Here is a 288,358-nt window from a genome sequence, read left to right on the forward strand (position 1 = left end):
GGGTCGACATCGGCTTAGGTGGACGCGCTGGCGGGCCGTCGACTGGGTGTCTTGAGGAGACGTCCCTTGCCCCCGCCTGGAGGATGGGGTCCTTGTCTGTAAGGAGGGCCGGCTGCCAGCCCTTCGGATTACTTTCTGTTTTGTCTCTGCACTGGAACGTTTGTCTGTGTTACTATGTTCTTGTTAACTGTTTGTGCATTTGTCTGTGTTACTGTGCCTTTGTTAACTGTCATAACTGCTTACATAAGGAGAGGGAGATTTCAAACTTACTGCATGTCAGAATGGCCAACCTTTGGTGTGGGATGGCCCCGAGAAGGAACTTTCCACCTACCTATTATCTTACAGGTTAAGGCCGTGATCTTCAGGGACAAACCAGACGGCCACCCTGACCGGGTGCCCTACATCTTGGTCTGGCAGGACATGATCGAGAATTCCCCTCCTTGGCTAAAACTATTTTTACCCCCCAAAGTGCACAACTCAGCTGAAGGTAAGGAGAGACTCTGGGTCCACCGCCAGACTCTAGGGGCAGGTCTCCAGGCTGCCGCATGCAAGCCTACAAATCTGGCCGAAGTATGGTTATGTAAGACAGGGTAAGGACGAGAGTCCAGCAGCCTTCTTAGGAGAGAAGAGCTTGCAGGACTTATAGTAGCAGAAAGAGTCTATAATAATAATAAAGAAAGTCCAGAAGAGCAACAAACCAAACTAAGTGACCGGCAGACCTGAAACCTAGCCAAGATCCTGCTGGCCACAACCATGGATGACCCACAGGAAAGACAGAGACACCTCAAGAAGCTGGTTTCAGGGACAGGTAAGGAGGATGGCCCTGGTCCCCGTCGGGAGTGCCCCAAACTGAACAAAAACCAATGTGCTTATTGCAAAGAAGAGGGCCACTGGGTGAAAGATTGCCCTAACCAAAGATCTAAGGCCCCTGCCAAAATCTTGGAAATGGAGGATCTGGACGATTAGGGGAGTCAGGGTTCAGCACCCCTCCCCGAGCCCAGAGTAACTCTTAGACTGGAGGGGCAACCTATTGAATTGCTAGTGGACCCTGGGACACAACATTCGGTTTTATTACAGCCCCAAGGGAAATTGGCAAACAAGACTTCTTGGGTGCAAGGGGCCACTGGCACCAACAGTACTCATGGACTACCCGAAGACCTGTGGATCTCGGCATGGGCCGGGTATCCCACTCCTTCATGGTCATTCCTGAGTGTCCCTACCTGTTGTTCGATCAGGATTTACTCACCAAGATGGGGGCACAAATTTGCTTCCACCCCGAAGGGGCAAAAATCCTAAACTAGGGCGGGCACCCTATTCAGGTGCTTGTCCTGAGTTTAGAAGACAAATATCTCTCCACCCTCAGCCCCAATGACTGACAGGAATGTTGGCTGCAGGAATTTCCCCAAGCATGGGCAGAAGCTGGGGGAACTGGGCTGACCCAGCACCGACTGGCCATATACATAGAACTAAAGACGGAGGCAGACCCTGTCAAGGGCTGCCAATACCCCATGCCTCTCATCTCCCTAACCCAGACTGGGACCACCTCTGCATGACTGTCAAGAAATTTTGGCACAGGGGCATGGAATCAGAGCTGATCTCCAGGACCAGCCACTGCCAAACGCGGACACCACCTGGTACATGGACGGCAGCAGTTTCGTCCAAGAAGGAATCAGATATGTGGGGGCAGCTGTAACCATGGAAATGGAGGCCTGATCAGGGGCACCAACCCTGTGACCCTGCCTGACACCCCCAACTATACTGATGCGGACTTACAGTGGATCAAACGCTTGCCTATGACCCAGTGCTTGCGTGGCTGGTGGAGGGCCGCAGACTCCAGCATCATCCTGCCAGAGGAACTAGGACGGCAAGTCCTATCCAAAATGCATCGGAGTACTCACATGGGGACACGGAAGATGGAAGACCTCATACGACATGCAAAGATCACTATTAAAGACTCTCAAGCAAAGATTGAGCAGATTGTGGTGAGCTGCCATGCATGCCAGTTAACTAATGCCACTGCCCATGGATCTAACCCAGGCACCCGGCTCTGGGGGGACCACCCAGGAGCCTACTGGGAAGTGGACTTCACTGAGGTAAAACCTGAAAAATACGGATACAGGTATTTACTAGTGTTTGTAGATACTTTATCAGGATGGACAGAGGCATTTCCCACCAAACATGAAACAGCACAGACCATAACCAAGAAACTGCTGGAAGACATTTTACCGAGGTATGGTTTTCCTGTTAGGATTGGATCACACAACCGCCCAGGATTCGTCTCTAAGGTAACACGAGGAGTGGCACTAGTACTTGGGGCATGTAATTGGAAATTACATTGTGCGTATAGGCCCCAAAGCTCAGGACAGGTAGAGAGGATGAACAGAACATTAAAGGAGATCTTAACTAAATTAGCCCTGGAGATTGGTGGGGACTGGGTGACTCTCCTACCCTTCGCCCTATATGGGTGAGGAACTCCCCATATAAGATGGGACTGACTCCCTATAAGATCATGTTCGGTCTTCCTCCACCTATTATCCCCAATTTAAAACCTGAGGTGCTTGCTGAATTTGATGATCACCAACTTCTTTTCTCCCTCCAAATGTTACAACGAACCCATGAGCAGGTATGGCCTAAGCTGAGGGCCCTCTACGAGACTGGGCCACCCCCGGGCCCCCATCGATATCGGCCAGGTGACTGGGTGTACATGCGGAGATACCAACACCAGACACTTCAACCTCACCGGAAGGGACCTTACATCGTGATCCTGACCACTCCCACTGCTCTCAAGGTCAACAGGATTACTCCCAGGGTCCACTACACCTACATCCGGCCAGCTGATTCACACGCCGGCCGTTCTCAAGGACTTTGTTCCAGAATGGAAAAGCCAACCAGACAAGGACAATCCTCTAAAGCTAAGACTGCGCCATTGTCACTTATTTCCCACCTCCAAGACTCCCTAGTCTGAGGTTGTCCTTCAAAATAGAACAGGATTAGACTTAGTCTTCTTTTTATTTTTTATTTATTCATGAGAGACACAGAGAGAGAGGCAGAGACACAGGCAGAGGGGGAAGCAGGCTCCATGCAGGGAGCCCGATGTGGGACTCAATCCCGGGTCTCCAGGATCAGGCTCTGGGCTGAAGGCAGTGCTAAACCACCTGAGCCACCCAGGCTGCCCTAGACTTAGTCTTCTTACAACAAAGGGGGAGGGTGGTTATGTACTGCCTTAAACACAGGATGTTGTTTCTTCCCTGGCATGTAAACAGGAGCAAGAACAGCAACAAGGTTGGTTCGAATCCTGGTTTAGTCATTCCCCCTGGCTCACTCTAAGAGCAACCTGGACCCATTATTGGGTCCATCCTTAGGTTCCTCTGAGAGGGGGAAATGTGGAGGCGAGAAAATTGAGGCCGAGAAAATTAAGGCCATTCCACTTTAAGTTCAGCGTTAGCACAAGTACAGCCATCCCAGGCTCCTGTGAATAAGAGCTGAAATTTACATTACTTCAGTTACAGGGAAAAAAAAAAAAAAAAACAGTTTACAGCTTAAAGCCCTAGAAAGCCCTATTAGAATGAGAACAGAGCCCAAGTCAGCAGCAGAAAGTCCCATATTAGAATGAGAACAGAGCTTAACGCCCCTGAAAGGCCCATATCAGAATGTAAATAGAACTTGAGAAATCCCACCCCCCCCTCTTCTGGAGGTCCCCTAGACCAGCCCATAAAACTAAGCTGAAACCCAGCATGGTGTCCAAGTCCCTGCTCCCCTGTGTCAGGTACACTTGGACCCAAGCTCAAGCTTGTAAATAAACCCTCCTTGGTGGTTTCTCAGATACGTAATCTTGGACACAACAATCCATTCTGCTGATTGGGCCAGCGAGTTCCTCTATACTGACAGCCAAAAGCCTTCATGGAAACACTTGAACAGCAGAGTGTGACAGCAGATGTGGGGTCACCCCATGGACTATAAGAGTAGGAGGCATCTCACCTGAGGTCTGACTCTTGTTGGATCTTTCTGTTACTGGTGATGGTTGTGTGAGGATAGCATTAGTGGGTTGTTTGTGGTGATTGCCCAGGTTTGTAACTCTTTCTAGAAATAATTGTGGAGGGATAGCTTTATAGTAATCCTTAGAAGATAAAGGTCATAAAACAGGACTCTTCCAAGGAATATTTGCAGATCTCTATGCCAACATTTATGGAGTGACTTACACACTTGTTAATCAAATGTCTCTGAGTAAAACAACTTTATTTATAGTCTTGGGTCAATGTGAAAAGACAAGTTTAAACTGTGGTCTGTAGCCCACCTGCATCACAATCACCTGGGGTATTGATGCAAGAAATGCAGATTCTGGAACCCCACACCAACTAAAACCCTTGGGTTTGGAGCTCAGGAAGTGGCTCCTGTGATCTCCACTGCTGACTCTAAGACTCTCCAGATCTAAGAAGTACCCTCTTATATTTTCAGATTAAGGACTCTTAGAAAAAGACAAAGAAGGCAAGATGTCTCCTTTTAAATTTAGACTTCAAGCATTAGACTATGACCTTCATAGAGGCAGAGCATCTTTCATACTCTTACCAGCCTAGAGATTGGCGCTGACATTAGAAACAGAGCAGGTGCAGAAAAACGTTTTATTCTTTATACAGATTTTACTTTCATAGCCACCAGAAAGATTCTTTCATTTCCTCTGACAGACCCTGTCCACCTGTTATGTTGCCCTCCACATAGTGCTATAGTAACATACATAAATATCTATGGTACATTTATACACGCGTACATGCCTTCTAAAGCACTGCTAAGACACGACTAGGCTTGCACACAATGGGGGCTTCTGAGGTGCCACTTAAAGTGATCCCTGGTTTGTCTTACACAGGACTTTCAGTGAGCTTGGTCTGGCCATGAGTCCTAGTTGCCAGAGAGGAGTTAGGATGATGAAAAGAGACGGCATATTTAGAGTGAGGTCGCCACACTTTGGAGATCATAAGAGAATGGAAATAGGAGGTACCAGGCTAAGCAGGAGATGGCACGTGGGAAGCCACTGCTTTTACCAGGTGGATCAAAGCCCTCAGGTGCTGCAGTGTAGACTGATGCCCAGCCTGACAGTGTGGCCAGCTGACGTGGCCCCAGGTAAGGGTAGATCTGGGAGCAGTGCTGGCTGAGCCCCACTGGCCCCCAGGCACCTTTGTCACTTGTATGCTGTGCTCTAGAACTGGTGAGGAGCTCCCATGTGGGGACCACATGTAGGAAGCAGGGTCCTGGCCCCCTGAGTTGACCATCTGAAGAAAGGTGCTGCAGTGAGAAATGGCTGCTGCTAGTTCCCAGGCCACAGTGTCCCTAGAGGCAGTGTCAGGAGCTCCTCTACAAACCCTGCGTGTTTTGCTCAGTGCTGGGCTGAGCAGCCCCTGAAGGATGGTGTTCCTTAGCCCCAGGAAAGGCTGCCTTCCTTTCCCCCTCGTCCACTGGGCCATGCCTCTGACTCCTCCTGGACCCTCCAGCCAGTGCAGAAGAGTGGGGTCCAAGCCTCCTCAGCAGATTGGGACCTGCACAAAAGTGGGGCAGGCCCATCCTTCCTGCTGTTTGACGGACCTCTGGGGGCTCCTCTTCTTGCGTGGCTCCTGGAAGGCAAGGGTCACAAGACTGGGGTGCTTGCCAGAGCCCTTAGGGACTTCACCTGGGAACAAAAATATAAGCTGAGAGCCCAGTATCAGGCCCTGCTGGTGGCTCCCTGAGCTGCAGTGAGCACTGGGCAGTGGCAGACCCAGGAGCTCTGTGAGAGCCTGTAGGGGGATGCACCCAGGGGCAGAGTGTGCTCCTGAGGATCCCCTGCTGCCACCAGGTCAGAGAGAAAGCTCCCCACCACCAGGGACAGGTGATGGCCCTGCTCAGAGCCATGATACACATAGTGCCCAGATCCCACACTCCCTCTTCAGGGGCCAGTTCCATCCCCGGTCACTTGGAGCAAAATGTTGCCTTCTGTGACCTCCCAGGAAGAGAAGGGCTTGGTATGACACATCCACATGTAGTAACAGCCTACTGTAGGAAGGAGAGGACATTGTGCAGGGAGGTCCCCTGTTCAGTTCACACCCCATTTATTCATGAGGAGAGGGAGGGCCTGAGTCAGCAGGGAGCTCAGAACTCCCTGAGTCTAGTGCCCCCTCTTACAGATGAGGGGCCACCCAAAGCCTCAGGGACAGGGATTAGACACTGGGCCTTAGGTCCTTTCCATTGGTCTCTGGGAAGTGCAGAGGAAATGTCCAATCAAGGGGAAGCCAGTCTGTGTTTGGGGCTGTGGGGTTACCTTTGCTGGGGCAGGAATAAGGCTTTACAGAGGCCATCTTGTAAGTGTTCTTCTATAGAGGCTCAGGAAAGAAAGGAGTCAGCAGAGAAGAACAAAAGGGAGTTAACACCAAAAAAAAAAAAAAAAAAAAAAAGGAGAGTGAACTCTATGTCCTGACCCATTTCACACTGTGGGATCAACATTCTCTCAGGTTACAGTCAAGGAACCATCCTAGGAATAGGCCCCATTGCTCATGGCAGAGCTTTAAAGTCCATGTGAAAGGTTTAGTTTCTGATTTGCAGGCCACCTGCTATTCATCATCAAACTTGCTAGGGAATGTATTAGTATTTTAAGGTAATGTACAGAATGCCTGCCATATAGGTAACATGTTTCCTCAAGTTTCATTTTTATTTGTTACCAAATTTGCTTTTAGGTCAATAAGAACCAATGGTTTTCTTTGGAAAAAGTTGTATGAAAATTGAATTGCTGTTCTCAGCCTGATAGAGTATGCAGTGGAGCAACCGATTAGATTGCATCTTGTTTTCATGTGTTCATGAAGTGAATGAGAAGTGCTACGGGAAACCCTAGAGCTGGCCCCAGCACCCCTTTCCTGGATGCTGATTCAGAGGCTATCTCCCCATGTCCCCTGACCTTGAGAATCAACTCACTTGCTTTCCTCGGATTCCTGACTTGGCCTAAAGGAGAGAAGAAATGTAGAGAGGAGAGAAGAGGGTGACAAAGTGACAAGGAGCCGAGATGTCAGGGGAGGAGCTGGGGCGGGAGAGGTGACGGGGAGCGAAGCTGGAAGGAGGCTTATTGAGGACCCCAGTCCTACAAGTGGGCTGGAAATCTCCTGTAAGGTCAGAGCCGGTCGGCAGACTCTGCAGAAGTCCACAGACTCTGAAGACGTGGGGAGAGATTTGGGCTGGGCTCTGTGGCTTGGACTGGTGCAAGGGGATCCTTACCTCCAAATTAGTCCTTGCCTTCTTCAAAACATCATGTGTCCTGGTCACTGAAACAACAAAACAGCCAGGCAGGCAGAAGTGACCAGCTTGGCCCATATTTGCCTGGTATGGGTTCTAAAGTGTGACTTTCTGGCAGGTCATCCCAGGGCCTCCTGCTGCTCCACCTGCCCCTCCCTCTGCACCCACAAGGACTCCTGTCACAGGAGGTTTGGGGACATTACATCAGTCTGCCCCCTCCCCCCAATCTGTCTTGTCACCGTCCATCCACAGCCTAAGCAGGGAGTGTGGACCCCACCCCCACCCACTGCACCCCCAATCTCCTCTCCCATCCCCTGGCTCAGGACACCCACAATGGCTGAAGATGAACTGCTCCATGCTCTCTTTCTGCTGGTGGGTGGTCTTTAGACGCTCAGCTGTGCACTGAAGGAGAGTCTCCTGTTTGGTCAGTTTGGTTCTCAGTTCCAGAAGTTCCTTTTTCATGGCCTGTCCCTGGGCAAGTATTAGAGGCTGTCAATGGTCAGAAAGCCTAAAGCTCCTCATGCTTTGTGGCTCTTGAAAATCAAAAGTGGGATTCTATAATCTTCTCAGTGATTTCTGGACTGGATTCCCTCCAGGAAAGCCTCTAAAACCCTCCAGCTGAGGCCAGCTTAGGATGAGCCCATCAGGTCAGGACACTGCAAACCTGGGAGCCCCATGGAGATGAACTCAGGCCTCCAGGGAAATACCAGAACTCCCAGTGGGGAGCAGAGATCACAGTTAGTGGCTGACATCTGTTCTCCTGCCCTGGCCTCATGGATAAGACTTGCTCCTTGGGAATGTTATGCCTGCGGATACAGTCTGCCATGTTGTAAATATTTGTACCAACTTCAAGATGGCAAAACACTCTCTCCCTTGGAACTGGCATAGTTGGAGCCTGTAAGGTGTCATTGATATTAACTTGGCTCCCATGGTCATGGGGGATGGGGCAGGGGAGGGGCAGGGGAGATTGAGAAACCTTCCTGTCCAGGATCCTCCCAACCAGAATCTAATCCTCATATCTGAGAGCCCTTCATAAGTCGGGGGGTGGCTGACTCTCCTGGGCCTGTCCCAGAGATGTGGAAGTAATCTGTAGGTTGGGATGCAGTGGGCGGCTAAAGGCTGGTCATCTTTTTTTTTTTTAATTAATTAATTAATTTATTTATTTATGATAGTCACAGAGAGAGAGAGGCAGAGACACAGGCAGAGGGAGAAGCAGGCTCCATGCACCAGGAGCCCAACGTGGGATTCGATCCCGGGTCTCCAGGATCGCGCCCTGGGCCAAAGGCAGGCGCCAAACTGCTGCGCCACCCAGGGATCCCCAAGGCTGGTCATCTTATGGTGACATTCTGTGGGGGTAGCACAGGGAAAGGAGGTGTTGACCCTTTCACATGTCCCTAAACTTTTCAGTTCAGATAAGTTGAGAAAGTAAAAGAACCTGAACACTCATGGGTCACCAGCGTTCTTGTGTATCTACCTTCTCCATATTGTTTTTTAAAGATTTTTACTTAAAGATTGTATTTATTTACTTGAGAGAGAGAGAAAGAGGGAGAGAGAGAGAGAGAGAGAGAGAAAGGGAGCAGGGGGGATGGGCAGAGGCAGAAGTATGCTCCCCACTGAGCAGGGAGCCTGATGTGGGGCTTGATCCCAGGACCCTGAGAGAAGTGAGACAGTTAAGTAAATGAACCACCCATGCACCCTTTACTTTTTCTTTCTTTTTAAGATCTTTACTTCTTTATTTGAGAGAAAGAGAAAGTGCTGTCTCCATATTGTGCCCTTCCCTCTCTGCAGGGGGTGGGAGGAGAAGGGGTGACCTAAGAGCTGCACTGCAAGCAGCCACCAGAGGTGACCCATCTCCCTCCAGGGACACTCCTCTACAGCCTCTCTGTCCCACCTCAACTGTTCAGCTCCTGACCTTTAGGACATGTGGAACCAAGGAGGCAGAATGCCATCTGGGGAAGAAGCAGGGAAGGATGCTGCCACTCACCATGTTGCCAGACAGGGCAGGGCTGGAGCTTGGCAGGGCCGCTCGCCAGAACATATTGAGGAGGGAGGCCGACTCCTCCAGCACGTGCTGCAGGGCTTGGGCGCTGCTCCCAAGTTCATGGATGCCTTTGCCACCTGGCACCTGGGAGAAGGTGGAGATGGGGGAGATAGGCTTGGACATCATTGAGGCTGAGAGATCACACTGTCTTGCCCCTCTCTCCCCCACCCAGCACAGGGCTCAAGTTTCCTTCATGAGTGCAACACCCACACATGGGCCTGATTGACCCTGTGAAACCCCTTTATACCCTGGAAGCCCAGGATCTCCACCTCAGCAGTGACCTCCAACCTGTAAGAATCACTTCTAGTCCTGCTCCTTGCTCTCAAGTCTTAGGTCCCTGATTTTACATTGGCACCCCCTGTACAAACCCCTAAATCACACCTTCTGCTTCAACCAGGCTGAACCATTTGTAGCTCCAAGGACTGAGATGCCATTCCCTTGACCTGGAATGCCATCCTCCATCACCCAGAGAAACTGTGCATCCCCGCAATGGTTCCTCCAGGACCCTGTGACTTTCCTTGCCCCACAGAATGAACCCTCTGTTTCCCGCCCTCACAACTCAAGAGGATGGCTTCTGACAGGGAGCGCATACCCTCTGTTGTCCTTATTTACTTGGATGTGTGGCTTTCTCTCTGTGGTAGGGGCTCTTGGGGAAAGGGTTGTCCCTGCACATCCATGTATCTCCAGTGGCTTAGCACAGCAGCTGGTACTACTTTTTTTTTTTTTTAAGATTTTATTTATTTATTCATGTCAGACACACACACACACACACACACACAGAGAGAGAGAGAGAGAGAGAGAGGCAGAGACACAGGCAGAGGGAGAAGCAGGCTCCATGCAGGGAGCCTGATGTGGAACTCGATCTAGGGTCTCCAGGATCACACCCCTGGCTGAAAGCAGTGCTAAACCACTGGGCCATTGGAGTTGCCACAGCAGCTGGTACTTCTCTGAACAAGGAAGTACTTTGAGAAAGCTTGCTGGCTGCTTCCTTCCCCTGCTCAGATTGCACAGAGCAGTCCCCTGGCTGCCTGGCTTCTCACCCCTTCTAACAGCATGAGGCCCATTGGGATGCAAATCTTGAATTTCCAGCCATCTGATAAGTGATTTTACTCTACCCATGGATGACCATGCTCCAGGGTGACTGGATCAGACAGGAAGCTACCAAAAGGTGCTCAGCAGAGCACCATATGTCATCCAATGCTCAGCTAATGCTCTACAGATGAGGATGACAATGCTGCACAGGCTTTTCTGTGGTTCTGAGAGGAAATGTCAATCAGAACAGAGTTTATAATGAAGATAGGAGATGGAAAAGAGAGGCCTGGCTGAGTGTTAAGCAGAAGATGTATCCTCAACTGTGGGAGATGTACAGCAGGAGAAGGAGCTAAAATCAGAAAGAAAAAGGGCACAAGGAAGAGGAGGACCTCAGACCTATGATGTGATTACCTCTGTCGCCTGAGTTTCAAGGCCAGGGAGGGTGTAGACTGATCTCACAAGTGCTGTTATCTTTTTGACCAGCACTTTGCCCTCACCAATCTGCTGTCTTAGGGCACTATAGTCATCAATGTGGCCAATCACATGGCGGCCGTGCTTATTGGCAAAGGAGCCATCGATAGCTTCGCCCTCCAGCTTGGGAGAGTTCTTCATTACTGGAAAAGCATCCAAATTCAGCTCTAAAAAACAAAACCAGAACAACATGGAATCCACAGTGAAGAGCATAATCTCAGTCCACTTCACTCTAAAAGAGACATCAAATAGTCAAAGAGGCCAGGAACAGGAGAGATACTATGTGATGAGGTAACAGAGGACTAGCTGGGAACAAAGCACAAGCCTGGGGCAGCACATTGACAAGCCCTTGAAACAGGCAGAGGGACATTCCTCTATGGACAACTGCCTCAATGTTCATTCTTTGCTAAAGGCAAAGGGCAATCTTAGCCTGACCGCTAGGATCCTGTAAGCCTACTTTAGCATATAAAAATTCCTTTAGAAATTTCCTTTATCTCAAAACCCCCAAGATACATGTTGGCAAGCATCCCCCAAGCACATGGCCCACTCATATACATCTGAAGGGTCTCATGACTCAGGGTTTATTAGACGGTAATAAGTGACCTTTTCCCAACAATAGCTAGCCCCCTCAAGGTCCTGGAGAGCTTGCTTCCAAAATTCCTTAGATAGAAAACTATCCTCAAATCCCTCCCAACTCCCAGGGATATAATCAGCCATCCCTCACAGGCCTGGGGCAGCAGCTCTTCCTGCCCAAGGGTTCTGTGCTGTGCTTTAATAAAACCACCATTTTGCACCAAAGACATCTCAAGAATTATTTCTTGGTCATCAGCTCCGGACCTCACCTATATTCCAAAACTTCATCATACAGGAAGATACAAGCAAGGTGCCAAGCCCATAGATTTCTGGGTTCTATGTTTTTCCAGTCTTTCTTACATCATCTCATAATGATAAAATTGAGGGGAGCCAAATTTTTTCCTTATTGACAAATGAAATATCCAGGACAAATAGTATTTGAATAAAAAATTTTAAATCTCAGGTTAGGAAGACACAAAGAAATTAAGCTGACTGCAGAGAGCACTTCCAAGGAGAAAGATTAAAGTGCAATGAAGCACAACAGAGCCAAAGGAAAACCACAGGAGGGATAGTGGCAAGAAACGTGGCCACAGAAGGTGCAATGAGTAGGGCTAAAGACCTTGGAACCCAGGGAGAAAAATCTCTCCAATCAGATAATGTGTCCATTAGTAACCAAGGTTACTTGGATTAATAACTTCCCATCATCAGTCCCTGAATTCTTCAGTTGCCATACTTACCATTTATCCTATTGAAAATAGCTGTCTCTGAACCTGGAGCAGCAGGAGAAGAGCTAGGGAACATGAGAGCTGGAGAATTCATGCCAACATCTCGGACTGGAGGGGAAGCAATTGAGTCTAGGGTGGAAAGAGAAGAAGAACAATTTTCAGGATCCCCAGAACACACTACTCATCAAGGACCATACACAGCCTAGTCTTCACCAGCAGATATCTAAGGCAGCGTGATTCATCTCACATGATCCTCACTCACAGACCAGGATTGTAAGTGACAGCAAAAAAAATCCCTTAGTTTGGAACAAAAACATGTTCCTTTAGTGGAAGTGTGTTCCATGAGAAGCAACTTCTGGTTTGAAAAATTTCTAGGTACATTTTTCTAACCTGTATTTTGAATATATTTCTGCGTGCAATTTCTAATACAACGCCTTGCAGGTTTTGTTTTTTTTTTTTAAGATTTTATTTATTTATTCATGAGAGACAGAGAGAGGCAGAGACACAGGCAGAGGGAGAAGCAGATTCTCTGTGGGGAGCCTAATGAGGGACTCCATCCCTGGATGCAGGATCATGACCTGAGCCCAAGGCAGACACTCAACCACTGAGCCACCCAGGCATCCCTAATACAATGATTTGTAACTAAATATAAATATGCGTACATATGATGTGGAAAACAAAGGCAAAAGGAAATGTAGATAAAACTAAAAAGATTTCCTTATAACCTGCAGCTCACTGACAAATACTTGAGGCAGGCAGAGCAGGACAGTAGTTCAGGAACTCCCAACTGTCTTAATGTTAATGACTTGCTAGGGGGAAAAACAGTCTAAGCTTGACAATAGCCAGGCCTCTGGTATCCTCTGAGTCTTCTTTAGCATATGAAAATCCTTTTGGAAACATCCCTTTGCCTTTACCTCTGCCAACTCCAAAGTATATAATCAATGGCTCCTCACAGCTTCAGTCCAGCTCTTTCTGCCCACAAGTTCTGTCCCCATGCTATAATACAGACACCTTTTTGCACCAAAAATGTGTCAAGAGTTCTTTCTTGGCTGTCAGCTCCGAACCCCAATTTTCCCACTCACATTTTTGTAATATATGTATCAAAATTACTGGATCAAAGAATGAATTGATTTGTCGCCAATTAAACTAGCATTCCAAAAATAAAAATTAAAATTAAAAAAATTAAAAATAATTAATAAAAATAAAAATAAAAATAAACTAGCATTCCAATCACCATCCTGAGTTAGTGCTGGAAAAAATATAGTAGGATGAGAAGAGTAGAGATAGAAGCCATGGTGCACTAGAGATCCCCTCCTGGACACCAGGCAGCAACCCTCCAGTGGAGGAAGTGGAAAATATCACAGAGAAGACAGGAACAATCCTGCTCAGGCAAAGGTGGTTTAGAACCAGCTTTCCAGGCCAGGTGTCTGTGCTGGGTGAGGAGCAGGAGAAGCTGTGGCATCACCGGTACTAAATCCTATCTGGTGTCGTGGGGGGTACTAAATCCTGGCTGGTGTCGTGGGGACACAGTGAGAGGGGAAAGCTGGGAATCACAACTGAACACTACAACCATTGTGGCAGCCTGAGGGGAGCCAGGGATCCACCTAAAGCAGCCGAGCAGTTTCTACAGGCCAGGCAAGATGCTCGGCAGCCCACGCAACTCGTTCTTATTGAATGGCCACAATGCATGATCTCAGAAGCAGTCACCTTCATTTGACAAATAAGATAATTGTCCGGTCAAGGCTTTCCCACAGCCAGGACTGCCCCGGGGGACTCCTCCCAGGACTCCTCCCAGCTGAGTTCCCCTCAAAATTAGGGAATGGGAGGCCAGCCATACTGACAGAGCACAGTGAGGACGAAGGACTGGCTGGAAATCCAAACCTCTGGCTGCAAACCTTAGGATTCCAGTTAAGGTCTCAATGCCAGAATTTTCCCATGTGAAATACTGAGAGTAAAACCTCCCTTTCCTTGGATGAAACAGTTTGAAAAATTGTTTGAAAATTCATGGTGATGAAGTTTTGGAATATAGATGAGGTCCGGAGCTGATGACCAAGAAAGAATTCTTGAGACATCTTTGGTGCAAAATAGTGGTTTTATTAAAGCACAGGACAGAACCCTTGGGCAGGAAGAGCTGCTGCCCCAGGCCTGTGAGGGATGGCTGATTATATCCCTGGGAGTTGGGAGGGATTTGAGGATAGTTTTCTATCTAAGGAATTTTGGAAGCAAGCTCTCCAGGACCTTGAGGGGGCTAGCTATTGTTGGGAAAAGGTCACTTATTACCGTCTAATAAACCCTGAGTCATGAGACCCTTCAGATGTATATGGGTGGGCCATGTGCTTGGGGGATGATTGCTAACACATATCTTGGGGGTTTAGAGATAAAGAAAATTTCTAGGGATCCCTGGGTGGTGCAGCAGTTTAGCGCCTGCCTTTGGTCCAGGGCGCGATCCTGAAGACCTGGGATCGAATCCCACGTGGGTCTCCTGGTGCACGGAGCCTGCCTCTCCCTCTGCCTATGTCTCTGCCTCTCTCTCTCTGTGTGTGTGACTATCATAAATAAATAAAAATTTTAAAAAAATAAAATAAAGGAAATTTCTAAAGGAATTTTTCTTTCTTTCTTTTTTTTTTTTTTTTAAAGGAATTTTTCTATGTTAAGGTAGTCTTACAGGCTCCTGGGGGTTTGGCTAAGATTGCCCTTTGCCCTTAGCAAAGTTTTTTTTTTTTTTTTTAAAGATTTTATTTATTTGTGAGAGACACAGAGAGAGGCACAGACACAGGCAGAGGGAGAAGCAGGCTCCATGCAGGGAGCCTGACGAGGGACTCTATCCCCAGTTTCCAGGATCACGCCCTGGGCTGAAGGCCGCGCTAAACCGCTGAAGGTATGAACATTGAGGCAGTTGAGTCCGCAGAGGAAAGTCCCTTTGCCTGTTTCAAGGACTTGTCAATGTGCTGCCCCAGGCTCGTGCCTTGTCCTCAGCTAGCCCTATGTTCCCCCATCCATGTACATTTTAAAGCACTCCGCAAATACAAGGAATATATGTTAACATACACAGCTAGTTACTGTTGAGCAATTCTTGTGTCAGGCACTTGTAAGTGATTTCATGTCATGCTCCAAATGACATACAACGTCTATATGATTATCATCCTCATCTTGAAGAGGAGAAAACTAAGGCTTAAGTACCTGAGGGCTTCAAACACCTTGCCCAAGGCAAGCAACCTGTAGTGGCAAACTCAGAATCTGGAGCCAGCTGTGATCCTAAATCCCATGGTTTCTCCCAAAGCTCCCATTTCACCCTGACCCCAAGGATTGTGGAAGAGGTAAGTCGGTCCCTTTGACCAGTGACATCCTCGCGACTGCCCTGCTCACTATAGACTTCCTGGTCCCCTTGTCCTTCCTACCTTGCTTGTCTCCAGGGTCCTCCTGGCTGGTGGAAGAGGGACTGAGACTGGTTTTGCTCCTTCCGCCATCCAGCTGCTGCTCCAGCTGCAGTCGCAGACAGTTATTCACCTGTATGCTTCGCTCCAGCTGCCCTCGCAAAGCTCGGATCTCTGCCACCAGGTGGCTCAAGTCACTGCTCAAAGGGACCTGGTGATAGGCATCCCAAGTGGAAGCTGAAAGGAGAGGAGGTGTATGGTGACATGGATCCAAGCATTTCCAAACGATGAGGGAGCAGAAGGCTAGCTGAGTGAGGAAAAAGCACAAACTGACACCCGGTAAACTACCCCCTTCTCCAATCCACACAATCCTGGATGGGATTTGTGTGACATTCCTCCATGATGCTCCCAAAAATCTTAATGGTAATGCCTTGCTAGAAGGAAAAACAACCTCAACTTGACAACTGCATGGCCTTCAAGTATGTCTTCTTTAACATATGAAAATCCTCTAGAAACTTCCCTTTTCCTGACCTCCCTCAACTCCCAAGTATTTAATCAGCAACCCCTCACAACCCTGGGGCAGCTCCTCCTGCAGAGGGGTCCTGTCCCCAGCTTTAATAAAACCAAAGACACTTTGCACCAAAGACATCTCAAGAATTCTTTCTTGGCTGTCAGCTCCGGACCTCACCTCACCCAACCTCACCTGTATTCCAGAACTACATCACAAGCATCTGTCAGAACACTCCTCTGTGATATCCCTCTCTGCTCAGGACACCACGGTCCTCTCAGGGACCCAGGCCACACAACTGGGATGCAGCTGCCACTTTTCCTGTGTGGGGCCTGGCTCACACTGAGTTGAGATACCACACATTGGAATTTTCTTGAGGCTCATGTGACCCACATGCAGCTAGAGAGCCTTGGATCAGAGGTCAAGCCTAGTACTGTTCTGCTTCCACAGGAACCCTAGACCTACAGGCCAGAGAGCAGGGTCTTCTAAGATCGGGGGTCACCACCACTGGACTAGAGAAGGGCAGGGGATGAGGGAGAAGGAGAGTTGATGCCACCATGCTCAGGAGTCATGGAAGAGAAGAAGAGGAGAGTGCCAGGCCTTTGGCAGTACATAGAAATGGGAGTCTTCACTGGAGGCCAGAAGTGCCAGCTCACTGGATGGTTCCACTTCTCCATGGTTTTGCTTTTTTTGGAGGGGGCGGGGAGGGTGCCTTCATTAGCCATACACAGTCTGTTTCTTCATACTGGGGATGAAGAGAGCTGAGAAATATTCTACAGGACCACCTCTTACCTGAAAGCTTGAAGCCAAATATATTTCAATGAGTAGAATTTGTTTTGTTGCTTAGAAAGGTAATAGGACCTATCTGTCATAAATAGCACATGCATCTGGTTGAATCTGGGCTACAGGCCTTTGGTCAAACACATTCACATTTCTGTGATGAGCCAGATGAACAGTATCACTGAGTGGGATAAGTAATGGCTGTGAATACCCCTTTGGTCAGTTCAGATAGGTTTTGTGACCAAATGAATATATGAAAGAGATTTCACAGAATTCACAGTTCTCATGGGATTATAAAATTAAGGATTATGGAGGCTTGGTGGTAGTAGCTTTGAAATGACTCCTTAAATACCTGTAAGAATGGAGCAAGGCATGAAAGGGGATGTAGTCAGGATGAAGTATTTTCTAGATATCAACCCCGAAGTTCCATGAAGCTCCTTCCTGTCTTTCTTTCCTACATCCAAATTTTCACAATTTTGCTTGTTTTTCTTTAAAAAATTGCCATTCTATCCATTCCTTTGTATCTTCCCAACAGCACCTTAGATCAGCCTCTCCTCACATACATAAATGCCCAATCATTGCACCCATACAGTGAGCTTCCCTGATTGGAATGTCTCCCAACTTCAGCATGTCCCACCAGTCCTATCGTTGGAGAGTTCTGTTCCTGTCAAGTACCTGTTTTGCTTGGAAAAACATATGCACTTTCCATCGCCTGCTACGTAGAATGTAAACTATCACTGTACCTTGTAGGTCCTCTATATATTGGCATCTGTTCCATCAACTGACCTGACTCCTCACACTCCCTGATCCAACGCTCCCATGAATGCACACTAGCTATTGCTCAGCCTGCAGTGTCCCTGACACTTCTTCAAGTTCTGGTTCACCTTCTCATCAGCCCATTAGGAAATCCAATCAGGTTTTATGAAAATTCAAATTTGGCTGGATATTGAAAATTCTATATTGCTTAAAGAATTTTTAAACATAGAATGAAAAAAAATTAAAACGGAAAGGCTTCGAGAGCCAACATCCCATCCAAAGCAAGAGATGCTTTTATGGGATTCCTGACAAGTCATCCCTTTCTATTCAAAGGGAGCTTGGATTAGAAGCTTATTCCTTCACAAACTAGCAATTCCATCACTTGAAGGCTCTAGTGATAAGGAAGGCATAATTAGGTAAGTCAAAATTCCACTGTCCTTCACCCAGCCTTTGACTGGTGTTCAGCCATCTGAAGGGACACCAAACACATCATCTCTTTTTCACCTGATAGTTCTTCAAATATTTAAAGCCAGTTCTCATCTCCTTGTGATCGTTTCCAGGCCAAAAATTAGTTTCTTCAATCAGTTTGAGATTTCAGGTCCCTCAGCATGGTGACCCCTGTCATCACTCTGTTCCCCGGTTTGTCAGTGTCCCTTTTACAAGATGGCGCCCCCAAATCTAACAATATTTCCATATTTCCGACATAGTCTTTCCATATGGACACCACTCTTACCCTACTGTGGTCTCAGTTTGAGTTGGCTTTTGTAGCAAACCTTGACCTACAAGTTCCTTGTTGCAGCGAGTTTCTAACTCCTCAACCTCAAGCCCACAGATGGCTAAAGAGTCAGGCCTCATCATCCTGTACTTCTACCACTGATATTTTTAATCAAGCTCAGGTGTTTTGTTTTTTTTTTTAATCTTTTCTAAATTTCATCATATTGATGTCAGTCCTCTGTTCCAGCCTGGTTGGAGTCATTAACTTGATGTTTAGAATACCCTCCCCCATTTGAAGAACAATGGGGAAAAAGGTGATTCTCAAATGTTAGATCAGTATTTTAGCATGTGGCAAAAGTCCTCAATAAAACAGTTTAAAATTTAAATCCAGGCTCGCAATTTAGATTCTATTAGAGGTATTTCTGTAAATATTGTTTTGGATCCTTTCATTTTCTCCGTGGGGAATGGGTCAAGGTGGGAGCAGGTTGTCTGTTATCCTGGTTGCATGGGTGGTCAATATGTATTACTCACAATATTAAAGACTTTCTCACATGATGGTGCCATCAGGACAGTTTTTTGAATTAAAAAAATCACTGTATAATCTGGGCTTTGATCATTTCTCTGGCCACTAGGTAGATAGAGTTGGACTCTTCTGGCCTACTTATAAAGATTTCTCAGTTGGACCTTGCTCATGTCAGCAACCTCTGGGCTTTGGGCATAAGAGACTCCTTCTCTTCTTATTGGGAAGCCCGGACCTGACTGGGATTTTCTAGGCAGTACTCTGTAGCTTTCCAGAGCTCTACAACTCCCAGGGTAAGGACCTCATGGGGATCCCAAGCAAGGGGCAGTGAGCTCATAGGGCAGGGGAAACACTTACCTTTCAGCCCCTTCTTGGAACTGCCATAAAGTGCCTCATAGATCTGTAGCTCTGACTGGAGGGACTGGAAAAGCTGCTGTTTCTCTTCACACTGTTGCTGCAGTAGGGCCAGCTTATGCTGCAGCCTGCAGGGAAGAGGCAAGGGTCTGCTGAACTGCCAGGGCCCGCTGAACTGCCAGGGCCGCTGGCCACTCCAAGGGCAACCAGCCATCCAGCCAGCCTCTGCACCACAGTGTTTTTGCCCTAGACATCAGCCCAGGGGTCATGAAGACCATTACTTTTATTTTACAGATGTGGAAGCAGAGGCTCTGAGAGGTTGCAGTAACTTTGCTTGAAGTCATGCCATTAGCTACATTCACTGGGAGCAGACACACAAGCTCCATATTCTTGCTGTGACTGTGGTGCTCTTCTCACCGTGACAAGAAGTTACAGGGTTTATGCCCAGGAGGCGTATGACGGCTAGTGTGGATGCTTCCTACATTATGGTGAGACTAATATCCTTAAACCAACTGGAAGGATGAGTACATTTTTTCTCTAGAATTCATATGCTGAAATTTTTTTTTTTTTTAAGATTTATTTATTTATTTGAGAGAGTGAGAGCATGAAGTGCTGCAAGCAGTAGGAGGGGCAGAGGAGGAGGGAAAGGAAGAGGGAATTCCAAGCAAACTCTGAGATGAGCACTGAGCCCAACACAGGGTTCATTCTCAGGACTCCGAGATCATGACCGGAGCCAAAATCGAGAGCCAGGTGCTTAATCGACTGAGCCACCCAGGTGCCCGGGATATGCTGAAACCTTCTAAAATAGGGTCTTACTCTCCCAACTTTGGAGTGAAAAAGGCATCCCCAGAGAAGTCCTTCTCTCTCCTAAAGTCATCCATAATTCAGGAATAGCAGGTGGGAAACTGAGGGTCCTGAAAGGCACCAATACCAGTCTTGCCATTCTCCGCTCTTCTAAATCTGAAAACAGGGCTACCTTCCTTCTCGCTGGGCTCCATCTTACCTAGAGTCTTTCTCCTGGAGGGACAGGCGCTCCTCCTGGAAGTGCAAGATCTCCTGCTGCTTCTCCTTCAAGTCTTCCAAAAGCTGCTGCCGTTCCTCCTTTTGGTGCTCTAGCTCCATTTCCAGCTCTTGAAGGCGGGATTGAGAGGACAGTAGAGCCTCCCTCAGGCATTCTGTCTCCTGGGAGCACTCTGGTGAGCAGAACAAAGGTGTATTTACAGTGTGGGGCCAGAGATGATCAAGAAGACGAGCCCAAGCTCCTCCATCCTGACACAGGCAACAGGGAAACCAGCTCTTGCCGCAGCTGCTGCGGGAGGCAGAAGGCATCAGCTGACTACATCCACACACCTGGGGGAAGGTGCAGCCTCATCTTTGCACTGCCCTTGATCCTCTGATTTAATAAGGTCTACCCTGCTTTGAGAGAAAACACTCTGGTTTCTAATGCTTGCTATTTTCTAAGCTCATGCACCCTCTGTGATATTACCTATTCTTGAATTTTGCCAAAGATCAACATCAAGATGTCTCATCTACGGGTTTTTAGAATATTTTACATTTGTCAATTTGACAACAGGGAAGTCTGTTCTTTTCTGGGCCTGTGGCATCTAAATGATCTTCATGGTTTCTCAGAAACATTGACAGGGACTCTGAGAATCAAACTGCAGGTGCTGTCAGTCCTGGGTGGGGGGGTGGGGGTGGCGGGTAGGGGCAGAGGGAGTCCCGGGACCTGGCTGACTATGCTTGTTTACATCTGGGTATCTTCTCCCCAGGGAGGTCTGTGCTAGCCTGTCCTGGCATGCAATGGTGGTTTCACAGCTGTGCCTTCTCTCTTATCTTTGAAGTCATGTTACTTCCCCATCAGTGACTTTTCCCCTCACACCTTCCTGCTCTGAAGAGGCAAATTTCAAAATAGACACTTGATGTCTCTTCCCATTCCACAAGCATTCTTTCATTCTGAGCTTAATGCTTTAGGAGACTATTAGTCTTTCATGGCTTTTCAATAAACATTTGAAGATAAATATAATTTGCTGTTGAGAATATATTGATTTGACCAAGTCAATTGACACTAAGCTCAGCTACCCCACAGGTCACAGAGAAATGATGTCCTCTCCCCTTTGGATTCCCATTGGAGAGTATTGGGAAAGTTCTGGAGGACATTCTGCTGACACCTCCAAATTCAGAGTCCTGAGAGTTCTGAGCAGAGAGGAGCCTGGAGGAGCATGTGAGAAGAGGTAGTGAGGAGACAGGGATGAAAGATCTGTGCTGGGAGAGACACAGGAAGCTGTAGTAAATTCTGGACAGGTAGAGCAGACACTTAACCAGTATCCAGTTTCATAACTAATGACTGAATATCTGAATATCTAGGGTTGCATGAAGGTGGTGGATTTCCTAGAGCTATTTGTTCCTGGAGCCTCAGAATGTGAGGGCCCTAACCTCTCAGAAGCCCCTTCTAGACTGAGAATAGCCCGGAGATTTTGGGTTAGCAGATTAGCTGTTGATTCTATCATCCTCTCGGGGCTTCTCAAAGTGGTGAGTGGTGTGGTCAGGAGGAAGGGGAACAGGAATGAGCACAGTTTCTTCTGGCTTTTACCACCCACCTCTAGAAACATGACTCAGCTGAGCCTGAAGGCTCCGGTTTTCTTCCTTAAGGACTCTGTTCTCATTGTAGAGCTGAGGTGTGGGTTCCAGGCCAGGACTATAGAAATTAGAGGTGGATCCTGTCCCAGAAAGTACAAACAGACAAGTTACACATTTGGGTAGCAGATGCTTTCAGAAGTTACCCATCTTGTACCTCCAGAAATACTATTTTAACCTAGCAGAAATGCTTGGGTACTTGAGGCCTGGACCCAAACCCCAGTGGGCTGAATGCCTGGTTTCTGTGTGCCTCCTCCAGTGGGTTCTGTGCGGGCACTACAACATGCCCTAGCTGCACCCGGGGCTCTTGCCCAGCAATAGTTGCTGCTGTGCTGTGGGCAGGACCAGGGTGTATAGAAGGAATGACCTCCAAGTGACAGCAGCTTGAGAGGAGACTGTGAGGAGAAAGGCCACCTCAGTGAGTGGCTGGGGGAGGGCCCTGGCTGGCCTGGCTCTACCATTTGCCAATCCCATGACAAGGCACAGAGAGGTCAGCAGGCAGTTGCATGAGCAGATTAAGGACGGGATGAGAAGTCAGACACTCTGTGGACATACCTTGTTAGTTCTGCCATGAGGAAAGTTCCCTCTTAGCTCCAGTCTATCTACAAAGCGAGGATAAGAATATCTGCCCCACCTGACTTGCTGGACAGTTTGGAAGGAGCAAGTAGAGTAAAGCCTAGCATGACGCTTTGAAAAGCGTGAAGCTCAGCCCTCCCTTCAGAAGTCCCCCAATCACACCCAGACATGGGTGGCTCTGGGCCTCTCCTACCATTGCCACGGGCTGTGCAGCTGAGCCGGTGTTCCAGCTGTTCCCGCAGGCGATCATTGATGCAGATGGACTCCTCTAGGCGCTGGCGCAGGTTCCGGATTTCACCAAGATGTTCTTCTAGCAGGTCAGCCCCTGCAGCCACCCCACCAGGAGAGGAAAGAGGTGGGAGATGGAGAATCCTGGTCACTGGCAGGGCCTGGCCAGTGGCCCCTCAGCAGGATCCCTAAGCATTTCTGCATCTTTCCACCAACCACCTTTTCTCACATGGGCACTCAGGAACTCAGTGACTTTGCTTAAAGAGTAAACTGGTTTTCTAACCCAGGACAGCCTGGCACTAAGCATGCCTCCCACAGGGCTTCTCCTACACACAGAAAATCTGAGGGAGTTTTAAAGATTTGTTTATTTTTTAATTTGAGAGAGCGAGCAAGCATGAGCAGTGGAGGAAAGGCAGAGGGAGAAGTAGACTCCCTGCTGAGCAGGGAGCCCAATGTGGGGCTTAATCTCAGGATTCCTGAGATTATGACCTGAGCCAAAGGCAGACACTTCATCCACTGAGACAGCTGGGTGCCCCAAAGCATGAGGGAGTTTTAAGTGTAAGTGTAGAGTTACCAGTATAAGTGGGGAATATAAGGAAGTTCCATGTGGTTTAGAAAAATAACTGAAGTATCTGAAAAGGTGTGGTGACCTCCTGAGTGTGACTTTCTCACCTGAGTGCAGTGGGAAAGACCTCACTCTATCCTGATACCATTCCTCTCACTGATACTTGATTGAACACTTTTTTTTTAAAGATATTTTTTATTTATTCATTCATGAGAGACAGAGAGAGAGACATAGGCAGAGGGAGAAGCAGGCTCCCTGCATTGAGGACCCAGGACCCCAGGACCACCACCTGAGCCAAAGGCACACACTCAACCACTGAGACAACCAGGTGCCTCTGAGCACTTCTTAACAAGGCATTAAGCCCTTCCTCCAGCCTTAGAGAGAAGGCCTAAGGTAAACAGACATGTATATAAACTTCTTCTGTGTAGTGAATGACATGAATTTGAAAGCACAAGGTACGTCCCTGACTTTCCCAGGCCTCTAAATAGTACTGACACCCTGGGCAGGGAGGCTGCAGGGAGGCATGTAGAAAGGTCCAGCACTGATCAGGCCCTTTCATTTTACCCCTACTTGGTGAGTCAGGGACTAGAGAAATGAAAAATGCCCCTGCCCATGTAGCAGAGGGGTAGACTTTAAGTGAGATTTCATCTCACAGGCCGATCCCCTCAGCTTCATGTTTTACCTGTGGGTTTGGAGTTAAGCTGACACACAGAGGATCCTGAGGATAAGTCGCCTGATACACTCCCCTTCTGAGGCCTCATCACATCCCACTGGCTGCCGCTACCCAGGTAGCCAGGCTCCAGGATTCTGCCCAATTCTGTGCTGCCACTTGGAGGAGAGTGGGGCTGGGCAGGGTTGAGATATTGGGAAGAGTTGGCTTCTAAATGGTTGCTTGGCAATGCAGCTGGGGAAGCAGGATGGATGGTGCTGACACCTGGGTAGAAAGAAATGTGAGTGAGGAAGGGAATATTGGAAGGGAAGGACCAGCAAGGAAGTGTGGGATTGTTGAGAATGGACAGCAATGAGGACACGTGCAATGGTGGAGATCCCAGTCCATTCCAGAATACCAGTTAGATGAAGAGCATAACCTAGAGGCCATAACTTTCACCCTATGTATTTTCTTGCATGAGACATCAAGAGGTAGAGGATGGATAAAGTATCTGAAAGTCACCAGTGTACACAAAGGAAAAGTCCAGTAGCTCTGTTCCTGGCTTCTACTATAATTCCTCCTGATAGAGTCCAGGAAAGTTTCAGTAGAAAAACTCATTCCCAAAGTCAGGGGATACAGCACATTCCTATTCACAGATGTGCTCAATGCTAGCATCCATGGAGGGATGTAGGACCTTTCATTTAACATAGACTGATGCTTCTGTAGATCTTAGGAAATCATGGGCCTTCATCTGAGCCAAATCATCTTTGCTTCTATGTAAAAAGAAGTCCAGCCTGTAGAAGAGACAGGTGGATAGGGCTGTAGTTTAGGATATTCATATTCAGAAGATGCTTTCTTTCAGGGATTATCAGTATGGGCAGCAGAGTAAACAGGTAGCTCAACCTAAGCAAAGAGGAAGAGGTCATCAGCCCCACCAACCAAGCCAAACTCCTCTGAAGGGATAATGCAACTGGCACTTGTCAATTTTTATCTCCATTTATAACTGGTTCTCAAATTTGGCTGCATATTAGAGTCACCTTGGAAAATGTAAACAAATAAATACTGATGCCTGGACCTCCCAGAGATTTTTGCCTTAACTGGTATGAGGGTACAGCTTGGGTACTGAATGTTTTAAAATCATCCCAGGTGATTTTAATAGACAGCAAAGTTTGAGAAGTACTGCCAGGGGTCTCTCTTTCCCCAATTTGGAAAATACTAGGTGTTTATTAGCATCCCTGGGAATTAAAAAGGGGGATGAAAAATGTCAACATCTAATTTTTTTTTTTAAGTAGGCTCTATGCCCAATGCAGGGCTTTAACTCACAACCCTAAAATAAAGACCTGAGCTGAGATCAAGGATAAAATGCTTAACTGACTGAGCCACCCAGGTGCCCTTCAGCATCTAAATTTAGGATTCAGTAAAGATACGACGATTTCCTACCTCTTTCATACTCCCTTCCACCCTAGCTCAACATAAGGCAAATGGGGAAAATCAGGGATTGTCAACAGCTTACTTTTTAACCAAGGTCTTAGAAAGTTCCAAGTCTATCAGTAACAGTGATCAGTATTTTCATGTTCCAGTTTGCCCTGGCTATACAATACAGAGCACATGCCCTAAACCATGCAAAGACACCAGACAAACTCTAGCACAAGGAGATTTCTGCCCCAAGGTGACCTGAGAAACCGCCATGCACCACTTTCCACGTGGAAGCCTGTTCAAAGCAAACAAGGAACACTGGTAGTCCCTCAGAGAGGGCTTTGCTTCAGAGTGGACAAGACAGGGTTATAATCTTGCTCACCAAAGCTGGGACCATCCAAACTCTGGTCAATGGCTTAGATTAGACAGGACTTTAACAAATATCCACAGACCATTTTGCACAAATGTTAGCTTCTATCTTTCCTTTTGGACAAACTGACAGATATGGAAAGGTAAAGGAAAAGAAAAATAAGCTAGAGGACACTCTTGCCATTTTGATACAGGAGAAATTTTTTATCCATCAATTGATTCCAGAACCACTAAAGGAACAAGTTTTAGGTCATAGACATCAAAATCTTCTACTGATCTCTAAAGAGAAAGAGAAAAGATTGTTCAAAGGGGCTTCTAGAATTTGTTGAGCTTAGCTCAGCCATATGCTCTGAGCAGGATGGTAACAAAACCATCCTAGACAGAAAAGGTAAAATGGAAACAGGAAACTGGAAGCAGAAGACCTGATTCAAGCCCATCTCTCCCATTTACTAGTAACCTTAAACAAGTAGCTCTACTCTCCCAAGCCTTAGTTCCCTGCTCTGGCTCCACCTATCACTCAAGTGGTGTGAGGCTCAGGTAAGACCAGGCTCCTGTTGCTGGGTAAGCCTAGATTGCCTCATCTGTGTAAAGCTGTGATAAGCAGGAGGCAGTCTTTTATTTTATTTTATTTTTGTTTTTAGGAGGCAGTCTTTTAGACTTCACTGCCTGCAAAAAGGAAGATGTAAAACTCTTCTAAAAATGGTCTTATTTAATTGGTTTTGGGAATCAAACTGGGACAGAGTAGGCTAGACAGCGTATTCATTTTCAGAGATGACAAAAGAAATAAACCGGGGTAAATGACAACTGGGGCTTCAGGTATATAAATTCTTGGCTGTGGTTCTAGGTCATTGGACACTGTGCATGGTGACCCTTAGCATCAATCTCTGGATCACGTGACTCTTTTTTAAAGTCACAGAATGTGATTTTAAGGTAACATCAAACTTATTTCTAGATTTTTAAAAGCATTATTAGGAGTAAATTCTTCACGTGACGGTTTTTCTTATGTTTTTTAAGCTATAGTTGATCACCCACAAAATTTTTATGATGAGGCATCCAGCCCATACATATATCAAAGCCTTTCCAAAAAGATGACTGCACATAGTCTATAACTGATAAGCTCAATTATCTCTGGGAGTCAGAGGGCAGAATTTATAGTCAGATATCACAGCCTGTGCTTCTGGTTCTAGCCACCCAGATGTCACCTGTCCAGGGGTAGAAATGAACCTTGTACAACAGCAAGAGGGGCTTTGCCACTTCTTCTGAATCCTTCACTACTACCCTTTTTGCCCTCAACCTAATGATGTCAGGATCTGAACTTGATTAAAAAGCATTTTTCATAGCAGGAGAATATAATAGGCATGGAAAGGATTCCCCTGAAAGTGGGCATCTTTGCCTCTCAGGCAAGGTACAAAAGCCTTTTCCATGCCCTGCCAATAAACATGTCACCAAGGTGTCAGGGCTTCACTATACTTGGTGGTACCCCACACTGTCAGCAGTGGGAGAGGACCAGGTCTAGGGCCTGATGAATTGATGTGACACACACATCAGAAAGATAACAGTAAATATATTTCCCAAAAAAGCAAGCAGAGCCATCTGTCAATCATCCACTAGTATTGTGTACACCCTATGTTGTTTTTAAAAACTCTGCCATCAAGCCAAAGCCATGCAGAGCCACACAGGGTAGGGCTGCCATGCCCAAGCACACAAACACAGCAGGAAGTGCTCACTTTCTCCCAATTGTTTCTGCAGCATCTGCAGCTCCTGCTGAGCCTCTGCCAAGGAGACCATAGGTGTCTCACAGCAGCCAAGGAGGGGAGGGCCAGTGGAGCTGAAAGGCAGGAAGCTGGGTGGAGCTGAGGGCAGTGGTGCCTGGGGAAGGCTAACCAGTGTGGATATGGAGGGAAAATGAAGGCCTAGAAACACAAAGTTGGGAAGAAAGGAGACATGTCATTAGAAAGGAAGTGGGAGAAAGGAACGGGGAAAAGATGGAGAAGATGAAACTATTTCTTGTCCAGATGCCTCCTTTGGTGGTGGCTATCAGTCAGCATGGTGCTGGCTGACATGGCAAAGGGCAAGCATTGCTACCCAAGAGGCTGGCTTAGCTGGCCTCTCTGCCTTCTCCCTTGCCAGGGATATCTGGCATACATATTCTAGGCTCATCTTGGAAACAATTGGTTATAGAAGGCAAAGTTGCATAACTGTCACCTGGGCAGAGTGAGATCTATGAGATCTCATCCCAGCCATCCCAGGAACAGATTGGTCAGGATGGTTATGCCTCAGTGCTCTCAAACATCCCTGGGTGTGTATCAGCCCTTGCTCCTGTGACAGGACTCCCTGTACCTAGAACTCCTCTGAGAGCATGAGGGCTCACCCTGAGGAAGGCAGGAGCAGGCCAGGACTGTGGGAAAATGTACATTCCTCATGCATGTAATTCAAATCTCATGGAAACAAACCTCAGAATCTCAAATCAGTGTATTCATTCACCAAATGAAAAATAAAGGTCTTGGTGAAATGACTCAAACACAATAGCTTGCATGCTTGTCTGGATGTTCAAATCACTTAGGAAAAATTCTTAATATGTGCAGATTCTTCAGGCCATGATCTATGTAATCATAAACTTTGGGAGGAGGGCTTGGAAATGTGCATTTAAAAAAATCTTCACAGATGACCATGATGTAGCCCATCTAAAGACAGGTCTTTAGGGACCCTGGGATGTTCTGATGTTTGAATCTGTCTCCTTTTTCCTAAAAACAGTTTTGTAGCAGGTAGCCCAATGGAGGGAGCCGAAACCAAGACTGACCTGTGGAGAATGCCTCCTGTGGAAGACAGTGCTTACATTTTAAATCACATCCCTTGCCCCAGGATGCTGACACACTATCAGAGTAGCACTGCAAAGACACCCATGTTGCCAAGAGACACAGGCCAGGCATCCCTGGGCATCCCCTGAAGGGAAGCATTCTGATTTTAAAACCCGTGGCCTTCTGCTCTGTTTGATCCCACAACATTTACACATATGTCTAAGTGCTAGGCATATAGCTTTTTCCCATGACTTCCCTGGGCCAGCTGCTGCCTACTCTGGCCCAGAAACTTTGAGCTCAGGCTCTGAAAGAGTCAGACACATCCCCTCTTTAAGATTTCAGTGACTTGTTCTCAGGAGAGCTGGGGGCAGCAGAAGGAAAGCACTGTGCTCTCTGGGGGCACCTTACCACAATGAAGGCAGACAGCCGATTGTGGCAGGAGGTAGGAGGTGAGGACAAGGTTTGCCTTTTTCCTGCCATTATTGGTATGGGGCTGTGATTGAACCGCACACCCCCCAGCAACTAGACTGGGGCAGGTAAATAAAAACTACCCCAGCTGGCTCCAGGATACGTACTACATACATATCGAGGGCTGCCAACCTGTTTGTAAATCCATGAATGATCATATAATAGGAACAGGATCTTTTCTGAGGTCACTGAAACATCCTGAGCTGCTACAGAGGCTTACAGTACAGATAAAATGGGTAATGCTTACAGGTGAGCAGAGTGGCTTTTGTTGTGTCGTTCTTTGGCTACTGTAATCCTAGGAGAAACATTTTGCCTCTTTGCTCCCCAGGGTAAAATGAGAGAAAAGAAATGAAAATATTTTCTTTAAAATGATTCTCCAATTACCGGTCAAAATTATTATGCAGATCAAAGTCTATTGTAGATTTCTGATTTTTCTAAAATATTTAAAACAAAGAAAACTCAGACACAAGTGGTGAACTATGATGATCTCTTGATTTCATCTAGGATTTAATGCATATAATTTATTGCACTCTCTCCTGACAGTGGAGACATTCATCCCTGAAGAAAAGTCAAACAGGTTGCTGAGGGAGAAGAGAAAAACCTCCCGCTATGTCAGCTGTCGCATACCTGGATGGGCCTGGCTGGCCTCTTGGGGGGGGTTCTGGGGAGCTGGCAAGCTGATGGGGTTGCTGCTGGGTTCGGCCTTAACCCCCCGAGGTACACTGGTTGCTGATGGTTTAGAAGACAGTACAGCAGAATGACTCAAATGATGGATGGAATCTACAAAACCCATGAATGAAAGAAAATGTTTGGTGGTTGACAAAGAACTAGAATCTGGCCTTATATTTAACCAGGGGTACCAAGGCAGAGCCTTGCTTTCTGGAAAAGCATCAAGCACAAGCACTGTGAACAGTGTTCATTTCCTTGCTTTCAGAAAGCTTCTTGAGTGGGGCAAGCCACCTTAGAGGTGATAGGCCCAGATCTGGAAACCATGAAAATGGTGCTTCTAAAAATACCAGGTGGGACAGACAGCATCTGTGACCCCTGACAGATAACTTGGGATACTGTTCAGGAAATGCAGCAAGCAAGATCATTGCAGGAGAGATAAGATGTCCCATTTTAAGAAGGAAGTCAGTCAGGTAGTCTGTGGTCATGAGGCAGTGGGGAAGAAAAGTTGGCCAGGATCTTCTCACTATTCTCACTGTGGTTCACCTTGGGTCTACCAGCGTGCACATCCATTGGAGACCCAGTGACACCCTGCAGAGTCAGGAGCAGAGCAAAGATCCTGAACCACAGGGGCTTGTGCTTGGTGCTTGGTCCCAGAGCCATGTTCAGCCTGATACACACCAAGATGGATCTATAAGGCCTGGTTATGGAAGTTTCCCCTCAGCCTAGAGAAAAGTGGTACCACTCAGAAAGTGGAGGCTACCTGAGTGACCAGGCGGAGCCTTCTTCTCTTCATAATGTGTGTACTCGCTGGCTACATCCATGTCAGAGCAGGCTTCCAGCTCATCAGACAGGAAGGAGGAGCTGCTGGGAGAGCGGTGGGAGTCTGACAATGCATGGCTGCTGGAGGGAGTGAGAGACCGGGCATCTAGCTTGGCCTGCAGGACTTCAATCACTTTCTCCTTCTCCTGCAGCTCCCTGCTGAGCCTGGTGGGGTGAAGTGGAACAACAGGTGAAGCCAAGGTCACCGGGTCAACTAGTCCTGACTAAGGCACATGGGAAAAGCCACAGAAGTCAAGGAAACCATTCCTGCAAAGAACGATCAAAATAACCTATCACTGATTAGGGGCGGAGAGTAGGCGGGGTACAGAGGGAGGGGGAGCAGTAGCTAGTCAGTGCACTGGCCACATGATGTGCTGGGGACTGGCGGAGATTGGGCTAACTCTCTAAGGCACTACTGTTCTAAGTGCGGCCCCAGCAGAGCTGGAGTCCGAGAATTCTTGGTTACCAGTCTCCAAGAAGATAAGTACAGTAATTGAAGGTGAGTGGTGAGAAACATATAGCAGTTTGAAATTATCATGGACAACCAAAAGCAGGGTGTGTGGAATCATCTGGTTGATTGTCTATGTCTGTGATGGATCAGAAATAATAACCAAAAAAACCCCACTTTATTCTTCACCACTGGAATTTTAAGAAGCACCACATAGTCTAAAGCACACTTCTGGCACAAAGGGGCTTGAATTAGTGGCTACAGTGGATTTTGGCCCCATATTTTACTGCACATTATACAATTATACACAGTGACTCATTGAAAACTGGCTCCTGAGACACTGTAGCCTCCCAGGCATCTGCAACACCTAGGCCTTTCCCCTTAGGAATTGTACTGTGGTTCTTTGATTCTTTATTCCCCCAAGGAAATTGGGCACTTATTAAACTAGCAGCCAATTCAGCTTGGGGTAAGCTGACTTAGCAGCACAGCCTCAACTTTAAACACACAGGAGGAAAGCAGAGGATAACCTGAGGGTGCCTAGAAGCTCTGGAACCTGGTTAGTTTACTTTTGGATCAGACTGACTCTAGGTTACCAAGCCTGGAGAATAAATATGCAAATAGAAATCAAAAGAATTATAGCAAAAGAGAGTAAAGAATTAGGCTAAAAACAATAGTAAGGTGTTTCATGAATTCATTATAAGCAGCATTCTGCCCCCACCCCCCCACCACCCCGATTTATGAAGGGGTCACCCTGGACCCCTTGAGCCTTGTTCCTGATTCCTTTACCAGACCCTATTTCAAATTACCTGAGGGCCAGTGGTTCAAGTCCAGCTTGATCTTTCTCACTTTTATGATCCTCTGTAAGCCAAATTCAGAAAGAAATGGTAAGAAATTAAACAGGTCCCACTTCCCACATTATAAATGCAGGAGCTTATGTGGGTACAGAACGGTGACTCCTCTATGTCCAGGACATGTAGGAGAATTACTCTGGGAGGCTGCAGATTGTATCCTCAGAGGGGAGACCTGTAGGCTCTCCTGAGCTCACAAGGCACCTCTCCTGACCTGGTGATCAGCATCATGACATCATCTACCCTAAATTGATGCAAAGAAGTTTATTTTTTAAAATTTTTTTGATGCAAAGAAGTTTAAAAGGCACTTGCCCAGCCTCTCTCTGGAACATTCCAGCTTCTAGACCTGCCACAGACTGACTCCTAGATGTATGCTCTGTGTCGCATCACAGCATTCATGCAGAACCCACTCTTGCTCTGAGGAGATGACAAACAGCCCTGTCCCAACCTGTGCACCAGCATGTGGGATGGCTGGCCCCCAAGACCGATTGTGCTGTACTCCCCTTCAGGTACTCTCAAGAATTTTTTTCTAGGCAAAGAGCTCCATTAATAATAACCAATAATAGCCAATATTCCTAGTCCTTGCACCATGACATTCAGTGCCCAAACCATGGCCAAAGGGGAAGGTGCTTTATCCATATTGGAATTATATTCACATATGACACCATGCAATAAACAAAGAAACAGATGCTGAAAGGCTAAGCCATTGCCCCAGGCAAGTTAATGGAAGCATCCAGGCCACCATCTGGGTCTTGCAATTCTGTCAGGCTCTTTTGCACTATGATGAGGTCCTCTAATCTTTTTTCACTTTCTCTCCCTTAGCACTGGATGGTAACAGCCTACTTCCCTAAAGGTCACTTGCCACGAGTGCTCAGGTTTCTGCTGTCGTAATCATGACTTCTCCAACCCTGTGTCCTAGTCAGTCCTAATCCTGTAATGGTCTCAGGAAATGAAGTGGAAGCAGGACCTGGGTTAACCAGCTGTGGTGGAGGTGTGGTGGCCGCCTGGGCCTGAGGCTGTGGGAGTGGCTGAGAGTGTGCCAAAGCACTGTGGCCAACTTACTGGTGCTGAGTTTACTGGTGAGCCTCTCGGTCAGCTGGCTTCCCTGGGCAAGTTGCTCACGGAAGCTCTGGCCCAGGTAGTAGTCAATGTCATTGCTCCTAAGAAGGTCCTCAAAAGATTTTACTGTATCTTTTGCATGCTGGGTGAGAAGATAACAGATACCTCTCCCTTCTCGTATCTTCTGGCGTAGGTACGACAGCTCTCGGGCCTGATCCTGAATTAGGGAATCATATTTCCTAATATAGGAGACAAGAGGAAAAAGTAAGAATGAAAATGAGTGAATGTTAAATTATCGGCCTTTGGTAGAGATTTCTTTTCTTTTCTTTTTTTTTTTTTTAAGATTTTATTTATTTATTCATGAGAGACAGAGAGAGATAGGGGCAGAGACATAGGCAGAGGGAGAAGCAGGCTCCATGCAGGGAGGCTGATGTGGTACTCAATCCTGGGACCCTGGGATCAAACCCTGAGCTAAAGTCAGATGTTCAACCACTGAGCCACCCAGGTGTCCCTGAGAGATTTCTGTGAGACCATCTCTAAGGAGCTCCCCAGGCTATATTCTGGCACAGAAACCAAAGAAGGTATTTAAGAATAAATCTTGCTCTGACACATGACTACATCAATCTAGTGTGCCACTGTTCTTACACTGTTTTATATATGTTAGTCATATGTCCAGGTGAATCCTATCCTGTGGAGGTAAATATGGAGCCAAATTTTACATTCCTTGCAGAACTAGTAGAGAGTAGATTCACAGTTGATACTCCATAAACACTAAATGTATTTATTGAGTAGATACTCAATAAACACAATAAATAAAAATAAATTTAGTGATTAGAATCACTTAATCCTGGGATGCCTGGCTCACTCAGAAGAGCACGCATCTCTTGATCTTAGGGTCATGACTTCAAGCCCCATGCTGGGTAGAGAGATTACTTAAAGTAAATAAATACATAAACTTGAAAGAAAAATCACTAAGCCTAGATAGGATCTTTCCTGCCTTCTATTTCAAAGACCATCTATATTAGGGCAGACTGTATTTTGCAAAGATGGCCATTACACAAGTTCCTATTCCACACAGAGTTTTGTGATTTGTCTTTGCCCCTTCTTTCATCATCAGGTAGAGGCTATTCTCCACTCCTTAAATCTGGGCAAGCTCTGTGACCACTTTGACCAAGATAAGGATGGAAGTGACACTGTGCCAAGTCCAGGAGTAGCTCTTAACTGTCCTGGCAACTTCTACTTCCTATCTGTTGGAAGCCAGCTGCCATGTAGACGTGGAACTACCCTGAGACCACTATGCTATGAGCGGCCTACACTGGGAAGAAAAACCCTAGAAGACAAGAAGCTATGGGGAGAAAGAGAGAGGCCAAGGAGCACCATCTCACCAGACATGTGAATGAAGAAGCTATGTCCAGCCTGAGCCACCATCTGATGGCAACCTTATGAGACCCCCAAGCATAAGCCACACTGCTGAGCCCAGTCAATCCACATAAATTATTGTTTGAGGCCTCTAAGCTTTTGGATGGTTTGATACTCAGTGCAGATAACAAGGACCCAGATAACAAGATACCCAGATGGAAGTTTACCCAGTGTTTTTCAACACAAAGTTTCAATAACAATAATAGATATGGCAAGTAGTAGAGAGAACTTAATATATGTTAGGTAATTATTAAGTACTTGTACTAATTCATTTAAATCTAATAATCACCTTTTGAGATAGGTTCTCTTACTATCCTCATGTAATAGGTAAGCTGTACAGCTAGAAAGTGCCAGGGCTAGGATTCAAACCCAGCAGTCTGGCTCCAGTCTTACTACTACATATATATCCTATCACTTTACTAGTAGATCCCTGAGAGGAAACCCAGAGACCTACTGATCCTGCTTCGGATCTAGGCCTAGCATTTATAAAGGTGCTCTTCTGATTACCATGATGGATTCTCTCTTCTACCTGCCTGGACTAGCCTACCTCAAACACAAACTTAGATGTCATCAATCAAATAGAGGTCCAAAGAGTACCCTACTTACCCAGGCCATGAGGCTGATCTCAGCTCCTCTGCTAGCTTCCCTTCCACTCCAGTTTTCGGGAGCTGGGCCTCCAGCTGAGACACTCTCTGGATCAGACTCTCCAGATCCTTTTTAGCCTGAAGCCCTGGGGTGCAGAAAGCCCCAGTGCCATCAGACAGCCACCCCTCATCCTCGTCAGTGACACTGTGAGGTGAGGATCCCTTGAGGGTGCCAATGGCCTTCAGCTTTCTCGGTCTCTCCAGACTAGATGAATAATCACTTGTAACTGAGAGGGACCGGACCCGGCTCTTAAGATTCTGAATGATCTTGTTGGCATTCTGCAGCTGGGCCTTCAGATCTCTGATGTCCTTATGTAGGACAGAGATGTCTTCTGACTTTCCATATGCCTGGAACTCCTCCTGCTTCCCTCGATGGCTTTCCAAGGGCTTCTTCCCTGGAGGGCTGGCTAGCAGTGAGCCCAGGTGCCCCACCATCAGGACTGTTTCCCTGAGGCTGTCATGCTCCTCACACTCTGAGAAAAGACAAAGACAGCTTCCTGAATAAAGCTATACATGCTGCTGTAGTTGGAGGCAGCTCTGGTGCTGGGAATAAGAACTATTAGAGCAAATGTTAAAGTGGTACTTTATTCAGCCCTGCACTTTACTGCTTTACTAGTGTTCAAATATGGTATTTCTTATCCACCCAACAGCCCTGAAGGTCAGGCACAGTCATCTTCTATTGCACTGTTTTCTTCTCTTCTCGATTTTGGTTTGGTGGATGCCCCTACAGTCAGTCTTTCTATAATGAAAAAAAAGTTTAACATACAGTTGGCATACCCCCCAAAACTGGTCTTTTCATTAAAAAGTAAGTCTCAGATGATAATCTATTTCTTCTTTTAATTAACAGCAGCATGCTGAAAACTAATTAGTGACATTCCAACTCACACTCAGCCTTATGTTGGGCAAGAGTTCTGTGCCAACCTTCTTGTCACTCTCTGGTCCTGGGTCCCCTATTAGTCTACAATATCCCCTCAGCCCTACTCCTCATCAGCTGTGGGACTGGCCAACAGCTCCCAGATGTGAAGCTGACTCCAGGGAGGCCAAGTGAGCCCTGCCCTTGTGTTCTTACCGGGACTGGTGCTCTCCTCCCGTTCAGCCTCATTCTCACTTCGGCCACAGGTTTCATAGCCCAGATCCTGGAGGTCCACCTGCACCTGCTTGCTGTCCTGCTTCACCAAGGATTCACCTGCTCGGGAAGATACAGAGGGCGTTACAGAGGATCTGAATTTCCCACTACTCCCAAGATCTCAGTAGCACATGCCCTAGTCCTCAGGGGGCAGGGAGGTCAGAGCCAGAGTGGGATAGATGCTTCTTCAGACTCAAGTGGGAGAGGAGACCACCCACTCCAGGCAGGGCTTCCTTCCACCAGGATGAGCCTATGTTTGCCACTGATGATCTGACCTACATCAACTGAGGCCTTCTGGGGACCAGACATCTTTAAGTTGGGTATTATATATTACCAAACCCAGAAGCCCCAGTGAAACTAGTAGTGCTTTATCCACAGAGGCTCAGTAAATATGTGAATGGAGCTGAACTAATTCCAAGTCCTAAAACATCTAGATCCTTACTTTTCATTAAGATAACTAGTCACATGTGACTACTTCATATTAAATTAAAAGTAAATAAAATTCCTGATTTGAACTAGCCACATTTCATGTCTTCTGTAAGTATTTCCATCACCACAGGAAGTTCTATTAGAAAGCCTGGATTCTAAACCAACAATGATGATATATTTTTGAGGAATATTATTTGGTGCCAAGAGGAGGAGAGAAACTATGTTGAGAGAAATAAGGCATTTTGCTGCCTATACCAGAAATCAGCAAACCTAGATGTTAGCCCATTTCTTCACTATATGCTCACTGCAAACTTGTTTTGTTCTTTATTCTTCTCTGCAGGTGCAATTAAATATCCATTTCCACAGTTCTAGGACCCTGGTCAGGATTATAGTTGTTTTGAGGCTGGGGAAGAAAAATCAAGTCTGCAAAGCATGTAGTTTCTCAAGGAGAAGACTGACATGTTCGTGATGGTGAACTCTAAGACTTACTAAGCATGACTCGGTATTTCTCCAGTTGGTTGGCCTGTGCAAAGACTGTGGCTTCCGATATCAGCAGCTTCTCCTGGAGATCCTGATAGCGTTGTCTGCATTGGGCCAGCTGGGAGCGCAGGTGCTTGGTGGATCCAGGAAGGCTAAATTCTGACTGAGGCCCAGGGTCTTGGGCCTGGGGCCGGTTATCCAGCTGCAAAAAGAGCCAGCATAGGGGCCAGGGCAGTAACAGCCCCGTGTAGTCATGGCCACTTCCCCTTCTGAACCGTGTGGACTCGATTCAAGGGTTTGTTACAGCACTACTCATGACATTTGGCAGTCACTTGCTTTCCAGACCAAGCTCCTGCCGAGCTAGTATGATATTTTATTCATCTCTATCTACAGCACATAGCACCAGTAGAGTCCACTGAGGAGCTCTCAGTAAATGTTGGTTCAGTGGTTGAAAAGAGAAGGGGTAGAAACCTCTAATCATCTCTCCTTGCACTCCTGTCCCCCCAACTTGTCCCCTCAGAATCCTCTGTATTCTCCATTTATTCAATACTCAGCAAAGCCCCTCTCCTTATGAGGATCCAATAGCCCCTCCTGTGGCTCAGGAACAGAGAGCTGGGAGGAGCTGTGATGAAAATGGCAGTGATAAGGAGAGATGTCATGACACACCACCTGTCTGGGCTACCTTAACCCCAAGGCATCCCTAGACTGCATCCTATTGAAATGGTCTGTTTGTGTCATCTTTTCCCACTGTACTGAGTACTTCCAGGACAGAGACCAGGTCTTACTGCCTGCTGCCTATGCCTAGTGTGGTTATCTGGAAAATTAATGCTGAAGAAAGACTTATGAAAGATTAATTACCCAAGTAAATGAGAAACTGTTGTAAAAGCCTTTTCAAAGGCTGAACGTACAGACTATTATTACTACTGCTTGTGGTGAATAGGTGGCCTTCCCTGAGTCCTTCTTGACCCACAGGGTAGTACTGTTGAAAGTAAAAACTGTTACCTCCAGCACAGACCTTCTGCACAGGTCTTTCATTCCATCTAATCCCATACTTACTTGGTGGCCATCCACTGAGAGGGTAGCCCCAAGGTCAAGGCTCTGGGGTCTGGGGCAGGGCCTTGTGGTCATATGCTCTTCTTCCTGGCACTGGGGCTTCTCCGGAGAACAGACCAGCTCTGTGTTCATTCTGTCGATCTCCTGGTCCAGGCGCACTAGGAGCTCTGGACTAAGTTTACTATTCCCATCCTTGCTGCTCAGCACCAGCTGCTCTTTGAGGAGGTTGATAATGTTGTGGGCATGCTTCAGTTTTCCCTGGAGCTTTCTGAACTCAGCCTGAAGGCTATTTTCATTCAGACCTCCTTTGGCTGCCACAGTTTCCACTGTCACCTCGCCCTTCTCCTTGTCTTCCTCGATCTCCCATCCATCAGACATTGCTTCTCCCATCTGCTCTTTCAGCTCTGCATTCTCAAGGCAAAGGCTCAGCATGGTGTTCCTATAGGAAACACACACCGTGAGCGGCTGGCTCTGGTCTGGGTCCAGCAAAGACTTCAGAGACACCCCAAAGCATGAAGTAACGTCAGAGAGCTACAAAGGTGCCCTTATTTTGTAGACAAGGAAACCAAAACTCAGGAAAAGAGAGACTTGCCAGCACTACCACACGTACTTGGTGGCGACGCAATTGCTAAAAATCTTGGACTCAACACACCTGGTGTAGTTGTCTTTACCCATGTCATTTAGCCTTTCTCTCTCTCTCTCTCTCTCCCTCTCTCTCTCTCTCTCTTTTAAGATTCCATTTATTTGAGATAGAGAGAACATGAGTAGGGGGCAGAGGGAGAGGGAGAAGCAGACTCCTTACTGAGCAGGGAGCCTGATGCTGATCTCGAGCCCAGGACCCTAGGATCACCACCTGAGCCAAAGGCAGATGCTTTAACTGACTGAGCCACCCAGGTGCCTCTCAACCTAAGGTTCTAATTTTCAGTGGCCTCTGGAATTAACTTACGCTGTTAAGAAAAAAAAATAAAGACCCTGTTGCTTGCAACAAATTTATTATTATGGATTCTAGGATTCTATTAATTATCATCAGTCAGTTTTCAACCACTGAATGAGAAATTAGGACCTGGGGAAACAAGAAATAAATAATACTAATCAGAACTACAATCAAATGTACTTCTGTAATTATTTTGTTTAATGCCTGGCTCTTGTGATAGATCATCTTCATGAGGTCAGGACACTTTCTGTTCTGTTCACTCTGTATCCCCAGAGCCTTCACAGCACCTGCCACATAAAACATTCCTATTTGTAGAAGAAATAAAATGGATAAACAACTCATTTTCATCAAGACATTCTAGACCTTATCCTTTCTTCCCACCAAATCCTTCACCAGGGTTGGATGGAAGCCATAAAAAACATGGCCTTAACAAGGCAATTCATTTAAATAGGCAGTTTGCTTAAACTCTTTGAGCTTCAGTCTTCTTTTATGAAAAATAAAGATAACTTGGACCCAGTGAAGTTACTGGACTCTTAAATGAAATTGCATATGTGGTCGGGTTAGCTCAGGGTCTGCCACAGGGGAGTCATTTTATTCTGCTGTACCAGCTGCAGACCTGAAAAGTACTAATATCAGAATCCTATGAGGTCCTTGTTTAAAAAAAAACAAACTTTAGAGCTAAGGCTCATGGATCTAGATGTTACTTAAGTTCTGCAGGTGATTCTTAAGCATGCTAAATTGAGAAGTGCTGCCTAAAGGAGCCAAAGACACAAGTCATTCACACCTGGAAGGATTAGCAGTCGCCTATCCCCCTGGATTGGGTTTCTTAGAATCCTGAAGTCTTCATTTTTTTTTAAATTTTTTTTTTATTTATTTATGATAGTCACAGAGAGAGAGAGAGAGAGAGGCAGAGACACAGGCAGAGGGAGAAGCAGGCTCCATGCACCGGGAGCCCGATGTGGGATTCGATCCCGGGTCTCCAGGATCGTGCCCTGGGCCAAAGGCAGGCGCCAAACCGCTGTGCCACCCAGGGATCCCAGAATCCTGAAGTCTTCAAAACATGAGCAATACTTGTCTAGTGGGAATTAAGAAGAAAAAAAGAAAATACTTTAGGACATGGGAATCAGATAGACTGACTATCCAGGAGAGTTTCCTCGATGAAGAAGGGGGACAGGTATTTTGCCAAAACTGAGATGTGAGATGGAGAGAAGGCAACACATGTGTAGTATGGAAAAAATATCTGGTATTATATTATAGCTTCATTTTTTGGGGTAAAACTGTTTTCATGATATAAACCGAAGAGAACAAAGCTCAACAAAGTCTTCTCAAAAGATGGGCTTTCCTTAGATAGATCTTAGCTTTTCGCAGTGGCAGTATCATAGGCAATGAAGTTTACCTGAGGCATGATTATTGCTAATGGAAACATTAGACAGATTCTGTCTTCTACAGTATCTGTGATTCTTAAGGTTGGGTGGAAAGGTGAATCAGAGTTTCAGGTTAGTAATTCTGGGGAAAAAAGAAAATAAACTATGAAGGTATCTACATTTGGTTTGATTTTATATTCAGCTGTAGGATTAAAAGAGATGTACTGTTCTTATCCAAGAGCTTAACCAAGTTTACACATAAAAAAGGTTAAGTAAAATTTATGCTTGGGGTACCTGGTTGACTAGGTCAGTAGAGAATGTGACTTGATCTTGAGGTTGTGGGTTCAAGCCCCACATTGGGCCTATATAGAGCTTACTAAAAAATAAAAACTTATTTTTATTTATTTATTTTATTTTTATTTATTTATGATAGTCACACACACACACACACACACACACACACACACACAGAGGAAGAGACATAGGCAGAGGGAGAAGCAGGCTCCATGCACTGGGAGCCCGACGTGGGATTCGATCCCGGGTCTCCAGGATCGCGCCCTGGGCCAAAGGCAGGCGCCAAACCGCTGCGCCATCCAGGGATCCCTAAAAACTTATTCTTTCACTTAAGTAGAATTTCACTTCAGTAGAAGGAAATACCATGGGGTGCCTGGCTGGCTCTGTCAGTTAGGCATCTGACTCTTGATTTTAGCTCAAGTTATGACCTCAAGATTGTGAGACTGAGCCCGTCAGACTCCTTGGCAGGCATGGAACTACTTAGGATTCTCTATCTTCCTCTCCCTCTGCCCCTCCCTGCCTTGTGCTCTCTTTCTCTTAAAAAAAAAAGAAAAAAAAAAAGATCATGAGTATTCAGAGTAAAAGAACAAGCATGAAGGATGATCACAAGAATATTTCCAAATTTGTTTGGCAAAGTATATAGCATAGAAGAAAAGGCTTACATATTAAAAATTGGGAGGCAGGGGTCTAGCCATGGACTAATATGCAACTTTGAGCAAGTTGCTAGAACTTTTTACACTGGAGTTTTCTTGGCCATGAAATAAGGGATAGGCTAGATGCCAAGGTCCTCTTTAGTGTTAATATTATTCTATGACTCAAGGTTGCTTAGGTGGCATGTAATAGGCAAGGATGAATGAATGAATAGATTAGCCCTACATTATTAGCATGTTCCCCAAACATCTTTTGAAAAAATGCCATTAAAAACAGAGTGGCCAATCTAGCCAATGAATCAGCTGTATGCCACTTTCGTAAAGTTAACAAAACAGCAGAGATTATTAAAGTTGCTACTCCATGATTTAGGCATTCATGCTGCTGAGAGAGCTGAGTGGAGATGAAGGGGACCCTATAAAAATCCTCCTCCTTCAACAACTATTCTGGTTCTGCATGCAGCAGCAAAGCATCATTTCTCATATCTTCCAGTCAATTCAAAGGGCAACACCTGTCATACAACTGGGATGTTTGCACTTGTGACTGCATAGCTAATAATGGGCATTATTATACTGAATTAAGACCAGATTTAAATAATTTAAATGGTAATTATTAACAATCACCATTATCCAATATTACTGAGTTTTCTCTAAAGAATTCGAACCATTAAGGCATGGAGCTTGGGATATGAACCAAGAAGCCCTATAGTAGCACAAATGCCTTGGTTGCAGCAAGGTGAACTCCTTGGCTATGGTGGCCTCTCAATGGGCAGGCTCCCCTTCTCTGGGCAGTGTCCTACCTGATGTGGGCCACAGAGGAGAATCCTGCTTCCTCAATTTGAGCCTTTAGCTCCTTCAGTTCCCCCTCAGCTCTCCTCTTCTCCTCTAAGTGCTGGTGGATCTCAGCCCTCAGGTGGAGCATCTCCTCCTGAAGACCCCTGTTATTGTCCCCTCCTGCTGAGGAAGGAGGGGGGAGACATACGTTCTGAGTCTCCACAGTTGCCAGACTTTTCTCCAAAGCCACCTTGATGAGCTGAAAGAAAACCATAGTTCAAAGAAGTTAGGGAAGAGGATTCAAGAGGAACATCAGATCGCAAAGGCAGGCTTTAATGCGAACCAAAGAGGCAGCACTAAAATGTGCTCACCCTAAGGACTTCCTCAGTCATAAGGGCCCTGGAGATTGGTTTAGGTGATGAGGACAGCAAGAAAGCAGGAAGAATTGCTTCCATGGGCAGGAAGAGTGGCATCCAGATGTGGGTGAAAAAAACAACAGCACATCATAAATAAGAACCAAATGCAAACACATGAGGTTTACATAGGACTGGAGAGTGTGGAGGCTGTGATTCTTCTCCAGAGGGGCAGAGTCCCCTGAGAATCTTCCTACAAGACAGGACACTTCTTTGACTCCACACAACATCCAAGTCCTTGACTGCAAAGATCACACCTTGAGACACCAGCACTCAAAGCCTCAGGCCATGCCTGAACCTCAGGCCCTAAAAAGGATGACTAAGACAGAAGGCACTCAGCTACAGAGAACAGAAGCTTAAGACTCTCATCCTGGAACTACGGAGAAGTTAAAAGTGAGACCACCTGCCCAGCAGCCAGTATCACCTGTTGGTTATCACCCTTGTGCTGATGCTACCAGGCACAGAGCTCTACAAATCTAAACACCTGGGAAGAAAACAAGGTGGAAATAACTTCCCAAAACCTTTCTATGTTTTGAGGATACCCCTGTAGTTACTCTTCAGTGTGTCAACTCAAGTGGTTTGTGTAGCTTTTCCTCAAAGGATAATTTTTTTTAAAAGACTTTCTTATTATTCATCTTGGGTTCCTCTCCAGTTCTCCACACACTTTTAAAAGTATGGAAACCAAATCCTGGGTATGATAACCTATTCAGTGTATGACTACATATTTTAGTGCAAGGATTTCTCATCCATCCATCCAACAATCTTTTTTTTTTTTTAAAGATTTTATTTATTTATGGGAGAGACATACAGAGAGAAGCAGAGACATAGAGAAGCAGACTCCCTGTGTGGAGCCTATTGCAGGACTCAATCCCAGAACCCCAGGATCACTTCCCGAGCCAAAGGCAGATACTCAACCACTGAGCCACCCAGGTGCCCCCAACATTAATCTTAATATATCCCAATGCCATGTTGCTTCTTTCTCCTCTCTGCGACTGCACTTTGGGGTTCTACTTAGCTTCGAGTCTATTTTTTTTTTTTGAGTTTATTTTGATCTCCCAGTTTCCCACCTCTCTCCCACAGCTATTTCAAGGTCATGCTGTTTCTTCTGTGTTAACAGTGTGACTTGTACTTGTTGCCAGTAGATTCATTGTTGCTATACAAATCATTTCTTACTTTTTTTTTAAAATTTTTATTTATTTATGACAGTCACACAGATAGAGAGAGAGAGGCAGAGACACAAGCAGAGGGAGAAGCAGGCTCCATGCACCGGGAGCCCGATGTGGGATTCGATCCCGGGTCTCCAGGATCGCGCCCTGGGCCAAAGGCGGGCGCCAAACCGCTGCGCCACCCAGGGATCCCCCAAATCATTTCTTAATGATCAAAGTCCTTGAAATATTTTATGTGCATCTCCATAACTCAAGTAGTAGCCACTCAATTAGGAATGATTTGTAGAATTAATTACATGCTTTATAGCTTTATTCAGGTCACAAATATATTGAGCAAAACAGGGCCCAGAGCAGCTTAAATGGATCAATGATTGATAAATAGCTGCTTGCACAAAGCTATAGGGCTTTTGCTTGTAACTGAGCATGGTAAGATCTAGGCTGTATGGGTGGGGTTGATTGATAGCACATATATGCACGGTGTTTAGTAGCACAGCACTTGAGGTTGCAAAGAAAAAGAAGAAAGATGCATAGACAAAGTTGCTCATTTCCTAGGCATCCCTACAGTTCTGAGCCTGACATTTGTCTCTCTGGTTCTGCTGCTGGGCTCAGTCATTCTGGCCTGTCTCTGTACATACCGCCAAGGACTTGGGACAAAATAAAAGGGACTGGATAAAACCACTTTTGAAAATTTAGGACCTCAAACTCTCATTTAAACTATGTGATGTTACCTTTTAAAATAAACCCTTTCCAACTAACTTAACTAAAATAAACTGCATGGGCACCTGGGTGATTCAGTCGGTTAAGCGTCTGCCTTCAACCCAGATCATGATCTTAGAGTCCTAGAATTGAGCTCTGGGATCGGGCTCCCTGTGCTCAGTGGAGAGCTTGTGTCTCCCACTGTTCCTCCCCACTGCTTGTGTGCACTCTATCTCTATCAAATGAACAAAATCTTTTAAAAAAATAAACTGGCATCAGTTTCAAATATGGGTGCTTTTATTCTTCTCTAAAACCTAAAGGCTCCTTTTGTTTAAAAATAATGTCTCACTTTAATGATAACTGTCTTTTTTTTTAAGTAGGCTCCACACTCATGACCCTGAGATCAATACCTGAACTGACATCAAGACCTGGATGCCTAATTGACTGAGTCACTCAGGTGCCCCAGCAATACCTATCTATCTATTTTTAAAGTGCCTTCTGGATGTATGTTATCTTCTATTGATTTAAATTTACCTTTTCTTTAAAAAGAAAAAATTAAGAACCATGGAATGTCAATACCAGAAGGGGCCTTAAGGTATACTTGGTCTAATTTCCCACTTTAAAATTAAGAAACAGTTATGTGGGCATCTGGGTGGCTCAGTCGGTTGGGTTTCTGCCTTCGGATCAGGTCATGATCCTGGAGCCCCGGGATCAAGCTCCTCGTTGGGCTCTCTGCTCAGTGAAGAGTCTGCTTCTCCCTCTCCCTTTGCCTCTCCTCTTGCTCCTTTTCTCTTTCACTCACACTCTCTCTTTCAAATAAACAAATAAAATCTTAAAAAAAAAAAAAAGAAAGAAAGAAAACAGAGCTATGATTTGTTTCCAGGCTAATTTGGGTTCTCATTTCTGCATCAAAGGGAGCTTACTTTGGCTAACTTATTTTTTAAATTGAAATGTAAATGCATGAAAACTGACTCAGAATCTTTTTAATCAGTTTTTCTTTCTCACCTACGCAAAGTTAGTATTTCTATATTTTCCCCAAATAAAACCCCAGGGCTTTCAGTATGCGTGGTGGTCGTAAGAACCCTCTAGGTCTAGTGTTAATTATATCTCTTACAGGTTCCTCTCCATCTGCCATTTCCTAATTCATCTGTTCTATTGCTTCCATTGTATAATTAAACTTTGCGTACTCTGGGTTTTCTTTTACCCTACAGAAATCTATGTGCACAACTGATCTCGTTTGAATTGAGTTGCTTTGTTTTTACCCATTACAATATGTCTCATAATGTAAATCAGTCCTCACGCAGCATGAGGGCATTAAAAATGATTTTTTTCTCAAGTTCTTCACACTACTTTTTTCTCCTTCTTTGTATTTGAATCTTGATTCTTTTTTTTTTTGAATTTTGATTCTTGATGAACTTTTTTTCCACTACAAAGGTTCAAATGAAGAAAGGCAATGCTTGATTCATTTCACAGGCATTTCCTACTTATTTATTATAGACCTTACATTTGCTTGAGAATGGGATTCTGTGGGAGATACCTCGGGGAAATTACCAACATAGCCAGACCTGAGACTTCCTGATGTGGTCTAAAAATAAGGATGAAGCAACTTGCTTTGGCCAAAAGATAGCTCTTGCCTTGGAAGGAACACAGAGTAGGATGTGTTTGTTGGGGGAATTCTGTGTATGTCTAACGCGGGAGGTAGCTTGGTGTCGAATAAAGTGTATCTTCCAAGGACTTAGCAAGCAGGAACTCAGAGCAGAATTGTAAAGGACGATTTCCCCGGGAACCAGCAAACACAGTTTTGAGAATCGGTACACAAAACAGTTATGGCAAAACAAGCTTTATTTATTTGGCAGCAGGAGAGTCATACCCTCAAACTCCAGAAAAGTTGAAGTGAATTTACAATGATTTCATACACCAACATTCGTCCTACCCAAAACTGGAGATCGATTTTCAAGGAAAGATTATGAAAAAAAAATGATGCTTACCCAAGATATTCTTCATCCATCAAGTATGTAAATTTGTCTATCATGAGTCAAAACCTAATCCAAAGGTTAACTAATAATTTATTAAGTATCTCTGCCAAGTAATAGGGTAGACATTGCAAGGGAAATACATATGCCCCAATAAAAAGGCTTATTCCGGGGTTGAACTGACCTTCTCAAAATGTTATCTGGTCATTTGCTCCATGCTAAGCTATAGGAAGGAAGGTTAAGGAAGGGACAATTTTACAAGCAGTTTGCCTACAATTGAGAATTAGAGCAGAGGGCTCTTATGACTACACATAGTTTAGACTGTGTCAATCAGAATCAGAATCTGGCTGTCTTCACATCTGTCTGTTGTTCACTTTTTCTGAAGCTAATCCTGTCCACAGCAGCAATAACCACTAGTGACTGGCTGACATCTCAATCTAACTCTTAGAATGGATATTTGCTTATCTTACAGATCCCTCTCTTCTCCCCAAAGCTCCTCAGTGACATTAGGAAATGAGAGGCAAAGGGATCTGTCTGGAGGGGCAGTAGTATAGATAATTAATGTCACAAGCACTGGTTAGGAGGACTTAGAAGAAGATATTCAAACAAAAGGAGAAGTGGAACTCATGCAAGAACTTAAGGGAGTGAGGGTCAGATATGGCTAGAGCAACAAAAAGGGGATCTTGATAGAATGTAAAGAAACTGTGTTGAGGACGTGAGGTATCCTAGACAATTAACTACTCATGTCCTCAAGAGCTAAAGATTGTGCCAAGTCCTATGATATTTGAGGAATGATCATGTGGGTTCTTTTTGTTGGGTCTCCCTTTTTCCTTATATGAGAGGTATAGAGGCAGACCCAGAAAGCCTCATTTTCTTAGTAGTTTTCCTAATAACTACAAGGAAGCTATCAATGGAAAAGCCTAGCTATGTCTGCAGAAGGACAGATATCAATGATCCACTTTCTCCTTAATAACTCAGAGACTCACAGGCATGGTCCATCTAGGAGATGTGATTGCTAAATGTCACTGGGCAACATGGAGACACATAGGAGTGCCAGTGAGTGCAATGGGATCACTGTCGGTGACTTAATCTCTGAGGTCCAGGACATTCAACTCTTGAGCTTGAGAACATGCTGGTTACACCTTCACTGATGGCTGGTGGGAACAATGTTTCAGCCTTGGGTACCAAGTTCTGAGGTTTGATGGGGGCTTGCTCTTGAAGTGTCACCTGCTGGTCACTGATGTGTCACAACCTGGGTGGTCTGTCAGGTTGCCCAACAGACTTCTCTTGTGTAACGAGATTTCACCAAGACAGATCCCCACTTTGGAAGCATTCTGATCCTCTTGGGAGGTTCTCAGAGAGCACTCTCCTGAGCAGGTCTTAGGCCTGCCACCTCCCAAGCAGCCCTCCGATGTCTCCCTGTCTTCTGTGGTGTGTTTCAGATACAAAAACCCAAAAGGGGAACTGTCCATGGTCTTGTTGTAAGTAAAATTCTTCTGAAGCTATAGCTATAGATGGTACATAGAGGCAAAGGTGGGAAGGAGGAGCAGGGGATAGAAGGAGAAAAAAAAAAGGTAGATTGGAGAGAAAAGTGGAGAGTGAAGATGGGTTGGCTGGCAAGGTGGCTGGAAGCTCAGGGAGGGCAGAAAGAAGACTGGGAAGTGGTTTTTATAAAAAGATAGCTTCTCACTGTAGGCTCACAAGGGCTGCAGGAGACACCAGACCCCAAAGGGCTATGAGCCTTCCACCCTGGGAACCCAGAACCTGACATGGACTTACTTGCTGGTGGTTATGGTGTGCAGCCTCCTCCTCAATGCTGTCCGTGAACTCAGTGCTAGCATCTTCTGTATCATCCCCTGCAGCTGCACCTGTAAATGAGTCCAGAAGAGAAAGGTGATTCCCTTCACAGGTGGCTTTCAGAGAGCAGCTAAAATTACACTTTTTGCCATCTGCCTCTGATTTCTTCCTTTCCACTTATGCATGATTCCCTAGTCAGGAGGACTGAAGGTGGAACCGGTGTGCCAAATCTGCAGAAAAGCATTATATCACTGATACTTTCTTACTAATATTGAAGCTTAAGCCTTAAAACATTTGCTGGCTTTGACTGCACAGACCTGTACCTAAGGAGTTGGCTGTTAGAGTGGTTACCCCTCTCACCTATTTCTAGATAGCCTGAATTAATCCCTGTCCTGCCAGTTACATAGCCAAGCTATGTAACAACTTTCTTTTTTGAAACATGGGCCCAACATGACTAACCATTTCCCTACCATTGAGTACTGAGAGGATCCCTGACTTGCTGGGGATTAAGGTAACCTGCTTTCTCATACTTTTCCATCTCTGGGATCATGGGGTGACAATATTCTGAAGAACACCCCTCTAGGAGCTATGTGTTCTACAGAAGCTCAGGACTAGTCAAGACTCAAGGCACAAAATGGTTTGGGTGTTTCCTAATTCCTTCCTTTAACCTTCCCATCACTCTAAACTCTTGTTCCTTGCATTTTTTGCCTGAGAGGTTTCTTACGCTTCTTTATCCAAGTGTTTTTTTTTTTTTTTTTTTTTAGATTTATTTGTGAGAGACGCACAGAGAGGCAGACACAGGCAGAGGGAGAAGCAGGCTCCATGCAGGGAGCCTGATGTGGGACTCAATCCCCGAACTCCAGGATCACACCCTGAGCCACCCAGGCACCCCAATGTTCAAGTGGGTTTTAAAACATTCTTTCATTCCTTAAAGATGGACACCCTCACCCTAGGACACAAACATCTATGTCTTGCATTAAGGGAGAACTAGTAACTGCCATTTGTGGTCTGGGCAAAGGACTGAGACAGTGTTGACCAACAGAACTTTCTGCAATTCTATGCATGTGCTACCCAATAAAGTAGACACATATGGCTACTGAGTACTCGAAATAGGCTAGAATGACTGAGGAACTAAATTTTTAAAATTTAAATTAATTTAAATGTAAATTCAACTAGCCACACATGGCTCATGGCTACCGTATAGGACAGAACAAAACTAGGGCATTTCTTCCTCTTCACATCTGTTACAATAAGACTGTTCATCTAATTTTAGATTAAGATCTGTGGCCCACATTATTGATTTCTTCTGAAAATGGAGGAATTCATGATGGTTAATTCACTTTAATACCAAAGAAAATCTACCATGACACTCCCTGAGTCTACAGAACAGGTCTTATAGAACCTACCCAAGTTAGAGAAGCTTGAGATCTAGTTCTGACCCTGGCCTCAGCAACTAGCCTATTAAAACTCCTCTTCTGACCACTGAGTAACCTGTGCCTGAAAGGGATTAGATGGTTTGTCCAAGTTTACGCAGCTGGTCCTGACAAGAGCTGTGCCAAGAAGTCAAATCTCTGGACTTTCAGACAGAGGCAACTCACTGTTCCTTCTGGTGACAAATCATATCTTTGTTTCTTCCTCCATGACCAAAGAACCTGCTCTTGAGCTCAGACATCCATGGATGAGTAATGAACATTCACTACCCTCTCTGCAGAGAAGTTGAACAGGGGCAGTTCACACCTTCATTCCATCTCTTGTCATCTGCAAGTTCATGCCAGAGTATTTGCAGTGACTGAGGTCAATCTTATTAAAATACTAGAAGGTAGTAAGCATATTGCCCTAACAACTTAATCTTATGACTCATTCCACAAATGTTGCATTAACTTTGTTTTTGTTTTTTTTAAAGATTTTATTTATTTATTCATGAGAGACACAGAGAGAGGCAGAGACATAGGCAGAGGGAGAAGCAGTTTCCCTGCGGGGAGCCCGATGCGGGACTTGATCCCCAGACTGGTATCATGACCTGAGCAGAAGGCAGATGCTCAACTGCTGAGCCACCCAGGTGCCTCTTGTTGTATTAACTTTGGACCAAATTCCTGTGTCCTATTCGATAAGGTTCTACCTACGAGGTACCTCAACCACTCAGCATTTTTAGACATTCCCTGGCAGCGTACAAAAGGGATTTCCAATATCTACTCTTTCAAACTGGCCCCAGAATGATCTCATTTTCAATACTGGTTGTGGAGAGATGGATGAGCACATTCTCTAAGCTTTGGCAATTCACTGAATCCAGGAAGCTAATTCACTTGTGGACTTACATATCTTATTATGCTTATTTTGGGAAATCTTTCCCTGTACAACAGTAGAGATCAGAATCTTTTATTTTTTTTTCTTGCAAAGAAAATGAATGCCCCACTCAATGTCAGATTAAGAAAACACAGTTTTCACACCACTTCTCCCCTGAGCTTTGGGCTAGACAATCCTGTGGTTGAAGTAAGCTCAGCTGTATGAGTTGAACTCATCTCCATTATCATTCTTGATGACTTGTACAGCCATGCTGCCTCACATCTGAAGATGACTCCTGGGCTAGGTCCTAGGAGTAAAGTAAGGGAGAATTAGAGAAAGTGACTGCCACTGGTCTTGAAGGCTTTTATCTCACACGTCTGCCCCCTACTTACCTTTGTTGCCTTCCTGATACCACATTTGCATTTTTAGATAATGTTCTAATTCACTCAGTGACACAATGCCAATGGTTTTGACTTCATCAGGAGTTAAATGGAGACCAAGTAAGAATGCCTATTTCATCCCAACATTCTACTACATAGGTGGTTTTGCTTTCCTTGTTTATGTTTAGCTAGCTTAGTCTGCTGTAGTTCCTTCAGGGAGAGCTTCAATAGTTGCTCACCCTTTTATCAATTTTGAATTAGAATGCTGATGGCCGGGGAGCCTGAATGGCTCAGTCTGGGTTTAAGCTTCTGCCTTCAGCTCAGGTCCTGATCTCAGGGTCCTGGGATACAGCCATGCATTAGGTTCCCTGCTTCTCCCTCTCCCTCTGCCTGCGGCTTCCCTCTGCTTGTGCTCTATCAAATAAATAAATAAAAACTTAAAAAAAAAAATGCTCAAGGCTGGTGGTGACTGGCAGGGCACACTAGAAGTTGAAAAATTTCGTAGAAAATATTGGAATGAGTAAGTTACCCCACATAAAGCCCTGTAAGTTTACAATTGATACCTTTCTTTCACTATTTTTTTTTAATCCATGACAAAGTAATTTCTCTTTTGTGAGAGAATACCCTTTTCTAGGTTTTTACAAGGCAACAAAGCACCATTTTCCAAACTAACTTGTAATGTTCTAAATTTCTAAAGGTACTATACTTTATAATGGTGTATCTACTGTTTATTATTTTAGATACTCTGAAAAGAGTCTGTTACTTCGAGTTTATTTTTCTCCTTCAGGTTTTATCTCCAGGTTAAGTTTTACATGTTAAACTAGAAATTTTATTAAAGTTTTTTTTTCATTTGAGGCTTTGATGGTGGTTCCCAAATTGTGGTTCTTGCAAATTTCTAGGCTCTGAGCCATATATATAATGGAGGTGGTACCTCAAACTCCCTTTTACATTTAGAAAATTATTTTCTACCAGCTATCTGACTTGATAAAGTACACAGAAATAAAAGCCTCTTTCATCCTTCAGTGAAAATTTAAGTGTTAAGCACATGTATTCTTTTAATTACTTGAAACAAAAATTGATAGTTTTGTGAAGATATTTAAATTGAGGATGACAGGATGCCTGGATGACTCAGCAGTTGAGCATCTGCCTTTGGTTCAGGGTATGATCCCTGGCCGGAGACCGAGCCCAACATTGGGCTTCCTGTGAGGAGCCTGCTTCTCCCTCTATGTCTCTGCTTCTCTGTGTCTCTCAGGAATAAACAAAATCTTTAAAGAAAAAAAATCAAGGATAGCATAGGAACATGAACTCTGGAGCCCAATTGTCTAGGTTCGATTTCTGCTTCTGTCATTAGTTATGTGACATTAGGCAAGCCATAACCTTCCTGTAACTCAGTTTCCTTACTTACTAATTAAGGTTATCAGTGACATCCACTCCATGCAGTTGTAGTGAACTTTGAAGGATTCGCTATATTTGAGGTGCTTAGAACAGTGCTTTGCCAACAGCGTGTACTCAATAAAGAGCGCCTTTAAACAATAGTATTATTGTTGGTAAACTGACATGGTCTATGGGCTGAAAAAAAGTAGCCACATAACTTAAATGTAACCGGCAGAAATTTTATACCTAATGTTATAACTGGATGATCTTGATTGATTGAGTCTATCTGTACTTCCTTACTTCTCAGTATGTTTCCCTCAATAGGAGGCTTGAAATAATACTTTCTGGTCTCTGTGCTTCACAGGACAGTTGCCAGTAAAGTAGGATGAATTCTTTTGAACCGGTGTTTTACAAATAGGATTCATCATTATTACATTGTAATTGCCTTAAAACTCCCATCATGTATGAATAAACCTTAGAGGAAAAGTCATATAGTGTTCATTCTTCAGTAACGAGGCCATGGGGTTACAAGATCATTTTCCCTGAATTCTACTCTACAGTCATTATTGTTTCCCCTTTAAACTATTTATTGGGAATACCTGGGTGGCTCAGTGGCTGAGTATCTGCCTTTGGCTCAGGTCATGATCCCAAGGTCCTGGGATCAAATCCCACATCAGGCTCCCCATACGGAATCTGCTTCTCCCTCTGCCTACGTCTCTGCCTCTCTCGCTGTGTCTCTCATGAATAAATAAATAAAATCTTAAAAAAAAATAAACTATTTACATTCAACCAACAGAAAAGGAGTAATATTTCCCATATAGTTACTCAGAACACAGCGGAAGTCATATTTGACTGATTTTGGAAGGAGATTCAAAGAGTGAAAACTGTATAGCAAGAGCCAGCGTGTGATGCCAAGCCTGCAGCTCGTCTTCCCCTCTCGTACCAGAGCCTCACACCAGATCCAAGAGGGCCAGCTCACTCTCACTCTGTAGCATTCTGCCGTGTGCTCAATACCAGAACTCTCACATGTTCACATCATGAACCAACTAAAGTACCCCTGACTTAAATATTATGCTATATGACAGAATCAAACAAAAAAGTTCTTGTCAAACTCCGCATCTACTCCTTTTCTTAAAAAAGACCTTAAGATCATGTATATATATATGTATTTATATATATATATATCCTAATATATAGAGAAGTGGTCCTATATATGATATATATGATATATATATATATATATATAGTCCTCCCTAGGCTTCTGCTGAAAAATAAAATTCTTCCACTAGACAGATTCTGATCTTGAAACAAGTAGCTAGGAAAGAAAACTGCTGTCTGTGGTCAAGCCCTTTTATGGTGTATCTTTGTCTTTAGATTGCAACATCTCTTAAGTGGCTTTCCAGCTTGCACTTTATTCAGAAAGCAATTTTCCAGGGATTTGAAATGATGTAATGTCAAGGAATTTTTCCTGCTTATGGCCTCTTTGTTCCCCACAAAGAGCATAAGCAGCAGGCCTTTCCAGGAATATTTACAGGAATAACACCACCCAGCATAACAGCTTGCTCCTCAAATCTCCATCCTGTTTGCTACTGTTCTCAAGGAGAACAGTAAGAGGAGAACAGCAAGGAGAACAAGAAAGAGTTTTTAAGATAAAGTAGTTCATTTCACATTTCTGAGGGAAGTGTAATGCTGTTTCTTTAGTCTCACTTCCTTGAGAGAATAATCCAGGTTTCTTCCTCTTCCTTCCTCTAGTTAAATAAATTACAAAAGCATTCACTCATTCCAGAGCGTTAACTTTGCCTTGGATTTTTAGTAGAATGATCAATAGACTGATTCTCCTATAAGGAAACAAACAAAAAAAGAGGTGAGCTTTCCCTACTTCTCATAAATCTTTTCAAGAATGAAACCAAATGGTTACTGTTTGGCCTTTGATACTTTTATTGGATCAGTAACAATTTTCTGTGTCTCAACTAAAGTAGCTGAAATTCTAACACTTATGTATTAAAAAGTACACTCTCCATTTCAGCACAAATGTTAACACAGTATAACACAGCACAGTGCCATGAAGAAATGAATTTCCAGAGGAAAATATACAGCTTATTTTGGTGGGAAAATAGTCCTATAAATAATCTAACGCCAAGTGATTGGATCATTTAACATGTCACTTCCTTCTTCATTTGGATTGCTATGGAATCACTTTACTTTTTCTTGACAGCCCTAGGATCAAAATTTTAAGAAGTGATAAAAGTAAAGCTACTTTTATTACCAAACAATACTTCATGGAAACAGAAATTCATGACTTATATAACATAGCTGTACACACACATAACTCTAAAGTTTACAGATTGAGAGGCTGGTAATTTAGAGCAATGATTTGGTAACTGTAAAAGTAAGCACTACATACTCAAGTTATATACTAAAAGCAAAGCTACATGCATGTGCTAGAAAATTATGACTTTTTAAAGGGAACACAGAAGCTGATTTAGTTCATCTTCTTAACACCCCTATTCTTCATATTATTTTCCATCGAACATTTTCTTGAACTTTCTATTTTATCCTTCATTTTAGCAAAAGGAAAACAGTATGATAAATAAAAAATTTTATTTCTGGAATTTGACTTTAAGCAGTGTAAAGGGAAAGTAATGCAAAAAGAATTAGCACATCACTTTGTAAGTTTGATCATTCTTTTCGACATCTGGTAAAATTAGTATTGTCAGCTTTACATGTTGTGTTTCCCTTCCACTTCTCATCCTCTACTCGAAGAAAATTACAATGCAACTTTTTTATTTGGGAAGTTCATCCTGGCTCATGTGATTATACTGAGAGAAGATGAGGACTTACCTTTTGTCAATACTCAGATTACTTAAAAGCAACATGCCTGTCTTCTAATTATAATGAAGTTGTTTAACAAAGTTATTACTCTAAATGTCTAGTGAGAGGATGTCTTAAATCCATATTCCAAGAAGTTTTAAAACTCAGAAACTGGGATCCCTGGGTGGCGCAGCGGTTTGGCGCCTGCCTTTGGCCCAGGGCGCGATCCTGGAGACCCGGGATCGAGTCCCACGTCGGGCTCCCGGTGCATGGAGCCTGCTTCTCCCTCTGCCTGTGTCTCTGCCTCTCTCTCTCTGTGTGTGACTATCATAAATAAATAAAAAAAATAAAAAAATTAAAAAAAAATAAAACTCAGAAACTATTAACCTATGGAAATCATTCTGATGTATTGTTTCATTGACTCATTCCTTCTATTTTTTATTACCAGGTTCCCTCCTATATGCTCCATACTCCTAGCTACTCTTTGTAGTACTGATGGTTCTTCATGACCAAAGTGAGAAGAAAAGGTAAGTTTTAATCTTAAAAGAGAAAATATCCTATATGCTCATGTTCATATCTCACAGGATGTCAGTATCTGAAAAAGGAAGCTAATTTCATTTATTCTACCTCTAGTATCATTTCTACAAGGCAAGACAGAAAGTGGACTTTAAGGGTGTGGGTTACTATTATTTCTTCCTAGCTTCACAGGGTGATTATCACATTTCCCTGCAGGACACTGGCTATAAACCTACAGAATTATTAGTGAGGCCCTAGTTGAAGAGGCAACTTGAGTTTTTCAGGGACTTCAAATGTGAAGATTCTATGACTTTTTCATATAAAAAGATCATAAAAGCAGAAAACAATACCTTTATCCTAACAATCAGGAACTAGAGTTTACTAATACTAGCTCAAGGAAAGCAAAAGAACTGAAGTATCATCCCTCTGAGGTTTATAGTCTAAAGGGATGGGACTGTAGGTAAGTCAACTTTTATTCCTCAATGAAAGGAGCAACTGTTAGTATAGTCTGATCTGCTTCTCCTTTCCCTAATCAGAGAATCCTAGATTAAACTTGAAAAGAGATAGAACATGAATTTTCTTGAATTTTGAATCTGTGAACCAAACTTTCCAGAACCAGATAGCAAATTACTATAAATAGGCATAAAAGTGAAAGGTTTATATATATCTGTCCCAGAGGTCACTTAGGTATATAAACTGTGCAAGTAGAATATAATAAAGAACTTTCTAGAAAGCTTTTTGTGGCTAGGATCTAATATCCTGTACAGGTCATGATTTTTAAAATCTTTATAGATCTCTTACTCTATATAGCAACATTGACAAATCTTTTAAAAATCTGATTAAGTAAAGGTAACATTCCTCTATCTGTGGGTTACAGAACAAAATTCATCAGAGTGAGTTCTCTAATAAGATGCCAAATAATTACACAAAACTGTTAAGACTAGCAAGCTCTCACCAGGTAGCTGTTTGCAAGCCTCATTCCAGGACATTAGTAGCAGATTTTAGTCATATCTATGGTATCAGGAGCAACTTCTGTTTTTTGCCACAAAATAACTTAATTTTCTAAAACATTTCCCAAGGACCACCTGTAGCATAAGTTAGTCTGTCTCTTCAGGATCCAAATCAGGACCAGGATTCACTTATTTTTTTCCCACTAATCTATTTTGATCATTTTTCAACTGGAAGTTGGGTTTCTCATTATTCAACTAGCTATCTTAATATTTCTAACACTTAGTAACACTTAATATTTTCAAGATACCAATGGAAATTCCTACTTTTAGAAGATGATTGAAGTAGGAGTAGTAATCAGACATTACTGTAATTGCTATAAACCATTAGAATCCAAGAATCATCCATGGTTGAATCTTAACAGAACACTTAGAAAACTTCCTTGGTCTGTTAGCAAAATTAAGGGAAAATACTTCCTAAATGCCTTGTAATCATATGAGAGTAGTCTTTGCTGGGGTGACATTTCTGTAAGTTCAATTACCCGCTTTCCTTTTAGCCTTGTACAGGAAAAGGTCTCTAAAGATTAGAAGACTAAGGGGATCCCTGGGTGGCGCAGCGGTTTGGCGCCTGCCTTTGGCCCGGGGTGCGATCCTGGAGACCCTGGATCGAGTCCCACATCGGGCTCCCGGTGCACGGAGCCTGCTTCTCCCTCTGCCTGTGTCTCTGCCTCTCTCTCTGTGACTATCATAAATAAATAAAAAATTAAAAAAAAAAAAAGATTAGAAGACTAAGAAAGTGATGGTTCTGCTCATACTTCCCATCCCCTTCCTTAAATGACCCCCCACCCCAAAGGCCATGAAAACTGGAAAGCGTTTCATTAAGGGAAGGTTTATGGCGATCAATCTTCTGCAAAATACTTCATCAGAAAATCCCAGGGAGTTTCTCTAGTAGAACATTTTCTTCCCTGTCCACTTTGGTTTGACTGATGCTCTATCTGTTGTTACATACGTGGCTAAGGTTACAGAAAGTTGCACAGAATTTAGAATGTAAGGCAGCCCATGTCAACACATGAATGTGAAAGAAATTAAATTGTCATGTGAAAAATGAAGGGAAAACAAAAAAAAAATCATAGTGCACCCACTGAGAAAGAGTACTCAGTCACCTTCATGATGCTGGAAATCAAGCCCTCTTCACCAAATTCCATGTTTTAAAACCTGAAATCTCAGCTTCTAGTCTAGGAAATTTATAACCAGCAGAACTATGAAACCTCATGGTGTTGAACCCACAAAGCTCCTAAATAATCCTGGCTACTTTTTATACTCTTCACATTTAAGCTAGAAATACAATCTCCAGGGCCCCTTCCTTATGCCTGTCACGCTCCTATAAGAAAGCACTGAGACAATATGAACCCAGATTTGTGACATTTCTTGCTGAACTATTCAAACACTTCAAGGCCTGCTAATTACTTATTTTAATGTAGTAATGGTTAAGCACTAAAAACATGAAAAGCCTAGGGCTCCATCTTGTGCCACTACCAAATGAAAAACTAGACGCACTACTTTCCTCTGGCTGCAATAAGCAGTTTGGTGAAATGCTGAATTTAAAGGGGAACATTGCATTTGAAATTATCTTTTTATATAAAGAATCGTGCTCTGAAAGACAGGCTGGAAAGCCTCAGTCCCTGTTCACCCAATTCCATGTTTAAAAACTGAAATAAGAGGGTAGCTCCGGTGGCCCAGCGGTTTAGCGCCACCTGCAGCCCAGGGTGTGATCCTGGAGACCCGGGATCGAGTTCCACATCGGGATCCTTGCATAGAGCCTGCTTCTCCCTCTGCCTGTGTCTCTGCCTCTCTCTCTCTGTTTCTCATGAATAAATAAATTTAAAAAAAATAAAATGAAAATAAAAACTGAAATGAGGGACGCTTGGATGGCTCAGCAGTTGAGTGTCTGCCTTCAGCTCAGGGCATGATCCTGGGATCTGGGATCAAGTCCTGATTGGGCTCCTTGCATGGAGCCTGCTTCTCCTTCTGCCTGTATCTCTGCCACTCTCTCTCTCTCTTTCTCTCTCATGAATAAATAAAATATTTAGAAAAAAAAATTGAAATGAGTTTTTATTGAAGTTGTGTTCTGACTACATAGTATACCCTTGGCTTAAAGGGAAAATATTAATGGAATTTAATCTGCATTTTACTAATCTAATTTCACTATCAACATTATTCAATATCAACTATGAAACCATATCAGAGGGGAAGGTTTACTGTCAACACTCTGTCTTTGCCTCCTCTCTTCGACTTGACCCTTCCAATACTTGTAGTCTACTATGGCAAGACTTGGTTTGATTACCTTCTGATAAGGATTATACCTCTTTTGCAAAGTCATTCTTACAGACATTTAATGTCTCTCTCTTTCATCTTGAATTTATTTGATTAAAAAAATTTTCTCACTCATAGAGCAGGAGTTGACTGATGGCAAAAATACACACGCATGCATTTATGACATGATCTGGAACATATGAAATGGACAGTGAGAGCAGGAGAGGAATAAACTTTATTGGCCCATGGAAAGAGATGAGGGAACAAGGAGGGGCCAGGGAAAAGAGTGAGTATGGGTGAGAAAGCTGAAATGGAATGATTTAAAAGGTGCACACCATTTAAACTCAGAGATACTTTGTAACCTCCACCATTTAACTCAGAGATAGGTACAGTGCCATACAGGTAGACTAAGGTGAGTTTCACTTTGTAGTTGATGCTACTTGTAATCGTTCTACCATTAGCAAGTCACCACTGAATTCTGCCAGAGTCAGACAGGGCTCTCGGGTTAGTGCAAACAAGGTTTTCCATCCTGGGCTGCAGTGCTCAGAAGGCATGCTTGTGACGAACTCGCACACTTTCCAGTTCCCCACCTCCAATGGCGGCCAGGGTCTCCAGCCTGCTTAAGCGCTCCAGGCTTCTTCCAAGAACTTCTTCTAGCCGACCACGTATCACCTGGGCCCCTTCTAGTTCCACCTGCAGAGTTCGGTCTCTCTCAGAGCTGAGTAAACATGCCACAAGGAAGGAAGATGGATTAGCTACTGATTGCTATGAGTCTACATATACTTCAAAGAGCCATGAGACTTTCTCAAAGATACTCTCTAGGACACAATAATTGAATGCAGTCTTTGTTTTGGTGTTGTTATCCTTCACTGCTGACATATTAGCAAAGCCTGATCCTTTCTTTAAAGCTTTCCTTTTTATGCTAGATTGTGGCCCAATGTCACTTAAATTATAGTTCCTCAGACTTATCTCATACCCCTATAGCCAACATAAGGGAAATTTCACTTTGTGACTATAAGTATTAGTTTCTGAAAAACCAAAGCCCAGGAAAAACTAAATGCAAAAAAAAAAAAAAAAAAAAAAAAAAAAACTAAATGCAAGCTGAAGCAACTCTGAACAAAGGAGGACCACTCTTGAAGATCTGTGTTCTCTCGTTTGATCACCAAAATGGACAGTTCTAAAAAGGAATCCAGTTCAGAGAGACTAAAGATCCAGAGAGTCTTTAAAAAGTAATAAAATCAAGTTGTCCTATCATACCTTTGCTCTGCTTTCATTTTCCTGAAGTAAAAAGATAAACCATGCTTAAACTGAACAAACCAACAACCAGAAGAAACTGAATAGTAAAAGAATAAAAATTAGGAAAGAGAAAAAGGGACAAGAGTGAAGGCAGAAAGAAAAAAAAAATAAAGGGAATATGAAATGAACCAGAACAATATAATATATGTGACTGAAAAGCAGGAGGTGCAAGCATATACACTGATCATGATTACTATCAGTGATCCTGGGTTGATATCAGCCATCATGGTAAATATATTTTCTTCAGTGATACTCAGTGAGTATCAATATCCTTTATATTCTTACTCTTAGAATGGAACAGCCTTTACCAGGACATGGGACAGAGGAAGGAAAGGGGAATACATGGAGTGCTTACTATACATACACACAAGGCAGTATTTTAGTCACCTGACAAGTCTTCTTGTTTGATCTCTGTGTAGCTATGTGAGATAGGCCCTATTCAAGACTCAAGACTTAGGTTCAGAGTGCCCCCCATACAACAAACGACAAATGGAGTAGCACTAGTAATTGTCTCTGCCTTTCTTACTCACTGCTTTGAGGTCATAAGCACCTGCACCTAAAGAGGAATAGAAGGATAAACATTGCCATCAGTCTCCTACCTCTCTGGATGGGCGTGGAACTTCACCAGGCTGCTGTACAGCTGTCTCTCTGCTTGTAAAGCTTCATTGAGCCGACTCCGTTCATCCACCAGCCCTTCGAGCATTAGCAGCAACTAAGGAAAGAACAGAAGCAATATGCAAACAGAGACATGAGACCTGAAGCCACAGTGGATCCCGAGAAATTAGTCAAAGGAATCTGTTCACATGCACCATGACCAAAAAAGCTATCTTACTACTTGCTTAACGTTCTATTATATTTTACAGTTTTCAAATCATTGTCACATTATCTTTTTTTAATCTTTAAAACTCTACAGGGCAGAAATTAAACACAGAAGCAAGAAGAAGAAAGAGGACAGAGAATTCAGAAGCACAGGAAAGAGGCTAAGAAAAGGCAGTGGAAGGGAAAGAGAGGAAGGGCCAGAAGGAGACATACAGCTAGACTTACTCATATTCTTCATTCATTCATTCATTCATTCATTCATTCATTCATTCAATATTTATCGAACACATTCCAACTGCCAGGCTCTGTTCTAGGGATAAACTTATTACCTAGTGGGTAGAGGAGACCCCATCAGTCACAGACGTGTATCAGTGAGCTATAGGAAGTGCTGTAAAGAAAATGAGCTATGACAGTACACAATCAGCAGCACTTTAAGTGAACTGCTTGAGTTAAAGCCAGGATTAGAGAGAAATGAGTAGTTAGTGAGAGAGATAATAACAGAGACAAGGAGTAGAGGCAAGTAGGTCTTTTTCAGACATCTGGCACTGAAGGAAGTTCAGCTAAAGGGTAGTAGCTACAAAGGAATTACAAATAGTTAAGGCACCAATTGCTGCTCCAGACCAAGGCAGGAAACTTTAGAGCACAAATTCTCTATGGAATCCCATCAACAGACCCCTTCAGAAATAACTGAAGATTGACAGCTTTTCCACTGTTTGTGTCACAGTAAAAATAAAGTTTATATTCTAACAGCTTACTTGTTGTCTTCGATTTCCTAACGTTTCCTGACCCTGTGATTCTACTGAAGCAACTTTTTCCCGAAGAAGTAAGACTTCTTGGGTCAGGCGTTCCATAGCTGGTATGTCTTCAGGATCAACCAGTTGCATCTGCAGGTCCTAAAAGTCAAGAAAAAAAAGCTAGTAATAAATCCATGGGGTGCCTGACTGGCTCAGTCAGTGGAGCATGTGACTCCTGATCTTGGAATTGTAACCTGCTATTTGGCAGAGCAGCAAAGGAACAAATAGTCTACCATATTTCCAAGTGGAATATTGATAAGCCATATGAAATAATATATTCTTTATGAAATCTCAGCAACTCTAATACTAGTCAAAAATATGATGATATTAAAAGGCTCAAAGCACATCAAGGAAATAAGGACTGGCCAAGGGACTCAAAATATACAAATGTTTGAAGATGACCCACAGGTATTCTGAGCTATAGTCATTTTCAACGATCTTTAAAAAGCTTTGAAAGACCTTTATGAGGTCTTCTTTAATCTGTATGTTCCTGGTCAGGGATTCCATGTCAGCAGCCTGCACCTGCAGCTCTTCCTCTTGCACGGCCACCATGGACTGTAGTGCAGAAAGTTCCATCTGTGGAGAAAAGAAATCCTGAAGTCAGTAGACAGAAGACACAGTATCTGTCACAATTACTTCTGAATACCAAGGTCAAAGTTTTTCCATACTAGATCACCATCAGCCAGTAATGCAAGTGCCAACTAGAAGACAAGTAGTGTTCTACTGGATCAGATCAATAAACCACATAGTGTGGTACCAAAGGGTGTTTAATGGGAAGCTGTAATGGTAGCACTTTTTTAATTAGCACTATCAAACATATCAAATGTTTAATTAATGAGTTTATTCTGCTACTTTAAAAAATTGGTCACCATTAGTAGATGAGTCAATCCTCCCAACAACTGAATCACTACTCTTCTATTCCCCAGTAAACAGATGAAGTGACTAAGGCAGAGAAATCAAGAAAACCTGTTCAAAGTCCCAGAGCTACGAAGTGGGAGATTCAGAATGTAAACTCAAGGAAGCAGACTCAGAACACGAGGTTATAATGCCCTGTAGATTCTACACATCCATGTATTCTTTATGGTAATAGCAAGTTATTTGTAAGTATACACCATAAGGAACTATATTTTGAGATAATTAAAGAAATTGGTGTGACAAGGAAGACAGATGACATACAGTTGGTTTAAGGTATAGCCAAGCTTCCTAAACAAAGCAGCACCTCTTTCTTTAAGATATAACATGTAAGCCATAAGCAGTAAGAATTTTACTTTGAATTCCATCAATGCTGACAGTTTACTCTGTGAGCTGATGATGATTTATAACTACACAAAGTTATTTGATGTTCTGGGCTCCTGTGGTGCATTAGGAAGAAATGCTTCTCCTCATTTACTCTTCCCTGTTGAAAGACCTCAGTTAGTATAACTCCTCACCTTTCTCCATCCCTTACTCAGCCCCAGGCAGGTAAAGGGGCTTATCTTAATGGTATACTGGGGAAGAAGAAACCAGGCAGGCTTGACACCGCTCCATCTTTCTTCTTCTTTTGGAGGCACCTGCCTGCAGGAAGCCTGTTTTTTGCCACTGCTTCTCCAAGGGCAGGCTCTTTCTCACCATGCAGAATGGTATGCAGAGGCCCAATGTTGTCTGCGATTAGGGTAGATAAGTCTACCTAATTCTGGGGCTTGGCTAAAGGGCCCCTTGGTTCTTGCATTAAGTTCTCTACTTAAGCCTTTATCAGTAATGCAGTTGATAAAATACCAAACTATCTGCCACTACGTTGTTTTATTTCTCAGTTTGTTTGGATCTTGGGTATGGAAAAAGGAGTGTTACCTATTAGGCTCCCTTCAGAGACCTCTACCATTATATAGCCAGGTATTTGCCCCATATAAGAAAAATTCAAACATGAAGAAGAAAACATTGCAGCATGATAAAGGTCTGCAGTCAAGCAGACATGGGTTTGGGCTTTAAATCTTGGCATAATCTTCCTACACAACATTTAAACTGAGCTTCAGTTTTCTCAACTGTAAAACAGAAATAATACCTACATTTCAGGGCTATGTGAGAATAGAAAAAATGTATTTAAAAGTGGCTGGCAGGCAAAGAGTGAATGATAACTGTTACTACCACTATTACTATTATTTCAAGGTGGTAGAAGGAATGTTTAAAAATTCAGGAAAACCCACACGGCTTTTGGCATATATCTAATATCAGAATGTGATAATGAATATATATGGCATCGAACTGAGAGGTTGGTAATTGATTAAGAACATAAAAGTTAAGCAGCATAACTAAATACAACTCACTCAAAACAACTATACATAGTCTTAATTTTATGATTCCCCCAAACAGGACAGAGCCAAAAAGTTAACATTACTCTGAAACAAGCATATATGAGAAAGACAGGAATGCCATATGGAAACTGAAATATCTGACATTGAGTAATCAGATAATGCTAGGGTGGAACCCAAAAGTAGGAGAGGAACTAGGGGATTTTTAAAACAACACACAATTTCATAACCTCAAAACTTGAGTCATATAACAGGAGTCTGGTTGTAAGAAGAAATACAGTAATAAGAGAAATTAAGAGGTACAATAAGACAATTTTACCACAGATATGAATACAGGTTTTATATTATAGATCTCATTCTGGCAATGAGGTGGAACAAATCTGAGAAGGCAAGTAAACTTAATGCAGGAGCCCATGAAAATTCTATTGCTAGAAATACAGCATAATGGGAAAATGATCTGCTCCAAGTAAGGGCTTCTTACCAATGATTTTAAATCACAAAAGACCTGAATTTAAATCAGCTTTGGTATGTCTTAGTTCTATGACAATTCCCCACCTCTAGGGTTTTGTTTTGTTTTGAGAGAGCTTGCATAAGCAAGTGGGGGAGGGGGGGGCGCAGCGGGAGAGAAAGAAATCTGCAATCTCATGCCCCTAAGATTCTGACTGAGCTGGAATCAAGAGTCAGATGCTTATTTGACTGAGCCACCCAGGCGCTCCTTCCCATCTCAATGTTAAAAAATAAATAAATAAAAAATCAGTGTTTCACCTTCTTCATCTGTAAGTAGGGCCAATACCACTTATTTTGCAGTGCTTAAGCCTTAGTGCTAATCTAACTACCCAGTACAGTGCAGTGCATATAGCAAGAACTCAATGAACATCAATGATCATCCCCCAAATTCTTCTATTCCATGTTTCTAATACTAATTTCATGGATTCTAACATCATACTTCCAAGCAGCAATTATATAGTATCTCATTTTTTCACAAGTCCATTACAATTATTCCAACCAGCAATGGGCCAATCAGCATTTGTCTTTTCAGACTTAAAAACTTAATGGTCTCCATTTATAAACATTAAGAGCATCTTTTGAGAAAATGTATACATAAAGCAATTCTATTTTTCTCCAGAAAGAAAAAAAAAAGCCTTACTTTGCATTTGGGCCTAGGTGTTATACTTGGACAGTTGTACTCTTTTCTATATAAACTATTTTGAAAGAAAATAACAGGAATTTAGAAATTAGCCTTACTAGAACACTCACCCGACTTTCTCGTTCTTTCTTAGCCATGAGCTCAAGCTCCTCTTTGGCATTACTCAGTTCTTTTTCCAGCCCTGCAACTGTATCCTGGTCTCCTAAAAATGAACACACAGCACTAGTTTTAATCACTATAACATCATATGACTTCTGCTACCTTGTTTCTGATGAACTGAGTCCAAATACACAATCTCATAAAGACAACAAAAATATACACACAGGTTGTTCTTTGTAGCATTACCTGTAATAGCAAAACACAGCAATTGAACCACATGTCTATAAAAAGAAGACTGAATATACCACAGTATATACATGCAATGAAGTATTACATACAACTGTAAAAAAGAATGATGAAACTCTTTATGATATGGAATAATTTCTAAAATATATTAAGTGAAACAAGTTGGGTACAGAAAAAGACATCTAGAGTAGTATGTTTTATTTTTTTATTTTTTTTATTTTTATTTTTTTTTATTTATGATAGTCATCACAGAGAGAGAGAGAGAGAGAGAGAGAGAGAGAGAGAGAGAGAGAGGCAGAGACACAGGCAGAGGGAGAAGCAGGCTCCATGCACCGCGAGCCCGACGTGGGATTCGATCCCGGGTCTCCAGGATCGTGCCCTGGGCCAAAGGCAGGCGCCAAACCGCTGCGCCACCCAGGGATCCCCTGTAGAATGTTTTATATTAGGAAAGAACACACATACATATTACATACAGACATAGGACTGCTTTCTCACTTTGCAAAAAGAAACGAAGGATAACCCAGAAATTGGATGTCTTCAAGGGAGGGGTGAAAACTGGAGCAATGCTTTTTTTTTTTTTTTTAGAGATTTTATTTATTTATTCATGAGAGACACAGAGAGAGAGGCAGAGACATAGGGAGAGGGAGAAGCATGCTCCCCACGGGGTTTCCAATGCAGGACTCGATCCCAGGACCCCAGGATCACGACCTGAGCTGAAGGCAGACACTCAACTACTTGAGCCACCCAGGCACCCAAAACTGGAGGAATGTTATGGAAGTTTATGGATCTTCTGAGCATACTTTTTTTATATATTTGAGTTGTGAACCATGTTAATGTTTTATTTCTAATGTGCAAAGTTAGTTCAGCAATAATGGGGAAGAAAAAGCCTAAAACTGAATGTTAACATAAATAAATGAACCTATAATATGCAAATAAACAATATAAGCATCCAGAAAATAAAAAAATTAATCCAAGTAATTTTTTGAACTTACTATTCTAACTGTATACCCGCAGTGGGAAATAGTCTAAGGATTAAAAAATAATAAAAAGAAATCTTAAAACATTATTTAATAGATTTACTGTTGACAGTGGTATTCATGTAGCAATTCCAACCTACTTTTGTGTATTGTGCAAATGGGTAAATATATTGATGTTAGACATAACCGGTTTCTTGATGTCAAAAAAAATAAAGGCAAATACAAATACAAAATAAGGCAAAAAAAAACCTGTTTGTTAAATTAGAATTAGAGAAATCAGGATCAAATACACACATATGCACACACATCCCTTAGCTCTGTTCACTTAAAAGGGTCTAGAAGCAAATGACATACTTGTGGCTACGAACCTATCTTATGCCCAGATATTAGTACCTAACTATCATTAACCACTTAAAGGAACCAGGGCTCCCTGAAGTAACGGACAGTTCCAGGGCTGAGACAAGGAAAGTGAAAGGTGATCACAGAACATTTCACTGTGCCAGCAAGTATGGAAGTGCTGAAAAACGGATGGAGAAACAGCAAAAGGACAGAGGAGCAGCTTGACAGGGCTCCAACTGGCCAAATCGAGGGTACTTGGGGTATCAGATGGAATAATGACAGAAACAAATAATGATTTTTTTTAAAAAAAGGAATATTAGAACACATTGATATAAAAAAAATGAAAGTGGGGAGAATAATAGGGAAAGGGCAGCTCTTTATGAAAGAACAGATGCTTATAAACAAGGAAGAAATTTTAGAAAGAGAAGTCCCTTTTTTAAACTACCAACATAACAGCTGGTTTGGGCAAGGCTGAAAGGATACCTAGAACTCCTGGGTGAGTGGCTGTGAGGAAAATGTCAGCCTCTCAGGATGTTAGCTGGAGGGTCTAAACACAGAAGGAGAAATGAGCCTTCACAATGGAGAGGTGTGGCAGATGTAATCGTAGCCAAGGATAATACAAACCGCCATCATGTACTCCTCTGCCGTAGTGCACTCAGAAAGACCTCACCCTTTAGTATCCTTTTAAAGATTTTATTTATTTATTCATGAGAGACACAGAGAGAGAAGCAGAGACATAGAGGGAGAAGCAGGCTCCATGTAGGAAGCCCGATGTGGGACTCGGTCCTGGGACTCCAGGATCATGCCCTGAGCCAAAGGCAGACACTCAACCGCTGAGCCACTCAGACGTCCCACCCTTTAGTGTCCTTGCCAAAAATGTTTAACTTGAATCGAACCATGAGGAACAATCAGAACCAGACTGAGGGCCATTAGCTGGCCCAGAGTTTCCAAAAATGCCAATGTCGTGATACCTGGGTGGCTCAGGGGTTGAGTGTTTGCCTTCAGCCCAGGGCGTGATCCTGGAGACCCCGGATCAAGTCCCACATCAGGCTCCCTGCATGAAGCCTGCTTCTCTCTCTGCCTATGTATCTGCCTGTCTCTCTCTGTGTCTCTCATGAATAAATAAATAAAATCTTTAAAAAAAAATGCCAATGTCAAAAAACACAAAAAAGGCTAGAAAACTGTTCTAGGCTAAAGGAGACTAATGAGACATGACAACTAAATGCATTTATGATCTTGGAGGGGGAGACACAGCCATCGGGAACATTTCTGAGACAACAGGATCTCTGGATATGACTGTACATTAGGTGTCAGGACTATACCAAGGATAAATTTCCTGAATATGAGAATTAGTTATGTATGAGAATGGCCTTGCTTTTAGGAAATACATAATGAAGTATTTAGAAATGAAGTGACATGATATCTAAGTAATTTTTAAATGGCTTAGAAAAAAACATCTGTGTGTGTACATGTAAAGACATAATGCAAATGTGGCAAAATAATAGGTGGCGAATCTTAATAAAAGTGTATATGAGTATTCACCATTATTTTTACTTTTCTAGAAGATTGAAATTTGCAAAATAAAAAATTGCAGAACGATACTTTCTGAAAAGAGGTGCATAAGAAGTAAATTAAACAAATCCAGCATTCTTTACTCTTTGACTGAGACAGTTTTCCTACTAAAAAATAACTACTTGCATGACTTATCTATGGAATTCCAGAATACCTTACACTATAACACTGACACAAAGTTTTTATATTCTTTTTTTTTTTTTTTTAAGTAGGTACTATGGAGCCCAACACAGGGCTTAAACTCATGTCCGCCCAAGATCAAGACCTGAGCTGAAATCTAGTCAGCTGTTTAATCAACTGAGCCGCCCAGGTACCCCTTTACATTCTTAATATCATTAACAAATTATAAATTAATTCTCCAAGTCCACTACCTTTCTTATATAGCACTATAATCACTTCATTAATGATGGTGAGCTTCATTTCTAGAACTCACTGGGTATATCTCTTCCTTAATGCTACCCTAGATCCCAAACTTTTGCTCTGTGAAATTCAGAGACTTTAATAATCCCCAGGACTCATTTAAGTTTTGCTCCTACTATGTATAGTAGAGAGTTTGTTTTTAGGGAGTTCAAAGCATACAACCATCTCTTAGATGGCTATGATCCTGCCCAGTACACTGCCTCCCCCTCTCAACACTGTAATGCAGATTACATCAAGTTACCGTGAGTAGCCCTGGCCTGCTTGAAAGATACCCAGGAGAAGGTGTCAGCCCCATGGTCCTGTCGTGTAGGTTTGGAAACACTACCTCCTGCATTTCTGAGCCTCTGCATTTCCAGCTACCTGGAAAGAATAATTGGGAGGCAATTTTTTGGGGCCAAACTGTATACCCAGAACAACAGTCTCAATTCAACATAAGATAAGGGCAGTTCTTTCTAGAATAGACATGTCTTCAGCCTTTCAGGGAAATATAAACTTATTTTTTTCCATTAAAGTAGGAAAAGGGAGATTCTTGGCCAAACCTGTTAACAGAGTTACAGAAAGAAAAGACAAAAGGTTCCTTAGTGAAATTAAATTTGATACTTACCTAATGAGGACCTGGGTATACTGGTATCCCCTTTGGCAGTCAGGGAAATGCTATCATCTTTGGAGGGTATATGCACTGAACCCTAAAAATTGGAAGAGTCAGGGGATTTAGAAAGGTGCAGGAACCATGATCACAATGACAAGGACCTGGCATGTTCTCATATAATTTGGTATTAAAATCATCAGACACATGCCTCACACATAAAGAGAAAAGGCAGTTGGCATGAACATCTACACAAGCATATAATTCTTACTTTATCAGTCTGCTCTCCAAGATGAGGGCTGTTGGAGGTAACTTCTGTGGGTTGGTTAGAGATGAGTGCTTGGGAAACCATGAAGTCTTTCCCTCCTAAATACTGGCGCAGGGCCTGTAGTTCTGAATTTCTTTCCATAAGGGCTTGCACCATCTTCCCTGCAGCGGCCTAGTAAGGAAATCAAACATACCTTTAGGAAGACACTCTAATAAAACAAAATTTGTGTTCTGAAGTTATTCGTTAAAAGTCAACGGTTTATGAAAAGCCAGTGGGCTCCACCAAAATAGTTTCCTTGCTTTCAGTTTACAGGGAAAAATAGCTGAGGAGTGGAAAGAAAGTTTCTCCAAGGAAGAACACTGGGAAAACGGTGTGTAACATACCTACTACAGATAAAACAATATGAAGTTGGCCCTGCCAGAACTCTTCCAGACCAAGATGCAGAGATTCCACCTTGTGGGAGAGCAGATGTCCTTTATGCAGACACCTGCGCCTCTGGCCTGGATGTTCTTCACCCAAACATTTGTTTGGTTTATTCCTTCATATCTTTTCCTAATGATACCTCATCGGAATGGCCTCCTCTGCAGATCTTATCTAAAACAGCAACCTTTTCTCTACTCCCAACTCTCCTTGTCCTGCTAAGTTTTTTTTTTACAACACACTTACTGTCATTTGATTTATGCTCATTGTCTATCAACTAGATATAAGTTTCCTAAGGGCAGGTTCTATGATGTTTTCTTTGGTGCTGAATCACAAGCACAGTGTCTGGCACATAGTAGGCCTTCAATATATATTTATTAAATATATCAGTTACATGGAAACATTTTTTTTTCATGGAGACATTTTTTTATCAGACCAGACAATCCAGAAAATCTGAACCTCAAAACCACCAAACTCCATTTATTTAATTTCAAATCCCAGTTTTCTAAGGCAAGTGATGGCATAATAAGGAAAAGATCTAGAACATTATTTGTGACCACTACCACACAGAAAGCCTGCATTTAATCAGAAAATCTGGAAATAATAAACTAGGACTAAAATTACTGGGAGTAAAAGATGATGAATCAGAACTGTATTAGCTGTTATCAGTACCAATTGTTTCTGAGGACAATGACTACTGTTTTAATAAGAAGCTACGCTCTTGTCATAATTTCTAAGGGAAATAAGAGAGTAACCTTACATTTTTTGTAAGTAAAATTTGGGATCTTTAGGGATCTGGACACAGCCATTTTAGAGGTAACAGTACATTGTTAATTTGCCTGAATAAAAATCTGTAGAAGAAAGCTTGTAAGAAATGCAAATTCTTGAATCTACCTATACCTCCTAATTTCTGTCCCAGGAGCGAGCCTGGGAATCTGTTTTTAAAAAGCTATCCAGAGGAATTTCTTCTGATGTAAAATTTTAAAAGCAGATCTAGAAGAATGCAGCCATTACTCTCTTTCTTGAGTTAAAACAATCTTTTTGTAATTTCAGTCATCTGCTGGCTTCCACTATCAGCAGTGTGTAATATTTCTTTCTAGGTGAAATAAACTAGTTACTTCAAGTTACAAAGGGGTTAAGGAGAACACTCATCGAAAAGACTTGTTAGCCTCCTTCCAAAGACAAATAATTCAGTGCTTTTGTGAGGTCTATTCTAGAAGCAATTTCTACAGCTCACGGCAACATGTTTCTAAGGAAATGTATATTCACTTCAGTGGGCCTGAGGATTAGAAAAGAGGGCTGTAACCATACCATGATATAAGGAAGCATTAGAGAATATTATGGTCAAATAACAAAGGCAAATGCTGAGAATCTAGTCCTCCCCAAAACTGGCTGGGGGGATTCTGAGTAACTGGACCTTGAAATGCAGCACACATCTCTAGCCTTGAGGAGTAAGATACCTGGGAATAAGGATAAATTAAAAATTGATTTTTGATGGGAGCTTGGGTAGCTCAGTCCGTTAAACATATGCCTGCAGCTTGGGTCACAATCCTGGGATCAAGCCCTGCATTGGAAGGGGGAAGAGGGTGGTTCCTACTCAGTGGGAAGTCTGCTTCTCCCTCCAAGTCATGCTCACACTCTCTCTCTTTCAAATAAATAGATAAAATCTTAAAAAAAAAAAAAAAAAGAGCTGACTGTTGAAATACCTGTGTACCAGTATTGTAAGATTAATATATCCCATGTTACTATAAGATAATTTGTCATCACAGCCTTTGAAAAGAACACAATCTTTTTTCCTATTAAGATAATTCAGATTTTAGGGGCACCTGGGCAGCTCAGTTGGTTAAGTGTCTGCCTTCAGCTCAAGTCATAATCCCAAGGTCCTGGGATTGAGCACCGTAACAGGCTCCCTGCTCAGCCAGGAGTGTGCTTCTCCCTCTGCCCCTCCCCCCTGCTCCTTCTCTCTCTCAAATATTTTTTTTTAAAAAAAAGATAATTCAGATTTTATAGGAATTAAGAAAAAATATGTCAAGTGTACATTTTCCCATACCTTGCCTAGAAATAGAAACTATCACTCAAGTCTTGATAATTAAGAATCAAAAATCCAAATACTCATGAACCCTATATTCCCTTCTTTCAAAATTATCAGAATACTAAGGAAAAAAATGTACATAATGCAGTTAATGGGCACGTGTATTGTTTAGGCACCCTTCTCAATGCAAAGCGCTCTAAAAATATTGCATGCTCTGCTGATGGATGTAAAACTGTCGTCTAGGTAACGACTGAAGGAAGAAACCTTAACATGACATACTGTGAAATCACACAGACACACACATGCTACAAAGTTCAGAGACTCCCTATTCAGAGACTGACTATAAATGCACTTGACACCCTTCTGGTCTGTGTGTTAGTCCTTACTTGGCTCTCCTGCTCCCTGGTGCTCATAGACTGAAGCAGGCCTTGAATCTCTATTTCATGTTCCACTGCTTGTTTGTTTCGATCGGTTAGCAGTTCCTGTAGCATCCTTTCCTTTCGCTGTAGGCGCTGGCACAGCTCTTCTGCTACCTCATTCTGCCCAGGTCCGAGCTTACAGAACAAGGTGGCACTCAGATCCTGAAACGGAAGGGACAGTGTAAGTTTCGGAGGAAAGAAGTCCCTCTGCTACTTATCAAGAGGTTTATTAAGAATCTGTTATAGAAGAAAGAACTTTGGGATTTTGGAGAACAAGTACCATGTTTTATTTACTTTTGTTTCCCCAGATCTAGCACAGATCTGGTACACAGAAGACTGTAAAAACACGCTCAATGAACGAACACTAACAATAAAGAAAAATACTTATAATGATCACTTACATGTTGTTTTCTCAAGTATGCCCTTGCCCTTTCTAGGTGAAATATTACATATGCTTGCTCAGGGTATGTAATAATTAATACTAGATGAAAAGAAATGGACACTCAGTCCATTTATTTATTTTCTCCCCAATATAACTTTTATAGGGGAAACATAAAATGATAAGCTGAAAAAGAATGAACACTATACTGATTACCATGGTGACAAAGTTCCTACTTCTATACTTAGAGGTAGTACTGGTGGTTAAAACTGTGGAACCACATTGCCTGGACTGCTTCCTCGTTCTGCCACTTAAGAACTATGCTACTTTGGACAAGTTCCTTCATTTTAGAAGTCTGTTTCCTTGTCTGTAAAAGAAGGACAATAATATATACCTCATAGACTTGTCACATTCAATTAGTTAGGATTCATTAAGCAATTACAGCAGTGCCTAAAAGCATGAGCACCATCACTAATAAAAGTTAGCTATCATATTATAGGTGCGTGTTTTAGTTATAATTCTCACATGACTTATTTGAGAAAGATAATTATCACCTTGAGTTGAAGGTGGAGGAAAAAAGTCTCAGTGAAAGCCAATGACTTGCCCAGGCACAGGATGGAATTTGAGACTTGGGGCACTGGCCTCCCAGACATAAAGAGTCCCAATCCAAGACTGAGATTATGTAATCACCAAACCAATTGGCTTTAATTAACTAAAGTCTTGCCTCCACTTCTTTGTTCCTGTCATGCAGAGATGTCTGTAACTGCTGAATGATACTTTCTTGTTCCTTCTGCCAATGGCTAAATTTGGTTTCCTTTTCTTCTTTCAGCCATTGGAGGTTTTGACAGGTAGCAGACAACTGCTCTACTTCCAGGCCTTTGGCCCTCAGGAGACTCTCCATACTCTATAGTAAAAGAAAGCAAAAATAAGTCAAAGGACCACCCCACACTCCACAGGATAAACAAGACTTGATCCAACTTTATCTCCTAAATTACCAATTTTTTGCAAAAGAAGAAAACTTATTATCTAATCTGACAGTACCGTACTAATCTTTTCTTTGGTTTTAGAAACTCTCAGCTAATTTGTTTAGAGAATAAATATAATGTATATGATAAATGAAGTATTTCTGAGGAGGCAGGCTATGCTCTAGAGGAAGCGAAGGACTTCTTTCAGAAGTGGCAGATGGTTAAATATATAAGCTCTACAATATATATGCGAAAATAGCCAGAGTAAATACTAATAATCAAGTGTTCTGACTGTGGCTATACAAGGATATGTATATAGTATTAATGAGAAAACAACATTGTAACAGTTGTATGCTGGCAATGCTCATGTAAAAGTATATAGATGTTGACAAGGATTAGAAACAAATCAGAAGGATGTCTGAAAATCCATATTCACTGCTTCCCCCTACAAAGTCCACAGCAGAAGTACTAACACTTCTTACTTCCTAATCTATAATGATGGCTATTTTTGTTGTTTTTGTATTTTTTTTTTCTCATAAAGCAAATATCTTGGTTTTCAGATAATGAGGGAAAGGGGTTGATACTTCAGGTATAGAATCTAAGTGGGGGGATCCCTGGGTGGCGCAGCGGTTTGGCGCCTGCCTTTGGCCTAGGGCGCGATCCTGGAGACCCGGGATCGAATCCCACGTCAGGCTCCCGGTGCATGGAGCCTGCTTCTCCCTCTGCCTGCGTCTCTGCCTCTCTCTCTCTCCCTCTGTGACTATCATAAGTAAAAAAAAATTAAAAAAAAAAAAAAAAAAGAATCTAAGTGGGAAAAGGATCTCAAGACAGGTTGTGGTCTTACCTGCATGGTAGCTTCATTAGAGGAGAGAATAGCACGCAGTCTCTCTAAGTCATGATCACGTTCTCGCACAGCAAGATGAAATTGACGCAGTTCTTTTTCTTTCTCTTCCAGGGTGGAGAACTTTTCATCTATAGCCCGCTGTAAGGAAAGTAAGGATCCTAAAGCTCCTGAGGATTCACTATTGTGATCACACGTATACAATGAAAATATAAAGGAAGGGAAGACCAACTCTAAAAGCAGTAAATTAAGTGTACACATATTTTTAAGTACCTATGTGAACAGAATAATCAATCCATAGTGCCATAAACAAAATCAAGGTACATACCTCCAAAGCAACATCTCGGTCTTGTATTCGCTGCCGAAGTTTCTCAAGCAACATTTCATTTGCTTCAAGGGTTTTGTCTGACTTATCTCGATACTGCAGGAGCTCCCGAAATTCCTAACAAGACCAAAAAATATTTCCTTTTATTCATTTATCTAATATGCATTGAATTCCTACACTTTGCCAAGCGATTTGTTATTCAGGATAAAAAACAAAATGTGATCACTCTCCAGGAAAACACAGGTTAGCAGACATAACAGACATACAAATTGTTAATTACTGTACACATGTGTATATGTGTGTGTGCATATATGAATTTATATATACACCATGCATATACGGCTATGTCTGTGTCGCCAGCCACTAGGGGACCACAAGATGCATGGTCTAAACCTGCCTGAAGGTGTCACTAAAGATCTCCCAAAGGGGTTACATTTATTTACTCTAAATCTTAAAGGACTGGGAGTTTCTATCCAATGAAGAGGTGGTATGGGTATTTCTATCAGAGAAAAAATGTATACACAATACATGCACATGACGAAAAAACTGTACGTTCAGCAGAACATAAGGGATTCAATGGGACTAAAGCTTAGAGCAGGTGGTAGAAGTAAATACAGTCATCTTCAGTGTTTCTTATTTTCCCTGATGTTCATTTTATCACATAAGTAACTGGAAATTCCTATACAGATGTCTTCACCTACTAGATTGAGAGTAGCGGCTGTATCTCCTGTCTTCCGAGCATCTAGCATAGTATCTGGTTCACAGACATGTTTAATTTGCTGAATATTATTGCTTAAATCTTTCGGATCTATATTTATTATTTTGTACATGTGCTGATTAGTATCGTGGTTCGTGAATTGTACTTTCTACTTATTTTGTACCCTCCTGGTTCCCACCTCTCAGTTCTCTACATGTAACAGGCACTCAACACAAGTGGACTAATATCCTGAGATTACATGAATGGAACTTTCAGAGCTCTGCGAGCCCAGTTTTAGTTAAAACCATTATGTAGACTCACCTGAAGCAGCTGCTCTTTGTGGCTCAGACTATGGTTTAGGTGTTGAATGTGTTGCTCATGGGCTCTGATCTCATTACATTTTTCAGTCTCCAAGGTACGAAGCTGTTGGCTCTTACTCTGTAATTCTCCTTGGAGCTGCTGCAAGGCTTTCCGTAATTCCTGAATTAAACAGATGCCCTTTTTCAAACAATCTAAAATTTTCACCTGGTTAGTAGACAGGGAGTCCTTAAAACTTTCAAGACATATAGAATAAAACAAAAGTAGCAGAAAAGTGCCATTCTTAAAATTACTGTAGAAATACTATACATGAATCAGGGGCACCCGGGGGGCTCAGTGGTTGAGTAGCTGCCTTTGGCTCAGGGTTCTGGGATCCAGTCCAACATCAGGTTCCCCAGAGGGAGCCTGTTTCTCCCTCTGCCTATGTCTCTCCCTCTCATGAATAAATAAATAAAATCTGGGCAGCCCCGGTGGCCCAGCAGTTTAGTGCCACCTTCGGCCTGGGGTGTGATCCTGGAGACCCAGGATCAAGTCCCACGTCGGGCTCCCTGCATGGAGCCTGCTTCTCTCTCTGCCTCTCTCTTTCTCTCTGTCTGTCATGAGTAAATAAATAAAAGCTTTAAAAAAAAATCTTAAAAAATATATATTATACATGACAAATAGGATATGGGAAGCTGTGGCAACTGTGAGTGGCGGTAAGATGTAAATTTCATATTATATAGTAGTCTAATACTTTCTAGTTTTAAAATGATAGCTCTAACTACTCAGCAGAACTCTGTCCCACTGGAAACCTGGATAAGCTCAAGGACAGAATATTTCTATCATCCTTTTAAATCTTTTTTTTTTTTATTAAAGATTCTATCCATTTATTCATGAGAGACACACAGAGAGAGAGAGAGAGGCAGAGACACAGGAAGTGGGAGAAGCAGGCTCCATGCAGGGAGCCTGACGCAGTACTCGATCCCGGGTCTCCAGGATCACACCCTGGGCCGAAAGCAGCGCTAAACCGCTGAGCCACCCAGGCTGCCCCCTTTTAAATCCTTAAAAAGAAAATCGACAGCATATACTCTAGCAAGATAAAGGAACCACTTAATAATAATAATAATTTTTTAAAGATGTGGCTAACTGTACATGCCATTCCTCTGAGCTTGGTTGTTGTTTACCATTATTCTGTCTTGGTAACCTTTACTCACACTTCAAGAATAACCCCAGATGGCTCCTCCCTCATGAAGCTCTCCCTACCTCCCTTCCTCAGCCCCTCCTATATATTCCTATAGGACCCACACAGAACTCCTTTAACTCATCTTGGTATTTGCCACATGAAAATTCTGTTTATGTGACTCTCTCATACTAAACTACAAGTAGCTTAACAGGAAAGAGCTTATGATATTCACTCTTGTATTTCCAGAACACAGCCCAATATCTGGCACCTGGTATGAGGGCAATAAATGTTGAACTGAATTACTTAGATTAAGCAAAGTGACTCAAGGATTCAACACAAACTGTCCTGATACAAAGTTATTATCAGGGCAAAGTTAGCATTTTTGGTCACAAAATGATTGCTGATTTACCTGATTATGTTTCCAAGATGCCTCTTTCTGCTGTTCTCTTTCATGGGCTGCAGCCTCTACAAATTGGACACATCGTTTGGCATCAGCCAGTTGGCGTTCTTTTTGACGTACCAACCTCTGGAGTTTTTGAATCTCAAGCTGGCTGTAGAACAAACCACTCTGAAGATCAAGCAGAGCCATCTGTTGCTGAGCTGGGGAAGTACCCTGTGAGTTCTGGGGAAAAAAAAAAAAAAAAAGTAAAATTCAATCAAGAGGACAGCAAGCACTGAGCAGCTGAGAAGACCAACAAAATCAAGACTATGTCTGAAAAGCATGGCACTTCCTCAACCAGAATCTCACCTCCTGTCCTATGTGACCCTCAAATACATGAAGTTGTCCAAGCTGGCTTTGGTGTAGCATTTCTCGAAGCTTTGCCATTGTGTCATTTTGACTTTCAATCACCTGGTACAACTCCTCGGTCTGAAAATGAGACGGGGAGTACTGAACATGTTAGTAAACTAAAAATAAATTCCACTATCTCACCTGTACAGATTTTAGAAACACTGATTTAGGGGGGATCCCTGGATGGCGCAGCGGTTTGGCGCCTGCCTTTGGCCCAGGACACGATCCTGGAGACCCGGGATCGAATCCCACATCGGGATCCCGGTGCATGGAGCCTGCTTCTCCCTCTGCCTATCTCTGCCTCTCTCTCTCTCTCTCTGTGACTATCATAAATAAATAAAAATTTAAAAAAAAAAAAAAAGAAACACTGATTTAGATTACACTACAGTTTCTCTACACTAACATCTGTTAGTCTGATGATCTGTTTCTACAAAATACAGAATATGTGTCTACTTTGATAGAGCAAATAATTTCCTCACGGGTTCCTGACTGCCAAATATTTACCTCATTTTCCCTACTTTTCAGAGTTTCCTTGAGGCTTTGAATTGTACCATCTTGCTTCTGAGATGACTCCTGAGCAGACTTTAGCTCACAGCTCATTTCATTCAGTTTCTCTTGAAGAATCTGAATTCAGCAAAGAAAAACAGGTCAATTTCTTTTACCTTCAAATGCAACCAGTAAGTCCTTCCTCAAATCTAGGTTTAAAGAGTTTCCTAGAGAACATTGCCTTAATTTTTTTCCCAGGTGTAGTAACCTTTAAAGCCCTAAGTCGTTCATTAAGACAAAGTAGCAGGAAATATGAAATATTTCCTTCAATATTCAATTGCTTCAATTCTCATGTACTGCGCTTTCTTTGTGATGGGCAGTTGTACTGGGTACTTGTCCACATGAGTCACTGGGGGATTCTCTCTTTTTTTTTTTTTTTTTTTTTTTTTGAGAGACAGAATGAGAGTGAGCAAGCACACACACAGAATGCAGGGCATAGCAGCAGGGAGAGTCTTAAGCAGTCTACTGCCCAGCTCAGAGCCCAATGAGGGGCTCAATCGAACAACCTTGAGATCATGACCTGAGCTGAAATCAAGAGTCAGATGCTTAATGACTAAGCCACCCAGGTACCACTCACTGTAGATGCTTTACACAAAGACCAAGAGCTCTGCTATCTAGGACAGGACGGAACACTACAAAGCTACACCAAGCCAGAAGGAGGAAAAAAAACACATTATTTATATAATATAGCAATAAATCAGGTTAAGATTAACTTACTGAACTGTACTTAATATTCATTATGAGGTAAGGGTACCAAGCCAGAAGCTCAGCATTCAAATTGTGGGCACTGCTAAAATTTTCTTCTAAACAAACATTAGATTCCTTGGACTCTAAAGAGGTAAGAAGTTAAGCTAAAATCAAAAGCACAAACCTCCTATCTTGGTGCCTTATACAGTTAGACTACATTCAAGTTTTAAATACAGATCTAAAAGGCCAAAATTCTGATCTGTGTAGAGAAGGCTAAAATCCTGATGAGAGATAAAGGAAAGAAGTACACTTTTAATCAAATATTCCTTAGAGGAAGAGAAATACACAGTATCCATCTCCTGAATCTTACTCAGAGAGGTTAAGAACCTCAGCTAGAGCCTGACACAACCTCAGGAAACCCTGTGATCTCCAAGGGCCTGGACTGATTGATCATACTTTGTTGGTGGCCTCCATTTGCTGGATTTTTTCCTGGAGTTCAGCCAAGTGGGAATCAGATACAGACTGCTGAGTTATAATGGTCTCATCTGAATCCAGCTTTTGTTGCTTGAGTAACTCTTCAGTCACGGGCTGGGAAGAAGCAGCAAGACAAGTAAGTTGAGTTCAATGCAACCAACAATAAATTTCATCTTCAAATATGTCCGGCATCTTTCAGCAAAGACTTAGAAAACCAAAATTGTGCAGATGATCAGTACAAATTCCTAAAGACAATCCTGTTCCTTATTAAGAGTACTGATTTACTTCCACCCTTATGATACTCCCCAGCTCCTCTCCCTATCTTTCCCTATGAACTCACACAAATAGTACATATTCAGTTAAAGCAAATAATTTAGAGGTTAAAGAGAAAGAATTGAAAAAAGAAAATGCTTGAGATGACCAAATATTCACTTTATCCTATTTCTAATCAGGGAATTCAATAATCAACTATCTACCAGGGCACCTGGGGGGCTCAGTGATTGAATGTCTGCCTTTGGCTCAGGGCATGATCCTGAGGTCCTGGGATCGAGTTGCTTCTTCCTCTGCCTAGGTCTCTGCCTCTCTGTGTCTCTCATGAATAAATAAAGTCTTTTAAAAAAAGAAAAAAAAAATCAAACCTCTACCATCCCTAAGAGAGGAAGGTACATTTCAACTATGCCTGATGATATTATTGGAAAAATGGACAGATTTTGAATACGGACTATGCATTATAATACTTTATCAATACTAAATTTCCTAAATTTGGTAATTACATTGTAATTATGTAAGAGATGTTCTTGTCTTTAGGAAATATGCTTATTTAGTATAAAGACTCATACTATCTGCAACTAAGTCTCAGATGGCTCAGGAATTTTAAAAAAAAATGATGTGTCTATATAGACAGTGGGAGTGAAACACCAAATGTAGCAAAATATTAGTAACCAGTGAATCTTGATAAATGTTAGCAATTTGTGAATCTGGGAGTTCTTTGTATTTCTCTCGTGACTTCTCTATAAATTTGAAGTGGTTTCAAAATAAAAAGTACAAAAAATTAAAAACAAATTTCAAAATCCATAATGGTCTGGGAAGGAGGTATGTTTTATAGGAAAATCAATTCATCAAAAAGACTCAGGAGGAAAAAACACATTGTTTATATAATATAGCAATAAATCAGGTTAAGGTTAACTTAGTGAACTGTACTTAATATTCATTATGAGGTAAGGGTACTAAAAGAAAACTGTAGGAATTCACTGTAGCATTAAAATCCATTTCCTTGCTCTTTGACCCTTCCTACTGGACACCCCCCCTCCACACCCACTCCAATTAGGAAAAATATAAATCCATTAGGAAGAGAAAAAGGCAATTGCTTTTCATTTACCTTTTCTCTCACATTTTCAAATTCTGACTACCACCTTCTAGGCAGTGGAGTTAGAGCTTACCTCAAATCCCTTCCTGCCAGCAACTGACTGGAAGTATAAAAATTTCAGAAAAAAAAGTTTATTCTTCCAATATTATCAATTAAAAAAATATTTAATTTATTTATCCATGAGAGACACAGAGAGAGGGACAGAGACATAGGAAGTGGGAGAAGCAGGCTCCCTGTGGGGAGCCCAGTGTGGGACTCCTTCCCAGGACCCCCGGATCACAGCTAAACCAAAGGCAGATGCTCAATCACTGAGCCACTCAGGTGCCCCTATTCATCAGTTTTTTTAAAAACATCTGTTAAGTACCATAATATATAAAGCACTGCGGGAACTGGGAATGAGGAGTTATATAATGAAGGAACAAGGAAACACATAAAATATCAGATAGTGACATGCCCTTTGTTGTAAAACAGAAAAGCATTATAGAGTGGTAAAGTTACTCTAAGTTGGTTGACCAGTTACTTTGAACTGGTTAGATGGAGACCCACAGGACAGAAAGCCAGTCCCACAGAACAACCTAGGCAGAAGCTAGAGTAGCACTTTCCAAAAGTATAATGGGAGCCATGTAGGTAATTTAAAATTTTGTAATGACTTCACTGACTAAAGGTAAAAATAGATGAACTCAATTTCAATAAAATATTTTATCTCAGCCACTATATTATATCCAAAGAATTATCATAGACATGTATTCAATATAAAAATTATCAGCAAGGTATTTGACTTTCTTTCATACTAAGTCTCTGAAATTTGGGGTGTACTTTACACACACAGGATATCTCAATTCAGAGTAGCCACATTTCAAGTGCTCAACAGCCGCATAAAGTTAGTGGCTGCCTTGCTGGCTAGCACAGTGCTAAAGTGTACTGAGCACAGAGGAAGGTAATACATGATGAAGTGGAGAGAAAGTCAGGGATGAGGTCATACAGAGCTTCTACCGCAGGGTTAATGAAGCTGGAGTTCATTCTCATTGAAATGAGGATGGTTTACTTTGTTTTTCTGTTTTTTTATTTTTTATTTTTTTAAGATTTTATTTATTTGACAGAGAGCACAAGCAGGGGGAAGAGCCCAGAGAGGGAGAAGGAGAGGGAGAAGAAGCAGACTCCCTGCTGAGCAAGGAGCCCAAAGAGGGGGCTCTGAGATCACGACCTGAGCCAAAGGCACTTAACCCACTGAGCTGTCCAGGCCCTCCTGGATTGCAGAGTTTTTAACAGAAAAGTAACGCAATTGTATTTATATTTCAAAAAGGTCACTACAGCTGCTCTGTGGTGACTGGTCTGGGGGGCAGCAGAACAGGGAGACACACAGGGGACTGCTTCAGTAGTGCAGGTAAAAGAGAATAGTGGCTAGGATTATAGCGGTAAGAATGGATGGGGAGAGAAATGATATATTTGGATAGGTTTTGAAAGGAGAGTCAACAGACCTGGAGGGCCGTGAAAGGAGAGAAAGGCAGCAAGAAAAATTGAGGTATTTGTTGTGGGTGTAACAGGGAGCCGTGCTTGCCCTGAAGCACTGTGAAATTTTTTTTTTTTTAAGATTTATTTATTTATTCATGAGAGGCACAACATAGGCAGAGGGAGAAGCAGGCTCCTCGCAAGGAGCCCGATGTGGGACTTGATCCTGGATCCCTGGATCACCCTCTGAGCCAAAAGCAGATGCTAAACCCCTTAGCCACCCAGGCATCCCTGAAGCACTGTGAATTATGTCACACCATGGAAGAGGTAACTATACGAACAGATAAAACAATTCTAACTGATAAGTAAATAAGTAAATAATTACATCATTTATTTAATGATAAAACATTTTCTACAAAACCTGGCTTCTCAGTTTTTTAGGGTAAAACACCTTTCCAATTATATTTATTATAGATTTTTTTTCAAATTTAAACAAGCAGAATTCAAGAAAATAGCTGCAAGTTTAAAATGGTAGGGAAGGTGGTTCTATTTATTCACTTTATTTTTTTTAATTTATTTATTTATGATAGTCAGAGAGAGAGAGAGAGAGAGAGAGAGGCAGAGACACAGGCAGAGGGAGAAGCAGGCTCCATGCACCGGGAGCCTGACGTGGGATTCGATCCCGGGTCTCCAGGATCGCGCCCTGGGCCAAAGGCAGGCGCCAAACCGCTGCGCCACCCAGGGATCCCTATTTATTCACTTTAAATGAAACAATCTCAAGGGCACCTGGGTGGCTCAGTCAGTTAAGCATCTGCCGTCAGCTCAGGTCATGATCTGGGGTCCTGGAATCCTGTTCCACATCTGACTCCAGGTTCAATGGGAAGTCTGCTTTTTCCTCTGCCCCTATCCTTTGCTTGTGTTCTCTCTCAAAATCAATAAATCTTAAAAAAAAAAAAAAAAAAAAAAATCAAAGAATTTCAGAGCTGTGAAGGAAACTATAAATTAACCATCTGGTCTCATCCCAGACAGAGAACACTGGAGGAAATGGAGACTTAAGATAAGTAATGTCCAAAGTTACATCTGTTAAAACATGTTAAGTACCATAATATGTAAAGCACTGTGGGAGGAAATCAGAAAAAGGATCTAGTTAAGCCAGATGCACCGAATTTGGGAATGTATTTTTCATCTCTATAAACCCATTGCCTACCATAATGCCTGGAATATTGTAGGGACCAAAAGTTTGTTTAAAAAGAGAGGAAGAACAGAAACAAATGCAAATAAAATCAGGTCTGTCTCCTAATTTCCAATCCAATGCTCTAATCCTTCAGTAGCTCTTTAGAAATAAGACCAGATAAGATAGATGGATAGATATTTAATATAGACATTTCAACGGCAACTTTAAAGTCAAAAAATGCCACTGAATGGTACATAATGAATCTGGATCTAATCTGAACCCATCTTTGGCATTAATGATCATAGGAAATCTCTAATTCTGTAAATGTAATGTACTGACCTAAAGGCTGGAAGATGTTTTAAACACTTTATTATTGAACATCTCAGAAAAATGTCCTTTCACATAGCGTCTGCCAAAAGAACATTCAGTAAAGTCCTGAGTTAGGAGCTCATAATGAATTCTTGAGAAATACCAAGACATAAACCAATCATTCCTAAGACGATTTTATAAAGCCTGAAATCAGTAATACTCAATTTGGCTGAATCAGTGCTAATTTCTAGACTACAAGTCACTAAAATCATGTTATAATACTAATGCAATTTTAAGGTAAGCTCCTTTTGACTCATTTAAGACAAATGTTTTCCAGTAGCCGAAAAGAGAATTGCTTCCAGGCCTGATGTTGCATAATACAAGACCTTTAGGCTAAAAAAGTAGTTATTTAGATCCTTCTGGGTTGACAGTGTTTTTCTTGGCACTTTCCAGTCCTCACAATAACAAGTCTTAGATCTGGAACTGCTGTGGTTTTCTATTCCATTTTTAATAACGGGAGATACAAAAGAGCTATCAACTAGCATAAAATTAAAGGCCTAATCTTTGAGTAGCATCTAATGCCTATACCTTCCAAAAGGCCTGATCTAGGTTATGTAGCTAAATTGTGAGAGGGATAAATTTTCCATAGTCACACAGGAGCAGACCTTGGCATTGCAAGGCTTAGAGCAAAGATCTCCTGCTCTTTGAATTTAGATAGAAAAGGAAACTGCACAAGTCAGGGCTGAACTAATGTTTACTAAGTGACCACACCCCTCCTATCATCACTTTTCTAGTTCAGGGCCACACAATAAAGGAGAAAATTATCAGCTTATAGAATAAGGCATCAATATCTTTCTTTAGGTACTTAAACTACCTTGGGTTTTCAGGCATAAATTCTGTGAAAGGCAAATAAGTCAATTTGCATATTGCCAGAAAATTAGAAAGCAGAAGTACTACACTGTTGCTATTTTTCTTTAATATGAGAAAGAAGAGAAAGGATAAAAGCAATCAGAAGGAACTCGGATGATATGTAGCGCATAGAATGGGTACGTGGAGGATTAAACAAAGGAATCAAAATGATCTTACAGAACAATCTTGCTCTTTAAGGAGCTTTTCAGATTTTTAGTAGAATTTAACTAAAGAAAACATTTTTTCTTTCATAGTTTATTCTTTCTACAAACTAAAAACGGAACTATCAAAACTAATTTACATTTATTTCTATTCTTTCCACGTTTGTTCAGAGAAATAGATGAACACCAGTCTGCCTTTGTCCCAATGAGTTCTGGTTCTGACATAAAGCACACCAGGCCTAAAGGAGCTTAAAAGTCAACCAGACTTAAACAGACCAGATATCCCAAATACACATTTTATTTACACTCTGAGCCCACTTTAATCTGCTTCCTTCCACATCCTTAATTATTGAAGAAAATGGCATAGCAATTAAATGCCATTATTCTTCAAGCTGAATGTTTTCCCTCTCCTCTCAATGTTTTATTATTCTACAAGCAGTAAAGAATGTAAGCCAAGTGACAGCAGAAAGAGTACACATTACAACTTTAGAGGTCTATTTTTTTCCAATGTCCAAATTTAATGAAGTGATTTTAATGAAGACCTGACCTGAAGGTAGTTAGCATAGTTTAAATGTACTCCTTTCGATGACAATTTTCTTCACTGAATCCCTAAAGAATCTCTTTGGAATCCTTAGATTACAGAAAGAAGCCCCTTTATTTAAAATAGGTATTATTTAATTCAATGTACATCAGGAAATGTGATTTCATATACAGAATAAAAAGGTTTTGGCTGAGAATGGTACCTTTCCTTACCTCTAAATCGAAAGCCTGCATGAGATGGTCCTTAAAATTCTTCCCAACCCCAAAATTTGTTGAATCCAGGTACCAAATGATAGCATCTTTCATTAAATGTAGAGAAAAAACTCGTTTTGCCTGTAATCTAGTTTTCTTTACCTTTCTACCATATTGGCCATATTTGAGGGGGAAAAGGGTTTATTTGCCATCTACCCTGTCCAGACTATTTGTAGATCCTAATACGAGAACATCACGTTTAATTTGTGACATCTATGTCTGGTTGCAGAAATACTGTAATACCCAAGTTCAGCTGTGAAGCTCCACTGAAAGAAAAGGAAGCAAAAGTAGTACAGAGCATTAGGCATTCTAACCATTTTATACAAATGAAAACACATTTAAAACTCTTTGATATTTTTCTTTTTCCATAACACTTCATATGTTTCTGACAGTTTTATGTAAATTTAAAAACATTTCTCCCATTTTTCTGCTAAGTTCTATTGTGATGCAAATTTTATATATATTAGAACTACTTTTCAAAAACTTCAAATGACAACAATTTCATTTGTTTATCAAGCCCTGAATTTCTGAGATGACGCTGAATAGTTGCATGCTTTCCAAAAATGTCTTTTAGATTGTCCTCCTTTGTAATGGTATCACTAAACAATCTATATAGCAAGTAGAACATGCCAGATGTTTTACAAAGTTACTTGAACTTAGCATTCATTGTTGCTGCAGGAACAAAATAGCATCTGTCAGGTTCCCTATGTATAGATGAATTTAAAAGGCTGGTATGAAATCAACTGGACAGAAAAAAATAGCTCAAATTAGGATTAACTGCCATCTTCTAGTCACGAAGAAATTCAAGAGTATAATGGATGGAATTCCTAACATCCAATAATGGAGGAAATCTTTCTTAATGTCTAACATCCTCTTAATACAGCTCAGAAGGCAAACTGAACAGTTTTTGCCTTAGCATCTTAAATGACAACACCTGAATTCCCAGTTTCTCTTATGAACAAGTCATCATTAGTTCTCAAATGACTTATTATAAATATTGCCCAGATAGTACAATACTTTGGTGGATTAATAGGTTTTCCCCACACCTTTAACCTATGCCTTAATCAATTGGAGACGCAATTTTGGGATGAAACCCTTGATGCTCTAGGAAGAACTAACCCTAGAACTCTCTCACGGAATGGAGAAAACATCTATAAATCTAAAAATGAAAACAAAGCAAAAAAAAAAAAAAAAAGAAGAAGAAGAGGAGGAGGCAGGGGGACAGAAACTGAGGTAAGAGGAAAGAGTTCCAGTGCCAGATATAAGATTAAATGTCTTTTTATAGGGTGAAAGTCAATTAAAAATATTTTGTCTTAAAAGCTCCATGATTTTGACAACTGACAGGGAGGCCAATAGATAACGTTGCAAGAAAGACATAAAAAGTCTATTTGAGTGTGATTCACATTTACTAAACTGAGACACAAAGGTGCAAAAATGGGCTCACGTCTTCTCAAGTGTAGAATATTAACCTTCACCTAGACAGACAGAAATCATGTGAAGCCTGAGGCCAGCTAACTAATCAGAAAGGCACTGTGTAGCCATTTTGTATACCTGGACCCGAAGTGGCAAATAATCTTCACAAAGATCATCCCACAGCTCCTGCAGGTCTGAAAGCTCCAAGGGATAATTCACAGGTGTCTTGTAAAGGGGTTTCAAAGACCTGTTGAGGAGACCAGAACTAACTCCATCTGTCATGATATGGCCAGGCCTGGCTCCAGGTGGGCTGGATTTCACTGGAATAGGAAGCTTGCTCCCTCGGGGACTCTGGATGGGCTTATAATCAAGACCTTTAATCATGTTAAGAGCTAGCTCTAGCTTGTGGTTACACACATGCTGTGGAGCCTGTTCATCTGAACAACAGTCACACTTTGCAAGTTCCTTTGCACTTCTCTCCGTTTCCTCATCCTTTTGTTGTGGAGGACTGGCCTGGACACTCGCATCCAAAGATTCCACAGAGGATCCGGGTGTCCCTTCCTCCATGCTCTCTCCATCTGGGGGTACCTTTGTACTTGGTAAATCCGGTGGCCCAACCTCAGACAATGCTGGTTCTTCAGTGCAAATGCTGGTGGACCACCTAGAAGGAGCACACGAGATACTTCTGGCCACCTTTCGGGGCACCTTACAAATGGCTTCATAGTCAGAATCAGCAACCCGCAAGGCTGCACAACCACGGCATCTCCTGGGTCGGTTTCCAGGACCTTCCGAAGCATGGCAGCTGTGTAGCTCCTGAATCTGATCCTCGTTTTCTACCCAACACTCAAACCCTGAATAGGCAAAGTCCTCCTGGAGCAGTGCAGAGTATCTTACGTCGGGTAAGCCGGAAATGTCAACCGTCCCATTCCCCGCCTTGGTTTCCGTGCCAGAGTCCTCGTTATTCTTCCGATACATGCTAGCAATGCAGAACTTGAGGCGGTCCTTCTCCAGCAGCAGCTTTTGCAAACGCTCAATAGAAAGGGCTTCGATCCGTGCAATAACGGTGTCGAATCTATAGATCCGATCAAGCATGAAAGCACATTTGCTGCAAGCAAACTCGGCTTTGCCATCGCGGGGGACATCCTTGCCCAGGACGTGCGAGAGCAGAACCTGGAGGTTGAGTTTAGAAGCCGTGTGGAAGATCCAGCGCCGCTGGTTCCCACACAGCTCCCGGGCACAGATCCTGCAGCTCTCCTTCATCTTCCCTCCTCGAGCTGGCCGAGCCCTGAGGCGGCGGCTGCCTGGTGTTGGATCACTGGCGCTCGGCCGCGCTCCGTCTCCCGCCCCGGTGGCCTCCGGCCGGCATGGCACAATCTGGTGCGGTTCCCACTGCGCAGGGGCGCACCTCCGCCACCCGCGCTCGGGCTCTGGGTACCAGAGTGGGCAGCCCCGCCCCGCGGGAAGGGGGCGGGCGTAGGAACTCCTCAGGGGGATGCTAAGTGACAGCCGCGCAGGCCGCGCTCGCAACCTGCCATGTCGCGTCCAGCTGTCTCTCCCGCCAGCCGCCGCGTCCCCAACGTCCTCCCTTTCAGCAGCCTGGGTTCGCAGGACGCGGGCAGCAGCCCTCTGCTGACGCAAAGACTCGCAGAACAAGGATCAGATTTCAAGATGGCGCCAGCGGCTCGGCGCCTGCGGGCAGCGGCGGGTTCCTCTGGGAGCTGTAGTCCGGCGGGCCGCTCCCGGCGCTGCGCATGTGCGATGGCGGGTGCGCGCGCACACAACCCCCACCCTGCCCCTCCCTTGCGCGCGCGCGCGCGCACACGCACACCCACACACCCACACACCCACTCTGCCCCTGCCTTGCACTAAATAGGCTCGCAGCTCCTCGCGTAGGAACCGAGACCAGCTCCCTGTGGGTATCGGCGGGCAGCGGGACGGGCGCTGGCCACTGCCAGGTTGCTTTCATCTGCTAAGACTTCACCGAACCAGCGCACCAATTCCCTCATGGGTCCTCCCTCCCGCCCTAGTAGGATGACCCGAGGAACTGCAGGGGAGGAGAAAGCTGCGTCCCCTCCCCCGCTCTCCACGGGTAGTGCCACGTCCTCTGGAAGGAGCCGCGGGGCAGCGCCACTAGGTACCGCTGCGCGGCGCCTCCCTCCCGCCTGCAGCCCCACCTCTTTCCCCTACCCGGGCAGTGCCGGGATTCAATGGCTCTTGGGGCTGCAGCGGCGGTCGGGGAGACAGGGCTGGTAAACCAGAGGTGGCAGTTAGGGCGTCCGTTCGACCTTTCCTATGACTAATGGAGTATCTACAAAAGAGGACAAGTGTTTCTCTTCTTGCAACGTTGGGGGTGGGCGGTTGGGTTTAGCACTGCTGGCCGATTTGCCCTTTTTTAGAAAAGAAATTGAGAGAGGACACAAAGCAGTGACCTGAGAGAGTCCAGCAAATGCCACGTGAATGCAGCTGGTTAACCAAGATTTTTAAAATAAGAGGAAATGGGCTTTTTCAAGAATGTAGACGCCTGAGAGCAGATTACCATCACCCAATTCTTTCAGGTTCAGATGGGAGAGTATACAAACTTTAGAACAAAAGACCTAGCTGCTTTGAGCAAGAATACAGAGTGCCAGGGAGAACTGGTGTCTGCACAATTAGGGCTGGACGTTCCACTGACTTCAGTTAGGACCCTGTGTTATTCAACAATATAGAGCTGTCATCCCACTCTTGGGTATAGAACTTAGAACGCACACTGCCGTGGCGGGCTTGGGGGTGGGGGGTGGGGGGCGGGGGGGAGGGGAAGCTGGAGCTCTGAGGAGGAGGAGTCTTCCGTTTACAACAAAGAATTCCCTTCTTGGCTTGAGACGCTTGAAGATACCAGGCAGAAAGGAAAACAGCCCTAGCAACCACCTGGAGTCCCCCAGAGCAGAACATTTCCCAATTACAAAAATGCTAAATTTCACTGGCTTAACCTTGGGAGAGGTTAAGGCCAGCAACAGTCTTAAGTATTTCTGAACCTCATCTCTAAGACAGAGCCCATACTCTTAAGCAGGGAGACATTAAAATGCCTTCAATAAGAACTCAGAATAAACCACCAAACTTCCAACAGAGAATTAAAAGAGATGATTTAGAAGTGTTTTAACAGTGACTCACTAAATAATAGCTAATACTGTTATTTCAAAATTATAATGGAATATTTTAAGATGATTTTAAAAATTTGAGTCTCTGCACACATAAGGTTGTATTGATTATTTAATCACCATAACAAAATCTTAGTAGCTCCATCCTGAGAGAAGAAACATCGTTTGATCTTTGGGTTTGGGAGGCTACAGAACTTTGCTTATGTTATTTCACCTAAGTATGCATGTTCTGGCCCTAAAACCAAGAATGTTAAATAGACTTCCAAGTAAAACCCACTACAGCTGTATTTTTGCCTGTCTCTAAGTTTATGAACTTCAAAGTCAAAAGAAAGTAAACATTAATCTTTGAAATCTGTAGTAATCTATAGAGAGGCAAGGATTTCTGGACTCAGCTACTCTCAGACTGCCTGTCAGGACTGTACCCTGCTGTACCTGTCTGAAGTAAAGAGTTCTAAAGAACTGAAAAAACTCAAAGGTCCATAAAAGTGCAAATTAAGACATTAATCCAGTCCTCATCTTCAGTTATCAATGCAAATCACATTTTCTTAATGAGGAGAAAGCTAATGAAATAAAGTAATTAATGAAACAGTGCTTTTCAGGAGCCAATTAAATACTTCGTATTATTCTCTATTAATAAGATTTTGAAACTGACTTATGGTCTCTAAACTTTAATGACAATATATAAGTAGCTGGGTGTAGAAATGTAAACCAGTATAAGTGGAGAAAAGGCAGTTTATCATTGAGGAATAGGTTTGCTATATATAAGTAAAGATCACCATAAGAAAGAGCTATACATATCTAGGCTTCCAACAACACATAGGAATAAATCACTCAAAAATCAAAAAAAGCTTGAAGATAGCACTCTTCCCTCCTAGAAAATATATTTAAAAACCATTATTTAGAAGTGGATAGTAAACTATATAGTACTAAACTAGTCCTAAAATGATTATTTGGTATTATAGAACAATTTCATCCCACTTAAAAGATCACTGGTGTATAGATAACAAAACTTGAACATAAAAATTAAAAAATAAAACACAGGGCACCTGGGTGGCACAGTCAGTTAAACATCTGACTTGAGGTCCTGAGATGGAGCCCACATTAGGCTCCCTGCTCAGCTGGAAGTTAGCCCCCCCCCCCCGCCCCACCCCTGCACTCTCTCCTCTCTCTGCCTCTAATAAATAAATAAATCTTAAAAAAAAAAAATCTTAGAAGAATCATGTGATAATATCACCTTGGTCAAGATTTTGTATTTAGTTAACAATGGCTACCTGTGGAGAAGGAAGTAAAATTGGGTGCCTGGATGGCTCAGTCGATTAAGCATCTGCCTTCAGCTCAGGTCATGATACTGGGGGTCCAGGGATGGAGCTCCATGTTGGGCTCCCTGCTCAGCAGGGAGTCTGCTTCTCCCTCTGCTCTTTACACTGCTCCCTCTCTCTCTTTCAAATAAATAAATAAAATTTATTTTTTCTTTTAAATTGGGAAGATAAAATAAGGCCTAGAAAAGATTCTATAAAAAGCCCATCTTGTGCAAATTCAAAATTTTATAGTTCCTATCCATACGAGGAGCTTTGAAAAATATTTTATATTCCTATGCACAACACAGATATGATTGAAGCAAGGCAATGCTGCTAAGGTGAGACTTGGGGCTCCTAAGATGATTTAGAATAGGATAATTACTTCTAAAACATATCAAATTACATAATAAAGGAAAATTTGACAGAGAACAGGTTTCATATTATGATAAGCTGCAATAAATTAAATTATTAATTTTATATATTAGCAGTTTGCCCTCAAAATGCATTAGTCAATGCATAAACAGCACTTATTAGCTATATGTGCTAGTTAAATAATTTTTATCTGGCCTTTAATTTCCTACAAAGTAAACATATTGAATTTGAACAGTAGTTTCACCCGTGGCATGCATCAGAATTCCCTGGAGGGCTGGATACAACAGATTGCTGGGACCTACCTCTTAGAGTTTCTGATTCAGTTCACTTGGGGTAGGGCCCAAGAATTTGCATTCCTAACAAATTCCTAGGTCATGCTGCTGCTGCTGCCTGGGCATCTCACTTTGAAAAACCACTGAACTAGAACTATCCTAAACTGTATTCAGGAAAATCTCAGTCAAAAGATCAGAAGTTCTGCAGATAAATGGAAAAACCCACCAATGAAGAATTACTTACAAATTGTCAGCTTTAGAAAAGTATATTCTCATTTGAATCAAAATTCCTAAGTAGTATTATGGTAGAGATCTTTTGCACTATCTCTATTTTGACCTCTAGATTTTGGAGCCTGAGAGGTATGTCTTAGAACCATAGCCACTTTTGTAAACCCTATGTGTAGCGTTTCTCAGACCTAATTCTGGGCTGATAAGGCGTTTCCAAGAGAATCAGAGAGATGGAAAATCCCCATGTCCCAAACAGTTGTGTTAGGTTTCATTGCCCTAGTTATGACATTGGAAATAGCTGTTCTAATTACTAAAAACTATACCAAAAAAAGAAAAAAGAAAAAAAAAAGTGATTCTGGCAGAGAAGCTAAGGTAGATGAGGAAATGCAAGAATATCAAAGTAAAACCAGTTAGGTTTTATGGAAACACAGGCATGTGCATGACCACCCTGTGATGGCTGGAACCTTTAAGAGGCCAGAAGCAATCATACTTGCATTAATTAATAATATAGTATTTTGAAAGACTTGTTTTAAAACCAGATTTCCAGTTCAACTATAAATTGCAATATGGTCATCAGTAGAACCCATCTTGAAATAATAGAGTCTTTCAAGTAAAGTTATTAAATACCCATAGCTGTTTAAGTGAATTTTTTTAAAGATTTATTTCAGAGAGAGAGAGGGAGGGCACATGTGCACAAGTGTGGGGGGAGGGGCAGAGAGAGAACGAGACAGAGACAGAGACAAGCAGACTCCCGGCTGAGTGGGGAGCCTCACACTAGGCTCCATCCCAGAACCCAAGATCATGACCTGAGCCAAAATCCAGAGTCAGACGCTTAACCAACTGAGCCACCCAGGTGCCCCAAGTAAACTTTAAAGTATATAGTAAGTCAATCAACTAATGAGCAAGAATTTGCACACACTCAGTATGTCTTTTCTCTGTCTTCATTGAGCTTTCAGTTTAGTCAAAGGGGAGAAAACGTGCACACTAAAATTAGTACAGTTGGTTGTCAAATGAAATGGTACTGGCAAATTCAATGTGAGTCCAGAAAAAATTGAGATTGGTATGGGCTGATATAGTTGAAGGGGACATAAGTGGCACTTGAGATAGGCCTTAGGATGTTGGAAACAAAGAACAGGACTCCAGAAAAAAGGGGGGGGGGGGCATTGTCAATAATCTTAGAAGTGGCTGGACACAGTGCTAACCTGAATACAGATGCCCTCAATGGTCATCTGAATGCCCTCGTTCATCTGACTTTATACAATTTATCCTGTATAATAATTGTTCATTCAAAGAACATGTGTGAGGAGCCAACTGTAAGCCAGATACTATGCTGTGGTGCTATGGAAGCCTTGGCAACTAGAACTTAATGTTTGGCAAGGGCCAAAGAATTTGGATTTAATGTTATGGACTTGAACAAAGAATGGCATGGTGAAAACTTCATCTTAAAAAGATTAGCCAGGCAACAGGATGGATTGGAATTTCAAGGAGAGATTTGCGGATGGTTATAGGAAGATCTGCTAAAAAGCCACATGTAGTTATTCACATGTAGTATATAAAAAAAAAAGTCTGGTATAGAAATAGAAAGTGGTAAATATGAGAATCATTTTGAAGGAATGAACAGCAGGACTTGATGACCTACCCATTGAGAGGATGAAGGAAAAGATAGGATGAAAGATAAAATTAAGTTTTTGGTCTCAAAGACTGGTAGAAAACCTGGTCTAAAAGAACAGAGATGTGAGAGTTGAGTCCATTTGCAAAAAGATAATGAAATTTGATTCAGAACAAGTTGAGTTTAGATGACTGAGAAGACTAAGTAGAAAAAAATTAAATGGGGCTCTTCTGTAAACAAAGCACAAGTGAGATAAGGACCAGAGTTTCCAGAATGAGGGACATTCTTTGCTAATTGTCAAAAGCTAAAGAGAGAACAGCAGGAGAGATAAGGTCAGGCATATCATTTTCTGTAACTGAGTAGACTTGTAAACTTCAGAGCTGTTACCTTTAATTCCTGAGAATCCTTCCCTATCAAGCTAAACACTAAATTGGGATTTTTTTTTCCTGAAAATATCTAGCATGTTCAGAAATGTTGCTTCACATTTTAACTAAATTTTCTATTTCAGGTTCTTGAAATGTAAAACCTGAAACATGTCACATAAACTTAGACGCTTACCCCTTTAATCATCCTCCATACTATTTCCAGAACATTCATAGTAAAGATCCCTCGTTGTCCACTACCTATAGGATGAAGTCAAAAACTCTCAGCTTGGGATTTCAGTATCTCTACAGAAAGATCCTAATCTGCTTGTCAGCTATATCTTATACTCCTATCCTAATCAGGATGTAAACTGCATTATGACCTGTACAACGTACCTCCCTCTTTGCTAATCTGATTATCAGGCCCTTAGCATTAATTACCTTAATTTAGGAATTTTTGCAGAGCAAAGAGCAGCGGCTGAGGTCAAATGCATTTCCTGACTTTAATAAAATTCTAAACCAAGTGAGAAGATTAAACCAGGTGTCCCAGTGGGAAGAGAGGCAAGAGAAATGTCGTTGAGGTCAACAGAGAAAGAGGGGGTGAGATTTCACCCAGATCAGAAAGAGACTGGGGATCAGAGAGTAACAAGGACATACCTCCATTCCATATTAGTGCCCCAAGAAAGCAGCAAGACCTGCGCAAATTAGGCAATGGGTGACCTGGAAAGGCTGGACTCTATCTAAAGGGGTTCTGGCTCATAAAAGACTCCATAGCAAGTATAGCAAGCTGTCAGAGTTGGCAGAACCATGCTTATTCGAGCAGGGATACTTCAGAGGTGGACTGATGGTAAGGTTAATCCCTTGATGGCACCTGATAAAACTGTCACAATCACATAACTGAGAAAGCAGGCAGGAATATATGTATCAAATGGATAAAACTGAATTTCCCACTAGCCTGATTAGGATAGGGACTCAGGGTCATATTAAATTGATTTAATTAAAAGTAATTTAAACAAAATTTGATTAAAAGAAAGAAAGGTGGTACTTCCTGCATAACTGAATTTGTGAACTAAGAGTCATAACCCACAGCAAACCTTTTGTAGGTATTCACTGAGGCCCAGCCCTAGACCCTTTTCACCTCCCTATTTTTATCTTCTTTCAAGATCATCTAATCCTTTCTCACTTTTATCCCAGAATTTCCTCTGAGTTAAACTCTGAAGTAGCCAACTACCTATTTGTATCTGCATATGCTATGTCAGAGACATCTCAAAATTACCATCTTCCCCTTACCTATAATACCCCTACTTGTTCCTCCTAATTCTCTATTGGGGGTCAGCAAACTATGAACTGTGGGCTAAGTTTGTCCCCCACCTGTCTTTGTAACTAAAGTTTTGTTGGAACATATATGCCAACTCAGTTTTGTATTGTATATGGCTATTTTTGTGCTACAATGGCAGAAACCTTATGGCCTGCAAGGTATAAAATCTGGTCTTTTATAGAAAAGATGGCTAATCCCTGCTCTTTGTTTTCTTCAAAGAACTTATTACAATTTCAGTTAGTTATTTGTTTGATTACTTGATTATTTATCTATCACTCTTATAAGATGCAAGTTCCTTAAGGGGAAGGGCTCTTGCTTTTCCTCTTTTAAGTATTTTTAAAATATTTATTATTGAAATATAGTTGACATGTAATATTAGATTAGTTCCAGGTAATAACATAGTGATTCAACAATTCTATACATTACTCAGTGTCCACAATGCTAAGTGTACTCACCATCTATCCCCATATAACATTATTGTAATATTATCAACTATCCTTATGCCACACTTTTCATCTCTGTGATTTATTTACAACTGGAAATTTGTACTTCTTAATTCCCTTCACCTATTTTGCCATCCTCTCACCTCCCTTACTTTGGTTGTACAGAGGTATTTGTGAGTCTCTTTTTTTTTTTATTTTTGAGATTATATATATATATATATATATATATATGAAATCATATGGTATTTGTCTCTACCTGGCTTATTTCATGTAGTATAAAATGCTCCAGGTCCATCTATGTTGTTGCATGGCAAGATGTCATTCATTTTATGGCTGAGTAATATTCCATTGTGCATATATACTGCATCTTCTTTACCCATTCATCTATTGATGGACACATGGGCTGCTTCCATATCTGGACTGGTGTAAATAATGCTACTAAACAAAGAGGTGATTTATCTTTTCAAATTAGTGTTTTATTTTCTTTGGGTAAATACCCAGTATTTGGGATTTTCCAGTAAATGGAATTACTGGGTCATATGGTAATTCTATTTTTAATTTTTCAAGGAGCCTCCATTCTGTTTTCCACAGTGGCTGCACCTGCTTGCATTCCTACCAACAACACACAGGGTTCCTTTATCTCCACATCCTTGCTCACCAATCCTTGTTATTTCTTGTATTTTTGATGTTAGACATACTGACAAGTGTTAGGTGATATCTGATTGGGTTTTGATTTGCATTTCCCTGAATGTTGGCACCTTCTCATGAATCTGTTGGCCATATGTCTGTTTTTGGAAAAATCTCTATTCAGGTCTTCTGTCCATTTTTTAGTTGAATTATTTGGGGATTTAATGTTGAGTTGCATAAGATCCTTACATATTTTAGATATTAATGCCTTATTAAATATATTGTTTGCATATATCTTCTCCCATTCAGTAGGTTGATGTTTTGTTGATGGTTTCTTTTATTGTGCAACAGCCTTTTATTTTGGTATAGTCCCAATAATTTAATTTTGCCTTTGTTTCCCTTGCCTAAGGAGACATATCTAGGACAATGTTTCTAAGACCAATGTCAAAGAGATGACTTCCTATGTTGTCTTCTAGGACTTTTAGGTTTCGAGTCTCACATTTAAGTCCATTCACCCATTTCATGTTTATTTTTGTGTATAGTGTAATAAAGTGGTTCAGTTTCATTCCTTTGCACATAGCTGTCCACTTTTCCTAGCATCATTTAGTGAAGACATTGTCTTTTCACCACTGTATATTCTTGCCTACTTTGTCATAGATTATTTGGGCTCTCTATTCTGTTCCATTGACCTAGGTGTCTATTTTTGTGCCAGCACCATACTGTTTTTTTTTTTTGTATATTTTTTTATTGGAGTTCAATTTGCCAACATATAGCATATCACCCAGTGCTCATCCCATCAAGTGCCCCCCTCAGTGCCTGTCACCCAGTCACCCCAACCCCCGCCCACCTCCCTTTCCATCACCCCTTGTTCGTTTCCCAGGGTTAGGTGTCTCTCATGTTTTGTCACTCTCTCTGATTTTTCCCACTCATTTTCTCTCCTTTCACCTTTAATCCCTTTCACTATTGTTTATATTCCCCAAATGAATGAAACCATATAATGTTTGTTCTTCTCCAACTGACTTACTTCACTCAGCATGAATACCCTCCAGTTCTATCCATGTTGAAGCAAATGGAAGCACCATACCATTTTGATCACTATAACTTTGTAGTATATCTTGAAATCTGGAATCGTGATACTTCTAGCTTTTTTTTTTTTTTTAAGTCTGCTTTGGCTATTCAGGGTCTTTTGTGATTCCAAACAAAATTTAAGATTATTTGTTCTAGCTCTGTGAAAAAATATTGGTATTTTGATAGACACTGCATGAAATGTGTAGATTGCATTGGGTAGTATGGGTATTTTAACAATGTTGGTTCTTCCAATCCATGAACATGGAATATCTTTCCATTTGTGTCTTCAATTTCCTTCATCAATGTTTTACAGTTCTTGGAGTACAGTGCTTTCACCTCCTTGGTTAAACTTATTTCTTGGTATTTTATTATTTTTGGTGCAATTATAAATAGGATTGTTTTCTTAATTTAAAAATAATCAAACATTATCAGGAAGAGGGACAAGGAACTGAAGTGGTTCAAGGAGTGCTTTTGGGCTTGGTTGTAGAAGATCGACTTGAAATTACCAACTGCTTTCCTTTCCCCCAGCACACAGAAGATGATGCTGATTTTGATGAAGTCCAGTATCATAATTTCTCTTTCTGCTACTTCGTTATTAGTGTGTAGAAATGTAGCAGATTTCTGTATGTTAATTTTTTATTCTCTGACCTTACTGATTTATCAGTTCTAATAGTTTTTCTGGTGGAATCTTTAGGATTTTCTATAAATATTATTTTGTCACTTGCAAATAGTCAAAGTTTTACTTCTTCCTTACCAATGTGGATGCATTTTATTTCTTTTCCTTGTCTTGGCTAGGATTTCCAATACTATGTCGAATAGAAGTGCTGAGAGTGGACATCCTTGTCTTGTTCCTGACCTTAGTGGGAAAGCTCTCAGTTTTTCACCACTGATTATGTTAGCTGTGGGTTTTTCATATGCCTTTATTATGTGAGTTATATTCCCTCTAAACCTACTTTGTTGAGAGTTTTTATCATAAATGGATATACTGGGATGCCTGGACGGCTCAGCAGTTTTAGTGCCTGCCTTCCGCCCAAGATATGATCCTGGAGTCCCAGGATCGAGTTCCACATCGGGCTCCCTGCGTGGAGCCTGTTTCGGCCACTGGCTGTGTTTCTGCCCGTCTCTCTCTCTGTGTGTGTATCTCATGAATAAATAAAAATCTAAATCTTTAAAAAAATAAAAATAAATGGATATACTTTGTCAAATGTTTTTTCTATATCTATTAAGATGATCATATGGTTTTTAATCCTTTTTATTGTTAATGTGATATATCACATTGATTTGCAAATATTAAACCACTCTTACATACTGGAATAAATTCCATTTGATGGTGGTGAGTGATTTTTTTAATGTATTGTTGGATTCAGTTTGCTAATGTTTTGTACAAAATTTCTGCATCTATGTTCATCAGAGATTTTGGCCTATAGTCTTCTTTCTTTTGTAGTGTCTTTATCTAGTTTTGGTATTAGGGTAATGCTGGCTTCACTGAATGAATGGAAGATTTCCTTCCTTTTCTATATTTTGAGATAGTTTGAGAATAGGTATTAACTCTTCTTTATTGTCCAGTAGAATCCATCTGGTCCTGCGTTTTTGTTTGTTGGTTGGTTTGGTTCTTATTGCTGATTCAATTTCATTGCTAGTAATTAATCTGTTCACATTTTCTATTTCTTCCTGATTCAGTTTTGGAAGGTGATATGTTTCTAGGAATCTATCCATTTCTTCTAGGTTGTCCAATTTGTTGGCATAAATTCTTCATAATATTTTCTTATAATCCTTTGTATTTCTGTGGTGTCAGTTGTTACTTCCCTTCTTCTCCTCTGATTTTATTTGAGTCCTCTGTCTTTCTCTTCCTCTACCCCCCACTCTTGTTCTTCTTGCTCTCTCTCTTCTTTTTTTCTTTTTTTTTTTTTTTTTTTATGAATCTGTCTAAATGTTTATCAATTTTACTTACCTTTTCAAAGAACCAGCTCCTGGTGTCATTGATCTATTCTATTGTTTCTTTTGAGGTACTTTGAACAGTACATTTCTAGATATCAATAAATAATCATTGAATGATTCAATGAATAAATCAATGCCTTTCCTTTTCATCTCTTATTAAAAAAATATATTCTTCTTCCTTCATGTTCCAGTACTTTGTGCATTATAAATGTTCAATAAATACTTTTCATGAAGCCATAATGAAATCCCTTATTTTTCCACTTCCTTTGATGCTTTAAAGGATCAGGATTATGATTGCCTTAGATGATAAGGCTTTTTTCTGAGACATGTTACCAACAGAGGTTATATCTGGGAGACAGTGATGTTGAATGAGGATTTATAAATGAGTCTCCACCTTCAACATTCATCAGCCATAAGAAGAGGATACTGAAAAGCTGCTTTGAAAAAGATCTCCTTAATATGAAATTGACTGGAGTTGCCTGAGCTATAAATCCCTGCAAGGTTTTTGTCTCTGCCATGAGCATTTAGAATGTGTTTTTGCCTTGACTTCCATGTCAGATCTCTCCATGGTAACACTGGAATGTTTGCTATTTTAAGAAATATGCCTCACTGCATGCAATGCTATTTACATTAGGTTCCAAACAAGGCATAAATGCAATGGCTTGAGTGTGTGCTGATTTGTGTGGGCAAGAAGGTCTTGATTACTTAATCTCTCTCACCCTAATTCTGTTGTCCTGTTTCATTTTTTAAGGCAACCACAGTGAAATTACATGTTAATAAATATTCTACCAGGGAAAAACTGGAGAATAGAGAAATGAAATAAAACAAGAATTCTTCCAGACTTTCCTTTGCAAGTATATCATTTTCCCGTGCCTTTTACACCTTCTAGGTCTGGTTTCATTTAAAAGGTTCTTTGAAATAAAGTTCTGCTATCCTGTAGAAGGGAATATTATCAATAACTAGAACTATCACCAGCTTTTCAGAGTGCAGGTCTTTCATCTGCAAATTTGTGAATACACTCACAGAAGAGAAAAATGCTTTGTAAACTTCACTTTATTAGATTCTTTTTACTAAAAAAGATGTGGACATGTTGCTTCACCATGGCAGCTATATCAAAAAGCTCCTGAGTACTCTGATCACAACAATATATTCTCAGTCTGAATGGACACAGGATTGGAGTGATGTCAACTGATGGCATGTCAAGTTTATGGCTTTTGTTGTTGTTGTTCTATGGAGGCAATTATATGACAGAAGTTCCAAGTATTGTGTAAGTACAGCTAAAATGAATGCTGTACAATATTTTGGTGGAATGGAAAAGGAAAACAGCTTGAGGAATAGTAAAATCAACTAAATCAAATAATCTTGATCAAAACAGTCTGTCTTATTTAAGGGATAGAAGGCTTTGAACTGAAACCTCCTGTACCTAGAGATTATACCCAGTCCAGACTTTCAGACTGAGATCACGTGAGAAGTCCTGATCTATGGGAAATGGAATAAGAGGAGCATTTTCACTTGGACAACTCAAACTTACACGTGTAAGGCATGTGGTATTCTCAGTTGTGAGCGGTCAGGGAAGGTAGAGGAAAAGAATCAGTTACCAGAACTCTAGGGATGGCTTTGCTGGAGATGAGGGAATTCTTAGACCTCTGCAGACCAGGCCCAGAGCTTAGAAAAGGAACTTGTGCCTTCCACATTGTGGGGGTGTGACTTCTGTGGTAAGAGGTGGCATGGCAGACAAAGGCTGAGGATAATACAGTGGGAATAACATGCTGCTACTATTGGCAGACAAGGATGATGCCCACAGCAAAGGCTACAGGTGTCACAGCAAGAGTTGCCACACATGACTAGACAGAGGGGAGAAAGTATTTTCTTTCTTTCTTTCTTTTTTTAAAGATTTTATTTATTTATTCATGAGAGACACAGAGAGAGAGAGAGAGGCAGAGACACTGGCAGAGGGAGAAGCAGGCTCCATGCAGGGGGCCCAATGTGGGACTCCATCCCTGGACCCCGGAATCAGGCCCTGGCCAGAAGGCAGTCGCTAAACCGCTAAGCCACCCAGGGATCCCTGACAAAGTACTTTCTAATTGGTTTTATAATGCCCTTTGCCCCTATCTAATTCAAGAATGGATTAGATGAAGCAGTTAATAGCTGTGTCAAACCATGATTTGCTATCTCATGAGATGATGGCAATTATCTGCTTAGTCAATCCTCAGTTTAAACAATCTCCAGGATTGCCTTTCTAAAATGCAAATCATATGCTTTTATTCCCTTTGCTTAACTTTTTTTTTTAATTCTCTGTTGCCTATAACATGAATTCCTTAGCTTGATACTCAAGGGATGTCCCAGTTACGCATTACATCATTCTCTAACACTTAGCATATATTTGGTAATACAATTTCTCCCAGGTACTCACCTTTGTAAGGCCTAGATCAAGAGAAACTTCCAGGTGAGGCTTTCTTTGACTTATTTTTTTTAAAGATTTTATTTATTTATTCATGAGAGACAGAGACACACAGAGGGAGAGAGAGAGAGAGAGAGAGAGAGAGAGAGAGGCAGAGACATAGGCAGAGGGAGAAGCAGGCTCCATGAAAGGAGCCTGACGTGGAACTCGATCCCGGTACTCCAGGATCACGCCCTGAGCTGAAGGTAGGCACCAAATCGCTGAGCCACCCAGGGATCCCCTTTCTGTGACTTTCAAAGGTAGAGTTAATCCCTGTCATCTGTGGGTTCCTTTAGCACTATTCATATATTTCTGTCTCTTCATTTATTATCTTGTATTTTAGTTCTTTGTTTACATGCCAATCTCTTATTGAACTATAAACTTTTTGGAAGCTAAAACCCCCAGACTAGTGGTTCTTACTGAGCAACTTCACCATCTCCTAAAGTGTATTTTGCAAATTCATGGAGTGTTTCTTGTTTTTATTGTCATCATAATGATGAGTGGGGCAATGGGTGCTACATAACTTGGAATGGGTAGGGCAAAGCACTGCCCCAAATTCTGAACAACATATATCTATCCAGCTATCTATCTATTGATTGATCAATCTGATTCCAGTTTATATGAAATGCATAAAACAAGCAACTTCATTAAGGCAGAGAGTAGAAAAGATGTTTTCAGGAACTGGGGAAGGGAAGAATGAAGAATTATTATTTCATAGGTAATTTCAATGAAAAATTCTAGAAATTTTGGTTCATTGATCTTCTGAGAGCTGGTTTTGAATTTTATATATAGATATTTTTTGACCAATGACACACATGTACATTTGTGATACTAGCTCTTCAAAATAGCAGTGGTGAATATGGTTGTGAAGCCACATAAATCTGTCTGACCTCACCACTTACTGTCTTAACAACTTGGGTTAAATCATTTAATCTCACTGTTTGGTTTTGCTACTTGCCAAGGGATCCTTATCCTACTTACTTCACAGTAATGATAGTAGGAAATGAGAGTTGGAAAAAACTGCATATTCAGTCCTCCACCTGGTGCTTGGAGTAGGATCAGGACTCAAAAATGAGTCCTTCCTCCCTCCCATTCCTCTTTGCATCCACTGGCTAGCAGAATCACTCTGTTTCATGGACATTCAAAAAAAGCTGGATCTCCAGCTGGTTCAATATTATACCAGTAGACCAGTGACATTATTTCTATGGTCTCATGACTATTTATTTATTTATTTATTTAAAGTCATCTGCTTTTTATTAGTACCACATGCCAGCAATTGCAGAGGGTCAGTGACAGAAGACTTCTTCTGTGGCATACTCCCTGGAAAATTCATCACTTCTTTGTTTTTTCCTCAGCTTTTAATTATGTATAATATATATATTTACTTAGGATACATGCCCAGCGTGTAGCCTAATATAAGGCCTGAACTCACAATCCTGAGATTAAGACCTGAGCTGAGATTAAGAGACAGATATTTAACCAACTGAGCCATCCATGCACCCCTGTAATTGATATTTCAATAAACATTTTGTATCTCATTATAACATTGTGTAATTTAAAGGTGTACAGCACATTGACTTATATATTACAATATAGATTATCACCAGAGTGTTAACATCTCTATTACATCACATAATTACCATTTCTTTCTTTGTGGTGAGAATATTTAAAATCTACTCTCTCAATAACTTTCAAGTATATGGTAGGGTATTCTTATTTACAATTGCAATACATTAGATTGCTGGGACGTATTTATCTTATAACTGGAAGTTTATACTCTTTGACCAATATCTCCCCATCCTCCCCCCCCCCCCAAGCCTCTAGTAACCATCATTCTTCTTTGTACCTATGGGTTAGGCTTTTTTAGATTCCACATATAAGTGATATTGTACAGTAGTTGTCATGACTATTTTTTTAGAATATTTTTACTTGTGGGTGCCTGGGTGACTCAGTTGGTTAAGCTTCTGACTTCAGCTCAGGTCTCAGGGTCCGGGAACAAGTCCCATGTAGATTCCTGCATCATGCTCCATGCTCAGCAGGGTGTCTGCTTCTCCCTCTCCCTTGACCCCTCCCTTTACCCTTCTCCCTCTCCCTTGACCCTTCCCTTCTTTCTCTAACTTCTCTCTCTCAAATAAATAAATAAAATCTTCAAAAAATTTTTTTTCACCTGTAGGGATGTCTGGGTGGCTCAGTGGGTTGAGTGTCTGACTCGTCATTTTGGCTCAGGTCATAATCTCAGGGTTGTGAGATCGAGCGCTGTAACCTGCTTGTGCTGCACATGGAGCCTGCTTAAGAGTCCCTCTCCCGGGTAGTCCGGGTGGCTCAGCAGTTTAGTGCCACCTTCGGCCCAGGGTGTGGTCCTGGGGACCCAGGATCAAGTCCCGGGTCAGGCTCCCTGCATGGGGCCTGCTTCTCCCTCTGCCTGTGTCTCTGCCTCTCTCTCTTTCTGTGATTCTCATGAATAAATAAATTTTTAAAATCTTAAAAAAAAAAAGAGTTCCCTCTCCCTCTCTTCCTCTGCCCCTCCCTCCCACCCCTGCCTGCACACTTGCACATGCACACACATATGACCATGCATTTTCTCTCTTAAAAAATTTTTTTTCACTTGCAATAAAGTTATGTTGCTTTCCATTACCAACATGTTCCTATTATGATTATAGTAATAACAGTATTATTAGTAACTCTGTAGGATTAAAATGTGAAGTTTTGTTTTGTGCTTTCATTTCTGAATGACTTATTTATTATTATTATTTTTTTTTCTGAATGGCTTTTTAAATGTTCCATGGAGCACTGGTGAGGTAATACAACTTTATATAATCATCTGAACCTAGAACTGAATTCTGATATCTATAAATATATGCACACACAGAGTGTTAATACACAATGAGTTTTCCATGAATTGAACTGCTATGAAAATTAAGAAAGGGTTGATTTTTGGTTTTTTTGGGGAAATTTATCAAGTTTTTCACCTTGGCATTGTCATTCTCATTTACTCATTCCTCTTGCCATTTTTGAATTGCCAATATAACATGACTATATCAGGCTACATTTGAAGCTATGACATTCACTTGATTTGACATACAGATATGAGCACCTATTTCTTTATGTCTTCTAATATAATTGTGCTCATGAATTTATATATTAAAATTAACATTATTTTATTATAAATTATTCTTGTTATGTCTTATATGTTAGTATACTTCATAGGGTTGTTTTGAGGGTTAAATTAATTTGAGTTAATATATAAGTTGGATAGAGCAACTCCTGGTACAGAGAAAATGCTACAATATGTGTTGAAGTATTACTATTAAAAAGTTGTTGAATATTCATTGATATTTTTAAATTGTACTTAGAATATATATTTAAGAAATTCTATGAATAAATTTCTAGGTTTTATAATAATCTGAACCATTTGAGTGTAACTAAATGTTCCCAAGATGTTATAGAAAGTGCTTCAATATTTCTTTTTGTCTAGGAGATTAAAGTGAGATATAATTCTCATGAGTTTGCCCTATACCATTGACACTGTGTTGTGGACAGCAATAACAGAAATTGCTTACTTTGAGTTTAGTCTTTGCCTATAAAACAGTCTTTTTTAAAAAGAGACAAACTAAAAATCATACTTAAATACATAGAACAAACTTGCCATAGGGGAGGTGGGTGAGGGTATGGGTGAAACAGATAAAGGAGAACAGAAGTACACTCATCTCGATGAGCATTGAAAAATGTATAGAATTATTGAATTATCATTTTGTACTACTGAAACTAAGATAACACTGTATGGTGATTATACTTGAATTTTAAAAAGTTCTTCAGAAACTTTTCATATATTTCAGTATTTATCTTGTAAAAAGTCTAGGAACTTTATTTTTCCTCTCCTTTCTGCCAAAGTACATGTATACACATCATTTCCTGAATTGGTTAATCAGAGCTTTCTAACCAAAATAGAGCCACAGTCCAAGAAGTTTACAAGTATAGCCAAAATAGTGATTTCTTCTGCCTCATTGTGGCCCAAGTACCCAAGCTGACCACCTCCAGGAAAGAAGCTCCATCCATTTGCCACTGTACCTTACAAATATAATCAGTTTCTATTTGTGTCATGGAACAGGAAAGATTGGAAAGCACTGCTTCAAGCTAATTCTTCTCACTGTTCCTTTTATACTGACTCCAATCTCTACATATGTGAATCAATAAATTAAATGTCACAGTCTGCTTTATCACTGGTCTAAGGCCTATAAGAGTATCTAATAATTGTTGATGCTGCTTCGGCACAGATATATTCTAGGGATCTTTTAGGAAATATCTTTTTAGAAAATTAAAAGTTGAACAGAAGAGGAGAGTTTCCTCTGAGGTAAACTTCCAAGGGCAACAATATAGATAATATAATTATTTTTACCACAGTAAGAGTTCTTCAATATTAAAACTACATTAGGCACACCTGAAACTAATATAACACTCTTTGTTAATGATATTGGAATTAAAATGATAAAAAAATAAAAGCAAAATTGAGGAAAAAACCCACATTAAACATTCTATATAGTTTTAATCACTCAGGGTGGTGGGCAAAATTCAAATGGCCCCAGTGATTCTCACCCTCTGGTAGCCCCCACATCTTTGTGTAATCCCTACCTCTTGAGTGTGGGCAAGACCTGCAACTTGTTTCTAAGGGACAGAACACAGCAAAGATGATATGTATGGTATGTTACATGGCAAAAGTGAATGGATATTGCACATACAGTTAAGGTCCCCATTCAGTTGATCTTCAGTTAGCCAAAAGGGTTATAAGCCTCTTAAAAGAGTATGTAGAGGTAGAGAAGCAACAGACCCCCTCTTTCTCTCCACTGCTGGCTATGAAGAAGCAAGCTGCCACAACTTCTACAGCCACCCAGAAATAAATTCTTCCAGCAGCCTTCCCTGAGTGAAACTCCAGATGAGAAAACAGCCTAACACCTTGGTTTCAGACTTCTGAGGCAATCTGAAGAGAACTCAGCTAAGCCATGCCTGAACTCCTGACACACTGTGGGATGATGAATGTATATTGTTTTAAGCCACTAAATTTGTAGTAACTTGTTATACAGCAATAGATAGCCAACACAGAGGCAACCAGTTCAGGAAGCACTGCCCACACCTCACCTGTATTTCCATGCTCATTGGTTCCTCCAACAGATGGAGCAGTTGTTGTTTCTCTTGAGACAGCTGTTCTACAAGCTTCTCTTGGGAAGCCAAGCTTTGATGAAGTTCTTCAATTCTTCTGTAGCAAAGAAAAAGTAAGAACAATATTTACAGTCATGATACTATTATTGCCTTAATTTTTCAGCACACTCCAAAGACAGCATGATCCAGTTCAGTTGGCTTTTACTTTTTTGATTCACTGAACTCTGATACTTATTTCAGAGACCCATGTATTCTCTGCCCTAGCTCCCACTATGTACACAAATGACTTTCTGCTTACATTTTCACCAGGTTCAAGGACCTCCTGAAGCTGACTCATGGATCTACAGACCGTACATATGTAACTCTTGGAATATGGACTCAGAAGCTGCGTTTCTGGTTGCTATTGTTCCACTCAAAAAACAATTTCTGGATAACCATGATGTAAACAACACACCCTACTAAATACCTGGTAATATAAAATTGGAAAACACACAATCTCTGCTCTGTAGAGACTTTTTCTTATAAGATTTATTTATTATTTTAGAGGGAGTGGGAGGGAGGGGTAGAGAAAGAGGGAGAGAGAGTCTCAAGCAGACTCCCAGCTGAGCACAGTGCCTGATGTGAGGCTCAATCCCACAGCCCTGAGAGCATAACCTGAGATCAAGAATTAGACACTCAACCGATGATACACCCAGGCACCCCTTGGCTCTGTAGAAACTTAAATTGTTTTGGTGTAATTGTGGAGTGGGGAGACAGAGCTACAAAAAAAAAAAAAAATATATATATATATATAACAGGAATAACAGGAAGAGAATGTAAGGAGTCTACCATGACAAGGTTATCTCCTGTATAATACTACACTGAGTGCTGCCATGGAACTATAGGAAGAAAGATAAAGGGAGTCATTGAGCCTGGAGCAGTCTGGGGGAAGTTTAGGAGAAGAGATTTGGAAAACTGGACTGTTTTCCAGGTATACAGGGAGGATCTTGAACAAAGGAATGAAGCATAAAGATACAAGATATTTTGGGGGAAGAGTCATTGGAACAAAGGCTGGCAAGAAAGGTGATGGTGAGAGAAGAGGCTAGAAATTCAGACTAGGATTTAGGTTACCAGACTGCATGCCATGTTGAAGTATACAAACCACAGGTTCAAATCAATAGCTATTCCTCATCTGTTATATGCAAGGTACATCTTGCTGTTTCTCTTAGAGTACCAGAGATATATGTCCTTGGAAAACATGCTGGTACTAAATGAAATGTTTCCAATTGTCATTATTCCTGCGTAGGCATGTAAGACAATGATAGTGCTTTGGGAGGAAAATAGTTGGTAGAAAGGTGAGGAGTACCAGAAAGTTAAATAGGAAGCACATAGACAAGTTATAAATTAATTTATAAAGTTTAAATAAACCATAAATTTAAATTAATTATACATTATTTATAAATTATAAACTAATTGAGGCTATGAGAATCAGCTAAGATATGTGGATGAGAAAGAACTTTAAAAATGTAAAAGACGGGGCACCTGGGTGACTCACTGAGCATCTGCCTTCGGCTCAGGTCGTGATCCCGGGGTCCTGGGATGGAGTCCCACATCAGGCTTCCCGCAGGGAGCCTGCTTCTTCTCCTGCCTATATATCTGCCTCTCTCTGTGTGTGTCTCTCATGAATAAATAAATAAAATCTTTTAAAAAAATTAAAAAACATCATGCAAATGCAAGCTATAATAGTGATTAGGATGGTGAGGGGCACCTGGGTGGCTCAGTCAGTTAAGTGTCCAACTCTTGATTTTGGCCCAGGTCATGACCTCAGGGGTGAAATTGAGCCCTATGTCAGTATCTAGGCTGGGTGTGGAGCATGCTTAGGATTCTCTCTCTCCCTCTCCCTCTTCCTCTTACCCGCCCCTCCTCCCCACCCCCCGCCCCGCTCATGTTCTCTCTCTCTCAAAAAAAAAGTAATTATGATGATGAATGTGGATCCCCTATCAAATTCCTCATGGTATCTGTGCTAGAACATTTCTTTTTTCCAAGCCTCCAACCTTACTTTTCCCTTTGACCCTCAGTCTCTATAGATAATCTATTCTTCTACTTTACAAAGTTGGTAAGGCCATGTGATACAAATTCCCTAACTTATTAGTCACATGCACATATGTTTTCTTTTGTTTGTTTAACAAGTGTTTATTGGGATATGGACAAAAGTCTCAGGGAGTCTAGGAGGGAAGATCTGAAAGCAAATACAATGCCACACTGAGAACTGTACAATAACAGCTGTGTATATAAAACAAGGCAATGACATAAAGATTAATTCTGTTGTCACAAAAGCACTCACAGAAGTGACAACTAATGCCTAAGTAAGTTTTGAAGAATGAATAGGAGTTCATAAGGATGGAAAAAGACAGCAGATGTTTCCCACAGAAGGAAGAGTATGAGCAAAATCCAGGAGACCTGACATAACATCATTTGCTTCTGGAGGCAATGTGTGGATTTAGGGTTTAGATTCCTGAAATGCCTATGGCCATGTTATACAACTCTCTAAATGCCAGTTGCTTCGATTATAAAGTATAATAATCCCTACCTCTGGAGTTATTAGGAGAATTAACATTCTAGTACTCAACTTAGCTGTATAGTAAGAGTGCAACAAACTTTAGTCATCATTATTATTACTAATCCTGCATTCACTAATCATGTGAAGGGATCATGGTGGGGATGAGTCTGGGAGAAATCAGGGGTCAGATCATAAAAGGCTTTGATGGCTATGCTAAGGAGAATGGATCTTACATCCTGAAGGTGTTGGAGGGCATTTTCTTTTATTTTAAATTTTTAAATATTTATTTATTTATTTATTTGAGAGAGAGTGTGTGTGCATGGGGGGAGGAGCTGAGGGATAGAATCTCCAGGTGGACTCCCCACTGAGTGCAAAGCCTGACATGGGGCTCATTTTCATGATCCATGAGATCATGACCTGGGCCAAAACCAACAGTTGGACACTTAACCAACTGAGCCACCCAGGTGCCCCTGGAGAACATTTTAAATGACTGCTATGTCATGATCAGATTTGTGTCTCAAAAAGACCAGATTACTCATTGTGGGTACATTGTGTGCTTTTTTGCCTATTCAGTTAAAAACCACTAAAGGCTTTTTATGCCACCATAGTACCATGCATCTAAGACCCTAAATTATGTAGGCTGATATTATTGAATTTTCCATTTCAAAATTTCTCTGAATTGTTAGATTGCAATAAAATAGAGAGTGACAGGACTGGAAGTAAAGAAATAATTAGGGAGTTGCTGCATTAACCTAGACAGAGGTGACCTCAACAATTGCCCAATTACCTTTAGAAGAAAATTCAAGTTCCTTTTGGCATACAGAGCCAGCACAATCAGACCTTATTCCCACTGCAGCTTGCCTTTCACTAGCCCTTCCCAGACCTAATTGCATACAACTATTTACTGCTCTAGTTCCATACAACTATTTGCTGGTCTTGAAATATGCCCTTGCATCTGTCTCCCTTGCAGTTTCTCCATCTGCACAGAAATTTTCCCTTTCCGACCCATATCCTACACTATTTCTTTGAACTCCTATTCACTCTTCAAAACCAAGCTCAGATTTCAACTCCTGCAGGGAACTTTCAATGGCACCTTGCTGTTTTAGTCTGGAAGCTTGGAGAACAGGCAAAAGACAAATGATGAATAGAGCACTAGAGGCACCTACTTGTCCCGCTGGGCCAGGGCCTCAGTGTATTGGTCAGGATTGACCTGGTCCATTGGTACCTCTTCCCTGTCATTGGCAACTCCCTTCAGTTTCTCTGAGAGCTCCAGGTTACATTCTTTCTCAGCTTCCACCAGAGCTGCCATCCGTGCAGCCTCATTCTTTGCTAGCCTGGATTCCTGCAAAAAAGAACAAAAACAGAGAGGCTGCAAAGTCCCACCTAGGTTAGGAGCCCAAGGCTGTGGACACGAGTTTGGGAAGGAAAGTAGAGAGAGAAAAGGTGAATGTCAGGAGGCAGGGCAGTAGGGAAATAGATGAAAGGGGACCTGTAGCCATGGATCTCTGGAAGTCCTACTCACCTCCTGCAGAAGCTGGATCTTATTCTCCAGGAGCTCGTAAACATGCTCTGTCTCCTGCTGTCTCTCTTCAAACTGACGCCGGAGCTCAGCTTCATTATGGCTGTTGAGATTCTCCACATCAGCCCTAAAACCACAAAGCATTTGCCAGTCAGAGCTAGTCATATAGCAAAAGGACCCAGTAAGGTAGTTTCAATAATTCAGAGTCACACTGATGAGAAGAAAAATGAAGCATTTTCCCCTCTGCAATTATTTGTGGAACTGTTCTTTCCAAACTTCTCAGATAATTTTTCAGGAACTCTAATTTTTTTGTTGCTTGTCAATGAGAATATACCTGACTTCCTAGAGGCTTCATTTTTGCTATTGCTTCAAGAGGAGAATCTTTATTTTTTTTATTTATTTTTTATTGGTGTTCAATTTGCCAACATATAGAATAACACCCAGTGCTCATCAAGTGCCCCCCTCAGTGCCCATCACCCAGTCACGCCACCCCCTGGCCACTTCCTTTTCTACCACCCCTAGTTCGTTTCCCAGAGTTAGGAGTCTCTCATGTTCTGTCTAAGAGGAGAATCTTTCATTTGGGAGGTGGACAGTCATCAAACAGCTCAGAATTCAACATCCATGTTCATCTATCTCTGGTTTCTTTCATTTAGACTGTTCTCCCAGAGCACTTTGTTAATTCCCTGCCTTTCTTGCTATTTGAATTTAAAGTGTTCCATTTAGAGTGCTGGGACAGAATATCCATTTGGACAGCCACAGAAATGTTCTCCTCTTTTAGAGCTAATAACCCATAGGCTGTTCTGAATCTGAGCTATCCAGTTTTCCCATGTTCCTATGCAGAGAACAGACATTTAATCTATGAAGCTCATGGTTCTGGCCCAGCTTTGCTTCTCTGATGTCCTTAGGAATGAATGTCCAGGCACTAACATGAAGCGGGTAAGGTATCACCAGCTTATTTATAGCTAACAACAGCTGCCCTTGGATGTCTGAGGATTAACAATTCGGAGGCAATATCAGGTGCTGAATGATCTTAATTCCGGTTTGGTTTTATTCCTGTTTTAAGCCATTTGTTGACAACCATGGACTATCTTCTTGTTCTCAAGGTAGAGAACAGTATTAAGCATTCATAGGTTCATGACAAATCAAAACTGCTCTATCCAAGCCCAGGTACTTTAATATTTGACCCATAGGGTTGTGCCTATGAAGACCAAAGGAGGCTTTCCCAGAGATTATGGATTCTTTGGTTGATAATGAACACTACTCAGCACCATCTCAGAGGCTATATTTATCTTGAGTTCCCATGTCATTATACAGATTGGGAGGACAGGCAGAGGATCTTGGTTGTACAAGGGACACAACTCAAGAAAATAACCCAAGGCTTGTAAATACACAGATCTCAGGAATCATCAACTTTGACTTTGACTTCATATTCCTTGACAAATGCAACAGACAAAAGTTAACTACAATATCTTGAGAATGGAAGTTATACATTTTCTAAGTAACTTGGCAAGGAATGCCTGATTTAATGGGCTACAGCTGTTGTAAAAGGGCCTTGAACTTGATGCCAAAAGCTGTGGGTTCTGACACTCATTTGAGAAGACTTTAATGGACCTTAGTTTTCTCATTTCTAAAAATGGTATAATGCCACCTAGTTAAAAGTTGAACTGACATAAAACATTTTTTAAAAGCATCACACGAATCTCAAAATTTATTTCTCAATCTTTCTAAGTTTTCCTAAAGTCTATTAGCTCATTTAATGACTTAGTAAGTCCTTAGTAATACCAGCATCATGTGTATAATTGAGTCTGGTTTTAAGTATTCTGATCTTGCTGGACTGTCATTCTAAATATCAAGAAATACTATAGAGACAGAAAGAAAGCCAGATCAGATTGAATGTATACTGATCCCCGGATAAAATCTAAAAAGTATTTTTAATAGCTACTTTATCAATACTTGTCATTGAAAACTAAGGGGTTTTTAATTATAGAAACTATAAATTAAAAAAATAACTATTTGGGATGGCAGGGTGACTCAGTGGTTGAGCATCTGCCTTAGGCTCAGAGTGTGATCCTGGAGTCCCAGGATCGAGTTCCGCATGGGGCTCCCCGCAGGGAGCCTGCTTCTCCCTCCGCCTATGTCTCTGCCTCTCTCTCTTTCTCTCTGTGTCTCTCATGAATAAGTAAATAAAACCTTCTTTTTAAAAAGTAACTATTTTAACACTACAAACATATATAAAGAAAAACAGAAACAAGTCTTCTGCCCACCAAAAACCCTAATCTCACTTTTGTGATACAAGTAATGTTAAAGAGTTTGGCATATAACCCTCCAGTTTTTGTCTATGCATAATCAAGCAAACATATAGACACAGAAGGGACTGTTTGTCTTTACACAAAGGGGCTTATATCATAAATACCACCTTGCACATTTCCCCCTTGCCCAGTCTATCAGGGACTTCCCAGCAAAATAATAATATGGAGCTAACTCATTCTTGTAAATACATAATATTCCACAATATGGTTACATCAGAATGTTTTCAACCATTGCCCTGTTGATGGATAGCTATTTCTAGTTTTTTTGCCATTATAAACAATGAGGTAGTAAACACACTTCTGTATTTATTCTTTCATATTCGTGCTTTTTTTTTTTTTAATTTAATCATGAGAGACACACAGAAAGAGGCAGAGATATAGGCAGAAGGAGAAGCAGGTTCCCTGCGGGGAGCCTGATGTGGGACTGGATCCCAGGACCCTGGGATCATGACATGAGCCAAAGGCAGAGGCTTAACCACTCAGCCACCCAGGTGCCCCACCTACACTCTTATTTCTAAAGGATAGATTCCTTCTAGAGATTATTTGGTCAAAGGAAATGTGCATTTTTCACTTTGGTAGGTAGTGCCACAAACCAAAAATGTGGCCACAATTCAAACTCTCATCTACAGTGTATGAGAGTGCCCATTTCCCCCTAAATCTTTGTTGGCCATTGATGTTATTAGCAGATTGTTGAACAGGGAGTTTATAATCTTAGGCCCAGTGAATTTCCAATCTACCTCAAGGCCTGTCGGATTTAGTAACAGCGAGAGCCAAAGGAAAGGAAAGCACATTGTTTCACTTCTTCAACTGGCCATTTCATTCACATGCCAGAGTTAGGATGAAGGAATTAGGTCCCAATTCTAAAGCTCTGAGATTAATAAACCAGACTCTGAAAAGAACCAAGAGCTCAACCGGTTCAAACAGCAACTCACCACGTTTTATCTAGATGCTGTTTCTTGTCCTGGAGTTCCCGTTTCAGGCTCTCTACTTCAACCTTCAGCTCGATGTTCTGAAAAGCACAGAGGCATTGATCATTATTAACTGTCACAGACCCTCTATCATGGAACCAGGTTCCTTTGGTTTTGCCTTAGTCCACAGCTTCTCATCTTATCCCAGTTCTCTTCATGACCCATGACATAAATGAGATTCAGATGGGTCAGTAATTCGGTCAAGGGTAAATGGACTATACAGTTTCGAGATTTCCCCAGAGCTACTTATCTGTTTTTCCAAGCCATTCATTATTGCCCCTGGATGATGAACACCTCCAAAGCCTGTTTGTTTTCTAAATCATCAGAGGATAGCGTGTATATTAAAGTAATTTTTTCTTACTAATATAAGTCTGCTTCTGAAAACCAAATTGTTGAATATAGAATTATATTCTAAACATAACTGGGGATTTAATTATTTAAAGAAATCATGTGAACATTTTTTAAAACAATATGGTTCCTTTATCTTTGAATTGGATTTTCATAAATTGCATTTGCTGAATGTGATAGGGAATTCTGACAGCAAATCTGTACAGGAGGCCATTTTTGTTGAGATGAAACAGCAGTAAATTATGACTTGACAAACAGAAAAAAGGAAATAAAACCATTCCAAGAGAAATAAAATATGGACAGAGATTTTTTGAAATGTTTTCCATGGAACATTCAGTACAGCTTGAGCGGCCTGGTGTATGGTGAAGGGTGGGAAATCAGTACAGAAAATAGTTTTCAATTAGTTTGTGAAAGCCATGTTAAGACGCCTGAATAGTAGTCGGTAGAGAACAAGAACTCATCAGGGAGCTTTTTTTTTTTTTTTTTTTTTTTTTTAAATTTATGATAGTCACAGAGAGAGAGAGAGAGGCAGAGACACAGGCAGAGGGAGAAGCAGGCTCCATGCACCGGGAGCCCGACGTGGGATTCGATCCCGGATCTCCAGGATCGCGCCCTGGGCCAAAGGCAGGCGCCAAACCGCTACGCCACCCAGGGATCCCTCATCAGGGAGCTTTAAGCAAAATATTGCCATGATCCGGTCTGCGTTGAGGAAGGAGTTTACAGTAGACATAAAAAAGAAGAATGAGTCAGGAAGCAACTGCTCAGAAAAGACAGGGACTGTCTGGGGCCAAAGAGGTATAGGGAGAAAGACTCAAAAGGCATTTCCAAATCCATGGGGTTTGCTGGTTTGTGAGGGAGAGAGAGAGAGAGAGGAGCAGACAATGCTGAGAGTAATGCATACTGTTAACTAAAAGAGGGTACAGAAAAAGAGGAGCAGGTTTGTAGGGGAACCTGAGAGTCTAAAAATACTAGTCAAGGATTTGCTTTATTAAGGCTTAGAGCTAAGCTACACAGAGATGAGTTAGCCTCTTCCCTGAATACATAGGATTAAACAGGGAAAATTGCATCAATACTATGTTATGGACTCTATCATGTGCAACCCAGTTTTCCCCCAGGTATACTGTGGTTGCTTTCTTTTTAAATGAAGATAATAATGTCTATTCCACAAGGGGTTTTGTGTACAGATTCAATGTGATAAGGTACATAATACACCTTAAATACCTGGAATCCCTTGAACTCTGTGTTGCACACAGCTGCTCAACAACCTTTGTTCACTGGCTAACTAGTAGCAGTCAAGAGATCTCAGCCTCACTGGGAAAAATATTTAAATGTAAAGGAAGAATAAATGGAATGCTAACTACACTGGAATTAAAAGAGAAAAAAAGAGGGTGGGAAATGGAGGATGCAAAATCAGTGGGCTCTGTCTGTTCCAAATCCTAAATAAGCGGTTTAGTGCCTGCCTTCAGCCCAGGGCCTGGAGACCCGGGATCCAGTTCCATGTCAGGCTCTCTGCATGGAGCCTGCTTCTCCCTCTGCCTGTGTCTCTGCCGCTGTCTCTCTCTCTGTCTCTCATTAATAAATAAATAAAATCTTAAAAAAAAAAAAAGAAAATGAAGTCATTATGTGAATTAATGTGGCAAAAGATTCCAGGTCTCTCATTTGAAAAATAAGGAAACTGAAACTCGAAGACTTCCTCTAAGATAAAAACAAAAATTGAGTCCAGCATTCCATATTTGGTTCAGCATTTCAACCAGAGAGCAGCCCAGGAAGCACTGCCAATTTTTGCTTGATTTAGTAGAATGTGGTAAATTATAGAATTAGGGAATGTTTTACATTAGGCAGTAAGTATAGTGGTCAAGAGCATAGGCCTTGAAACTGAGAAGAGGGCTTGGCAAGCCACCTACCCTCTCTAAAAGCCTCAATTTCCTTGTCTATCAAAGGAGAAGCATAATGGCACCTCTCTAATTAGGGTATTAAGATTAAGTGGAATGATGTACAAGACATACATTGCACAATACATGGCATGCAGTAAGCATTCAGAAAATGTTTGTTATTATCAACTATAAAAACAAGAATTTACCCTCCCTGACTAGCTTAGTGAACTTCTGAGTCAGTCACATGTTAAACTAATGCTGTCATGGAAAGGAAAGAAAATTACTACACCAAAGGTAGGCTACTCCAGACCCCTGCACACAAATACCCACCCAATTTGAATAGTCTTCACATGAGCTTTATCCTTCTGAGATAAGTAGAAAACAGAAAGGAAGAGAAAGAAAAGAAAAGAAGAAATAGGAAAGAGGAAAAATAGAATTACTTCTCCAGCAGGCTTTGGCATTAGGTCTACTCAGAAAATAAAGTTTATAAGGCTCATGCAGAACTGCTAAAATAGTTTCATTTCCACAAAACTAGATCCTAAATCTTATGATTAGTTATTCCAGTGGATCAAAGTACTTGTAAAATCTACCACTTGGAAATGCAAGTACATACCAATTTTCATCATTATGGTCTAACCCTTCTGTAACCACTTTCTGCAGAAAAATCTGCATGGTTTATCACATTTATCCATTCTTTGTTAGCAAATATTCATATGTAAATTGTTCAATTCTAAGTACAGCCAGAGTGGATCCTAAATTAACTGCATCTGCTTATCTTATCACCAAGTCTTGTCAGCTCTTTGTCAAGATATCTGAGGAATTTTTTTTTTAAAGATTTTATTTATTTATTCATGAAAGAGAGAGAGAGGCAGAGGCACAGGCAGAGGGAGAAGCAGGCTCCATGCAGGGAGCCTGATGTGGGACTCGATCTCAGGACTCCAGGATCACGCCCTGAGCTGAAGGCAGGCACCAAACCCCTGAGCCACCCAGGGATCCCCTGAGAAAAATTTTATACTCAAAAAAGGAGCAGCAGAGCTGGCGGGGAGAGGGCCTCTTTTTCTACATGTCCCCAGAGGAGTATTCACCCATCTAACTGAAGGAAAAGTTTCACTGATGAAGCTAAAATTAAATGACTGGAAGTACAATAAACCCTCATTATAATGTCAAGACCTAGAGCTTGAGAACTAAGCTAATGATGAGTTTATAGATTTACTATGTTTTATCAGACTTTCTCTGTGTTGCAACTTGTCTTGTTTCCAGAAATGTCATGTGACCAGGGTGTTAACAGCAATCAATGTTAAACACAGGGTTCTTCTGACCTGATTTCCACCCTGGTTTTTACTGCAAAGTTCAACACAGAACTGGGCTAAGAGCGACCAGTGGTAAGCAATTACCTAACTCCTCTCCAAGGTTTCAATTTTAACTGTACAAATTGATCCACTGCTCGTAACTTCATATTCATACATGTGTTTGTGTGTGTTTTTATTAATCTTCAATCACCTTGAAGACAGGGACTATGCCTTATTTTGTATCTCTCATAATTTGCTGCTGGGGTAAGAGCAGGCACTTAAGAGAAAAAAAAGCTGGACAGCATACATTCATTGATAAAATCAGCAAGTAAACTATGTGTTAGAGATTAAAGGTCGCTAAAACCAAAGTTCTTCCCATTGTAGTTCATGATCTCAGGAAATTCTGAGTGTAGTAAAATGAGAACTGGGATCAGTGAGTGAAAGAAATGGCTATCACATCTTTGCAAGACAGCAGGTTATAAGCCAGAGAGGAGCACAGCCTCCCATAGAATAGCACTTATTTGGAACAAAAATAAATATGGCCAGATCTCACTTTAAATCAATTCTGTAAACTAAAAGAATTCAAGAAGAAATAGGCTAGCAGGAGGAAGAGTCTCAAAATCTTGTGGGCATTATTCAAAGTGAAAACTAACTCTAAGTAGGTGAGTTTTATTTTAAAATCTTTTCTTTTGAGAACTGTATCTCATCTAGAAAAAGTGTAGTTCATAAATATTTTTTGCATACAGAGGAAATATCTTTTCTGGACGTCTCTGATACCACTGGGGCAAAGGCATAGCTCTATAAAACAGGGTGAAGTATTGAGTATTTTCATAAGGGGTTCTTTGTGTCCTGACCAAGGGACAAATGAGTGGTCCCTACAAATCCCCAGAAACGTATTGTAGTAGCTTCCAAGTGATTTCTTTGTAGATGAAATTGTTTTCCATTCACCTAGTTTTATTTTATTTTTTTTAAGATTTTATTTATTTGGGATCCCTGGGTGGCGTAGCGGTTTGGCGCCTGCCTTTGGCCCAAGGCGCGATCCTGGAGACCCGGGATCGAATCCCACGTCAGGCTCCCGGTGCATGGAGCCTGCTTCTCCCTCTGCCTGTGTCTCTGCCTCTCTCTCTCTCTGTGTGTGTGTGACTATCATAAATAAATAAAAAAAAAAAATTAAAAAAAAAAGATTTTATTTATTTATTCATGAGACACACACACAAGGAGAGGCAGAGACATAGGCAGAGGGAGAAGCAGGCTCCCTGTGGTCACTGTGTGACCTTGGACGAGTCATCCCCAAAACTTTGTTTTTATACAATTAATTTAAATCAGAGCTTTTCCCTCTTGCCCATAAGAATTATTATTACACAGCCTGCACTGCTCATCTCAGTTGATGTGAGACACCTAGCCAGAAAGTGTTCAAATCCAAAATGTAATGTGTTTAGACCCTAGGGTAGAGGAAAGACACTATTCAGTCCCTATCTTTCTAAAGTCATCCACTAGCATGGTTAAGCCCCAAAATGGACACATAGGTTGCCCCAACATGTGACAAGTGTCCTTTGTTGTCAGGGAAAGGCAATAAGGCAGTGTCTTCAATCTCAGTAACCAGAAGACTACAAGACAATGGCACTCTTCTGCCAGTCAGTGTCTCATCCCCCAAAGGGATGGAAAAAACCAAGTGGGAAAGTTTCAGCTTATACAATACAAAATACAAGGATCCACATCTTAATAACAAAACTTCTCTATTCAGGTCACTCTTTCAAGCCCTACCCACACCAGTTCTTAGCAGAGGCCTGAAGACAATACCATTTCCTTTCTAGCCCAGTTTACCTTGGTTAGACAAGCAAGGACTGAATCGGCATTGAGGCAGTAGATGGGTTCTCAGGTGATAGGGTATTTGGACAGATGCAGTCAGGGCTCAGTGTGTGTGTGTGTGTGTGTGTGTGTGTGTGTGTGTGTAAACAAGAAAGAGAGAGACAGAAAGGACATAAAGGGTGCTCACTGGGCAGAGGACAGGGTAGCTGACTTACGAGATTTGCTTACTCATTTGTATTTTCAGTTAGTTACCGAGGACTTACTTTGGATGGGCAAGGTACTGGAAAGAGCAAGGCAGGCATAATCACAGTCCTCAGGGGATTTACAGCTACAGAGGCAATTAACCAGATGATTATAATAATAAAGTGTGACAAGCAGAGGAGACCTAAGGGCACCTGGCTGGCTCAGTCAGTGGAGCATGCAATATTTGACCCCACGTTGGGGGGGGGGGATTACTTAAAAACGAAATCTTAAAAAACAAAACGAGACAGATGAGAGCATCAGCTGAATGGAAATGCACGCATGTGAGAGGTGTAAATGGCAGCACAGGCACACATCCTGTAACTTCTAGCTTTCCAAAGAAACACTCCTAGACTCAACTCAGATACGTCCTAACTTGGGTTGCCCTTCCTCTCAGCTCCCTCATTTTAATCGGTCAGGGAGGAGGGCTATAAATCTGAAACTACAGAGCTGCCAGGGAAAATAAAGGAGGTGGTATTCAGGGCAGTGGTATGGTACAATGCAATGTATGTAGAAGCAGCTTTTAGGTAAACAGGCTTGAGTGATGGAAGGTAGAAAGGCCCACAGGGTCCCCCTGGGTGAATACAAACAGGCCTATCAGGTGACCCACTTCAACATATGACCAATGGACTACTTACAACCAGTTACAGTTACCAAAAAAGGGAAGATTCCATACGTGGCCATACCTCCTCACCCTCTGACTTTAAATACGGCCCCCACCCACTGCCTCCGTGCAGACAGCCTCTCCTCTGCGGTCCTGCCCACCGCTCCCTTGCGGTGCGTTCAATAAACTTCTATCTCCTTTGTTCTGCTTCAAGTGAATCCTTTCACTGCCTGTCACAGGCTTCCACCCAATCTTCACCTCACATTCAAGGGCCCCCGTCCAATCAAGAGACACCCCATTTAGACACCACAGTGTAGACTTTAGAACTAAACCATCCTGGGTTCAAATACAAACTCTTTCACATTCTCTTATGTTGAATCACATCAAAGTGCAAATATTCAACTATTTTTTATAGTTTCACAGTTTCACATAGTTCATTATCTACATTCCAGAGGTAAAACCATGTAACCCAAGTTTTAGTTGCTTCAGGTGCTAATAGCACTACCTTTCACGTATTGAAAAATTATACTGAGAATTAAAGAAAAAGATGTTAAGTGAAGATACTTGACTTATGGTGGGTGTTCAATAAACATTAAGTAAGATGCATAGGAAGGAGAGAGAGAGAGCTCTTTCTGGCCAAACCTGAGTTTGGGAACCCAAGAAAAGATGAAGGAAAATGGGCCACCTGGGGGGCTCAATTGGTTAAGTGTCTGACTCTTGATCTCAGCTCAGGTCTTGATCTCAGAGTCATGAGTTCATGCCCTATGTTGGGCTTCATGCTGGGCAGGGAGCCTACTTTTTAAGTAAGAAAAAGAAGTGACTTTCGATTTTGATGGTGCGGGAGCCTGCAGGGGAAAGGGAGAGGCAGGGAGTTCATGAGAAATCTCTGTACCTTCTGCTCATTTTTGCTGTGCACCTAAAACTGCACTAAAAGATAAAGTCTATTTAAAAATATGGAGGAAAATATGAGAGGTGTCTTGGGCTTGTTTTATTTAGACTCTGACATCAGAGCTCCCAATATACACACTGCCTTGGTGTTCATACTGTTCTGTAACTTAAACCCTTCTCAGCCACCCTAAAAATCTTGGTGGAGTCCCAGCAGCCTCTGTTGATCTGGCCCAACTGAGCTGGCAAGTGAGAAAGCATACACATAAATATCAATGATCTCAGTGATTCTCTCCCCCTACCAGCACATTCCTTAGCAGGATGAATCTCTCTCACTTGGCTGGAGCTTCTCCGTTCACAAATAGGCCTGGTTGGGCTTAATTTAGCAAAGTGCAGGCCTCCTGTTAAAGTCAGGGGTGAGGCTAGAGCCCCTGCAATCCCCAGGACACCTTGTGTATAGACAGGAATCCAGCCCCACTGAAGGGGCTGCAAGGCTTACTCTGAATGATTTGTTTCCTTCAGCTATTCAGGAAGGGGAGCTCAGGGGAACTATCCTGTGCTTTCTTTGACTTCTCTTTGGGCAGCAGGTATAGAATTGTAATAAGTAAAAATTTACTTTGGAGTTAAAAGTATAAAAACTATATTAATTTTTCTACAGACAAATCAGTGCACAGGACAAGAGGAACAAAGGAGAACAGTAGAAAAACTTCAGAGCAGGCAAAGGGAGGATTAAGGGACGATAGATTGCAGACTTGGTTTTGATTTGCATTGCTGTTCCAAAGTACAAAAATACCTTCAAAGGCCTAATAGAAGAGAAAAAGAAGATATACCAATGGAGTGTTGGCGAGGCAACTTTGCTCTGCTAAGGAGAGCAGCATCCTAGGAGAGCAACAAAATGGACAGACTCATTGAACATCACATTCCGTTCAATCTGGCTTGCTCACCTGCCTCTGAAAGAAGGAATGGAAGCAAAAATAACTGTTCTAAGCATGAGTTTACTTTCTGTTTGATCTTGTTTTGTGGATGGTGTAAGACCCAAAGGAAATAAGGTTTGTAAAGCTACTCAGAAATGACACAAGTGCAAGGTTGTGATGTTTAATAAAAACTTAATATAAAAAAAAAACCTTACTATTTTAAAGTTACCACGGCATCTAACATGATCTGACATTCATGTCCAAATTCAGCTCTCAATTCTGGATTGATACTTGCTTTGAAGTATTCTCCAAAAAGGATAAAGCCACTCATTGGTGTTCTGCTAAGCACAGGACAAAGTCCATTTCTCACACTGAAGCTTGCTTTACAAACTGGAACAAAGTTCTAGCACCTGGCAGTCACTCCTTGGAAGCCTAGCTGTGTCCTGAAGCTAGGTGCTATGACCAGGTAATTCTTCTGAAGTTATACCTCTGCTTTGGACCAGGAACAGCACTCAGACTGTAGATTCCAAGCTGTTAGAATTGTCCAGGATGGCAACCACAAGCCACACACATGTAGCTACTGAAGCCCTGAGATATCACTAGTCCAAACTGATATGTAATACACACTGGGCTGCAAAAACTAACCACAACTAAAGAATATATAAAATCTCAATAATTTTCAAATATTGATTCATGTTGAAGTGATAATATTTTAAATATATTATTAACATTAATTTCATGTGTTTCTTTTTACTTCTTTTGTAATATAGCCACTAGAAAACTGTAAGTACATTTGTGGCTCGTATTATACTTCTGTTAGACTGTGCTGCTCTGTAAGATGTTAGGTAAAAGATATACCAGTTTGAAGTACACTGCATGAAGATATGCTCTGACCTGCATCACAGTTAGTTCTGTGGTATAAGAGCACTTTTCAGGGTTTTTATGCAGTTGTGGCATTCATCAAACAACAAAATACAGAAGTGACTCCAGCCAATAATAAGTGAAGCAAAATTATCGGGGGGGGGGGGGCGGTGGTGGTGATAAAGGGCGATACCAGGTGACTTGAAGAAGTCAGATCACATGGGTGCCTGGGTGGCTCAGTTGGTTAAGTTTCTGCTTTTGGCTCGGGTCATGATCCCAGGGTCCTGGGATTGAGCCCTGTGTTGGGCTCCTTGCTCAGTGGGGAGACTGATTCTCCCTCCCCTTTTCCCTATGCCCCCTCCTTGTACCTCCCACCACTGGAGCTCTTGAGTCTAACTTACTTCTCTCTCTTAAGTAAATATATAAAACCTTAAAAAAAAAAAAAGTCAGATCACAGTACTAACCAAACTATGTCGACAGTAAAATCCAAGTGTCAGGAAGGCAGGCCCCCTCTGTCTTCTCACCATTGTGTCCTCATCACTAGCACAGTGCCCATAAACACAGATGATTATATATTTATCAAATGAAAAGATGTTCAATTTAAAAATATAGCCCAAACAATTCTCACCATCAATAATTTCCTCATCTTACACTTTCTTTTCTCAATTTGTTGGCTTTCTACTTCTGCCAATCCTCTGAGAGACTGCTCAGTTCTAGGAAGTTTACCTGGAATACCAGCTTTTGGATCTCTCAGGTGGAGGAAATAGCAAAGGCAGTCCCCTTTCTACCTTTTCTGTACAGATCAGCCTCACCTGCAATTTCCAGCATTTGCAATCAATCAGCAAACTTTCTAAGTTTCTATTATGGACTCAATACTAGTGAAGATTATGTTGAAGCTACAGAGGAATTTGAGATCCAAATGTTTATAATTTAGAAGGAGATAAGAAATACATGCAGGGAAAGATAATTGCCAGCCAGGGATTAAATAACAGGTGCCAAATAATACATCTGAACTGTAATTGCTGGAAGAGTAGAGCAAGTGAAAGATAATTTCAGGCAGTAGTGATGAGGAATGGCCCACCCAAGCAGATGCAATCTGAGTTGGACTCTGAAACCTGAGTAGAGTTTGGAGAAGCAGAGAAAAAAGGATACAGGTGTTCCAGGTGTGAACAAGGATGTGTCAGCAAGAATGAGCACACATGAGGGGGAGTGACTCACTCCAGGAACATATTTGCAAATACATAGTGTGAGAATCAAGCTTGCTTCCTATTTCATTAAGGATACTGAAAAAACTGGAAGAAAACTCTGACAATCACCTACCATCACATCTAGCCATCCATCAGCATCTGTGCTCACATTTGTCTTTGCACTTGTGATCACAGATCAACTGTTCATACTCCTGTCTAAAGCCAAACCTCCCACCTACGCATTAAGTCTCATTCTATCTACTAATAAAAATTCTATCCAGAAAGTCTCCCCTCTCTCCTCTACCAATATTTCACTTTCTACTGGACAATTCTGTTGGTATATAAGTGGCTATTATTTATCTATCTTTTAAAAAATCTTCTATGGACCCCACACTGTTAATAGTTACTGTCCTGTTTCTTTGCTCTCCTTTGCAACAAAGGTCCTCAACATACTCAGTAGTACTCACTGACTCGGCTCCTCCTGTTCTTTTTTTTTTTAATTAATGCAATCAGGCTTTTGCCTCCACCAGTCCACCAAAATGATTTTATGATCAAGATCACAGGGGGGCATTCATGTTGTTAAATCCAAAGGTTAATTCTCAGTCGTCATATTACTTGACTACCATCAGCATTTCATAAGGTTGCTCCCTCCCTCTTCCACTACACACTTCCTTTATTTGGCTTCCACAACTCCAGACTCGCCTGGTTTTCATACCATTTCACCGGTTGTACCTTCTCTTTCTCCTTTGTTGGTTCTCCTTCCTTTGTCTCAAGTGTCAATGTTAGATTGACCCAGGGCTTTGGACATTTGGTCTTTTTCTCCTCCCCCTTGTTAGATCAGACTCCCTTGGTGATCTCATCCAGTTTTCAAGGCTTTAAATACCAACTATATGCTGATTCCTTCAATACCTATATCTCCAGCACAACCCTTTATCCAGAACTCCAGACTTATATGCTCAACTGCTTACTTGATATTGCCACTGGAAATGTTCAACAAATATCTCAAACACAAAATGTCCCAAATTAATTCCCACTCTTACCCTCAAACCTGCTATATACATAGCCTTCCCTATATTTCAATTATGGCAACTCTATCCTTCCATCTGTTTAGGCCACAATTGACCTGACTTATGTGACCTAACATTTCCACTACTGGGTATTCACCCAGGAGAAATAAAACAAACCTTGGACATGAAATTTCATAGCACCTTAATTCATAATAGCCTATCACTGGACACAACACATACATTCAATAACAGGTGAATGGATAAACAAATTGCATTCTATTCATACAATGGAATACTACTCACCAATAAAAAGAGATGAGCTATTGACATAACAACATGGATAAACCTCAAAACCATGGTAAGTCCAATACCAGAATCTACACCGTACTATTCCATTTACATGAAATTCTAAAATAGCAAAACTAAGCTATAGACAGAAAGTAGATCGATGGCTTCCTGCAGGGGATTGGCAGCAATGGGACATAAAACAACTTTTTGGGGTGATGGAAATGTTTTACATCTCAAATGTGAGGTGATTGCGGCATGGATATATACATTTGTTCAAATTCACCAAACTACACTTCACACAATTGATTTAAACAAAAGATCAAAGGAAAACAGAAATGATAAGAGTGGCAATGCAAACAGCCAAGTACAAAAAGGTAAGCAAAGAGCTCAGCAGAGACCACGAATCTGGGATGCCTTCATTGCTTCAGGTCAGCCTTGAGAACTATAAATGTTGTGAGGGTAAAACACAGTAACAAATCTTCCTCTGTTGGCCACTAATATGTTTATTTGCTTCCTTTTTCATCTTCTCTCTGCAAAATAAGTGGGGCGATTGGAAAGACTAACATGGTTCCCTAGGATCCCTGCCTCCTGGTATTCACACCTTTGCATAATCTCTTCACCTTGAGTATGAGCAAGATGTGTTATTTGCTTCTAACCAATAAAACATGTCAAGGGTGACAGAATGTCACTCCTATGACAATGTTAAGTTTTAAGACTCCGTTTTGCTAGCAGACTTGCTCTAGAGCCTGTTGACTTGATGAAAGAAGTGGCCATATGAGGAAACCTCACATGGCAAGGAATAGAGGTGGCTTCAAGGAACTGTGAGCAGGCTCTAGCTAACACCCAGCAAGAATCCAGGACCCTTAGTCCTATCACCACAAGGAAATGAATTCTGCTAAGAACCCAAATGACTTCAGAAAGCTGATTCTTCCCTAGTCAAGCCTTTAGATGAGAACTTGGCCTTTCCAATATCTTGGTTGTAGCCTAGTAAAACTGAGCACAGAACTCAGTGAAGTCCTGCCTTTACTGCTGACACACATAAAACGATGAGATGATAAAAATGTATGTGTTTTTATTTATTTTTTTAATATCTAAAAAAATTATTTATTTATTTATTTATTTATTTTATTTATTTATTTATTTATTTATTTATTTATTTATGGTAGTCACACAGAGAGAGAGGCAGAGACATAGGCAGAGGGAGAAGCAGGCTCCATGCACCGGGAGCCCGACGTGGGATTCAATCCTGGGTCCCCAGGATCGCGCCCTGAGCCAAAAGCAGGCGCTAAACCGCTGTGCCACCCAGGGATCCCAATGTATGTGTTTTTAAAATCACTTTCTAAAAATGGCTTCCTTTGACCACTTTTTTTTTTTTTTTTTTTTTGAGAGAGAGAGAGCGCAAGTGGGGGGTGAGAGGGAGAAGCAGACTTCCCACTGAGCAGGGAGCCAGACTTGGCATTTGATCCCAGGACCTCGGGATCATGACCTGAGCCAAAGCTAGACGCTTAACTGACTGAGCCACCAAGACACTCCCCACCACCACTTTTTAATACTGTCATCTGCTCTCTGCTCTCACACTTTTTGACCCCTTTACCCTGCTCTACCTTTTTCTTTTCTTCCCCCAAGAGAGCTTATTACTTTCTAATATTGTACATATTTTATTTATTTATAATATTTACTGTTCATTGTCTGGCTTCTCATGCCAGAATACAAATGATAGTCTGTTCTGCTCATTGATACATATTCCAATCACCTCCAATAGCATCTGGAACATAGTGCATGTGTTCAATAAATAGCTTTAAATGAATGAGCCCTAAATGCTTAGGTTTCAACTAGGATCAACCTATTCTAATTGTCAGAAGAAACAGAGCACAGCTAATCACCATAATGTCACATACTGACACATCTCAAATCTACTGTTAGCTTATCTCTGAATCTGTTCTTCCCCAAATTAAAAATTCCAATTCCATTGTCTTTTTCTTATAAGGCTCATTTTTCTAATTTCCTCTGAACTCCTGGAGTCCCATATCAGAGTCAGCACAAGTCTGACAGGACAGTGTACAGGGATAAGGACAGCCTGGTTTCTATTACATTCCACATAGCAATTTGCACCTGTTTCACAAACAAAAATGAGGTCAATGCCGCCTTTTAGTGTAGATATACCAGTGAGACAATGCTACCTCTTCCTGCCACAGTCTTGGTGAAAGCCACTGTGAAAATAGATATCATTTTACTACAGCTCCTTTTCTCTTTGGTCAGTCCTTAATACAATGTAGAGTTATTCACTAAAAGGCATCATTTGCATTTGAAAGAGTGACTAACTTTAAATTCTGAAGAATGTGCCAAGGCTTTGCTTATTAACTGAAGAATCAGGCCATGTAGCTGCTGGGATACCAGGTATACTCCCAGAGGCTATTAATGGCTAATCTGGTTCTGTGAAAAATGGAGACAAGACACCAACTTCCTAGAACTATAATATGGTTGAGATTAAAATATGTGTAAAATGCAGAGAATGGTGCCTGGCATGTGGTAAACACTAAATGGACATCTTCTTCCTCCCTTGGGCTTAAATGGGAAGCACTTAGCATTTATTTTCCATGTGTATGTATGAGTTTAAGGGAAGGGGATAGAGGATAGGAGACAAAGAAGGACAGAAAGAGCCTAAGTTTGGGGGAAACATTGACACCAGAGGCAGGACAAAACCTGGGAAGAGAAACTCTCCTGGAGATAAGTAACCTAGAAATAGTGGAGGAGTCCACAGCTTGTTTTTCTCATGACCACTTCTATTTCTCCACCTTATATTAAGACCCTTAGGCATTGGTGACATTACCTTAAAGAAGGGGAAACAGATTTTGGAAAGAGGAGAGAGAAAGTAGGAAGTTAGTAGTTGAGGGCCAAGTGAGGGTAGAGAAAGTCTCAGGTGGAGTTCCAGTTCAATCAATATTACCGCCCTCTAACTGTAGCGATTCAGGCTAGCTCCCCTATATGGCCCCCGCAAAACCAACCTTTCTGTAGCTGAAGGAACCCCTCTGCTCTCACCCCAGTTACTGCTATCCTGACTCTGCCTGGGTTGTCTGGGGCTGTAAAGGCAGCCAGCTGGGCTTCTCTACAATCCCACAGCCTGGAAGGGATGGGTGAGAAAGAAGACTTAGAATGGAGACTGCTCCCCACCTTTAAGAGATCTGCACTTCTGAGCTCCTGAGGTCCACTATCCTCATTTGATTTCTGTATAGGAAGACCCTAGAGTCCAGCTCTGGACACAGAAGTTCCTGACTCTGGGGTGGAGTGACAGCAACACACCTTGTCCTCAACTGAGTTGTAGCAGATGGGCAGGACGAGGTTTGTGTTTATATTTAGTATTTACTCACTAGACTAGAGAGAATCTGGATAGGGAGGCCTACTGATATATCCCTGAGAGGGGTAGCCTCAGAGAAGCTCTGAAACCCATCAAAAAAGTGCCCTTGAAGGATTCACTTATTTTTGGCCCTTCCACTTACCCAGGGGCTTAGAGGAGGGCTTCCCCATCAAGCCTCCATGCAGGCTTTCTGAAGCACTGTGTGTGTAGAGATGGCTTCCTGCCCTTCATGGCAGCAGGGCCTTGCATGAGGTTGGGAGATGAAAAGCTGGCATTACAAGGCAGCCAGTGTCTTTCATTTGTCCCAACCTCTCCAAGCCAAGTTTCCAAATAACAGAGATGGTAACTGCCCTGTGTAGCTCAAAGTCTGGTCTAAAGCTACTTGGCAAAAAGCCACCTGACTATTACGGGCTTTCCACAGAACGGCATGTACCAAGTGGGAGCACTGCCTTTTGGTGTGTGGGTGGATTAGCTGCTATTTAACATGATAGGGCGGGCTCCTTTCCAGTCTGCATCAGCCTCCACCGTGCACCTTCTCCATGTATAACAGAGCCCCACTTCTCTGTGAAGTTGAACTTGCTTACATGAGCAAAGGCCAAGAGGAGGAAGCAGAGCAAAAAAAAAAAAAGAAAAAAGAAAAGAAAAGAAAAGAAAAAAAAAAGTTCATAATGGCCTTTGGAAACACAAATGAAACTCCTGGGGAAGGGTTCTATATAGGCTGAGGGAATAAATATTTTCTTTTGGCCATACACACAGAGTACAGAATCACTTGTCTGTGAATTGCTCCAGTTTCTGCTGTGTAACATTCTATTTTAGCCCAGTAGTGCAAAGAGGAAGAAAGTCTAAGTTTTTGACAAGTATATAAATCCCTTGAATTATGTTGAAAACCAAGGAAGTCACTGCAAATGCCCGGACAGGTAGCAAGGCCTCCTGGATTCTAGTCTCAACTTCATTAGTAGTTTTTTTCTGTGACCATAGGCAAGTGACTTTACTATTCTGAGCCTCACTTTCCATATCTCAAAAATAAATTTTGGAAATAAAATAAATTAAATTAAATAAATTAAAAAATAAAACATTTTAGGGAATAAAAATGCTGTTTATTTATTGCAGCATTATTTACAATAGACAAAATATGGAAGCAGCCTAAATGTCCATCTATAAATGAACAGATAAAAAGAAGCAGTGTACACACACACACACACACACACACACACTGGAATATTACTCAGCCATAAAAAGAATGAAATCTTGCCATTTGCAACAAATGGATAGATCTAAAAGATAATGCTACATGAAATAAATCAATCAGAGAACAACAAATACCATATGACTTCATTTATATGTGGAATTTAACAAACAACCGAAGAAAAAAAGACATAAAAAACTATTTTTTTTAAACTATTTTTTTTTAAAACAACTCTTAAATACAGAGGACAAATGTGGTTGCCAGAGAGGAGATGGGTGGAGGGATGGGTGAAATATATAAAGGCGATTAAGAGTATACTTATCTTGATAAACACTGAGAAATGCATAGATCAATCATTACATTTTACACCGAAAGTAATATAACACTGTATGTTAATTATGCTCGATTTAAAAAATTATTATTGGAATTACATTGATTTTACAGATAAATCAATCTGGGGAGACAACTCACAGAATCCAAAAATTTTTTATTAATCATATTACTTTTAGTTTCTAAATATAGAATGATTTTTACTATTAAAAATTATTCTTGTCAACGAAATGTTTTGTTAATAGTTTATGCTTATTTTTTTTTAATTTTTATTTATTTATGATAGTCACACAGAGAGAGAGAGAGAGGCAGAGACACAGGCAGAGGGAGAAGCAGGCTCCATGCACCGGGAGCCCAACGTGGGATTCGATCCGGGGTCTCCAGGATCGCGCCCTGGGCCAAAGGCGGGCGCCAAACCGCTGCGCCACCCAGGGATCCCAATAGTTTATGCTTATAATTCTCCAATTTTTCTGTAATTTCTTACGTGTCTCATCCATAGTAGCAATTGAATAACTGCCCTGGGGGGCCTTAGGGGAAGGAATAAAAACAAAAATAAAGAAAAACTGCTCTGTAGCATGTTATATGTTAATAAGCTTTCTCTATTATACTGTACATTGGCTATTTATTAATTTTGCTTTTATTGAAAAAAATCATTTTTATAAAGTATAAGTGGATTTTTTGGTTCTCTAATAAAATGATAATTTAAAAAAGAAAGAAAAGAGGTTATATAAATTATCTCTAAGATCTTCCCTAACTCCAAACTGTGATTCTGTGTTCTTGTTTATCTCCATTCAGCCGAAAATAAGCTTCTTTCCAGCCATCCCGATATATTTGTGCCCACTCTTCCTACCACAGACAAGATGTCAATGAGCCCCAGCTCAAACCTATTTTTTTGCTTTTAACATATCCTATACTCTAGGCAAAAATGGAATTCTCCAAAAGCACATTCAAAACACTTCATCCATATCCACTTTGTTCCCACAAACAAGCAAATTCATCAAGTAGGGAAAAGCTGTTTCTGGCAGTCCATGCTTACAGAATCTCAGTTTTCCCCTAGCAACTGGGCTAATTATAACTCCAGCTACCTGGTAACAGCACTAGATTTCCCTGACATTGGCTGGCAGTGTTAAAGCCATCTCAGCTCTGCTGGCACCTCCTTTACTGAAAAGGCATCAGAGGAGCTGAGAGACTGGGAGATCTATGTTGGTGAGAGTACCCGAAGAGACTGCTCAGCACCATGAAATTCAGTGCTGAGAGGGATGTCAGTGACCATCCCAGTTCAGCCCACTCATTTTATACAGAAATAACCAGATGCCCAGAAAAAGTGATTTGTTTTAGCCAGGAACCTGACAGTCTTCTTAATGTCTTTCTCAATTTTCCCATCCCATCCATCACCAGGTCCTACAGATATTTTACATCCCAAATATTTCACAGATCAGTTCCCTCCCCTCTATTCCTATTCCCCATGGCCCTCAACATCTCTTATTTGGTCTGTCCTGCTGACTTACTGCCTTATCTTCCTTGAGTCCATCTTCCTCAACCACCAGAAGGATCTACTGCATTCCCTGATGTTTAAGCCCATCAATGGCTCCTTACCATCCTCAGAATAGTCTTAAAACAACACAAAGAATTATGTCCCACATACTCTTCAGCCTCATTCTGTGTCTAGCACTTAAATTTAGCAACACAAAAACCACTTATAATTCTCCATGCATACTATGTGATTTCTTGCCTTTGGTATTTGCTTCTGGCAAAAACCCTTTCTTTCCAGCTCACCATCCACTGACTAATGATCACTCTTCTTTGAAGACAAAGCTTAGGCGTCATTTCCTCAAAGAATCCTTTGTAGATTTTCCTTCCATCTATGTATTCTATTCAGTTGGGTTAGAGATGCTTCATTTCAATTCCTTATACTTTGTATACATCTCTCTTACTGCTTTTTACCACACTCTTATTTATCACTTGACCTTAACTCATCTTTGAAGCCTCAAATTCCAGCATAGTACTCAGAATACAGTAGGCACCCAACTAATGTTGATTAATGAGCAAATGGAGGGGCTCCTGGTGGCTCAATAGGTTAAGCATCTGCCTTTGGCTCAAGTCATGATGTCAAGGTCCTGGTATCTAGCCCTGCATTAGGCTCCCTGCTCAGCAAGGAGTCTACTTGTCCTTCTCCTTCTCCCCCTACTTATGCACTTGCTCACTCTCTATCAAATAAATAAATAAATAAATAAAATCTTTTAAAAAATGAGGAAATGGATAAATACAAAACTCTCCATGATTTAACTTTACAATCTCATCTTAATCCTGCCACAAGCCCTTAATACCATGTTCTAGCCCTACAGAATGACTTGGAATATTCCAAACACAAAATGCTTTTTCATGACTTTGTGCCCTTGTATATGATGTTCCTTCTTTCTAAAATGCTTTTCCTCATTGTTGTGTCTTTTTAAGATTCAATTCAAACTTCACACACTTAGAAGTCTTTCCTGGTGGATTTTGTCATTCTTAGGACTTATAGCAATCTTACATCCCTCTATGGTACACTTTATTTTTAAAGATTTTTATTTATTTATTTATTTATTTATTTATTTATTTATTTATTTATTTATGAGAGAGCGCAAGAGCAGGAGGGAAGGGCAGAGGGTGAGGGAGAAACAGACTACCTGCTGAGCTTGGGGCATAACGTGGGCTCGATCCCAGGACCCTGAGATCATGACCTGAGCCAAAGGCAGACACTGAACCAGTAGAGCCACCCAGGTACCCCTCTGGTAGCCTTTATTATGCTGTTTTTATTTATTTGATATCTTTCACTGGCACAGCTGCTGGCATATAGTAGATAGTCAATAGATGCTTGAATGAATGAATGAATGAATGAATGTGTGTAAACATAAGTAAAAGAATGGCCAAGGTGATAATGCAAACAAGGGAAACATTTGAGATAGGAATTTAGAATGTTTATTCTTTCAATTGTATCATGCTATTTCTATCAGTGTATAAACTTAGATGTACATAACCAATAGGGAGAGGAAATAGCTTTCTAAGTTTATGCAGAAGTATAAATTTTGTAGACATAGTTAAGATAGTTAGACATGGAATAGAATTAAATTAGACTCCAGAATTTAGTTTCAGATTTATTTTCTAGTGATTGGAAGAAAAAGTCTTAAATATTCAAAGAAAAAATGTTCTCTTTTCCAACAGGCCAGAAGTATTATGACTTCTAATTAAAAGCTCTTAAAAATGAGAAAAGTTGGGCAGCCCAGGTGGCTCAGCGGTTTAGCGCCGCCTTCAGTCCGGGGCGTGATCCCGGAGACCCGGATCGAGTCCCACGTCAGGCTCCCTGCATGGAGCCTGCTTCTCCCTCTGCTTGTGTCTCTGCCTCTCTCTCTCTCTGTATATTCTCGTAAATAAATAAATAAATAAATAAATAAATAAATAAATAAATAAATAAATAAAATCTTTAAAAAAAAATTTTTTTTTTTAAAAAGAGAGAGAGAGAGAGAAAATTCGGGGCACCTGGATGGCTCAGTTGGTTGGGCATCAGACTCTTGGTTTCAGCTCACGTGATCTCCGGGTCTTGAGATCAAGCCCCACATGGGACTCTGCTCTCAGCACAGAGTCCTCTTGGGATTTTTTCCCTCTTCCTCTCCCTCCCCTCTCTCATGTATGTGTGCTCTCTTCCTCTCAAATAAATAAATAAATAAAATTTAAAAATGAGAAAAGTTGTATTAAGCAAAAACAAAAAACAAATTGTTTTTGGTCAAAGCTTCCATGATATTTTAAAGTAACTATAACAGCTATGGGAAAGTTGCTTAAAATTTTTTTATTGTAGTAAAATATACACAATATAAAATTTACCATTTTAACCATTTTTAAGCATACAACCCAGTGGCATGAAATACATTCATATGGTGCAACTATCCATCTCCAGAACTTCTTCCCCAACTGACTGTACCCATTAATCAAGAACTCCCTTTCCACATCCTCCCCCCAGCCCCTGGCAACCACTTTCTACTCTTTGTCTCTATGAATTGAACTACGCTAGGCACCTCATGTAAGTGGAACCATATAATAGCTGTTCTTTTGTAACTGGTTTACTTTACTTAGCATAATGTCCTCAAAGTTCATCCGTGTTGTAACATGTGTCAGAATTTCCTTCCTTTTTTGGGCTGAACAATATTCCATTGCATGTGTGTACCACATTTTGTCTGTCCATCTGTCAATGGACACTTCAAGCTATGAACATGGGTGAAAAAAATATCTGGTTGAGTCCCTGCTTTCTCTTCTTTCAGGTCTATACCTAGAAGTGTACTTGCTGGATCATATAACAATTCTGTTTCATTTTTTTAGGAATCATCATGCTATTTTCCAGAGGAGCTTCTTGGGTATACACAGTGTTACAGTTTTCCACACCCTGGCCAACATATGTTATTTTCCAGTTTATTTCTTTGTTTTGTTTTTATAGCAGTTACCCTAATAGCTGTGAAGATTAAACATTTTTTAAACTAAGAACACAAATGCCAGTTACAACTATTTAATGATAAAGTCTCTGTACTTTCTACCTACTTCTACTCTCAAAAAGAAGAGGAAATAGATAAGAGTGCCGTCATAGACCTCAGAATGCAGAGAATGAGGAATCATACATACAATGTGTATAGACACAGGCACACATGGGCTATGTTCACACCAGGCTTCCAGAGAACTATTTGTTTATTTAAAGATTTTATTTATTTATTCATGAGAGATACACAGAGAGAAGCAGAGACATAGGCAGAGGGAGAAGCAGGCTCCCTGAGAGGAGCCCGATGCGGGACTCGATCCCAGGACCCCGGGATTACAACCTGAACCAAAGGCAGATGCTCAACCACTGAGCCACGCAGGCGTCCCTCCAGAAAACTATTTAAAAATAGTTTGGCCAAGTTCCTGTATGGCTCAGTTAGTTAAGCATGTGCCTTAAGCTCGGGTCATGATGCCAGGGTCCTGAGATCAAGTCCCTGTTCAGCAAGGAATCTGCTTCTCCCTCTCTCTCTGCTCATGCTGGCTCTTGCTCTCTCTTTCTCACTTTCAAATAAATAAAATCTTTAAATCAAAAAATAATGAAATAAAAAAATAGTTTGAACAAACTCATCCTGATTTCTCTTATCTTTACTTCTATTTCTCCCTTCCCTATTATACACATTTCCTAGACTTGATGTAAATAAAACATAGAGGGAGATAAAAGCCTTAGCAGCTAACTAAACAAGGTTTTAAAGGTTTACTAAACTATAAAAAGAAAACAGGAGCCCACTCTGTTAAATATAGGAAGAAAACCATTCGCTGCACAATAGCAACTGCATGTTCACTTTAGGCAATAACCTGAGAAGGTGCATCCATGTTCTAGTATATGTCTCCAGGTGTGCAGGATGGTAGTCCTTTATACTGACTTAACATCTAACACATTAAAACATATTTGCATATGGGAAGGAGGGCAGTGCAGGAATTCAGGCCTCTATTTTAGGAAACAAAGGCTCAAAGAAGTTATGGGCATGGCCAAGGACATGTAGCAAGGACTATATAGATTCAGAATTCAGGTCTTCTGATTGAGTCCAAGAGTTGTGTACCTACATTTTGATATCCCTCAAAGATATTAGTCTTGCTGTAATAGGTTGGTTCAAAGTTCCTAAATTGTATAGCCCAAAGGAGTTTCTTGGGACTTCACTGAACTTTTGGCTGCTTAGCACAGTAAGGCTGCACGTAGACTGTTACTCATCACATTGCCCAAAGCCGAAAAAACTCAGGCTAGGACTAAAGAAAATCAGTCAGTAAACCAAAAAGAAATTTAACAAAGAGAATAGATCTTAAAATCTCTCATCACAAGAAAAAAATATTTTAGCAGCCATGTGTGGTAATAGATGTTAACTAGACTTATTGTGGTGATCATTGTTGCAATATATGCATATATCAAATCATTATGTTGTACATCTGAAATGAATATACTGTTATATGTCAACTATATCTCAATTTTTTAAAAAGTTCTTAAAAAATAGAAAAATAAGGGGGTCCTGGGCGGTGCAGTCAGTTAAGCGTCCAACTCTTGGTTTTGGCTTGGGTTGTGATCTCAGGGTCATGAGATTGAGGCCTACCCACATTAGGCTCTGCGCTCAGTGTGGAGTCTGGTTGAGATTCTCCCTCTCCCTCTGCCCCCACCCCCACCCCCAATCTCTCTAAAATCAATAAATAAATCTTTAAAAAAATGAATTAAGAACCAGATCAAGATATATTACAAAGTATTAAATCAAGATGATAAACATTTTTGAATTACAACCAATCATAGTCAATTAATTTTTGTGAAAGTAAAGGACTTTGTACTATTATTAAATAAAATATTTTATTTTAAAAACCAAATTTAACAAACCTAGCCTTTCTTATTTATTCTCTTTGAAGAAACATTTGTATTTGAGGAAGACTTGCTGCAATAGGGACACTTCAATTATATTATGTTATTTATTTATGGTCAAACTAAAATGGAGAATTGGGACAAATGGTCCCAAATCCACTGCTGAGGAGAAAAACTGACTTAACATAAAAATCGATTGGACTTATCCAATAATTGGACTTATCTGGATAATGTCATCTTTCAACTTGTCACAATAATGGCAAATATTTCTTCAGGGCTTACTATATGATTGGCATTGTACTGATTTCAATTAATTGGCTTATTTAATCCTCCCTCAGATCCTATAAGATAGGTACTATTATAATGCCCACTTCAGCTCAGAGAAATTATAGTATTTTCCCAAATTAATGCAGGAAGCAAGTGATAGAACCAAGCTGTCTCAGGTCTACTGAGTTCATCTCTTAACTACTATGCCCAGTGATCACAGAATAGTAGAAATGATGAAAATTTAGGAGGCAAGCAAAGTTAATAGGCCATTTATCATGATTTTAAAAACCTGTTACAGAATTATGTTATGTATAAGCTTCAAAGTTTTCTCAGGAGAAATACCATCCAATCTCAAAGGTAAGAAAGCACGGTTCAAGGAAGTCAGGCAGTGTAAGGGCAACACACAATGAAATACAACTTTCAACTCCTGTCTAAAGGCCAAAACCACTTTAACCTTCTAATATCAATAATGTCATATCTAAACATTGACTCTACCTGGTCCAGGATGACAGGATTCAGTTTTTAGTGATGGTTTTATTATTGGATCTGGCCCTGTAAGATTCTAAATTTCCATTCTTAAAAGGAAACCTTAAATTTTTTTTAAAACAAAACTTAGGGAGGCGCCTGCATGGCTCAGTTGGTTAAGTATCCAACTGTTGGTTTCAGCTCAGGTCGTGATCTCATGAATCATGAGATCAAGCCCCACATTGGACTCCCCAGTCAGCAGGGGAGTCTGCTTAAAGATTCTCTCTCTCTGCACTTCTACCTACTTGCTCTCTCTAAAATACAATACAAAATACAATACAATACAATACAATACAATAAAATAAAAACATCTTAAAAAAAAACCTTGGGTAATAATAAATTCACAGAAGTTTAACATGTAAGTAGTCATCATGGGGCAAAACACAGCTGATGGTTTTGTGTGCTGTATGGGGACTGGATGTTTACCACACAGCAGTGGATTTCATAAATTCCAGGGTTGGGCATATTTCCAGTGGCAGCACACTCAGCTATCATGAGAAGATGCAGGATTAGATAATCAACAACAACCAGGAAGTCAGCCAAGTTGCCACCCAATTATTTACCAGAACAGCTGCAGTCCAGAAATGCTCACAAGCCAGTCTCCCCAAGAGTGGGCCATACTCAGCTATGGACCACTTACAGCATTTTCTCACCTAACTGCTCCAGAATCAGGAGCTATAAGCCCTGCAGTGGTTTCTCCTTTCCCTGCTTTAGACGCTCAAAACTGGCTTCCCACAAAAGCTGAACCTACAATTAATATTTGCTACCAAGAGGGGGCAGTGGTACCTAAATATTCCCTATTTTATTTGTGCTGAAGGTCAGCAGCCTCTTCCCATGTGGTTTCTTTTAAAATTGCTTACAGAAATTGAAGTTTAAAGGATAACACTCAACAGAAAAGTCTCCATCTCACAGAACCGATTTTTATGAATAATTTAGTACTATTTTATTAATCCATAAGTAGTATGAGTTTTAAGATTATTTCTGACTTCTCTGAACAGCTCGAAGAGAAACCCTTAACTCCTGTGCTAAATTTACTTGCTTTGAAGGTGATTTCTCTAGTTTTGCACCTAATTCTCTTTTACAACTTCTCATATAATTAAACATCCTTGTAGCTGCCATTACAATTAAGGATTATATCTATTTTAGTCTCTCCCTCACTTAACTACCTGAGGACTTGCCACATGGAGACAGGAAGATTGAAGCTTCCACAAGTCTTTTTCTCCTGAAGTTTCTCATATTTCCCTTGCCTACAGTTGTCATGGTGAAATGCTTGATTGTCTCTCATTATGACAGTAATATTTCACTTTTTAGTAAAATATCTCAACAAGTCTGCTGTACCAAAAATATGTAAAATGATAAAATAATTACTATTCACAGGAGACTTACATTACATTTGTTTCACGAACATTGGGTTTATTTAAAGAACCATGCATCCAGCACCCAAGGTAGTGTGGATTCTGACTCAGCTGGGTATGGTTTAATGTTTTTACTATATTTAAAGAAGTGTCCTTCCACTGCTAAAGAAATATCAAGCTAAGTTTGGTCACAAAATAGGGCTCTAAATTCATATCTGAATCACCTGACTTACTGTGTGATGCACTGTGTGTCATCCTGCATGTCTCTTTACCCACATTGCTTCTAATTCATTGTCCTAACTTTGTGGTATCTCAGTGTGACCAACAAGAAGGAACATAAGGCATATTCATGGGAATATCTGAGGGTGAGGATAAAAGAGCCAAACCTCTTTCTCATTTTATTTATTTTTTTTATTTTTTCTCTTTCTCATTTTAAAACTCATAATAACCATTACTACCAGTAAATGTATATAACTACTTCCCCTTCATATACTTATGAAGCTATGAAGTTCACAAGGTGCTATGTTTTCTTGTTTAATTTTTATGGCTTCTATTTATTCATACTCTCAACAAATAATCTTCAGTGCCTATGGAGTTGTGCAGTATTCTTAGTGCCAGTTCTACAGGGGCTGTCACAGACTCAGAAATGTTAATTTGCCTAGGTCCCCCGGTTGTCCAGGGCTCCAGCTGGGGTGAAGCCTTCCATCAAAATAGAACTGCCCTTGTTTCTATAAATCCCTCATCAATATATAGTGTGATAAACTAATTTCAACTATGATATTAATGATTGATGATGGCTTTATGTGTTTTGCTTCCCAAATATGAAGAACATTTTAACTTAAAACTTCAGCGCTTCCCGAATAACAGCTAGATGAGATGAGTGTATGATGGTAAAAAAGGGAAAGGAGGGGACACAGTATTTTGAGATCCCTTTAATCATATGATATCAGTAGGTGCCTGACTACTTGGTACAAGGAAGAGATAGGGCTTAGTGGCAATACTGAGCTAATAAAAGGGTTAGCACCTCTGCACGTGACAATGTCCTGTGACTACACTCTACCCCACCCCTCTAGAATCTTCTTAACCACACTCCTCTAGGAGAGTAACTGTACCCTCCCACACCCCACCCAAAATGTTCCTGAGGACTGTCTTGTTAGTCAGTGCAGAGCAGAAGGTGAGACCAAAAGATTTAAGCAGTTGATTTAAGCAAGGAAAACAAAAACCCTTTCCTTTAAATTATCTAAGACACTGCTCCTTCCTTCTGCCCTGTTTTGGAGACAGTTAATGAAAAATGTTCCTCCCTCTGCACAATGAACAAATCTATTCACTATTCCTACCCTGAGGCAAAGACTGCCATTCATCCCACCCTCAATCTCTCTGCATTACCAATTCTCATCCTTGACCTTGACCCCCAGCAATTCCATTCAGGCCTGCTCACTCTATAGCCACAGAAGAGATGATAAGTGAGTCTGGACCAATTTCAGGAAGATTCAGGTTAAAACATGGAAATCCAGGAAAGACAGAAAACAGGGCTAAACCTCCCAGATTTAGCTGTCCACATTAATTGAATTTACCAAATAAATGGGTTTCAAAGACACCAGTTATTCCTCTGATCCAACCTATTATCTAGCAGCCTACAAAAGCTTCCCAACCTTCTCGACAGGACAGGGCACATAGACAATGATAATATTTGTATAGTCTTCTGGTGTAAACAGCTGGAGATTTAGAAGCTCTGAAAAAAAAAAAAAAATCAGAGGCCACCAGCTCCAGGTCACTTGGGCCACTTTAGAGTTTGCCCAGACACTAAGAAGGCTGAGGAAATGAATGCTGTGGTAACCGGTTAGGAAAGAAGCTTCATCCTAAAGTTTTGTGTCCTCTTACCAAGGTGCTGTCTCATCTCACCCTTCCCTCAGCCAAACCCTTCCCTCTTCCTTCCCCACCCCAATCACTCACCCATCAACCAAGACAGCTCTCTCTTTCAGAGAAGCGCTACCCGCCCCCCACCCCTCTTGCCATCAGCACTCTTTTCTTCATTCTTAGATGAACTAGTTCTAAAAGCCTGAAAATGCCTAAGATTGGATCTTTAAACACTGTCTGCATCAAATCATCTTCAAAACCAAACACGAATTTCTCAGGGAACAGAACCATACTCAGTCCCTGCCCTTTGCTCCATCTGTTCCTTCTCTGCCTCCACTGAAACAGAGCTAGAGGGGGCCCTTCTCTAGCCGAAACCTATGTTCTGGAAATTACCTGCTTCACACTCACCTCTGGGGCTTTTAAAAATGCAAATTTCCAGGAGGCGCCTGGCGGGAGTAGTCATAAGAACCTGCGCCTCCTGGAGTCCTGAGATCCAGCCCCATTACTAAAAAACAAACTTTAAGAAAATGCAAAATTTCCAGCTCCCCTTGCCTTGCAGTACTAAATCAGAATCCCTGGGGGTAAAGGCAGGGAATCTACATTTTAAACCGGTCCCTAAACATGATCGTTCTGAGCAGTTCCAGAGCAGAGTTTGAGAGCCTGGGACTGAATCCAGCCCCCTCTGTCTTCATGCACAAGGAAGGTACAAGACAAACACAGGAGAGGTGAGATGGGCTTGTCCATGGTCACCTGGCGTGGAAGCCGCCACCCTCCCTAGTCAGCACCTCCGGAGGGCAGGGTGGAAGGGCCTGGAGACCAGTGGGTGGGCCACCAGCCTCTGGCCCCTGAGGGCGCACAGCGCCTGCACTCACCCGCTTGTAGATGTCCTCCCGGCTGGCCTCATACTTCTGCTGCATGCGTTCCTCCAGGAAATAGATGCGCAGCTTGAGGCTGAAGTTCTCCTTCTTCAGGTCATTGAGATGCTGGGACAGAGTGCGATATCCATTAGACATGGTGGGCAGCCCATGGGGAGCAGCATGCCCAGTCGCCCCCTCACCCTAGGAACATAGTGCGGCTGCAGCGCGGCATCAAGTGAGCCGCTGGGGCGCTGCTGAGGCTATGGCGACATGATCCCGGTGGCTGGGGCTTTCTCGGGGACCTGGGACCGGGCTCGCTGCTCTGGGTGCTGGAGCGCAGCGCTCTTTCCTTTTTTACCTCCGGGAGATATTTGCGGAATCCCTGACAGAGGAACATGCTGCGTGAACTCAGACACAAGTGGTGTAACCCGACTCCAAGCCAGGACTCGGCTGTCACCCTCCCCAAGCCTCTCAGGCCCAACTGTAGACAGTTAACAGTTTCTTGGAAAAGAGAAAGACCGGCCCCCTGGAAGCTTCCAGGAAATGGGGAATGGGAGTACTTCAAGGTGATAGTGGCCTTGCGCAAAAGCAAATGCAGGGCTGTGTGTGAGTGAGCACTTGAGTTTCTGGTGGCTGATGTGCACAATAAAACCCCAAGGACGGGCAGGAACACCTAGCTGGCTCAGTCGGTAGAGGATTTGACTCTTGATCTCAGGATCCTGAGTTTCAGCCCCACAATGGGGATAGAGTTTACTTAAGAAAAAAAAAAAATAGGCGAGGTGCCCGGTCAGTGGTTTAGCGCGGCCTGCAACCCAGGGCATGATCCTGGAGACCCGTGATCGAATCCCACGTCAGGCTCCCTGCATAGAGACTGCTTCTCCCTCTGCCTGTGTTTCTGCCTCTCTCTGTGTGTCTCTTATGAACAAATAAATAAAATCTTTAAAATAAAATAAATTTTTTAAGAATAGGCAAACAAACAAAAACCAAAGTAGTGTGGCCAAAAGCAATAAACAGGTTGCTACAGGGAAGAGCATATGCACACAAAATGGGGACCACACATCAAATACCCCTTTCTATCAGGTGCAAATCTTGACGACCTATTAACAGGAGGGTTCTCCAATTTCCTTTGATGATCTAAAACTCACCTCTGATTGGTTCCTTCCCAATTTTCCTCCCTGGACTTTTCAAGTCCTGAAGCAGTTAAATACATAGCCTTTACTACCATATGCCTCCCACCCCCATAGACACCAGAGCCACCCCCAACGAAAGGGTAAATCTAGTTTCTGAATCCTTGCAAACTGTTTACCGGTAGGACAAGCTCACAAAGAGGCAGGGTCAAAGGCTCCTTCCTCTAAGGGATGAGGGAAAGAGAAGGCTGAGGGGAGGGAGAAGGGGGGAGGGAGGCGTCAGTCTGGAGCCCAGAGATTTCAGCGAGTCACTGGTTCTTAGCTCTGGCACCTGCCAAGTGAAGCCAAGCACTCATCACCAGATCCTGCTCATAAAGCAATTTAAGATCCTTGAATGACAGCTGCAACATTAGCAGGAAGTATTATTTATACCACATCACACAGGACATTGAAGGTGACTGGGAGACCGTCCCACAGCACAGATATGAAACATGGGTTCTTAGTTCCAGTAATACCAGGTTGAAAAAAAAACTAAAGGAAACTGAAACCTTTATACTTTTTTTTTTAAGATTTTATTTATTTATTCATGAGAGACAGAGAGAGAAGCAGAAGCCTGATGTGGGCCTCGATCCCAGGACCCTGGGATCACAACCTGAGCCAAAGGCAGATGCTCAACCACTGAGTCACCCAGGCACCCCTAAAACCTTTATACTTAAATCAAGTTCTCACTTCTTCCCTAACCTGACTGCTCTTAATTCTTCTAATTCTATCTTCTTTTTAAGATTTTTATTTATTTATTCATGAAAGACACACACACACACACACACACACAGAGAGAGAGAGAGAGAGAGAGAGAGAGAGAGAGAGAGGCAGAGACACAGGCAGAGGGAGAAGCAGGCTTCATGCATGCCTGATGTGGGACTTGATCCTGGGACTCCAGGATCATGCCCTGGGCCAAAGGCAGGAGCCAAACCACTGAGCCACCCAGGGATTCCCTATCTTAATTCTTCATAATAATTCTAATCAATATCTCCTGAGTATCCACCAGGTAGTATGATGGGCATAACAGATACAAAAGATGAAGATAGTCACAACTCTCAAAGAGCTGGGTGGCTAAATAGGTGTAGGGATATGTTTGACACCAGAATCCTCCAAGCTTGTATTATTCAACTTTTTACATTTTATACTGCAATCCGGGATGCACACACACACACACATACACACATAACTGAAGTTAAAAGTTTCACAAAGTAATGTTACCATCACTTTGTGTGATGTACTCTTGGTGTTTTTCTATTCTATTTTTCTTCCTAGGAGTGACCTGCTGAGTTGATTTCATGACCCACTAATAGGTTTCATACTGAAGTTTGAAAAACACTGCGTCTATGGGAATCCAGAAGAAAGAATGATTAATTCTTACTGGAACAATGAGAAAAAACCTCAATAAGAGTTGCACTTGCACTGCCCTGTGAAAGATAAAAAAAGTTTCAGTGAATAAAGTAGCCTCAGGAGGGCATAATTAGAACTGAGCATTCTCCCAAATAGATTTGGATTGGAAGTGGGCAACACATTTCTTCCCATTGACTGTAACTTAAGACAAAATATTCTTCGTTTCTAAAAAAAAATTTAAAATTAATTTCGCTCTTTTCATTAAATCTGAGCTCTTAGAACAAGAGTGTTTTTAGGCTTAGAGATATTGAGAAAGATCAAAGTCTAAATAAAAACTCAGAAGATCCTTTTCTGGTCTGAGCTCTGTTACTAAATGGCTGTATGACCTTGGAAATGCACTTCTCCAGAGGCCTAAGTGTCCTCATTTATAAAATGAAGTGGTTGGAAAGTAGGTGATTTTCAAGGCCCTTTTCTGATCTAAGCTCCTAGAGGAAATAACCTACTTATTATCTACTTATCTATCTACTACCATTTTGCACAAGGGGAACCAGGCTGCCAGATTCCAGATTAGTGTTTAATCATGATTTCCGTGTCTACTTAGATTCCTTTGTCACATAAGATAGTTTAATAAAGTTCATGGAAAGTAAAATTGCAGATGAATGCAGGGATTCTTACCCAACTTTCTGCACATAAATGCCTGTTTCATCTTATGCCCAGTGATACCTTGCTTTTCTATCTCTCTGGCCTTTTTTCTTTTCTTTCTTTCTTTTTTTTTTTTTTTTTTTTTTTTTGCCAGTTCCCTAAAGTGAGTGCTTAAACAACAGTTATTTCTTTCCCTTCTGATGTTTTTTTTTTTTTCTTCATACTTTCTCCTTCAGGGATTTTATCCACTTTTAGGATTATCACTACAGCCTCCCAAACAACCCCCAACCCCAAACCTTCACCTGAGTCCTCTCCCCCAAGATCTAGCCGAACATATCCCACTCTTTGCTAGGTAGCTCAACTTGAATGCTCCATTCTCATAGCAAAGACTTTTGCAACAGTCTGTCCCGTCTGCCAGACTTTACTCCAGCCATCTGTTCTCCATATTATAGCCAGAGTAATGTTTTCAAAATTCAAATCTTATCCTGACATCTCCCTTACTTAAAACCCTTCACAGGCGTCTCATCACTCTTAGAATAAAGGAAAGTGCTATCACATCCCCTCGAGAATCACCGCCTCTTTTTTTCAAATCCTAGTTCCAATCCCAACCAAACAAAACCTTCTCTGTTACCCCAGCCCAGAAAGATGTCTCCCTCCTCTGAACTCTTAAAGCAAATATCAACATTTGGCAAGTGTTCATATGGTGCCTCATGACATTGCTTGTCTGTTCATCTTGAGGGATTATTTTCACCTTTTAGAGCTATTTAACTTTTCGCGTGTTTATGTCTGTGAGCTGCCCATGGAAAGGGTCAATAATTCATATGTTTTTCTCTATTCCTTCAGTTCCCACAACAGCCAAGAAGCCCTCTCCAGTGGTATTCATCCCCTTGTGGAGTCACAGCCTGCTTAAAATCACCTCAAATACACTAGAGTATTTTCAGGGCTGACAAGGCATATTTGGTATGTTGGCACTCTCACTGCATAGTTTAGGAAGCACTCCCTAAATATTTGTTGAATTAATGAATAGGTAAGTGCTCCACATATTTTTTTTTATTTTTTGCTGATATGTTAGATAGGGGCTAGCTTGCTTATATTATTCTCACAATTTTCCAATAATATGGAAAGGTTTGTTTTAATAGCTCCAAAGAGACTGTATTTGCTAGCATGGTCAATGTAGAAAATTTCTAAGTTTATTTGCCCATCTAGACCTCTCTCCTGAATGCCAATCTGTATCTAACTACCTAGTAGAAATGTCCACTTGAATATAAACCTGTTATACTTGTGGCATCTGAAACAGAACCCCTGATCTTTCTCAGCACACATGTTCCTTCCCTGGTGGATCCCATTTCAATTGGTAACAACTCAATATTTGCAGTTGTTTGGGCCAAAACCTTTTGAGCTATTCTTGACTCTTCTTTCTCATACACATCATCTCATCTGTCTGTAAATCTTATTTCTACTTTCTATATAGAGAGAATCCATCTACTACCACAGCATTGTCACCTCTACTACTGTGGCCCAAGACACTGTGATTGATCATGCCATTAAATTATTTGAATGGCCCCTGTAACTGGTCTCCCTGCTCCCACCCTTGCTCCCCTATAGTGTGTATTCTTAGCACAGCAGCCACAGTGACCCTTTAAAACACATCAGATTACACCTCTGCTATAAACCCCCGCTGTTTTTTCATCAAATTTAGAGTGAAATGATAGGTTTCACTAGCCTATAAGGCCCAAGGCCCTACAGAATCTGGAGCCTGGCTCCATGCCTTGTCTTTTCCCTTTTTCCTACTACTCTCCCCCTACACACTTTGCTCCAGCCACATGGTTTGCTTTGTTCCTTCTCAAAAACAACAAGCATCTTCCTTCCTTAGGGTTTTGGGGCTTGCTGATCCTTCTGTATGGTATGCTCTCTCTCTAGATATCTGCTCATTCTCTTCCTCACATTCTTTAGGTCTTTGGTCAAATACCACTGCCACAAGGAAGTGACCACCCTATTTAAAAGTGTAACTCACCCTAGACCTCACCCCAGCACTCCCTTCATTGTTATTTTTTTTAAATTCTATACACTTTCGTTGTTTAAAATATTATATTTCCTTGTTAATTTTGTTTCTTGTCTGTCTCTGCCCACAGGCATGTGAACCCCATAAGAAAGGCAAGATTTTTTTCTGTTTTGTTCACAGATATATCACTAGTATCAAGAACAGCCTGGTATACAGTAAGTGCTCAATAAATATTTGTTGAACAAAAGAATTGATGAATAGGGGCTCCTGAGTGACTTAGTCCATTAAGCCTCTGATTCTCGATTTCAGCTCAGATCATGAGTCATAATCTTGGGGTTTTGGGATGGAGCTCTGACCTCAGGGTGGTTTCTCCTTGTCCCTCTCCCTTCTTCTGCTTGTGCAAGCTCTCACTCCCTAAAATAAATAAATAAATCTTAAAAAATAAAAATAATTGATGAATAATTAACCTGCCAACTTTGACCTCTCTGGATTTAATGCTTTGTTTTAAAAAAGTTTTTATTTATTCGAGTGAGAGAGAGCAAGCACATGAGTGCTCACATGACAGAGGAGAGGGGCAGAGAGGGAGGCAGAGGGAAAGAGAGAATCCCAAGTAGACTACATGCTGAGCATGGAGATCTCACCACCATGAAAACAAGACTCAGATGCTTAACCAACTGAGCCACCCAGCCCCCCCCCCCCCCCCCGGATTTAATTCTAATAGAACTCAATCTGCATACAAGATTATGGAGGTGTTTCAGGATGAAAAGCTTATCTAAAGGCATTCCTCTTTATAAAATGTTAATTTTGTAATTAAAATTAACTTTTCTAACAATTTAACTTCAATATACAAGATAGAATCCAGGCTTTGAATAAGAGTTCTGAGCAATGGGGAATGCAAATCGCTATCAAAGGACCATATGAACTGTGCAAATAGTAAACACTATAGGAAATAGGGGAGAGAGGTTATCAGAGAAGGTACCACAGAGAGCTGGCATTTTAGCTCTCCTGAAAGGATGAATCAGGTTTGGCTAGGCTCAGGGGAGGATGTAAGGCAATCCAGGCAGGTAGAACAGAAGCAAAAGTGCCGAGGGCCAACTAGACTGAAACAAAGAGCCCATAATGTCATGCCACGGAGGGAGAGAGGAAAGGAAGTTCACAACCACTTTAGGAAGATCTTAAAAGTCAGGGTAAGGAGCCTGAGTCTGTTCCTCCAGGAATGTCCTGGCTCTGGATTTGAACAAGTGAAGAAAAGGCCAATGGAAGAGGGCCAGGGGCTGCTTGCTGGGAAGATTGTTTTGTTGGTTGTTGCTTCTGTTTTGTTTTACTTGGCTTTTTGTAGCTTTAACACACAAAAGTGTGCATGCCTGGGCCACGTGCTAGACCTACTAAATTGGGCCTCTTGCAGGTTAGCGCCTGGTCCATATGGTTTTATAAACTCTGTATTGCTGGGGTAAATAAATAGACACTGCAGGTTCCTGAGCAAGCAAGAGGGCATCTGTCTTTGTTCTTCCTTTTTTACATAGAACATGGAAAACCTTTACTCTTCTCTCAAAATACTTTTTTCAAACATTAATGGCTCTCCCGTTTTTCTTTTTCTTTTTTTTTTTAATTTCATCTTCCCACTGCTTCTTAATGTATTAGTTCAGGCTGGAAATAAGACTTTAATAAGGACTCAATCATTGCCAACAATAGTAGGAGGATTACAAGCCAGCTGTTGTATGTCATGCTCCATTAACATAACCAACTGTCAAGTCTCCTTTTTAAAAAAAACTCAGCTTCACATTTGCTTAATCATTTCAGACCCCCCAGATTGCTCTCATAATGGAAACAGTTGAAAACATACTAATGTCTCACCAATCTCTCTCCTAAAAATAAAGTTCCACTCCACTAAAAATGATTAATCATCTTAATTGACATTCTTTTCATATATAATACTTCTGCAACTAAACTCTGTTAATTTGATATCTACGATAATTCATATCTACATTTCACGAAAATAAAATTATTCTTAAGTCACTTAATATGGTAAACAGGAACAGGAGAATAGTGTTTTATGTAATCCTTGACAGTTAATCCATTTATAAATAGGCAATAAATATTATCACTATTATGCATATTTATTCAAGTGGAATAGCATGGCATTATGGAAAGAGCAATAGCTTTTGAACAAAAGAGATCTAGGTTCAATTTCCAGCTCTGCTATTTTCTAAGTGTGTAACTTTGGGAAAGATACTTATTAGTAATTAAGCCAGGAGACTGGGATCTGAGTAGACTGCTAAGAGGGTTACAATTGTATTTGTTTTTTTAATCTAAGGCAAATAGAGTGGAAATAATATTTGTTAAAAATTTAGATATGGTGGGAGGCATGTGGGTGGCTCAGTCCATTAAGCTCCCAACTCTTGGTTTTGACTCTGGTCATCATCTTATGGGTCATGAGATGGAACTCTGCGCTCAGAAGGGAGTCTGCTTGAGATTGTCTTCCTCTGACCCTGTTCTTACTCACACTTTCCCTTTCTCTCTCTTTTTCAAAAAAGTAAATGAATTTATAAAAACATTTAGATATTGGGTACAAGGACAAGTATTTCATTTTTCTTTGTACATTCCTGTTGTTTATGCAATAAGTCTTAATTTTTAAGGATTGCTTCAAAGGGAATGAAACTAGGAATTACAGGGGGCAGCTATGAACTAGATAGGAGGATAAATTCTCTAGCAGAGTTGGATGTAATAAACTCATTGTCACACTCTATCCATCCATCCATTCATTAAATATTTATTGAGCACTTACATTACAAGGGACAGTATATTTCCTGTCACAAAAGAGACACAACTGGAACCAAAAGACCACTTGTCAGGGATTTTGTTAAAATTCTTCACACATAAGCTAGAAGTGAGCTCTAGAGGACTTTAAAGATCTGAGGGACACCTGAGTGGCTCAGTGGTTAAGCATCTGCCTTCAGCTCAGGGCATGACCCTGGGGTCCAGGGATCCAGGCTCACATTGGTCATGATCTTATGGGATCCTGCAGGGAGCCTGCTTCTCCCTCTACCTATGTCTCTGCCTCTCTCTCTGTGTATCTCATGAATAAATATATAAAATCTTTAAAAAGATGAAGATATTTACCTATCCTGAGATTCCATATGTGAAGCATATTTTCTCATAGAAACAATACTACCAAAGGTAACACTAGTGAGAAAGCTGTAACTTTTTGAAGAAACCTCAGAACACATCACTAGCTCTCTGATAGTAGAGCCCTAAAAGTCGACCTGCCCTAACAGAATTCTGGCTGCCTTTACAGAAAGGTAAGGAGGAGATTAATGAGCAAGAAGGACATCATATTTCCAAGACAAAAACAGCAAAGATGAGCGGGACCTGAGGATGTTCCCCAATAGATTATTCAACCTATAACTTTTCTAACTGCCACATTTTTAAGATAACCCTATGGGAAGGGCATTCAAATGCGTGGAGACTATTTCCTGCTTTTGAACATCCAGTGGAATCCAACCCAGGAGCCTAACTTGTTTTGGATTGGAGAATAGGAGTAGACAGGAAGAGATGGGGCAGGGGGAAGGAGGATGGGTTTTTTCACATGTGACTATTTTATTTATAATACATCTATGTGGGGGATCCCTGGGTGGCTCAGCATTTTGGCACCTGCCTTTGGCCCAGGGCGTGATCCTGGAGTCCCGGGATCGAGTCCCGCGTAGAGCTCCAGGCATGGAACCTGCTTCTCCCTCCTCCTGTGTCTCTGCCTCTCTCTCTCTCTCTATCATAAATAAATAAATCTTTTAAAAAAATTATAATACATCTATGTGCCTGGGAGTTCTTATGCTTTTCTAATAAAATCTAAGCTGAAGAAATACAAAAGTTTAACTCCTGGCTGTTTTGAATGACTTGGACTTATATCACAAAATTAATTGGGTATTATTATGTTGTCTTCACAACGACCATTGCCTGCATAGAATCTGACAATGTACAAAGGACGTCAATGCATAGTATTTCTTTTTATCTTGTGAAGTAAGCAGATCAGATACTACTATCTCCATTACTATCCAGGGCAGTGAAACATCAAGAAGTTGGCTGCCTTGCTCATCGAGAAAGTGGAGAAACACAGACTAATGATTCCTACAGTTTGATCCGTATTGTATACTCACAAGGGCCTTAACCATGACACTAGATGATCCCTGTGAATTAGGGACTTTTTGACTGAGAAAGTACTCCCACTTCTACCTTATGTCCCTGCATCTTTATAAAAAAGTATCCCTCACTGTAAATAATCTTCCCTGGGACCTTGGGAATCTGAGCCTAAGAAAACATAGTTTTCCCCATTTTCAAGATGAACCTCAAAAGGTTAAACATAGAGTTACCATATGACCCAGCAATTCTACTCCTTGTTATATACACAAGAAAACTGAAAGCATGTGTCCACACAAAGTCTTTTTTTTTTCTTCACACAAAGTCTTGTATATGAATGTTAATAAAAGCATTATTAGTGATATCCAAAAAAACAAAACAAAACAAAAAAACAGAAACATCTCAAATCTCTATCAACTGATGAATGGATACAAAGTTTAATATAACCATACAAGGGAATATTTTTCAGCCATAAAAAGAAATGAAATAGTGATACCTTGCATAATATGGATGAACCTTGAAAACATTTTACTAATGTGAAGGAAGCCAGGCACAAAAAGTCACATACTGTACGATTCTTTATATGAAATGTTTGGGAAAGCCAAATACACACAGAGAGAAGGTGGATGAATGGTTTTCCAGGGGCTGGAGAGAGGGGCTAGGTAGTGGCTGTTAATAGGTATGAGGTTTTTTGGGAGGGGAGACGAAAATATTGTGTAACTAGCTAATGACAATTGTTGCTCAACTCAGTAAATATACCACAACTGTGGAAATATACAATCTAGTTTTTTAAAGATTTTATTTATTTATTTATTTATTTATTTATTTATTTATTTAAGAGAGAGAGCAAGCATGAGGAGAAGGGAAGAGCAAGAGGCAGAGGGAGAAGAAGAAGTGGGCTCCCTGCTGAGCACCTGAGTGGTCAGCCCAACATAGGGCTGAGCAGGGAGCCCAATGTAGGGCTCTATCCCAGGACCCCGGGATCAAGATCTGAGCCAAAGGCAGACGCTTAACTAACTGAGCCACACGGGTGCCCCTGAATTTGTACACGTTGAAAGGGTAAGTTTCATTGTGTGCACATTAAATTTCAATAAAGCTGTTATTTAATAAAGAAGAAGAAAGAAACCTAAGCTGGGAGGGGTAACTTGTTCAGTCCTTTGCCTTTTACAAAGGCTTTTTAATAACTAAGATTCAAAGTTCAATTCAATTCAATTTAGTTAAAAGCAAATGGTTTAGGGATGCCTGGGTGGCCCAGTGGTTGAGGGTCTGTCTTTGGCTCAGGTTGTGATCCCGGGATCCTGGGATCAAGTCCCACAGGGAGTCTGCTTCTCCCTCTGCCTGTGTCTCTGCCTCTCTCTCTGTGTCTCTCACAAATAAATAATAAAAAAAAAGCAAATGGTTTAGAACTGATCATTTCTAAATGTTCTGTATATTAATCCATCTTAGATTATGGGGCCCTAACATAAAGGCTTTGAGGAAGTCCCCTTTAAGTAGCCCTTACCATTGAAAACTCATAGGTTCCCATGTTTTATCAAGTTAAAGTATTGTTATAATCCTTAAATAAAACAGAATACACACAATCCACTCTGTATTTTGACACAGGAAAAACAAAGTCACTAGGCTATCCTGAAGAACATGCATAACTTTTGCACACCATTTTAACAAGGAAAATGCCAATCAAAGTCAATTAACTTAGTTTTCCACTCATCAGCTTTCACTTTCACTTCATTTTTTAAAAAAGATTTTATTTTATTTATTTATTCATGAGACACACACAGAAAGAGGCAGAGACATAGACAGAGGGCAAGCAGGCTCCCTGCAAGGAGCCCGATGTGGGACTCGATCCCAGGACCCTGGGATCACGCCCTGAGCTGAAGACAGACGTCCAACTGCTGAGCCACCCAGGCATCCCTCACTTTCACTTCCATACAGGGTTTCTCCCAGTCTTCCAGAAGTTAACTGTTGATGCTTGCCTCAGAAAGCAGACTGAAAATGCTACAAAGACCTGGCTATTTTTTTCCCCTTTTGGGTTCCATAATAACCAAAACTTTCTTCTCAATAACCAAATCTCTGTTTCTAAAATTTCAACATAATTCCTGAAGTTTGAGAGTCTTCTAAATGCTAAAAGACTAATAATATCATTCCATTTTCTCCCCTAAAACTCAGAACCATACTGAGACCCGTAGTCTACACAGCCTTTTCTTGATATAACTGACCTGATGACAAGAGAGCTAACAACAGAGTTACTACATCAGGTTGATAAATAAACCCTATCTTTGACAGCAGCAGCATGTGGATAAAGGACAGGGATTCAGATGACGCTCTGCTGTCTTCCCTGCCATAGATACACACCCACACCACCCCCAATCCTAGAATAACAAAGTACTATGGTCACCATCACAGTAGAGCACTGTGAACTATATAAAACCAAAACAAAACAAATAACAACTCCTCTGGACACCAAAAATAAATGGGCCAGCCAGAAATAGTGCTGTTAGAGAAGGTTAAATGAGCTCCATGGCAGAAAGGACAGCTGAACTGCACTGATACTAGAAGATCCCAAGGACTCCTAGGCTCCAAACTAGCTTCTCCATCCATTTGGTCCAACCAATACCAGCAGGACTTGGTATTGTTTGTTCACAACTGATTCAACCCTGACAGATTATATGCTGAGCTTCTAGTATTCAGGGAGTGACATATCAGTTTATGGCCTCAATTATTTTTCTAGATTTTCAATAATCCTTTCTCTATCCTTCTCTAGTAAAGAAAGTGATTTCAAATGCACAGCTAAGACTTTCTCTAAGCATAAGAGCTAAGAGCTCACAGTAATACCATGAATGATCATGGCTACAACAATAAAGCTCTGACCATGAGAAGTGGGGGGAGAGAGACACAGCCAATCTGAACCTCAATCAACACTCAAGTGCTCCAGCCTTGACAACAAGCCTCTTATTTCTGAACTCACTATGCTTTTTGCTGCCTCCAGACATGGGTGGCAGCATTAACCCGAAATGTCACAGCTCTTCACCTCCCACTCAGCTCTGACTTAATTACCTGCAACTTGCTCTTAGGACTTGACTTACATATTACTCAGTAAAGGACGTCTATCTGACCCTAAAGCCTGGCTGAGGGCTCTTCCGGAGTGCTTCCACACTGGGTACCTACTCTTATCAGAATTATCTGTTTGCCTGTCTTGCCAGTTAGAGTTAGAATTTTTCAAGAACAGGAAAGAGTTCCTTTTTTTTCTTCCAAAAATGAAAATCATTTCACTGGTTTTTGTTGCTATTGTCTTAATGATCATAAAAGTACTACATGTGCTTGCTCCAGTTGCTCCCTTTCTCAAAGGATGACATCATCTAGAAGTTGCCCAAGCAAGAAAGCTTGGCATCATCCATACATCCAAAATACAACAACAAAGGAAGAGGCATGTCTACTCTGTACCAGGCACTACACTAATCACTATATCTAGTAGTGAATGAGACAAACCCTGTCCCTGCCATCGTGGAGCTCAGATTCTAAAGAAAAGACAGATCTTGAACAAAGAACTCATGTTGGTTTCTTGTTGTTTGTTTTTAAGATTTTATTTATTTATTCAAGAGAGACAGAGAGAGAGAGGCAGAGACACAGGCAGAGGGAGAAGCAGGCTTCTCGCAGGGAGCCCGATGTGGCACTCGATCCCGACCACAGGATCAGATCCTGAGCCAAAGGCAGATGCTCAACTGGTGAGCCACCCAGGTGTCCCAAGAACTCATGCTGTTAAAGGGAAAAGTGCAAGGTACTTGGAATTTACAAGAGTGACATCCTATCTTAGCCTAGCTAAGATAAGAATGGAGAGATGAATTGGTGGAAGGTCATCTTCAGGCTGCTTCTCTCTCAGTGGCTCTGCAACCAGTCAATAGCTTAGCCCTGCCACTTCTGCTTTTGCAGTCTCGTTCTCTTTCATCTGTCCATCTCTCCCACTCCTACACTGTCAGCACCACCAGCTGCTGCCCAGAATACTGTCACAGCCTCCTAACTGTCCTCTCTGCCTTAGACTTTGCTCCTCCAATCCAGAATCCATGCAGAAGCCAAAGGAAGTTTTCTAAAAGGAAAATCCAATCAGGTCACCTTCCTCTACACAACCTTTCAGCCATTCTCCATTGAGCTCCGTTAACATTTAAAAGCCTCTACATAACTTGCAAGGCCCTACGTGCTGGCTTCTCTCTCTTTCTCTAGTCTCAAGACACTTCTCCACATTCCTTGCACCCAAGCCCTAAGGCATATTAACTCGGTAAGGTTCTTTCTCAGCTGAATCTGGATTCTTGCTATTTTCACTGCAAGGAACATTCTTCTTTCTCCCATCCCCAGCCCATATTAGTGGCTGATTCTTATTCCTCCTTTGAGAATCTTGGTTAGATGTAGCCTTCTTTAAGAAACTTTCTCTGAACCCTCCCACCCCCTCTTACTGAGTTAGGATCCCCAGCTATATTGTGTAGCATCCTTTATTTGTAGGGTAACAGTCATTATATTTGTTGTAATTGATTAATCTGTAAAGTCTAAGAGAGCAGGGACCCTGTTTGCTTATTATTGTATCTGCAGTGTTTAAGACATTATGTTGTATATAGTAAGAACTCTGGAAATATTGGTTGAGGGCTCAGATAAAATGAAAACATAATTAAAAATTTGGGGGGATCCCTGGGTGGTGCAGCGGTTTAGCGCCTGCCTTTCGCCCGGGGCGCGATCCTGGAGACCCGGGATTGAATCCCACGTTGGGCTCCCGGTGCATGGAGCCTGCTTCTCCCTCTGCCTATGTCTCTGCCTCTCTCTCTCTCTGTGTGTGTGTGACTATCATAAAAAAAAAAATTTGGGAATACAGAAAGTTATAAAGGCAAAAATCATAGCTAAATCCATCACTTAGACATAATCGTTATCAATATTTTGGTGTATGTATATCCTTCCAGGCACTTCTATTTTTCTCTCCCTCATAATAAGATTTTATTTTATGTAATACTCAAATTGTTGTTGTTTTGTTGTTTAATCCTAAATTTATTATTATGGACACCCTTCCAAGTCAGTACATTGCTCTATGACATTCTGCTGTATGCATATACCATACTTGAAATAATCCTCATCTTTAATGGATAATTAGATTATTTCTAATATTTTATTAATAGAAAGAACATTGAAGTAAACATTCATCCTTGAACACACATCTTTTCATGCAGGAAGCGTCTGGATTTCCTTCTATCTTTAAGTCCTTGTGGGGGTGAAGAGGCTGCCTGTGGTCACTGGTGCTGCATTAAAGTTCTCTACATTGCAGATAATCCTAGGCCATAGGCAGGTGGGGAAGGGGAATCATTTCACCAAGGGCCAAGTTTTATCATCATCACTGTACTGGTGGCCTTTGTACTTTTTCACCTCTGCCATGTACTTGGCCCACGTGTCATGAAGTAAACATTCATTCTTTCATACACATTTATACCTGAGCATTGTGTATATGACAGCTAGAACAGGGCCCAGCACACGAGCTGCACCCATATGCTGAGGGGATGTGTATGAATGAACAAACAAATGAAATGAATAAGGAGATCAGCTGTCCACAGAGAGGCATAATAAAATTGTGGCTAAGAGCTCAGGCTCTGAAATCAGTACACTTAAGTTTAAATCCCAGCTCAGCACTTTCCAAGCAATCACCAGTCTTCCTGGCTTCAATGTCCCTCTCCATACAAATGAACACAATGGTTGTACTAACTTCAAAAGGCTGTTATAGGAACTGGGTAAGATAATGCAAGTTAAGAAAGCTCATCCCATAGAGCCCTGAATGCTGTAAATACGCAATAAATATTACATAGTATCATTTTTATTGCTGTTTAAAAATTTATTATTGGAAGGGTGCCTGCGTGGCTCAGTTGGCTAAGTATCTGCCTTTGGCTCAGATCCTGATGCCAGGGTCCTAGGATTGAGGACTAAGTCGGGTTCCCTGTTCAGTGGAGAATCTTCTTCTGTCTCTCTCTCCCTCTCCCCCTCCTCCCTGCTCATTCTCACTCTCTCTCTCAAATAAATAACAATTTTTAAGAAAATAAAAATTTATTATTGGAATGGAAATTCCTTAGAGTCTATAGGAAGACAGAGCTTCTCTTCATATACAGTGAAGAATAGAAAACAAATTCTAATGAAATAGAAATAATAATTAAAAAAAGAATTAATCTCATTGCAATGCCACTTTTTTTAAAAAAGATTTTATTTATTTATTCATGAGAGACAGAGAGGCAGAGACAGAGGCAGAGGGATAAGCAGACTCCCTGAGGAACCTGATGCCGGACTCAATTCCAGACCTGGAATTACGCCCTGAGCCCAAGGCAGACATTCAACTGCTGAGCCACCCAGGCATCCCGCAATGCCACTTTCTCCAATAGAAGTGATTGTTCTCTTTCACATCTCTTTCACATTGGTAACCATACCTGTTGGAGTTTCCAGGGTCTTCCAAGTTTTGTCATTTCAATCTTTTGGATAAAGTTACTTTATTAATTATATAACCAAAGGTGAGATAAGATATAAGTTTGTGAAGTTCATATATTATATATATATATATTTATATATAAATACAAATCATAAAGTGTTTTATTGTAACATTTAGGTTTTAAAGCCTGGTTTGGGGGCAGCCCCGGTGGCGCAGCGGTTTAGCGCTGCCTGCAGCCCAGGGTGTGATCCTGGAGACCAGGAATCGAGTCCCACGTCGGGCTCCCTGCATGGAGCCTGCTTCTCCCTCTGCCTGTGTCTCTGCCTCTCTCTCTTTCTGAATAAAGAAATAAATAAATCTTAAAAAAAAAAAAAAAGACTGGTTTGGCAATTCCTTTAATCTTGTGATGTTTCTCCCACTGTTGCCTTAGATGCTATTTCAACTAAATCTTGTGTAATTTAAATTTCTTCTGCTCATCAGATTGCACAGCTTTTTGAGAATGGTAACTACTCTACATCCTCTATAGCACTCAGAATCATTCCTTTTACTCAAGAGTTAAGGAAAAGAAAAAAAAAAGATTGATCTGATACATAATCTTTGGTAATGTTGCTTAGGAATGAAAACACTTCGAAAGTTCTATAGAATGACTATGGAATCCCTCTGAAAAGTCATGTTTAAAAAGAAAAAAAATTTAGGGTGTCTGGCTGGCTCAGTTGGTAGAGCATGTGTCTCTTTACCTTGGGGTTGTGAGCTTGAGCCCCACATTGGGTATAGAGATTACTTAAAAATAAAATCTTTTAAAAACAAAAGGAAAAGAGGGGCACCTAGGTGGCTCAGTCGATTAGGCCTCTGACTTTTAATTTCCAGGTCATGATCTCAAGAGTCATGAGATCAAGCCCTGCACAGGGTTCCATGCTGGGTGTGGAACCAGCTTAAGATCCTCTCTCTCCTTCTCCCTCTGCCCCTCCCCCCTCCTCGCCCCAGTTCAAGGGCTTGCACATACTCTCTCTCTGAAAGGAAGAAAAGAGAAAGAAAGAAGAAAGAAAGAAAGAAAGAAAGAAAGAAAGAAAGAAAGAAAGAAAGAAAGAAAGAAAGAATTCTGTGCTTATGGTTGCTCAAAGTTTAGGACTGCCCCTGCCTTTCCTTGTTCATCCAACAATTTTTTGAATGTCTCAAGACGCCAATGAAAATAAAACCAGTATGCTTGGGGCACTGTGGTTTGGGGAGCACAGATGTCATTTTTCTTTTTTCTGTTTTTTAAATGAGAGTGTACGTCAACGGATACATTCCTTTCCCAAGGTCATAATGACAGAGAAACAACTGAAGAGGCACTGGGAATGGCTGGCCCTAAAAAGCAGCAGGGACGTGAGCCAGATTCACCTCATCTAGACTAGGAAGCCCATACTTTGATAACTCAGATCTTCATAAAGGTAGAATAGCCCCTTTTAGGGCTTTTTTTTACCCCTCTCTCTCCACAGACTTCAAGATCCAAGTGGAAAAATTTGCCAGCATGGGTGGGGCCTCAACAGGCTGAATCACTGTGGTTGGGTTGAGACTGCCAGAGAAAGCTGGCTTCAGACTGCCGCTAGGCAAACACTGCAGCTGGTTTTGCTGGCATTTTCATGTTAAAGACGGCATTATTAGAAAATGAGTAAACATGAGAAGGCGGTGGAGGCCGCCCCTAGAACTTACAGCCACAGACCCCACACCCCTCTATGAATTTTATTTAGGAAATGGCATTTTGATTCTATCTGTAAAACCAAACTGTACACATTCCACTAATGTAGCTTCTTCTCTGAATGGTCCTTTCATTTTCCAAAAACCTTGAGAATCACTGGGGTTGTCCTGGCTCAGCCACTTTATACCTGTGCAGCTTTATACAAGTTATTTGAGGCTTGGTGTCCTCACAGGTCTAATGGATATAATAACATCTATCTCATCAGTTAGGAAAATGAACTGAAAAACAGATGAAATAAAATATGTTAAGTGTCTCAAAAAAGTGCCTGGTATATAAGGAACACCAAATAAATACTATTTATTATTGCTAGTTACTGTTACTATCTTAATAACCCTGGTCAAATATTTCAAAAAGTCTCTTACTTTACATTTACAATTTTATCATCCCATTAAGTGAAACACTGTCTTCCTTTAAACCCATCATTAAAAACAAACATACTTTTCTTGATTCTCAGTTTCTCATCCTGGCAAATCAATTAACACAGCAATATCCAAAGGAGATTTACAGTTTACTTAGAGAAGACAGTACCACCCTCTGCTCCTCTAAGTAGGAAGAGCTCATAGTTCCCGTCGAGTTACCTGCATACTTTTGCCAAGTATGCTCCCCAGTTTAGAAAGTACTCACTGTTTGGGGTCACAAAAATAATGGATTTTTTAGGACCATGTTAGGGGACATTGGGTAGGTCTCTTTGTTTCTCTTTGTGCCTTTACTTCTTGCAAAGTAAGTACCTCTTGTAAATTGGGATGGTAATTATGTTTCTTCCCAGGGTTGTGGTGAGAATGAAATGAGACAATAATGCACACACTCGGGGCAGCACCCGGAATGCAGAAAGTGACTGGCGTATGCTAGTTTTTATTACCCACATGCTGCTCTGATTTCACTCATCCCAAATATGCCAGGAGTGGGGTGGGGGTGGGGACCCATGAGACAGCACATGGCAAGGGTGCTGTATGGGAAAGTCATTCTGACTCAATAACTGTCAGGGCTTATCATTATGGTACATACAGTCCATGACACTAAGAACATCACAATTCCTATGAGTCCTGGCAATGACCTTTTTTTTTTTTTTATAGTTATCTCCAAAGACCCGAGAATCGGATCCTCAGCCTTTATTTTTTTTTAAAGATTTTATTTATTTATTCATGATAGTCACACAGAGAGAGAGAGAGAGAGAGAGAGAGAGAGAGGCAGAGACACAGGCAGAGGGATAAGCAGGCTCCATGCACCGGGAGCCCGACGTGGGATTCGATCCCGGGTCTCCAGGATCGCGCCCTGGGCCAAAGGCAGGCGCCAAACCGCTGCGCCACCCAGGGATTCCGCAATGACCTTTCTGACAAAAAAGGTATGTCGTTGTCTCATTGTTATTTATTACCTGACACACAGAGAGAGATGTAAAATATCCCTTGCTGGCCTTTTCTCTATGCCCTCCCTTGGTTTCTGTCAGTGGTTCCCAGTCCTGAGAAAGTGAGGACTAATCCTCCATCTTCTACCAGGCCGCAGAGGGAAAGGACTTGGAAAGGTCACATCTGAGAAGTCAGCTGAACTCTTCTGCGTGGTGCCATCCTGTTCATTTCCCTCTGTCCCTCCACCCCACCCCCGACTCTTTCTGTCAACAGAGGTGGCTCCCTCACTTCTCTGCTACAAATCACCTCTCAATCAAAAGGAATACACCTGCTTTGAGGGGCACTGCAGCTCTGCTTGCTTGTTCTGCACTGCAGCAGATGCAAAAGGTGAAAAAAAGAGGAGGGGTTGTTAGCACTCTCCTTCCTACCACCAGCACCACACAGCTGTTAAGAGATTTAGTCTTCAAAACCACTTAATATTCCCACAGGCTCTCTGTGTCTTTAAAAAACAAACAAACAAAACCCCACAACAGTATCCATGACAACTGAGTAAAAAAAAAAATCCACCAATACTAAGAGTAGGCTCTTTAATACTCAGCCACAGTTTATATGAGCATGTTCTTTGTCCACAGGACTAACTGGCAGGATGTATATTAGGTCCTTGTGAAACATCTCTATTCACAAATTATGGGGGTAAACCCATGTCAACACTGCTCTATGCCCCTTTTTGGAACATGGAATTATATTATTTTATGTCAAAAGCTATCAATCCAAGAATGAAAGGAAGCCACCTATCTGAGCACCTGTTTACACAGTACTCATGTGTGGCCTGAACCTTGGGCAAACCCCCAGGGGGCACCAAAGAGCTATTTCTTTTTTTAGCACCCTGGGATGTAAGAAATCCTGTGTGCTCTTTCCAGGTCATATAAATCCCAATAGACAAGTTCTATTGTACAGACTTCCTGGGATCAATCCAGGGCACAGGGAGGTGGGGACTTGTATTACATTATCAGTAATTTGGCTCTTGGCCAAATCTAAGGATAAACATCTCAAGACACACAGTACTTCAAGAGTTGAATCAGAAGTTTCAAGCAACAGGGATGCCTGGGTGGCTCAGCAGTTGAGCATCTGCCTTTGGCTCAGCACCTGATACCAGAATCCCAGGATCAAGTCCCACCCACACTGGGCTCCCTGAATGAAGCCTGCTTCTCCCTCTGCCTGTGTCTCTGCCTCTTTTTGTGTTTCTCATGAATAAATAAGTAAAATCTTAAAAAAAAGTTTCAAGCAACAACGTCAGATTCTTTTTGAGAAGCAAATGATTGTGGCTGAGGCCACCTTATACTGCAGACAGTATCCAGACATGTAGAGTGGTCCAAGCCAGCCACCGAGAATATAATGCCAGCTGACTGGACTAGGTCTCCTGGGCTCACTATGGTCATTACAGATTCTCAGGGTACCATTTACACTTCCTAATTTGGGCACTCGGGTAGCTCAGGTACTTAAGCATCCAACTCTTGATTTTGGCTCAGGTCACGATCTCAGGTTTGTGAATCGAGCCTTGTGTCAGGCTCTATGCTGGGCAGAGTGCCTGCTTAAGATTCTCATTCTCCTTCTGCCCCTCTACCCAGGCTCACACACACACACACACACACACACACACACACACACACACTTTCTCTCTCTCTCTCTCAAAACAGCAGCAACAACAACAAAACTTCCTAACTGATTGGAAAAGTAAACCAGGGATAAAAATGGAAAGACAGAATCATTGGTACAGGCAATTGTCCATGAACCAGAGTATTTGTACATGCATTCATTGGGACATATACTCTTAAAAGAGACATCATTATGGTTAGAATGTCCATAATCCAGACTAAGCCATGGGTCATATTTTTATGAGACATCACTATCCCTTGATGCTCCTTCTAATCGGGATAACAATTATCCACCCACATGACTTACCTTCTCAAAGTCTCGAAGAGCCTGGGTCTGCACCTGAGGGGGTTTTTCAAATGCTCTCAAGGAAGGCGTCTGTCCAAAGGAGGCCTTTTCACCACTTCGCCAGATTTGTGATTGCACTGGAGGGCCTCGATCTTTAGTGTCACTAAGAAAAGCTGCCAATAAAAGAGAACAACAAAACACTTTCTATAACAGTAGCATGAGGATCATTCTAACTGGCACAATCCAGCAGAATTTGGTTTCTGCAAAATACAAACCACTTCTGGGCCACATGGAAACAGTTCACATAAAGTAGCCTGTGATTGAGCATATTAATAGTGGTCCCCAGTGAAACACACCAGTTTATGTCAGTGCCTCTTTATGATTTGATACTCCTGCTACCCATCAAGAGGTGTAGTCTCTTTCTTTAGCCTTTGGATCTGGGTTGGCTTAGTGAATTGCTTTGACCAAGAGAATATAATGAAAATGTCACTGTATGAATTCTAGAAACTAAGTCTTTGAGAGGACATTCATTTCTGTTCTTGCCTTCTTAGAACCTCAAGACCACTCTACTGTGAAGTACCCGAGTTTACCCTCCTGGAGGAGAAAAGGCCAAGTACAGAGGGAATGGAGATGCCCCAACTGACAGCCAGTCCACTGGCTGCCAGGTATGTGAATTAAGCCATCCTGGAACCTCACAGCCCCAGTCAAGCTCTCAAAAGATTGTAGCTATTTGAGTGATCCCAAGTAAGACCAACAGAGGAAATGCCCAGCTTACCAACATACAAGATATAAATTATTGTTGTTTTAAGCTCTAGGTGGGCAAACTTTTCCTGAAAGGGCCAGATAGTAAATATATTAGGCTCATGTGTCATACCATCTCTGTCAAAACTACTCAACTCTGCCCTTGGAGCCCAAAGCAGGTGCAGACAATATGTAAATGAATGAGCACAATTGTGTTGCTATAAAACTTTATTTATAAAAACTGACAGTTGGCTCATGGGCTATAGTTTGCTGACTCCTGTTTCTTTTTCTTTTTTTATTTTTACTTATGATAGTCACAGAGAGAGAGAGAGAGAGAGAGAGAGAGAGAGAGAGAGAGGCAGAGACATAGGCAGAGGGAGAAACAGGCTCCATGCACTGGGAGCCCGACGTGGGATTCGATCCCGGGTTTCCAGGATCACGTCCTGGGCCAAAGGCAGGCGCTAAACCGCTGCACCACCCAGGGATCCCTGACTCCTGTTTCAAGCCACTAAGTTTTAGGGCAGTTTGTCATATGACAAAAAAATGACTGAAATAGCTTCTCTCTCTCTCTCTCTCTCTCTTTCTCTCTCTCTCTGTCTCTCAAATCAAGCTACTAGCTAAGAAGTATCTCTACAAAGCTCTCTCTAGAAAATTTTTCAGGTTATCATTTAGGAATAATAGCAATTATTACAACTAACATCTTTAACATGTATTATAGTCTACGAATTATCTTCACACAGATTATTTTGTTTATAAAGTTACTACCACAAGTGAAATAGACTGATGTGATTATGAAATCCATTTTACTATCGAGTAAATAAAAGTTCAGAAAGTGTGCTTGATCAAGATCACGTTGCTAAAAAGTGGCAGAACCATGCCAGTGCTCTCCCCACTCAATCATACTAGCTGTATGCTAATACTGTAAGATTTTAGCAGCAAAAGAATTGTAACAGGTCTAAGAGTCAGGGGAAAACAGGGAAGGGGTAGAGATGCAATCATTCTATTCATCAAAGGGAGAACTGCCCTGAGAGAAGCTAGTGAGGATGAAGTTGCTGTTAACCCTCTGCCTGCATTTGAGAAGTACCATTGTGAAAAAGCAAGAAATTGGGACTTCCTTTAAGCGTAGTACACAGAAGACATTGAATTCAGGTGGGTTTAAGATTGTAGACTCAGAAAAAAAAAAAAAGATTGTAGACTCAGGTAAAAGAAATAGAAAAATACATCTTTTCTTTCTTGGTTGACAGAAGGAAGCAATGACCCTTTATAATTGCACTTTTTTTTTTTTAAGTCAGAGAGAATGACAGCCATTGCAATCCACTGAACTCCACAGACAGCCTCAGTGCCAGTAAGAGCAAAATGAGCTGTGGGTCACTCTGCGCCTCACTGAAGAAAAATTAACTAGATACACGCTTTTGAACAAAGGATACAAGAAGCAAAACGTCATCACATGCTTTTTCTGTCCTTTCCTTTTTTTTTTCTTTTCTCTTTCCTTCCTTCCTCATACATTCTTGTCTCCTTTGTCAAAAATTAATTAACCATATATGCAGGGACACCGAAAGCAAAGGCACCAAATGCAAAAATAAATAAGCAGGACTACATCAAAATAAAAGGCTTCTGCTCACAAAGGAAACAATTAAGAATGAAAAAGCAAGCCACGGGATGGGAGCAAACATCCTTCTCTCCCTCTTTCCTTTTCTTTCTGCAAACTTGCCAGAATGAGCACAAAAAGAGGTCTCCTTTGGAGTCAATAGACTCAGAATTTTTTTCTCTAAGAAAAGAAAGAAAAACAGGAGGAAGACAAAAAAGGATCAGGAAGATGATGGTAAGGAGAAAAATGAAGAAGATAAAGTATGATGTAGAAGAAAACAAGCATGAGAAATAGGATGATTCCAGTGCAGCTTTTTTTTTCTTGTCTAAAAGTATTTAACTCCCCATTACGCCACTGGTTTTAAAGAAAAAAGGAACATTGCAATGTAATGCATTGTATAACTTGCTTTTAAACTGGACACTGTACAGTGTCTTCATTTGTGTAAAATCAATACAGTATCAGGTATATCTTTCGATAGCCCTGTCTTCAGTAGTATTTTCTTCTTGCCCAGTAGAAGATAGGGGGTTTAAGTCAGAAAAGAAATTTAAAGCAGGTTTTATTGGTGCATGGCACAAATTAGTTATGAATAGAGATAGTGTTTTTTCATATTCAGTTGTTTTTGATTGAGCTTGTACAAAATAATTGTTCTGTTACTTACATACCACTTTATGATCGCAAATTAATAATAATTATAGTAATGTTGCATCTATTTTGTTGATACTCTGATTATTTCTAAGTCAACGCAAATGCTCTACTAAAGGGAAATTGGAAAGAATTATTTCTCCCACATTTAAGTGAAACTAAACAGGCTATCGAATGGAAGATATTTTGAATAAATAGAACAATACATTATAGTTAGATTAGTGGAATGTGATGGAAGAAGAGTCTTTTGAAACTTGGATATGAATCCTGACCACTTGCAAATTGTGGGAGTTTAGGCAAATCTCTTAACTTGGCTGAACCTCATTGCCTTGGTAAAAATGGGAATAACAATATTGCCTCACAGAGCCTCTACATGGATAATATAGAAATAATAAATATATGGAAATGATAAATGAAAGCACTCAACCTAATATCTTGCCTGTAGTAGGCATCATCTCTACCTTTTGATTTTTACCTCAAAATGGGAGGATCCTGATTTTCAAAATGAGTATGGTAGATCCTTGGAATTTGTAGATTTAACAACCACAACTACAAGTTCTAATTTCAAGTGACTCTGAAATCCTTAACACATTCAAATTAAAAACTTTTTCCATGTTGTCATATGAACCATCTGTGCTTTAAGGCTGGTATGAAAAAAGCAAATCACTTAGCAAAGTAAGTAGAATCCTTAAATAATTAAAAGTCTTTGTGAAAAACATTCCCCAAAAGAGACTTATCTTCACTTTGGTTTCATAATTCAAGTGGATCCCTGGCTAATGATATGATATTATTATGAATACACTAATAATATTAATAATATTTGCTGGGTGCTTATTCCTTGATAAACTGTACAAAGAGCTCCTCTCACTTAATCTCACTTACGAGGTTGACACTATTATTGTACCCATCTTAATGGCATATGAGGAGAGATTTCATCTTAGTGGCAGAATCTATTTTAATCTTTTTACAAGAGACTTTAACTTTGCAATTACAGAATCCTTAAAAGCATGAAGAGTTCGCATAAGTATTTTGATCATAATCGTACTGCACCGTGCTGGGAAGGCAGGAATCTGTGTTACAGTGATATGTGCAAGTCTGGAAATTCACAGAAAGTCTGAGAAAATTACCATGATGACTTTAAAGGGTCTATAATTTAAGGGGAATTATGATCAGCAAGAAATCAAGAATTTATCAAGGTAAGGCCCAGGGCCTCCTTACCTGCTGCATGACTTGTTCTGGGTACCATCTCCCCTTCATCCTCTGCAAAGTAATCTCTGTGGAGAGAAACATATTGTTAATTAATGAGAGACTACCCCACATGGTCCCCCATCCCTGGGGTGGCAAGACCCTGTGTTCTGTTTTATTTCTCCACAAGTATTCATTAAGCTCCTACTATGTACCAATGGCAGTGTTCAGTGTGGGAGATACAAATACAAACCCCACAGGAAGGGCTTCCATCCTCAATAAATACATGTAAAGATAGCCATTGGATAAACAATTTCATTAGAGGGAACAGCAAAGACCCCAAGTTGGGAAGGAAGTTAAAACTGATAGAAGAACAGAGAAAACCAGCGTTGCCACCAGACCATGCAAGACCTTGTGGGATGGGGTAAGGATACTGAGTTTTATGTAAAGGGCAGAGGGAAGCTACTGAAGGATTTTAAATGAGGGAGTGAGTGGTAAATGACCAGATTTAGCTTTTAAATAGATCATTCTGGGACGCCTGGGTGGCTCAGCAGTTAGGCGTCTGCCTTTGGCTCAGGGCGTGATCCTGGACTCCCAGGATCGAGTCCCACATCAGGCTTCCTGCATGAAGCCTGCTTCTCCCTCTGCCTGTCTCTGTGTCTCTCATAAATAAATAAATAAAGTCTTTAAAAATAAAATAGAATAAATAGATGATAGATAGATAGATAGATAGATAGATAGATAGATAGATAGATAGATCATTCTGGCTGCTGAGTGAGACCTGTGGAGGGAATCCAAGTGGTGGAAAAGAGCAAGAAGTTGTGATAGTTTTAACTAAGAAAAGACAGTGGAGATGGAGATAAGCAGAAAACCTCAAGGTATGAGTAGGAAGTAGAACTGACTCAGAAAACTTGGAAACCAGATAGTCTAATAACTGTAATGTTAAAAATACAATGGTTCAGAAGCAAGAGATGTCGGTGCCCAGCACAGTGAAAGTCACCATCCTCAGCACAGGAGGGAAAATTTTTTTCAAAATATAGTCAACAAGTTACTTGTCAAGCACCTACTATGTTTTTAGGCACTGTTTTAAGCACCGTGAATATGGCAGTAAACAAAACAGACAAAAATGCCTACACTCATGGAACCCAAGGGGAAATGAATAAATAAACTATGGAGAGTAATTATAAAAAATTGAAGAAAGGAATGGAGAGAAGGAGTGCTGGAGGTATGGCAAGGAGGAAGGGTTTGACATTTTCAGTAGGCAGGATTTCTCTGAGAAGCAATAGGGGTAGTCATGGGGGTACTGGGGCAAAGAGTCTTCTAAGTAGAGAACATTAAATACAAAGGCTCACAGGAAGGAGCATGCCAGAGTGTCTGGGAGCAGAAGGGAGGCCAATATGGCTGGGCAGAGTGAGCACATGGTGAGGAAGCAGTAGGAGGTGAGGTCTAGGAAGTAATGGGAAGGCTGTGTAAGGGGTCAGATTGTATAAGGCCTTTCAGGCTGTTGAGAAGCATTTAGCCACTGGAATCTTGTGAGTCAAAAAGAGGGGTGACCTGAGTGCTGAATGTTTTAAAAGGCCTGGCTATTATTTTGACAACAGACTGGGTGGGGAAGGCTGAAACAGAGAGCGGATTGCCATAATCTTACAGAGAGATGCTTTCAACATCTCATTTATTCCTTAAACTCTTGGGTACACCCAGTTCGTTGTTTCAAAAAGAGTTCTGCAGACAGAGATTGAGAGGGCTTCTCTTTTTCAAAGCCAGAAGACACTCACAGGGTGGCAGGAGAGAGATTGGCATTTGTTTAGAAATTGCTGTTCTTCCTTCTGGGCCTCAGGGCTGGATGTTGGCATGAATCTTCACTTTGTTAAGTTCCAGATGGACATCAAAGTCCCAGACAAGGCACACTGGACTACACACACACACACACACACACCACTTGGTGACTTTTTTATTATTCAAAAGCAGATCTCTAGGTCATCTGCCTCTTTCCTGTCACTACCTCTCATTAGAAACTTTCCCTGAGAGTGGAACAGCTAAAGAGATGAAGGTACTACTTACGAATCCCCCACTGTTGAGATAAAGTAAGGGAAGGATGTTGAAGCCATCAGCCAGAACAATGTCTTGAAACATTTGTGGGGAGAAAACCTACACTCAGCTGCTGCTGTTCAGCAATTGAATGGATTCCTTTGTACTAAGCCTGCAGACTCAGGCCAGTAAGTGTCCATCTGCCATCAGGAACACGGTTATCCCTCAGGCCAAGTTCAGCCAGCCAACCTGCTTCTATTTGGTCAGCATGAGGCTGACCCACTTCTAGCTTCTCTTAGAAAATGAATGGGTCAGGGATCCCTGGATGGCTCAGCAGTTAAGCATCTGCCTTTGGCCCAGGGCGTAGTCCGGCGTAGTCCTGGAGTCCCAGATCGAGTCCCACATGGGCTCCCTGCATGGAGCCTGCTTCTCTCTCTGCCTGTGTCTCTGCCTCTCTCTCGGTGTGTCTCTCATGAATAAATAAATAAAATCTTTAAAAAAAAATGAATGGGTCTAGCAACACAGGACCTGCCTTTCCATCTAGGGGGATAACCTGCCCTCTTTCAACAGAACAAATATGTGATCTCCAGCTTGCCACGGTCCCTCTCCTATCTCTGCAGTCCTAGCTCGTATACTCAATGATACCCCCCTGGCTCTGTGTAGGTCTCTGGGGCTGTTACCCGGTATAGATCAAGTGCAGACAGAATTTCATTTCTGCTTTAATGCATAGTCTTGAGAATGGATAAGGAATATGTGGTATATAAACACAATGGAGGATTATGTAGCCAAAAAAGGATGATGTGTCATTTGAGACAACATGGATGGACCTAGAAGATATGATGTCAAGTGAAATAAGTCAGTCAGAGAAAGACAAATATGATTCCACTCATATGTAGAATCTTTTAAAAACCCCAAATGAATAGACAAAAAAATGCAGAATCGGACCTATAAATATTGAGAATAGACTGATGGTTGCCAGAGGGAAGGGTGGAGGGGAGAGCAAAATGGGTGAAAATGAGTGGTAGATACAGTCTTCCAGTCATGGAATGATAAGTCAGAGGGATGAAAGGTACAGCGCAGGGAATATAGTCAATGATATTATAATAGTGATGTATCGTGACAGATGGTAGCTCCACTCCTGCTGAACATAATATCTAAACTTGGGAATCACTATATTATTTATCTGAAATACCACCATGCTGTATACTGTATTAAAAAACAAAACACAAAAACAAAACAAAACAAAGACACGGTCTTGGGTAACCTATTTGCTTCAGCATGCAATTCACTAATCTTTGAGGATAAACTACTAAAACGGGTTCATAAATCACTTTCACCTCTTGGGCTTCAGTTTCCTCAAATATTTGTAAAAGAAGTACATGGATTTTTCTAAGGTCCCTTGCTGTAATTTTGCAATTCTATTACAATAGACACTTAACCATAAAACTCCTTTTAATACTTTCCAAGGATCTGGAGAACTTTCCAGACATGATCTCATTCAATCCTCTTTGCTCTGAAGATTCCACATTATAGATCAGGAGTAGATTACAAGGCAATGCATCTAGGCCCCATGAGATACTTTAGCTTCTCCAGCCCACCTACACCCTCTCTGAGCTAGCTGTCTGCCCACTATGAATCAATAAATGGAAGGATAGAGAGGTCACTTTGGATGGGTACTGAGTTAATGGCCATACTTATAGTCTCAGGAGATTTTTAAAAATCACTTTAACTCTATTAACAGCTCAAGTTCCTTCTCTTATTGCTCATCATCTGCTCCAAAAGGTTGGGAAGGAATTTGATGCTCCCCCAGGGAAGGGGTTCACAGTGAAGAAACACAAGGTATATGTCTAGGGGATTTCAATTTGTGACAACAACCAATAAACCAAAGTGCAAAGAGAATTGAGATATACTAGAGACAGATTCCAACCTATGCCATATACGCACATGCACACAGCTTTGTGAAGCAGTAATATATATGTGTTGGTAAATTCTTCCATATTACCCAAACCTGGAAAACATTCGTATGGCCTTGTCCTAGTTTCTGAAACTGAAGTGTTTGTAGATTTATTTTTTAACATCAGACCATGAATGACTCATGCTCAGCTAGCATATGGTTCACCAGGGCAGTCACAGCTCTCCCCCATAAATGTACATATACAATCTTTCTCCCAAGATACTTTTACCTTAAATGGTATTCCTGTATAAATGAACTCAATGTTAGGTATAAATATACCCCAGTGAGCCTTATCCTTTTTCTCTCTCCTTCTTCAATCTCCTAATACTGATACCAATTCTACTGAAGTTACAGTTATTAAATTTTGCCAAGCCACTCTCTTGCTTAATTTGAAGAACCAGGCATTTTCCAAGTACAACCCACCCACAAGCTGTTTGCCTGCTCAATTTCTGCATGGTATCTTGCTCATGATTTCTTGATTTGCTGATAAGTAGCTAAGAAGATACTGGACTCAAACAACACATCAACATCCGATATCCCATATTACTAACTTTTCCTACAGGTTCCCAGGGTGATTAGGTTGAAAATAAACAGAAAATAATTGATTCTTTCAGAGCCATCTGCTACACTCTGATACTCTGCTGCTGTCAAACTGTGCTCTGAGGATTTTTTCCAGTAATTTCCTAAATATAGTAGTTTTAATTATGTCAGGAATATCCAAGCACTCAATTTTGCTTTGCTTAAAAGTGGACACACTGACATAGCTCTTTTCCAAAATGTAAGCAGCTCACTGGTGCCAATTGTCTATTCTCTCCTAACATTGTGGGGAAGCGTAGAAATGTGGGTCTTCCTTCCTTACCAAAGGGTAACACTAGGATGGAGCCTGCAGAGAGATATTTTCTATAAGGAAGCCATTGGTCTTCCTTTGCAAACTGCACATTTAGTGTTATTGCCTTGTATTTTGGCCTGTTTCATTTGTAGACTGCGAAGAGCAACAGATCATGTTATTGGACCATATTATTCATGAGCAATGACAAGATGGCAACCATACAACTTTACATTACAAAGCAGGTTGTGCAACAGTCTCTGAACTGTATGAGATGGTGGTATCCCAGGACAAAAGTCACCCCCCAAACTATTCCTAAGGAGCTGATGTCCATCCAGTCCATCCCTAGTACTTTCTTCTCCTTGGTCTCACCTATTAAAAATTTTAGCTGAGGAATATTGCTTCCGATATGAGTGTCCAAACTCCCAAAGGGACACTTATTTTCAGGTCCTCTCTCCAGGGCAATCATATCCACTTACGCTGTTGGAGCCCCACACTGTCTGGGTCTCCTCCTTCATCACTTACTGCCACTTTTGTTCAAGATCTCTAGTGTAGGGACAAAGGCTATCTCTTGGAGGCAAAATGTTTCAGACTTCTTTTATATAGCTTTTTTTTTTTTTAAGATTTTATTTGGGGATCCCTGGGTGGCGCAGCGGTTTGGCGCCTGCCTTTGGCCCAGGGCGCGATCCTGGAGACCTGGGATCGAATCCCACGTCGGGCTCCCGGTGCATGGAGCCTGCTTCTCCCTCTGCCTGTGTCTCTGCCTCTCTCTCTCTCTCTATCATAAATAAAAATTAAAAAAAAAGATTTTATTTATTTGTTCATAGAGACAGAGAGAGAGGCAGAGAGAGAAGCAGGCATCATACAGAGAGCCTGATGTGGGATTCGATCCAGGGCCTCCAGGATCACGCCCTGGGCTGCAGGCGGCGCTAAACCGCTGCGCCACCGGGGCTGCCCTTATATAGCTTTTTATTGTTGTTGTTGTTGTTATAAACAAAAATGCAGAAGGGGGAAAAACAATCTGCTATAGCAGTACTTGGAGCAAAAACCTGGGCCATGATTGCTATTTTTAGTTTTTTTTTTTTCCCATTACTTTTCATAAACATTTATTGAGAAGTGGCTTATATGGCAAGTCCTGGGAACATAAAGGTGAAAAAGAAATATACCTCATCAAGATACTAGGATCTACTGAGGAAGGCAGATAGGATTCAATGAGATAATTACATGAATAATGAGATTTAAAACAGAGATTTCAGAACATAAATGAGATAGTTAATTTTGTCCTGGTTGGGGGCGGGGGTAGCTAGGAAATATGCAGAAAACAGAACAGTGAATCTACCCTTACTCCTGCCTGAGTAGGCATAAACTATCCCCAGGACTGTCCTCCCAAATGTTTCTACCTTTCCTTCTCCTTGAGCCTTCTTTCTCCAAGCTCTAACCCTCAGGCAGGAATATTAAGGGAAGTCAAGCGTGAAGACCATTTCTTCATTTGTACTTCCCTCCTCTAACACAGCTTTATGTAACTACTTAGAACCCCCAAATGATTTTAAAATGTCATGCAAGGATGGATCAGGACTAAGATTTGTACTGTAGTAAAAAATATCTATATAAATGGACTAGAAGAGAATCTGCACAAAAGATAAAGCTAGAGGTTTAGGATGGTAGAAAATTCAAGTGAATATCTGCCTTTTTTATTTTCTTCTTTTACTATTTTATACTAAAAGGTTAATTCTTTTTTTTTTTTTAACTAGGCTCCACACTTAGCATGGAGCCCAACATAGATCTTGAACTCATGACCCCAAGATCAAGACCTGAGTTGAGATCAAGAGGTGGATGCTTAACCAACTGAGCCATCCAGTGCCCCTAAAAGGTTAATTCTTATTTTTTAAAAAAGAGAATGTATTTTGATCCAATTTACATTGCCCTTCTAATGAAGCCCTCAATAAAAGATAAACAATGTAGGAGATTAGGATCAGTCTGATCTTCTCAAAGAGTGGGGCTTATATGGTGTGACAGGAAGATTGTTGAAGTTTGCTGTTAATTGGGGTCCTCCTCAGCACTGGACACTGAACCAAACACACATTCTAGTTCCTATATTCTTTTTTTAAAAAAAAAATATTTTATTTATTTATTTGAGAGAAAGTATGAGTAAAGAAGAGGAATAGAGGGAGAAGCAGACTCCCCACTGAGCAGGGAGCCCAATGGGGGACTGGAGCCCAATGGGGGACTTATCCCAGCACCCTGGGATTATGACCTGAACCAAAGGCAGACAGACCTCAACAGACTGAGCCACCAAGGTGCCCTCTAATTCCTATATTCTTCAAGCTCATTTGGCATGAGTTACTAAATTCTGGTTCAAATAAAAATTTTTCTGATGTTCAGAGATCGATTTTTTGCATTTTTATTTTGTATCTACTACATTCAATACTTGCAGATAGAAAAGGGTTGGAAGGAGAACTATGGCCTCCTTTCTCTAATGTGTGAAGCTCTGGCTCTGAGAACTTTTAAATGGTAGGGTTTCACAAGTAGCACCAGCTTCGGAACAAAGACATCGACAGGTAACTGTCTCTGGACTGCCTGTGCCTAACTTCACAGTTCAACAGTTCATGTTTTCTTCCAGTGGAATTCTCCTCAGCACTAATCTTTCATTAAATGTCCATCATTACTGCGGACAACCACCACCACCCACCACCAATGCTGCCACCACAATTAACTCAGTGCCTGATGCTTTCCAGGTAGCATCACATTCAGTCCTAACAAAATCCTGTCAAGTAGGTACTGTATCCCTCTTTCACAGATGAGGAAACAAAGCATACAGAAGGATGAAGTGACTTCCCCAAGATCACACAGCTAGTTGGTGTGAAGCCTGAACTTGGAAATGGCACTTGACTCCAAACCTTTTCTCTTTCCAATATGTCTTACTTCTACCTACACCTCCTACCAGCGAGCTTCCTCTACCCCTGTCTTGACTGCAGGAAAGTGATCCCTGAGAATCTGAGGGGTGGACAGTGATGCTGTGTCAAGATTGGATTTAGACTCAAATTCAGACACAAATTTGTTTTTTGAGATGCCAACTCATCCCCGCCGGACACAGCTCACACTTGAGTATTTGAATACTGGTGTAACAGATGCCATGTGACAAATGAATTCAAATCCTAAAAGAGAAGTGGCTAGTATAACTATTTTTTTATAGGTCCTATCCTGAAAAGTGAGTCATCCACCATTTTATACTTCCTTATCTCTACCCAAATCTCTAAATGTTCATATCTTCCCCGAACCTCTTCTGTGCTAACACTTGCCACTGTCCCTAATAGACAAAGGAAATAAACTGAAAGGCAGAATAAGTGATGGGATAGACAATCAAAACAGGAAAGGCCAACAGTGAACAAGCTCTAAGACTTCTCCTCAGATCTTCTTTTCTCTTGCCAAGAGAGACACTGAGTGTATCTTCTATGTTCCAAATGTCACCAAATCTCACCCTCATTCAGCACCAAAACTGCAAAAACATATTTGAATACACATAGGGTAGAAGTCACAGATGCAGAGCACATAAACAGGGAGGTTATAATTTTTTTCTCATCTCAAGACCTATCATTATAACCTCTGCAAGCTAAGATGCATAATTGGCAAAGCCCCCTCAGAACAGAGACAGCATCCCTCATGAGTCTCCCCATGCATGCCGACTAAGTGTGGGCTGACTTGGCACTGATACAGCAACATCTACTTTTCTCCAGTACAGGGTGCAATTATACCCTTCACTCAACAGACTCTATTCACTGTGAGTGACCACAGCCAAATGGAACTCTGGGGGGCAGTTTTCCTAAGTACTAATAAGTCTTCAATAGCTATGGGGAGTTGCCAGCATCGTTGTGCATCTGCAACAACTGGTGGAAGTTTTATGACCTTTTTTTGCTCTTGTACTAAGTCTTTGGCCTAAAAGGAATGAACGTTGTATTTCTTGCTCCTATCCATCAAGGTTTAGAGAAACAAACCACTTACTCCTATAAAAAGGTAAAGGAAGTTCAAGTAATTATTTTTCTCACTTTGCTACATGAGGTTATCAGACATCCAAATATCTAATAAATTCTCTCCCCCATGCCCAGAATCAGCTAAGACACTGATAGCACTCTTTTCAAAAGAGACGAGAAAATAATCTGCTTCAAATTCAATCATGTCTCTGGGGGATGGTATATGGTCTCTTCACCCACTTCTAAAACTTAGCTTGTACTGTTGACTTTTGGCCCTGGAAATGCACTCTGTACTCCTCAGTCTTCCTTAACAACCAATATTCACAAGGCATTATAGTATGCCAAGGCAGTTGGCACAGTCCATCTCAGTGCCCTAGATCAAACATCAAGAGATAAATATTTTTCCTGTTTCTACCTGCCTTTTTATTCACATAATCTTCTACTGTTTCTATTCTTTATTGTGTCCACTTTTAATGATTTAAAAAGAATTACATGCTCCTTCTAGAAAATTTTGGAAAAGAGAAAAATGAATACAGAAAAGTAAGAAAAAATGCTACCACTTAAAGACAACATTGACAAAGATTTTTAATGTATTTACTGTCACTATTCTTCAGTTCATATGCCTCTGAGAATTCTACAAAATAAAAGTCACATTTCATGTGCAACTTTGTATCTTGATTTTATTTATATTATTGAAGTCAAAGACTTTGAGGAATGCATTTTCAGGAGAAGAGTCAGAGGAGGAGAGGGAGGAAGTACATAAGAAGAGGAGGAGGAGGAAGAGGAGAATTTCTTAACATTATAGATCTGCTCCAAATAAAAAGATTGAACCTAGAGTCATCTTTTTCAGTATGGTTCTATAATGTACTAAAAAAAAAAAAAAGCTTATAAGGGGTAACCCTCATGCTCTGTTCATGGGAATATAAATTGGTGTAGCCACTATGGAAGAGAGTATGGAAGTTCTTTACAAAATTAAAAATAGAGCTACTGGGGCAATTGTGGGTGGCTCAGTCAGTTAAGCATCTGACTCTTTTTTTTTTAATTTACTTATGATAGTCACACACAGGGAGAGAAAGAGAGAAGTAGAGACACAGGCAGAGGGAGAAGCAGGCTCCATGCACCGGGAGCCCGACGTGGGATTCGATCCCGGGTCTCCAGGATCGCGCCCTGGGCCAAAGACAGGCGCCAAACCGCTGCACCACCCAGGGATCCCTAAGCATCTGACCTTTGATCTCAGGTCTTGATCTCAGGTCGTGACTTCAGGCCCCACATTGGGATCCATGCTGGGCGTGGTGCCCACTTAAAAAAAAAAGAGCTACCATATAATCCAGCAATCCCACTTCTGGGTAACAGATGGTGACTAGACTTACCATGGGGATCATTTCATAATGTATAAAAATACTGAATCACTATGATGCATACCTGAAACTAACAAGATATTCTATGTCAATTTCACTTCAACAAAAGAAAATCAATTTAAAAAGATAAAACAAAGATTATAGAATCTAGAGGATAATAGAACTGACTGAGGGTTACCAAGGTTTGGGGATTGTTAAAGTAATAAAAAGTTCTGAAGCAGTGCTGAGAATGACCATAAGACCTGCCCCTAAGGTCCAGGCTCAGTAGGGAGGTGGACACAGAACAGGTGGCCTGGAAGATAGAGGAACAGGAGTAAGCGACAAGGTAACTGAATATTCAGAAATTGATGGGGAGATGGGGGGAACTTGACCTTGTGGTCAGGGAACACAAACTCAGAGTTAAGAGTCCTAAGGGTGGAGAATGTGCAGTGAAGACAAGCTGCAAACCTGGCTTGCTGATGATGTATGGAAGTGGACTGGAAGGAAGGAAGTGTGAGTCCAGGCAGGATAGTAATATACACTCATGCCTAGTGATCCCTCCAGAACATCAGCCACTTGTAGGCAGAGTTTTTATATCATCCACTATCATATAGCTAGTATTAAATAAGTCTAGATCATAACAGGAATTTGAAGCATATAACTAAAACAATAAATAAATGCAATTGGAATGTATAGTGTTATCAAGCTTTGATGGCCAGCTATTTCTATTCCATAATAAGGAGGTCTCTACCAAATAGATGTTCATATCAGTCTTGTGGGGAATGTTCTCTAGAAAGTTCCGAACTGAGGATCTTCTAAGTGCTAGAAACAACATTAGATGCTGAAGATTTAGAGTCAAAAAACAAGCCTTTTCTTCCAATAAGCTCCATTCTCTAGAATGGAAAATACCACGTAAACCACACCTAGCTGCAAGCTATGACAGAGTAGACAGGATGCTCTGACTACAGAAAACACCCAGAACTGGGTTCCAAAAATAATTCCAAAAGGAGGTAATGGTGAAACTAATTTTTGAAGGGTAAACTTATCCTAACAAAGGCAAGGCTAGGTGTGTAGGTGGGAACAGCTGGTATAGGAAGCCCCACATAATAATTTTAGCCCAGGGAAAGTAAAATGATACTCTACAACCAGCTCCTTAGGTGATCTGGCAATAACACTGCTCCCACTGGGTGTTATTCTGTATGTTGGTAAATCGAACACCAATAAAAATTAATTTATTAAAAAAAAATAACACTGCTCCCATGGTGCCAATAACCTGGAAATGTCTGAGTAATAACAGAAGTGTTATCAAACCAACTTTGTTCGAAACTTTATATGTTGTCACTTGATAGACATAAATGTAAATTTCTTCCTGCTGTAAAAACATATTGACTTAGTTTTAAGGCAGTGTGTAAAGGATGTTACCATAATCCCATCACCAAATACAGCATCTCTTTTCTCTTTTCCTCTTCTTCCAATAGACATTGTAATATGCATGTATAATTTTTAAAATTGTTTTCATAATCTGATATTTCTTTTTTTTTTAGAGGGAAAATGGGAGGAGGGGCAGAGAAGAGGGAGAGAATTTTTTCTTAAAGATTTATTTATTTATTTATTTTTATTTATTTATTTATGATAGTCACACACACATAAAGAGAGAGAGGCAGAGACACAGGCAGAGGGAGAAGCAGGCTCCATGCACCGGGAGCCCGACGTGGGACTCGATCCCGGGTCTCCAGGATAGCGCCCCGGGCCAAAGGCAGGATCGCGCCCCGGGCCAAAGGCAGGCACCAAACCGCTGCGCCACCCAGGGATCCCCTTAAAGATTTATTTACTTGAGAGAGAGAGACTGAGAGAGCACGTGTATGTCAGGGCAGGGGCGGAAAGGGCAGAGGGAAAGGGAGAATCTTCAAGCAGACTCCTACTGGGCACAGAGCCCGAAGGGGGGCTTAATCTCATGACCCTGAGATTGTGACCTGAGCTGAAATCAAGAATCAGATGCTTAACCAACTGAGTCACCCAGGCACCCCTGTATGCATAATTTTGATGTAATTTATATCCACTTTTATTTTCTTATATTAAAAATTTCTGTTTATTACCATTTCAGGAGACACTTCAAGATGGTAATAGATTAATAGCAAGAGTGAAGCATTTTACTCTAGAGAGAAATAGAAGTTGGGAATGTTACTACTGATTGACCTAGGATGCATCATTTTATGTCAGTGCACCTCCACTTCCCCTTCTGCAATATAGGGACTTGGGTCTTGAAAAAGATGGTTAAATTGAACCAAAATATTGTCTATATGTCTAATAGTTATGAGTCTAAATGCTAAGCAATTTGCAATTTATTTTTATTTTTTTAAAGATTTTATTTATTTATTCACGATAGACATAGAGAGAGAGGCAGAGATACATGCAGAGGGAGAAGCAGGCTCCATGCCAGGAGCCTGACGTGGGACTTGATCCTGGGACTCCAGGATAGCGCCCTGGGCCAAAGGCAGGCACCAAAACGCTGAGCCACCCAGGGATCCCCGCAATTTGCAATTTATATGAAACAACTAGGAATGTCTGATACTGTTTTTCTACTTCTGAACATCTATCATTCAAAAACAATCCTATGGAAGAAGATGCTTCATATACCTAGATGTTTATCAAGTATTATTATTATAATAATTAAAAACTGAAACCCTAAAGACATCCGTATAAGGGAATGAGTGAGTAAAGTATTATATTTCCACATCATGAATAACAATATTCCACATTATAACATGGAAAATACTCTTCCACTGTGTGAAATGCTAGAAATTATTTGATTTTCTTTGTCAGTCAATGCTTTCTATGCATCAGCAGTTATTGCTTCTTCATACCTCTTCCACCTTGGCCATGATAAAAAGTACCAGTAGCTACTGTCCCTAGTTGGCAAGGAGATGCCAATGGAGAAAGAAGTTTCTGGAAAGTGGAACAAGCAGAAAAGGACTAGAGATAATGAGACACATTAAGGGAAAATGTATTAGAAACTATTAAAGTGCCACGAAAATACAACTTACAGTTGTGATGATGATGGTGATGATGATGAATACACTATGAATAATAGTGTTTCAGCCATGAGAAAAAACAAGTTCAGGTCATGCTTGTCTTGCTGACCACAGAACTCAAAAGATGTTCTGAGACTAAGGAAAACAAGTCCTCAGTGTATTTGAATGTTTTAAAACAGAAGTAAATAGAGCCATCCTGGTTCATCATGACATCTCTTTTATTCTGGACTTTCTTCTAACTTTAAATGCTATTTGAATTTCTGCCACAGACAACTTGTGGAATGTTCTGAGCTCATTTTGGAATTTTATTTATAAAGTAGGCTCAATTTCAATAGGAGTAGAGTCCCAGGGCATCTACTGAATGGATGGATACTCCACATAGCTTTGTATAAATTATCCCTGAGCCATCTAGAATGGAGAGCGCACTATGATGACAGTCACCCAGTTTATCCTTTCAGACATAAAATGACCCCTTCCCAATCTTCTGGTATTTGAAATCTACCCTTAGCGTGTAAACTGAAAGATACACAGAGGTGGGGGTACCTAGTCTGATCTAGTACATGAGAAATATGCAAGTAGGGATGAAAGCACCTTTTGAGATATGTTCCTCAAGCCAAAATGCAAGTATCGGCCTATTTAAAAGTAGATCAGAGTTTCTAAGGCAGAGATTTTTCCTTCCCCATATGCAGAGAATTAATTGTTAGAAATGCTGAATGTTAAAAGGAAAATTCAAAGACCAAGGACATTTCAGTAATAGAATTATGAAAAGGAGCATTTTCCTTTTTTTAAAATAAGATTTTATTTATTTATTCATCAGAGACACAGAGAGAGACGCAGACATAGGCAGAGGGAGAAGCAGGCTCCTCACAGGGAGCCCGCCCGATGCGGGACTCCATACCCAGACCAGGATCACGCCCTGAGCCAAAGGCAGATGCTCAACTGCTGAGCCACCCAGGGATCCCCAAAATGAGCATTTTCGTAATAAAGAAAAGGGCTATATGCAAAGCAGCAGCACCACAGTAAGCAAAGGTACTAGAAGCAAGCAGATATTCATGCTCCAGTGCTTAATTAACCTCTCTGGCCTCAGCTGCCACACCTATAAAATGGAGGGGAGAGTGATTTACATTAGTAAATGGGTCTGCCAATTTACCATGAATTCAAAGAGAAATAAATGTCTCTGCTTCTTTTACCGTTAAGGAGTTAATGTAGAGAAAAGTTAAGCTAAGTTAATATAAAGCAGAATAAATGCAAATATGCTATCAATGGGGATCATTTAAGCGCAACATAACCATGGTAAATGGGCTTCTTGTCTTCCTTGAAGGCTGCACTTTATGTGGAGAAGAAACAAACTAAAATTTTTGAATTTTGAGACTGAATCACTGTTTTTCCTGGATGTCGCTCCACTTCTCCAAGTTTTCATAACCACAGCAGGCAAATACAATCAATGCTTGCATTGTGTGAAATTAAATTACAAGATTATATAAAACAAAGCAAAACAGACTATTGGATTACTTTCTTTTCCTAACATTCAATCTTACAGGTAGCCATTAAATAGTTCAAGTTCACTTGTGAACGTTCAAGTTCACTTTTCCTCCATTTGTTTAGAGAAGTTGACTAAGGTTCACATATGATTTGCCTGACTTTTCGTCAGCTTCCCCATATGCTACAAACAAGAGCATTTCCACGCAAAAGGGGAAGAGAATTAGTAATGACTTCTCCAGCATTGCATAGTGTGGCAGGCTGGATTATGGCCCTCCAAAGATGTCCACATTCCTAATCTCCAGAACCTGTGAATGTGCTACTTTACATGACAAAAAGGACTTTCAGATGTGGTTAAGGATTGAGATAGCAGGATTATCCCAGATTATCCAGTAGGGCCCAAAGGAATTACAAGAGTACTTGTAAGAGATAAGTGGGAGAGTCAGCATTAGAAGAGGAAATGAGATAAGGGAGCAAAGACTGGAGTATTGCCATTGCTGGAAAGGGGCCATGAATCAAGGAAAGTGGACAGCCTCTAAAGCTGGGAAAGGCAAGGAATAGATTCTTTCCTAGAGCCTCCAGGAGGAACATACTCCTGCAGACATCTTCATGTTAGCCTAGAAGACCAATTTCCAGACTTCTGACCTCCAGAACTGCAGGATAACAAATTTGTGTTGCTTTAAACCACGAAATTTGTGGTAATTTGTTTCAGCAGCAAAAAGAAACTAATACAATCTAAGGAATCTGAAATATGCTCTCTTCTTCAGTGAGCTGTCAGTTCAGAAAAGTGATTGCTAAAAATTCAGAGCTGTAGAAGCTGTTTGCCTGATCAATACAAGACTTACAACGTGAGCAAAATTATCCTCATCATCAGGCTCCTCATCATCTCCATGAGCTTACTTCTTTGATAACCCTTATCTTATTCATGGATATTAATTTGATTTGTGACCAAACCAGTTTTTTGTAAGGCTGGTGTATGTATTCATAATAGGAAATATGGTACTCCAGAACCAACCATGTTCTCCCCAGATGATTTAACCAAAGAATCTGGTAACAGTCAGGCAACATCCCTGGGAAAAGACACTCCTATTGACCTCTAACAGGACAGACAATGTGCAGCTGGCAGTAGGGGATATTTTACTTTGAGAACTCAAATGCTCAGCACCCTGTCCTTTGTGGATTGACTGAACAAGATAAAGGGTATGGAGGCTCATGTGAAGAACCTTTCAGACAGGAAGCTTTCCAAAGCTGCCAAGAATGAAACTTGGGAATAGAATCACAGTCTTACACTTATTCATAAGCTTGAGTAGTCAGGATAAGGAGCCAGCTCCAGATCCAACTTAGAAACTGAATCACCAACAAAACTCAACTCCAGGCTGTATTTCTTTCTCAGCTGGGCACATTATTTAATCTCTCTAAATTTCACTTTTTCTTGTCTTAAGCATGAATATAATAACATTCCCTCATACCTCATAGAGTTGTGAGGATAAGGTGAAAGGAAGTCTGCAAAGGGATTAGCACACAAGTTAGTAAATGGAAGCCTAATAAAGTTATTTATTTTATTTTTTAAAAAAGATTTTATTTATTTGAGAGAGAGAGAGAGAGCATGCACGAGTAGGGGGAGGGACAGAGGGAGAAGTAGACTCTCCACTGAGCAGGGAACCTGACTTGGGACTCCATCTCAGGACCCTGGGATCATGACCTGAGCAGAAGGCAGATGCTTAATGTAGTGAGCCACTAAAGCACCCTCTAAATAGTTGCTTTATAGTTAATTATTATTTTTTTAAGATTTTATTTATTTACTCATGAGAGATACATAGAGCGAGGCAGAGACATAGGCAAAGGGAGAAGCAGGTTCCTCACTGAGCAGGGATCCTGATACAGGACTTGATCCCAGGACCCAGGATTATGACCTGAGCCAAAGGCAGATGCTCAACCACTGAGGCACTTAGGCGCCCCTAGAGTTAATTTTTATTCTTTGAATTTCCCAAGTTGTGCTTTTCCACTGGCTCTCATGCATATGTCTGCATTAGCATCTATTAGAATCACAGAAAATGAGAAAGTACAACCCTCAACCCTGCCTCAAAGGCAGAAACTCAGTCTCATGCATTGTTTCACCCTTAGCATTTAGCACAGTGCTTCGCCTGTCCTCAGTTCTCACATTTTAAATAAATGTTTATGACCTGATTTTAGCTGTGAGTTAGGAAATATCTAAAACATCATTATGATATGATTATAGGATTTTTCCATCTATGATCCACTAGGTGGTGAAATAAATTGAGTCACACTAGCATTTTTTCTTTTTTAAAGAAAAAGAGTTAAAGTGGAAAAGATCAGAGTATAAAATACATAGTGAGGTTAAGATTTGTTACATGAAATTGTTTCGGGTATGTATGCAAGTATACCTGTTGTAATGTAAGTATATTTCTCATTGTAAAGGGGAAAAAAAGCATAAACATTCTGACTCTTTCACCCGGCCAACATTTGGTATTTTCTGTCTCTTTCATTTCAACTATTCCAATGGCGTATACAGTGATATGGCACTGTGGTTCTTTTTTTTTTTTCTTAAGATTTTTAAATTTATTTTTTGAGAGGGCACAGCAGGAGGGGAGAAGCAGACTCACTGCCGAGTAGGGAGCCCCATGCGGGGGCTTGATCCTAGATCCCCAAGATCATGACCTGAGCTGAAAGAAGACGCTTGACCTACTGAGCCACCCAGGCGCCCCTGGCATTATGGTTCTAATTTGCATTTCTGTGATGACTAGTGATGTGAAGCACCTTTTCAGTGTATCTCAGCCCTTGTCTGTCCTCTTCACAATCAATTCAAAAAACTATTTGGCAGTATCAACTAAAGCTGAACATGCATTTCCGATTACTCAGAAATTCTACTTCTGTGTATTTGCCCAACAGCAGTATGTACATATGTTCACCAAAAGACATGCCCAGGAACGTTCACAGGAAGTAACCTATTCATAATAGCTCCAAACTCGAAATTGTCCAAATGTTCATTAACAATAGAATGGATAAATTCGATATATTTACACACAGTAGAATCCCAAACGGAAGCAAGAATGAATGAACTCCAACTACACACAACAATGTGGTAGAATCCCACAAGCATTAGAAAGAAAGAAGCCAGATGTAAAAGAATACAAAGTGGATAATTTCACTGACATAAGATTCAAAACCAGGCAAAACTCATCTATAGTGTTGCAAGTTAGGATAAATTATTCTTGGGTCACAAGGGCTTTAGTAGTGATGCTTATGTCCTCTTTCTTGATCCGAATGCCTATTAGCATGGATATATTCCATTTGTGACACGAATCAAACCACAAACATATTATTTGCGGTTTTCTGAATTATTTCCAAATTTATCTGAAATCTAAACATAAATTTCAGGGAAAAAATTTTATATATACATATATATATTTTTTTAAGTGTGAACCACACTGATAGAGAACAAGAATCCATGATATGCTCACTCTCACTACCATCAAGTGGTCGTCTAGCCTTTGCTTGAACAATTTCAGGGTTGAGAATCTATTTACCATCCAGGGAGGTCGCTTGTTAGAAAGCTTTTCCCTTACACCAAGCCATCATTTGCTTCCTCACAATGTGGTCTGTTCTCCTAAGAGATCCCAGATCCATCTAATCCCATTACCACTAATTGCTTTTCAAATATTTGAAGGAAGCTACCTTATCCACCCTATCCCAGCCCTATCTTCACTTCTCGAGACTGGAGAGCGTCAGGTCCCTTGATCATCCCTCGAGATGTGGTTTTTAGTCGCCTTGTGTCTTTATATTGCACTCCTTTTATCTAACTGCCCTCTAGGTAGGAAAGGGCTAAGAAGAGCAGAAAAGAGCAAAAAGCAGAATTGTTACTTGTAAACCTAAATAGTGTGGGTCTACCAACACACTCACAGCTTCAATTTCTTTAAAACTGACAAGATGTAGAGAACTTCTGTTGAACAATCAGCTGAAATACCCTGGAAGTTTTGCACAAATCCCAGTAAGCCCCAGTTTCCCTTCTGTGTCTATACCTTCTGCTTTCCTATAGGAGTCAACACACACATTTGGCCTCACTCCAGTATCCAAAGCTACATCCTGGAGATGGAGCAGTATCTCTTTTGGAACCACCTCTGGAGTACAGCCTCTCCATCCACAGACAGACGAAAACCAGCTCTTTGTCCCAACACATTACCTTTTATCCCTGAGTAGGTCTGTTTTAAAGTACATTGAGGGAAAGGACTAGGGGATGGAGAAAACACACTTCCACTGGGCATCTCCAAAATCTGACCTAAAAGCTGGCTATTATCACCCTGATCTCAACAGAGCCTGGCCAGTGAAGGGCACCCTGGTCTTCCTTCCTTCCTCTTCCAAAGTCACTCCAGCTGGAGACTCTGGAGACGAGCTTGCTGGGCTCTGCTCACTCCCCGCTCTGCCTTTTGTGTGACTGGTGGAGGATGAGGTTGAGAAGAAAAACGTGGCAGGGTGAGAAGGAATCTGGTATTTTCCAAGATACCTGAAATGAAACGTATCTCTAGAGAATGACCTACACAATCCCTCTCATCTGCAGAACAGGGGAAAGCCAGAGAGCCATTTCTACAAAAACTTCCAGGTAAGCCCCAGTGGGTATGTTTAATATCGAGACTGGGTGGAAGGGAGATGCATTAAGTAAGGATAACGCGAGAGAGAACCCGTGCAGAGGGATGGAGAGAAGTGGGAATTAGGCACTTAAAAAAAGAGAAGGTCGTCAAAGGCCCCTAGGTGTGGCGCGACTTGGGAGAGCGCGCGGGGGTGCGGGGCGACCCCCGGGGCGGGCGGCAGGCGCGCGGCGGCCGGAGCGCGGGGAGGAAGCCGCGGCTCACCTACCTCGTCCACGTCTGCTCCATTTTCCAGGCGCTTCCCTCACTCTCGGGGCGCTCCTCGCCCGGGAGGGGAAGCAGCCTGGGAAAAGCAGAACCCTTGCGCACGGACCTCCAGCTCCTTCTTTCTGTGCTGGCAGCGAGAGAGCTCGGCTCCGCGATCTTTTGAGGAAAACGAAGCGACGTGGCCGAACCTCCAGCTGCCGGCGCGTCGGGGCACAGGGGAGCGAGCGCTCTCGGGGGGAGCGGGACGTGGAGCGGCGTCCGGGGAACCGGCCGGAGGCAGCCCGGCCCTGCGCGCACGCGATCCCAGGCCGAGACGCGACTGGCTGGCACGAGCCGCCGCGCCCCAGCGGAGCTGTCAACCGCGAGCGGAGGCGGGGCTCCCCGCCTCGGGTGCGGGCCGGGCCAGCCGGGGTTGCGCGCCTCCCTCCCTCCCTCCCTCCCTCCGTCCCGGCCCGCCTGGAGGGTGTTGGCGGAAGGGCAAAGGGCTGAGCCGGCGCTGTACCAGCCCCTTCGCCCTCCCCCGTCCCACCCAGGGGCGCTGTAAAATAGGCAAATAAATAAATACACCACCTAACTGTACGGAGATTCGGAGAAGGCCCTCTCGCGTGCCTGCCTCACCCCAGCCACAGGTAAGCCCGGAACCAGAGCTGGAGTCCGGGAAGGTCTTGGGAGCCGTCCTGGCCGAATGCAGAAGCTCGCGCTCGACGGTCGCAGGACACTGTGTGATTTTCCCCAGAGATCTGACCTGTCAGCTTCACCATCAATCTGGGGACAGGAACCTTCCTCAGATAGGGAAACACCCTCATGAGACCTTGCAGCCTTAGCTGCCTCCATCTCCGGTGGCCCGTGCTTTTGAACTGTGTGCCTCTTCGGCCTTCAGTTTTCCAAGCACTGAGGCGACTGGGGCACTAAAACTAGCTTCAGAGGGGGCAGAGGGTTCCTGGACTTCCTGGAGCCCTAGGAGTGCTTCAAGACAGTAGCCAACGGTACTGGAACCTCCTCCTCAATTATTCTAAGACCATGGAAAAGGGTCCTTTGGTGACGGCACTGCCTGAGACTCTGTACCGTCTATTTATGTAATGAGGTTTAAGCAAGTCAGACATGCTATAATTAAAGTGCTTGCAGCCCCAAAGCTCCTCTTTAGCTCCAAAATAAAACCTTTTTATTATGTGACATGATCACTGTTATTATTAGCATTACCAAAGACCTTTTTTAAAAAAGACTATTTATTTATTTAGTTATTCATGAGAGACACACGGAGACAGAGTACAGGCAGAGGGAGAAGCGGGCTTTCTGCCGGGGGTGGGAGGCGGTGGGGGGAGCCCAGAGCGGGACTCGATCCCACGGGGATCACCATGGGAGCCGAAGGCAGACTCTCAACCACTGAGCCACCCAGGTACCCTGACTTTTTCCTTTTCTTTTCTTTTTTTTTAATTTACAGAAAGCTTTATAGTGCCCACATGTGGTAATGTTGATTGAGTCATACTTATTTCACAGATGATGAAGTTGAGACCCCAGAAAAGCTCAAAGTCTCTGCTAAGGCTCTGATAACAGTTGTCTTCCCCATGGTGTGACTCCAGACATTTACTCTATGAATTTCTGAAAATAAGGCAAACAAGATGTCTCTACAGTGAATTGATTCTTTTAGGTATCCTGGGAGTTTAACTCAGGAAGGGCCCTGGCATGCCTGAGAACTGGTAAGACAGCAGAGAGCCTGGATTTTTTTTTATTATTATTTATTCATGAGAGACAGAGAAAGAGAGAGAGAGAGGCAGAGACACAGACACAGGCAGAGGGAGAAACAGGCTCCATGCAGGGAGCCTGACGTGGGACTCGATCCCCGGTCTCCAGGATCACACCCTGGGCTGAAGGCGGAGCTAAACCACTGAGCCACCCGGGCTGCCCCAGAGCCTGTATTCTTGGGGCAAACTGTCATCCTGCCTAATAGGGATGAATTCCCCTAATTACCAGCACAGAATAGGGGTGGGGAGGACTGGATAACAGTAAGACATCTCAGTGTTCAGAGGAGCCATCTAATAGGCCCCTAACATAGAACCCCAGCTCTTAGCTTAGACCTAAGGCTGCACTACTCCTGAGCTTAGAATGTTTCCAGGAAACATTTTAAGGCCCAGTTTGACCTGAGATAAGGCTTACAGGCCACCTGTCTTGAAAAGAATCTCCTGTTGCAAACAAACAAGCATAAAAGGGCGAGAAGAGTCAGATTTCCGTCCTCCATACCAAAGTTGGTGTTATATTTAGTTTTGTCTCAAATCAAATTATGGGCTACTGAGTTTGGAGAGGAACTGTATTTACAGCAAGACTTATTCTGCATTCAAGTGATAGCATTAATTAGATGAATGAACTATGAGATCTCAGAAGTGAGGCTAGAAAAGATACCAGTTTATTTTTTTTAAATGTTTTCACTAAGTTCATAGTACATTCATTGTAAAATAGTTGAAAAATACATAAAGAAGTATATAGAAAGGAAACTACCCATAATACCCAGAGATAATCAGTGTTAAATGTTTGTTGAAATTTCTCTCCAGTCTTTTTTTTAATGTATTTTTTTAACCCAAAACATCAACTTAGTCTTACACACCCAAGAGTACATACATGCTTGAAGAGAGATTTCATTGTAGTTTTCAAGATTACCTTTATTATCAAAAGAACAAAGTTTTTGTGTTAGATTGTAAAAGAAAAATATTCACCCATATATCCACTCTGTCAACACAACTGTTTAAATTTCTCTACATCTAGTAATTATCTGCACATATTACATATCTATTTCTATAGCTGTAATTCAGCCTAGACATAAGTTTATGTCCTCCTTTTCTCACTTATTAGATATCTGTCCATGTTGTTAGAGTATTTATATATTTATTAATCTAATGATTATATAATACTAAATAATATCAAAGGAACTATAGTTTACTTAATAATATTTTGTTACTGCATAGGTACACTGTTTCTAATATTACAATGCCCCTATCATTTTACTCCTTTGAATTATTTCCCTATGATAAGTTCTTAAGGCATAGGGTTGTGAGGATAAAAGCACTTTCCAGGAATGGCTGGTTCAGTCAGTAAAGCATGTAACTCTTGATCTTGGGGTTGTAAGTTCAAGCCCCACATTGGGTGTAGAAATTATTTTTAAAAATAAAGTCTTTGGGGCACCTGAGTTGCTCAGTTGGTTGAGCATCTGACTCGGTTTTTCCTTGACTTGTGATCTCAGGGTCATGGGATCAAGTCCCCTCCTCCCCCATCCCTGGACTCTGTCTGGGTGGGGAGTCTGCTTAGGATTCTCTGTCCCTCTGCCTCTCCCATGCTCTCTCTTTCCCTCTCTCTAAAATAAATAAATAAATCTTAAAAAAATAATGTAAAATCTTTAAAAAAGAAAAAGACTTTCGGGATCCCTGGGTGACGCAGCGGTTTGGCACCTGCCTTTGGGCCAGGGTGCGATCCTGGAGACCCGGGATCGAATCCCACGTCGGGCTCCCGGTGCATGGAGCCTGCTTCTCCCTCTGCCTGTGTCTCTGCCTCTCTCTCTCTCACTGTGTGCCTATCATAAATAAATGAAAAAAATTAAAAAAAAAAGAAAAAGACTTTCTAATTTTATCATCTTACATAGCCTGAGCAACACTCGGTTTTAACATTTTAATTGTTCTCTTTAATAGATAAGAAATTAGTTAAGTTATAATATACATATGCCTATGCCTATTTATATAGTATATAAATAAATATCATCTTATTTTACTTTATGTTTCTTAAAATACTAACTAGTAAAATCCTATTTCATAGGCTTTCTTTTTTAAAATTTTTAAAAAGGATTTTACTTATTTATTTGAGAGAAAGAGAGCATGATCATTGGGAAGAGGCAGAGGGAGAGGGAGAAGCAGACGCCCCACTGAGCAAGGAGCCCAACACAGGACTTGATCCCAGGACCCTGAAATCATGACCTGAGCCAGAGGCAGACACATAATCGACTGAGCCACCCAGATGCCCCTCTTTTTTTTTTTAAGATTTTCTTTATTTATTCATGAGACACACACACAGAGAGAGAGAGAGAGAGAGAGAGAGAGAGAGGCAGAGACAGAAGCAGGCTTTATGCAGGGAGCCCGATGTGGAACTCAATCCCAGGTCTCCAGGATCACGCCCTGGACTGAAGGCGGCGCTCAACCGCTGAGCCACCCGGGCTGCCCTCTCTCTCTCTCTCTCTCTCTCTCTCTCTCTCTCTCTTTTTTAAAGTAGGCTCCATGCCCAGTGTGGAATCCAGTGCAGGCCTTGAACTCATGACCCTGAGATCAAGACCTGAACTGAGATCAAGAGTCAGATGCTTAACTGACTGAGCCCCCCAAGAGCCCCTTTCATACACTTTCTTGCAAACCATTATTTCTAGTAGCTAGTCATCCTAAAATCCTGTTGTGCTGTCACTGTATTAGTCATATATTTGTTGCAACAGTGCTGTTTAATAAAGAACTCTCAATATTATACTCCTCACTCAAGGATCTGGGCTTCAGGTATAGATTGGTTGGGCCTGGGTTCAAGATGCTTCCAAGTAGCTCTCATGTCAGGAAGAAGCGGTGGCTACCTGGGGAATACTCTCATGGTAGATTGTAGGAGTATATGAGAGTTGGCGTAGACTCTTAAAGTCTCCATTCAGAACCAGAACATTGCCCTTTCTGTGGTATTTCATTCCCCAAAGTAAGTTACGTGGCCAAGTCCAAAGTCATTGGTGCAGAAAAGTACACTCTGCCCACAGACTGCAGAAGGGGTGAGTAGGTGTCTAAGGACAATGCAGTTTACAATCTGCCAGTTCCTGAATGCTGTACTTTCTGGCTTTTTGTTAAACTTTTGTCCTGGTGGATACATGCTAACTTTACCTTTTTCCACCCCATTTTAAAGTTAGATGTGGCTTTTGGTCAATGAAATGTAACTGGTTTGGCCACTGAAATGTGAAAAGGAAGTCTCGTGTGGCCACTTCTGGGTAGAAAGTAGAATTTTTATGAGCCGGTACATGATTCGCCACTGTCAGTTTCCACCGTTGTATTGATTTTTGAAGATCAGTACATGTTAAGATGAAGCTTCCATCCACTTGGGTCTCTGAGTGACTCTGATGATCAAAGTGCTCCTACTGGCCTAAGTTAAACGTGTGGAATGACCAAGAAATACATTTTTGTTGTATTAAGTTACTGAAATTTGGAAATTATTTACTACTTCAGCATAGCCTGGCCTATCTTGACACATCTTTTACTCCCATTTTGAGCAAGAGAAGACTATAGATCCCATGAATCATTATGTAAAAAGTAACACATCTTCCTCTTTGTGTATCTCTCCCTGGTTTCTGATTCAGAACTCAAAGAATCTAGGTAGGTAATGTCAATAAATTAAAGCAGTTGTAAATGAAATTACTTATGTTATTCTTTCTTGGGTACATTGCTCTTGAACTGGTTGATGGATTGTGCTTCAGGAAATGTTTGCATTGATGAGAAAAGACAAAAAATAGGAAAGTATTTCTTTTTTTATTCTAAGCTCAGAATATTCTAGTGGTACTTTTACATTCCATTCATTTTTTAAAAATTCCTTTCCTCTTTCTTCTTCTCCTCCCCAGCTTGATGCTTGGCAAAAAGGACTATTGATTGTGATATAAATTACTGCATGAACCATAAAGCAACAATAAAAAGAAACATGTCTAACATACTGTTGCCAGATTCTGTTCTAAAAGTGCTAAGGGTACTGACTCCTTTCATTCTCACAAAAACACGATGAGGTGGGCTCTAGTTATCTGTTTTGTAAATGACTAACATGGAGCGTGGGGAGATGAAGTATATTGCGTAAATTCACAAAGCTGAGATTAAAAGTTTAGCTCCAGAATGTCATGCCTAACCATTCAAGACACGCACTCCTTCCCTAACTCTGACACCTCACATTCACTGAGACTTAGATAAGAGGACAATGTGTATGTAACTCTCACTCCACTATCACTGCAGTTGATTCAGTGGACTTGGTTAATCAGTAGATGCCTCCTCTGTCCCCCACACTATGTCCCTCTCTCTAACCTTGGGTGTTTTGTTGTTGTTGTTTTGTTGTTTTTAATGTCCTTTCTAGACAGAGAAGAGTCATTCTGCAATCAAGGGTAAGAGGGAATTCTTTCCTTCTTCCATTGAGAGATGGGATCTAGTTCTCCTCCCTCTAGGTCTGCCTTAGAGACTTACTTGACTGATAGAATGCAGCAGTTAAGAGATGTTCTGGGACTGTTAAGGCTAAGTCATTAAGAAGCTTTACATCTTCCATGCAAAATGCTCTGGACACTTGCTTTTGAAGTCCAGAGCTGCCAGATAAGAACTCCCATGCTAGGGGATCCCTGGGTGGCACAGCGGTTTGGCGCCTGCCTTTGGCCCAGGGCGCGATCCTGGAGACCCGGGATCGAATCCCACGTCAGGCTCCCAGTGCACGGAGCCTGCTTCTCCCTCTGCCTGTGTCTCTGCCTCTCTCTCTCTGTGACTATCATAAATAAATAAAAATTAAAAAAAAAAAGAAACTCCCATGCTAGATAAACTATATCCAGGGTGCAGGGGTGCAGGAGCACCTGGCTCTGGGGGGCTGAAACAAACCAGGTTCAGCCGCTCACTGCTCACAAAATCCAAAGGCAGAGAAATGAGCGGTGGTGAAGCAAGAAATTCATTTCTGTAAGGTCAATATGGGGAAGACAGCAGACTTATGTTCAAACGCTGTCTGCAAAGTACTAGAAATACTTCCAGGTGTATGTAAGGAAAAAGCGGGACAAAGGTTGGTGGGTGCATGCAGGTGGACAGTAAAGGCCAGATCGATCATTGTCCTGGGGTCAGTCCCAGGGGCCTTGCTTGCTCAGGGCAGTCCTTTATGCTTGAGGGGGATAGTTTCAATGTCCGCCAGGGGATGCTTTGCGCGCAGGGTCTTTTACCTGAATTAAGGGGGAAGCTGGTAAGAAGAACTTAATTAATTAGAAAATACAAACCGAGGTCAGAATGGAAGTAGTTGACATCTTCTTTCAAAACCCTGTGGAGAGAGGCTCTAAGCCTCCACAGAGAAAGGGGAGGTGTCTAGCTGAGCCCACCACCCAGCAGTTACCATAAAGGTGCCAGGCATATGAATGGAGCAATATTGGACCTTTTAGATCAGTCCCATCATCTGCAGGACCTAATTGAGCAGCACCAGCTGTGGCTCTATAGAGTAGATTTGCCCTGCTGAGTCATGCTAGGATTACTGATCCCCAAATCATAAGATAGAAGAGCACATCTTTTTGTGTTAAGCCATTAAGTTTTGTATTAGTTTCTTAAATAGCAGTTAATCGAACCAATTTGGTACCTGTGAATGGGTGTTGCTATAACAAAAACCTCAAACAAGTGGCAATGACTCTGAGACTTGGATGCAGCAGAACCTAGAAAGGTCTCAAGGAGACTATTAGTGAATGCTGGCAGGTATGGATAGAAAAAGGTGGATTAGGAAAAAAAAAAACTGTGTTGTTTTTAAGCAGAATTTAGGGGAACTATAGAGTTAGGACGTCCTTTTATTTATTTATTCACAAGAGACACAGAGAGGGAGGCAGAGACATAGCAGAGGGAGAAGTAGGCTCCCCATTGGGAGCAGGCATTTTGAGCCACCCAGGCATTCCATCCTCAACGTTTTTAGGAGCACTATTGAGCCACCCAGGCATTCCATCCTCAACGTTTTTAAGTGAACTGCACCAGCATGGACTGAAAGGGATTAAGGCAGTACAGAGTGAGAAGATGCTTTGGGACCCTCAACCTGCCAAGGAGAGCAAGCAAGCTGAGAAAGTTACCCAACTGAAAAAACAAGGACCATTTCTTACGGAAAAAGAAGAATGACTCAAAGAATTGGAACCAAAAACTCAGAGGATTTTCAGATCTAGAGGGACTAACCTCAAGGAGGCATATCCCAGGAGCCTAATCTTCACCTGAACTTATTTACATGGGAAGATTCTGGACTTCTGAGCAGAAACAATAAATGTTATGAAACTTTTGGGGGCAGGATGCCTGGGTGGCTCAGTGGTTGAGCATCTGCCTTTGGCTCAGGTCATTATCCCGGGGTCCTGGGATTGAGTCCTGCATCAGGTTCCCTGCAGGGATCCTGCTTCTCCCTCCGCCTATGTCTCTGCCTCTCTCTGTGTGTTTCTCATGAATAAATAGATAAAATCTTAAAAAAAAAACAACAACACTTTGGGGGGTTTTCGGAGAAAAGGAGTCAGGCATGTGGTAATATTTGTGGCCAAAAGGTGCAAGGCTGTGGTGGATTAAGGATGGTTGAAAATTCTTTGCTACTTCTCCCAGAAAGAGGTGGAGTCTAATTCTCCTCTCCTTGAATCTGAGATGGATTTAGTGAATTTTGCTTGACCAAGAGAATGAGGTGCTAGGTCACAAATTCCGACGGTGGGTAATAAGTCTTGCAGTTTCCACCCAGACCCCTTGGTATCCTCAGCTGCCATCAAAGAAGTCTGACTACCATGAGGTGGGGCCCTGAGACCACATGTGAAACACCATCCAGCAGCCCCCATCATGGCATTGGGCGTGACTCATAGTCTATGCCTGATGTGAGTGAAGTTGTTCCGGGACCTCCAGAACAGCCTTCAGCTGAATACCACCAAGTGACATAGTCAGTGCCATGTGGCACAGACAAATCGCCCAGCTGAAGCCTGTTCCAATTCCCAACCCAGAAAATCACAAGATATAATTAAACAGTTGTTGTTTTAAGCCATGAAGTTCTAAAGTACCTTGGTAATGCAGAAATAGACAGCTGAAATGATGCCTTAAAATGTGTATAACAATTCTGATACATCATTCATTTATTCATTCATTCAAAAAACACTGAGAACCATTGTGTATCAGGCACTATTCTATATACAAGGGACACAGCAGTAAAACAAACATACAGATAAACAGAAAAGACCTGTTTTCATGGAGTTTACAGTCTACTGGTATAGATACACAATAAACAAAGAATTATCTACAATATGCTAGATGGCGGTAAGTGTGATGAAGAGAAACCAGGCAATGTAAAGAAGGCATCCCAGCAAGGCATCCTTCTCTTATAAAGGAGCAGGTGGGGCCTTAGAGAGACTGACAGGCTGGTAAAAAGCAGGTTCCCAGGTATAATAAAACTGGAGTTTCATGTGGTGAAAAACCATCCGAGTTCATACATTTGAATCTGTGATCTATATTTGTTAGCAAAACAGGGCAACCTAAATGGGCAGAACTGAGGCTTGGGTGGATGTGCCTGGTTTCCTAGACGATGAGAGTAACCTGGAGAAGACAGGCCATGTGTGTATGAATTGAAAGATCTGCCCTTCAGGCGCTGGAGTGGGGCAGGGGCCAGGGAGTGTGTGACTCTAGGACTATATGTCGTAGGCAATGGGACAGCTGTACCTCAGAGCATCAGGGATCTGAACTGCAAGCAGTTTATAGAGATTGGGATGTAACCCTTAGGAGAAGCAGATATACTTGTGTGGGGTGGGGAGACTTTGAGAAAGACTTCATTTCCCTAAGGAACAGGTGGGAGTTCAGAAGTAGCTAATGTTCGTGGGACTTAATTTATTCCCACAAGCTGACAAAACTCTGAGGCAATTTGGTTAGTTTAGTTCATTCGATTCAACATTATTAGTTCAACAAACATGTACAGAGCATATGCTAGACATTGTGCTATGTGTCTAAAATCTAGTGTGGGAAGTTAGGCAGGCATTCATCAAACAATAACACAAATCAGATTGTGTGAAGTGCCACAGTAATGGTACAAAGAGAAACTTGGTGGGGGTGGTGATTAATTAAATCTGCCTAGAGTAGGTTTCATAAGAAAGGTAGCATCTGAGTCCTGAAGGATGCTAATAATACAAAACTTTATCATATATTATGATTGCAAAATACAGTGCTTTTATTTAAAAATTTAAATTTTCATTGGTAGAAGGAGAAATGCTCCCAGCCTTCCCTGACTGTTTGGGGTCCCCTTCATCTGGAAGAGCCTTGCAGCATTGCCCAATGTCGCTAACAGGCATCATAACAGAGTATTTTAGATTTCTGGCTCTAGAATCCAGGAGCTTTTCAAATCTCCCCTCCTGCACCAATTTCCAACCCCATGATTCTGACAAGTTAAACTCTGCTTTAGCTTCCTCATTTGTAAAAAAAAAAAAAAGGTTAATGATAATAACTACCTAATAGGGTAGTTGTGAGAACAAAATGAGATAATAAATGTAAAGCGTTTAATTTTTGCCCAGCACATTTTAAGCATTTGATAAATCATAGCTATTTTTTATTAATGGTTGCATACCAGGCAGGATTCCAATCCCCTATAGAAGTTGTGAATTTTAATTTTAGTTCTGCTCCAAACTGCACTCTAGGGCTAGGCCAGTGACCCAGATTTTCTACTTCTCAGCTCTCTGATTTATCATATGAGACCAAAGCACTGACAAGGAAGCTGGATAAGCTGCTTCCCTCACTTCCTAGCTAGAGTTGGGGAGAGGGAGGAGTGGATATTTCCTCCATCTTGTATTCCTCCCTTTGTCTCCCAACCTTCTCCCCCTGTCTTGAGGGAAGTGTGTGTGTGTGTGTGTGTGTGTGTGTGTGTGTGTGTGTGTATTCAGACCCATCTCCTTTACTTGCCACCCTTGTCTGTCAGCTGTAACGAAAACCACAAGGAAAGAAATTATGACCAAGCCTTCAGACAGCTGGTGGTAATTTACTCATACAATTCCCCCTCCTTTTTTCAACACCCACTATTTACGTGTATCTAATGCTAGAGGAGGGGGAATTGCACAAGAAATGTGGTATGCAAATTTCTAGGAAGGGGGCTGGAATAGTGAGGAGAGACTTGTGTGAATAATTACATGGATATTTCTCCTTGCTTTGCACATAGATATTTGGCCTAAAAATTAAAGCCATTGATATGAGGGTTAATAAAGAAATTTCTGGAACCAGAAACAATAGTAGAATAAATTTACAAATAGCTTCCAAGGCATTCATGACAATTGCACCATCACTAAAACTTGAGTCATTTTCGAGGAAAGGGACAAGCACTTCCAGTCCAAGGTCAGGGAGAGTGTATCAGGCAATCCAAACCACTTTAAAGACTCAGAGATGATAACTAAGGGCAGGGCATGATCCTGGTTTAGAGCTTGGATTCGATTCTGAATTAGAAAACATATTGCTTATGAGAAGGCACCCATATAGCTCTGGTCTCTGCCTTTGTTGCTTGTAACATGCCACCTACTAGCTTGTCCTCATATAATCCAATATGGATTTCTCTGGATTTAAAATTCTGGCAGACACTGAGAATCCCTGGTATTCTGTTTCCTCTACAGACTGGACCTAAGGATACACAGAAATTATACATAAAGTTTTAAAAGTTCAGTGTTATAATTCATATGTATGTGTGTATATATTTTTTCATATATACATGAGTATATGTAGATATATTTATTTAGAACATAAATCTGTTTTTTAAATCGCCATTTTTAAAAAAGATTTTATTTTTTTCTAAGTGTTATTTTTTTTAAACTTTTTTTTAATTTTTATTTATTTATAATAGTCACAGAGAGAGAGAGAGAGAGAGAGGCAGAGGGAGAAGCAGGCTCCATGCACCGGGAGCCCGACGTGGGATTCGATCCCGGGTCTCCAGGATCGCGCCCTGGGCCAAAGGCAGGCGCCAAACCGCTGCGCCACCCAGGGATCCCTAAAAAAGATTTTATTTATTCATTCATGAGAGATACAAAGAGAGAGAGAGGCAGAGACACAGGCAGAGGGAGAAGCAGGCCCAATGCAGGGAGCCCCACGTGGGACTTGATCCCGGGTCTCCAGGATCACACCCTGGGCTGAAGGCGGCGCTAAACCACTAAGCCGGGGGGGGGGGGGGGGGGGCTGCCCTTAAACCGCCATTTTGAAAAAAACTAAAAAATCTAAACATATGGAAAAACTGCAAAAATAGTACAATGAAATCTCATAAATCCTTTAGTTGATTCACCAATTGCTAACATTTTGCCACATTTGTTTCCCTCTCTTTCTCTATACACACACACACACACACACACTTAGTGTGTCACAGTAAGTGTGTTATTGATGAACCATTTGAAAGTAAGATGCAGACTTCACCCCTATATTTCAGGGTGCATCTCCTAAGAATGATAAAAATTATTAAATTATTGTGATTATATAAAAGAATATCATCTCTCCCAGGCCCACTTTTGTCACTATTAAACAGAATCTAATATTTGCATCGCAGTTACTTAACAAATATCAGGAACTATCCCTGGTAGATTTTTGGCTCAAATCTGCACAACTAATGAGTCTCATCAAAGTAATCACTCCCAGGACAAAGGCAAATGTACAAGAAAGATAAATTCCCTCTTCTACACTTAGAATTACTGGAAGCCAATTTCTTGTCAGTTTAGAACAGCTGTTTCGTCCTCTGTTCCAGCTGGCAAGGATTCATACATATTGACATGTAGTCTCAGAAAGCATCACACAATCAAGAAAAAATTTTAATGAGAAAGATTCCACATGTGCATATTCACTTTTGTCTTAATTTCTATTTTAGCATATAAGAAGCCAAAATACTGAGCTGTGGAGTTCAATATCAATGGCAATCCTAAACAAAAAAATTAGCATATTTCACAGTCTTTCACCATCACCAAGTTCAACAATTGCATTAAATACTCTTTTAATTAGATAAAAGTATCCCCATTTTAGGCTAGGTCTGTGATATAACAGTAAGTACAGAAATACTAGTTAGCTCTAAATCAGAAGTTATAATATACAGAGAAAATTATTGCACCCTATATATGTTGGCTTTGGTAAGTTCTCAAGAGATGGAGGGAAAAGTCAAAGCCAGAAGATCCTGGTGCTGATGGACTGGTTCAAGCTTTTTTTTTTTTTTTTTTTTTTAAGATTTACTTATTTAGGTATTATGCTGAGTGAAATAAATCAATAGGGAAAAGAAAATTATCATATGGTTTCACTCGTAAGTGGAATATAAGAAATAGTGAAAGGGACCACAAAGGAAAGAAGGGAAAGAGTGGGAAAAATTAGAGAGGAAGACAAACCATGAAAGACTCCTAACTCTGGGAAACAAACAAAGGGTTGCAGAAGGAGAGGAGGATGGGGGGATGGGGTAACTAGGTGACAGACACTAAGGAGCGCACTTGATGGCATGAGCACTGGGTGTTATACTATATGTTGGCAAGTTGAATTTAAATAAAATATTTTTAAAAGATTTACTTATTTATTTCATTTTAGAAAGAGACAGAGAGAGAACAAAAAGAGGGGAGGGGCAGAGAATCTCAAATAGACTCTGCTGAGAGGGGAGCCCAACACAGGGCTCAATCCCAGGGCCCTGAGATCATGACCTGATCTGAAATCAAGAGTTGGACGCTTAACCAACTGAAACACCCAGGCACCCCATCAAGCTTTTGATTCAACTGTGAAGGTGTTCAAGACTGGACCTCTGGTAAGGAAAGAAGTGCACCACCTTACCTGTGGTGCAAAATTTGAGGGATGCCAAAGATTCAGCAATCAGGATAACTGTTATCTTAATGCAGTATTTTTCAAAAACAAAATCATTGAGAAAAAAATCCATGATGAACAAAATATCAAGATGTTAAATAAAGGCAGGCTCCGCCTCTGCATTTGCAAGATCTTGGGAGTGAGTGCTTCCTTGCCCTCTGCTCAGGGCCCTGGTTTGTTCATCCTGGATGCCGTGACAAGAGCCAAACCTTTAGATGCTTCTCTACTGGTATTGTCTAGTGCTATGTTTTGCTGACCTTATTGGCAGCAGCTCTCTCTGCATCATGAACTGCCCCAGAGCAGGTGGCATCTTTAAGACATCACAAGGCAGAAGTAAATCTCAGCCTCCTCCCAGCCTCCTTCCCAAATAATTGGAAGGCTCAAGGGCAAGTTCCTGTGATTTATAGGGCATTGGGGAGGTGGTAGAACAGTGTGGGGAGAGGAGATGGTGGGAGACGGTAAAAAGAACAATTTATCTTATGTATTGCTGCTAAAGCAATTTCACTAGAATGGAAATTTTAGGAACCTTCCCTCTTAAGAAAACCCTGAGCCTCAACTCTCTGTTTGAGGCATCTACATACTCAAGTCAAAAATGAAATCCACTTCACCTTTAGTCCCTCCATCTCTTGGACCATAGTTGGCTCTAGAAATCAAAGTAGCCATGCTACATCCTCCATGCACATTCTACTGAATTCAAACTGCTAGGAAATTTCACCAGACTGGAGCCTCTCCTTTGGCAAGAGCTGCCTATCCACAAGACCATGAACCTAATCTTGTATCAGTGCAAACCATCTAGAGATGCTCCTTGCTGACAGAACCTATCTTACAAAATCAGGCTCACAGATAAAGGTTGGTCCTTAGATGGATCATCAATGCTCCAGATACTCACAGTCCCCAACACTACCCCGTATGGTCTTACACCTGACCTGTTTCACTCATTTATGTTACCTACCAGGTTGTCTGCAGGTACCAGGCATTTTTATATCCCTTCAGGACTTGCCTTATTCCTGGTGATGGGGCACCCTAGGCCTGCCTTCTGCCTCTCCTTAAATCTGTCTCACCGGACCAGTCTGCTTCTTTAATATTGGGTCTTTTGTGCCACCCTTTGTGCCACCTTTCTCTAAAATCTACCCCTGAACAGGACAGGGGAATCACAGCTCAGAACCTCAGCCTGAAGAGCTGAACCATTTTCCAGGCTCTTGACAGTCCCTTTACCTCAGGCCGGACTCTGCTTCCCGTTTTCTTTTTTTTTTTAATTTTTTTATTCATTTATGATAGTCACACAGAGCGAGAGAGAGAGAGAGAGAGAGAGAGAGAGAGGCAGAGACACAGGTAGAGGGAGAAACAGGCTCCATGCACCGGGAGCCCGACGTGGGATTCGATCCCGGGTCTCCAGGATCGCGCCCTGGGCCAAAGGCAGGCGCCAAACCGCTGCCACCCAGGGATCCCTGCTTCCCGTTTTCTTTTACTGAAGTATAACACGGCCCAGTTCAACCAAAAGTAGGGCCCCAGTTGTCTACCTCAGTTCCTGCTTCTTTATTTGCAGGGATTGGGCCCTCTTTCCAGTCTTCCTTGACATCCAATTTCTGCCTGGGAGATGTGGACAGACCAAGTCCTGAGATGATGGGGTAAAGGGAAGGGAGGTCCTGGGGGCCAGCCAAGACAGAAGGAGGTAAGATACCCAAAAGTCTTAAAATATACAAATGGCTTTTAAGGTTTTCCTGGAGCAAGGAAAAGAGAAAAAAAGTTGTAGCCATTGAAGAGCTCAAGTTGAAGGCTGAGAAAAACTAGCCCCTCTGTCAAACTAGAAGAGTAAAAAGAAGGTATAAAATATAGAGATGCACCAAAGTTCAGCACTGCCATTGAGCCAAAATCTGCCATTTGGCTTCAGTTTTAGAAAACTCAATAGCTGAATGCTTACTTCAAATGCTTTCTTACATCTCTGAACTTGTGCTTATGTGGATACTATAGTATCTGATGACCATAGCATGCCACTAATACATATAGAATGTGCCACGTAGATTTTTGTTACTATCTGAACATTCATCTTCAAATACAGGCAAATTTTCTAGGTATAATTTGGAGTGAAAAATGTCCTTATATGTTTTACATGTGGAAATTCTGTTAATCCTTCGAATTATAAAAGTTTAAGTATTACTTCAAGAGTGAAATAATGCAATAATGAAAAATAATTATGAAAGTTATTAATTTAAAAATCAGTAGTTATTAATTTTACTAATAACATAAGTAATGTTATAAATAGTATGTTAATGGGATATATGCCCCCAGTTTCTGGCTCTACCAAGCCGCAACCAGTATGAGGGCAGCTTTGCTAATTTATATTAAAAACATACTCTAATTTGGTGGCAAGTACTGTTACATGGTATACATAGGAGAGACAATGGATACACCAATGAGGATCTTTTCTCAAGCCAACTTTGCTAAACACATAGTGGTTAGAAACCATCACCGTAAACTGCATATACAAGGTGGTCTCCCAATAGGTTATCTAAGGCAGAGCCTTTCAACCAGTGTACCTCTTGTGCTGCAAACAGTTTACACTGTGCAGACACTGTTCTCCTCAATCCTTGCAGCATGCAAGAAGATAGCTGGAACCAGTCACTGTTGACCATATCTTTCAGGGATGCTTGGAGGGGTGATTGAGCAAGTAGAATCTGATGTTTTTTGTTCTGTAGATACAGATGGAAACAACGTGGCATAGTCTTTGGCCTCAGCTCTGATTCCATTTATCCTTTCTTTTTTGTGCTTGATCTATACTAGCCTCATTTCAAAAGGAAGGAAGGAAGGGAGCCAATCCTGTTGTTCCTCGAATTTTCAGGCAATTCTGTAATGGATGTAGACTGTGGTAGGCAGTCTCTAAGGTAGCCCCCAATGATCCCTGGTAATCCACTCTTGGTACCAGAACCAGACTTACTATAAGGGATTGGCTCATGCAATTATGGAGGCTGGGAAGTTCTACTATCTGCTGTCTAGAAGCTGGAGACCCAGGAAAGCTGATGTTGTTTCCAGAACCAGAAGGCCCATGGTATAAATCCCAGTCTGAGGTTAGAAGACTAATGTGTCAACTCATGTGCCCAGTCAGGGGGAGCAAATTCTCCCTTCCTCTGTCTTTTTGTTCTATTTAGGATCTCAAGGAATTCAATGGTGCCCATCTACAGTGGGGAGAGCAATTTGCCTTACTCAGTCTGCCAATTCCAACTGCTAATCTCATCTGGAAACACCCTCACTGACTCACCCAGAACTAATTTTTCACCAAATATCTGGAGACCCTGTGATCCAGTCAAGTTGACACATACAATTCACCATTACAGTCACTAAGTTTTGGCATAATTTGCAATGCAGCAATAGACGACTGATTCATAAGGCTCCTAAACTTTCCCTCAATCCAAGGTGATTCTGTATAGTTAAAGACTTAGCCCTCTCATTCAAAAAGAAGCTATTATTCTCTTTGCAGTTAAGAAAAATAATTTAGAACATTTATTTAAGTCTACACAGTAGGACCTAGATTTATGGTGAAAATTAAAGGACCAAATAAATAGTACTTTTGTAAGACCATTCTGTATAATACATTGCTTAAGAGTTCTCTTTCCAGAATGTGCTTTTAATTACTACCAAGAATATTTTTTTCTTTTAGAAGATATGTGCAATCCATGAAAACCTTTGTTTTTAAAAAATATTTATTTGTTTGTTTATTTGAGAAAGAGACAGAGAGTGAGCACACATGTACACATAAGCAGGGGGTAGGCAGGGAGGGGCAGAGGGAGAGGAAAAGGCAGACTTGCCACTCAGCAGGGATCCTGATGCCAAGGCTGGATCCCAGGACCCCGAGATCATGACCTGAGCTGAAGGCAGATGCTTCACCAACTGAGTCACCCAGGTGCCCCCATGAAAACCTTTCTTGTTGAAATTAATAAAGCTATTTAGTTGGAGATTCCAAAGTCAAGATATGTATAGCAAGAAGACAAAAAGATGTTATAGATTTAAATACTTTGGAAACAAGAAAGATGCTAAAATATGGTACTATTTCTGTTTGTACACTAAGGTCACTTGTTCACATTGACATTTCTTGGTTCCACTCTCTCTGAGCTAATGTTGAACAGTTGAATGTGAGTATGTGATAAGCACACACACACACAGAGTGGACAAAATCGCCCCATTCTGTGAATTCATGTGTTTATTGTTCTGGGCAGTGAGCCCAGCTTGTTTTAAGTATTTGTTATTTGAACAGTGCTCCAGATTCTGCTTTGAAATGTACAATTCACCCATTTTTATTGATTTGAATATGGAACTATTTGATGTTTTTCTGATAGATTTTCAGTCACATCCAGGTATGCCTCTTTTTGTTTTAAACAAGTCATTCATTTTTCCGTGCTTTCAGGACTTAGACTGTATGAATTAGAAAGCAAACCCTCTCAAGGTCAAATTTTGATAATGGAGCTTATTATATTAAAATAAATGACATTTTACACTTGTTATGCTAATTTGGAGACCAGACCATATTTGTCAAAGTTCTATCACAGGCTTTTTGTTCTTGTTTTAGTTTGTTTTTTAAGGAAAAGAAAATCTAGGGCCATTGAAAAGAAATATTTTAAAAGCAAGATGGACAAAAATAATTACTCCAATGCACATGAAACACAGATTTAGCACCTGCCAATTAAGCACCACTTCTACCATTTTGTAACTGTGATATGGTGCCACATTATTTAACTTTTCTATAAAAAGGAAAATAATAATATCTTTCTCACAGAATTGCAGTGAGGATCAAATGACATTATGTTAATAAATTGCTTAAGATATGGCTTGGTATGTAGCAAGTGCTCAATAAAAACTATTAATGATGCAAATTATAAATGCAATCATCATAACAATGATACTGCTGCTGCCATAAATGTTGATGATCAAAATCTAAATTACAGAATTTTGTGAGATCTAGCATAAATACTCTTTATTTATGGGGCTCTCCATCTGGTCATCATATGCAACCCTCTGTGAAGGTGTTTTTTATATTATCCAGTGTCCCCTCCATTGGAGAGACCTCCAGCCTTGTCCCATATCACCTAACCACCACCACCCCCATAATGAGTCGGAAAAAACTTCAACTATGGTTAAGCAGAAAACTTCAACCCAAGGTTTCAAATATAGCTTAATACAAAGACTCCAACAGTGAAGTTGTCTTTCTCATCTCAGTCATTTTCTGTTCTGATTTTATTTTCAGCATCTTCAATGCAGTGAATTATCTGCCAGGAGGCCCTACAGAAATTCTCTGAGGCTTGCACTCATTAGAAGAGAGGCTGCCTCTTTCAGGAGGCCCCTGAAGAAATCTGTTTGAGTCAAGTGCCTATCCCTGAACTAATTCCTGAGGGCATGGGGAAAAATTAATCTTTTTTCCCCATTAACATGAAAAAAATATTTTGTTTAAATAGACTTAATTTTCTTAGAGCAACTTTAGGTTTAAATACTTTTTTTGAAAAGGGCCTCTGATACCTCCTCATCTAATTCACCATCAAATTCTGTTAGCTCTACCTCCTGTGTGTGTATATATTTTAAAGATTTTATTTATTTTTGCGCACATGAGAGAGAAAGAGAGAGGGAGGGGGAGAGGGATAGCGTGTGTGCATACATGCACTCTTCGGCTCAAGCAGGAGCATGAGTTGGGGGAGGGGCAAGGGGAGAAGCAGATTCCCTGCTGAGCAGGGAGCCCAATGTGGGACTCTATCCCAGGACCCCAATATCATGACCTGAGCCAAAGGCACACACTTAACCAACTGAGCCACCCAGGGGCCCTTCCAAAATATATTTTGCCTCCATTCACTTCTTACCAGCCTGACTGCTACCACCACAATATGAATAACCACTATCTCATATCTGGTCTACTTACTGTAACAGTCTCCAAAGCAGCCTCCTTTGCTTCCACTCTTGGCCTCCTAAAGTCTATTCTACAAAAGCAGAGTGATATTTTAAAACATTTTCGAGATCATGTCATGCTTATGCTTCAACCCCTACATTGGTTTGCCAAAGCAAATCAACTTCTTACCACAGTCTACAAGATCTCAGCTCACCTCTTCTCTCATTTCCTGCCACCCTCCCTCTGTTCAGCATGCTCCTTCGGTCCTGGTCATCCTTCTGTTCCTCAAACACTCCAAGCTTATTCTGACTTTAGGGTTTGACAATTACAGTTCTCTCACAACCTGCTCGATCCCTCTCTAATCAATGATTTTATTTTATTTTCCTTATAAACCGTATTAACATCAGAAATCACTTTATCATATATATATGCTGTGTATCTCCTCACCATTCCTACAACTTCATTAAACTTAAGCTTGTGAAGGTAGAGCCTTTATTCAATAATCCTACTCTTCATTCTATTGCAACACCCAGTATTATGGCCGGCATTCCATACATACTTTTTGAAAAGATGAATAAGCCAACTTTGGCTAAATTAAATTTTTTTTAAGGATAGCTGGAAGGGAAGACCCACAGAATCAAAGGAAGAGTTGAAGACTCAAAAGAATAGGCTCAGAAAGGGCAGAAGAAACAATAAGGAGCCAGGAAACACCTGGTTTCAACCATTTTTCTACTTTATGTGGCACCACCAAATATGTGCGATGTTTATGAAGACAGTCAGATTGTCCTAATGTGAGTCTCATCAGCATTATATAGCTGGGAGACCTTAATTGACCTTTTCTTTAATGAACAATGGGGTAAAAAGGTAAATCTCTAAAAGAAATGTAGGGTTTTTTTTTCATTTGTTTTTACTGAAGTGCAATTTGCTAACATATAGTATAACATCCAGTGCTCATCCCATCAAGTGCTCTCCTCAGTCACCCCAACCTCCCGCCCACCTCTCCTTCCCAACCCTTTGTTCATTTCCCAGAGTTAGGAGTCTCTCATGGCTTGTCTCCCTCTCTAATTTTTCCCACCTTTCCCTTATAATCCCTTTCACTATTTCTTATATTCCACGTATGAGTGAAACCATAAGATGATTGTCCTTCTCTGATTGACATATTTCCCTCAGCATAATACCCTCCGGTTCCATCCACGTCAAAGCAAATGGTAAGTATTCATCCTTTCTGATGGCTAATATTCCATTGTATATATCGACCACATCTTCTTTATCCTTTCATCTGTCAAATGTCATAGTGGCTCCTTCACAGTTTGGCTATTGTGGACTTTGCTGCTGTGAACATTGGGGTGCAGGTGTCTCAGCATTTCACTACATTTGTATCTTTGGGGTAAATACCCAGTAGTACAATTGCTGGGTCATAGGGTAGCTCTATTTTTATGTCTTTGAGGAACCTCCACACAGTTTTCCAGAGGGGCTGCACCATTTCACATTCCCACCAACAGTGCAAGAGGGTTCCCCTTTCTCCACATGTCTCCAACGCTCATTGTTTCCTGTCTTGTTAGTTTTCCCCATTCTCACTGGTGTGAGGTGGTAGCTCATTGTGGTTTTGATTTGTATTTCCCTGATGGCAAATGATGCAGAGCATTTTCTTGTATGCTTGTTGGCCATGTCTATGTCTTCTTTGGTGAAATTTCTGTTCATGTCTTCTGCCTATTTCATGATTGATTTTTTTGTTTGTTTCTTGGGTGTTGAGTTTTATAAGTTCTTTATAGATCTTGGATACTATCCCTTTACCTGATATGTCATTTGCAAATATCTTCTCCCATTCTGTAGGTTGTCTTTAGTTTTGTTGACTGTTTCTTTTGCTGTGCAGAAGCTTTTTATCCTGATTAAGTCCCAATAGTTCATTTTTGTTTCCCTTGCCTTCATAGATGTATCTTGCAAGAAGTTACTGTGGTCAAGATAAAAAAAGTTGTTGCCTGTGTTCTCCTCTAGTATTTTGATGGAATCTTGTCTCACATTTAGATCTTTCATCCATTTTGAATTTATCTTTGTGTATGGTGTAAGAGAATGGTCTGGTTTCATTCTTCTGCATGTGGCTGTCCAATTTTATGAGCACCATTTATTGAAGAGACTGTCCTTTTTCCAGTGGATATTCTTTCCCACTTTGTTGAATATTATTAGTTGGCCATAGAGTTGAGGGCCCATTTCTGGGTTCTCTATTCTGTTCCTTGATCTATATTTCTGTTTTTGTGCCATTACCATACCGTTTTGATGATCACAGCTTTGTAATATAGCTTGAAATCTGGCATTCTGATGCCACTGGCATTGGTTTTCTTTTTTTAATATTCCTCTGGCTATTCGGGGTCTTTTCTGATTCCACACAAATCTTAAGATGATTTGTTCCAACTCTCTGAAGAAAGTTCATGGTTTTTTGATAGGGATTGCATTAAATGTGTAAATTGCCCTGGGTAACATTGACATTTTCACAATATTTATTCTTCCAATCCATAAACATGGCATGTTTTTCCATTTCTTTGTGTCTTCCTCAATTTCTTTCAGAAGTGTTCTGTGGTTTTTAGGGTACAGATCCTTTACCTCTTTGGTTATGTTTATTCCTAGGTATCTTATGGTTTTGGGTACAATTGTAAATGAGATTTATTCCTTAATTTCTCTCTCTTCAGTCTCACTGTTAGTGTATAGAAATACCATTGATTTTGTACCCTGCCACATTGCCAAATTGCTGTATGAATTCTAGCAATCTTGGGGTGGAGTCTTTGGGGTTTTCTATATACAGTATCATGTCATCAGAGGGAGAGTTTGACTTCTTCTTTGCCAATTCGAATGCTTTTTATTTCTTTTTGTTGCCTGATTGCTGAGGCTAGGACTTCTAGTACTATGTTGAATAACAGTGGTGAGAGTGGACAACCCTGTCATGTTCCTGATCTTACAGGAAAGGCTCTCAGTTTTTCCCCATAGATAATGATATTCGCTGTGGGCTTTTCATACATGGCCTTTAGGATGCTGAGGAATGTTCCCTCTATCCCTACACTTTAAAAGAGTTTTAATCAGAAATGGATGCTGTATTTTGTCAAATGCTTTCTCTGCATCTATTGAGAGGATCATATGGTTCTTGTTTTTTCTCTTGTTGATGTGATCTATCATGTTGATTGTTTTATGAGTGTTGAACCACTCTTGCATCCCAGGGATAAATCCCACTTGGTCATGGTAAATAATATTCTTAATGTACTGTTTGATCCTATTGGCTAGTATCTTGGTGATTATTTTTGCATCCGAATTCATCAGAGATATTGGTCTATAATTCTCCTTTTTGGTGGGGTCTTTGTCTGGTTTTGGAATCATGGTAATACTGGCCTCATAAAATGAGTGGGGAGTATTCCCTCCTTTTCTATACCTCGAAACAGCTTTAGTAGAATAGGCATTATTTCTCCTTTAAACGTTCGATAGAATTCCCTGGGGAAGCCATCTGGTCCTAGACTTTTGTGTCTTGGGAGGTTTTGATGACTGCTTCAAAATTAATCTGGTTATTGACCTGTTCAGGATTTCTATTTCTTCCTGTTCCAGTTTTGGTAATTTGTGGTTTTCCAGAAATTCATCCATTTCTCCTAGATTACCTAGTTTGTTGGCATATAGCTGCTCATAATATATTTTTAAAATCATTTATAGGGATCTCTGGGTGGCTCAGTGGTTTAACGCCTGCCTTTGGCCCAGGGCTTGATCCTGGAGTCCTGGGATCGATTCCCATATCGGGGTCCCTGCATGGAGCCTGCTTCTCTCTCTGCCTGTGTCTCTGCCTGTGTGTGTGTGTGTGTGTGTGTGTGTGTATCATGAATAAATAAAATCTTTTTTTTGGGGGGGAATAAGTAAAATCTTTTTAAAAATCATTTAAATTTCCTTGGTATTGGTTGTGATCTCTCCTCTTTCATTTGTGATTTTATTAATTTGAGTCTTTTTTTTTTTAATAAGGCTGGCTAGGGGTTTGTCTATCTTATTAATTCTTTCAAAGAACCAACTCCTGGTTTTGTTGATCTGTTCTACAGTTCTTCTGGTCTTTATTTCATTGAGTTCTGCTCGATCCTTTATTATCTTTCTTCTGCTTGGTATAGGTTTCACTTGATTTTCTCTCTCCAATTCCTTTAGGTGCAAGGTTAGCTCGTGTATTTGAGTTTTTTCCAATTTTTTGAGGGAGGCTTGTATTGCGATGTATTTCCCTCTTAGGACTGCTTTTGCTATATCCCAAAGATTTTGAATGGTTTATCTTCATTTTCATTAGTTTCCATGAATCTTTTTAATTCTTCTCTAATTTCCTGGTTGATCCATTCATCTTTTAGTAGGATGCTCTTTAACCTCCACGTGTTTGAATTTCTTCCAAATTTCTTCTTGAGATTGAGTTCTAGTTTCAAAGCACTGTGGTCTCAAAATATGCAGGGGACAATCCCAATCTTTTGGTATTGGTTGACACCTGATTTCTGACCCAATATGTGGTCTATTCTGGAGAAAGTTCCATGTACCCTTGAGAAGAATGTGTATTCAATTGCATTGGATGGAAAGTTCTATATATATCTATGAAATCTCTTTGGCCCAGTGTATCATTTAAAGGCCCTTGTTACTTTGGTGATGTTCTGCTTAGAATATCTGTCATTTGCTAAAAGTGCCATGTTGAAGTCTTCTACTATTAGTGTATTATTATCTAAGTATGTCTTTACTTTGGTTATTAATTGATTGATATACTTGGCAGCTCCCACATGAGGGGCATAAATATTCATGATTGTTAAAGCTTCCTGTTGGATAGACCCTTTAAGTATGATACAGTGTCTCTCTTTATCTCTTACTACAGTCTTTGGCATAAACCTTAATTTATCTGATATGAGGATTGCTACCCTAGCTTTCTTTTGAGGACCATTTGAATGGTAAATGGTTCTCTATCCCTTCATTTTCAGGCTGGAGGTGTCCTTAGGTCTAAAATGAGTCTTTTGGAGATAGCAAATAGGTGGGTCTTGCTTTTTTATCGATTCCAATACCCTGCATCTTTTGATGGGCTCATTTAGCCCATGCACATTCAGAGTAACTATTGAAAGATATGAATTTAGTGTCATCATATTACCTATTCAGTCTCTGTTTCTGTGGATTGTTTCTTTGGGTTTCCTCTTTCTTTACAGGTCCCCCTTAATATTGCTTGCAGAGCCGGTATGGTAGTCACATATTCTTTCAGTTTCTACCTATCCTGAAAGCTCCTTATCTCTCATTCTATTCTGAATGACAGCCTTGCTGGATAAAGTATTTTTGGCTGCATGTTTTTCTCATTTAGTACCCTGCATACATCACACCAGCCCTCTCTGGCCTGCTAGGTCTCTGTGGAGAAGTCTGCTGTTAATCTGATATTTCTCCCCATATAAGTTAAGAGTCTCTTGTCTCGAGCTGCTTTAAGAATTTCTCTTCATCTTTGAAATTTGCAAGTTTCACTATTAAATGTCAAGGTGTTGAATGGTTTTTATTGATTGGGGGGGGCATCCTCTCTATCTCTTGGTTCTGAATGCCTGTTTCCTTCCTCAGGTTTGGGAAGTTCTCAGCTATGACTTGTTCAAATACACTTTATAGTCCTCTCTCCTTCTCAGCCTCTTCTGGAATCCCAATTAGATGTATATTCTTCCTTCTCAAGCTATTATTTATTTCCCTAAGCCTTTCCTCATGGGATCTTAATTGTTTTTTCTCTTTTCTTCCTCAGCTTCCTTCCTTACCATCAACTTGTCTTCTTTGTCACTCATTCTCTTTTCCACCTCATTAACCCTAACATTTAGAACATCCAGTTTGGATTGCATTTCATTTAACCTATTTTTAATTTCAGCCTGATTAGATCTCAATTCTGCAATAATGAAGTCTCTAGAGTCCTTTATGCTTTTTTTCCAGAGCCACCAGTAGCTCCATAGTTGTACTTCTGAATTGAATTTCTGACATCATATTTAAATCCAAATCCTGTAACTCTGTGGCAGAGAGTACTGATACCATTTCATTCTTTTGTGGTGAACTCTTCCTTCTAGTCTTTTTGCCCAATGCAGAATGGCTGTATGAGCGGCCTGAGTCAAGAATATCAACCACAAACTAAGTAAAATACACCCTAGATGATTCTGAAGAGGTCAGAAGCCAGAAAATTAAGGAAAAATAAGAATAGAAAAAAATAAAACAAAAAGACCACTAAAGTGAAAAACAAATTTTATTTTTTTTTAAATTTTTTTTTATTTATTTATGATAGTCACAGAGAGAGAGAGAGAGAGAGAGAGAGAGAGAGAGGCAGAGACACAGGCAGAGGGAGAAGCAGGCTCCATGCACCGGGAGCCCGATGTGGGATTCGATCCCGGGTCTCCAGGATCGCGCCCCTGGGCCAAAGGCAGGCGCCAAACCGCTGCGCCACCCAGGGATCCCTGAAAAACAAATTTTAAAACAAAGTAGTAAAAATAAAAAGCCAAAAACAAAGAAGAAAAAAGAAAAAGAAAAAAAAGAGTAGAGAATAGAGGGAAAAAAGGGGGGTGGATAATGGTGGTGAGGAAGTGGTAGTGGAGAGAGAATGTAGTCTACCTAAGGTGTCCTAGTGGGTGATCCTCTTGATTTTGAGTGTATTTTGTTATGTGTCCTAGAAGATGTTCAATCCCAAATTTATATAAACCAGCAATACTTCTATAAAACCCCAACATTGACCACAAAAACATAAACAAAATAAAAGAGGGGGGAAGAATGGGACAGAAGAGAATATAATCTCACAGAATGAACCAACACGGTGTTCCACTTGGTTCTGGGTGTATGTTGGTCATGTTTTAGAAGGTACTAAGTTCCATTGAAAACAAAACGAGGCAAAAACAAAAAACAAAAACCAAACACCCATATTTCATATATCTACCAAAATTGAATTGAATACATTGATGGGAATCCAAAAGTGAAAAATATATCTAAGACATGTAATTGTGGAAATATGAAAGTCAAAAAGGAAAAAACTTAAAAATGAAGAGCTGGTAAAATATTGTAGTTTAGGTGGGAAAAGAGAAAAAATATTGGACATTTTTAGTCTGATATAAAAACAAGTCATAATGGAAAAAAAAAAAAGGACCCTGTAGTTCTATATACTATTTTCCCTCAGTCCTGGAGCTTTCCAGTGCTGCTTTGTCAGTAAACTTGCTCTTCCCTTGTTTTTCCAGCAGTTCTTCTGGGGTAGGGGTCTGCTGTGCTGATTCTCAGGTGTCTGTGCCTTTGCAGAGATGTCCCGCCCCTGGACAGGTGCTGGGCTCAGTATGAGCTGTTCATCCTGTGAGGCTTTTGTTCCCTGGCAGTCCTGCCTCTCCCAGGCACAAGGTGAAACAAAGAGGAAAAACTACAATGGTGGCAGCCAGGTTTCCAGCTCTAGAATGGAGCTCCCTCGAGTAACTAACCACAGTCTCCCAGTCCGCACTGGCCTAGATGCTCCTGGGGGCAGGTGTGGATGCATAGCTTGCAGGGCGCCTGCAGGCAGGAGAATTCTTGCTTTTCTGTGCCGTCCCCTATTCCTCCTGTACCAGGGGGAATGCCTGATCTCTGACTTTGTTTTATTGGGTGCCTTGGGATCTGGGGCCCTGTGCCACTGGACCCGTGCTCCCGGGGACTGCCTCTCCTGAAGGGAATGGGATACAGCCACCTCCTTCTGGACCTCATCCACCTAACCGACTGGCTTCTCCCAAATGCCCTGGAGGAATGCGGGGCTCCAGCCTTTTACCGATATCTGGCTGCAGTTTGCAGTGAGCTTCCCCCGGGCCCCCCTCCACTTATAGTCACTCAGGAATCTTAAGCCTTCACTGTCCCTCCTCCCATTCTGCCCAATTTCCTTGCTAAGCACTTCTCAGTCAGGGAAAACTCCGGTGTGGATTTTTAAAGTTCCCATTTCTCCGGGGCTGGGCCTTCTTGCTCTGGAGGCTTTTGCCACTCTGCTTTAGCCTGGCTACTCACAGTTTCCCTTCCCCACTTTATTCTTTTATTCTTTTTTTTTTTTTTCACCTTCCTACCCTGTTAGAAGCAACAAGTGTCCTCTTTGTAGCATTCCAGGTATTCTGTCTTTAAATCTCAGGTCGAATTTGTAGGTGTTCAGGATGTTTTGAGAGTTATCTAAGTAAGTTTGTGGGGCCAGGTGAGTTGAGTCCTGCTCTTCCACCATATTGCCACTCCCCCAGGAATGTAGAGGTTTTGTCCAAAAGAGGGAGAAATGAATGCTCCCACAGCCTCAATAAATAAATAAGCATTAACAAATCTCTACAATAATCCCTGACCTTGTCATCTACAAGACATCTACTTTATTCTACTATTAACTGATGCATGCACAAGAAATGTAAATATATTTTAATATATACCTAAGTCAAATAAAAGAGAAAGATACACCTATTAAAAATTATATAGCACATTCAGAAGATATGCTCTAAAAGTTTTCTCTTTCCTATGGCTCAGAAAAATTACAGGTCAGAGATGGTTCTACAAGACAACTTTTGGATGTTCCAAACTGAAGTAATTCATTTCCCTGATACCTACTTCTCATACCATATTATCTATCTCAGTTAATGATATTATTACTCACTCCATAATTGACCTAGAAATTTAAGAGTAACTCTTGTTTCATCCTTCTTGATCAGCAAATCCTATCCCTTCTACTTCAGAAATTCTCAAATTCATCCCTTCTTCACCTTCTCTACTACCAATGCTCAAGTTCAGGCCTTCATTACCTCTGACCCTAGCTTCTCAATGATCCCCTGTCTCTTCATTCAACACACCTAACCCCATCTCCCACATGGTTGTCACACAGTTCTAAAGGAAAGATCTAAATATGACATTTCCCTGCTTTAAAAGTTTCTATAGCATTACACTGACTCCCTGCCTTATGTCTTGGTTGGAGTGACACAACACCAAAGTCTCTCAGAATTATTTATAAATGAAATAGTTTTGTTTGTTTTAGAAAGAGAGAGAGGTATCACATGCATGAGCTCCATTGGGCCTAGAGGCACCAGCTACCTCATGGGGAGGCTGAGGCCACAGCTTGAGGGAGGCTCTGTGTCTGGCAGAGCTGGTGTGAAAGAAACAATCTTTCCCTGCCACCTGGATAATCAAGAGTTTTGGCTGGACCTTTGAGCACACACCAAGAAAGTGAGGAGCTGGAAGAAAAGCAGACTATGGTGCTGAAATGGATTAATAAGGACCTTAGTGATTTGGACCATGACCCTCCAGTACAATGTTCTGCACATCCAGTTGGGGATGGTATGTTTCATTGGCAAACCACAATTATGGGACCTAATGAAAGTCCATGTCATGATGCTGTATTCTTTCTGACAATTCATTTTTCTACAGGCAACCCCTTCAAACCACCTAAGGTCATATTTACGATAAGAATTTATCTTCCAAATATTAACAGTAATGGCAACATTTGTCTCAATATTCCAAGATCATAGTGGTCTCTGCTTTAACTTTTCTAAAGTTCTTTTATCCATTTGTTCACTGCTATGTGACTCAAATGCAGATGAACTCCTAGTGCCAGATATAAGTACAACAGAATATCTCAAGAATGGACTCAGAGCTATGCCATGTGATGCTAAGTTAAAATCAGAATAAATCTTATGACTCTGAGATCATTCCCTGAGCAGAAATCAAGAGTTGGAGGCTTAACAGACTGAGTTACACAGGTGCCCCTAAATGCAATAATTATTTTTAAATCCAGGGTTCTTTAACCCTACTGTATATGAGAAAACTCAGAGTATTTTTAAGGAATATGGATGCTAGGGCCTCAATCTAAAAGAATCTTGTTTAACTGGTCTGGAGTAGATCCTGTACATCCATTTTTTAAATTTCCTCCCAATGCCAGGTAATTCTAATGTGGTCAGGGTTGAAAACTACTAATTTGAAAGATGGCTAGAGAGGTACTTCTACTTCCAGACAGCATGATGTAACAGGGTCCATATTTATTTTTCCTCACCCTTGACAGAAATAACTAAAAAATTAGACAAAATACATTAAACAATTATTTTAAGGCCCTGGTTATCAGGCAACACATATAGTGGTCCCTGAGACAAGAGAAACAAAATGAGCCCTTGTTTATTGCCTAAAGAGAGTTTACAAGTAGGAGTGGTAGAAGGAACCCAGGCAAAGCTTAGTTGTCTCCCAAAGTTGAGGAGATAAAGCTAGAAATTTGGGATGGCCAAGGCTGCTAGAGTGCATAGAGCAGAGTACCAGAAAGAAGAGAAAATTCCAGATATCCTGAATATTCATTTGAGTAATGATCAGCATATTTGTATGAGAAAACTAAGGGTAAGAATCAGAGGAAATGATCCTCTATTCATACAAGGGTGGAAATAGTTTGTCTCTCTATTAACTAAATTAAAAAAAAAACCCTCATAATTTACATAATTTTCATAAAAACTCATAAGTAAAGTATTCAGAAGGATATCACCCCTGTAGTAGGGAAAGTCAGTCCCTATATGAAATGTTGCTTTGGCTCTATCAAACAAAGATTAAAAACAATACCTGAAAGGATCAAATTGTTTCCAAATAAGTTAATTATGTCCCCAAATAAAGCTCAAGAATATTTATAGAAATATAATATTATCTAGCATCTAGCAAGTAAAATGTTCAATGTGTGACAGCTAATAAAATATTACAGGTATATAAAGAAGCTGGAAAATATTCAATACTGAGTATGGAGAGAAAAATTAATCACTCTAAGTATAACTAGAACCAACATAGATATTAGAATTAAAATATTTAGTATAGCTTTCCATATGTTTAAGAAAGTAGAACAAAGATTGATCAGATTAGGTAAAATACATTTTTTAAAGACAAATAAAACTTCTAGAGTTGAAAAAGCCAGTATCCGGATGAATAATGAACTGGATGGGATTACCATTAGATTAGACACTGCAGAAGATAAGGTTAGTCAACTTGAAGACACAGCAATAAAAATGATCCAAAATTAAACAGTGACAAAAGACTGGAAAAATGAAAAGAGAACAGAGTGTCAGTGATATATGGGAAAATTTCAAGTGATACAATTTTTGGGTAATTGGAGTCCCCAAAGAAAATGAGGTAGAAGGGGCAACAAAGAATTTTTGAAGAAATAATAGCTTAAAATTATCCCAACTTTAATGAAAATTATAAGCATAGAGATCTAATAAGCTCAACAAAAAATCAAAGCACACACACAAAAAAAGAAAATAATTGCATCAGACTTCATTATAACTAACTGCTTAAGATCAATGAAAAAGGGATGATCCTCAAGGCATTCAAGGGAAAACAGACCCATTTTATATAGAGAAACGAAAATAATGAGAGCAGAATTCTCATCAGAAAAATTGCAAGCTAAAAAACAGCATAGCAACATCTTTAAAGTACTGGAAGAAACAAAAACAAGAAAATAAAAGAAATAATAACGTATTGAAAGAAAAAATAAGGGGATCCCTGGGTGGCGCAGCGGTTTGGTGCCTGCCTTTGGCCCAGGGCGCGATCCTGGAGACCCGGGATCGAATCCCACGTCAGGCTCCCAGTGCATGGAGCCTGCTTCTCCCTCTGCCTGTGTCTCTGCCTCTCTCTCTCTCTCTCTCTCTCTCTGTGTGTGTGACTATCGTAAATAAATAAAAATTAAAAAAAGAAATTTTAAAAAAAAAGAAAAAATAAAAGCAGTTATCTAGAATTCTATAACCAGCAGAGTAGACTTTTCTGTGCAACTTGTGCACTTGTATAGGGTCCAGTGCTCACAGTACTGCATTTGGTTTAATGTTATGCTTTAATGGCTTGGAATTCTGTTTTATTTTTTTAGGGTTTTATTTTTAAGTAATCTTTACACCCAATATGGGGCTTAAACTTACAACTCTGAGATCAAGAGTTGTATGCTCTACCAGTTGAGCCACTCAGGTATCCTAATGGGTTGGAATTCTTAATAATTTTTTAACAGAGGACTCTACATTTTCATTTTGCATTGGGCTCCACAAATTATATATTCAGTCCAGACAACCATCAAAGATGTCTTTCAAACATGAAGGTGAAAGAAAGAAAGAAAGAAAGAAAGAAAGAAAGAAAGAAAGAAAGAAAGAAAAAGAAAACTTCGTATTAAAGATACAAAAGCTGAAAGAACTCCCCACCAGCATTATCTACACAATAAGAATGAGAAATGTTAAAAGAATTCTTTCAGGAAGAAGGAAAATGGTACCAGACAGAAATGTAGATCTAAACAAACTAATGAGATACACTAGCAATAGTAAACATGTGAGAGAATGTGAGACTTTAAAAAATGTCTCTATGTCACTAATTATAAGGGAAGTGGAAATCAAAACTACAATGAGATTCTACTTTATACCCATTAGGATGGCTATATATGTATGTAAAAAAATATATTTATATAAAGTATATATATATATATATATATTAAACAAACAGAAAATAACAAATGTTGGTGAGAATGTAAAGAAATAGGAATCCTTGTGCACTGTTGGTTGGGATGTAAAATGGTTAACTACTATGGAAAACAGTATGGTGGTTCCTCAAAAAAATAAAACATAGACCTACCATATAATTCAGTAATCCCATTTCTGAGTATATACTCAAAAGAACTGAAAGCAGGGACTCAAACAGGTATTTGTATTCTAATGTTCATAGCAGCATTATTCACAATTGCCAAAAAATGGGAACAGCCCAAATATCCATTAATAGTTGAATGGATAAACAAAATATAGTATATATATAGAATTTTATTCTAAGGAACAGACTTCTAATACTTGCTATAACATGGATGAGCCTTGAAGACATTATATTAACTTAAATTAGCCAGGCAAAAAAGAATACTGCACAATCCCGCCTATATGAAGTACATAGAGTAGTCAAATTCATAGAGACATAAAGTAGAATGATGGTTGCCCGGGGCTGGGGAGAGGGGTGAATGGGAATGTATTGTTTAATTGGTACAGAGTTTCAGTTTGGGAAGATGAGAAAGTTCTGGAGATGAATGGTGATGGTTGTTGCCCAACAATGTGAATGTACTTAATGTTACTGAACTGCACACTTAAAAATTGTTAATGTAACTTTTTTGGTAAAAAGTTTATTTATTTCTCTGTATTCATTTACACAAAAACAGTATCAGTAATAGGGAATAGGAACATAATTATATATTTAAAATTAACTTTCTATCTTGGAAAGGTTTAGAATGTTTCTCTACTTCTATTTTACTTCCACTCCAACAAATAGCAGATGAATAAACAGTTTATATCTTCACTTTTCTTTATGGCCACATTGGCATAACTAGAAGAATTTTTTTTAATTTAGGTATAATTTCTATTAACTTGAAGATTTAATTACAGAAGAATGCCTATAAGAATCTTATAGCACAAAAAAAGTACAGAATATTTTTTAGAAGACAAATTTCAGGGCATTTTCAAATTCTTAAGTGTAATAAAGATCTCTTGGGTATCCTTCAAAGTTAAAAGACTCTCCTCTCAGATTAATAAAAATATTAGGTTTTTTAAGCCACAATGGGCAGTGGAGATACAGCCCATGGTAGCTGCATTTGGTTAGGGATAATTGGAGTCTCTACATTTTAGGGAAAGGGCCAAAAAGGCACTTTTTTTTTCAAAAAGGCACTTTAAACTCCTGTCCATGGCAGGTCAAATGATGCTGATTCAATTTAGAAAGGTATTATTATCTCACTGCTTAGTCTTAAAATGTTCATGTAGCTACTTCTCTTCTTTACATCACCAGTTCTGGGAGCAAACCTTCTGGAAGAATGTAGTACTACAGACTGAAATCCAAAACTATGCATGGTGCTCTGGTTGTCTGCTACAATATACAATGTATAACAAAGAGACCAGCTAGTCTAGAAATGGATTAGCTCTGCCTCTAGCACCGTATAGGGATGTGTTCATTAAAAAACTTTTTGTGTTTTAGAAATGCCAAAACTGCCTGCTTTGACTCTTCTGTATATATTTTACCTTTAAAATGGAAATATAATAGGTGAACAAACAAAATAAAAATCTATTTGCTCTATAACAATTAATATTTTAATGTCTTTATAAAAGCAATTCTTTTCAGATGTTTCAATTAACCTTTGAGTGACATTAAAAAAACTTTCAGAATTTTTGAATACTAATATTTCACACAACTTAAGATAAAGCCATGCAGTTTAGCATTTTAAAGAAAAAAATTATAATAAAAAAGGAGAATGGTAACTCACTGAGAAACTATGTAGCTAGTAAAGCTCACTTTGTTTTCGAATCTTTTTAAAAAAATACATGAAGCAAAAGACATAAATTAAAGAGAAATAACAAATTTAAAATTTATATTAATGAATTTCAATATACCTCTCTCAATGATTGATTAAAAAAAATAGACAAATGATGTGGAAAACTCAAACAACGTAATGAATGAACTTGATCTAATTGATCTTTATAAAATACCACTCAACAACAGCAGGATACATATTCTTTTCTAGTGTACAAGGAACATCTACCAAGATAGATCATAATCTGGACCATATAACAGTTCTCAACAAATTTAAAAGAATTCAAATCATACAAGATGTCCTCTCTCACAACAATAGAAGTAAATTAGAAAGCCACAGCAGAAAGAAGTCTGAAAAATCCCCAAAAGTCTTAAAACTAAACACACACTTCTATATAACCCACAGCAAAGAAGAAACTAAAACTGAAATGAAAAAGTGAGTGAAGATAAATTCATGAGATATCAAAATTTGTGGATAGAGCTAATGCAGTACTTGGAAGAAATTTATGGCACTAAAAAAGAAAGTTCTTAAATCAATGATCTAAGCATCCACTTTAAGAAACTGGAAAAGTAAGAGCAAATGAAATTCAAAGTAAGCAGAAGAAAGAAACAATAAAGGATCAAGGGTAAAGCAAATAAACTGAAAAGAGAGGAAAAAATAGAGAAGATTAATAAAGCCAAAACCAGTTCTCTGAAAAGGTAAATAAAACTGATAAACTTCTAGTCAAGTTTATCAAAACAAAAAAAGATGATAGATAAGAACTATTGGGGTTATTGGGAATGAGAAAGATGACATCACTACAGATTCTACAAATATCAAAGGACTAATAACTGACGCCTGCGTGGCTCAGCTGTTGAGCATCTGCCTTCCACTCAGGGCGTGATCCTGGGGTCTGAGACTGAGTTCTGCACTAGGTTCCCAGCAGGGAGCCTGCTTCTCCCACTGCCTATGTCTCTGCCTTTCTCTCTGTGTCTCTCATGAATAAGTAAATAAAACCTTTAAAAAGGGGGACTAAAAAGAAAATTGTATTTCAATTTTCAAACCTGAAAAGTTTATGGCAATAAGTTTGACAACTTAAATGAGCAAATTTCAGGGTGCCTTCATGGCTCAGTTGGTTAAGCATCCAACTTTGGTTCTGGCTCAGGTTATGATATAAGGGCCCTGGGATTGAGCCCTGATTTGAGCTCCATAATCAGTGGAGATCTGCTTCCCTTCTCTCTCTCTCTTCCTCTGCCCCTCCCCCTGCTCATGCACTCTGTCTCTCTCTCTCTAAAGTAAACAAATAAATGTATTTTTTTAAATGAACAAATTTCTTGGAAGACACAAATTAACAAAACTCCTTCCAGAAGAAACAGATAAACTAAGTAGTCCTATATTTATTAAGGAAACTGAATTTGTAGTTAAAAAACCTTCCCACAAAGGAAAACTAGGCTTAAAACTCTTTACTAGTGAACACAATCAAACATTGAAGGAAGAAATAATGCAATTTCCACCCAAACTCTCCCCTAGTATTGAGGAGATGGGAATACTTTCCAACTCATTTTTGGAGGCCAACATTATTCTAATACAAAATCCAGACAATGATATTATAAATGAAAATAAACCAATGTCCTTCATGAACACAGATGCAAAAATTCTTTTAAAATTTTAGCAGATCTAATCCAACAATATATATAAAGTACAGTATATCATAACTAAATGGGATTTATCCTAGGTTCCCAATGTTGATTTTAACATTCTTAAATCGACCAGTGTAATTCACCAAATTAACAGTATACAAAAAGAAAAATGATATAGTAATTTCAATAGATGTATAGTTAGACATCCATTCCTAATGAAAACTCTCAGAAAACTAGGAAAAGAAAGGAACTTTCTCAACCTGATAAAAGGTATCTATGAAAAACCTACAAGTAACATCATACATAATGGTAAAAGACTGATGCCTTCCTTCTAACATCAGGAACAAGGCAAAGATGTTTGCTGTCACTGTTTCAACTTAGCTTTGTACTGCAGGTTCTACCTAGCATAATAAGGCAAAAATAAGTAAGTAAGTAAATAAATAAATAAATAAATAAAAGACAAATACACATAGAAATTGGAAAGAGGAGTAAAATTTCATCTCTCTTTTGGGGGGATGACATCACCATGTAGAAAATTCTATGGGATCTATAAAAAAAATCTCTTAGAACTAACCAGTGAATTTAGCAAAGCTATGGGATACAAAATCAATATACAAAAATCAAGATAAAGTAGCAATGAACAATCAGAAACTGACATTTTTAAGATGTTGTCATTTATAAGAGAATTAAAGACATGAAGAATTTAGGCATAAGAGTCTCTAAGGCACATAGATAGTGTACACTAAGAGCATAAAACATTGGTGAGAGAAATTAAAGACATTATTTTGAATTGGATACTTATTGTGGGGCCTGTTCTGTGCATTGTAGAATATTTACCAGCATTCCTGACCTCCACCTGCTAGATGCCTATTACCTTTGTCCTGAGTTATGATAAAAATGTGTCCAGATACTGTCATATGTCCCTTGTGAGGCACAGCTGAGAACCATTAGCCTGAATAAATGGAGTACGTACCATGTGTATGGATCAGGAGACTCAATATTGTTAAAATACCAATTCTCTCCAAATTAATTTGTAGGTTTAGTGTAATCCCACTTAAATTACCAGCAGGACTTTTGTCTGTATTGAGGAGTAGATTCTAAAATGTATATGAGAATACAAAGGACTTAGAATAGCCAAAATGATTTAAAATAAGAAGGATAAAGTTGGAAGATTGACACTACATGATCTTCAAACTTAAAAAGGACTGCTGTGGTCAAGATCGTATGGAGTGGGATGAGGCATCAGTGGGAGTGGTCGGGTGGCAGGAGGAGCCATATGGGAGCTAAAGCTACCAATTAAGCTGATGAAGATAACAACCTCCCCAAAGCACTGAGATATCATGGCAGAATCCATGGGGGTGGGGGGAAGAGGCCACCGGGGAGCCTGGCCAGGATTGGTGAAGTTCTGGGCAAGAAGCTGGAGGAAGGGGCTTTGACAAGGCTTATATGGTCCTTGGACAGTTTCTGGTGCTAAGATGAAGATGTCTTCCGGGAATGGATGAAGGACACATGTGGTACCAATGCCAAGCAGTCCTGGGACTACCTCAAGGGCCTTCTAGAGTGGTACAGTGCCTTCCTGTGGGGCTCTTTGGGGAGCCCCCAATCCCTAGTCCCAGAGTTTGCAGGACATGGGGACTCCTCCCCATCCTCTACAAAGGAAGAGATTGCTGTTGTCATATTCACCTGTGATGTACTACAAGGTCATTGGGAGTTCTTTCCCCTCACCATTTCAATTTTTTTTTTTTTAATTCTTGCTCTTGCATGCATCTTCTTTCTCCTCCCTTGCCAGTTTCATGTCAACAATTATCAGCTTTTCTAAATGGATTCCTGGCTTTTCCCTCACTCCCACCTCCATCTCTGGTCTGTCTTATGCTATTTGGCTCCTTTTTTGGCAAGAAGAGGCACTGTCCTTATAAAGTTTTTTTAAAATCACTAAAGTCAGTGGCTTTCAAAAAAAAAAAAAGACAAGACAATATGGTATTGGTCTTAAAATAGACAAATAGATCAATAGAAAATTCTGACATAGATCTATATATATTTGATCAATAGATTTCAATAAAAGTACCAAGGCAATTAAATGGAGAAAGAACAGAGTTCTCAACAAACAGTGCTTGAACAAGTGGATATCTATCTGTAAAAAATGAACCCTCATCAATATCTTGTACCACATACAAAAGTTAACTCAAAATGAATCATAGACCAAGTGTAAGATGTAAAACTATAACATTTCTACAAGAAAATATAAGAGAATATTTTGGTGATACTGGGTTAAGCAATAGTTTCTTAGATATGACATTAAAAGCAAAAATCCAAAAAAGAAAAATTTGGTAGTTTGCACTTACTTTGGCAAAATTTATGAATATTTGGTCTTCAAAAGATGTTTATTAAAATGGAAAGACAAGAGATAGATTGGGAGAGCATATTTACAAAGTACCTCTATAATAAAGACTTGTATCTCTAATACATAAGAAAATCCCAAATTTAACCATAGAAAAACAAACAACTCAGTAAAAAACTAGGCAAAAGATTTCAACAGACACTTCACCAAAAATATATGGATGGCAATTAAGTACATAAAAAGATGTTCAAAAAAAAAAAAAAAAAGATGTTCAACATCAGCAATCATTAGGGCAATGCAAACCAAAATCATAAGATACCATTTCACACACACTAGAGTGCTCTAATAAAAAAGACAATAGTAAGTGGTGATAAGAATGTGGAGAAACAGGAGCCTTCATATATTGCTAGTGGGAATGTCAAAGGATACAACAACCCCTTTGAGAAAGAATTTGGTGGTTTCTTAAAATATTAAACATATGCCTACTGTTCTACTACTAGAAATTTACCTACAAGAAATGAAGGCATGTGTCCACGCAAAGACTTGCACATGAATATTCACAGCAGTGTTATTTGTAATAACCAAAGACAGGTGGTAAAATAATCAACCTGCGGCATATCCATACAAGAGAATACTACTCAGCAACAAAAGAAAATGTACTATTGATATCCATGACATCATGGATAAATATCAAAATAATTATGCTGAGTGAAAGAAGCCAGACCAAAACAAAGATTACCTATTATGCGATTTCATTTATATAAATTTCTAGAAAATGCAAACTTACATATAGTGGCAGAACGCAGATTAGTGGCCTGTGTGTTAATGGGGGCAAGAAGGAGAGAGGATTATACAAGGGAAGAAGGAGACTTTTTGGGATGATGAGCATGTGATAATTTCACATATGTCAAAACTTTTCAAATTGTACATTATAAATTTGCCCAGTTTGTTTTATGTCAATTATACCTCAATAAAGCAGTAACAAAATAATAATTACAAAAAGATAGATGGCTAAAGAGACGTACTGGTTGAAGTTTGATGTTAGGAATTTAACCTTCTCTGACATCATTCCCCCTACAATTGTCTGCTGATTCCAGGCCATCTACCTAGAACATGCAATCTGGGGGTGCCTGGGTGACTCAGTGGTTAAGCATCTGCCTTTGGCTCATGCCAGGATCCCAGGGTCCTGGGATCGAGGTCTGCATTGGGCTCCCTGCAAAGAGCCTGCTTCTGCCTCTGCCTATGTCTCTGTGTTTCTCATGAATAAATACAATCTTTAAAATAAAATAAAATAAAATCTCCTTTAAAAAAAAAAAAACATGCAATCTGCTAGGGTTTAAAAGTGCACCCTGAGACAAATTGCCATCAGCTGGCAACTCACTTAATTCCTCTTTTTAAATAATTGCATACTTGAAATAGGATCACTTTTGAATTAAATCCTCATTGAAAAGTTCTATCAAAGCATGGGTCTCATTTCAAGAAAGCATTTTCCCAGGGCTGTACATTTTTTTTTATCCCTTTGCTAAAATTTGCTTCCCACCCAATCCTGGCTTCATTGTTTTGTCAGGCCAGACAAAATTCACCTCTTGTGTATGTGTGAAGCCCTCTCTGGTCCTCTGGTTCTTTGAACTACATTTAGTAGCCATTAATCACCTGGCTCATATTACCAGCACATAGGGGCTATACCTTCCCTACCCCCATCATGAATTTTACCCAAAGGAAAGTAAGTCTTGATGTCTAAAATGTAAACTTTACAAGGAACACAAACTGGTTCAGAGAAAAGATGTGCCAACACTTAAAAAGAGACACAAGGATTCCCAAGCCAAATAGATTGTTACCTAATTGAAAACATTAGCATGTCAGAAATAGAGAAAAAGGAGTACATAAGAAGAGAGGTTGACCATTAATGTCACTCACCATCCAGGGAAGAAAGAATTCATTTCCCTTGTTCATTCTGTTTAAAGCTATTACATTTTTAAAATCTGGAATCCATTGATTGCTTTCCCTTGTTCTAAATTCATTTCAAAAACAATCTTAGGTCTTAATTTGTTTTCCAAATGCAGTGGGTATGCCCAGAGACCTCACTAAAGTAACAGAAGAGGGTCTAGTTCCTTGAGATGTTAGAATCCTCCTAATAATTTGTCTTTCTGGGCAAATTATTAATCCACAGTAGCCTTGTGGATTTGTTTAATACCAGCCTGAGAAACAGATTCCACAAGGTAAAGACCAGATCCTAACATATTTTCCAAAATAATATCACTTTGTATGACCTCTTGGGATACAGTCTGCTTCCCCTGAAGAGGTTCTTTAATTTGTTTGTTTATCATTTCCACAGTTCATATTTATGCTACAGCACTTACTCCATTCTATAGTTTAGTGAGCATAGTTTACAGCTATAGATTCTGAGCTACTTGAGGGTCATCCTGCATCCAGTTTTGCACTGACCTCTACCATCCTTGCTCAACAAATAGCAGAATTAATTGAATTTGGATAATGTGCAGAGGTGTTGTCTTCCATTTTTAAATTGACTTGACAGAAAAATTGAACATCCAGAACACCCCTTCCCAAGCACAAGTCTCTACCACTCAAACTGCAAGTACTATAGATAAGACAGGTATGTTTTTGAAAGTAAAGGGGTGCGCCTCTGGCTCAGTGGGTAGAACATGAAACTCTTGATCTCAAGCCCCACTTTCAGTTGGTGTGGAGCCTATTTAAAAATAAATATATAAATAAATAAATGAGTGCTACACATTCCTAGAGAACTGTTTTTGTTTTTTTTTAAATAGAGAATGCATGTGTGCATGAGCGTGCAAGCAGGGAGGGGCAGACGTAGAAAGAGAGAATCCCAAGCAGGTTCAACACTCATTGCAGAGCCAACATATGGCTCAAACTCACAACCCTGGGATGATGACCTGAGCTGAAATCATAAGTTGGAGGCTTAACCGACTGAGCCACTCAGGCACTCAAGAACTGATTTTTAAATGAGGGCCAGAGTAGCAGCGACCTCAGTGAAGTTCCTGACACTGCTTCATTTGGGAATTCCTGAAATGTTTAAAAACGTTTCAAGGCTCATCATTACATCAACTAAGATGTAGAGATTTGCCAGATGAATAATAACCATTAGGGAAATAATGAAAGTATGCTATCTATTTTAACAATTAAAACACAACTAGAGAACCCTATAAACTTTTTGTTACCAAAGACAGTATGAAAAGTCACATTTTTATAAAAGGAGTCTTGGGACCCCTGGGTGGCGCAGCGGTTTGGCGCCTGCCTTTGGCCCAGGGCGCGATCCTGGAGACCCGGGATCGAATCCCACGTCGGGCTGCCGGTGCATGGAGCCTGCTTCTCCCTCTGCCTGTGTCTCTGCCTGTGTCTCTGCCTCTCTCTCTCTCTCTCTCTCTCTCTCTCTCTCTCTCTGTGACTATCATAAATAAATTTAAAAAAATTTACAAAAAGGAGTCTTGATCTATTTTAAATTTTGCAATAGCAATGCTCCTTTTGATGAAAATAATTCACTCCAGTATGTATAAAACAGTTAAGAAGACTTTAAATTATAAATACATATTCAGATGATTTTTTTAAATTTCAAGCTTTAAAAAAAATCCAAAGTAGTCTGTGAAAAATACTCAACACCACAGAGATACATTTAAGAAAAAGTAATTGTTTAGACTAAAATTCCACATTCTAAAAAATCAAATAATGAGTGCTTCTTGCCTCCTTCCTTCTTTTTTAAAGTTATACTTTAAGGGTTTTATTTATTTGAGAGAGAGAGAGAGAATGAGTATGGGGGAATGGAAGAGGGAGAGGGAGAAGAAGATTCAGCCCTATGTGGGGCTCCATCCCAGGACCCTGGGATCATGACCTGACCTTCCTAGGTGCTCCCTCTTTTTTAAGTTTTTATTTTAATTCCAGTTAATTAATAGTGTTATATTAGTTTTAGTTTAGTTTTAGTGCTGCCTCATTCCTTCTTAAAAGCAGTCATTTTTTTATGGGTTTCTTAATAGAAATGTGATTCCTTTAAGCACTGTTAACTAAATGTCTTTGACTCCTTTTTCTCACAGTGGACAGTATGATGAATAAATACAATTAAGTGTGAATAAACTAGTTTCTCAGTTCACAAATAAAGCCTAGTCCTAAACACAGAAAGCAGTTTCCATTAATATCTAGTTCTGTAGTTAATCCTCAAAAGATCTAAACTGTGATTTTTTAAGCATAGGAAACGAGGCCTAAGGAAATCAAGCTCCTTTTTTTCACATCCTAGTTAGTTAACAGTAGCTTAGAGACTGAAGACACTCTTGCCTTGTAGTCTGATTTATGAGTACTGGGTTCCCATAAAAGAGTAAGCTAAAAATGCCAAGACAAAGAAACGCTTATTTCAAAAATGGCCAATAGCACAATCTGTCTCTCCTCCAAAAAATCATATGCATGGCAGATTTTTGTGCTGCTAATGCTACATGAAGAAAATGTAGGCCTAATCTGTCCAGTCTTCCATCTCAGTGCAAAGGAAGGGGCTGAATTTAAGTGGAGCTTGCCCTGTACGGCCTCATCCGGCCAACAGGCAGAGCTCCAGCTCCCTCGGGCTCCACAGGGAGAAGAGAGCCCAGAAAGAAAAGAACCATCACCAAACCCCACCCTGCTATATCTGAGATATCTTAGATAAATAAAAACTACGTAAATTAAAAAAAAAAAAAAGAGGGTGTAAGAGCAAGCAATGGGTGCTCCTTCAACGGTACACCCGTGCACATTTCCTGATCCTCTATCTCCTTTTGCTGGGTGTCCCTAATGCTTCCACCCTGGCATGGCTTCTGCATCATGTGTTGATCTCTCCTTTGACTCGACCCAGTAGGTATGGCCTTCAACTTCATCTGCACCCACAGAGCGGGTGTCAAGACCTGGGAGAGAGACGCGTTTCCCAAGCCTTAGTCCAGTACAATCCAGCACCACATCTGTATTTCTAGGCAACTTCCCCACTGCTCTTCCCCTCTCTCCCGCGCCACCAGCCGCATCGGCCCCCCAAGACCTTCTCCTGGGTGTCCCCCGACCCCGTCCAAGCTAATGTGCGTCGGCGCCCACCCCTCCCGGGCGCGGGGGTAGCCCGCCCCTGGGTCCCCTGCCCCGCGCGCCGCGCGCCGCCCCTCCCCGGCGCCCGCAGCGCTCTCACCTCATCCAGGGTGCGGCGGCCGCCGCTGCCTCTTCCTCCTCGGCCGCCGCCGCCCAGCTCCCGGCCGCCTCGGGATGCCGTCGCTCCCGGCCCGGAGACTGCCGAGAGGGCTGCGGGGCTCGCGCCGCGTCCCCGGACGGGTAAGGCGCGACGTGCGCCGGGCGGTGGCGGCGACAGCAGGACCCACTGTCGGCCCTCTTCATGGATTTCCTGGGCCCGACCGCGGTTTTCCTGGCCTCGGGTTTCCTACGGTCTTCCCGCGCCGCCGGGGAGCATCCTCCAGACGTGGATGGTGGCGGAAACCTGCAAGGACCAGGCCTCTTCCGCGGCTGCCTCTGCCACCTGCTCCGCCCAGACTGCTCCGGTGCCTCGCGCGCAAACACCGCCGCAGCCTCTCCGCCCTCTCTCATCAACCCATTCTCTCCACCCACTACCTCAATCTGCAAACCTTTCCATCCCCGATAGCACTCCTTTTTGTCTTCCTGTCTCCTCCAAGGTCACTGTCCTCAATTTCCAACCTTAAACGTTTCTCTTTTTCTCACGCCCTCTCCCTGTGTTTTCCTGGGTTTTGCCTACCTCCTCCCTCCAACTCAGTCATTTTTCTTTGCTCAGAGTCACTATTTTTCCAGGCCCTTGGCTAACCCCATTTCTCCTGCGTTCCCTCTTTTTCCCTCTTAAAATCTTTTTTTCCTCTCAATTTTCCCTTTTGTTGTTGTAAAAACAAACAAAAAACATTTCCCCAGAAAAAACAGTTTTTCTTTCTTTCCCTTGAGACTCTGATTTCCATTTTTCATAAAGAACTCAAAGTACACACCACTTGATCTCCAATATCAAGTCAAGGGGATGCATTCATGGTTTTAAAAAAGTTCGTAGGTCAAATAAATCCTCCACTTAGTGTTCTTTCTGAAAAGCCTTTTTTTATATCCCAGTGTCCTCTAAGAACAGAAGCTATTCAGAATCTAGCAGAGCGGAATGCTTCTGCTGCACTATATACTCAAGGCTTGCAACAGAGGTTCATCTTGGTAGTAGGCACTATGGATCTCAAAGTTTACAGGCAAAAGTCAATATGGGCTGTTGATGGATTCAGTGTAAACAAAGAAACTCATTCTTAACACGTTTTCCTCCCAAACCTGCTGTTCAGTCCTCTCCCTGCCGCCTTTTTTTTTTTTTAAACCCAATACTATCATTCACCTGGGCATGGTCAGAGACTTATCTCTCTCACTCATTCACCTCATCCAGTCTTTAATTCTACTTCTTTACTATTTCTTTGAGTGTTCCCTCCAATCAGGATTCCAAATGCTTCCAGAAAATGGCACTATCAGGTATCTCACCATTCTTTCTTTCAAACCTCCCAGCTTAATCTGTCTTTACCTCTGTTTTCCCTTCAACCTATCTTACCTGGGCAATTTACCCTACCATTCCCATCTCTGCTAGAGACTCTTAATTATCTTCTGTTGTCTTTATATCTTTGGCATCACTTTCTCCATTAAGTCCACCCCTCTGCTATAAACATCCTCAAGTCTCCTCATGCCTAAAATAGAGTCCTCCCACCTCAACCTCTAACCACCATCATCTCTGGCTTCCCTTCATAACCAACTTGCTTAAATACACTGTATTCATTTGATAGCTATACTTCCTGATTTCCATTCATTCTTTACCACATCATTCTTTGCAACCGGGCTTCTTATCTTATTACTTAGACAAAGCTGTTCTCCTAGCCAACTGACTTTGGCTTTGCCCACAGAAAGGCAGTAGGTTTGATATAATATACAAAATAAAAGGAATGAATTTCCTTAATTTTTTGAGATTTTTTTATTTCTTTATTCATGAGAGACACAGAGAGAAAGAGAGGCAGAGACACAGGCAGAGGGAGAAGCAGGCTCCTCAAGGATCCCCAATGTGGGACTCTGGGATAATGCTCTGTCAATCCTGGGACTCTGGGATAATGCTCTGAGCTGAAGGCTGGGGCTCAACCACTGAGCCACCCAGGTGTCCCTTGAGATTTCTTGATTTAAAGAGTATATGCTGTCTTAGTTGGTTCAGGCAGATAAGTAGTTAAGTGGAATAACTGTAAACTTAAAAGGTAAGAATTGCTAAAGCTCCCAGTTCCAGCCAGGATGGAGCAACATGCATTAGACTAACTCTTCCCCCTTGAGAGGGGAGTGGGATAGAATAGAAAATATAAATGTTTATAAATACAGAAATATAGAAAAACATAAAAATAACTCTTTGAAGAAACTGAAGGATAATCAAAGCAGGCAGGGCTTGAATCTCTATGATTCTTTTTTTTTGTATTTTTTTTTATTGGAGTTCAATTTGCCAACATATAGCATAACACCCAGTACTCACCCGTCAAGTGCCCCCCTCAGTGCCCATCACCCAGTCACCCCCACCCCCTGCCCACCTAACCTTTCCACCACCCCTTGTTCGTTTCCCAGAGTTGGGAGGCTCTCATGTTCTGCCACCGTCTCTGATATTTCCCACTCATTTTATCTCCTTTCCCCTTTATTCCCTTTCACTATTTGTTATATTCCCCAAATGAATGAGACCATATAATGTTTGTCCTTCTCCGATTGACTTACTTCACTCAGCATAATAGTTCCATCCACATGGAAGCAAATGGTGGGTATTTGTCATTTCTAATGGCTGAGTAATATTCCATTGTATACATAGACCACATCTTCTTTATCCATTCATCTTTCGAGGGACACCGAGGCTCCTTCCACAGTTTGGCTATTGTGGAAATTGCTGCTATAAACATTGGGGTGCAGGTGTCCTGCCATTTCACTTCATCTGTATCTTTGGGGTAAATCCCCAGCAGTGCAGTTGCTGAGTCATAGGGTAGTTCTATTTTTAACTCTTTGAAGAACCTCCACACAATTTTCCAGAGTGGCTGTACCAGTTGAATCTATATGATTCTGAGAGAGAACATGAAGTGAGACACCTGGGTGGCTCAGCGGTTAAGCATCTGCCTTCTGCTCAGGGAGTGATCCTGGAGTCATGGGATTGAGTCCCACATCAGGCTCCCTGCATGGAACCTGCTTCTTCCTCTGCCTGTGTGTCTGCCTCCCCCCTCTCTCTGTGTTTCTCATGGATAAATAAATGAAATCTTTTTTTTTAAAGGGGTGCCTGTGTGGCTCAGTGTGGTTGAGTGTCTGCATTTGGCTCAAGGTGTGATACTGGAGTTCTGGGATAAAGTCCCACATCAGGCTCCCTGCGAGGAGCCTGCTTCTCCCTCTGCCTGTGTCTCTGCCTCTCTATGTGTCTCTCATGAATGAATAAATAAATAAAATCTGAGAAAGAGAGAGAGAGAAACATGAAGTGAGCTCCATATTCACCCTAAAATTTTTCTCCTGAGCGAATTTTCCAAATTAGATACTAGAAAATAAAAGCCAAGTAAAAGCTGACAGTACTACTGGGCTGAATAGTCAAAGGTCAAAGTTTGGGCTGTTAAAGTGGCTGGGACTTGAGGGAGAACTCCCAGAGAAAGAAGAATGGCAGAGAAGTAGTTCAATTGTCCAGTGCAATTCCCCTCAGGTAGTGGCCAGTTGTAAAGCCCAACATGCACAAAACATATGCCAGAACCAAACCAAACAGAACAAAACCTACACCAGAAAACAGCAGTTTATTTATTTTTTTAAAGATTTTATTTATTTTTTCATGAGAGACACACAGAGAGAGAGAGAGAGAGAGAGAGGCAGAGGGAGAAGCAGGCTCCATGCAAGGAGCCCGATGTGGGACTCGATCCCAGGTCTCCAGGATCACACCCTGGGCTGCAAGTGGCACTAAACCGCTGTGCCACTGGGGCTGCCCAGAAAACAGCAGTTTAGAGGCTAATGAGCAAACTAGAGATTTCAGCACCCAGTGATGAAGGATAGTTGGAAGGCAGACAGGGAGGGACAAGGGACCCCATGCCCTAAGAGGAAACCACTCTTTTATTTGACAGACAGAGCAAGCAAGGGGGAGGAGAGAGAAAGAGGGAGAAGCCAACTCCCCCATTGAACAGAGGGTCCAACTCGAGGCTCTATCCCAAGATCCTGGGATCACGACCTAAGCCAAAGGCAGATGCTTAACCACTGAGCCACCCAGGCACCCCTAGAAGGAATCACTCTTAAAAGGATTTTACACTGCTGGAAGAAGCTCTTCCCCTCCCCACCTGATAGATAGATGACGAAAGCCTGATTGGATGACAGGCATTGCCTGGAGGGCTAATCAGATTAAAATGGCCCACCAATAAGCCCACAAAACCCCCTATACTTAGAAATTCTGGTGGCAACCCTCTCAGGTCCCCTCCCTCCTCAGGATCTTTGTACTATCATTTTGCTACAGTACTGAGATAGAATAGATCTAACAAAGCTGAAAGCCAAGTCTTTACAAGAGCAAAGTGATCCACTGGTATTCCTTATGCCTATCAGAACATAACTCTGTGGAGGTAGATAACATTATCCACAACCTCTGAAAATTTTTCCTCCACAATGTCAAAGATACAATATAAAATTATGAGGCATGCGAAAAAACAAATCCAAATGGCTAAATATGAGGAGAAAAGTTAACAGAAGCAGACCCAGACATTAGAATTGACATGAGCTTAAATAACTGTGACTAAATAGGTTTTTTTTTTACTAAATAGGTTTAATAAAAAAGAGGAAAATATGTGCAAAGATTAAAAGATAAATAATTTATTTCAATATAGAATTGGAAATTATTAAAAAAACAGATGGACATTATAAATATAAAAATACAATAACTGGAAATAACCCATTGGTGTGTTCAACAGCAGTCTGAATGCAGCAGAAATCAGCATTTGTGAAGTGGAAGATAGGACAATAGAAAATTTCAAAATGAAGGACAGAAAAAGGGGAGGAAAAAGCAGAGCATAACAGGCACTTGGTGTACAGTCAAAAGGTATATGTGTAATTGTAGTCCCTGGATTAGAGGAGAGAGAGAATGGGCTAGAAGCAAAACTTGAAGCAGTAAAGACCAAGAATTTTCTAAAACTGATGAAAGACATTGACTTCTCAGGTTCCAGAAGTTTAGCAAACCCCAAGTAGAATAAATCACCAACATATCTCAGAAATATTAGAAGCAGTTGCAATTTAGAAATTTGATGAAAGGGATCCCTGGGTGGCGCAGCGGTTTAGCGCCTGCCTTTGGCCCAGGGCGCGATCCTGGAGACCCGGGATCGAATCCCACGTCGGGCTCCCGGTGCATGGAGCCTGCTTCTCCCTCTGCCTGTGTCTCTGCCTCTCTCTCTCTCTCTCTCTATCATAAAAAAAAAAAGCTTTAAAAAAAAAGAAATTTGATGAAGACAAATCTGCCATTGAAACAAAGAGGAGGGATCCCTGGGTGGCTTAGTGATTGAGCACCTCCCTTCAGCCCAGGGCACGATCCTTGAGTCCCAGGATCAAGTCCCACATTGGGCTCCTTGCATGGAGCCTGCTTCTCTCTCTGCCTGTATCTCTACCCCTCTCTCTGTGTGTCTCTCATGCATAAATAAGTAAAATCTTTCAAAAAAGAAAGAAAGAAAGAAAGAAAGAAAGAAAGAAAGAAAGAAAGAAAGAAAGAAAGAAAGAAAGAAAGAGGAAAATCCTGACCAGGAGGCAGGTCTCATAGACCAAATCAATTCCTTAGCTTTTATGCAGTGGCAGGAGTCATTGCGCAAGGGTTGAAAAGGAATACACACAAGAAAGGATGGAAATTATGTCACTAAACAGAGCCTACACATGGGATGTCTTTCCACTTACTTAGATTTTCTTTAATTTCTTTCAACAATATTTTATAGTTCTCGGTCTATAAATCTTATACCTCTCTTATTAGAATTACCTGAATATTTCATTTATTTTATACTGCTGTAAATGGAATCATAGTCCTAATTTTATTTTTGGATTGTTCATTTCTAGTGCAATGAAATATAATTGATTTTTGCATATTGATCTTGTAGCCTACAACTTTGATGAATTCACTTATTCTATTTTTTTGTGGATTCTTTAGAATTTTTTTAAATTCTTATTATTTATTAATGGGAGACACACACAGAGAGAGGCAGGGACATAGGCAGAGGGAGAAGAAGTCTCCCTGAAAGGAGCCTGATGTGGGACTCAAACCTAGGACCCCGGGATCATGACCTGAACCAAAGGCAGATGCTCAATCACTGAGCCAACCAGGTGCCTCTAGAATGTTCTTTTTTTTTCAAAAGATTTATTAATTTTTTTAGACAGAGAGAAAGCACGAGTGTTGGGGGTGGAGAGGAGCAAAGAGAGAGAGAAGCAGACTCTTCACTGATCAGGGAGCTTGACTCAATACCAGTACCCTGGGATCATAACTGAGCTGAGGACAGATGCTTAACCAGCTGCATCACCCAGGCACCCCAGCATTAGTGTTCTTTAAACATTTTCTGGAGTTCGCAAGTTAAGGTATCTGGATGTGGACTTTTCCTTGTGGGAGATATTACTATTACTATTACCATTATTATTAATTCAATCTTTGTACTTGTTATAGGTTTAGTCAGGTTTTCTATTTCTTCTTGAATCAACTCAGGTAGCTTGTATCTTTCTCAGAATTTGTCCATTTCATCTAGTTTATCTAATTGGTTGGTACACAATTATTCGTTGTATTCCCTTATAGTCCTTTTTATTTCTATAATTTAGTGGTGATATCCGCTCTCTTATTTGTAATTTGACCCATGTTAAATAAAAGTTTGTCTCCCCATCAGCATCCCCAAACCCCAAAACCTATATAAATTTCCATTTGAGACAAATTTCAATTACAAAGTTATAACAGTTACAAAGATCAACTTAAACAAACAAACAAATCATAAAATGCCTCTGTTGCAATTTGTGGTAAATGATATTTGTATTCAGTTTAACCTGGATATAAACTATCTTCTTGACCCTTTTCCTTTATTCTTCCAAAAAGTAGTTTAAAAGTATACAAATTTTACTAGAGCTTCTGATAGCACCTACTACATAATATCTGTTTATCAGAGTCTTGAAGCATTTTCGAGGTTCAGTTAGGGCTTTTTATCTTATTGGTATTTTCAGATTTTCTCAGCAGCATTTTCCACCTTTTTTCATTAAGCATATTGAAGAAAAATAAGTAGTAGTGTAAAACTTGCTCAAAATCAAACACATTCAGTAATGTGAGCTGAGGTTTTGCCACTTGTGGTGACAGAAATGATGGATGCCAACATAAATATCCATCCTATCTCCTGAGTAATATAAAAATTTAAAAAGTTTACTTTTGCAGCAATATTTTGCCATAAACTGAAGTACAACACAATCACAATGACGAGACTAAGAAGAAAGGCATTATATCATACAAAATTCTCAAAAGTCACATCTTCCACAAAATGCATATTGCAACACAACTTCTTCCCAGCTAAAGGCTGGCAGAAAGCCAACAGTTGGCAGTCTATGAGATCATCACAGCCACTTAACTAGAAGGAAGCAAAGGTGCTAAGATCATTGTAGGGTCTTGCACGGCCTAGTTCCCTCTTGGTGTAGGGCTGTACCCAGAGATAAGTGAATATTTTTGAGACAATTCTGGTCTCAGTACAAGTACATCCTGGTTTGTTCTCTGCATGTGATAAGGAGCCTGCTGCCTCTTTGGGGGAAGGTCTGCCGTTTCCTAGCTAGTTGGGTAAGTCTGCCTAATTCTGGGGTAGAATGTTAGCAAGATATTTGGGTCATTACACATCTCATGTTCCCCATCTGGTTTGATCAGTAATAAAAAATAGTAGCAGTATTTCTCTACTTCCCAGTTTGATCTCAATTTAGAAGAGGAAGAAAGAATTGTTGTCTAAAGCCCCAATTCAAAGCCGTCATTGTAATATTCTCAAGAAGCAACAGGCTGCATAAATAGTGAATAAAAAAGGACATTGCTTCTGGGATTTTGGATCTTATTCACCTAAGGGCTTTGAGGTAGGCCTCCTTAGAGAAATGGCACATTGAACTCTGAGTTTGACTATCAGAGTTCCAGAACCGGAGGATCATACTCCCTAACAAAGTGGAGAGGAAAAGGTCCCACATCAGATAGTAATGGAGTGAAAGAGTGAGCTAGAGAGCAGGGAAAGGACAATCACATGGGACTAATTAACAAAAAATTTCATCTTTGTAAGATGTAGAATTCATCACAAGAAAGAATCAACAGCAAGTTTTTGTGCCCCATTTTATCACATTTAATGTCACATTGGATTCCGTTTTCGGGAAGATAGGGCTGAATGAGTCAGGCTGATAATTTCTTTTTCTTTTTTAAGATTTTATTTATTCATGAGAGACACACAGAGAGAGGCAGAGTGTCAGGCAGAGGGAGAAGCAGGCTCCCTCAAGGAGCCCGATGTGGGACTTGATCCCAGACCCCAGGATCATGCCCTGAGCTGAAGGCAGATGCTCAACCACTGAGCAACCCAGGCATCCCAGGCTAATAATTTCTTAAAAAAAAAAAAAAAACAATAAGGAAGGATAACAGAAACTAACAATAACTGAAATATCTGACCTTTATGATTGAAAAGAAAAATCACTTGGTGAGATAGTTGTTCACTAATTTCTGGAACACTGGTATGAATAGACAACAGAGGGTCCAATAAAGAAAAAGGAGCTGGAGGAGAATGAGGGGGAAGCCAAGCCACAGTGGCAGTTGTTGGGACAACAAATAGCTAAGACCAGGAACTTGCAATGGCTGCTAGGAAGACTCAACCCACTTGGACTCCATACAAAGGGAGTAGGGCTGCAGTTCTGAGAGGAAATCTAGGTGGACACATGGGATTTTAGAAAACAATCATCATCCAAGGCTTTTATCATTCTAGACTGAGGAGTGAGAAGCAATGGGGGTAGAGCTGAGTTGGGGGTAATGGGAGAGAGACCGAGCCAAGTAGAATATAACCTCTACCAACAAACTTCATGTTTCTCTTGTTTACCTTTGTATAAACCAGTACCTGCTATTCCGAGCCCATAGTGATTGAACAATAAATAATTTCGAAACTGATTGGATAAATGAAGGGAATGGTTGACAGATATGCCTTCACTTAGTAGAGCACAAACCATGAATTGTACTATGTATAACCAAGGTTTCCTTGCCCCAATCTATGAACATGTCATTCATTTGGTCATTTATTCAATAAATATTAATTGAGCATTTGCTAGGTTCTAGGTACAGGATACTAGACCCTGGGGAATAACATATGACTACCTTTTCTGCCCTGAAAGGATATGATTTAGAGGCTAGTAGGGGAAGAAATCTGTTAAAAACTTTTTTTTTTTTAATTGGGACCACCTGGATGGCTCACTGATGGAGCATCTGCCTTTGGCTCACGTTGTGATCCTGGGGTTCTGGGATCAAGTCCTGCATCAGGCTCCCGGCAGGAGGCCTACTTCTCCCTCTGCCTATGTCTCCGCCTCTCTCTGTGTGTCTCTCATGAATAAATAAATAAAATTCAAAAACATTTTTAATTGAATAAAATGTTTTAGATGCTGTGGAAACTACTCTAACTATCCTTCTCATCCTCCCTCCTCCCTTCATCCCAACCTCATCAATCCCAAATTCCAACGGATGGACCACCTGGGCCTGCTCTCTGCATGGCTTTCCTGACCAAGTGGGGAAACCAGACAGATGGCGATGAGAAAAGTCATTTCATGAGGTAGCTTCCAGAAGGCAGGGCAAACTTTGCTAAGGCTTCATATGCGAAACAGGCTATCTAAAGCAGTCATTATTTTAAATAGGGGACTTCACAGGACTTAGGATGCATACTTTGCTCTTTTCTCCACCTCCCCCAAATCTTTGCTTTCACTTTCAGTGTCTGGACCATCTGTGAGGATGACACAGATAAGGTCTGTGAACGCTCTCAAGATTAAGAAGACAAATTCCTGCTTCCACGGAGCTCACACTGCAAGGTTTAGTCAGGGGTGATAACTGTAAATAACCACCAGCACAGACTGTAGGCATGGGAGGCTCCTAGCCGGAGGTAGAGCTCCTAGCCGGAGGGAGAGCAGTAAATTCTGGTGCTGCGGCATAGGAGTTGCGGATGAGAGAGGGGGTTGCCTCAGGGCAGGAGTTATTTACTAATCTGTAGGAAAGCATTTCAATTTTTTAAATCACCAGTTCGTCTATACTAGTGCATATGATTGGATATCAGTCCAGATATAGTGGCTTTTTATTCTTCTGTCTGCCAAGAGCATCACCTCCTGAGAAATGCTTTTTTTCACGTATGCAATCATTCAATTCAAACAAGAGCTGGTATTTACTTGCAGACCTTTTCTAAGCAGCATAGTTTGGTTTCTGGGTAAATGTGGACACAGGTTGCAAAGACTGTTTTAACTCCCCTTCCTTACCTAACTCGTATTTGGTGTCTAATTAGGCACTCAGTAATTAAGAATAAATGGACACAAGCCCCTGTTATTGCTTCCTCTGATCTCACTTGTAAAAAACCTCTGCAAACTTCAGACCCAGTGGTGGAAAATCTCATCCTTTTTTAGCAGCGTTATTTAAGTTTAGATATGTGGCTTACTTGGTTTCTTCAATAAGTTTTAAGAATTTGCTGGCAACTCTGGCTATAATATTCAAACTTCTGTTTATTTTCCTTTTACTATAACGTTTACAGGCTTCAAGATTCTTGTACTTTTACCATTTCACAGGTTCACAAAGAACAAGCTTTATAAATTCTAAAGTTCTAAACAAATGTTTCTTGATACCCTTTTTCCATTCATTGTGAAAGAGTCGACTACCTTCCATGTACTGATCACAGTGTTCACCATTATTACACAGTCTAGTATTGCTCAAAGGGCCAAAGGGCAGGAGCTCACTGGCAACACCTGTGTGTGAATGACATGATGCTGATCAAATTAGAAGCAAAAGTCACTCAGATTCCAGAGTTCCTGAGGCCTAAGTGTTGGGCAGTTTCATAAAGAGACAAACTCTGCCCTTCTCCTAATAGCTCATCAGTGACCTAAGAAGACCACTGTCCTTTCCCTGGAATTATAATTTTAGTGCATCTAAGAAGAAAAAAATAAAAGGTGTGAGTATGAATGTTGTTTCAAGAACAGGTTGCCCCAGGATGATCTCTATTAGTTAATCGGTTTTGTTTGTTGTTTTTGGTTATAAGTGACAGAAACTAAGCAAAAAAAAAAAAAAAAGATGGGGGATTTATTATAAAGAAATAATGGTGACTTATAGAATCCATAAGCAGGAATGGTTATCAGCTTTGGCAAGAGCCTAAAGCCAGCAACTAGAAAGAAGCTAGACGTTTACTCCAAATCTGCTTCCCTCTGCATGCGTGCTATATTCTTTACTTTCTGCTTCTCTCATGCACATAGTATCTTTGGTTAAAATATTTGCACTATTAATTATTCATTGCTAGAATTGTTCCAGCAGAGGCTGAATAACCTTTTGAGATTATGGCAGAAGGTATGTCCTTGTTGAGTGGAAGTTGTTAGATTAAGTTATATATGTATGGGCTATTCTAAATGTAAGATACTATGGTTTTACCAGTTTAGGCTCCCATATACACAAGGATTGCCTTTCACTTTCTGTCACTGTTAATAGTAACATTCAATTCTTTGTCTTATCTATATCCCAGTCCTTCACCTTTCATGTGGAGTCAATTAGTAGGTCTTATTGGGTCTACCTCTCAAAAGCCTCTCAAGAAATAATACTAGTTTTCAGGCATCTGGGTGGCTCAGTTGGTTAAGCATCTACTTTTAACTCAGGTCATGATCCCAGAGTCCTAGGATGGAGTCCTGAATCAGGCTCCTTGTTTAGAGAGGAGCCTGCTTCTCCCTCTTCCCCTCCCCCCTGCTTGTTATCTCTCTCTCAAATAGATAAATAAAATCTCTTTTTAAAAAAAAAAAGAAAAAAATACTATCTTTTCCCTAATAGTTGTAGAGCTGTAGAAAAGGTAATGAAAGCATGAGCTCTTTAACCTATGGATAAAGATTAAGATAGAGTTGCATCACAATTAAAAGTAGAGGCTTTGGAGTTCAACCTCAGCTCAAATCTTGTTCCCAATTTTACTAGCTGTTGTCACCTTGGAAAAATTACTCTCTGAGGCTTTTTTTCCAACTATAAAGTGGAACCAAATATTAAACAACCTTACTGGCTTGTTTGGTTAAATAACTGGTATCCATAAAGCACTTTCTGTTAATTCAAATGCCAATTATAAATGCTTAATAAACAGTAGTTACTAATATAAGTAATAATAAATACAACATTTGTATAACTTACTTTTTTTTAAATATTTTATTTATTTATTCATGAGAGACACAGAGAGAGAGGCAGAGACACAGGCAGAGGGAGAAGCAAACTCCCTGTGGGGAATCCCACGCAGATCCGGTTCTGGTCGCTGGGATCACGACCTAAGCGAAGGCAGATGCTCAACCACTGAGCTACTCAGGTGCCAAACCGGTGCACCTCACATTTCTCACATGTTCACAAAAATCCGGAGAGGTGGATAATATCCCCAATTTAGAGACAGGGACACCAAGATAAGAGAGATGATAACGCTTCCTCAGGTAGGATTGCGTAGAGGTCTTCCCAGTAGGGAGTTAATGCCCAGTTACTGCAAGTTCTAGCAAGGCTACCCTGCTGCTACCTATGATAACAGATGTAGCAGAGATCCCAGCTTTTGGAAAGGTGCTTGATTTGGTGATTTCTGAGGTCCCTACTTGGTAATTTTTTTTTTTTTTTTTTTTACACAAAGAATAGATATTTTCTACTGGAAACTGTTCAAGGATCTGGGGATACAGCCTACACAATGAAGCAAAAAACAATCATACACATAAAAAAAAAAAACACAAGCCGACAAAAATTCCTGCCTAGAAATATATGAACATAGAAAGTATTTTGTATAAAATATGTAATATATATAGTAGAAAACGGTATGCAAATATGTACCTTGATTTTAGTTTTTTTCCACATAGTCCTCATCTACGTACCCAGTAACTCCCGCCACCCTTCCTAGTCCTCCCCCTACACTTAAAGCATCGGGATCTAGAACATTCTGCTTCAGTCACACCCCCTTCAAGGGCAAGGTTTATTTCGAAGCTCCTGATCCAGAAAAGTGGGCGGGGCCTTGGAAGCTTCCGAAGGTACATGGAGAGACCACGGAACCAGTCTTCCGGTCGTTGTGGTTGTCGGGCGGAAGCCCATTCAGCGGACCGGTAGTCGGAAGCTCCGAAACTGGTTTCCGGCCACCTCAGCGGGAAGCGCAGACGCAAGCAGCTGGGTCTTGGGAACTAAGGTAGACGTCTAACTGTTGTCGCGGCGGAGGAAGTCAGGACGTCTGGGGCCGCCCGGGCCAGCGTTGGACCCCTGTAGCCCGTGAAGATGGTGTTGCTTACGATGATCGCCCGTGTGGCGGACGGGCTCCCGCTGGCCGCCTCGATGCAGGAGGACGAACAGGTGAGCCCGAGACCGCCGCCACCCCCAGGGACCTGCCGGATTTCTCCTTAGAACGCAGGCGACCTAGCGACCTCGTGTGCACTCTCGAGCCCTCTGAGTTGATCTTGTGCCCCTTCTGGCAGCGGAGAGACGACTCGTTAGGAGACTTTCCTGGCAGAGGTCTAGTTCTGTCTTCCCTGTTTGTCTCCAGAAGGGCGCTCCGTTTCAGGGGTGGTTTCGGCTGATGGGGCCACCCTGTGTCGTGTGATTCTTAGAGACTTTGTTAACATTCGGGATTTCTCCTTTTCTGCTGCTATCAAGGCTGACTAACAGGTCCTGGGGAATCAGTTTCTAAATTCTTCACGCTCTCTTGCGGTGGCACTTGATCCTTGACCTATCATGATGACATCTCCTTAAAGTGGGTGAGATAACATTGCCACAGGGAGACACCTGTTTGAAGTTCAGTATAGTACTTTCTTTCAGGGTTATGCCCAAATGCCACCTCCTCCAGTAAGCCTTCCTGCATTCCTACTGTTGGAATTACAACTCCTGTGTTGTATTCCTGTAATGCCTTGTACTTTTATCTGTTTTCCTTTATTTTTCAAGACTTTGAATTCCTAGGAGGCAGTCGGCAGATCTTAATCATTGTTGTGTTTCTCTTAGCTTTAACAACAGCAGTTTTATGCGGGTAAGTGCTGAAAAGTGTGTTGAATTGATTAAAACAACAACAGCTCCAGATATCTTGGATAGAATCTGTTTGGTGCCTTAGAATCACAAGGGAAATTTGTGTTGTGAGGACAGGTTTCTGGAGCAAGGTTGGACAGTCTCTGAAGAAGGGAGGCTGAGAAGGAAAATTTTGTAGGTAATTTAAAGTGATCCATTTTATTTTACTTTCTCATACATCCTAAGTAGTTAAAAAAAAAAAAACCTCAATGCCCCAAAAAAAGATGGGTTGTAGAAAAAATTATTTTGCACATATCTCTTCTTAGACTTTTCATTCATATATTCCTTAAAAAAAAAAAAGACTTTTTAAATTTATTCATGAGAGGCGCAGAGACACAGGCAGAGGGAGAAGGAGGCTCCTCTTAGGGAGTCTGATGTGGGACTCGATCCCAAGACTGGGCCAAAGGCAGACACTTAACTACTGAGCCACTCAGACGTCCCCTCATATATTCTTGAAGAAAAAAAAAATGCCCTTATTAAATACATCCGTTGTGTCAAGCATGGTGCTAATACAGGAAGTTACAGGACACACAGTCCCTATTTTCATGGAGCTATGGTTTAGTGGAAAAGCCAGAAGACTAACAAGCAATTATAATATAGCAAAACTGCTATGGAAAAGGAAGAAGGCTCAATGGCTGTTTTATTACCTTTCCTCACTCTTACCTTACAGAAAAGGTATTTACGTTGGTTTTGGGAGACCAGGAAAAGCCTTCCCAGGAGAAATGACATCTAACCTGACAGTATTGTCTAGTCATTAGGAAAGCTTCTATTTGGTTATATGCCTTTTTTAGGTCTGATTTGGAAATATGTTTATTTTCACATTTAGGAGAAAAGTGGTACAGATCATGAAGTGGCAAGTCATGCTAAGTGAAATGTTTTCTATTCATTGCATAAAACAAAGTCTAATCATTGATATATGTGAAAAATACAGTGTGTCCTTAATTTTCAGTTGCGAAATACTTTTCTTGCAATTTGTTAAGAGTTTTCTAGGACCTCTCTCTAGAAGCAGAGAAATGTTAAATGCAGGAACATGACTTGAACAAGGGAATAGTGTGGGAACATTTCCTTGAAGGGTATGTATATAGTTTGGGAAATGATTTTCCCCAGGGAGAAGTCTGGTCAGTTAATTGCCTTGGATTTCAATGTGGGCAAAGAATACAAAGTGAATTTGAAAGTCTACTTGGTATTAGTAGTTCCGTACTCTCTGCCTTATACTTTACTGAAAAAAGAATTTGTATATTATTGTATGTTTCTTTTTTTTTTTTTTTAAAGATTTTATTTATTTGAGAGAGAGTGTGCACATGCACAAGTTGGGGGAGGGACAGAAGGAGAGAATCTCAAGCCGACTCCTCACAGGCTGGATCCCCCACAGCCGAAATCAAGAGTCACTGCCCAACTGACTGAGTTACCCAGGCACCCCTATTGTGTGTTCTTAATTTAATTCCAAATTAGAATTTGGTCTACCAAGATGGGTTGGTCTACCAAGATGGGTTACTATGTTTAACTGAAACATGAAAAGAAATTTTCCACAAAAATATTTGTGGAAATTCCATAGTTATGATGACAATTCCATAGTTATTTCCTTTAGGAATTTGGACTTTGAATAATAAAGTCTTTCCTAAACTTTTAATATCTGCAAAAAGATTCATTTTTATTATGATGATAGTGTACAGAACATTTATAGAATACCTGCTACATGCCAGGCACTGTGCTGAAGCCTGTCAAATATATGATTTCATTCAATCTTCATACCAATCATATTAGGATAGTTATTATTCCTAATAATATTATAATATTCCTAATAATTTATAGATGAGGAATCTCCCAGTCTAGAGGTGATAGGTTTTTTTGTATGAGTCATATAGCTAATAAGTAGCATTATGGAATTTTTCATCAATTTCTTTTTTTTTTTTTAAGATTTATGTATTTATTATAGACAGAGAGAGAGAGGCAGACACACAGGAGGAGGGAGAAGCAGGCTCCATGCCAGGAGCCCAACGTGGAACTTGATCCCGGGTCTCCAGGATCGCGCCCTGGGCCAAAGGCAGGCACCAAACCGCTGAGCCACCCAGGGATCCCCTTCATCAATTTCTTAATGTCAGCACTGTTGAAACTTTAGGTCAGATAATTTTTTGTTGTGAGAAACAGTCATGTGCATTGTAGGATGTCTACTAATATCTTTAGCTTCTACATCTAATTATTTTTTAAGATTATTTATTTATTTATTTGATAGAGAGAGTGCACAAGCAGGAGGAGTGGCAGGCAGAGGGAGAGGGAGAAGCAGGACCTCCACTGAGCAGGGAGCCGATGTGGGACTCCATCCCAGGACCTCCGGATCATGACCTGAGCCAAAGGCAGACACTTAACGGACTGAGCCACCCAGGTGCCCTGGCCTCTCCATCTTAGATGGCAGTAGCACTACCATCACCACCACCCCTCCAGTTGTGTGATATTCCCAGACATTGCCAGATGTGATCAGCAGAATCACCCCTGTTTAAGAACCATTGGTTTTTATTTTTATTTTTTATTTATTTTATTTATTTATTTATTTTTATTTTTAAATATTTTCTTTATTTATTTGAGAGAGAGAGCATAAGCAGGGGGAGTGGCACAGGGAGATGGAGAAGCAGACTCCCCCCGCAGAGCAGGGAACCTGACATGGGACTCCATCCCAGACCTGAAACCATGATCTGAGTTGAAGGTAGACACTTAACTGACTGAGCCACCTAGGCACCCCAAGAACCATTGGTTTTGTTTTGTTTTTTGCTTTTCAAAGATTTTATTTATTCATAAGACACAGAGAGGCAGAGAGATAGGCAGAGGGAGAAGCAGGCTCGTTGCGGGGAGCCCAATGTGGCATTCAATCCCAGGACTCTGGGATCACGGCCTGAGCCAAAGGCAGACGCTCAACCACTGAGCCACCTGGGCGTCCCAAGAACCATTTATTTTTAATCAATATCTTTCTGACTCTAGACCAGAGCCTTAGTGCCTAACTGGTACACTTCACTGCCTTGTTCTAAAACTTTTTTTTGTTGTTGTAAAACTTTTTAATAATGTATTTCTTAGGAATCCAGAATAGCTTTTTAAGAAATGGATATTTCAGCCTAATAGTTTTATAGTTAAGTACTTTAATTGTTCAATGCAAATAATTCAGTGTACTTTTTCAATTATTTACATCGATAATAGATATCAGATGTTAGGTGGTTACTAGGTGCTAGTCCTGTACAAACTGCCTTATTATTGGAGATGAACAGTTACTCAGATAATAACAATAGAGATTAAAATTCAAAAAATCATTTAGGCAATGTATCTCATGCACTTTTTCCTCTTTGCTCAACTAGAAATATCAACATAGGGTGGTAGAGAGATTAACTTTTCTCTTCAAACCTAGATTCTGATATTCTCTTTCCTTTCTTCTATCTTTTTGGTGTGTTTCTCCTTTTTTGATGTTTGCTATTTCTTCATCTACTTTTCTATTCTACCTCAAAATGAAGGGTATTCTCTTTTCTTTCATCTTGCCTCAGCTCTGTGGACTTGAAGGTGTTTGATTTAACCAAGTATTCATCAGGGAACACCAAAAGAGCAGAGAGTCTGTTGTACATTTAAACTGCCACCCTCCCCCAACTATTGAGAGTTCATTAGTCACCTTTCTGTAATTGCTTTTAGAGGAAAATGGTTGGTTCTTGGTGCTTCTGGCCTTTGACCAGCTGAGTTCAGCAGGAATTTAAAAATGATAAGAGCTGCTTAACCAACTGAGCTACCCAGGCACCTCTTCCTCCTCAAGTTTCTTTCTTACTTTGAGATCTCAGAGAATCTTTCTTGGCATTTTGTAATTTATCATAACCAAAATGTTCATAAGACTCATGAATTTAAAGGCCTCAAGGATTTATTATATATGAACATAATAAATAAAGGAAGTATTATGTATTTAAAAAAGGTAAGAGCTTAGGTAAACATTCCTATAAAGACAAAAGGTGGCATTTGATATAATTAACTGTTCAGGAGTCCTAGGTAATAGCAATAAAAAGTATTGTAGTTGTGTGGTAAATTTCAACCCTGTACCTTTTATATTATACATAGAGCCAAATCCTAAATACGCTGTTGGATGACCTCAAATTAGTTTCAGAATTTGTCCAGACATTCACAGCCAATTCGTTATTGGATTGCTAATACGTATTTCCATTATACTGTATACAAGATTCATCAAGTTTGTTCTAGATGAAGTGGAAAGCAGAATGAAGACATCTAACTGTTTTTAGGTATTCTGGTGACTGTGGGTCCTTTGTGACTTTAATCCTAAAAGCAAAACTGCCACACAGTTTCTTGAGCATTTCCTGTGAATTAGATTTAATATCAAATAGTAAGATCACCTGTAAGGTGGATCACCAAAGCAGTTTTATTTTATTTTATTTTATTTTATTTTATTTTATTTATTTTATTTTATTTTATTTTATTTTATTTTATTTTATTTTATTTATTTTATTTATTTTATTTTATTTTATTTTATTTATTTATTTATTTTTTTTTTTACCAAAGCAGTTTTAACTGTAGAGTGGTATAGCATGCTTAGGAACAGGGACTCCAGAACTAGAATACCTGGGATTAAGTTCTGGCCCCTCCCCATTGGCCCCTAGTCCTTCAGGTTTGACTTCTTGTGCAGAAAATGGGCATTATGATTCTAATCACCTCATAGGATAGTTGTAAACATGATTTAAGTTAAATTATGTGAAGCGTTTAGAACAGTGGCTGGGATGGCAGAAAGTGAGTTTTTATTTAATTTCATTAGTTTGCCTATTTCTGAAAAATCTTTTCTAGATCCATTTTTCCTTAAAGCTCATATTAGAACTGTACATATTTGTGGGCACAAATATGCAATAAAGAGGAGTGCGTAAATGAATAATTTTCCCTGTTACAAAACTAGTCTGTGTTTAAAAAAATTCAGTAAATATGTATAAACAAAAGGATCAAAATATTAATGGTGATTATTACCAAAATCCCCACTTAAATTATATCCATTTTAATGTATAACCTTAATTTTTATATGTGTGTATAAAATTAAATAATGAATAGTACTGTAAGACTGTTCCCCCTGATTTTTTTCACTTAGTGTGTGAATATCTTTTCCTGTAATTAAATATTATACATTTTTTAAAGATTTTATTTATTCATGATAGACACACAGAGAGAGGCAGAGACATAGGCAGAAGGAGAAGCAGGCTCCATGCTGGAAGCTCGATGTGGGGCTCAATCTTGGAACTTGGGGATCACGCCCTAAGCCAAAGGCAGACGCTCAACCACCGAGCCACCCAGGCATCCCATTATACAACATTTTAATGGCTATATGGTATTCCACTATATAAATACACTACATTATTTAACCAATTTTATATTCTATTACCGAATGTTTTTTTATTTTTATATGCATTTTTATTTTTTTAGCATATGATGTGTATGTATTTTTTAAAGGTACAGAATTGTTGGATAAAACAATATGCAAAATTTTACGATTTCTAATACATATTGCAAAAGTAACTATCAGAAAGATTGTGCCAGCATTGTGTTCTCAGGGATGGTGATGCTATTGGAATCAGCACTGTAAAATGTTGGTTGGCATGCCATAATCTCTATGCAATCTCAGTGTTGTACATTGGAGATTACTACTTTGTTCATTATAAATCCCTGAAACTATAGCATGCTTTTGGCCATAGTTTCTTGTAGTCTATGCAATTATTAGTCTCTTTCTCTTAGGTTGAAGTAATGTTTACAATGCTTCTTATAAAGTCAAAGGATTTGTACCAGTCTTTTTTGACAATTTTTTGCCATTTATTTCTTCAACTAGTTTCTTTAAGGTGCTTACTGCCTTTAACTGTCAAAAACACTTTTGCAAAACAAAACAAAACAAAACACTTTTGCTTAATATCTGTGGTTTGTGGTTATTTTTAAAATACCAATTTCTGAGTTCCACCTCTGAGATCCTGATTTAATTGGTTTGGGGGTGGAGGAGATAGTGCTTGATTAGTTTTTTGTACAACACCCAAGTGACTCTAGTGTAAAGCCAAGGTTGAAAAAATCATTGATCAACATTGATATTATTTCTTGGCACTTAGTAACATTTCCAACTTTATTTGCATCCCTTTATATCTAATGTTGTGGGGTCAGATCTCTTCTGAATGCCTTGTCTAATGGCATTAGTGAAGCAAACAAATTGACAAGCACCATTCAAATTTAGGAATAGAGGATATTGTGCACAGGTTCAAAAGCATTTGATAGTATTCACTTTCTTTTACTAGCTGACTAGTCCTGAAAAAAATACATGCAGTACTGGTTAATAGAATAATGTTAATATATATTATAATATTAATTACTGTAAAGTATTGTTAGTATGTAAATATACACATAAATATACATATGTGTTAGTATAGAAATTTTCTCAAGAGTATTAAAACCAATCATTGCTATAGGACAGTACTAAGCAAGATAAATCTACAAATTGATACTTCTAGAGGCATCTGTCTAACTCTCCTGGTTCATTTTATACTTATTTATTTTTTTACTCATTCTGAAATTTACAGTTCATCATTTTTAAATATAGCTTAGAATCCTATATTTGTATGTTTGCTTGTCTCCCACTTTCACAATTTTATCATTGCTTCCTTGTTTTTACTTTTGCTCAGTGGTTCACTATCTAGAATTTATAGGTTTCACTTTGTATTTTCTAAAAGTTAGACCTCAGATACAGTCCTCAATGCCTTTTGAGGAAGAACCTAAAAAAAACCACGCTTTTTTATTGTAAATATTTACTTATTAAACACCTACCAAGGAGAGACTGTTTTATTGTTCAATCCAAATAAATAATTCAAAACAAAGTAATTCCTTTCTATCATATGACAGAAGGGCCTCCCCCCTGCCCAGTATATGGATAAATAAATAATGTATATTTGCTTTCCATTCCATTCTTTCCCATTTGGATATAAGAGGTTAGTGGATATGATGTTCTCCTTTTGCGATGACACTGCTATTTTCCTCAGTAGACTATTTTCCTTCATTTTTTAAATTATTAAACTATTTAGAAATGGTTCAAGAAAATATTACCTGTAATTCTTTCATCTGAATATTGTTATTTTCATTTTGTATGTATATGTCCCTTGCTATCCAAACTCAGAAACCAAATAGATTTATTCAGTAAAGAATATTTGACTTTCCAATCTCAGTCCTTACTCTTGTTCATTTTTACCCAGTTGCATGATAGTGTTCCTAGTAATTTTGCAGGTATGGGTGCATACATTTAGTTTTGCTGAAATGGCTCAATTCTCTAACATTATGTGGAAGATTTTGTTTGATACTCCAGGATAAAAGTGAAATTCACAGTCTGTTGTTCCCAGGATTTTCCCGAGTATAGAATATGTTGTGCAATTATGTGCCAATAAGTGTGCAAGTCAAATGAGTTAGGAGGAGGCCACTGACCTAATAGTGGAAAGAACATTGGATTGAAAGTTGAGTGCCTTAAAGACAGTTAAGAAGTACAACTTGCGGGGATCCCTGGGTGGCGCAGCAGTTTGGCACCTGCCTTTGGCCCAGGGCGCGATCCTGGAGACCTGGGATCGAATCCCACGTCGGGCTCCCGGTGCATGGAGCCTGCTTCTCCCTCTGCCTATGTCTCTGCCTCTCTCTCTCTCTCTCTCTCTGACTATCATAAATAAATAAAAATTTAAAAAAAAATCTAAAAAAAAAGAAGTACAATTTGCTTCTTAGCAAATAATGTGATTTTCTTTTTTTTTTTTTTAAGATTTTATTTATTTATTCATGAGAGACACACATACACAGAGGCAGAGACACAGGCAGAGGGAGAAGCAGACTCCATGCAGGGAGCCTGACTTGGGACTCGATCCCAGGTCTCCAGGATCAGGCCCTGGGCTGAAGGCGGTGCTAAACCGCTGAGCCACCTGGGCTGCCCTAATGTGATTTTCTTGAACAGCCAGGGGTTTGGTCTTCTTTTTGCTCTAAAAGTAGGCCATTTTTCTTTTGCTGAAATGAATCTTCGTAATCTTTAATGAAGGACCTTATTTATATAGTGTCCTTGTAGTATGATGCTGCTCATTACTTGTTATGTCTTTTTGTATGTGTGCAAAGTTCTTAAATGAAGATATCTTCTTTCAGTCTGGCCGGGATCTTCAACAGTACCAGAGTCAGGCCAAGCAACTCTTCCGCAAGTTGAATGAGCAGTCCCCTACCAGATGTACCTTGGAAGCTGGCGCCATGACTTTCCAGTGAGTATAATCCTATTTCTTTGTGATCATTTAGTATGAGATAGAGTAGATATAAGTAGCACCTGATAAGAATGGTAACAATTTTTTAAAAGTAAAGAAAATTTTAAAAATACAGCCTCTTCATGGAAACAACTTCCCTGGCTCCAATTCTGCAAAACAGAAATCTTGGTTTGTTTATTCAGTTTGCATACAATAAGTTAATCTGTTATCCTATGTCTAATGGATGCTGTATCCATTATGCGGTAATAGAGAATTGTTTGCTTTAGGAACCTCTTAGCACCAGGTGTATGTAGATTAGTACTGTTGCTCAAACATTTACTAACACAACCTTAACTCATATATACTTCTCTAAGCCTCTATTTCCTTTTTAAAATAGAGAAAATGGTCATGGTTTTATGAGGATAATGAAGGAATCTCTCTCTTGACATCTTGCCTTGCACATAGGGAATATCAGTAAATGTTAGTTATTAAAAAAAGAAAAATTGGGATCCCTGGGTGGCACAGTGGTTTGACGCCTGCCTTTGGCCCAGGGCGCGATCCTGGAGACGCGGGATCGAATCCCACGTCAGGCTCCCAGTGCATGGAGCCTGCTTCTCCCTCTGCCTATGTCTCTGCCTCTCTCTCTCTCTGTGTGACTATCATAAATAAATAAAAATTAAAAAAAAAAAGAAAAATTTTAAAAAGGTAATTTAAGAGCATCTCAATCATCGGTTACAGACAATGCATATAGCCAAGAGAGGGATCAAAAGGACTTAATTGAATTTCAAATTATCTACAAATAATTGATACTAAATGTTTAGTATGTCAAGTTTGAGGGTGATAAAACAGGAAGGATTAGAAAAAGAGAACAAGAAGGTCAAAGGAAAATAAAATAGTATTAGCCGAATAATCCTTATTGCTATTTTAGGAACTGAGGCTAAGATAATAGACCTGGGAGGGACCTGCTGTGTTTAACTTGAAAGGCAAAAAAACAAACAAACAAACAAAAAACCTTCCTCCACCCATCAGAAACAAACAAGTATACAAAACCAAAATCAAAACAAAACCCTGGTTTATTGGTTAAGAAAGTAGTGGATATTAAGTTTTATAAGGTATTAATTTGTATAGTATATGTAACATTTTTCTATAAATCTAATTTTTAACATCCAAAAATAATCTAGGCACCCAATTATATAGGTATGGTATCTTTATCTCTACCATGGGTTAGGAACGAAAAACCTAGGGAAGTTCTAGTGGAATTGAAAAGAAATTTTTTTCTTCTGTGTGGTTTGCTTTAGGAACTTTATAATCTCATCTTATCTGTTATTTCCATCAAAGGACTATTTATTAAAGATCTGTTTTTTGCCAGACCATATGTTAAGTTCTGCCTTTAACATCCATAGCTCTTATGAGCTTATCTTAGTAGCAGAGAGAAACACATATTCAGACAACTAAACTATGAGACTGTAGGGCAAGAAGTGCTGTAATTCAGTTAAATTAAACTGAGTAGAAGGAAGGAAGCATTAAATTTCCATTTGTAGGGAATACATTTGAGACAAGGGGATAGAGCGAGGGACAATACAGAGAAATTTCATGGAAAAAATTATAGTAGAATCAAGCATATGAAAATGAACAAAAATTTCTCCAGGTACATCAAAGAATATTACAGTTAGAAATATATATGTAGTGCTTGCTTTGGCAGCACATATACTAAAAATTAGAAATATATATGTATATATAAGCAGAAGTCCATGAGGATATAAAAGAACGTAAGTTTGGAGAACAGCATGATATAATGTGACCTACACCTGTTTTGGAGGCCACAAGTATTACATCAAGGAGTATGATTTTATTTTATAAGAATTAGGGAACCCTCAGAATTTTTAAGCAGGATAATACGGTCATATTTACTCTTTAGGAATAACACTGGTAATTTAGAAGATGGTCTGGGAGCAGTTGATTCAGATGCCCAAGCAAGAGATAGGACAGCAGTCTCACCATCGTCATCATCATCATCATCATTTTAAGGGGCCCGAGAGATTATATAATACACTCTAAACTGCTCTGTGGAGTCCTAGGATGTGTTAGGAGCCTCATAGTAAGAGTAGGGATTGGGGTATATATAGTACTTTGGGCCCTTACACTCCACTTAAACTGATGACCTTCTGATTTTATTTGATGTACATACTGGGTCTTCTGAATATAATTATTGCTGAAATAAAAAGAATACTAAAGCTAAAAAGACATTTGAAAATCACTGAGTAGCCTAACTTCTTTCCAATACCTCTCAGACATGTAATTATATAATTCCTTCCAGAATGCCAGAGAGCTCACTCTCATAAGAGGAAGTCAGTTCTGTTATTGGATAGTTTCTGATATTGGATAGTTCTATCCTGGAAGTTAGGGAATATTATTTGTCCTAAGGTCATTATCTGTACTCAGTAAACATTGTAGCATTAACTTCCAAATTCTAAGTATCCACAACAACTTCCAGTTCCCCTGTTTTTCTTGTAACTGGGAGGAGTTTAAATACGTGTTTACCAGGGGCTGCTGGGTGGCTTAATCAGTTAAGCATCTGCCTTTGTCTCAGGTCATGATCCTGGGATTGAGCCCCACATTGGGCTCCCAGCTCTGTGGGGAGTCACTTCTCCCTCTCCCTTTGCCACTCTCCCTGCTTATGTTCTCTCTCTCAAATAAATATGTAAAATCTTAAAAAAAAAAAAACATACATACGCACACACACGCACAGTAGTTTTCATACATAATCAAAAGGTAGATGGAGTCACAACTCTGTTTTCAAGAAAAAGTCGGGGATCCCTGGGTGGCGCAGTGGTTTGGCGCCTGCCTTTGGCCCAGGGCGTGATCCTGGAGACCCGGGATCAAATCCCATGTCGGGCTCCCGGTGCATGGAGCCTGCTTCTCCCTCTGCCTATGTCTCTGCCTCTCTCTCTCTCTCTGTGACTATCATAAATAAATAAAAAATTTTAAAAAAATAAAAAAATAAAATAAAATCAAGAAAAAGTCATAGGTATTAAGATATTTTACTGAATTATAAACAATTATAATAAACATGTTTAGATACTCCTTTTGGAATATAATTCTAATAATGGGACATTGTTTGCTTTCTGATTCTAAGCATTTGTGGTTTGAAGTTGATTTTTTGACTTAGCTAGCCTCAAAGGGCTTAGGCTAGAATATTTTCAAAAGTTTATAAAGCACTGAAAGTCTTCTTCAAGTTGTTGGGGGTATTGTTATTTTACAGACAACTTTTTCTTGTTTTTTTTTTTTTGTCTCTTCAGCTACATTATTGAGCAGGGAGTTTGTTATTTGGTTTTGTGTGAAGCTGCCTTCCCTAAGAAATTGGCTTTTGCCTACCTGGAAGATTTGCACTCAGAGTTTGATGAACAGCATGGGAAGAAGGTGCCCACTGTATCTAGGCCCTATTCCTTTATTGAGTTCGGTAAGTTTTTGCTCTTTATATCAAGAGAGCAAATGATAAGAAGAAGCTGTTTGTTACATTGATAATAATTTTGTCACTTTTTTTCCCTGATGTTTTCTTACTGAAGTTTTGGATTCTGTGTCTTCCATTTCATCTCTTTTTGTCTTTTGAATGAATGAGACTTTTTCTCCTAAGTAATTTTCTCTGGTCTTTTGATCTTTTTCTTAGAACTTGTTGCCATTTGATCTTTTTTATGGTTGATTTAATTAGTCATCAGAACTATTCCCAAACATCTGCTTGACTGGTGTATAGTAGCTGAGCCCACCCCCTGCCCTGCCCAGTAAGGTTCATTTTCTGGAGATCAGAATTTGGAAATCAGAAAGAAGGTATTTTGTTTCTTGTAGATCCTCTAATTAAAAAAAAAAAAAAAAAAAAAAAAAAAAAAAAACTGGAAGAGGTATGGTATTAGGGGTGGATAACATTTATTACATGCAGAAATAGTGAGCATGGATGTCCAGCCATGTATGTACAATAATTACGGAAAGATTCATCATCAGTAAAGCATCTGATGTCAAGAAATCAAAGGAAATGTCTTGGGTACCTTAAGTAGAGAAGTGAGAGTATGTATGATTAGACTACATTACTGATATTTTTAGTTAAAAAAGAAACGCGTTTTACTGTATCCGAATTTCTGAAGTGTTTCCAATTTGCTTGATAAATGGTCATCTTACTTTCAGAAATAAAATTTAGCAAAACACTCCAGTGTTTCATAACTATAAACTCTTCAAGTGCCAATTTTTATAATGTCTGCTTTTTCAGGTTTTATTTTTGAAGATAATGAGGGTCCAGTAAACCCAAGAAAAAAAATAAAATAAGACTACTATATCAAGGTCACACAGGGAATAGTTGGTACACTCAAATTAGCTTAAAGAATTATATACAAAGATGAATGGGGTATAGGTGAACTATAAGGTACTGTAATCTGAGATCAGTAACAGTGTAATTGTTTTCATCCCTAGGCCTGAGGGGATAAGAGAAAGGAGCAGTTTCTAGAACTGCAAAGAAGAAAATTTATAGAGAAGGTCAACTTGAGAGGAGTAGTAACCTCTGGTTGGAGAGTTACTGCCAGGCCAGGGTGATTTATCAGGGAGAGGGTGGGGAATAAAAATCCTAATGTCACTATCCGCTCTCATGTCTTACCCTTGGAGTTCCCCCATTGGCTGAACCTAAGTGGAAGCTCCAAGGCAAGGAGCCGACCGTGTAGTCCATGCAGGTCAGCTTCCCAAAGTAGAAAGTGTGGTGCAGAAGGGTGGAGAGGAGGTCTAAAGAGGCAAATGAAAGGTATCTAACTCATATAACTCATATAAAGAATTTTTGCCAAGAACTGAAAATAGAATCTTTAATAATAAGTCATTCTTTTTACAGTTTTGAGAAATACAAACATGGGCTAATCATGAATAAAACTACAGTTTTGTAGTGGGATTTTGTTTTACCTGAAGCTTAAGAACAGAGTGAAATTAGGAATGTATGTTAAAGAAAATACTTGAAGACAATATTTTTCCCGCTTTTGATGGTAGAATAATGCTTGCCATGTTAACCTGTAGTGATGCGAGATTGTTGCCAGTATCCTTTTCAGGGAATGTAAAGCATTAAGTAGTAAAACCCTAAGGATCCTCGGAACATGGTTTGAAAATCTCTGCTTTCATGAAAGGCTTACTACAATGGGGCCTAATTTCTCTAAGGACCTTGAGAGCAGACTTCTCATTTGAAGGTATGCAGAGGACATTTCTCCTGAATGGTCTTCTATCTCCATTTTACAGATGAAGAAATCAAAACTCAAATTTTGATGCTCATTCAAGAGCTTGGTTAGCCATGGACCATTGGCAGATCCAGGACTAAGCTCAGAACTTCCCGATCCCTGCAATACTTTGATGGACACAGTTGTTCATGGTCACTTTTCTTCATTATCCCAGATACCTACATTCAGAAAACCAAGAAGCTCTACATTGACAGCCGTGCTCGGAGAAACCTAGGCTCCATCAACACTGAATTGCAAGATGTGCAGAGGATCATGGTGGCCAATATTGAAGAAGTGTTACAGCGGGGAGAAGCACTCTCAGGTGTGTAAAGCATTAAGAGTCCTTCCTGTAGACAAGGATAGCTTATTTGGGGATACTTTTTTTGCTGTTAGACTCTTATCCAGTACTGTTAAACATTTTATCTCTTAGAGATAGATTACATTACAAAACTTCCAGTGTGGTATTATTTTTTTCCCTAGTGTGATTAGTTTCTGTTGAGTTGGAATGGTGAGAAGGTCTTATTCCATATTAGAAGCAATTACTGCTTCCGAGATATTTACAACATTAAGTAAATATTTTCAGAAACACATAAGTTAAGGGAAATGAAGAATGAGAGGAAATTGTCAAAGATTTATTGCAGTGGTTTCCTGACTAGTCACTTTGGGAGACATTATTGCTGCCAGATCAAATGTCATAAAATGCCATTTTTATCAAGGCATTCCTCTTCTGAAAAACTTTTAAAATCTGTGACCACAAGATAAGATCTAGTTTGATTTCAACTTTTATTCTTATTGCATGTTTGTAATGTGCAAGACATTGTGTTCTTTCTGTCCTGGAAGATTTCAAACTTCTTTCATGCTCTGTGTCTCCCAAACATTCCGCCTCAGCTGGGTCAGCTTCCTCACCATCCTGGACCTGTTCTTTAAGATCCAGATAAGAACTGCCTCTTCAAAGATGCCTTCCCTGATTCTAGTAGCCCACATCACATTAATCTCTTTTGTCCTTTAAACTCTTTAAGACACTTAGCTAGGTAATGGTTTTTGAAGCACATACTGGGTATTTGTGCATGCATGTGTTTGTGTGTACTTTCCTAATTTGCCTTAAAATATATATATTTGCCTAATGTTTAAATATCACCTAAGTGTTTACTGTACCCTTTAAATGTACTACTTATGTATTTTGTATCTGTTTCATATACTTCTTTTGTTGTTCTCACAGTAATGCTTTAATGAGTATTTCATGAACTCAACTTTGTGATGTCATTCATGAGTAAATGGGTTTTCCTTTATTACAAACTACAAATTGTAACCTCCATGTCACTAGTCAGCAGTTGTCCCAGCTTCATACTCTTTTTTTTTTTTTAAATTTTTATTTATTTATGATAGTTAGAGAGAGAGAGAGAGCGGGGGAGGGCAGAGACACAGGCAGAGGGAGAAGCAGGCTCCATGCAGGGAGCCCGACGTGGGATTCGATCCCGGGTCTCCAGGATCGCGCCCTGGGCCAAAGGCAGGCGCCAAACCGCTGCGCCACCCAGGGATCCCAGCTTCATACTCTTTAAACATCAAATGTTAGATGAGTGAGTCTGTAAATTTTCATCATAACAGACTTAACAGTTTCTACCTGGGATAAAATAGACGAGAGCAGTTTTTCTTCGATCTCAAATTTATATAATCATTTTATCAAAAGTGTAAAAGGATTCTCATCTAGTGCTTTGCTGGTTACTTCAAAGCTGATGTACTGATGGGAAAAGAAGACCGTTGACCTTTGAACAGTATGGGGGTTAGGGGCTCCACATACAACATTTGACTTCCCCAAAACTTAATTACTAATAGCCAGCTGTTGACTAAAAGCTTTTCCCTTAGCAGTCAGTTAACATGTTATTTTGTACATAACATGTAAACAGTCAGTTAACATGTTTTGTACGTTACACATATTATATATTGTATTCTTACAATAAAGTAAGTTAGAGAAAAAATGTAATTAAAATCATAAGGAAGAGAAAACATCTATGGTATTCCCTCAAAAAAAAAATCTGTGTATAAGGGAATGCACACAGTTCAATCCCATGTTTAAGGGTCAGTTGTAAATTTCTTTAATTTTTAGTAGCTTCATCTAATTGGAAAGATAAGAAACATGTCATTGTCACAGAGTAATTTATAGTATAAGGGTACAGACATCAACTGAACACTTACTTTGTGTGTGTGCCTAACTTTGTGTTAGGCAATATGGTAATGGGACTTTATTTTTTTTAAGATTTTATTTATGTGAGAGAGAAAAAGAGAGTGAAAGCACAAGCTGGGAGAGGGGCAGAGGGAGAGAGAGAATCTTAGGCAGACTCCGTGCTGAACGCGGACCCTGAGATCATGACCTGAGCCAAAACGGAGAGTTAGATGCTTATCCCACCCAGGTGCTCCAGAGGGACTTTATACATACATCTTACTTATGCTTTAGGGTAATCCCTTGTAAATTAGGTGGTATCAAACCACTTTTACAGATAAAGCAGAGACTCGGAAAAGTTAAGTAGTTTACTTTGAGTCACACTGCTACTGCCTAGAACTCATGGCCTCTCCAAGTCTTTGTCCATCTTCAGTGTATGATAGTTTTAAATAGATATATAAACAATAAGAGCTGTAAGATGTAGCGGGAAGTAGATAAGGTGAACTGGGAAGATTTCTTGAATTTGGATAGATCAGAAAAAAGTCAAGAGTGGGATTTTAAGAGGGAGTAAGAAAAAGCACATCTGAACAGAGCACGTCTGAAGATAGTGAGATTAGCTTACCTCAAAAAATATTTTCTTCCTCTTTTTGACTTCTTCATAATAAGAATCCATCTTATATGCCTTCTTTCTCTTTCTAATTTTTTTTTTTAAGATTTATTTATGTGACAGCAAGTGAGTACAGATGGGGAGGGGCAAAGGGAGAAGGAGAGAGAGAGCCCAGTGGATTCTATGCTGAGCGCAGAGCCTGCTATGGGGCTTAATCCAAGGACCCTGAGATCAGGACCTGAACTGAAACCCAAGAGTCAGTTGCCCAACCAACTGCACCACTCAGATGTCCTCCTAGTTTATTTTTAAGACTGATTGATGTATGTATGTATGTATGTATGTATGTATGTATGAGAGAAAGAGTGTCTGAGTAGGGAGGAGTGCCAGAGGGAAAAGCAGAGTCTTTTTTTTTTTTTTTTTGAAAAGCAGAGTCTTAAGCAGACTCCCTGCTGAGCATGGAGCCCAACATGGGCCTCCATCTCACAACCCCGAGGCCATGACCTGAGCCAAAACAAGAGTTAGATGTGCAACCACCTGTGCCACCCAGGTGTCCCTTTTTCTCATTTCTAGTTTTATAGCTAGCCTGCCTTGCATTTAGGACTCAAAAGTAGTCCCTGTGGATTCTTTCAGCAATATGAAATGATGCCTATTTTTATTGCATAAAATACCTGTTTCTTTTAAGTTATGGGTTTTGTTTTTTTCATTCAGAGGTGCACCCTACTGGACTGTGAGTTCCCCAAATACAGGGGTCGTGTATGTTGTAATCATCATTGTATCTTCTGACACTTTGCATGGTACTATAACATAAATATTTGCTAAATGACTTCTCCCAGTAGTGACTTTGTCTTTGTAATATCATGTGTTTCCAAATGTTCCTATGTAAAGGAATTATCTTTACCTGTTGCTTATTTCGTATAATATTCGCTAATACTTGTTCTGCTGCCCAGTTATTCTCAGCAGATTTAGATTCATTTAGCAAAAAAATTTTTTTTTTTGAGCACTATTGCCAGACTCTGTCCTGGGCCCTGGGGATATAGTTACATACATAGTAGCTAAAAACCTCTCTCCAGTGGAGTGTCCATTTTAGTAGGTTGGTTGGAAAGATTCCTCACAGCATTGTCATGGTTATTTCTCATCTCCTAACTTTTCTTGTGTGACTAAGTGTTTTTCTTACAGGTCAAATTGCTAATTTAGAAGTGGTTGTCATGTTTTTGTCATTAAGTAATACCACATTTCTCAATCAACTCAGTTTGTTAAGCAACTTCAAATATTCCAAAAGTATTCTCTAAGGAAGAACAAATTCATATTGCAAAATAGTTTTTTCAAAACTTTAAAGAAGTAAAATGATCAAAATTCACATGTCACACTGAGAATTTGTTTTTATTATTAAAATATGTTATGTATTTTACTCCAGTCTAGCTTGTTTCTCTCTGGTTGCTTCTTTTACATGCTCGGTTGACAGTTATAGAAGGCAGCCACATTATAGATATCCTTTTAGAAAAAACTTTGCAAAAGTTCCTAAAAAGCTTAATTTAGTAGTTATTGGTGGTTGTCCAGCACCTGTGATTATATTTTAGTTACTTTCCAGTGTCTGTTGAAATATAATTTCTGGTAGCATCATAATAGTCTTCACCATGTGGAGAATTTTGGCAATTTGGTAGCAGTCACCATTGAGATATAACTCAATACTCAGTTTCTGATTCATTGAATTTTCTGGTTACCTGAGTCTTATCTTACATAGATTATCATTTTTTAAGATATGAGAGAATATGATTTAGAGCATTAAAAGATGATTATTATCAACTAACACTTATCAAAGGCTTATTATATGGAAGGATTGTGTTCACTTTACAGGCATTCTCAGGTACCTAAAATCCTATGGTACAGTTTGTGTTGTTACCTTCATATTATAGATGATGAAACAGGGTCTTTGTGGACACGAAGTGAATTGACAAATGTCACATGCCTGATGCACTTGAGATTTGAACCAAAGACCTGAGACCAGAGCCAGCACTTTTTTTTTTTTAAGATTTTATTTATTTATTCATGAGAGACACAGAGAAAGAGAGGCAGAGACACAGGTAGAGGGAGAAGCAGGCTCCATGCAGGGAGTCTGACATGGGACTCTATCCCAGGACTCCCAGGATCACACCCTGGGCCTAAGGCGGCGCTAAACTGCTGAGCCACCTGGGCTGCCCAGAGAGCCAGCACTCTTAATTAACCACCTCATGGTACAGCCTCAAGAATTTGAACATAATTTAGTCTGGGAATTTTAAAATGCAGTATAAAATTTACAGTGTATTAGAATCATGGGTTAATCAGTATATGTAACTTAACTCTTGAAATAAAAATGATAATTTAAGCTTTGTGGTTTTTTTGGAATAATGCCACTCATTTAAGTTATTTTTATGCTAAATACATGAGAGAGAATACTTCAGAGACTAATCACTGTTTTCCTTTTTTCTTCTTTCACAGCGTTGGATTCAAAGGCTAACAATCTGTCCAGTCTGTCCAAGAAATACCGCCAGGACGCAAAGTACTTGAACATGCGTTCCACTTACGCCAAACTTGCAGCAGTCGCTGTATTTTTCATCATGTTAATAGTGTATGTGCGATTCTGGTGGCTGTGAAGTAGTGTATCCAGTCACTGGCAAGGGTAAACCTAGAACCCGGCAGGTGTATGTTTTCAGGAAGCTGAGCTCACAGAGATGTGTATTAGAATTCCAAGTGGAACTTTTGCTTCTAAAGACCTTGCAAGGAAAGACATGTCCTGAAAATGAAGTGTTACACCTCATTTGATGAAGCTTACCCCTTTGTAGAAAGTCTCTTTTGGGGGCAGAGGCTTTCTCTGGGTGTTGAGCTATATATGTTAGGGAACAGTAGATTGTTTTATTTTAGTTTTTTTTTCCCTCCCAGTGTTTTTACATTTTTAAAATAGCACTGAGTGGGGCATTTTCTTTCTCTAATAGAGCCATCAGTGAGATCTGGCTTAGCCCATGCTAGCAACAGTCTGAAATTCCTTCAGAGAAGGCAGCCCGTTGGAAAGGTTTTTGACTGTATCTAATCAACATTCCTTTTGTTGGTGACATTTGTGATTTTCAGTAATCTAAGTTTTTGATGGCCTTGTAAACAAGACTCCACTATGTGAAGGTTAATTGCTGTGCTGCAAAGATCTTGTCTATTGGCCCCTGTAGGAAGTTAACCTTTGTTGTTTTCCTTTTATGACATTTTGCTTATTGCACAATTGCTTTAGGGATAATTGAATTATATTAAGATGTCTTGAAATTATATTATAGCACTCCTTGATTAAGAAGCTGAAGTGTTTTCTGTCATTTACTCTGTAAAAGACTTAGATTTAGTTTGGGACGTTCTTACTTTTACTTTTCAGCATCCGGTTTTTAGTAATAGAAGAGTAAGTATAGCATACTGCTAGCCAGAGCCCCCCGACTTAATGGGAAGATAGGTCCCAGCCCATCACTACAGCTTTGTCTTGCCTCTTTTTACTTTCTCTACTCTCTAGTAGTAGTTTTCCCCATTCTCTTTTCCTCCTTCTGACATTTAAAAAATTCCTCTGTGCACAGTAGTTTCATGTCCCATAAGCATTCTCTCAGGATATTCTCAAATTTCAAAATGGAAAATGTTCAGCTATGTAGTTAGACTTAAATTTTTACAGAGCAGCTACTCAAACTACTAAATATATTTATCTGAGAAAGTCTCTGAGAACACCTCATACCTGCTTCAGTTTATGTAAATTCTCTGAGAATGTTCTAGAGATAGGTAACTCATTTCAGTGGCTTCTATTAACAAATAAAAGTACCTGCAATTTTTCCCTTTTTTGCTCAGGGATGATGGGGATTTCCTTTTACCTTCTGAGGTAGGATTTTTTAATTGAGGAGAATAGACCTTTTAAATATTATCACAAGGGTCTACAGTATAACCTAGAACTTACACATACTGCAGATATTTCTTTAAAGTCATACAGGAAAATGAGCCAACTTCTTAACATCTTTGGAGAGAACTTTAGTAAACAATTTTATAACTAAGGAATCATCAAAGCTACTGTCCTGATTCCTGATAGGGAAAAAAACAATCCTATTTCCTTAAAGCAAGAAGAAGTGGCTTATTTTGTTCCTGATAATTTACAGAACTAGAATAAATTTTTTTTCTTTCCAGTTTGGACTTAAATCTACCAATTGGAGTCTGTGCATGAAATACGAAGTTACTTTTTATAGAGATTAAGTGCTTTTAAGTCCCTAGAAGGCTTGTCCCTAGAGTAATGATGTTGGTAATAAAAGCCTCAAAATCTGAAAACCTTAGTGGTACCATAGCATTTGGTTCTTCTACCGAAGTGGAGTGGCAGCTCGTTGTTGAGAGTTGCATGCAGCAACCAAGTGGCCAGCAATGAAATAAATACTTCTAGAATGTTCCCTTCGGTGTGAAGTTTTGTTATCTGGCTATTTATGTACACATAACTTTCTGAGTACATTTCTACATGAACTCATTGGGTCAATTAAAAAATGAGAAGACAGGCAGAATGATGTCTGTCATTCAATTTGTCTCATTCCTGTCAGGAATGAGAAAGTGGTTTAATGTTATGACGTAGAAAAATGAGAGAATAAGACTGTCGTGATACGGCTCCTACTTCCTTCTTTCTTGGAGGTAGTGGGAAGATCTGACCAGATGACATGTATCCACAAGCAACCAGGCATCTCAGGTTGAACGTGATAAATAGTGTCTGAGGTTATTGGGGGCCTAGTAAGAATTAGGACACCTAATTTACTTTGGGAAGGAGTATGGTAAGAGAAGGAGAATGGGGAATTCTGGACAGAGTCATCAGTTTGTGCAATGTCATCAGTAAAAGAGTGAGACCCATGTTGGGGATAGTAATTAGCATGGTTCAACTTAGCCAACATATTGGGTAAGTTTGGACAATTGAAGAAGAAGAACCGGACTGGTACACCGTAATAAAGAGACTTGTCTTCCATGCTAAGGAGTTTAGGCTACCCTAATATCAGTGGCAAGAGCTAGCATCAGATCCATGGTTTCAAATGATGGCCAAAGTATAGAAGATGTATTAGGGCTAAGCCTGAAAGTAGGGAGATGAAACTGGGGAACCATCAAAGGTAGAATGAGACATAGGAGGCAGGTTTCAAGCAATTTTTAAGAAAAGGTACCAGTAACTAATATTCACATAATGTACTTTGTTCGGAGCTTACATCTCACATTCACATGTTGAGGTTAGCACTATTTACCCCATATGAATGAAGAAACTTTACAAAGGATTCTTCTGTTGGTGGCACAGAAAAGTTCAATGATTTTCCCAAAGTTGTGGCGCTAGAAAGTGATGGAGCTGAGTTTTGAACCCAAGCAGTTTGATTCAAGTCTGTGCTTTTCTCCACTAGACTATTCCAATGAGAGAGCAAAATAAGTACCAAAAATGTATTTTGAATGTTATAGTTAAGGAACACCTTCATGCAGGCAGAGATTGCTCAAGGGGAGTGTGGGGCAGAAGGGTTGCAGTGGGTTGAGGATTGTGTCAACCTCTAGTAACTAAAGGCACCCAACTAATTTTACAGAGTAGCTTTGCTGGTTGTCATGACACTGAACTTCATAACATGCTTTTATTAAGAATTCTCACAAATGTTGAAGTGTAATAATATTTGGCACATTGTAGATACATCTGTTCATTTAAATGTCTAGTGGTTATTAAGCTTTTTGGAAAACCTTGAAAATCTGATGGAATATATGTGCCTTTCCCTAGAAGAATGTTCAGTGTACATGCTGGTATGCATACATAGTGTGGGTGTTCAAGAACTCCACAAAAGCCTGTTCATGGTGTAGTGGTCCATGATCCGCAGTTAAGAATTCCCCAGATGCATAAGAGTAGAACTCAAGGAGTACTTCAGATAAGTACCCTGAAGCCTTGAAAACTGTCCAGCTATAGCGACTTTCTACAGTTTGAAACTTACTTTGTGGATGAGATAGATATATTCTTGAGAAATTGTGTAAACTGTCCCCTCTCCCCCATTCTGTCAAATATTTTCCTGTAATGCATTCAGGGATCTGATTCTATAGAAAAACTTTAAAAGTTTGGTCCCAGCTCCTCAAATTCAAGTTTAAGGAATGTAAATTTTTTATTTTCTATTTTTATCACTAGGAAGTCTTGCAAAAGCAAATGAAAAAACAAATGGGTAATCACTCCTGCATACACAGCATTTACTAATATATATAAAAGAAAACATAATTTATAGTCCCATCTTCTTGGGAGTTTTCATTATTAAGGAGTTTAATGTTGATGACCATACAAGGCTCCTGGTTGGGAACCGACAGCCCTACTGGGTTGTCTTCAGACAGCTCAGCAAAAAGGCCAAGAGCAGTGGTTATACTCCTATAATTGCACATTAAGTGATTGGACCAAATAGCTTATACTGTAAGGGTCCCCAAAGAAAAATTTGTAGCATGTGTGACATAGTTTGAATAGAATGGGCAAATTGAGTCTTCCATCCTATTCTTGTGTGTGTGTGTGTGTGTATTTTTTAGTGGGTTCCACACCCAATGTGGGGCTTGAACTCATGAACCTAGCATCGAGTCACATGCTCTATTGACAAAGCCAGCCAGGCGCCCCTATGTTCTATTACTACAGACATGGTTGACCCAACAGGATACAATTCTCAAGCAATTTAATCACTTAGTTCTAGTTATTTCAAGTGCTGAAACTGAAACCATATTTTAGATTAGATTTTATTATTCTCTTAAAAATTTACTTCTCTGTCGTTTCTCCTTTTGTGCCTTTTTAATACTTTTGGCTCTTGAATTCTTGTCTGTTGTTTTTCATCCTTGTTTTTCATACATCTTATTTTATTTGGTCCTTTTTCACTCAGTCTCAATATTAATTTCAACATTTTTTACATCTGATTCACATAAAGTTTAGCAAAATGATTTTCAAGAAACAAACTCCCTTTTTTTTCTATGTCCTTTTGCCCTTCCTCTGCCTCGTCCTCATTTCCCCTTGCTTCTTTCTCCTTTTCCATTTTACTTCGTTTCCCTAGGTGCTGTTTTTGCTTAGGAGTTAATGTAATGCTACAACTTTGCTTCTGTAATCAAGTACTTTAGAATCAATTTATATTGACTATTTTTTAATTTATTTTTTAAAAGATTTTATTTATTCCTGAAAGACACAGAGAGAGGGAGTGAGAGGCAGAGACATAGGTAGAGGGTGAAGCAGGCTCCTCGCAGGGAGCCAGATGTGGGACCTGATCCCGGGACTCCAAGATCATGTCTTGGGTCGAAGGCAGGTGCTCAACTGCTGAGCCACCCAGGCATCCCTATACTGACTATTTTTAGATCACCTTTTAGTGATTTTATACAGTGACCAGTCAAAACAGCTATGCCTCTGCTTTAAGATACATACCCCTTTATAAAAAACTTCAAACAAAGAATTCAAGGACAAGCTCCACTAGTTTGTCTCCTGTATTTAGGGCTTCAGCTATCCTTATATTACTGATAACTCCAAAATATACATGTCTGTCCTCAAACTTGAGGTCCAGGCCCCAACTTTTTGCTGTTTATTGGATATCTGTGTTTGAATAGCCCATAAATACTGCAGTGCATCTAAACCATTACGTCTATTTCGGTACTCTCAAAGTGAGACCTAGACTCTGCTTCCTACTCTAGTTCTAATTTTTAGACTTAACATGCCACCCCTACAAGTCATGGGTTGCATTTAATTCTTCTGTTTTCTCCTTTCACCTCTCAACTGTTAACCAAAATCTGTTTTCTGTAACTACCAAAATATTTTTCATACATCACTTAACTTTCCTTATGGCTTTAGATTCAAGCTGTCATTAAGTTGAACTTGGTCCCTTGTAGTAGATTCCTTACTACTTTCTTTTTTTTTTTTTTAAAGATTTTCTTTTTTTTTTTTTTAATTTTTATTTATTTATGATAGTCACACACAGAGAGAGAGCGAGAGAGGCAGAGACACAGGCTGAGGGAGAAGCAGGCTCCATGCACCGGGAGCCCGACGTGGGATTCGATCCCGGGTCTCCAGGATCGCGCCCCGGGCCAAAGGCAGGCGCCAAACCACTGCGCCACCCAGGGATCCCTCCTTACTACTTTCTTATACATGTTCCTCTTTCAACTCAGTACAATCATATTAATACCAGAAATATTCCTAAAGAGCTAATTGTACCCCTGTTTCCTTTGGAGTAAGATCATCAGTTTGCTTTCACAATCTCGCCCCATGGTATCACTCCAGACTCATCTGCTACCCCTTACCACGTCTTGTTTCTGTCACACTGAATTATCTAGCCTTCTCTAACAGTCAAGCACTTTATCTTTGCCTTGGCTCATTCATACCTTCTCCCCAGACTTTTTAGAAATCCCTATCCTTTTTGCTTTCAACCTACTGAAGTTCTCATTTTTCAAAGACCCAGCACTATAGTCTCCTTTGTATATCCTTCCTAACATTCTCACAGCCTTCTTCTCAGCAACCTGGGAGAAGCTATGGATTCATCCTCTCATAGCAACTGGTTCGTATTTCTAGCGTGGAATTTACAAACAAAATAGTTTTGTAATGTCTCTGCTGTATACTTTGTGAAGTCCCTGAGGTAGACTCCCATCCATTATTATTCATGTGTGTGCAAATCCTTGGCACTTGATATAATGGCTGACCTGGTGGAGGTACTAGGCAAATATTTTCGTAGAATGGGTAAATTGACCATAAACATTTATGCACAAGTTTTCTGGAAATGGGCTGCTCTGTACATCATGGATAAACACATATTTTGAACTAAAGGAGGAGAAAGCCAAAGTGGGATAAAGTGGTATAGGCTTAATAAGGGATGGGAAGAGGGGCGCCTGGGCGCCTCAGTCGGTTAAGCACCTGACTCTTGATTTTGGCTCAGGCCATGATCTCAGGGTTGTGAGATCGATCCCCCAAGACAAGCCCCACATTGGGCTCCACACTGGGTGTGGAGTCTGCTTGAGATGCTCTCTCTCCCTCTCCATCTGGCCATCCCCGTCTTAAATAAGGGATGGGATGGGGAAAACGCACATGAAAACTAAGAACAAAAGAACAACAGGAAGATTCTAGCAATGTATGGTGAACACATTGGAGAAAAAAAAAGAAATACAGCAAATTAAATTGATTCCTTAAACATCTGGAAGGTAAGAAGGTGAAGAGGGAGAAGAAATTAAAATGTGGAGACAAATCTGGCTAGAAGAGAAAGTGCAAAAATCAAATAGACTGGCAGATGTCAGTCTGGAAATGTTTTCAGTTGGCCACAGAGGCATCATGCTGCTATGTTGTGTGGATAATATTAAGTGAGCTTTTCCTGTCACTTAACCCCTTGCCAATTGGTCATCTGAAAAAGTGACTCCAGTTCAATGAAAAATACCTTGACCACCATGCCATATGAAGTTAAGACATATTTTACCATGTTAAACAAACTGTTTGGGGCACCTGGGTGGTTCAGTCAGTTAAGTGTCCAACTCTTGATTTCAGTTCAAGTATGATCTAGGTTGTGAGACTGAGCCCCTTGTGGGACTCCATGCTCAGCACAGAGTCTAAGATCCTCTCTCTCTCTCTTTCTCTCTCTCTCTCTGCCCCTCCCCCCACTCGCACATGCTCAGTAAATAAATAAGTAAATTCCTGAAAAAATATTAAAACATAAAAGAAACTGATTTAAGTCTTAGTTGTGACCAACTGATGGCAATTTGTACCTGCCAAACTTAACCCCAATTGTTCCCTTGCATTTTTTTTTTTTGGTGGGGGGAGCAGCTCACTCTTTATTAATGGAAGGCCCTGGGTCACTTGGAGCTGGTGTACTTGGTGACGGCCTTGGTGCCCTCAGATACAGCATGCTTGGCCAGCTCTCCGGGCAGCAGCAGACGCACCGCTGTCTGGACCTCCCAGGATGTCAGTGTGGTCCGGCCTGAATACCGAGCCAGCCAGGCAGCCTCACCAGCCAGCCGTTCAAACACATCGTTCACAAATGAGTTCATGATGCTCATGGCCTTGGAAGAGATCCGATGTCCGGGTGCACCTGCTTTAGCACCTTGTAGATATACATCGAGTAGGTTTCCTTGCTCTGGCTATGCCTTTTGGACTTCTTATCACCAGAACCACGGCCCCTGCGGCCCCCGGACTGCGGCTGCTGCCCATGCTCAGCGCCCATCCTCCTGCTGCCTACTGTGTAGGCAGTGAGGATTGTTGGGCTGGGCATGCTGAGGCAGGTAGTAAGACCTATAAAAGTAAGGACTGAAGAGCATATCTATTTGTATGCCTTTTGTTTGGCCATTTACATCAACATGGAGAGCATTTATTTGCATACTTGAGAATTAAAGTACTTTGATTCTCAAGCTGGTTTTTCTTGATTGTTTTCACATATATTTTTTTCATTTTGACACTACTTTTTCTTTCACCTTTCTCAAAACTCAGCTTTCCCCAATAGTAGAGTTGGGACTGAATATCACAAAAGTCTGCTTGCTAAAGATGCCTTTAAAAAAAAAGAAAAGATGCTAAGGAACTTCCAAACAAAAGTTTAAGAAATTCTGCTGTAGCCAGTCCGGTTGCTTGTGGGATTTATGTAGATATGTTTGTTTTTGTCATTTTGGCTACAATAACAATATAGCCTTGCTTGGATTATATACGGAGCAGTGTATTTATTTTCCATCAGTTAGGTAAACAGTGTAGTGTAAAATGGACATTAACTGAAGAAGGATAGAGATTTGTATGAAACCGCAGCAGAGACAAACTACTGCTGTCACATACAGCAATGGTCTGTTGGGCGAGGGGGGAGGGTAGAAAACACTGTACAGAGAGACAGGAGATTTGGTTTCTAAACCCAGCTTGCCAGTCTGCAGCTGTAAGACTTCAGGTTACTTAGGCACCATGTGCTTCAGTTTCCTATGGTTGGAAAATAGGAATGATATCTGCCTCACCTACTTCATGTGGACTTTATCATGAAGATAAAGGAGGTAAAAATGCAATAATGGTCATGAAGTTTTTCTGAACCATAAAGTGACCTGTAAGTCCCACACTATATCACTATTATTACTATTCCTACTGTTCAAGGGAATCACTGGTGTTCAGTGCAATTCTGTTTGTTTTTCTGGAAACTAACGACCTCGTTCTGTAATAATTTTAGTACTGATAGGGCGGTTTCCTGGTCTGCTTTTGTTGCAGAAGAATTTAGAAATCTTTAGCACAGTCCATTTCTCAGGCTATGATTTCATGTTCCCAGAAGAGGGCAGCAAAACTCCAATCTGAAGACCGCGACTTCCTCAAAGTGTCTAACAGTTTCCCTGAGGGGAAAACAGCTATACTGTACAAGAGAAGAGCCTTTAAAAAATGATGGTCTTTAAGTGACAGACAAGACAAATCTCATTGTTATAAATAAATACCATAACAGAAATTCACTCATTTAAAATAACTTTTTGCCTTTTCTCTTGCCTCTGAAAAAATAATTTGGGCAATTTCTTCAATCTCATTTCTTAAAAAAAAAAAATTATTTATTTATTTATTCATGAGAGACACAGAAAGAGAGAGAGAGGCAGAGACAGGCAGAGGGAGAAGCAGGCTCCATGCAGGGAGCCCGATCCCGGGTCCCCAGGATCACGCCCTGGGCTGAAGGCCGTGCTAAACCGCTGAGCCACCCGGGCTGCCCTTTAATCTCGTTTTAATGATTTGACTTGCACGACTAAAAACCTCTAGCTGTGTTTTTCCAGTTAACCCCAGATTTTTAGATCCCACATAGCACCAGTTTCTAAACAATTAAACAAGAGGAAAGGAAGTTGTTCTAGGCCCAATTCTTTCCATTTTAGAGGCCTGGCTAAGTCCAAAGAATGATTTCCAACAGTGTCTAAATATGTCTGTCATAACATGTGTCTGTGTCACTCAGAGCAAATGTCATCTGTATCTAATATTTCTTGTTCTTTCATTATTCAAATTTGTTTGAAAATATCTTTGTGCTTTTATACTTTGTGACAGGGATCCCTGGGTGGCACAGCGGTTTGGCGCCTGCCTTTGGCCCAGGGCGCGATCCTGGAGACCCGGGATCGCATCCCACGTCGGGCTCCCGGTGCATGGAGCCTGCTTCTCCCTCTGCCTGTGTCTCTGCCTCTCTCTCTCTCTCTCTCTCTCTGTGTGTGACTATCATAAAAAAAATTAAAAAAAATTTATACTTTGTGACAGCATCAGCAGTTAATATTTAAACTGTTCCTTTTAAAAACAAAAAAAATTTTTTTGAGAGAGAACAAACACAAGCGGGGGGGCGGGAGGGACAGAGGGAGAGGGAGAGGATCTCAAGCAGGCTCCACGCTCAGCACAAAACTTGACATGGGACTGGATCCCAGAACCCTGAGACCATGACCTGAGCTGAAACCAAGAGTCAGATGCTTTCCCAACTAAACCACACAAGCACCCCTGAACTGTTCTCAAATAGCATGGTAAGGTGCCTTCCTACATGTTTTCATGTATGTTGATAGCCATTATGCCCATCTTATAGATATATTTTCTCATTTGTGATTAGAGTTGCTGTTCTCTTCTTGAAAAGTGCAGGCAGAGGCCCCTTGTGGCAAGAGAGTCCTGGGGTGGATATTTTCTCTCCCCTAATAAGTGGTGGTACAAAAGCCAATTCTGAATCTGATCCTTTTTCCTTTTTTTTTATTTTTTATTTATATTTTTTTTATTGGAGTTCAATGTGCCAACATATAGCATATCACCCAGTGCTCATCCCGTTAAGTGCCCCCTCAGTGCCCGTCACCCAGTCTGATCCTTTTTCTATGTGCTTTTCTACAATTAGAGAGGAGTAGAAGGGCTTTCGGTGGTACAGTTTTTCAATCCCTTCTGCTTTTCTCAGCTCATTTCTGGCTCTGCTCTTTTGGGGGAAAATAAAAAAACTACTCTGTTTCTCAGTCCACTCCCTCTACCACCACCCTCAAGCCAGAGTCCTCCTCCCATCCCAGCGAAACCTCTTCCTGTTCTTAAGAATTGCATCACATTCTTGGCTTAATGTAGACCAACACCCCCACACTGGCACCAGAGAGTGTACAGGCCTTCTTTATTGGTTGAAAGTCCTTGTCTGGTGAGCATGGAATAAGTTACCCACTTCCTGACTTCCAGCCCTGGCTGAATTTGCTTCTGGAAAAGAACATCTTCCTTGGATTTTTGTTTGCTTGTTTATAAATACCCTTTACTTCAGCCCTATCCTGGAATGAGCAAGATTTTACCACATAGATAAAGTGTGGAAGGGCATTTGAGGGAGAGGGAATAGTCTGCACACCTTGCTGTTTCTAATTTCTTCGCTTGCTCCACTCTTGTAAACCCAGACTAATCTGGCATTGACTCTCACACTATGGAAGGGGCTTTCTTTAAGGACGGTAATGCCTCCCATGACTAAATTTGGTGGGTATATCAGTCTTCCCCTTGCCTGACAATGAGCAGAAACTGACACCATTAACCTCCTTGATAGACTCACTACCTTCCTGTGGATTCCGCGCACTATTATTTTTTTCTTACCTTCCTCATGGATCTTAGGCATCCTTTGAAAGCTCTTCTTTCATAGAGAAAGAAGACTCCTTAGGTGTCGATGTTCCTCAGGATCCTGTCCTATGTCAGCCTGTCTTCTCCCTCTATACGTTTTCTGAGAAATCTCTCTTCCGCAGCTTTATGAATTTTTTAAGCCAGTGACTTCCAAATATCTACCTCTCCTGAACTCCAGACTAATATAACAACTGTCTTCTAGAACTGCTCCGGTTGGATATTCCTGAAGCCATATTAATCAACTCACTTCTCTAGACTATTCCTCTTCTACTCTTCCTTTTCCTAACATATGCCACAACATCCACCCTATTGCTCTAGACAGAAACCCAGGATTCATCTTTGACTTCTGTGGCACAGTCTCTCTTTTCGATCAATAACCAAGTCTAGTTAAATCTTTTTCTTTGAAAAAACCCGCTTATTCTTCTCCTCCCCTGGCCTAAGCAATGACCTCTGGGCTTTTGCAAGTCTTTACTAGTTTCCTGCCTCTAGTTTTTCTCCCCTGGGTCATTTTCCACCAGCTACCAGAAAGTTTTGTTTTTATTTTGTTTTGTTTTGTTTTGTTTGTTTTAATAAATGCAATTCTGATGAATTCACCTCCTGCATTTAAAATCATTTCATTGCTTCCCTGTGTTCTTGGGCTAGAGTCCGAATGTCTTAGCATGGCTCATAAACACTCTGCAATCAGCAACCTGCCTACCATTGTCTGCACCTCACACATACTGGATTCCTGTGTTGCAAACACATCCTGCTTTCTCTTGTTTCCAGGGCTTCACAAATGCTGGTTCCTTAGCATGGAGCAAACACTCTATCGTAGGACCTCAAACATGTCTGGTCTAAAGTCTACCTCCAGATTGTCATTTGTCTTACTCCTGAATCAGAACTGAATTTGAATACTTAGTTTTTAATTAATTCTTGAATTAAAGCCACAGTGAACCTTAGCTCACCCTATTTCTTATTTCTTTGCAAAAGACTTCTGAAGGTATGTTCAAATGAAAATATATTTGAGCTAATTAATTTAGATCAGCATTGACTCTTAACATAGCCGAATATGAGCTGGAACATATTTTTTAAATTACTGGAATGTTTTCTGGACGATTATTCATCATGACATCCTATCTTTGGAATTTTGTCTTCATTTCCAGCTGGCTTATACCACTCTCCTTTCTCACCTCTCAGCCCTTCCTTCCCCTGGTTTGCCCTACACTTGCCCCTCGATGGACCCAGTTTGCATGCAGTGGTAGCTGCTGTGGGGCTGCGGTTAAATAGAAGTGCTCAGACTGCAACAGGAAAGCACTGAATCGAAAGCAAAGGAGAGGAAGCACAAACCGATACCCACCACAAAGCTGCTGAGTGCCCAGCATGACCCAAGCCACACCCTCTGATGAGGAGCCTTGTGGAGGAGTGAAGAAGCCACAGAGTTTAATAAATCATCAGCACAGCCTGTCCTCCACTTCCCCTAATCCAGCCTTCCTGGGTCACCCGTGAATGTCCCCAGGGCTGGCCTAAGAAGGTTGGTGATGACAGCAAAGCCACCAGAGAGGTAGAGTTTGAGGGAAAGTCCCTGAAATGAATGACTGTGTACCATTCATCTTGGACTCTCCACCTGGTCTAGCACTATGAATGGTTCTAAGGAGCTCTCTGCATGGGATGATCCCCAGATGAAGGCCCTCGTGTTCCCTACAAGTCCTTTGGCTACCTGCCCCAAAAGCTGTTTCTACTGGGGGCCGAAACTTTTTTTTTGTAAACAATAATAAAGTCCCTACAAGATACAGTTTGAGAACTTGAAGTTCACATTTATGTACAAATGGCTATTTTCAGATTCTTTCCTGGCTTCAGTAGAGAGAGCAGGAAGGAGAAAGAGATGGCACGTCAAAGGTAGGTTACCTACTTTCTGATTTTGCCCTGTGGCTTACCCTGCCTTTTCACGCTTGTCTTCTTTGTTATCAAAGGAGATACTAATTCTTCAGCAGCCTGAATGATAGGGAAAGGGATTGAAAGTGTGGGGGAATGTGTAGTAACTATGTTTAGATTCTAAACATTGGTGAGGTTGGGAGCTCCTTGGAATTACAGAGTCTGGCTGTGGTTCATTACCTCTGGATCTGGGGAGGTGGGAACCGGGCCCTGCTTTTGCAGCTGGAGAAGCAGAGCACTGAGAAGAGGGACAGCCATCTCGGTCTGGAGGAAAGGCTGCTTTGCTTAGCTCAAAGTGGGCACTGTGTCTTCATAGAGTGCCAGACTCAAACTTCACAGAACAGAACAGGAAGTATGGTTAGTGCAGCTGGGAGGGGAGAGAGAACTCACTGTGCATGGAGGCCAGGAGCTCACTCATGGGCTTCTTTCATCACATTTTCCTATCCTGTAAGTGACCAGGACTGACTCTGGGGTGCGCTGGGGAGCAGGTGAAGCATGCCTTCAGGCAAACCCCCTTGCCTTCTGCAATCTCACCTCTCCAGGTATGTTCCACTTTTGCGTTCTCTTCATCCCAGAACATCTTCCAAGATCTAGATCATTAATGAAGTTTAAATGGAGGAATGATAGGCACTTTGATAGAAGGGGATGGAAACAGTTCTTCTCTTACCAGGCCAGATCTACAAGAGGCAGAAATGTGACCTCTGTTTTAGCAACCCCAACAGCAGTGAGTTGGAATGGATTCTAATAGAGGAGAAAGGGAATGGAGTTTGTAGTCAGATGACTTTGTTTTGAAGCTATCCCGCCTTACCTCCCTCCCACTTTCTTTCCTTTCTTCCTCCCTTCCTTCCAGAGAATGGGAAGCTCCTGGAAGTTCAGAGGAATTCTACAAGTTTCCCAAGCCGGACTGCCTGCCCAGAGTTTACCCATGATCTTGAGTGGTCAAGGACATTCCTCTTGTTAACCCCTCAAGTTGTTTTTATTTTTTAATTTTTTTCATATAAAAATCCCTCAAGTTGTTTTTAATAATCAAGGCATGATCTAAACATTAGGAGCCAAGTGACTCCCAGGTGCAACCTTTCAGCCTGTGACCTGCCTTGCTGTATTACATTACTTAGACAAGGAAAATTAACAAGAGTGCAAAGAAGGGGAGACAGTCCTGTGAGTTACTTTTGAAGAAGCTTCTGTAGAAATCGAAGCAAGATAAGTTGTCTGGAGGGCACTGTGAAGTAAAGAATGGATTTCTTTCTTTCTTTTTCTTTTCTTCTTTTAGACTGAGAGAGGTTTAGGTATGTTGACACACTGGAGGAGAGATCTCCCCTCATTCCAAAGCTTTGATTCTCTCATCTGGGGGGAAAAGGGAGAGGTTTCTATGGAGATTAAAATTAAATGAAAATCAAATGCATGGTGGTGGCATTTATACCACAAAGCCCTTTACACATGCTAATTATTTTAACTATCATCATCTAGCGTTTGTACAGATGAGTAAGCCCTGGTCACAGCTGTTCTCTCAGGTTTTTCTACCCTATATGATGGACTATGAGGAGGAGATGGGCTCTTGAGTAGATAGAGCAAAGACCAGGGACAGGCTAATAGTGATGTGACTTGTATCTTTCATGCTTTGCACTTTTGGGAAGTGGTGTGTGCACGAGTATGTGTGTTTTACTAGATACAGTGAGTTGCCATTATATTATCTAACTTGCCCTGTATTCTTATTTTAAAATTTTTACTTAAAAAATGGACACATTTCAGATCCAACATCTCTCTAAAAAGTTTAAATGTAGGGAAAACATTTTTAGAAACTAAAAATACTCTCCTTGAGATGCAAGAGATGTACAAATAGGATTATAAACATGAGGAAGCCTGGGTGGCTCAGCAGTTGATCTTCTGCCTTCCACCTCAGGGTGTGATGCTGGAGTCCTGGGGATCGAGTCCCACATCGGCCTCCCTGCATGAAGCCTGTTTCTCCCTCTGCCTATGCCTCTGTTTCTCTCTCTCTCTGGATGTTTCTCATGAATAAATAAAAATCTTTAAAAAAATATTATAAACATGGATTTCTGCTTAGATAAAGAAGCAGTTTCCTAAAAGTTACCTCATGTCAATCCACAGCTTTGTAAAAAGGCTCAACACTTTATATCATTTCTGGCTATTTGCAGAATGGCATTATAATTGTGCTTTGATACACATTTAGCAACTGCAACCATGATTCCTGTTTTCTAATTGGCTACAGTGTGCACATACTCTTACAGAGTAATTTCCATCAGCTCTACACAGCGTGATATACACAGCGAATCAGTGAAGTCTTTATTCCTTAATTATTTGCTTTGCAGTTTTGCTTTGAACCATGCCACCTCTATTCCTGTAGAGTAAAAATACCCTGCAGATTCCGCTCCCACATTTCCTCTCCCTTTCCCACCTGGCTTTCCAACCTTAAGACGATTTATGTCTTCATTTCTGAGTGCATCTCTGCCTATCCCTTACCATCCCTCCCTCATCCCTTATTCTGTCCTCCTCCTCCCCTGGCCCCTTTCTGTCTCTACCTTTTATTACTGGCAACACTGTAGGCCATCCCATAGCATGTTCCTTCATGCATTACATGAACTGGTTTTTTAAGGGCACTGAACAGAACGATGTGGTGTCATTTTCCAAGAACAAGCAGCCACTTTTTAAAAAGAGCTGTACTGAGATAAAATGTATATACTGTTAAGTTCACACATCTAAAGTATACAGTTCAATGAGTTTTAGTATATAGTGTTGTGCATCCATCACCTTAATCAATGTTAGAACATTTTCATTATCCCAAAAAGAAACTTGTACCAGTTAGCACTCACCATCTCTACTCTTCCACCCCACCCTTTGCTCTCCCTAATTCTAGGCAGCCACTAATCTACTTTCTGTTTCTATGGATTTGCCTACACTAAACATGTTATATAAATGAGATCACAAAATAGATGGTCTTTTGTGACTGGTTTCTTTCACCTAACAAAATGTTTTTGAGGTTCAACCACATGGTAGCATGTTTCTGTACTTAATTTATTTTTATTACCAAAGAGCATTCCACCATATGGCTATGTCACATTTTGTTTATCCTTTCATCAGCTGGCATGCATTTGGGTTATTTCCTTTTTTTATTATGTGAATAAAGCCATGAACATTCACGTACAAGTTTTTCTGAGGACATAAGTTTTCATTTCTCTTCGGTAGATAACTAGGATTGGAATTGGGGGGTCATATGGCAACTCTATTTTTAGCATTTTCCATTTTCCAAAGTGGCTACACCATTTTGCTTTCCCATCAGCAGTGTATGAGTTCAATTTCTCCACATCCTCACCAAAAACTGTTATTTTCTGCCTTTTTTTATTTAGCCATTCTAGTGGGTGAAATTGCATTTCCCTAATAATTTTCTGTGTGATTATTAGCCATTTGTATATTTTCTTTGGAAAAATGTCTATTATAACTACCCATTTTTAAATTGGAGTGTCTTTTTACTATTAAATTTATTATTAAATTTGAGAGTTTTAAATATTCTAGGTACAATTCCCTTATCAGATTTATGATTTGGAAATATTTTTTCTCATTTCCGGGCAGTCATCTCAGCTTTCTTCATTGTATGTGCCCTTGAACACCATTAAAAACACCAGTTTTTAATTTCGATGAAGTTCAACATATCAATCTTTTATTTTATGTCTTGTGCTGTTGGTGTTTATCTAAGAAATCACTGCCCAACCCAAAGTCACAAAGACTTACTCTGAAGTTTTCCTCTAAAAGTCTTATAGTTTTGGAGTGCCTGCCCAGTGGGTTAAGTGTCTGCCTTTGGCTCAGGTCATGATCTCAGGGTCCTGGGATGGAGCCCATATAGGGCTCCTTGCTCAGGGGGGAGTCTGCTTCTCCCTCTCCGTCAGTCCCTCCCCCTGCTGGTGCTCTCTCTTGCACCCCCTCTGTCTCTCTCATTCTCTCTCTCAAATAAATAAATAAATAAATAAATAAATAATCTTTTTTTTTTTTTAAAAAAAAAAAAGTCTTATAGTTTTAGCCGCTACATCTAGGTCTATGATCCATTTTTAGTTAATTTTTGTGTATGATGTTTATTAGAGGTCCAAATTAGTTTTTTTGCTTGTGGATATTCATTTGTCCCAGCACCATTTGTTGAAAAGGCACCCCAAAACTATAAGACTTTGAGAGGAAAACTTCAGAGTAAGTCTTTTCCTTTGAATTTTCTTGGTCTCTTTGTCAAAAATCAACTGACTATAATTGCTAGGGCTCATTTTTAGATTCTTAAATCTGTTCTATCGATCCCAATGTTTATCTTTGTGCCAGTACCACACTGTCTTGATTGCTGTCGTCTTTCAACATGAATCTACTAACTTTGTTCATTTCCAAGATTGTCTGGCTATTCTGAGTTTCTTGCATTTCCATATGAAATTTAGGAGCAGCAGCAGTTGACAAACTGGTCCTGGAATCCATAAGAGTGCCTCTGCCCTTAATAAATCACGAAAACATTTTCTTCCATACTTAGCATGAAATTGGATAAGGAGGACTGAGCAAGTACACTTTGGAGTTATAGGAAGCAAGGGGATCCTTTGACAGGGGACCTAAACGGATGGGGGAGGGGAGCAAATGAGTCAAAAAGTTTGTGAACTTCCCACCCTGGTGAGAGGAATGTTTGTTCAGGGGAGGCAGTTTGATCTAGCACCAGGGGACATTGTGAAAAGATAATTGAAATTGTGAAGTCCATTGATGTCCCCAGAAGAAAAAAAAAAAGGGTCTCAGTCAGCAGTATTGTTAGTTTGTTGATTCTTACAGAAGAAGATTCTCATCTAACTAAAGGAAGCAGCTGGCCCTTTCTCAGGGCTGTAAGACCCTGAGGGGGAAAAAAATGAAGAAAAAAAATGAAGAAATCCCTCCTTGTCTTTTCTTACCTCTGTGGCCAGCACTCAACTTTGTCTATCTTTGTTACCCTTCCTCTTTACTAGTTCCCCAAAAGGGGAGGGCGGAGAGGGAGAAAAAGAAGAAAATCATAGTGGGAGAGAGGGTGAGAGGTGCTAAGGATAGGAAAGGAATTCCAGGACATTTAAAATGAAGGATCTTTCAGGTCCTGCTGGTGGAGCCTAGGAAAGAAGATGACAATATGTAGCAAGAGGAATAAAGACGATCCCATTCTTTGGCTCAGTGATCTGGCTCTTGTAGTTTATCCTAAGGGAAGGAGATATGCAGAGTGCGAGTGGCAATGTTAATAAGAAGATCGTCTATGATGTGCCGGCTGGGTTAGCCTCAACCTGCACTATAAATGCTGTCGGACACCACAGCACGCTCACAGTAGGCTATCATACTGGCCCCACTGTCAACATATACCCTGAACCTCCTCGCTCCTCATTGTATCCTCTACTACCCCGGGTCCTGGTCACATCGTCTCCCACCTGAATTATTGCTGTGGCCTCTCAACTCGTCTTTCTGCTTTTGCCTTGCCTCCCATCCCCCGGTCTACTCTCAACACAGTAGTCATAGGGACCCTTTAGAAAGGGAGAACAGTTCAGGGCTCTACTCACAAGCTTCCACGGCTGCCTACTCATTCAGGAGAAAAGCTGATGTTTTTGTTGGTCCCAGGCCCTACTTCATCTGGTGCCCATTACCCTCTGACTTCATCTTATACTACTTTCCCTCTTGCACCCTCCACTCTGGCTGTACAATCTTCCTAACTCTTTTTGAACACACCAAGCCTTCTGCTGCGTCAGTGACTTTGAACTCGCCCTTCCCTCTTCTCCCAGGTATCCACGTGGCTTGTTCCCTCACTACCTTCAGATCTGCTCAAATGTCACGGATGAGACTGCTTCTCGGACCATCACGTTTAAAACTGATGTCTTCCCCAACCCCTGGCTCCCAGCATTTCCTATTCCCTTTCCTTGTTTCATTCTCCACCTCTGCCCTTTGCACGTAGCACCTTACCTGACTTATTGATTTGGGTCACCTTACCTGACTTATTGATTTGGTCAATTCTCCCTGTAGAATTTGTGCTCCATGAGAGCAGGGATTCATGCATGCTGCTCACTGCCACATTGCAATAGCCTCAGAGTCTTGATTGTACCTGTACATGGAGAAGCTGTTTAATAAATATTTGTTGAATGAACGAATATGTTCACAAAAGTAATACTTATGAAAATGAGGTTGTACTCTTGAAACTACAAAAATGTAAATTGTGGCATGCACAGTGGCCATGCAACGTGGCATCATGCAGCCTAGAGGCTGCAAGATTGGAGAGATTTGAATTCAAATCCTGACTACCACTTTTGAGTTGTGTGACCTTGGTCAAGTGTGTTTAACCTCTCAGTTTCATTCTATGTGAAACAGATATAGTAATGCCTCCTCATGGTATTGTTGTGAAAATCCAACAACAAAAAATGTAGTGACCGCCTCTCACATAGTAGGTGCTCTAGGTACATTAAATCCCTCTCTTCTTAAAAAAAAAAAAATTCCCTCTCTTCTGAGGAAGAATGTATATCCAGTGGATGAGAACTGAGTAGGAGCATATAAAAGTGGAAATAAATAGGGTGCTTAAAAATGCTTATAAACATTTTCTTTCTGTTTTCTGTTCCTCCCTATGCATGGGTCTATGTAAAGAGTGGCAGATGGGAGGAAGGTTCTTCCAGTTATCTCCTGGGTTCTGGCTTCACCTCTGATACTTACAAGGTATGTGACATTAAGCAAGTCCTAACCTCTCTGTGCCTGTTTCCTTATTTAAATGATGAAGAGGTTGAGTTTGGTAACTTTTAGTGCTTTCCAGACTTAAATTCCATAATTCAAATAGGCAGGCCATTCTTACCTGGCTTTGCCCTGCTTCAGCCCAGTCTTACTCAAATGTGAAGTCCAGATGTTTCTAATCTTAGGCATAAAAGACTCGATTCTTTGGTTTTCAGAGGCCAAAAGAAACTGGAAAGTTTAGGAAAAGCTTTAAGCAGATGAAATTTCCTTCTCTCTGACTCCTAAACAGCCGCATTCATACTGTTCAAACTTAAGAAAACAAGAAAAGCAAAGCAGAGCAAATATGCACCTTTGGGTTTGAATCAACTATGTGAAGCTTTAAGCCATGAAGGAAAGTGTACATGTGGTTTTTGTTTTTTTGTTTTTTGTTTTATTTTTTTTTTTTAAGCAACAACCAAAAAGGAGACGTCAGCAGTTCTCAACTTGTAACTGTAACCTTGTACCCGTGTGGCTCTGAGCCCAGGGAGGAGGCAGTGGCTGGAGACTCCCTGCTCTGGAAAGCTAGCGGTTTTGTTTTTTTCTGGTTGCCACCCTGAGGCAGAGGAGAGGAGGATGTTTGGGTTTGCAGGCCGCCTGGCCACTGTCAGCAAGTTTGCAACCCTGGCCTCACTTCCCTGAAGCTGGGGGCTGGGGGGGGATCAGCTGCCCTGGCCTCCCTCCAATAACAGAGCCATAGAGGATTCAAATACCCCTTCCGTTGCAAGGCTCTGACTTTACCCTGAAAACTGACGATCTCATCTGGGAAGGGTCAGTTTAAAAAAATGACCGAATGGCCCAAAATAAACAGAGGGAACAACCACAACAAAAACTTTCTCTGCAATGTTTCCTTATAATTACTGGCCCAGCCCACCAGAACTCTGGCGGGAGTCCCCGTCCACTGTCACTGTGGCCCCCACATGGCCTTGTCTGAGTGAGCCCCAGCTGACCTGAGCAGTACCCCACCCTGTTCGCCAGCCCTGCTCCAGCACCTTCCCCGGACAGCAGGGAGAGTCCAGACTGCAGCATGTTTTGAGGATGGAGTTTGGAAACAGTCAATAGAAGTACAGCTCATTTACTAGGATCCCTAAGAGATGAGTAAACTCAGTTTAAATGATGTGTCCAAATTCAGAGAGTAAGTGTGGGGCAAAATGGGCCTCCTTATTCTTTACCTGGTGCTCTTTCCAGATTCATACACTGTTGTAGAGGGATCCAACACAGGGGGGTTAACTTTAAAGTTCTCTTTCTCCACCTTTTCTTTCCAACCAAATCCTACTTTGTTGACCAGGGCTGTTTCAAAAAGCATATTTTGAATTTTGACTTGAGGACAATGACTAAATCTTACACAATGTGTAATGGTACCTTGTATGCACCTCAGAGTTTGTGTTACCTAGTTGCCCCCTAGAGCAGCACTGTGAGGTTAGCAGTAAGCAGAGTGGGTAAGGTATGGGCTTAGTTTCCATGCCTGCAAAATGGGAACGGTCATGGCATCTACTTCATTGTGTTGTCATGAGGATTTCATGGGACAATACATGTAACGCACAATGAAAAACCCAGCAAATGTTAGAAATTGTTAATATCCCAGGAGCCTTTTTTAAAAAAAAGGTTTTATTTATTTATTTGAGAGAGAGCAAGAGATAGTACCAGTGGGGCAGGGCAGAGGGAGAGGGAGAAGCAGGCTCCCCCCTGAGCAGGAAGCTCAATGGAGGACTCAATCCCAGGACCCTGGGATATGACCTGAGCCAAGGGCAGACACTTAACCAACTGAGCCACTATCCTAGAAAGCATTTATTATTCCTTTTTATAGATGAGAAAATTGAGGCTCAGAGAAGCTGAGGGACTGTAGTCATACAATTGGTTAGTTCAAGAGAGTCAGGATTCTGCTCAGTGTCCTGGCTCCATATCCAGGGCACTTGCTGCCTCTGTTGCTGGTGTAGATAGTCAAAGGTGGTTCTGTGCCATGTGTCAGGCATGTCTGTCCCTGGCATCATGGGATGACATGTTTTTGTTAAGCTCTTACATGCCTGAGTGCTGGGAAATGGATGCTTCAGAGGTGATGGAGGCTCTGATGTGCAGCCTTTTTATCAAGCAGTCACTGTACAAACACCAGTCAAGGAACCGAAGTGTGAACTAATCCCTGGCTCAAGTTGGACTCAGAAGCAAAGTCAGAAGCCTTTGAATATTCTCACCTTTCCTTTCTTTTTGCAAGGCTTCCATGAGCCTCTAAGAATATTCTGCTTACTCTGATATGAGAGCCCTCTTCACACTCTCCTGTGTTACAGTATTTTGGGGTATCCATCTGGTTCCCCTGTCGGAACTGTGCTCAAGGGGGCCAAAGATGAAACACTGAGGTGTGGGAAGAAAATATGTGAACACTTGTTTTTATTACTCTTTAAGATTCTAAGAAAATTAAGCTTTACCAATGCTTAAAAATCAGTACAGTAGAGCTTGTATAATTTTTAATAAATATACAGTTGTTGGGAATGTGAGTTTTTTTTTATGGAGTAGCATGATGAAGAGTTTGGAGCAATTGTTCTAGAAAGTAAGCTTCTAGAGGGCAAGAAATATATCTAGTTCTGATTTGTATCTGATCCTCATTATCTAGCATTAAATGACCATTCCCCAAATAAGTGAATTTAGCAACTATATGAACTTGTCTTTCTTTGTTTCTTCTGGTCCTTTCATCATCCATCTATGTCTTGTTCAATATTTTGCCAAGATATGAGCAAGTAATAAACCTATGTTTAAGAAATAAAGAATATAAATTGCCATGAGAAAATTAGAAAGTGTAAGACTGGTAGTCCCAAAAAAAGAGTTAATGGGATATTACTCAGCCATCAAAAAGAATGAAATCTTGCCATTTGCAACAACGTGGATGGAGCTAGAGAGTATAATGCTAAATGAAATAATAAGTCAGTCTGAGAAAGACAAATACCATATGATTTCACTCATATATAGAATTTAAGAAACAAAACAAATGAACAAAGGGGGAAAAAAGAGACCAACCAAAAAACAGACTCTCTTGGGTGCCTGGGTGGCTCAGTCGGTTAAGCATCTGACTCTTGGTTTCGGCTCAGGTCATGATCTCAGTGTGGTGAGATTGAGCTCTGCTTTGGGCTCTGCACTGGGCATGGAGTCTGCTTCAGATTCTCTCTCTCCCTCTGTCCCCTCTTTTTCTAAAACAAAACAAAACAAATGAATTAATGAATCTCATAATTCTAGAGAATAATTAGATGGTTACCAGAGGGGTGGTGGGGGTGGGTGGGTGAAATAGGTGAAGGGGATTCAGAGAGCTCCTTGATAATCTCCTAGTGCCTATCTTGATGAGCACTAATATATGGAAGTGTTGAATCACTAAATCATACACCAGAAACTAATATAACACTGTAGTTTAAAAAAAAAACACTGTAGGTTAACCACACTGGAATTTAAATTTAAAAAGAAAAAGAGTTAAAGGAGGTTAATAAGGCATTCATGAAGCAGGCAAAAGTAGGCAGACCTCATGGGCATAAAGTCAGGCATGGAGCACCAGCATTGCTGTCTGAGAAATCAAGTGTGCTCTGAACATCTGAGTGTTTTCAAAGTGAGCACTGCCCCCGACCTTCTTCTTAAAGTTGCAGAAAGGAACACAGTGCAATGAACAAGGGTCTTAGAGAAAGATGTACCAGCTCAATTACTCTCATGGCTTGGTGACCTAGGGTGAAGCCTCTAACCACCTGTTTTCCTCAGCCCCACCCCAGAAAATAGTTCTTGACCTAAAAATGAGGTTGGACTAGATGATTTTGGAGGTCCCTTCATGCTTTGAAATGGCCCTGAATATAGATGAAGTTGGTAGTCGTCATTGCTGGAGGTTCTAGCAGCAGGGAGGGGCATCCAGACTCGGGGTGTCCACTGTCCCAGCAGCATTCACATGGTGTCTTCATGCACTGTTCTGCAGCATAACTCTAGAAGTCCTTTCTGGCCAGCCTCTAAACCTGGGTTTCCAGTCCTTCTGAAAGGCTTGTGAACCATTCAATACCCCTTAATAAATTCATCTTCTGCTTCAATTAATCAGAGTTTGTTTCTGTTGTTTGCAACCAGTGCATCCATTATTTTTCTAAAACATGCACTTGGTTGAAAAAGAGAAAGTGAAAAACAATATTTAGGACAGAAACAATAGCAACACCATCTCCTTCCCTTTCTTGCCTCTTCTTGAGCCACTTTGCTTCTCTAGAGGTAGCCATAGTTGCTAGTTTCTTACATATCCCTCCAGAGACATTCTCTGTCAGTGTATCCAAGAAAAGATACTTTAAAGACCACCATGCAGACCAGTGGGGTCATTCTCTGCGGGTAGTTCCTTATCCTGCTCTTAAGCCTAATATATGTTGGAGGCAATTCCATAAATATAAAGGTGCCTTATTCTTTCTAATGGCTGCTTAGTATTTCATTGAATGAAGATTCTGTAATTAATGTAGCCAGTCTTCTGCTGTAAACATTTGGATTGCTTATGGTTTTTATGGCTACCAGAAAAAAAAAAGGCTGTAATGAATATCCTTATAAATATGCCTTCAATATGTCTTAATGTCCAGGGCAAGCATAGTCACAGGACAGATTTTTGGTAGTGAAGTTGTTGAGTTAAAGGGTATAACTTTTATTTTTAAATTTTTAAAAAGATTTTATTTATTTATTTATTTATTTATTTGAAAGAGAATGATAGGGAAAGCACGAGCAGGAGCAGAGGCAGAGGCAGAGGGAGAAGCAGACTCTCTGCTGAGCAGGGAGACCCACTTGGCCTTCGATCCCAGGGCCCTGGGACCATGACCTGAGCCAAAGTAGATGCTTAACCAATTGAGCCACCTAGGCTCCCCAAAGGGTATAACTTTTACGTTTTGGACAGATAGTACCAAATCATAATACAAAGAGACTTCACCAAATTTTAATCCTACTAAAAATGTCTTAGTTTCCCTGTCTTCCTTATCCTCACTTCATCAATTTGTATTATGAAATTTTGATAATTTTGTCATTCTGGTAGGTGAAAAATGGTTTCTCATTTTAGTGTTATTTCATTAAACCATTCACTAATTGTTTTCAATTGGATTTTGATCTGTTTTTAATTCTTTTGTAAGAACTCCAGACTTTAATAAAACTGTATCTTTTTCATATTTGTTGCAAATATTTTTTTTGATTTGTATTTGGTCTTCTGATATTATTTTATTTTATTTTGTTTTGGTCCTTGCAGAAGTCTTTAATTTTCACAAAGTCACATTTGTCTATATTTTTCTTATTGCTTCTGAACTTGCTTAGAATGGCTTTTGGATGGGAAGCTTTGCACGGTCTCAACATTGAAGATGTTAATTTAGAGAAACAACACTTGAGACTTCTGGTGAAAGAGAACAGATTAAACACACACATTGTGATCCATTCCCACCTAGAACTTAACCCAAAATTAAGTTTTGATGAAATAATATATTCACAAACCAAAAAGGTGTAAAAAGGCACAGAGCAAAAAAGTTTCCCTCATCCATGTCTCCCATTGACCTGGGTCCCATCGTCTTCCTGTCCATTAGTAAGCTTCGTCACTAGTTTGTTATGTGTGTATCCAGAGTTTCTTTATGCATATGTAAGAAAACAAGAATTGAAGTAAGTGGATTTTTTAAAAGGCTAAACCTATAAGGACAAAGAGAATATGAAAAGGATAAGAGCAGGATAATTTTAAAAACCAGAATGTAGATGAATGCTTGGCAACTGAACCAAGAGATCTAAGTGAGGTGAATTCTAAGCCAGCAGATGAGAAAGCTAATGTCACTTGCTTTACACTTCAGAATTCTCCACATGCTCAGCAATTTGTGGCACTAGATACTTTGGTATTTTGTGTATAAGGCTGTGGTTAAAAACACTACGACAAGTTGAAAGTCAGTTCAAGAAAAAAGGGGTCCCCAGACCCCCTCTTCCCTTTGCATCTGTCAAGTGGACTGCTCGTTCGCCAGTGACCAAAGAATGGAGCTAAGACAAAGGGAGGACCAAGCATAGTTGTGTGAAGGATAATATACTGAAGAAAAAAGGAGATTACTTACAGACCCCCTGTATTCTTCCTTTACATAGTTTGTAACCCTGACATCCAGTCTGGAGATTTTCTGGGAACCCAACACATTGGGGAGAAATGCCCTAAAGATAATTTGGAAGTGGCAGCATCTTTGAGAGAAAAAGAAAAATGCAGGGCTCTATCGCAGCACCCTTAACTGACTGAGCCACCCAGCAGTCCCAAGTCTATCACTTTCTAAGCACAGCAAAACAGCTGTGGGAATGAGGCCTCCTGAAAGCACACTTAGTCCCACCTTCTCTTCTCATCTTCCATGTCTACCCACTGGATCCCTCTCCACAGCCTAGAAAAATGCTCAAAAATGCCCCCATCTAAAAGAAAAATAAACAAAGCAATTCTCCTTTCAACCAATTGCCCCCATTTTCTCTTCTCCTTCATCATAATGCTTCTGAAGAGAATATATGCTAACTTCCTCCTCTTCCTTTACTTCCTCCCCGCGTGCTACTTTTTGACCCTGTGCAATCTACCTTTCACTCTGACCAGCACGGCGCCTCAGACGACTTTTCTGCTATCAAATCCATTGGTCCTGTTTAGATCTCATCTTTCCCTCTGAATCCTCCTATCACCCACCAGCCGTGT

The 288,358-nt window shown here is 40.8% G+C and overlaps 2 protein-coding genes and 3 pseudogenes across 17 annotated transcripts; 3 read left to right on the plus strand and 2 right to left on the minus strand.

The window, feature by feature from the left end:
• Positions 1–4,605: 4,605 nt before the first annotated feature.
• LOC129501357 (myomegalin-like) lies at positions 4,606–186,605 on the minus strand. 16 transcript variants are annotated; one of them, XM_055312437.1, is made up of 49 exons: positions 186,368–186,605; positions 166,905–166,960; positions 162,737–162,888; positions 141,979–142,089; positions 114,514–114,590; positions 111,276–111,399; positions 110,920–111,095; positions 107,194–107,311; positions 79,361–79,492; positions 78,176–78,295; positions 77,630–77,749; positions 77,291–77,503; positions 75,723–75,881; positions 74,708–74,821; positions 74,383–74,520; positions 73,298–73,477; positions 72,162–72,356; positions 69,327–69,494; positions 69,074–69,155; positions 64,927–65,018; positions 61,844–61,960; positions 61,346–61,483; positions 60,371–60,483; positions 59,066–59,193; positions 47,834–47,922; positions 41,833–42,065; positions 37,797–38,232; positions 36,750–36,942; positions 35,775–35,891; positions 34,668–35,178; positions 32,646–32,881; positions 31,542–31,593; positions 30,229–30,452; positions 29,427–29,579; positions 27,261–27,446; positions 23,782–24,033; positions 22,500–22,631; positions 21,694–21,813; positions 20,100–20,289; positions 19,100–19,224; positions 15,489–15,701; positions 12,103–12,219; positions 10,733–10,959; positions 9,233–9,373; positions 7,581–7,719; positions 7,231–7,277; positions 6,934–6,960; positions 6,287–6,338; positions 4,606–5,603 (listed from the first exon to the last, which is right to left on the minus strand). In XM_055312437.1, exons 1-49 carry the CDS (start codon positions 186,385–186,387, stop codon positions 5,347–5,349), a joined length of 7,512 nt encoding a protein of 2,503 aa, XP_055168412.1. In that variant the 5' UTR covers positions 186,388–186,605; the 3' UTR covers positions 4,606–5,346. The 16 variants fall into 16 exon arrangements, with proteins under 16 accessions (XP_055168412.1, XP_055168415.1, XP_055168402.1 ...); XM_055312444.1 differs by having other exon boundaries at positions 5,368–5,659; XM_055312440.1 differs by lacking the exon at positions 79,361–79,492.
• On the plus strand, positions 40,084–40,235 carry LOC129501565 (U4 spliceosomal RNA; annotated as a pseudogene).
• Positions 186,606–214,970: 28,365 nt separating the features above from the next.
• LOC129501358 (ubiquitin-conjugating enzyme E2 D3-like) lies at positions 214,971–215,384 on the plus strand (annotated as a pseudogene).
• A 26,958-nt stretch (positions 215,385–242,342) lies between these two features.
• On the plus strand, positions 242,343–263,940 carry SEC22B (SEC22 homolog B, vesicle trafficking protein). Its single transcript, XM_055312513.1, has 5 exons — positions 242,343–242,564; positions 251,424–251,533; positions 254,812–254,972; positions 256,925–257,071; positions 261,990–263,940. The coding sequence occupies exons 1-5, from the start codon at positions 242,490–242,492 to the stop codon at positions 262,142–262,144; spliced, it is 648 nt and encodes a 215-aa protein (XP_055168488.1). The 5' UTR covers positions 242,343–242,489; the 3' UTR covers positions 262,145–263,940.
• A 3,458-nt stretch (positions 263,941–267,398) lies between these two features.
• LOC129501393 (histone H2B type 2-K1-like) lies at positions 267,399–270,254 on the minus strand (annotated as a pseudogene).
• Positions 270,255–288,358: the final 18,104 nt, after the last annotated feature.

This window comes from Nyctereutes procyonoides, unplaced genomic scaffold, assembly GCF_905146905.1.
Source record: "Nyctereutes procyonoides isolate TBG_1078 unplaced genomic scaffold, NYPRO_anot_genome, whole genome shotgun sequence".
Lineage (NCBI taxonomy): Eukaryota > Metazoa > Chordata > Mammalia > Carnivora > Canidae > Nyctereutes > Nyctereutes procyonoides.

Coding starts and splice junctions, on each gene's coding strand:
- LOC129501357 (XM_055312427.1), bottom strand. CDS start 88,211: ATGAAGGAGAGCTGCAGGATCTGTGCCCGGGAGCTGTGTGGGAACCAG. Junction 31,594..32,645: donor CACCAGTAAACTCAGCACCA/GTAAGTTGGCCA, acceptor TTTGGCTTACAG/AGGATCATAAAAGTGAGAAA. Junction 30,453..31,541: donor CTTGAACCACTGGCCCTCAG/GTAATTTGAAAT, acceptor TCACCCCACCAG/GCTCAGCAGGGAGCTGCAGG.
- SEC22B (XM_055312513.1), top strand. CDS start 242,490: ATGGTGTTGCTTACGATGATCGCCCGTGTGGCGGACGGGCTCCCGCTG. Junction 242,565..251,423: donor CGATGCAGGAGGACGAACAG/GTGAGCCCGAGA, acceptor ATCTTCTTTCAG/TCTGGCCGGGATCTTCAACA. Junction 254,973..256,924: donor CTATTCCTTTATTGAGTTCG/GTAAGTTTTTGC, acceptor TCATTATCCCAG/ATACCTACATTCAGAAAACC.